The sequence below is a fragment of the Chiloscyllium punctatum genome, chromosome 38 (assembly GCF_047496795.1).
Source record: "Chiloscyllium punctatum isolate Juve2018m chromosome 38, sChiPun1.3, whole genome shotgun sequence".
Taxonomy (NCBI): Eukaryota; Metazoa; Chordata; class Chondrichthyes; order Orectolobiformes; family Hemiscylliidae; genus Chiloscyllium; species Chiloscyllium punctatum.
The window spans coordinates 55,411,014-55,699,371 of NC_092776.1; the positions used below are offsets into that span (position 1 = coordinate 55,411,014).

The window sequence follows — 288,358 nt, forward strand, 5'->3', positions numbered from 1 at the left end:
ACACTGGCACCGATCCCACCTTTTCCTCCACTACATTGATGATTGCATTGACACCACCTCATGCTCCCACGAGGAGGTTGAACAGTAAGTTCACCTGGAACATCTCAGACACTTCCCTCCCCTTCCTGGACCTCTCCATCTCCATCAAGTGAGTGACTCAACACTGACATCTTCTACAAACTCACCGACTCCCACAGCTACCTGGACTACACCTCCTCCCACTCTGCCTCCTGTAAAAATACTGTCCCTTATTCTCAATTCCTCTGCCTCTGCTGCATTGCTCGCAGGAAGACCAATTCCACCACAGAACACACTAGATGGCCTTCTTCTTTAAAGACCGCAATTTCTCCTCCCACGTGGTTGATGCTGCTGTCCAGTGCATCTCATCCACTTCCCGCACCTCCACCCTCGAACCCTATCCCTCCAACTGCAACAAAGACAGAATCGCCCGCTCCACACCTTCCACCTCACCACCCTCCGTATACATCGCATCATCCTCCACCGTTTCCGTACCTACAAATGGACCTCACCACCAGGGATATATTTCCCTCCCCACCCTTATTCGCTTTTCGTAAAGACTGTTCCCTCTGTGACTCCCTCGTCACGTCCACGCACCCCGCCACCAACCCACCCTCCCCTTCCAGCACCTTCCCCTGCCACCGCAGGAATTGTAAAACCTGCACCTGTACCTCCCCCCTCACCTCCATCCAAGGCCCCAGAGGAGCCTTCCACATCATGTCCCACTAGCTACCTGACGAAGGAGCAGTGCTCCAAAAGCTTAGACTTACTGCAACTAGACAAGGGGCTGGTGAGACCACGCCTGAGGTACTGTGAGCTGTTTTGGTCCCTTATTCAAAGGAGGATATTATTTCATCGCAGTCAATGCAGAAAAAGTTCACGAGGATGATCCCCGCTACGGAAGGATTGTCTAATGAGCAAAGGTTAAAGAGGTTGGGACTCTATTCATTGGAGTTTAGAAGACTAAGGAAGTCTCATTGAAACATTTGGATTTTAAATAAGTTTTACAGAGTAAATGCTGAGAGGATGTTTCCCCTCATGGGATCTAGGACAGGGCATAGTCTCAGAATAATGGGGGAGGCAATTTAAGACAGAGATAGATAGTTAGATTCTCGATCAGTTGGGGAATCAAGGGTTATGGGGAAAGGGTAAGAAATTATATACAGGCCATTCTGCTATAGCGGGTGTTTCATTAACACGAATTCGCTGTAACGCGATTGACAAATTGGGGACACTTTCTCAAGTGTAAACTTTTAAAATGTGTTTTGACTGTAACGCAATTACATCGCATTACATGCCATTTCTAATGCGTGATTTTTCTATAATGCGAGGTTGAACAACAACGCAACTGTCGCGTTATAGAAGAACTACCTTATGAGGATTGTCAGATCAGCCACGATCATATTCAATTAGAGACAAATAAAAAATCTGCAGATGCTGGAATCCCAAGTAGACAGGCAGGAGGCCAGAAGAACACAGCAAGCCATCCTGATGCTGCCTGGCTTGGTGTATTCTTCCAGCCTCCTGCTAGTCTGCATGATCCCATTCAATAGCAGAGCTGACTCGAGGGTCAAACGGCCTACTCCTGTTCCTATTTCTTATGGCCTTTATGGTATAAATAAGTTTGTAGGTATACAGATTATAAAGATTTGGACATTTAAAATCTGGCTCTATAATTCCCCCTACTGGCAGAGTCTGCCACTCCTCCTTGACCATTTTAATTATTTGCTTCAACAGATTCGATGATAAATGTTAACAAGGCAGGAATAAAATTAGACGCAATAGAATGTTGAACTGGAAATGTAGATGTGCAAAAAATTTTAACATATGCTAAAATTTGCGCACATTTATCAAAAAATGAAAACCACAACTAAGTGTCGGGTGAAAAAAAAAGTTTAATAAAAATCGCTTCAGAAGGATAGACGCTCCACCCACTGGACAAGTTTAAATCATTATTAATTCTCAATACACATTACTGGTCAGGAGGACGCTAATTGTTTGCACATTGCCAATCTTTTGAAGTTTTAACAGCAGTAAAAGAAATTCAATTGCAGTTAAATCCTGCAGCCGCTAATCGGGTAGATTGCAACATTTGATGCAAATCACTGATCAAACACCCCACCTCAGCTAGAAATAGTCAGCAAGGTAAAAACAATGACTGCAGATGCTAGAAACCAGATTCTGGATTAGTGGTGCTGGAAGAGCACAGCAGTTCAGGCAGCATCCGAGGAGCAGTAAAATCGACGTTTCGGGCAAAAGCCCTTCATCAGGAAGTCAGCAGCCAAACATCTTGTTATTTAATGGGTTTCTAAAAGGCTGCCAAGATCCAGTAATGGGCTCATTTTGTCTCTGCGCTAGATGTGTACCTTTCATTTTGAGACCTTTCGAATATTGAAATGTTCGCGTTCCAAACACGTCTGGACCCCCCCCCCCCCAATGCCTGGGAGCGGGACAGTGCAAACAGTAAATTGGCAACCTGTTTTACTTTCGGTCTAACTAAACTCATGTAATTAACAAACCCGAAAGAAGTATGCATTTGGAAAGCACAAGCCAATTTTTTTTGTTATAAAGTTCAGCTCCTCCAATCCCGCTTGTATTCACAATGCGAATTTGCATTTTTACTGATCTGAGTGAAAAGGAGGGAATTACACGTTCTTGGCGTATGATTTTATGCGTGTTTGTGTGATGTTGAAATCAGACACTTGTGAAAAATTTAAATAAACTTCTCATTAACGCCCCCTTCCTGTCTTTCTGCACCCCAGGATGGATCACTGCACCCAGCAGTGATTATTTACTGTAAGAAAACGTGAAATGGGTTTTATACAGATCTAAAGCAGTGCAAAACTCCCCTCCCACCAAAAGCACAAGCACAAATTTGAAGGTCATCACATTTTTGATAAATGCCGGCGCATTCAAGTAACTACACGGTTTTTCTATATCTACACGTAAAAAGAAACATCAAATTAGAGAGGGGAGGAATGCAAGATAGACTCATGTTTTTCCGTTCAGGCTGTGTGTCTGTATTATTATCACTGCTTTCGGAACACAGAAATAGACACGAACGAGCTATTTATGCAGAGGACACATATTTACGTGCAGTTATTGTACAGCAGCAGACATACAGCTAACATTTAAAGGACCATAGCTTTGCTTTCTCTGTTCCTGGTTTCCGTTCTATATTTAAAAAGAATTCAATAAATTAATTATTAATCAAATGCTGCAATGAGTCAGACCAACACTGTGAGTGTTGTGAATATTAAAAACAAGGGGGGAGGCGATGGAATATGCTGTTTAACAGTAGCCCAGAGGTTCAGACCTAGTTCGCATACCAACATTTAGTTGAGCCATCCATGGTGATGCAATGCATGCACCCACCCCAGATTGGCAGCCCTGCAACATAATGAACCCCCAGAAAACAGCAGCAATGCACCCAACAACAGGCAACAGCTAAGCAAATGCACGCACTCTACAATGTATCCAAACTAAAAACAGCTGCCCGAAGTAGCAACACTGCAAAATAAACCAACGCACGGAAAGATCCCACAATCGGGACCTCCAATACACGCCTTTTCCACTTTCAAAACCATTCTTAAAAGTCAGTCTCGGAGAGAGAGCAGCAGTGCGCGCTCATGGATGTGCGCGCCGCGAGCCCGTAGCCGCGGCGCGGACTCGCGCTGACGTCAGGCTGCAGGTCCTGGCAGGATGATACAGCCCCTGGTGAACTGGTTATAAACATCGCTTCCCTTTTCATCTTGTACTCCCCTTAGCCCACTGATTGCATTATTGCATCTCCTTTTGACTGGCGAGTCAGAACTCACTTTGCAAAAAAAAAGAGGGCAAATAAAAGAGTGGTGTTTTTCTTTGTTTATTTTTTTTCTTCTGGTGCAGTTTTGCAGAGGGAGGAGGGAGGATTCGGGGGGACAGAGTTGCAAAAATGAGCTGCAGACAGCGGGGATACTGGAGCTGGAGGGGCGGAGAGAGATGATTTGGACCTTGCAGCATCTCTCTGCACCTTCCCCCTGAAAGCTGCTCGCAGCTGCCAGGACCTGGCACATTCATTCAAGCCAAGTTTGGGAGCAGAATGTACATCTCAATCAATTGAACAGGCGATATGGAGCCGGACTCAGTCAAGGTATTAAACTATTTTCCGCTGTTTCTGTCCCACTGCTCTCCAAACCACACCATCGCCTCCTCTTCTAATCACTTATCAATAAGGTGTAAACTTTATTTTTTTAAAAAATGGAAAAAATAATAGAGAAAAAATAATTTGAAAAGCAACCCTGAAACTTCAGAAATTGTTCCAAACATATTTTGGCTATTTAAGGCAATCTGTCTCATTTAAAAAAAAACTCTGCAAAAGGTTTTTGGAATATTTATTAATTGTGTTTATTTTCCCCCCTTTATATTTCTCTCCCCGCAGTGGGTTGGATCTCCGTGCGGTTTACACGGAGCCTACATTTTCTACAAAGCTTTCAAATTCAGTCTTGAAGGCAGACCACGAATCCTCTCCCTCGGAGACTTTTTCTTTGTAAGATGTAAGCCAGGAGCTCCGATTTGCATAGCAGAACTCCAACTGTTGTGGGAAGAGAGAAACAACAGGCAACTTCTGTCGAGTTCCAAACTCTACTTTCTCCCAGAAGATACACCCAAGGGCAGGTCGATCGGCCACGGAGAGGTGATGAACTCCCTTCGTCTTGGATTCGCTTTTAATTGACTTAATAATATTCCCCCCCTTCTCGGTTGCTTGTTGTCTGAAATATGAGCTGTGCACTTTTTTTCTTTGATAAATCATCATTTGCTAGACATGAGCTTCAAAGTAAATATAGAAATGTTTGCATAATGTAAAGCTAGGGTGGGGGAGGAATATATTGGTATTTACCCCCCCCCCCCCCGTAGTTGGGGCTGTGGACTTGGGGGCGGTGGCATAATGTGATTAAAAATATCTAGCGTGTACTAAAGGGCGGAAATTACGAAAGGGAGCTGAGATCAAAGCTATTGTATGAAGGCGAATAACTGGGTGAAAAGGGACAGGTAGAATTCATCCATTGAAGCGTATCAAGAGTCTGCATGTCTTTGCACAAGGCACGTTATGCAGCACGGCAGATGGATTTTCTTTTTGTGGATTGTCAGCATGTTATGTGGCCTTTTACAGTGTGTAATGAAAACCAATTCTTTCCATGTAAACATCCAAACTGCAGATTCAGAAAAGAGAGAGAAAAATGTTAGCGTGCCAAGAAAGCCAGCCTCTCAATTTTCCATGCAATGACGCAAATCTTTAAATAACTTTTCATTATTTTACCCAAAAAAATCGAAACCTGGTTCAGTTACCATATAAATACATGAACAGAACAGTGGGGGGTGCTGAATTGGTCTACGCTATGTAATTTTGGTGATGTGAGAGAAAATCGATGATGAGTAGTTAGGTATTGGAAGTGCTGGTTTAACGCGATGTGGAAATATAATCTCGGGGTTTATTTTTTACACTGCAAAACTGTATAATCTCCTGTTCGCAGTGAGCGAGGATCCGATCTTTGCATCATCAAAAAGAGAATGGATACAACGATTTCTCCACCTCCATAACAACGCTGGAGCTAATTATGCATTCTGAAAGGCTGGCGTGTCAAATTACCTTTTCATATCTGCAACAGGTTTAGAAGCAGTTAAAACCTCATATATCGCGTTTTTGGGAAGGGGTGGTTGGTATTTAGGATAATAGTTTGTAACCACGCTGTTAGTGCTCAGATCAGGTTACAATCAGTGTTCTTGCTCAGGTAGATAATTATTCATTACAGTGTTGAAACCGAAATTAAACATTTTTAGTGACTTTTTTTAGAGTTCTGCCCCTCCCTCCCCCTCCTCCTAACGTACGTGCAACTGTCTCCCTCATATTATTTGCCTTTTGAAACTCATTACTTGACGCGGCTTACTGATCTAGAAAGCAGAATCAAATAACATCACAGATCCCGTGACACTTCTCAGCAATTCTGGCTCCCCCTCCCTCTCTCTGTATGCTAAGCAGCTGAAAACTATTAGCTCACGAAGGGTGGAATTAATGCCAGTGTTAGCATTTCTGTTCGCTTTTGTTTATCACTGCGCGTCCGTTTTGCTCAAAGCGAGCCACGAGTCCTGTTTTCTCTGCGCGAACCTGTTGGATGGTAACTACGTTTGTCCAGCTAAATAAACTCTGGGCAGTCGCTTTGTGACCTTTAGCAAGTTGAGAATCTTCGTCTCATTTGTATAAAGCAGACATGGACACGGATGTATCCGTCTGCAGTTGTAACAGGGTTGCAATATGTGACAATATCATTCTAATATGCACAAACAAATTGCGGTTAAAATTGTTCTGATCTATTTTTGATGTTTTAGGGTCAAAATGTAGCTGTTAATGATTAACTTCCAGTTAACATAGCCTGGAAACCCTTGTTGTGCGGTGTGAGCTGGAAGTTTACTCCTACGGTTGGAGTTGTAGTATATGCAAATAGTTTATGTATATCTAAATAACAGACGAAGCGAGGGGCAGGTTGTAGTTTCCAGATGCTGCTTTACTTCACGTCCGCTGATGTCATTTCCCTATTGGCCAGAGTTAGTCATTCATTAGCAAAGAGAACAAGCAGCAGAAACAGCCACAAGCGCGCACACACTGATCCTGAACCTGGCACCTTGCCCAGAGAAACTCTCACCAACATCCAGTGAGCCCAGTCCGAGGCTCCCATTAATAAATCGGATCAGGCGTACAGTACACACACACACACACACAAACACATTCTTGCTAGGGGTTCACAGCTATTGCCACTCCTCCCCTTCCTCCTATTATCTAACCCCCCGCAGAATGCCCAGGAATCTAGAAACCCCACTGAAGGTGTAGGTACTAATCGTCCAAATGACTATAGCCACAGTTGTGTTGATTTGCATACAACAAAGCCGAAGGGTTTGAGAACACAGTTGCAGTCCCATTTTCTAACACAATTTTTGTTGAAACTTTGCCTCTTGCAGTAATCAGGTCAATTTGCAAGAGCACCATTCTTATCAAGAATACTGCTATTCTTGTGAATTGTCCTGATGAGTGCAAGGCAAAAAGCAATAATCTAGTTCAGTAAACCAAACTACCATTAAATATGTAACAGATTGAAAATAATTTATGCAAAGAATGCCATTTTTCAAAAATCATCATTTCCTTTTGATAAGCAGAGGTGTCAACACTACATTTACACTTTTTATGTAGTATAACTTCAGTAAGCAAAATTAACACTTTAAAATGCCAAAAATGTTGATTCCTTATTGACCCTTCATTCCGTTTTCTTGTCTGATTTGAGGCGTTTGTAAATACAATGGGGGGGGCGGGTGGAGGGGAGTATACAATTGATGACATAACTAGTTAGATATTCTAAATCAGTCACCCCTGAATCTATTACCATGTACCTCTAAGGCAGATGCTGCGAGCTGTGATCTCTCAAATAAGGTTTAAATGGGAGGCTGAAAAGTTAGGGTGACGTTAATTAAATTTTGAAGTGGTGTGCTCAGCAGGATCAAAGGGAATGATAAAACAAAAATTGCTGGAAAAGCTTAGCAGGTCTGGCAGCATCTGCAGAGAGAAATCGAGGGTAGATGTTTTGGGTCAAGTGACCCTTCCTCAGGTGCTGCCAGACCTGCAAGTCTTTTTCAGCAATTTTATTTTTGTCTCTGATTTACAGTATCCACAGTTCTTTTGGTTTTTATGCAGAAGGAATAATGATGGACAAGCTTTGTTTTGAAGTGAGCTGTACATAACCTGAAAAAATGGCAATAGAAGAAGATTCTGCTGTAGTTTTTGATTGGAAATGCATTGTGTTAATGAAGAGTCAGAAAATTGAAGATCAATCAAGAAAGAACTGGAGGTAGACCCAGTACTGAATATGGTTTTGGTCACCTGTAGCTGTATTGGGAGTGGTTCAGACAAGTTTCACTTGGACGATACCTAGGATGACATGTTTGCTTTATGAGCGAAGGTTGATCAGGATGGGTCTGTCTTAATTTACTTACTATCATGTACCGAAGTACAGTGAAAAGCCTTGGAGAAGAGACTAAAAGATGCTGTTATTGAGACATGTAAGGTTCTGAGAGGGCTTGACAGGCTGGATGCTGACTTGATGTTTCCCCTGGTGTGTTACAGAAGGATGCCATTCATCCCATTGTGCTTGCAACAGCTTGATGATCCAAGGCCAGTCTCTTCCCTTTTTCCCCATATCCCTGCATGCCATTATTGTCCCACCCCCCTCTTGAATGCCTCATTTGAAACTGCCTCTGTCTCATTTCCAGGTAGTGCATTCCATGCCCTAACTACACACTGTGCAAAAGGATTTTTTTATCACATCAATTTAAATCAATTCCCTCTCATCTTGTTTCTTGTATGAGTGGAAACCATTTCACTCTGTTTACTGTATCCAGCCCACTCATGATCTTAAACCTCTCTCAGCTGCCTTCTCTCCAGGGAGAAGAGCTTCTAGCTGAAGTATTCTACACCTGGAACAATCCTGTAAGTAAGTCATAGTCAGTCACTTCTGCGCACTCTATGCATTTACACCTTTCCAATAATATGTACTGCGCCCATAAATACACTCAGGAGGAATATCCTCTCTGAGGGTTCTTATTAGTCTTTGGAATTCTTTTCTGCAGAGATCAGTGGAGGTTGGGCCATAAAATAAACTCAAGCAGCTGAGTTTGAGAGAGTTTTGAATGACAAAGGTGTTGAGGGTAATGGGGGCGCAGGGAGGGTCAGTTAGGAGAGACGAGTTAAAGCTGTAAATCAGAATAACCATGATCTTATTCAGCAGGCTTGAAGGGTCGAATGGCCTACTCCTGCTCCCATTTGTTGTGGTCTGTGGGGTGACACTAAATGGATAGTTCTGCCAAAGAGCTGGCATGAGTACAAAAGACTGAATGGACTCCTGCCCTGTGGGTTATTATGATACGTTATGCTTGCATCAGGTTTTATAATAAGACTGTTTGTCGTAGGAAAAAAAAATGCTTCCATCTAAACTCTTAATCAGCCTTTTTAATGCTGTGCTGTGAATCACCAGATGCTAATTGTGTCTGTGTATTAAATCTGTGGCATAAATATGCAGGCTTAATAATAGGAAACTATTCTGGCAAAACTGAATAAATTGTAACTCTGCTTCACTGTATAGTATATTAATGTCATGCTCCCCATAGGAGATCAGATCTAATGAATCCAGTTATGCAAATCTGAAATACAGTACCATGTATTTTTGGCAACAATTTTTCCAAGTTTTGCATTTCTTATATTCATAAGCACTATTCTGGTACTTGAGAACGTTAGCATTTTTTCATTTAATGTGCCAATTATTTGAATAATGTCAGCTGCTTTGAATATAGAAATAAGAAAACTGCAATATCCTTTCCCCCAAGAGTTGCTCATCTATTTCAGAATTTAAATACAGCATGCAGCTCTGCTTGCAAAGTGAGGCTGATTTAAAGTGGGTCAGACACAGTGTAGGCAGGAGCAGAAGAGCTGTTTAAACAACTTTAAAATATGATATGGGAGAAGAAATATTAACATCAAACATCACAACATTGCCTTTGCTTTGAATTTGTTTATTTAAAAAAAAGGCCTATGAAAAGACGAGGAAAACAACTGACTTGCAATGAAATTTAACATTTGTTAAAACACAGCCTGTGCCACTTAGAGGTTTTATAAACTTGTGGTTCAAAAAAAAATGTTTGTTTGTTAGTTTGTTGAGGAAGGCAGCAGTCTGAGGTGGGGGGGGGGGGGGGGCGGTGGGGACAGAGAGAGACTTTTGTGCCAAACATCTGAATGTTTTAAGCTGGTTTCCACTTATCAAATACTCATAAACTATTCCATCCTCAAGTAGTGTTGTGACTTGATTAATCAAGTTCAAATTATATTTTGCAGTTCATTGCTTAACTTTAGCTGTGAAAAGTCTAGGTTACAAAGGTTACACAATGTTCTCTTAAGAGAACAAGATTTTATAGAAGATCAGTTCAGGTTTCCTTTGGCATTGATCCAGAGTGTATTGAACGTTCTGGCATATTTTCACATTTGTGTGTAAAGGTGCAAGGATTATATTAGGTGGTCAGTGCAAGTTTTGTTACCTTTTCAGTTTTTAGTTCCTTGTAACTGTATAGACCAAAGTTCCATGCAGAAATCCAACACGGATTGTGCAGTAATAGGTTGCTAAGCTAATCAAAATAGATTGTAAACAAGGTTCCACATGACATACATACCAAGCATTAACAAGCATCTGTGGACAGACAGTGTGCATGGGCATGACTGGAGACTTCCAATATAGGGGAGAGGTTTCTAAATCTCATGACCACATGTAAGACCTGTATCCCTGTTCTGCCCCCCTCCGTCTAGGTAATACAGCTTGCTAATATTTTAATGCTTTGTACATCATAGAGGATTGCTATACCAGCCCTTATCAAAAGCAACAAGATCTGTTCATCCCAGCAATTTGAAATAGATACAAATGAATGAGGGTAAGGATTTAAACTTTGTGTATGTGACCCTGAGACTTCCTGGTATGTACCTATGCAGTCTGGTAAGGCTAGTATCTGTTCTCAAACACTGCCAGTTTGAGTTACAAGAAGTACAGCCACAATGCTGACTGATAAATGAGTATTTACATAGCGAAGGACACAGTGGGATGAGTGGCCTCCTGTACTATAAGGCATTGCAGTGTGCATAATGAAATTAGCACTGAAAACGTGGCCAGACTTCCCAGTGCTTTAGTGAGCGAAGGAGCAATATGTCCCCTTAAAGCCTAACAATTCCAAGATTTTAATCCTGACCTGTGTGCTGACCTAACCGAATGCAGTGGAGAGCTACTAATGGCCTTGACGTTCAGGGTTTTGGAGGAGAAAAACCATTCAGGCCTTCCACCCCCAACAGTTATCGGGTGCAGTCTGCTGAGAGGTATATATGTGCACATTGGGCAAAGTCAGGAGTGGGCTTGGGGTGCTCATGTCTCGTGTGGTCCAATATTTCACTGCCAATCATGATTCAACTTCTCTCGCTCTCCAAAGCAACTTACGTTTGCATAGCTCCTTTCACAACCTTAAGCCATCACAAGCTGTCGGACAAGCAATGAAGGACGTTTGAAGTGTATTAAGTTAGAAAATGATGAAACCAATTTTATTGGAAGGGTAGCTGCTGTGAATTCAGAGGTCCATAGACAAAAGAAAGTAAAGGCAACTGTAAATACACTAATACATTTTTTTTTTGTCTTTTCTAATTTTGCTGTGGTTCCAGAAATAGTACTTTCAAGAAAATTTTATTGTGTAATCTGGTATTAGGCCTTGTCCAATGATTACGATTTTGTGATTGAAGCCAGTGTAAATCAGTTGTGGCCTTGATGACACATTGTATGATTGCTCGTAAAATGAGTAATATAATTTACAGTTCAGAATGCACATGCCATTTATGCTTAATATAACATTGACTGGACTTTATAAGGTTAAAATTCAAAGTTTAATGTGGATTTATTGCATTCTCTCATTGTGCTTTTTACTAATTTAGTACAAGAACAAAATTGAAAACCCAAGTTTTTTTTTTCGTGAATGTGAATTACTAGATAGCCACTTTACATAAAGGCTTTAGTCATTCCTGTAGGCATCATTTCTCATGTTGCTAGGTCAGTAATTCAATAGACAGCAAAGCAGGTGTACTAATCTGTTTTGACCTGAGGAATTCTTTCTTTGACCTCATGAGGCAACAGACTGAAACATTCTCAGCATGACAGATTTTCTTTCTTTTGCTAGCTGGTTTATCAAAGGGTTGAACAGACCTAACCATACATTAACTAACATTATTATATGGATGGGTGCATACAATTTCACTGCTAACTGTAAGCGACATTTTATTATAAAGTTTACTGGTATTTTGTGACATGCAAAATTTCCTGTAACATGATTTCCTGAAACTTATACATTTGTGTAAAGCTGTTACCAAAAAAGAAAGTAAGTATGATGATGTTTCTTGCTAAATAAAGTGAAAGGCATTTTGGCAATCTTTGATTCTGCTTTTGTACAATCTGTTATATCAAGGAACCTTTGTTCTTTATAATTTACAGGCACTAATAAATCCTTCGGCACTGTTATGTTTGTTTCCTTCTTTGTATCTGAGGCCATTTTTAAATATATATAGTAAAACATTTTAAATCTCATTTTTAAAAAAGGTCTTGGCTATGGGTGTAAGGTACTATATGATAGGAATTTTTATTTGTAACAGTGGGATTTTATAAAAATTATATTTGAATGAGCATCTGGACATTTTGGCATTGAATCTGATTTGATGAACTTTGGGAAGTGATTGTTTTCACATTCTCATATTACAAACATTACTGCCTACACAGCTAGCAGATGTGTTCATCATGGCAGTTCCTATGAAAGTGAATTCAAACAAATCAACCAACAACAAAAGATTCAAAATGGATAACGAAACCTGTAAAGTCCATTTTATGTTTGATAGGTTTGCTGCTTTTGGCCTTATGTCGCAAATCTTATTTCTGCAAGCTTTTGCAGGCAGGTGGCCTCTTTCATCAATGATAAAGAAAAGCTTTTTTGGGAAACAAAAACAAACTAACTTGAGGTATTAATGGTGTGCGGGTGCACAATTAATTTACTACGTGTTTAATTGCGATCTTGAAACGTAAATTTCGTTATTAGAAAGTAAGAACTTGGGTAATATGAGCTGGTTAGAATTTAAGGAAGTGTTAGTTTTGAGATGGTTTGGTGTGGATCCATTTGTGCATTTTAACTGTAATCTTATGTGCTGTTTGAAAACGGCAACATCTAAGCAATAGTCAGAATAATCTCAACTGATATTTTTCCAACAATGAAATGCAAATATTCAGTACATTCTTTTCATGCTTTTTTTTTTACTAGATCAGCTCCACAATCTTAGAATCCTGTTTGAGATTTGCAGAAAATCATTCATGCATCATTCATGAGAGCATGCTTCAAGGTTAGAAGGAATCTAAAAGGTTGAAACAAAACATAACAATGGAATTCAGATCTAAGATTCCGTAGAACGATATGTATAACATTTGGAACCTTTCTCACACATTCCTGTGGCAAATCTTTTAAACCTTGTCCATTGACCTTCTGAATATAATACGCAAGCTATCACACTGGCAGTTGATACAGAGATTACACAGATCGTGTTTACATAAATTATTTGAACCTGGCTTAAACAAATATTTGCATTTGGTTTTTATCCTGCCAGTAGAATTTTGTTTTGCGGACACTATTTGCAAAAAGTGAGTGTGATATTAGTTGGTGACCATTACTTTGCCTGCTTAACGGGCTGGTCATTTTTTTTTTGCTGAGTTCATAACGCTAACAGGGAAACATATATTTAGAGAAAGGCGATTGCAGAAATGAAAACTTAAATGGATTCATCACCGTGGTTCTCCATAGTGATGTGGGTTAAGATGCTGTCTCATTCCTCCTTTGGTAGGAATGTAGCTGAGAGGGTAGGAGGCTCTCTAGGGACAGGGAATGAGGAACAAACTGGGAGAAGGTCACCTTACATTGCTCTCTGCAATTTCAAACTGTTTATTGCAGTTAGCAACCTCTTGTTTGGTATCTAAAGGATGGTCAGTAAACAAGGGGCACAGATTTAACGTCATTGGAATGAGAACCAGGACAGAGATGCTTTTTTTTCAAGCGACAAATTGATTTGTTGTGATTTGGAATGCACTCCCTGAAATGGTGGTGGAATGAAATTCAGGAGATGGTTTCAAAAGGAATTGAATAAATCCTTAAAAATTGCAGGACTGGTAGAGGAAGAGTGGGTTCTGGGGTTAGTTGGATAAGTCTGATTCTACATTTCTAGTTTAGGAGACAGAGGGGAAAATAGGATTAAAATTAGGCAGTAATTTAAGAAGTGTATCTTTTCACTCATTACCAGAATTAATTTTGATTCCTGCAGTGTGCTACTTGTAGCTCTGGCAGTTAAGTCTGGTGCAGGTTGAAACTTTGGAATTGTCTGAAATATACAGGATGCTGCTCTGCATCATTCAAAAATCAGCAAGGTCATGTTCCTGTTGCTTTGTTGTTTGTGGTATTATTTACAGGATGAAGTTGTTGCTGTATCGGACAAAGTCGTTGTGAAGTTGGATGACCTGATGAAATGGGCGTGCTCCGATTTCGGCACATGGACACGGGGCCTGGGGGCTGTGTCACTGAAACCGTCGATGAGAAAGGAACTGGGTATGAATGGACAAAAAGAAGCCTTGAATCAGTATCGGCATTGCACCCTGAACAGTGGCCTCAATTTCAAGGATGTGTTAAAAGAAAAGGCTGATCTTGGTAAATATTTTATTTACTTTTTTTAAAAAAAACTGTTCATTTTATTTGAGCTCAAATTTCTAATTTGAAAGCTGTTCTTTCCCACTATCACTTAATTGAGTTTAAGGTTCAGTTGGTATTGAGCAGATGTGCATTTTCTCTTTGGAGGTGGCAAGTTGCTGGTGGAATTTAACTGTTTACACTTTGACTTGTGATATTTGCAGCCATTGAGATATTTATGGTGTTTTTTATCATTGGCAAGCAAAAAAAAATGAAAATGTTTGATTTATGTGAAACTGGAAAATCAACGACCACTTTTAAATAACAACCGGTTTTGTTCTTCTGACACTATGACATCTGTTTGTTTGTCTCCATTGTCTGCATTTTTTTGTCACAATTGTTGGGTGCACCTTTTGTCAATGTTCATCATTCAGATTTGCTATGTCAACTGTCACACTGTAATGTCAGCTGTGGTCACTAGGTAGCTCTGTGGGTCACTTTATCTGAATTGCCTCCTAATTCTGTTGCACTGAAAAAGCATCAAATGAGTTTGGGTAACATATCAGTACTTAAAAGTGTTTGGTTCTTTCTGCCTTAATTATTTTGCTGAGCTGTTCACCTTGTGGCAAATCCAGCACTTGTTCGCATCACTAATTACTCTTGAGAATGTGGCTTTGGGACACCCAATGTAATCTGTGAGGAATAGGCACAACAAACTTTGTTTTAACTGGCACCTTATGACCCGGAACTCTTTATGAACTAAACTGGCAAAAATTATACACCTCAAATACCGCAAAGCTTACTGATAATTATAAGACCATAAGACGTTGGAGCAGAAATTAAGCCATTCAGCCCATTGAGTGTGCTCTGCCATTCGATCAAGGCTGATAGATTTTTCAACCCCATTTTCCTGCTTTCTCCCTGTAACCTTTGATTCCCTTGGCAATCAAGAACTTCTCTATCTCTGTTTTAAATATACTCAATGACCTGGCCTCCATAGCCTGCTGTGGCAATGAGTTCCCCAGATTCATCACTCTCTGGCTAAAGAAGTTTCTTCTTATCTCTGTTCTGAAGGGTCTTCCCTTTATTCTAAGGCTGTGCCTTTGGGTCTTCATCTCTCCTGCCAATGGAAACATTTTCCCAACGTCCACTCTGTCCAGTCTGTTCAGTATTCCGAATGTTTCAAGCAGATCCCTCCTCATCCTTTTAAATTCTATCGTGTATATTCCCAGAGTCCTCAAAAGTTCCTCATATATTAATTTTCTGATTATTGTATATTTTGAATTTATTTACCTCAGTGTAAATATACTTGTTTAAACTGAAATATTAATAGTTGAATTGACTTGAAGTCAATGTCTCCTGAAATACTGTGATGGCTGAGTATCAGTTGAGGGTGTGAGTGAGAAGCATCACTGCCGTTAAATTTTATTTAAGGCAGTGTTTCATGATTAATTTAGTAGTTTATGCTGTAAATAAAGTATAACAATGATGTGCATACCTGCATTATATTTCTATTACTTATTATGTGTTTTTACATTGATTATGTGGACCTCTTGATCAACCAGAATATTTAATCAACTGATATACTTCTGGTCCCAGGAGTGCAGGTTAATAAAAAGTTTGAACAAGCACAGTACTGTTAAGGAGATCTTTACACCTGGCAGTAGTGAAGGCACAACAATATACCTTCAAGTCAGGATGGTATGTAACATGAAGGGGAATTTGTTGGTGGAGATGGTCCCATGTATATGCTACCATTACCTTGGGGTGATAGAGGTTATGAGTTCAGAACGTGCTCTTGAAGGAAGCTGGGCAAGTTGCTGTAGTCGATTTTCAAGATGATATACACTGCAACCATTTGCACCGTGATGGTGGAGTGTGATTCTTTAAGGTGATGAATTGGATGCCAGTTAAGTCGGCTGCTTTGTCTTGGATGGTATTGAATGTGTGAGAGTTGTTGCAGTTGCCTGGACCTGCATTACGGCTGGTAGAAGAGGGATGGTATTCCTTTGCACTCTTGATTTGAGCTTGCTTGGTGGAGGACAGGCTTTGGTGAGTCAGGAGATTCACTTACTGACCAGAGAATTCCTGGCCTCTGGCCTGCTGTTGTAACTATATTGTTTACATGGCTAGTCTAGTTCAGTATCTGGGTGAAAGTGAGGATTGTATCTGGTCAGTAGACAATGTTAGCCCAGGATTTGGGATTAGTAATCCTGTTGACTGTCAAGATTGGGGTGAATGGTTAGATTTTCTTTTGCTGGAGACAGTGTTTCTGTCATTTGAATGTTTCTTGCCATTTATTAGCTATATTGCCTCTTAACCGCTCCCGTTGCTGCACAGACCTCCAAGGTCAGAGTGTGGCAATGGCTGGAAAACCCAGAAGTAAATGTTTCAGCACCAATTTGGCATACATATCCAACTTTGGAGCAGTGGCTATGTGATTTAGAGGGAACATTGGCTAATCAGCTTGAGCCCAGGTCTTGCTACATTTGAACACAGACTACTTCAGTATCTGAGGAGTTGAGAATGGTTTTGCACAATGTTCGGCATCGTTGAATATCCTCACTTCTGCCCTTGTGATGGAGGGAACGTCACTGATGAAGCAGTTGAAGATGGTTGGACCTAGGACATTACCCTGAGGAACTCCTTGAGTTGAGATGACTGACCAGATCTTCCTATTTCCTATGACTCGAACCAGTGGAGAGATTTCTTGTGCACCTGTTCAACTTTAATCCAGTTATACAAGAATTCATCTGGCATACTTGGTTGAATGCTATCAAGAACAATCACTCTCCCCTCAGACTGCATAATTTAGATCTTGTCCGTTAGCTGTGGGATCACCCATCTCTGTCTATAGAATGAACCTTTGACTGTTTTGAATGCTTGAAATCCTAAAGTGTAGTTCTGCTGGTTTAAGGTCTCCATTTTAGTTAGAGTAGGGTTAGGGTTAGGTCCTGCCTCATTGAATCAGAGTTGGTCTCATGGCCTAATGGTAATGGTGGAATGAGGGATTTTGCAGGTCGCAATGTAATAGATTGTGATGGAATATATTTCTGTCAATGGCCTCATGGGTACTCAGTTATGGGATGCTGGAGTTGTCTGCCATCTTTTCCCATTCAGACCAGTGATGATGCTGTACAAACTATTTAAATTATGTGGCCTATTTAGAAAGGTGTCTCACCAGTATAGTTGTACAAATGTGTTTGAGGCTTTTCTCTGGTTCCCCCTCCCCTAATGTTAGTATAGTTTTAAAACATGGTAAAACCATCCCGAATTGTAACAAGTCCAAACATTCAGTGGGTGTAAATATGATTTAGATGTGCTATAAAGTCAGATTTTGAGGAGTGTCCATTTTATCAACAGAAGTATTGCAGGCAGTTTTCTCTTTAGATGCTGAATACAAATCTTCAGGTCTGTTTTATTGCCAGTTATGGTGTGAATGATGGTGAAGATCACATTTTGGTTTGTGTGTACTTCAGGTGAGGCAGGTTGCCAGGAGCAAATAGTATTGGGCAAGCATGTTGAACCCAGGGCTAGAAATCTTAATGGGCATTTGCATCAGTCTGTAATAGTTCAGTGTTTGGGTGCTGAACAATAGCTCATTACGTTTGTAAACCATCTTTTCTCTCTCTTTAACTTTGCGCATTGTGCTCTATTATTTATTCACATGACTGCCTTGATCTCCGCTATGCTCATAAGATATGAAAGCAGAATTAGGCCATTTGGCCAATCGAGTCTGCTCTGCCATTTGAACATGGCTGATATCTTCTCACCCCCATTTTCTTCCCTTCTCTCTATATCCCTTCACCCCATTAACAATTAAAAATCAGTCTAATTGTTCTTTAAACTTACTCGCCGTCCCAGCACCCACCGCACTTTTGGGGTAGCGAGTTCACAGATTCTCAACCCTTTGGGAGAAGTGGTTTCTCCTCAACTTTGTTTTAGGTTTCCTATCCCTTATCCTAAGACTATGATCTTTCGTCCCAGAATGCCCCATAAGAAGAAGCATTTACTCCACGTCTATTTTATCTGCATCTTTTCTCATCTTGAATTTGATCTCCCCTTACTCTTCTAAATTCCAAAGAGTAAAGGCCTAAACTGTTCAATCTCTCTTGTTACGACAAACCCTTCCTCTCTGGGATCAATCTAGAGAACCTCCTCTGAACTGCTTCCAATGCTATCACATCTTTTGTCAAATAATGGGACCAGAACTCTGCGCAGTACTCCAGGTGTGGTCTCACCAATACCTCGTATAGTTGCAACAATATTTCCTTTACCTTTATGTTCTATGCTATAAAAACCAACATTCCATTCGCTTTCCTTATTACCTGCCGTACCTGCACGTTAGTTTTCTGTGACTCATGAACTATGGCTATCACAAAGTATCTTCTGTCAAGTGTGTTCAGTGCCCTTTGCTTTCCATTTGAATCCCGCTGCTCATCTCCCAAACTGGAGACCAAATGACTGTCTCATTGCCGAGCTAAGGTGGAACAAAAGACTACCCAAGAGGAACTGTCAGTGGAAAGTGGGATGGCATCATCTGTCAGGTGAGACAGTGGTGTAGTGCTAATATTACGGGATGAGTAATTCAGAAGCCCAGGCTAATGTTCTGGCGATATGGGTTTGAATCCCACCAGATAGCAATTAGAATTCCAAACAAAACCTAGCCGAATGGTGGTGATGTACCTAAGTGTAATTTAGGGAAGGAGACTGGTGTCCTTATCTGGTCTGGCCAACGTGACTCCAGAATCACAGGAGTGAGGTTGACTCTGGACAATTAGGGATTGGCAGCAAGTGCTGGCCTAGTCATAGAGAGACACCTGCATCTTGTGAATGGATTAAAAAAGATAATTGTGTTCGGATTCAAGGGACCATCTCTTAAATAAAGCTGCTAATCCGATGAGCTGCTTGACAAACTGCACAAAGAGTGGGCCTTCATCACTAGTTTTGAGCATGCATTGTTTGATTAATTACACTTGCTGGAGCAGTTTTGAAATATGTGACACAATAAAGCGATTTCAGACTGGAAAACATAGCCAATTATCCTTTCAGTTTATCAGTCTCTCAATACAATTTTTGTTTTGGGACTTAAGATTACCAATTGTCGGATTAGCTGTAAAGGATAATGTCAAGCTCAGTTTCTGATCATGTGTTTGGTGGCATTTTTTTCAAGTTCTTTTGTGGGATGTGAGCATCGCAGACGAGCCCAGCATTTATTGTCTGTCCTTAGTTGCCCTAGAGAAGGTGGTGGGGAGCTACCTTTTTGAACCACGACAGTCCTCGGATGTACGTACATGTGCGGTCATGGTAGGAACAAAAATCAAGAGTTTTGACCCAGTGAGTGTGAAGCAACAGCGATTGTAGTTCCATGTCGGGATGCCGTGAGAGTCTGAATGAACCTTGCAGATGATGGTTCTCCCATGCATTTTCGGCCTTCTCCTGCTAAATACCAGAGGCTGTAAATTTGGAAAGTGTGGTCAAAGAAGCCTTGGTTTGTTGCTGCCGTGTATCTTGTATGTAGTACACGCTGCTGCTACTGTGCATCAGCGGTGGAGGGAATGACTGTTGAAGGTGATGCTGACCAAATGTCCCAGATGATGTTGAGGCTTCTTACATGTTGAAATTGCACTGATGTAGCAGGTGAAGATTATTCCATCACACTCCCAATCAATTATCCGTCTAAACTGCACGCCATCTGAGGATTTGTGCTCATCAATCATTGTATTGACGCATCCTCCAATATCGGAATTTGTTGCCTCTGAAGTTGGCACAGAAGGCAAAGAAAACAATTGGGGGAACATAGCTCCTGATTTGTCTCTTGTGTTTGGTGAACAGTCTTTGTTGCAGTCAGGTGGTGACTTACTGCAGAATTCTGGCCTCTCGTGTCGTTACAGGATTTACCTGCTTGATCCGGTTCAGACTCTGCTCAACGGTTACTCCCAGTCCATTGATCTTGGAGGGTTTCAGTGCTGAAGCCATTGAATATCAAGGGGAGATGGTTGGTTCCTCTCTTTGGAAATAATTGTTAGGCAGTACTCATCTAACATTCAGAGAGTGTTAAATAATTGGAAGCTGAAATTCACCCTGCATGTCAGAGAGGTGTTGCCATTTAACTCCATTCTAAGATGTTTCACCAATGCGTGTGTGGCACTTTGTTTTAAACAGAAATGGTTTAAAAGAGCTAATCACTTTGTGTCATCTGTTCTGGGGCCAGAGTTTCTGGGCAGTTGGCAGCAAATGAAGGCCCAGGTCCCTTGGAAGCAGCAGACGTGTCACTGCCACTGTGTGCTGTGAATAAATGTATCATGTTTTAAAACAAGTCCACAGCCATGTCTGTCAATATATAGGGGAGAGAAAAACTACTCAACAGAGAAGATTAATGTATGTTTTTGTGGAAAGAGAGTGCAGTCACTAAGGTGTGGATTTGCAAAGAGCAGTGTATCTGCAGAAAATTTATACCTTGCAGCTTTGAATGGATATCGATGCTCTTCTGCAGCGGGATTATATAAAATGCAAAATAATATTGTGCACTTTGATTAAGCAGCATATTTTCCAACATACATTAACAAACCCAATGGCTAATATTACTAAAAAACTTCCTGTCACACTGTTAACAGTGAGTCAGAGAATGCAGTGCATTGTAAGGTCAGAAAGATTATACCATGCAAAATGTAGGTGTGTTCTTTCAGGGCAGCAGGGTTAATGACTGTCGTGGAAACTTTGGGTTCGTACGGAGGTTAATGTAAGAGATCCAGGCGTCTGGTGTTCTGTACTTTTTCTTTAGAGGTGAGTGATGCGTAATCGTTTGTGATAATGCAGTACGGCAGACTGGAAACACTGTTGCCAGGTCTTCCATGATATTTCTTGGGACATCCTGGTTACAAATGTGAGTGTCCAGTACAGTGAACAGTAGGAATGGGTTCATTGGAAACTTGGTATTCTGACAGGAAACTGAAGGAATGAAGTTGACTACCATCTCCCCGCTCACTTCCAAACCCCTCATTATAGATATTTTCCAATTAACCTGTTCAGAGATATTACTACACACCTCAGGAGTGGTGGGACTTAAACCCACGCCTCCTGGCTCAGACGTAGGGGTACTACCACTGCACCACCAGAGTTGTTCCTCCCATTTTAAACCCTATTCAATTTGAATCCTCACACATTGGAATGGAATCTTAGTTTATCATCTTGTGTTTTCAACAGACTTGGCTGAGAATGTGTCTTTGTAGACTCGCCCGTTTGGGATCAGTGGCCTATCGGTTGCAAAAATTTGGGGTTTCTCAAATCTCTGAATGTGCTCAGCGACATCAGCTCTTAGCTGGCAGATTTCACTGGGGATTGTGGAGGGCTTTAAAGGGCCCTAGGATGGGCTGGGCACTTGCTCAGTAATGCCCCCCTTGATTTTAGCAGGTCAGAATGATGATGAGTGCCAATCGGAATTTGATGGGCTTTAGCAAATTGGAAAGAGACCTTGGCTTCCAGCCGCCAACGTAGCCACCACCATCATTCCCGTGCCCACCCCACCACACACAAACACAAAAAATGTTGGATCAATATAGCAATCTCAATAAAATAAAGTTAGCCAGTGATTAACCCATCGACTGAAATTTCTAAACAGTTTGCTGACCTCTCATTGACCTCTGCAATTTATAACCAGCTACAGCTAGCAGAACATACACAGGGACTAATTGAACCTTTAAGTGCACCAGTCTGATGATTGACTAAACAGAGCAGCCAGACTTTAGATTGGAGACTGTCTATGAACAACATGATTGGGGATCTGCTAGAATCGATGTGAATGTTGTATCCACACACTTGTTTCTGTCACACTTTGATCATTTTCCACCTGATTATGTCAATATGGTATTTGAGACAATTGTCTTAACAGAGGATTTTTGAACAAGTGCATTGTACTGAAATAACTCACTCCGTTGCATGCCAGTTTGGTAAATCAGTGCACTTCTGTTGCATCAGAAACTTGGTCCACATGCCATCTTAATTCTGTGCTTCAAGCTTTCAAGTGTACCTATTTAAATAAGCAAATCTTGCGTTTCGGTTTCACAACCCTATTCATTTATGGCCACAGTCTACATGTGGAGGCAGAATTTTTTTTCACATGCCTGAGATAACTCTGCATTTGCTGGACAAGATACAATATGGATAGTAGCCCAGCTCCTTCTCGCTGGGAATTTAAAACTGGGCCATAACAATCTCGCATGCTGTTTGTAAATCCTCTCTCCCAAATGTACTTTTTTTTGAGGAGGAGAATTCATAATGTTGAGATTCACCAGTAACAAGGGCTGTAGTGAACCACCACTACCATGAAAATCTATCTTTCCCTTGGCCATCTTTCCTCCCAAAATTAAATTTTAGCCCAACCTTTGAAATATTGTACAGCATCTTGTGTAGCAGAATTCCTCGAGGCGGGGTGGGGTTTCTGATTGGAGAGTCTGGGTAGATATGGGGAAAAGTACCATTTGAAGATGTGGGGGATTTATGGAGAGATTTCCTGTGACAATCTCCCTACTTTAGAAAGACTGTAATGCTGAAATTTTAAACTTATTTCTCTACTTTTCTTATTTATACCTAAAATTTTGTACGAATGTAGCTTTATAAGGACTGTAAGACTGATGTTCTAACTTTATTTTTTTCATTTTTCAAATTTTACCTAAGTAAAAACAAGGACTGCAGATGCTGGAAACCAGAGTCTAGATTAGAGTGGTGCTGGAAAAGCACAGCAGTTCAGGCAGCATCCGAGGAGCAGGAAAATTGACGTTTCGGGCAAAAGTCCTTCATCAGGAATGGAGGCAGAGTGCCTGAAGGGTGGAGAGATAAATGAGAGGATTTTCCTGCTCCTCATATGCTGCCTATACCCTTTTACTCAGGATGGCGCGGGAAGTTGCAACTTTGTACACTTTTCATTTATCGTATCCCTGTACTTGAGTATATGTGACAATAAACCTAATTCTAATCCTTTCAAGAACACCTTGGGATATGCAGTTAGGTTATGGTCAGTAGAACTTTGGTTGAGATCAGGTTTATAGAGAGTGGGATGAGCAGAAATCATGATTTTTGTTTTTAAATTTCTATTAGAAGCAAAAATGGACAATGGCTGGAGAAACTCAGCAGCTCTGGCAGTATCGGTGGATAGAGAAATGGTTGATGTGTTGAGTCCAATATGACTACTTCAGAAGTGAGGATGGGTCACAGGACTTGAAATGTTAACTGTTTCTCTCTCCACAGATGTTGCCAGACCTGCTGAGTTTCCCAGCCATTGTTCGTGTTTGTTTCTGACTTAATAAACTGCTGGCCAGTCTTCCATGGAATTTCTCAGAGACTCATTTTGTTGTCAGCTGATGTGGAGGTCATTCATGCCAGTGTTCACTTTCATTATGAATCCATGGGTAGGTTGAATTATAGTGTGAAAAGTTTACATAGATGTTCTCCATCATGGATGCTAGCTTGGGGAGTTTGAAAGTTGTTACTTAGAGTCACGTCGTCGGTGTAAGTGGGATTCTAACACTGCAGAGATGTTGTAACAAATAACTTTCGATGTACATAAATGTGTGGTCATCCACTTTGGAACCAATGGGTACATACTGGGTTTTTTCAAAAATGTCAAAAAAGCTTAAAAATGAAAGCCCAAAGAGACTTTTTCTTCAGAGGGATGCATGCTCCATGTACACCATTTATTGGCATTTTAATAATCAGTTACTGAAAATGCTGTAGTGAAAGCTGGCCATTTTCATTTAGAAGAAAACTCGTGGAGTTAAAATCAACGAGGTAAAAACAATGACTGCAGATGCTGGAAACCAAATTCTGGATTAGTGGTGCTGGAAGAGCACAGCAGTTCAGCCAGCATCCAACTTGGATGCTGCCTGAACTGCTGTGCTCTTCCAGCACCACTAATCCAGAAACTCGTGGAGTATTGAGAGCTGTTCTGGACACCCCTCCTTAGGAAGGAAATATTGGTCTTTTTTCAGTTGGGGTAAGAGACACTATGAGTAGACATATCTAAAATCTAAGGGTGAAATTATACCAACTAAGAATGGCATGGTTGGACTTTAGAAGGTTCAGCAGCTATCAAGGGGAACAGGTTGTGTAGATAGACAGAAACTAATTCCATTAGTCAGGGTGCCTATGACTCCAGGACATTGTTGAAACATTAGTGGCTGATCTTCTTTTAGTAAACGTTTCCACACATAAATACAACAGAAGTCTGAAATTCTTTCCCCAAACAGCAGTTGATGCTCAATCAGTTGTTTAAATTTGAAGTTGAGATTTGATATGGGACGAGGGCAGCGATGGATTTAGGTTGCAGATTCGCCGTGACCTCATTGAATGCTGCAGCAGCCTCAATGGGCCAAATAGCCAACTCCTGTGACTGTGTTGCTCTGAAATTTGGACAATATTGTAATCAAACTAATGAATCATTAGCAATGATTTTGCAATCAGTATAATGTTATTGTGCTGTTAAAAGCATGTCCAAATAAAGATTTTGACTGCGTCACTTGTATTTTCCAACACCTCGTTGCAATACTACTCTGCGTACTTCAAGAATAGGCCAGATTCAAAGGGGTTTTTGATGCCTTCTAACTTCCTGAATTGAACAATACAATCAGTAAGCAAACTATGGGTGTGTTATTACTGTTGCAATGGTTTTATGCTTTTCCACTTATTCCACGAATTTGAGAACATTCATAACAAATGCAATTAATTTTTTTTCCCGGCTAGTTTCCTGTTGTTGAATTCTTGCTTCTAATTATTCATTAGACAGTCTTTGAGAAAATAGCTCAATTTGTACTCGGCTGGAAAATTCTGGCTTGATCCAATTGTTGCTTAAGAGAAGGTTGAATTCTGTTTAAACATTGCCTTAAAAAACTCTATCATTTCTTTGCACAGCAGTTACCTTCTAAATGTGAAAGCATTTCTAGTTTACGCAGTAAATTAACATAATAGCCTTATTGTATTTTACTAATATATTTTTATATTCTGAATGCTTTTCCTTATCTTCAAGCCTGAATAAAGGCTGTGATGATGACTGTGATTAATAGCATTCAGGTTAGCTTGCTGAGAACAATTGTTCACCCAGATCTGTCGAAATGTGTCACAAGTGCGTCAAACTATTTATTTCAAATCATGTTTTTTCCCTTTTTCAGAATTGGTACAGTAATTGCATTTGCAAGGAGTACATGTAATAAATTATTGTGTTCAGTTTCAAGAATAGATGCCCAGTAATTTGTAAAATGCTATCTGTTTCGTTGCCTTAGGTTAAAAAAGAAGTTATGAAAAGCTGTTTGCGTCATTACTTTTGTATCGTGTAAGAGAGGAAAGATATTGCAAAATGGGCCTATTTATCTCTGCAGCGCACTAAAAATAACAGGACTCCAGTTTAAAAATAGGAACATTCGAGGAACCGGAACAGACCTTTCGGTCCCTCAAATCTATTCTGCCCTTTTTAGATTGTGTCATAACTGCATCCACTCGCTTTTTGGTTTAATTTCCCTTCCCGAACAAAAACCTGTCAATCTCCGTTTTCAATTGTTCCTGGTCTCCACAGCTTTTTGGAAGCGAGAGTTCCTGATTTCCACCATCCCAAGTTTCTGATTTTACCCGTGAATGACCTCGCTCAAATCTGAAGGTTATGCTCCTTTTGTGTTGTACTCCCCCACCAGAGGAAACTGTATCTCTTTTTCTCTGGCCTCCTCTATCTTGTTAATCATCTTTAAACACCTCAATTAACTTGCCACCCCTTCAGTTAAACTCCAAACTGCAGGTTTAAAAAAACTTAGAAATGCTGCTGCCAAGATGTGTACTCAAATCTAAAATTAGTATTTTGGCTGGGGGAGGTAAGCAAAAGAGTACATTTACTGAAAAGGATAACTAGTTTTATACAATCAATGTTTAATGCTGTAGCTATTTTAGTTTTTAACATGCTTTCGTGGGAGTGAAAGGATGCTTTAATGACCTGCTTTAGTTGCTCTTGAGGGTATTTAAGACTTCCAATTTTCATTCTTGCTGATCTGATGCTGGGTTTATCTTTGGGCCAGTGCCCAGATAGGGTGAGAAGTGGATATAATCATCCTGTCTACTCACTGTCCGAGGGGTTGGGGTCTCTCGTAATGCACGTAATTTTGTTTCTTTCCAGATATTGATCTCACAACAATACACCTGATTCGGGGTCTTTTTAGGGGTTGGTGACATTGAAAATTTTTGTTTTTGCAGAAAATGTACTTTATTCATCAAATTTCTAATATTATAAACCTTTTGTGCCTTGAAAATAAGGGTGCAGTCAAATTCAATGTATCGCCACACGTTATGCTTCACCCTTGGTCTCTCATATGTCCTACTGTGGAAATGTATATTCTTAATATCAAGAATATCGCTCAAGGTCTGTAAATTGAAAATTTTAGAGAAACCTATCTGGTCCTACTCTGAACCATGGTGCAAATGTAGACTGGCTCTGGCTTCACATCAGCATGAGTTAACTTAGCATTTTGAGTTAGAATGGTAATTTATTGTCAAGTGTATTTTTACAAAAAAAATTAGTGAAAAGTTTTATAATTTGCCATACCACAGTGCTTAAATTAATGACAAGATGTCATAAGTAAGAAGAAAAGGAAAAGTTCATTACAGTTCAATTAACTACTCCTGGGTTCAGTGTGCATTGCACTGGAAAACCAGGCTGAGACCTCCACGTCTGGGCTAGACCTCCACGTCTGGGCTAGACCTCCACACTGGGCTAGACCTCCACACTGGGCTAGACCTCCACACTGGGCTAGACCTCCACACTGGGCTAGACCTCCACACTGGGCTAGACCTCCACACTGGGCTAGACCTCCACACTGGGCTAGACCTCCACACTGGGCTAGACCTCCACACTGGGCTAGACCTCCACACTGGGCTAGACCTCCACACTGGGCTGCTGGAATGCCAGGAAGCAACTGAAGAAAACCCCCATGACAGGATGCGACTGCCACACCAGGCGCCAGGCCCTTATCTCCATTCTGGGCCTTTGGAAGTCACCTCGTCGCTGGGCCTGGGCCGTGAGAAGACACCTTTCACCAAGGTCGTTTTAAAAGGAGGTAAGCTATCACAATAAATGGGAGCACATGCTTTTTTAAAAAAAAAAGCAAAGAAAAAAACAAATGCAGGCAGAATATCCAGGCTAAGGAGGCTGCATTTTGCGCTGCTACTTTGTCGGCACCTTGGGGGAGAAAAAGAGGACAGAATTGTCGACCCATCAAAATTGACTTGAGGTCCTATTCATTCATAGTACGGTAACATGCATTTTTGGGGTCTTTTTTGAGAACTGTGTTCAGCTGATTCTGTTTCCTTGCAGCGCCTGTCACTCCCAAGCCCTATCATTGGAGGCTGTGCCTTCACTACCTGAGCCTCACTCTCTGTTACTCCCACCCTCAGCCTCTCCTGCTCATTGTTGAACCTTTTGACGTCTCTCTCTGACCAAGCTTTATCAGTCCCAGTCACCTCACCCTTTGGTTTACTGTTAGTTTTTAATCTGATCTTACCATTTGAGGAAGCCTCTTGGGGTGTTTCACTACATTAAAGGTGATTATATGAATGAAAGCAAGTGGAGCTGTAGTGATAATTGTCCCTGGACCAGTAATCTGGAGAACCATGCTAATGTTCTGGGGGATTTGGGAGATATAATGAAATTTGAATTCAAATTTAAAAAAATTAGTATAAAAAGCTACTCTTATGAAGACAGTGTAACCATTTTTGGTTGTTATAAAAATTCATCTAGTTCATTTATATCCTTTCTTTTAGGGAACAGAATCTGACAGCTTCCCCTGGCCTGGCCTACATGTGACTCCAGACCCACAGCAATGTGGTTGACTCTTAACTGTCCCCTGAGATGGCATAACGTGGCCATCTCTAATTCAGACAGACAGCAAATGCTAGTCTTGCCAATGATGCACAAATTTCATGTAAGAATTAAATAAGTCACTGTTCATATCCCTGAGCCATTCTTTACACAAACCTTATCACCTTCCGTCCATTATAAATTCAGAAGTGAGGATATTCACTAATGATTGCACAATGTTCAGCACTGTTTGCAAGTCCTCATATACTGAAGCAGTCCATGTCTAAATACAAGAAGATTTGGACAATGTACAGGCATAGGCTGAAAGTGAGTAAACAGCATTCATGCCACAGTACCAGGCAATGGCTATCTCCAGTAAGACCAAAACTTGCTAGAGTCCGTTGACATTCAATTTTTTATCACTGAATCCCCCTCTGTCAACATCTTGGGAGTTACAATTGATCACAATCTGAGCAGGACTTGCCATTTTAAAATTGTGAATGCAAGAGGCTAGGAATAATGTGGCATGTAACTCACCTCCAGACTCCTTTTAAACTCTAGCACAAGTCAGACTGCAGTGGAAAACTCTGTACTTGCCTGGATGGGTGCAGAACAAAGCAGCCACTTGATTGGCACCACATCCACAAATATTCCCTCCCTCCACAACCAATGCTCAGTAGTAGCAGTGTGTATTATCCACAGGATGTAATATATCAAGGCTCTTTAGCATCTTCCAATCTCACAGACCCTCCTTAACCAGATGGCCAAGGGCAGCAGATACATGGAAACACCACCACCTGCAGGACCCCCTGCAAGCCACTCACCATGCTGACTTGGAAGCATATCACCGTTCCTTCAGTGTCACTGGATCAAAATCCTGGAATTCCTTCCCTAGTGGTATAGTGGGTATACACCAAATAGATTGCTGTGGTCCAAGATGGCAGCTCTGCACCACCTTTCAAAGGCGACTAAGGATGGGCGATAAAGACTTTATAAAGCTCTAGTTAGGCCCAACTTAAAATACTGTGTCCAATTTTGGGCTCAGGAAGGACATACTGGCACTGGAGTGTGTCCAGTGGAGATTCACATGGATGATCCCTGGAATTGTAGGTCTAACATACGATGAACGGCTGAGGATCCTGGGATTGTTTTCATTAGAGTTTAGAAGGTTGAGGGGCCATCTAATAGAAACTTACAAGATAATGCATGGCTTAGAAAGGGTGGACGCTGGGAAGTTGTTTCCGTTAGGTGGGGAGATTAAGACTCCTGGGCATAGCCTTAAAATTAGAGGGGGTCAATTTAGAATGGAAATGAGAAGACATTTCTTCAGCCAGAGAGGGCGGGCCTGTGGAATTCATTGCCACAGAGTGCAGTGGAGACCAGGATGTTGGGTGTCTTCAAGGCAGAGATTGATAAATTCTTGATCTCACAAGGAATTAAGGGCTACTGGGAGAGTACGGGTAAGTGGAATTGAAACACCCATCAGCCACGATTAAATGGCGGAGTGGACTCGATGGGCCGAATGCCATTTCTTCCACTCTTATGTCTTATGGTCTTATAAATGTTGGCTGAGTTGGTGACTCTCTCATCTTATGAATGAACAAAAAAAGACTGTCTTGATGCAACCTCACCATAATAACTTGTCCTCCACTTTGTGCACAGATTTCCCAATGTATAGGTGTGACTCTGTTGGATTAGTGCTGACCACTTGGATGACAATGGCCTCTGATTGACTTCATTTTTGCCTGCCAGACATCTAGAATAGGGAAATCCTATCCATCCTATCAAGTAAAACCTATTTCTGAAGTGAGGCGGGGTTACTGTGCAAACCCACAAACTCGCTGGAAACCTAAAGAAATGAAACTGATGTCAACTCATTTTATTGTGACACTGACTCAGAAATTTCCCTCAACGATAAAATCGATTGCCCAATACCCTTGGTATACCAGAAAATCAACTAAACTATGCTGGAATGCATTTGAATATCAGAATTATAGTGTGTTGTTTTTACCATGTAAATGCTCGCATTACTGGAAGTGTTTTTAATTGTGGCTAATTTGCACGGACATTCTGAAATAATATCACTGTATCTTAATTGAATCATATTAAAGAGGGCTGGATTATGTTGTCACTTTGAGAACCAATTGGAAACTGCTGGGGGGAGAAAAAGCCTGGACTAATTATGCCGTCTCTATAGTTTTTCCCTTTGCAAGCTGAAACAGGAAACCAGTAAATCTTCCAGTCTTCTGATTCAAAAGTAATTTGGAAATGAAACCTATTATTCTTTTTCTGTTTTGAAGTTGCCATCTCAGTTTACAAGAAAATAATAAGTGATTGGGCAATGCATTTGTTTCCAGTTGAATAGTTAAGATCCCAGAGATGCAATCAATTTTATCTTGGACGGAAACTTAAAAATTTCTGCTTCCAGACTGGGCTATAGTCCCCTCATCTACACGGGTCTGATATTGCTGCCTTTTTTTTTGTTTCATCCCTATGTGCTTGGAACAAGCTTGTTGTTGAGGAGAATGGAATGAACAGTGATTAATCTGTTAACTCTGTTTGGCGCAGTGCCCTTTTGACTTTTGTTGTTTTGCAAGGGTACTCTTTGACTCAGAAGTTTTATTGGTAATATATACACAAGAACCGCAGCTTTTTTTTTAATATGAAGGGAAGGGACAGGCAAAATTAAAGAGATAAACTTGACCATTTTAGAGCTGGAGAGGGAGAGGAAACAAAAATATAGCTTTCAAGAAGCCGTGGAAAGTGGTGATTATTTTTGGAGCAACTTTTATTCTGCCCATGAACAGGCTTGTTTTAAATTTGTTTTGTATGCAGTCTGTGTGCCATGATTCTCTATTTGCTGACATGCCGAAAATTTACATGTTCCTTTATCCATTATGAAACACTGAATCTGTTCATGTGTAGTTAGTTTCCTCATGACTGCAACTTGGCGCAGTGCCAGCAATCTGAGGCTGCATGATGTAAATTGTGAGCTGGGGCATAAAAAATGCATTTGTAGTTGGAAAAGTGTAAACAGATTGGAAAATTAAGTAAAACAAGCGAGTGATTAATTGTCTTCAGATTTCCCTCTGCAAATTGTTTTTTTTTCCTCTGGTCTCCCTAATGAACCCATCAGTACGTTTCAAAGTACTTGTTATAATATTTTATTCCTTGAGCTGAATAATAGTTTCACTGATAGACTATGAAACAATATGTGCTTCTCCCAGGGTGACCTTTTAGGAAATGAATAGTTTTATTGTCTGCCCTCTTTCTGTGACTGAAACAACAGTGTGGTTTATTAATATGACTCATGGTACAAATGAAATGGGCCTCAAAAGACTTTATTTGTTTTTATCTTTTCTTATCAGTTGTTTTGCAGTCATGTTCCTGCTTTTCTGATAAGCTGCCTAGTATGGTATTTTGATTAACTATGCTGCTTATATGTGTGGTGTTTTGAGTGGGGTTTTCACCAATGCAGTGCAGATAGAGAGCGAAATGTGGCTCGTTTGGTGGTGTCGGACTGGGGTGTGACTTCTCCCAGGTGCGTATTTGGAAAGTGACCTCTCTCTTTAACATGCGTGCTTGTCTGTAAAGTGAGTGCTCGTACACTAGCTCTCCTGCTGTTGTTACTTACCTTCTCTCATCACGCTGAAGACACAAGGAGTGTAGAGCAGTTTCAGAAGAGGACACGTTGGAGCTAAATCTCTTGATGCCAGGATTTATCCGGGTGTGTTTGCCGCAGAAATGCCCTCTCAAGCACGAGCAGCCAGTCTTGGGGTTTGAAGTTTCTGAGATGGGTAAATTCTTTTGCTCAAAAAGAAACAAGTGAGATAGAGGAGGGAAGATGCGTGCTCCTCAACTGCTGTGCTGTGTTTACACATGTAAATGTAAAACCACAATGATTTTAAAATTGGCAGTGTGATTGTTAGGAATTCTGCCCTTAAACAAGGGTGTGATTTTTATTTTCTCATCTTTGCTCATCCGCTGCATGCATGTGCTCGGTCCTATCTCAAGCAGCAGTGATTGAGAGGTTGTAGATTGTGATTTCAACGCTGGGTTCTGCCAGTATTGCAATTCATCTGGCCACAAGGGGGTGTATGAGGCTCGCCCTGGTGTGTGACCCGACCACAGAGCAGGGCAGCAGTGGGGTGGGAGTTGGTAGAGGTTTGAAATTGGTCTTTTGTGATGCTGGTCTTAAGCTTGCAATTCAGTCTGCTAAACTTTACTGTCAACAGGGTGTTCCCTCCCAGTAGTGTGGCAGAGAGGGTCACATTTCAGAAATAGGGGTCACCATTCATCATTGTTTCTCTCCTGAGGTATGGTGCTGAGGGGTGCTCTTCCCCAGAAAGAGGTGGAGGCCGATTAATGAACATTTCGAAGGCAGGAATGACTCTTGACTAATGTTGTAGGTAGCCCTGTATGGGGTGGATGGGGCAGATCAAAACCCACATCAGATACTGAAGCGCAAAACTAAGGCTGTCACACAAGTGCACTACTGAGGGAGTGCTGCTATGTCAGCAGTGGTGCTGAAGGAAATCTGTCATTGGGGCATAAGTGATAAAGCAGGGGTGAGGGTCAGTGCCAAGGGAGCACTGCGCACCCGGAGGGTCAGTATGAGGTTAGCTTTTCCACTGCTCAACATGAGTCTGGTTCAAGGTTCGTTTCTCTGCTCCCATTCCTGCTGCCTGTAGCTGGCTTACTGTTCCTTGTGATTCCTCTTCTCTCCCCTCTCCACCCTCCCTCCATCCCTCCTCCTCCTTCCACCCCCCCCCCATTTCCTACTGGAATCTCCAGCATAATCTGGCATTCTGATCCTAACGTCGTCAAAGTGACCACCAGTTAGCATTACCAACTCTTGTTGGACATTGAACCGCCTGGAGTGTTTCCGGGACTCAGCAGCTCTATGCAAGAGGGATGTTAGCCCAGATTGAGGGATCTAGATAAAAACCAAAAAAAACGCGAATGCTGTAAATCAGCAACAAAAACAGAAGTCGCTTGAAAAATTCAGCGGGTCTGGCAGCATTTGTGAGCAGAAAACAAAGTTAACATTTCGGGTCTGGTGACTGGGATGAGGAGGGAATTTCTTCACTCAGTTGTAAATATATTCAGTTTTCTGCCCAGGAGATCTGTTGCTCAATTATTCAGCATGTTCATGATGGACTTTGATTCCTTGATGCTAAAAAAATTAGCATAAATGGGGATGATGTGAGGAAAACGGTGTTGAGGTAGAAGATTATTGGGCTGGATGGCCTACATGTGGTTTGATGACATGTGCTGGAGGATTCAGTCACATGATAATTGAGAGAACACTTGACTCTCACTGCAGTTTCTCAATGATATTGCTGTCACTGAAAACGTGGGCTTTCCAGTAGCTGGGTCTTCCTTTTTGAAGATGGGCTTTCCCTTGAATTGAACAGTCTTTTCTGTTGTGTGGCTGCCAGCAGCTAGTAGGAGATCAGATTTGGCTGTTTCCTACCACGTTCTAAGATGGGAGCCTTTGGACAGTATAGAGAAATTGAGGTGCAAGTGCAGCTGCTGAGCAGTATGTGCCAAAGTATGTGATGGCTCAATGCTTTGGGAGATTTGCAAAACATTTCACTTTCAAGTCAGGCAACAGCATGTCTCAAAGTAGATTAAAGGTCATGCCCGTGCACCATTCTTGCACCAGGTCCCTCACACCCCTTGCTATTGGGCATTGGCTTACCTTCTGTTTTGTTTAATTTACAACATCCGCAAACTTCAAGCAGCGTGGTGGCTCAGTGGTTAGCATTGATGCCTCACAGCACCAGGGACCCATGTGCGATTCCAGCCCTGGGTGACTGCGTGGGGTTTGCACGCTCTCTCAGTGGCTACGTGGGTTTCCTCCCACAGTCCAAAGATGTGTAGACTGGGTGGATTGGCCATGTTAAATTGCCATTGGTGTCCAGGGGTGTGCAGGCTGGGTGGCTTGGCCATGGGAAATGCTGGGTTATGAGGATATGTTGGGGAGGTTTGACCTTCTTCGGAAGGTCAGTGCAGACTCAGTGAATAACCTCTACCTGCACTGTAGGGATTCTGTGAATACTTTGATTTTGTTAGTGAGCATGGGGACGGGTTGGAGGAAGCAAAATCTTAATTACACATGCTATTTAAAAGGATCTAGACACCTTTTGAAGCCCAATGTCTTTTAAATATTATTGTTATTACAACACACCTTTTTTTAAGAAGAAGGTTTCTGATCTCCAAGCCTGTTGTTATGACTCTTCCATCACTTTGAATTTTTCCACATTGTATCAGGCACTTCAGTGGCTCTGTTCACTTTGATAGTTTCTAAGGCAGATTGTAATTCGACTGTAATTTTTTTTTGTGTGTGTGGATCTTTTTAGGATGAGGGGAATTAAAAAAAAAACTGGAATGAATTAGCCAGCTGATTTATATTTGCTTTCAAGCATTTTCATAAGTTTTGTGGCGATGGTTGTTTTGAAAACATAACTATTTTGTTTTCCATGTTTCCCCCATCTGTCAGTTGCGTGTAATTTAAAAAATATTTTGATGGATTATCATGAGTAAGTGATTTCCCTCCATAATACTTTCTGAAAGTATGCATGTTGGACTAATCCTCGCACTGAAAACACTCAATTGTCACTGTAATAACCCAGAAATGATTTAGTAGGCTTTCGTCAAATTTAAAAATTTCATTTTATAGCGATACGGTAGCAGCCATCTATCACTCTGACTTGTGAATTTGTTGCTTATTCTATCAGAGCCCACTGGGCTCCCCCCCCCTGTAGCTGTGAAGTGAGATTGTTTGGGAACATGATCTTGTTGAACAAAGAGGATGTGTCTTGTCTGTCCTTCTGAGGTTACTCATGTGACATCTCAATAATTCAAGTTTCCTCACCTCATCAGACCTGCTCAGGACTGTTAGCTTTGAAATTTTACTTTGTTTAGAATAGAGACCTTGCGAATCCAGAAAAGGCTGTATTGGGACCCTCTCCATTGGCTCCTGGAATCGGGGATGTTCAGTTTTAGGGGTGAAGAGAGGGGGGAAAAGAGTGGGATTAGATTGAAAAGGACCCAGATTTCTCAGGCCAGAATTTAACAGAGCTTGTTATGTTATTAGAGTCATAGAAATGTACAGCACAGAAACAGACTTCAGTCCAATTCATCCATACTGACTAGATAGTCTAAATTAATCTATCCCATTTGCCAGCATTTGGCCCATATCCCTCTAAACCCTTCCTATTTATTTTACCCATCTAGATGCCTTTATAAATGTTGTAATTGTACCACCCTCCACTACTTCCTCTGGCAGCTCATTCCACACAGACATCACCTAATGCATGAAGAAGTTGCCCCTCAGGTTCCTTTTAAATCTCTCCCCTCTCACCTTAAACAAATGTCCTCTAATTTTGGACACCCCTACCCTGGGTAAAAAGACCTTGACTATTCACCCTGTGCATGCCTCTAATGATTTTATAAACCTCTATAACGTCACCCGTCAGCCTCCAACAGTTCAGGGAGAAGAAACTCCAACCAATTCAGCCTCTCCCTATAGCTCAAACCCTCCAACCCAGGCAACATCCTTGTAAATCTTTTCTGCACTCTTTCAAGTTTTACCACATATTTCCTATAGCAGGGAGACCAGAATTGACTGCAGAATCCTGTTACCATATTTTGTATTTGCTGTGAAATTAGATATGCTGGACTCTTGACAATTTGCAGCAATTCTCAGTGTTGCACTGAATTCATTTCTCAAGACATTCGGGGCATTTAGCATTAATTTATTCAGCAAAGTCGACTCCTGTATATCAGCAGGTAAGCACAAATTCATCTTGTGCTGAGCAGTTCTGTTTGTTCTTGCAGAACGATATTGCCAATCTCTACTTCCTGAGACAAGGTGAAATAGTTACTGCTGTGGTAGTGGTGGTGCTCCCAAGATTGTTTTAAGGAAGGAATGTCGAAATATTAACCTGGTAATGACAAAGCAATGATGATGGGTGACCAAATCAGATTAGTGTGTGACTTAGAGATGGTGTTTTTGCCTGTGGCATTTCTGAAATGAAGATATGTCAGTGTCTCTTTGTATTTCAATTACATTGTGAAGAGTAACCAACATATTGCAATGCACACGGTTTTCTTTGACCTGGGGGGTATTCGGAATATCTTATCCATTGTTCGAATGAAATGTTATTTTCTTTAGGCCAACAAAGTCCAATTATGTTTAACGTCTGTAAAAGGTCAACACAGGATAGTCTTTCACCGCTTGGTTTAACCTTTTACAAGAGAGTTTTAATTTCTAGAAATGCATAGTTTTTGAATGCTCACTAATCCAGATGGGAGATTGAATAGAAGTATTCAAAATGACGAAGGGTTTTGATGGAGTAAATCTGGAGAAACTGTCTCTACTTGCAAGAGGATTGGTAACTCAAGAGTGCAGATTGAAGGTAATTTGCAAAAGATCCATCGGGGCGATGAGATATTTTAATGCAGAAAATTAGGATTTGGAATGCACTGCCTATAATGCAATAACTTGCAACAGGCACCTGAGTAAATACTTGGAAAAGGGGAACTTTTGAGGAACTGTATAGAAAAGGGCAGAGGAATGGCACGATGTGGATAATTTCTTGAAAGAGTTGGAACAGGCAAGATCGGCTGAATGAACTTGGACGTTGTTGCATTGATGTGGCACTCACTGTACGATGTCTCCAGCATTTAAACAGGAATGTGCCAATACAATGTGTTATCTCCTGTAATCACTGGAAAATGTGCTAGACGTGACCAGGAGCTGGATTAATGCTCGTGATGTAAAGTTAGAACTCTGCTTCCAAATTGAGCAAGTGGGACAAATAAGTTGCAAGCATTTGAGATCAAATGGTCATGCTCTGCTTTCGACCAGGCTACATAGATTTCCCAGAGAACAAGGGAGTAGTTATAAAAACAAATCTCTGGCAGGTTCTCACTGAAATGACGACACAACTGAAATAATATTGACTGTTCATTATCACCTGTAGATTGAGATTCGAGCGGTGTCCCTGATCACTCTGCATCCTTCTGTTGTATCCATTAACCTCCATGTTGGCATATCGCATGTTTCATTTGTTTTAAAATGATTTGAAACAAACAGGCAAGCACTGAGGGAAAATTTGTGTAAGTGCAGTGCAATCATTTCTCTATCTATTCTGGAGCTGTGAGAGAGATCAGGGGGATTTTTTTGATGAGTTGGGGAGGGGGTGTTGCTGTATCGTCATAGGACATGCCAAACCTGCTCTGCTGTTCAGATATACATGAATTGGATATCTGCCAAGACAAACACTATTTGTTTTTAATTGACCTTTTTTCAAAGAGAGAGAGAGGTATCTGTGACAACACGCTGGGGTTTGGCTGTTGTGCATAGTGGCAATTAACCCTTAAATAGGTACCAAATTATACAAGATACTTATCACTGGTGGTGGAATTGAGTGAGCTTGGAAAGAGTGTTGGTCCCTGTAGATATTTCCTCGTCAGAAATGCTATCACCCAGCTGTGGAGCAGGTGGGACTTTAAATCAGACTCCCAGAACCTGAGATGGGGACATTTACTCTGCCCTGCAAGAGTCGTGGTCCTTATAAAAGCTGGTTTCAATTCATGTGAATCATCCTGATAATGTTTGTGGTTTAGTTGAATTCCTGATTCAGGAGAGGAGGTGATTGCTTGCCGACTTTAAGCACTCCTTTATATGTTAGGATTTGGGGACCTGTTTTGTACCCATGATACAGAAAATCAGGCAGGGCATAAGGAGCTGACAGTTCAGTATAGGCCCATGATGTCCTGCCTGTTTGGGAGGCTTTGATGTTGCTACTTTCTCCTAACAGTGGGAAACATAATACCTGGTGTGAACCAGTTTTGTTCAGTACCAATAATCTTTTTTTAATATTTGTTCAATGGATGTGAGCATTTATTGCCCGTCCCGAGTTGCCCCTTGAGAAGGTGATGCAGTCCACAGGGAGGAAATTCCAGGATTTTGACCCAGCAACACTGAAGGGAATAGCAATATATTTCTGAGTCAGGATGGCTTGGAGGGGAGCTTGCAGGTAATGGTGTTCCAACTTCTGCCAATGTTAAATTGACAGCAATCAGACATCAAACCTGATGATTTCATGTGAAGTAATCCTGAGCAAAGTCTGCTTTACAGAATATTAGGGAACCTGCGGGTGCTTTTACGAGGGAATAGGTTTTGTGGACAAAGCAAAACAGTTATTTAAAGAGAAATTCCTGTCCTCTTACTTGGACAATATATTGTCATTTGCATTACCATGCATACTCATAAAGCAGACATACTCATAACTTTCCACCAAATTCATGGACTGGATGAGGGAGAATCTCGAACCAATGAATTAATTTTTTGTAATTTTTCCAGGACATCTGATGGGCTATGCCCATGCGGGTGTGATTCTGTCGAGGCGATTCTGTGATACTGGCGTGCATGCATGTGTGTCTGTCCCGTTCTGGTTTCGTGGTCAGCTCCATCCACAGGGAACAGGATCCACATGGTTGCCCCAATGCAGGATAGAGGGAGTGCTGCACAGTCAGTGTGTGCCATCTTTCAGATCGGGCTGTTGAACTGAGAGTTTGACTGCCCTCAGATGGGTGTAAATGTTGGATTGTTTTGGTGTGTCATTTTTGTCAAGGGTAGGGAGATATGTGGCTCTGTGTCAATTTTTGATGAAACTGTGTTAAAATGCCAGAGAAAGTTTACTTTGATATAATGTTGCATTTACAGATGGGGTGGAATGGTGGGAGTCATTGAGGAGAAATTAGTTTATGATCCAGTCTTGTATCACTATGATCAGAATGTTGCTGATTAATCTTCAAACAGTTCATTGTTACAAGTTAAAGAACTCAAAGTTCCATTTTGCTTTTTGTTTTATGCTCTGTTTGCTGACTGACTGTAGTGTACAAATACCAGATACGATATGCCATCTATTTTACTTAAACCTTAACTTTAACACGTTTTTATTCAAAGTTGTCAACTGTGCTCCACTTTCAGTGGAAAGTAGTTTGATTGGATCATTACTGTACATCTGGGGAGATTCTAAGTTTTATGTGTTCTGCAATCAACGGGTCGTTTTGATATTAATACTTGGGAAATCAGAAGGATTACTGTCCATTTTACACCCCAACAAATTTTACGAATCACTGCATAGCAAATTGCCTCTGTCAATTTCAATTTCCACTCAAATGGTTAAGGCTCAAATTATGGATGGCATGGTAGCTCAGTGGTTAGCACTGCTGCCTCATAGCTCCAGGGAACCTGGGTTCGATTCCCGCCTCTGGTTACTGTCTGTCTGTGTGGTGTTTGCACATTTCTCCCCGTGTCTGCGTGGGTTTCCTCCGGCTGCTCCGGTTTCCTCCCACGATCCAAAGATGTGCAGGTCAGATGAATTGGCCATGCTAAATTGCCCATGGTGTTCGGTGCATTAGTCAGGGGTAAATATAGGGCAGGGTAATAGGTCTGAGTGGGTTACGGTTTGGAGGGTCAGTGTGGACTTGTTGGGCCGAATAGCCTGTTTCCATACTGTAGGGAATCTAATCCATCTAATCTTGTTAAAATTTCATAAGGGCTTATGATTCTTCATTTGTGACAACCTGACATCAAATTTTATCCAGTCAGCCCATCGTGGACTGCCTCAGTCACTGCTCATGCTTGGATGATTCACCCTCCTTTCCTGGGACCCCACTGCCTGGATTCTTGGAAGCTGCTTACAGGCACAACGCCAGTTTGTTTACAAACAGCAAGCTTCACCAAGCCGGTACTACCCCTAGTGTTGTTCTTTGAGCTCAACTCTAACTCAGTTGCTTAAGGCAGTTGCTGCTCTTGGGCCTTCAACCTGACTGTGTGCTGTACTGTGAACTATTAACTGCATACTGGCGCCTGTTGAGCCTTTCACACTCGGACTTCCCTGAGCCCTCGTGACAAAGATGCTCAATTACTTTTGGATTTTGCTGAACCTTTGAACTACACAGGTGTATGTAGCAGTTGCTTTCAGCCACATAGCTGACGACATTGCTGCTTAACACTTTGTTTCTCAGGCGGCCTCTTTCTGTGTGTTATCTTTGACCACCTCTTCAGTGACTCGCTATTCTGTTGAAACCCTTGAACTGGTCTTGCCCCTATTGTTAGGCAGCAATACGTGTAACTCTTGTTAGAACTTAGAATGTAGCAAACCCTTAGATCTGTCTATACCCTTGAATATTAGTGTTCACCGTGTTGCTGGCTCCTGCAGCACAAATTGATATGATGAGAAAGGAATTCATCTCAAGGTTTGTGGCTAAGTTAATTTGGCTGTCTGGCTCTGTTCAGTGGACATCTCCATACCTGCCATTGGCAACTCTCTCCTGGGCTTAATTGATATAACCCCACTCCAAGCCCACCAACCTGGGCTGGCAGATTGTAAGGAACTGAATGAAGGTGTGCCCTAAATGGTCTAGATCCAATTTTAAAATTGTATCCCTTTGTTCTGGACTCCTTCTTGTGACTGACCATCTTGGTGACCTCTTTGGTCTGCTTGACCAAGTTGTGCTTGCTTAAGAGATAAAGGTTCACTTGCCTCTCTTCCAACCTAGTTCACTATATCCAGTGCTCCCAGTGTAGCCTTCTCTACATCACGGAGACCAACCGTAAATTAAGGGAACAGTTCGCTGAGCATCGCAGTTGGGCCCTCAGGGGCCAACCAGACCTCGAAGTCACCACCCATTTTAATTCCACTTTTCCCCCTCCCTTTCCAACATGACTATCCTTGGCCGCCTCCATTGCCACAACGAACCAAACCGCAAATTGGAGGAATGCCTCATTTTCTGCCTGGGCAGCTTACAGCCCGGAGGACTCAATATTGAGTTCTCCAATTTCAAATAACCTTCCTTCCCAGCACCTTCCCCCTCCCTTCTACTCCTCCCTGCCACCAACTGGATTCATTCCTCCCATTGATCAACCAGGTTGTACCCTCTACCTGTCTTCACCTATCCCCACTTCACTACCTTCTTCCTTCCACCCCATTTATCTGCAGATCCCCCTACACCCCCCCCCACCCCCGAAGGAGGGTTACACCTGAAACGTTGACTTCCCCACCTCCTGATGCTGCTTGGCTTGCTGAGTTCCCCCAGCCTCCTGCCTGTCTACTTTGGATTCCATCATCTGCAGTTTTTTTTGCCTCTACTTAAGAGGAAGCAAGTTGGAATCCTTGGGATATATGTTACAGTTTTCCTCCAATTGTGCAGATTAATTTCGGAACTGTTTGGACACCGGGACCAGTTCCCATGACCAGCATGCTGTGTGAACAGAGCCCATTTGGATGTCGATTTGGTATTGTATGAAATCAGCAATTGTACACTGAGAAAGAAAGTGTTTATTTAAGGAAAAATACAAAGTAATGTATGCTTTGTAGCTTTAGAAATGGGTATACCAGTTTAATTCAAGATATGGTTGAAAGTAAATCTTTCCTGCAAGAAGAACATAGTTGTGGATGGCCTGCTGCACACTAATGCATTGAGAGTTACACCTATCCATTAATCCTCAGCAGCTTAGGGGCATGTTGACTGACTTGAGGGAAATTTAGCAAAATAATGGATACAGTACTGGAGGAGACCATTTGGCCTGTTATCTCAATGCTGGCCGTCTGCAAGGACAATGCAGCTAGTACCACCCCTCCTCGTTTTTCTTGCAGCTCGGAAATTCTACCTCTTCAGATAACGATCTAGTTTTCTTTTGAGAGCTGGGATTGACCCTGCCTCCACCACACTGTTTCTCAGGTAGCTCACTCCCGATCCTAACAAGTCACTGTGTGAAAAAACGGTTTCCTCCTATCACTGTCACATCTTTCACCAATCATCTCTGGATCTTGGTCTTGCCAGCTCAGGAGAGTAGGTTCACCCTGTCTACTCTGTCAGTTATTTGATTCTGAACACCTTGATCATATTTCCTCTTGGCCCCCCCTTTTTTTTTTAGAGGAAGCAGCTTCTCCAATCTGTTTGAACCTATCCATGTAACTGAAGTTTCTCATCCCTGAACAAAATCTAGTAAATCTTTTCTGCACCCTGTGTAAAGCCTTCATGTCCTTGTGAAATAATGTCGCCCAGAACTGGGTGCAGTGCTCCCATTGAGACTGAAGCAGTGTTTTATCCCAGAATGGCATGATCCAGGAGGAGGCCATTTCACCCATTGTGCCAATTTCCTGCCTTTTCTCCCGGTTGGTACATGCCATTTCAATATCCAAAAGCATCCAGTGCTGTCTTGAATACCTCAGTTGAATCTGCCTCCTCCACATTTCCAAGTAGTACATTCCAGAACCTAACTACTTAATGTATGAAAACTTTTTTTTTCTCATATCACCACTGCTTCATTTGCACATGACTTTAAAACTATGCCCTTTCCTCCTTTCCCAAGTGGGAACAGCTTCTCCCTATCTATCACCCTTGTTATGATAAATTTCACACACACAATGATTTAACTTCCGGTTTGTGCTGATAAGCAGAACAAGTCGTCATCTTATCCAAAGTCAAGTTAGCTGGGGAGCTGACACCAGCCTGTCTGAATAATGTACACTGCGCAGATGTCACAATTCACATCGAACTTTTCCCTACCCTCATCCGTGAGCATCGAGAGCCAAATGTATAATTTGCAGGTCCCGTTCAGAATTAGAGGAGAGACATTTGGTTGGTTTTGCTGCTCTGAAACTCAGGAGACATTGAAATGTGGTGCTGCGATGCGCCACAGCTGGGGTCACTCTAACACTGTGTAGACTGTGGCATGGGTATTTTACCTTGTCAGTTTGTACAACATCTAACCGTATGATGCATTTACCCGGCAACGTGTGAAGTGATGGGGTGGGCTCCTAAACTCCATCTCAGCCAGAATTGTTGGGCATCCACCTTCTAGAATCTCTTAAATACCTTCTCCAACAATTTTCTGTTTGGGTTCCAATTAAAGCAATCACAGCGCATCAAATTATAGAGTGGCATTGTCTTCGTTATTACTGTGTGTGCAGAAAACCTGTGAATCTAGCTGCTACACAAGATACAGTTTTGCAATGTCGATATCTTATTGTGTATATAGCATTAGTTTAGGTGTGGTGTCAGCCAGCATGAATTAGTGCAGGATAATGGTTCCATTAGCCATTATTCTACCACTTCCTGTTTAGGTTGCCATCGGCTGAACTTAACTGCCAGGATAAAGCAAAACACTTGTTTAAAGTCTTGTTTCAAACACATGCTTTTTATGCATTAATTATGTGTGTGTTTTTTGTCCAAACGTGTTTCAAATACTTCAGCAGTTTCATGAGCTTCCATTTCCCCAGAAGCGTGACAGTTGGATGTATTAAGTTTGTGTGTAAATTTTTAAACTGTTGTGTTTCACTGATTCATATTGCTCATCATTCCAGGTCTTATTTACATTATATCATTAATAGATTGTGATACGTCTCTTGTTACATTGGGATCATAGTGGAGACAAATATTTCCTATCCCCAGCGTTGCCTGGTTTTGCTAGTGATTTGCCAGACATTTCATTTAAGTAGCAACATGAGGCTAAGGCAACTTGTGCATGCAGCAGCAGGCGTAGCCTGTGTGTTCCGCTCTGTGATGAACATTCCATGTCAACCCATGTAACGCGTGTTTCTCTGCAGATGCTGACGATGCTGATGATGATGGTGGTGATGTTGATGGCACCAAAATCATTGTCCTCAGTTACCCCCAGTACTGCCGCTATCGGACTATGCTGAAGAGAATTCAAAACCGATCGTCGTCTTGGCTGGTCAATGAGTTTGTAATGGCCCTGGGTGGCATTGCGATATTAAATGGAAGTACCCGGGTCCTCTACTGCCGTGACACGTTTGATCATCCAACTCTGATTGAAAATGAGAGCGTTTGCGATGAGTTTGGTAAGTACTTTCTCTCACTTTGTTGTAATCTCATCAATGTGGTTGAAATAGAGGACATTGTAAAAGTTTTGAATTCCAACTGATAGACTGCATAACTCTTTTTAAACAGACTTTAAGGTTGCCAAAGTATGTTGCAGTCCAAGGACTGTACTCGTTCCTGTAATGCTAAATAGTGAAGAAATTAAAATGAAACATTTTTTTTGTGTAGCTTCCCACTAGATTGTCACATTAGATTCCTCGGAAATTGTTTGGTATTGTTAGAGAAGAGGGTGTTCTGTGCCTTCAAGCTGTGCTGTTTGAGAAATAACCTGTAAAGTAAATATGAACACTCAGTGTTTGTTATTCAGTGTTAGCTGCAAAACAAAAGTTTGAATTCCTTTCTGGTACAAAATGTTTAGTGGTTGAATAAAAGCAACAAAAGTCAGGAAGAATGATTTCACTGAGGATGCATTAAAACTAAACTTTATTTTTGGTGCGCTAACGTTTTGCTCTGTAGTGATGACAGAGTTGAACTGTGAATGAAGCCTCAATCCAGCTCAAGCCAACACACAGCAACGATATGTTTTGCACCCATTCTACATTATGTACCTTTAGCATCCAAATGAAAGCAACAGTACTTAACACCACACCAATCCTACCTTGTAAATCTCGCATAAAGGATACAGTTTTGACAAACTCTCTCTTTTACATACACCTATAGCATGTATGTATACAAACATGAATTTATATAGATATGAGAGCAATAAACCAAGCCAAATAAACTAAACAATGAATTGCCTTCTGCATTTCCTCACAAATAGTAGTTTGTCATCTTATTTGTGGTACTCACTACAGGTATGAAAGATTGTGGCAGTTTGTACAACAGAAAAGATGTATACTTCAATGTTTAGAAATCTGCCGAATTGTTTAATTTGTTGATATTCGTCCTTCTCATTTGATTGCTGAAATTATCAGTTTATAAAAGTAGACGAGGAATAGGGTCGTAAAGCGTTTTGGAATATCAAAGGGGGCAGCCTTTGCTGAATATTTGTAAAACCCAGAGTTTGCAGGATTCGGAAGGTTCAGGACACTTCATAACATGTTGCATTTAAATTTGTCTTTTTTTTCTGGCTGCATACATTAAATGTTTTTAGTGCAGTAAGGCTTAATAGGGTCAAAATGGCATCTTGCCAGGGATGGAGGCATTGAGTCAGATAATCAAGCAGCTTGAAGAGGCAGAGAGGTTTCTGGAGGGAATTCCAGAGATGGGGGTAACCAAAAGCATTTTGCCAACAGTGAGACAAGGGAAAGGAGGGTAAAGTGCAGGAGTATGAATTCGACCAGTTGAGTTCCTGTTTGACAAGAGGAGCTACCTCATCATTTCAATATCACCTCAGTGCTGCGCTGGTGAACCATTTTGACTTCGAGTTAGGAAGTTGGGATTAACACGTGTTGGGCTTTGGTTAAACTGAGGAAGCTGGAGATTACCACATTCTGCAGCTTTTCTGGGACCAAAGTAAACATGATATCAATTCTGAGAAGGGTTGAGTTGTTGATACAGAGCAGGTATTTTTGCTGAAAAATCACATTCTGTTGGACTGTTGCCAGCAATGAGTAAAACTGACAAAATGCAGTTGGCAATATTGGCCGTGTTTCCTTTATTTGGAAATATTAACCTTGAACTGTTGAGCTCTGGAATTCTTGGTCTGCAGCTGCCATTAGATTATCAAATTACTTTACTTTGTTTCTGTGCAGATTATTATCAGCCAATGGAACTAGAAATTCAGTTTTTTTTTCCATTTAAATGTTTGTCCTATGGAAAAGTGCAACTCCTTTTGTAAAAAACGCTTTTAAGTAGCTGCCCATTCTAGGCAAGCTGAGTGGAAAAGTACACAATGGGCTGACTCATTGGTTCAGATAATATGTTTATGAGCACAAAGACAAGTAACTGTATTGATGGAATTATTAAAGTCAATTATTATAGTATGTGATTTCAAGTGTGTCTAATTTTTAGTGGATAACAAATTGGTTTAACATAGTACTCTTATGTTTTATAGATATTTGTAATACAGTATTTGTATGTGTATATGCATGTATTGTAAATGGAATTTTCCTAAAGTCTGCTGGATTCCATTCTAATGTAGTAATCACATAACATGAAGAGTGCCATTTTGCATTACACTGACGTTGTAAAATAATCTCTCATCCTGGCACTGTGACAAAAACACTTCAATGTTGTAATGTAAAATTGCATTCACAGTATATGTTATAGAAGTAATAGATAAACACCAGGGCACCAGTTGACGGCTGTAACCTGGCCTCAGGCATGGTTGGCTCATTGTAAACATCCTAAGCTTCATTCTTATAGCTTACGATGTCACATGGCTCCAACATTTAGCTTACAGTCTTATAAACTGCTCCTGACTATCCAATAATACCCGTCTGTCTGTCTGTCTTGGTACCTATCTCCACTTCTCTGTTATTTTATACAAAACGGGTACAATATTAGCCACCATCTTGTATAAATATCTCACTAAACGATACACACTACTTTGTGCCACTACTTTGCAGGTGGAACAATAGTCTTTTTTTTCAGAAAATGCCAATTCTTTAATGGTGTGTTTTTCTGACTACTTACTCACAGAAGCACTCCATTAGAATTTGCAAACTTCTCTGAGCAACCCCCAGTGAAACTGACTTGTTTGCATTTACTTCAAAACATTACCTACTTATTACATAAAAGGGAAATGGAAGGAGTAAAAATCGTACATTAATAAGTCTCAGACTCCCGCTGTCTGGGAGCAAGGTTGACTACTAAATAGTCATTCCTTTTCAATTGTGCTTATTCCATTATTGAGTTATAGCGATGTCCGTACGTTAATCACAACAGCAAGGCTCATGCAGTGTCTTTGTAAAGAAACAGACATCCTTTAAACAGGAGTGTAATTAAAGTGCTGAGGAATGAGTGAATGTTATACCATGAAAATAACTAATGAAAATACTGTTTCTCCCAAGTTTCCATGGTAAAGTTGTTATGTACAAACATGTTCCTGAACAGCAAGTAATTTTAGCAATTAGTGTTAGTTAATATAAATAACCAACCTGCAGAATGCATCAAATGATTATTTTGTTTTTGCAGTGCAAATATTAACATTATCAACCAGCTACTTCAAACCTGTTCAGGAATATGGTGAAATACTCCCCACTTGCCTTGATGAGTATAACTCCAACTACACTTGTGAATCTTGACACCATTCAGGGCAAGCATCCACTCCCGCTCCCCCCAGCAGTGTGTAGAGTTTACAAGGTGCACCGCAGCAAATGACCAACAGCCCAATGCAAAACCAGTCACCTGAACCACGTAAAAAGACAGCAGACTTATCATAACTTGTCTGCAACTTCCTGTCTGATCTGACTTGGGGCAATATACCGTTCCTTCGTTGTCACTGGATCAAAAAACTCTGTGGTTATATCCAGACTCAATGTTCCCTGTTTTCTGCAGTGTGCAGACTTCCGAGGTCTGATTGTGATAGCGACTTCCACAAGCTGATATCAATGTACAGCAGTGAGCATGGGAGCTCCTCGTGACTGCACGTCTGTGTATCTATGCAGCTTTGAGGGAGCATTGCCTACAGTCCAAGGAGTTCAAGAAGGCAGCTCACCTCAACTTTTTGAGGCCTGTTAGGGATGGGCAATAAATGCTGGCCCAGCCAGTGATGCCCACATCCAAATAATGAAGCAAAGGAAATCATTGTGAGCAGAGAGCTAAATCATCTGTGGTTCTTCCTCCCTGCATCTCAGTCCCTTGGCCTTCGGGTAACATCATTAAACAAGTTGGTTTTAGATTTTGTGGTGGGTTATTGAAACCTGAACTGTTTGAGTTTTGGGAGAAGTATTTATTGTCCCGATGTAATTCCCATGTGCCAGTTCTGACATTATTCTGTAATATTATAACTGTGACTGTTAATAGTGATGAAGAAACCAGGGCACCTCCAGTGGTTTTGGGCAGACGAGTGTCAGGAAGAGTAGAGTGAACTTTCTTGATGGAAGAAATAGCATGAAAAGGTGGATGAGTTTCTCTCTAGTTAGCCTCTGGTCCCCAGAGGCACTGGGCTGGAGAGCAGCCAATTGTGAAATAGCCAATGAAAGAGCAGCTGGTCAGCTGATGAAGATATTGATGATGAAATATTCCGTCCAACAGGAGCCTGGCGTTTATACTGTTCTTTCTGTCTCATGGGATGAAACACAACGCTGTTTTCTTCGTCCGTTTCTGCATTGTCCAGTTTTGCAGCCATTGAGCTTTGTAATGTCATCGAGTTTTGGGGAACAACTGCAATTAGCCAGGTCCCAAAATAATAACCTGGTCCCAAAATAACACCGGAAACAATTTGTGTGACACTGTTTGGAAAATGAGTGCGTCTTGTCTGCAGATAACTCTCCAGATTATGGAGTGTAACAAATGGTGGGGGATATGATGTCTGCCTGTCTTTTGATGGCAAAGAGCCAAGACTATAGAAACATGGAGTGCATTCCTGAAGATCAATGTTTGAACTATATTCTAGAGCTTGGAGTTGTGAAACGGATGTGACTTTATAGGGAGATGGGTATCTAGGCTGAACTTCAGTTAAAATATTCTTCGTCTTCTCAAAAGCCATCAGTCGAAACAGTTTGGACTGTTGGTGCGTTTCTAAAGAGGAATTGTTACTTAAGTTTTAACAATTCCCTTTTTAAATTTAACTTCCGGTTATGTGACACTTGCCTTTTGAAATCAGGTCTGCTGTGTTCTTGGGTTAACTGTTTAGAATGGGCAGGCAAGGGAGCAATCAGCCTTTCTTCAAACACTTCCTTAAACATTTCATTTGTCTCCTGTTATCAGATTCACAAAATGTGTAACCGTTTGATTGGGTTTATTTCAGCAGCTGTGATAAGACACTTACAGTTATCAGTGCTGGTTTCTTTCCAGATTGAGTCCATGACCTAATCACACTGTTAATGATCGAGTGGAAACATGAGCTCAAGCTGGTGCAACACTTGCACTTTCCAAACGACAAGTTGTGGGTTTACGTTGATCGAAGCAGGCTGTGTAGATAATGATGTCTATCTCTCTGCTCTCGTACGGTGTGGAAGCAGACCATTTGCCCCACTGAGTCCAAACTAGCCCTCCAAAGAGCATCCCACCCAGACCCAACACCTATCCCATTAACCCTGTATTTCCCATGAATGGTCTGCCCTGCCTGCACATCACAGGGCAATTTAGCATGGCCAGTCTACCTAACCTGTACCAGAGGAAACGAGAGCACCCAGAGGAAACCCACGTGGGTGAGAGGAGAATGTGCAAACTCCACACAGGCAGTCACCTAAGGGTGGAATCGAACCCGGATCCCTGGCGCTGTGAGGCAGCAGTGCTAATCACTGAGCCACTCTGCTGCCCCTTCCCTGCCTGTGATAATTATGTCTTTAGAATTAGTGACCTATGTATTACGTAGTAACTTTGAACTAATCACACACACAGACTATTAGCTTGGAATTTCAGTTGCACTACACTTTACAGATCCCCTGTACTTTCTGTGCCCTTTTTTTTAGTTTGTTCCATTGTTGTTCACACCAATTATTCATGCTAGACTGAATCTCCAGAGTCTCCCTGCCCAGCTCAATCCTGTCCTCGCTCAGGTCTCCACACACCTGCATACTTGGCAGATATCATCTGAGATTGTTTAGATGCGACAATACTTATTCCTGACTTCGACCAGCCATCCCAGTGTGCTGGCGAGTGACCCAGGACTTTGCAGGTTTCGATAGCGGAGCTACTTACTGGATACAGTCGGTGAGATAGTAAGGGTTCTATGTATAAAGTATCCTTAACAGCATGTACATACACTGAAGGCCATTCTGATTTGCTTCATTCTTTGCTTCAACGGGGCTCATTTTAGCACAAAGTTAAGTATTGTTTCTTTTATATAAAAAGACACGAAGGCAAAGCTTTTCATCAAAACATACACGAGAGTGCCAACTTTCAGAGGGAACAACAATTTATACTGTAGGAGAAAACGGTGCTGCTGATTGGGAGGTCAACTCTGATCGAGGCATTGCCATGGAAATGCACTTGGGTGATATTGTCTTCTGATTTTGTATCATTCCAAGAGAGAGCAATTCCTGGGCTTGTTCCTTTTTCCTGCAGAGGATAGGTGCCTGGCTGTGAATACATGTAACTTCCAGCAAAAATACATAAGGACGCAACTCAGCCTGATAGCAAGTCCCCCTGCTGTACTATTTTGACAAAGAGCAGGAAGTCCTAGCCAACATTTATCCTTCAGCCAATATCATTATAACAGACAACTTGGCCATGTTCACAACTGCTTGTTTGTGGGAGTTTGCTGTTTACAAATTGGCGCCATCTTTCCTGCTTTACAGCGTTTCAGAAACACTTCAGTGACTGGAAAGCATTTTCAAACATCCTTGAATCGTGGAAGATGCTGTATTAATGCAACTCAGTGGTCTCTGTTAAAATCGTGATTCCCAAGATGCCTGGTTCTACAGCAGAGAAACCAAGCCAGTGAATCAGAAGCATCAATTTAAGTTGCAACTGTGCACATCTTATTCAAGGGACTTCTCTCTGGTTTATTTAATCACAGCATGTTCTAATTCTTTGAGTTTCTCTCTTGGGATTGGCAACACTATTTGAACACCTCCAGTAGATCTAATGCCTTGTAATCACTGCCAAGCATCTGTTGTTCTGTCAGGTTTATTCAATGGTACTACCTGTGCAGTAAGCATTCTACTCTCTCTGTCAAGAGGTTTGGGGAGTCTATAATGCAGTGTTATTTGCAGTCGATGACAAAGAGCTGTTTCAACTTGTCCAGAACAGTAGTTCTTGTGGTGTAATGATGTGGGGGCTAGTACAAATCGAATCTGCAGTAAACACATTATGGTGAGTGAGTGGTCAGTCTGTGGACAGACACCTTAGGCAGATGGTGGAAACATTCATTGTTGTTTATTCGGTTTTGGTGGGGGTGTCTGTGATGGTTATCTCACCTCCTGTCTGTCCGAGTCTCCGGTACACTTGATGAAAGCTGTGATTAGTCAACCATGCCATTTCCAAGATTGACAGAATAGTGCATTAGTAAAAGGTGAGCTTTGGTAGACCTTGCTCTTTTTTTCATACTGCAGCCCCTGTCTTTCAGTTATCTTGCTTAATTCTATATAGTTAAGTTCTACAATAGCTGCACAAACCTACGTTTGCACTGAGTAAGCCCCTTATAACGCATGCAATTTTCTGTCACTGTTTGTGACATTTCCATGTTTGTGATCTTGTATCGTTATTTTAGACCCTTTCACATCTCCCCTGAACTTTGCAATTCCACGTGCACCCGGCTACCTCCACATCATGGTGCTTGGTGCCGAGCGATTTGACTATAAAGACATCCCGGCGGTACTCTTTGTCTATGCCAGCAATCATGTTTGGAGTGCCAGGTTAATTTCCTGCTCTCTGACCGGGAAGGGGGTGGGGGTGGGGGAGGTGGGTTGGTGTAGTTTGAGACACTGCCTCAGCTAACTCACTATTGACTGGGGATCGAACCTGAAACCTTCCCGATCTGCTTTGCCGCACTGCTTTTGGGCCAACTGGCTAAGCCATTAATGCAGGGTATATGCATTAGCAATATTACATTCTCATAATGATTTCCACATCCCTCTCCTTGGGCCGGTTTGTAAAAGCCTTCTCTGCTTTGCCAGATTGCGTCAATTGTTGATGTATGGTTTAATGGCTGGAAGGTTTGTGAAATATATCTCTGCATTTCACATCAATATGGTGTAAGGTTAAACACACAGAGCCTTTTGAATGTATTGTGAAATATCAGACAGCACTGTATTTTGTAAGCAGTCGTGTATACAGTGGGTTGTGCAATATCAAGCTGACTGAACAATCTTTTAAAAGCACTCCACATTTCTCCTCTCAGGCAATGCTGATTACTTTCCTTAAGAATGGATGCAATTGGTCCAGCTTTGTTTAAAAAAGGCACTTGTTTTTGTGTGTGGACTGTCAGTATGCATTCTGCAATGGTGGAAATTAAATGTTGCTAAAATTATATTCCACAAATCCACAACACATTCTCTCAATATTGAGATTGGTCCTGACCTTGATTAGTACAAAATGCCTCATGCAAGCTTCCTCTTTACTTTTAGGCCTATAGTTGCAGGCTTCAGTGTGGAAGAGCCACTTGGAGCATTAAAAGCTAGGATCAGGAAGAGGCAGTTCAGCCTCTCAAGCCTGCTTTGCAATTCAGTGGGGGTCATGGCTGACCTCAGACTTGTTAGTTCTCATTGTGGAACTGAATGGCTTCCTCATGCTCTTGTTATGTAATGCTGGTAATGTGTCACAGGACATCAATGTAAACATTTTTACAAAAAGAGTAATTTCTGCCAGGCTGCTGTTCCTAGGGACTGGAGCTTGTGTGGCAGGTTTTGGAGCACATGTCTGAAGTATTTCACCATAATATTGACAGGGCCCTTAGCTTTTGCAGTATCCAGTACGTTCAGCCATTTTTTAGACATCATGTGGCCTGAAGACTGGTATGTGATGTTGGGGGACCACTGGAGGAGGCCGGGATGAATCATTCACTTGGCACTTCCTGGCTGAAGAAATGCTTCAGCCTCATCTTGTGCTCTGATGTGTTGGTAGTAATTGTAGAATGGGGGATATGCCAGGCCTCAAGGTTACAAATTGTGTTGGAGTAAAATTCTGCTGCACTTGATGGCCCATAGTGCCTCATGGATGCCTACTCTTGAGTTGCTGGATCTGCTCAAGGTCTCTCCTATTGAGCACGATGGTGTGCCGCACAACAAGGTGGAGGGTATTCTCAATGTGAAGGCGACTCCATAAGGACTGTGCAGTGGTTACTCGTACTTCTGTCTAGGACAGTATCAGTGTCTGCAGCCAGCAGATTGGTAAAGATGAGGTCAGGTATGTTTTTCCCTCACCTTCAGCCGCAGACCCAGTCTAGCAGCTATGTCCTTTAGGTCCTGACCAGCTCAATGATTAGTACTGTTGCTGAGCTACTCCTGATGGTAGACATTGAGATCCCCTATCCAGAGTACATTCTGCACCCATGCCACCCTCTACCTCCTCCGAGTGTTGTTCAATATGGAGGAGTACTGATTCATCAGCTGAGGGAGGACTGTGTGTGCAACAGCAGGAGGTATCCTAGTCCATGAGACTTCTTGGCAATTGGAGTCAATGTTGTTGTTCCCCAGATTACCTCCCTCCTAACTGTATACCATGGTACTGTGAATCTCCCGAGAAATTGTGATGGTAATGTTTGGGATGTTGTATGTAAAGTATGATTCCATGAGTATGACAATGTCAGGCTGCTGCTTGACTCCTCTGTGAGGTAGCTCTCCCAATTTTAATATCAGCCCCAGGTGTTGGGGGCATTGCAGGGTCTGTGTTTGCTGTTTACAGTGCCTAGATCAATGCTAGATGTCTGTCCAGTTTCATTCCTTCCTTTTTAACTTTGTAGTGATTTGAGTACCTTTTCAGAGGGGAGTTGAGAGTCAACCACGTTGCTTTGGGTCTGGAGTCGCATGTAATCCAGACCAGGTAAGGACAACAGATTTCCTTCATTAATTACCCAGACGGGGTTTTAAGACAGTGGTTTCATGGTCGTCATTTCACTTTTATCTTCCAAAGTTTTAAATTTCAAATCTCAACATCTGCCACAGTGGGACTTGAACCTCGGTATCCTGGGTTACTAAAAACCGAAAGAACTGCAGATGCTGTTAGCCAGCAACAAAAACAGAAGTTGCTGGAAAAGCTCAGCAGGTTCGGTAGCATCTGTGACGAGGGATCAGTATTAATGTTTCGGGTCTGGTGACCCTTCCTCAGAATTGATGATGGTTAGGAAATTGTCAGTTTATGCGCAAGAAAATAGGGGAGGGAAGGAGTAAGGAGTAAATGCTAGGTGGGGATAGAGTCCAAAGTGAAAGAATAGACAAAGGAGTGAATAATGATCTGGCTGGGAGGGTGAATAGCTGTTAATGGAGCCTGCTAGTGGCTAACGATAGATAATCTGTAATGGGCAGCCTAGGTGAGTGTGATAGTTCAGGCCCTGAAGTTATTGAACTCGATACTGAGTCCAGAGGGCTGCAGGGTCCCGAAGTGGAAAATGAGACACTGTTCTTCCAGCTTGTGCTGAGCTTCACTGGAGCACTGCAGCAAGCCTGAGACAGAGATGTTGGCCAGGGAACAGGGTGGTGTGTTAAAGTGATAGGCAACTGGAAGCTCGGTGTTTTTGATGAGGAGGTTCTGTGAAGCGGTCACCCAGTCTATGTTTCGTTGTCCCAGTGTAGAGGAGACCGCATTGTCAGCAGAGAATGCAGTAGACTAGATTGTGAGAAGTGCAGGTAAAGTGCTTCTTCATCTGGAAGGTATGTTTGGGCACTTGGATACTGAGAGGGAGGAGAGAAATGAGCAGGTATTGCACCTTCGGTTGCAGGGGAAGGTGTAATGAGGCTGCGTTGGGAGTGAAGGAAGAGTTGACCAGGGTGTCCTGGAGGGAGTGGTCCCTGCAGAAGGCAGACAAGGGAGGGGAGGGAATGTGTGTCTGGTGGTGGCATCTCACTGGAGGTGGTGGAAATGGTGATTGATGACCTTCTGGATGTGGATGCTGGTGGGATGGTAGGTAAGGACAAGTGGAGCCCTATCACTGTAGTGGGAGGGAAGATGAGATGAGGGTGGAAGTGCAGGTGTTGGGCCGGACCGGGTTCGTGGCCCTTTTGAGAGCGGGGAATCCTTGGAATAGGAAGAAGGTGGACATTTTGGAGGTTTGCTTGTCAAAGTTGGCCTCGTCGGAATATGTGTGACAGTGATGGAGGAACTGGGGCAATGGCTGTGACTCTCTCCAGGAGGTTGGGTGTGAGGGTGTATAAGGTAAAAACAATGACTGCAGATGCTGAAAACCGAATACTGGATTAGTGGTGCTGGAAGAGCACGGCAGTTCAGGCAGCATCCAACGAGCAGCGAAATCGACGTTTCTGGCAAAAGCCCTTCATCATCCTGATGAAGGGCTTTTGCCCGAAACGTCGATTTCGCTGCTCGTTGGATGCTGCCTGAACTGCCGTGCTCTTCCAGCACCACTAATCCAGTGTGAGGGTGTATAGTTGAGGTAGCTGTGGGTGTCGGTGGGTTTAGAGAAGAGGTCAGTCTTGATGCTGTGTCTCACATACTGCTTGGTTTGCAGTTTGAAGTTGGTTTGAGCAGCTACTCCCCATTTTAATGGGCTGCCCCTTTTGGGCTATCTTATGGCTGAGAGTTCCATCAGCCAGCATTGAGTGCCTTTACATTTCGTCAAGTGTCTCACTCTTGGGTTCAGCCAGCACTCCTAAGCAAAGGCTTAAGTTGAAAGTAACCACAAAATGCCAGTGATTCCAGCATTCCGGAAGCCAGCTCCTAGTATTAGCAATTAAAGCTGTTTGTGCTTTCAATTGATCATCCCTTCGAATTATGCATAAGCTTCAGAAAAAGAAAAACATTTTAATATTTTCCATGTACTGTTTATTTTGCTCTGCATCGCAGTTGCTCCCCAATGACTTTGATTTATTTCAGATGGTAATTAGTGCCTGTATAATTTATAGTGCAGTATAAATATGCTAGTGATTTTGTGCAATAGATTTGCTTATTGCGCAATTATGATTTGGATAAGGAATTGAACAAATTGCATGATTCACTGTCATTCTCTGAAAGTATAATACGCCTGCTTTATTGTACGTGGGTGAGTTTTCACTGGGAATTATATTTTACAACATTAAATTCTTGGTATGTTAATGGAAGAAGCTTGCCACCAGTTACTGAGAATGGCCACAGCTTTGTCAATAAATCTGCATCTTGTTTTGAGACCCCATGTTTAATGATGTGGAGCAGAGAAAGCAAATTGAGACAAGTCTTGTCCTTGTCAAACCAATACCTCATGGACCACCTTATCCCATGTCGAGACATAAAGATATACAGCATGGAAACAGACCATTCAGTCCAACTTGTCCATGCCAACCAGGTTTCCCAATCTAACCCTGTCCCATTTACCTGCGTTTGGCCCATTTTCCGTTCATGTCCCTGTCTATATGACTTTTAAATGTTGTAATTGTACCTGCATCTACAGCAGCTTGTTCCAAATACGCCTCACCTTTTATGTGAAAAAGTTGCCCCAAAGATCCCTTTTAAATCTTTCCCCTCTCACCTTAAACCTATGCTGTCTAGTTTTGATTCCCACTATCCTAGGGAAAAGATCTTTTGTCATTCAATTTATCTATGCCTCTTATGATTTTGTAAACCTTTTTATTAGGTGACCCCCCCCGCACCCCCAAAGATAAGAGATGAACAGCACAGAAACAGATTCTTCAGTCCATCTCATCTGTACTGACCAGATATCCTAAATTAATCTAGTTCCATTTGGCCCATATCCCTCCAAACCCTTCCTATTCATATACCCATCCAAATGCCTTTTAAATGTTGTAATTGTACCAGCCTGTTCCACTTCCTCTACCAGCTCAGTCCATACATACACCACTCTTTATATGAAAAAGTTGCCCCTTAGGTCCCTTAAATCTTTCCCCTCTCACCTTAAACCTATGCTGTCTAGTTTTGCACTCCCCCACCCTAGGAAAAAGGCCTCTACTATTCATCCTATCCAGATCTTTGTCGAGAATTGGTCTAGTCGCTTACATGAGGATTCGGCAGAAGTTTGTGATTCTCATCCTCCTCAAATTGACAGGTACTGGACACTGATGATTAACAAAACACACATGAACTTACATTTCGCACCAGAGATTTGAAAAGGTCTTCACTTTGACCAGAGTTGAAAAATGTGATGCTGGAAAAACACAGCAGGCCAGGCAGCATCTGAGGAGCAGGAAAATCGACGTTTCGGGCATAAGCCCTTCAGGATTCATTCCTGAAGAAGGGCTTATGCCCGAAACGTCAATTCTCCTGTTCCTCAGATGCTGCCTGGCCTGCTGTGTTTTTCCAGCATCACATTTTTCAACTCTGGTCTCCAGCATCTGCAGTCCTCAATTTCTCCCAGTTAACCTTGACCAGCTCCTATTATGTTTTGCCAGAAGTTGATGTGCGGTCTGAATTTTACCACTTGCTGAAATGTTGGAGCTTTTCGAACCACCTTGTCAAAATGATCCTTGGGTGGCACAGTGGCTCAGTAGTTAGCACTGCTGCCTCACAGCACCAGGATCCCAGGTTCGATTCCAACCTCTGGTTACTGTCTGTCTGTGTGGAGTTTGCACATTCTCCCCGCGTCTGCGTGGGTTTCCTCCGGGTGCTCCAGTTTCCTCCCACAGTCCAAAGATGTGCAGGGTAGGTGAATCGGCCATGCTAAATTGCCCATAGCGTTAGGTGCATTAGTCAGAGGGAAATGGGTCTGGGAGGGTTATTCTTTGGAAGGTCGGTGTGGACTTATTGGGCCGCAGGGCCTGTTTCCACACTATGGGGAATCTTAAAAAAAAGTGGAAGTATGGCCCAGCCCTGAGCTCAGCTGGATCTCTCCACACTACAAACAAACAGAATATTAGATACATCATGTGTGAATGCCGATGTATCTCTTGCTGCAACCTTTCACAATTTCACATTGGTGAATATTTAGCACAGAGATAATATGCGTAACTATATAATTTTAAATGCTAGCGCAGAAGCTTTGTCTTGGCGGTGGTTGGGGGAGGGAGTGGAGTGGGGTGGGGTGAGGAGCATGTGTGGCTCATGAAGGGCACTTAACATAAGCAGTGATGCTTACCTATTAGATTGGCCATCTTCACCAACATTCCTCTGAATAAAAATTTTGACAAACATGGGCCCTGGCACCAGTTTCTAGAATCATTCATGGGATTTGGGCATCATTGATCAGCCAGCATTTATCGTCCTCCTGGGTTGTCCGGTGCCTTTTTGAACTGCTGCAGTATTTCAGGCGTTGGTGCACCCACAGTGCTGTTGGAGATGGCCTTTGTCTGGCACATCTGTGGTGCAAGTATTACTTGGCACGGTGTGCATTTACTGGCACTGGGATTCACTCTGACAGTTGCACATTGGCCAAAGGGAACACAGCAGAGGTCTGAAAGCTCTCTCTAGTTAGGTAGACCTCTAGTCACAGTCCATGGAAGAGAGGGGTAATTCTCTGCCATTTCAGATGCATTCTCGCTTTGGTAGTCAAGGGACAAAGTTGCTGGATTAGTAACAGGGATTCCGGCTAATGCTTTAGAGACATGGGTTCAAATCCCACCATGCCAACTGATGGAATTGAAATTCAGCTCAAAAATCTGGAATGTAATGATGGTGCAAATGAAATTATCATCAACTGTTGTAGAAACCCATCTGTTCCACTCACATCCTTTAGGGAAGGAAATCTGCCATGATTCCCTGTCTATTCTACATGTGACCCGAGTGCCACAGCAATGTGGCTGCCTTGAAATTACTTCTGAAATTGCCAGTAAGGCACTCAGAGTGCAATAGGGATAGACCGCAAATGGCAGCAATGCAACCATGCCCTAAAAGGCTAACGAGAGAATAATGCACAGGTTTTAGTCATGCGATGCAAGATAATTTGAAAATTAATGTTATTTGTACTTAAAATACATCTTGAGGTGGTTGAGCATCCTGTCCTCTGACCAATCCATGATGTTATGACTAGAGCCATTTTAAAAAGAAATACCGTTGAGTGATATGATTGGGCCATTGTTTGAATTGGCTGCTTTTCTGTGAAATTGTTTTATTTGATTTGCGTTTCGTGATTAAATCCTGTGAGCTGGTCATCAGTATAATCCCCTTCCCCACCTGAGGCCCATTTAACATCATCTACATGGTTAATTTATGAATCTGTTCAAGTTAATTATATTTATATGCAGCACTGGCTAATTACAGTTCAGCTAAAGTTGTTTGGAGCACTACCCATGCAAGTTTTGCCATGTTGATTGAGCCCTTGCATCTTTAGTATGTTTTACTCGCTGACAGTTTTAGAAATCTCATTTTTCTTATTTGTAGAAAACGTGAAGGGGGAGAGGAAGGGAAATGGATTTAAATCAGACTATCAATTGCATTCCTTTCTGGCATTGCAAACTAATAAAAATTCCATTTGTACAGCAGCAATTGGGTTACTTTATAAGGAAAAACCTTGCTTTTGGCTACTTCGTCCTCTGAACACATAATACATTTCTTATGCCTCAGGGAATATTAATGACAATGATGCTGTGGTGTGTGATATTATTTACTCAGACATGTAGACTGACTCACGGTAGTGTGCATGCCATTACTTGCTTTGAAAGGGGAGCATATAAATAATTTTTAGGAAGAATTCTTTTGTTCAGACTTGCTTTTGCTGTTGCAGGAAAGCTTGTGGGTGCGTTCTCTTTCTTCATTTCTCCCCCCCCCCCCCCCCCCCCCCCCCCCCAACCACCACCCCCTCAACCGACAAACCCCCTCCGTTGTTTGATGAATGACTACTCTAAATCAAGTCGCAAAAAGCCCAACTCTGTCATTTCTGCTCCTGAGGAATATTCCATGCAGAACCTGCTAGTTTTATATGCATCGGAAATTCATTAAAAAGAAATTGTGGAATGTCAGCAAACTGAACAATGAATTGATTGTTTACAAGTGACTGGTTGATATAATAAATGGAGAATTCTCAACATCAAACAAATATGTGCATATATAGTTTTGGCAATACATTATTTCAAAACTGTGCAGATCCACTGTTTCGTATGTTTAATAATTCATTAAAATACTATTAATATTGTTCTTACGAAGTAGTGATTTATATCATTGCTACATCTTATTGAATTAAACCGTGTATTGAAGTTCTCTGAATCATACACTGCCAAGGTGCCCTTTTCATTTATTGCTTGTCTCATTACACAAACCAAGTCCGTCCTTGAAGTTCAAACTGAAATGTGTATTGACACGACCTCAAAATGGGTCAGCAAACAATTGCCATTGTTCAGATGGAATTAGAGCAGATTATTCAGAAATCTGAGGAAAGTGTGTTGAAGTGGAATTAAAACTGGAGTGAGTGGAAATTCATGGGTAGGAGTTCCTAGACGGGCATGCTTGCCCACCCACCTTCCTTGTGCAAGTATCCTATACTCGCTCTGCCCAGCTGTTCTTTACTTTCAGGTGCAGGAGCTGTCTCATTTAGAGTTTAATCTGTCCTATTCCAAAATATTTCTTGTCTCTCCCAGCCCCCCCTTCCCCATAAATTTGAGGAATCAGTCCTCTTGCTCTGCTGGACCTGTCGTCACCTTTTGAACCAAAAACTTGTTGGTTCACATCTCGCTTCAGGGTCTTTAGTGAAAAGAAGTTGTGACACCCTGGCGCTAAATGATTGGTGCGGCCATCTTTGAACTGAGGTCCTGACTCCACCCTCAGGAAGATACAAAATATTCCACCCACAGCACTCCTTCAAAGAGGAGCAAGGATACTTTTCCTGATATCTTCGCCAATATTTATCCTTCAGTGTACCAGTTTGATCTGGCCAAAATAATGTTTCTGTTTGGGAGAGGTTGCTGTGCATTTTAAGAAGTTCTTTGCTGGCTTTGAGGTGCTTCAGCAGGTTGAAGTCATAATAGGTGCTTACAAATGCATTTTTCTTGCTTCTAGGCAAATGTTAGCCTAAATGAAATAACAACCTGTGTTTGAAAAATCCCACAGCTCTCCTGTTTAAAAACACGAGCCTCCCTGCTGTTTATTTTTTGAGCACAGTTTAGCGTAATGGTGTTCATCTTGAGCTAAATCACAGGTACGATGAATCTGTTTGGGTGAAAGGGTTTCGAGACCTGTGGAGCTTTCCTGTCACTCGTAGCAGCCAAATTATGTTAAACAAGGTTAGAAGGTATTTACTGTGCATGCATGTTCCTCTGGCAAATACAATGTGCTGTCCCAGCCCATTCGGATGGAAGTTTGGTCCAGGTTGTGGTTTGTAAGCTCTCATTCAGTGAAAGAAAAGTAACTAGCAGTTGCTTTATCTGGCTTTCAAGATCTGAAAGACTGAGCCATTCACTTATCTCATCAGTCAGGAAACAGTCTGTTCGTTACGGATATCAAGTTGGGGTTAGTTATCTGGCTGCTACATTCTGAGATTTCTCCATGTTCATCGTTCAGATCTCATTATTAGGAATGTTATTCATCACGCAGTGCCCGTGATTAAGTGCTTCGATGCTGGGTGACAGACTGAGCCTTGGACTACAAACACACCCCAGGTTTTTTAATTAAGGGTTGAGGTATTTAGATAGAAGGTCAAACTCGCTTCTCCTCAATCCTTTCTTCTGGCACAGCACTTCGATCATGGGATAGTCACATGGTCAGACATAAGTTCAAAGAAGCAAAATGTGAACTTCAGCAGTTCCAAGAATTCTTGTGGATGTTAACTTGGGTCTAAGTGCAGTTTATTTACACAGTTCTATCGTGAAATCCATCTTGCAGCAATATTGACAGCACTAAGAGCAATATGGGTTTGATGCAACAGGCCCTGATTAAATTCACGATAGGATGGTATTTATACAGTTCACCTTTTAATCCATGGGTTGTGGGCAAGGGTGGGGTAATGTGGTTGGGGGAGGGGGGGGGGGGGGGGGGGGGAGGGTGGCCTTACCTCTGGAATTTATTAAGTGATTTCGTAAAAGAAAAATGTTTTAAACCCAATTTGTGTATGTACTTAGTGTTCAGTACTTAGTGTCTTATTTCATTTGCACAGAAGGAAGAGTGTATTATTTTGTTATTACTTAGTGGAGTTTTAATCAAGAAAGATCATTTTTTTAAATGTTTTATGTTACATGCAGCAATAAAAGTGCCATATGTTGTAAATTTTCTTTGAATAGTTATTTGGCATTCAGCTATAATAGCAGAGCACAAACATTGATTTAGGCTTTGATACAAAGCTGTTCAGTTCTCAGAAAATAATACCAGATCTTTTCTTTGTAGTGCAGTGCAAAATCGCATTATAAAGAGATTACTGTGTTATTTATAGAATAGCGAAAAAAAACCACACATAACCATAACGCCATTTATAACAATGTTTGTCTCAATCCTCCTCCGGGTAGAAAAATCAATCGAGTTTCAGAAAAATGGCATGGGTACTTAAAAAGAAATTAGCAGCACCAAATGAAACTTTTTGTAATGAATTCTGGCACAAAGTACAATTGGTTTAGTGTGTTTATAGGATGGAAGTTGCTTTGCCAGATATTTAAGCAGCCTCTTTACAATGCTTTAAAGCAAAAACACGTTTTTTTTTTCTTGACAATCCGGAGACAATAGAATAAAGGTTATAGAGGAATTTCAGTCAATTGAAAGGTGCTTGATTTAGTCCTCAATACCTTGCCATGTTAATTATTGTCGATGTTTGGTGCAGTTTTGTTTTTCCCCAACCAAAGAAATCGCAGCAGAATTTCGCCAGGTACTTTGTCACAAGGCAGTCAGTGTTGTTTTTGGTTAAAAATAGATTTGCAGCTTAAAGCAGTTGAAATACAACATCTGTCAACTCTTCATTACAGCCTTTGTAGACGCCAGGGAGGGTGTGTTATTTTCTGCTTAGATTGTTATAAAACTGCACTTTTATAAACAGCTACACAGATTTAAGAGAACAGTTTCTGAAAATAGTTCATGTGGAAATATTTGTCTGAGTTAATTTGTAACCTGTAAGTTTTATTTAAAGAGCAAAACATGATTAAGTTATATTCTCCTTAATTCTGTTGGAAGTGATTTTTTTTTTACCTGGTAGCTGGTCACCAGCATTAATGAAATTAAATTAAAGTTTGGCTACTTTGGTACCCAAGTTGAAGTAATAGAACATTGTTTGATGTTCTGTGTGTCTGCTATCTTAATATTCCTTCAGCTGTAATTATTCCTTGGGGGTGCTAATGCTGTTGGGAGGGTTTAAACTAATGTGGTGGGGAATCGGAACCAAATGAGGTTAGTGGACAGTAAGGAGGTAGTAACTAAAGCCTGTAAGGAACTAGATAATGAAGTCAGCATGACAAAGGGTAAGAGTAGGCAGGGAGCAGGTGATGAACACAAAAGGGACTGGTGGTCTGAGCTGCATTTGTTTTAATGCAGCAAGTGTAGTAGATAAGGCAGATGAACTTAGGGCTTGAATTAGTACCTGCGAGTATGATATTGCTATTAATGAGATTTGGTTGAGGGAAGGGTGTAACTGGCAACTGAATATCCCAGGATAGCGATGCTTCAGGTGGGGTAGAGAGGAAGGTAAAAGGGTGGAGGAGTTGCATCACTGGTCAGAGAGGATATCACAGCTGTGCTGAAGGTGGGCACTATGGAGGACTCAAGCAGCGAGGCAATATGGGTAGAGTTCAGAAATAGGAAGGGTGTGGTAACCATGTTAGGGCTGTAATACAGGCCTTCAACAGCGAGCGTGAGATAAAGGTACAAATATGTAAACCGATTATGGAAAGCTGTAGGAGCAACAGGATGTGATGATGGGAGATTTTAATTTTCCCAACATTGACTTGGATTCACTTAGTGTTAGAGGACTAGATGGAGTAGAATTTGTAAGGAGCATCCAGGAAGGTTTTCCAGAGCAGTATGTAAATATTCCAACTTGGGAAGGGGCCATACTGGATCTGGTGTTGGAGAATGAGCCGGCCAGGTGGTTGACGTTTCAGTAGGGGATTACTTTGGGAATAGTGATCACAATTCCATAAGTTTTAGAATACTCATGGGCAAAGACGAGAGTGGTCCTAAAGGAAGAGTACTAAATTGGGGGAAGGCCAACTATAGCAAAATTCGGCAGGAGCTGGAGAATGTAGATTGGGAGCAACTGTTTGAAGGTAAACCCATATTTGATATATCGGAGGCTTCTTAAAGAGAGGTTAATTACCGTGCAGGAGAGACATGTTCCTATGAAAATGAGGGATAGAAATGGCAAGATTAAGGAACCATGGATGACTGGTGAAATTCTGAGACTAGCTAAGAGGAAAACAAAAGCCTACATAAGGTGTAGGCGACTGAAGACAGGTGAAGCTTTGGAAGAATATTGGGAATGTAGGACCAATCTGAATTGAGAAATTAAGAGCGCTAAAAGGGGCCACGGAGTATCTTTAGCAAACAGTGTTAAGGGAAATCCCAAAGCCTTTGATTCATGTATAAGAAGCAAGAGGGTAACTAGAGAGAGGGTTGGCCCACTCAAGGACAAAGGAGGAAAGTTATACATGGAGTCAGAGAAAATGGGAGAGATTCTTAACGAGTACTTTGCATCAGTATTCACCGAGGAGAGGGACATGACTGGTGTTGAGGTTAGGGTAGATGTTTGATTACTCTAGATCAAGTCACCATAAAGAGGGAGGAGTGTTGGGTATTCTAGAAGGCATTGAGATGGACATGTTCCCAGGTCCAGATGGGATCTATCCCAGGTTACTGAGGGAAGCGAGCGAGGAAATAGCTGGGGCCTTAACAGATATCTTTGCAGCATCCTTGAATGCAGGTGAGGTGTCAGAGGACTGGAGAATTGCTAGTGTTGTCCCCTTATTTAAGAAGGGTAGCAGGGATAATCCAGATAATTATAGACCGGTGAGCTGAAGTCAGTGGTAGGGAAGTTGCTAAAGGAGATAGGGATAGGATCTATTCTCATTTGGAAGAAAATGGGCTTATCAGTGATGGGCAACATGATTTTGTGCAGGGAAGGTCATGTCTTACCAACTTAATAGAATTCTTTGAGGAAGTGACAAAGTTGATTGATGAGGGAAACGCTGTGGATGTCATGTGCATGGACTTCAGTAAGCTGTTTGATAAGGTTCCCCATGGCACACTGATGGAGAAGGTGAAGTCGCATGGGGTCCAGGGTATTGTAGCTAGATCAATAAAGAACTGGCTGGATAACGGGTGACAGAGAGTAGTAGTGGAAGGGAGTTTCTCAAAATGGAGAACTGCGACCAGTGGTGTTCCACAGGAATCCATGATGGGATCACTGTTGTTTGTGATATACATAAATGATTTGGAGGAAGGTATGGGTGGTCTGATTAGCAAGTTTTCAGATGACACTAAGATTGGTGGAGTAGCAGATAGTGAAGAGGACTGTCAAAGAATACAGCAAAATATAGATAGATTGGAGAGTTGGGCAGAGAAATGGCAGATGAAGTTCAAAGCGGGTAAATGCGAGGCGATACATTTTGGAAGATCCAATTCAAGAGTGAACTATACGGTAAACGGAAAAGTCCTGAGGAAAATTAATGTACAGAGAGATCTGGGAGTTCAAGTCCATTGTACCCTGAGGGTGGCAACACAGGTCGATAGAGTGGTCAAGAAGGCATACGGCATGCCTTCCTTCATCGGACGGGGTATTGAGTACAAGAGTTAGCAGGTCATGTTAGTTGTACAGGACTTTGGTTTGGCCACATTTGGAACACTGCGCATTGTTCGGGCCGCCACATTCCCAAAAGGATGTGGATGCTTTGGAGAGGGTGCAGAAGAGGTTCACCAGGATGCTGCCTGACATGGAGGGCACTAGCTATGAAGAGAAGTTGTAGATTAGGATTATTTTCATTAGAAAGATGGAGGTTGGGGGTGGGGGTGGTACCTGATTGAAGTCTACAAAACCATGAGAGGTATAGACAGGGTGGATGACAAGAAGCTTTTTCCCAGTGTGGGGGACTCAAATACTAGGGGTCACGAGTTCAAAGTGAGAGGGGAAAAATTTTTAAAGGAGATATGCGTGGAAAGTTCTTTACATCGAGGGTTATGGGTGCCTGGGACACATTGCCGGCGCAAGTGGTAGAGGCAGGCACAATAACGTCATTTAAGATGTATCGAGACAGATACATGAATGGGCAGGGAGCAGAGAGATTAGATTAGATTACTTAGTGTGGAAACAGGCCCTTCGGCCCAACAAGTCCACACCGACCCGCCGAAGCAGAACCCACCCATTCCCTACATTTACCCCTTTTTACCTAACACTACGGGCAATTTGGCATGGCCAATTCACCTGGCCTGCACATCTTTGGACTGTGGGAGGAAACCGGAGCACCCGGAGCAAACCCACGCAGACACGGGGAGAATGTGCAAACTCCACACAGTCAGTCACCTGAGTCGGGAAATGAACCCGGGTCTCTGGTGCTGTAGGCAGCAGTGCTAACCACTGTGCCGGCCACAAATACTGATCTTTAGAAAATAGGTGACAGGTTTAGGTAGAAGATCTGGGTTAGCACAGGCTTGGAGGGCTAAAGGGCCTGTTCCTGTACAATAATTTTCTTTTTTTGTTCTAATCCCTACCTCTCGCCACGCAACCTTTTAATGGCCCTGACCAAGACTGGTGGGAGTACTGGAGTGGTAGAGGAAGGATTGGCAACATCTACAAACTTTTACATGATTTTAGGAAATACAAAAATGAAAAAGTTCCTGAAAGAGTGCACTTAGAGTCATAGAGATGTTCAGCATGGAAATAGACCCTTCGGTCCAACCAGTCCATACCGACCAGATATCCCAACCCAATCTAGTCCCACCTGCCAGCACCTGGCCCATATCCCTCCAATCCCTTCCTATTCATATACCATCCAGATGCCTCATAAATGTTGCAATTGTACCAGCCTCCACCACTTCCTCTGGCAGCTCATTCCATACACGTACCACCCTCTGTGTGAAAAAGTTGCCCCTTAGGTCTCCTTTATATCTTTCCTCTCTCTCTCTAAACCTATGCCCTCTAGTTCTGGACTCCCCGACCCCAGGAAAAAGTCTTTGCCTATTTACCCTTTCCATGCCCTTCATAATTTTGTAAATCTCTCTAAGGTCATCCCTCAGCCTCCGACGCTCCAGGGAGAACAGCCCCAGCTTGTTCAGTCTCTCCTTATAGCTCAAATCCTCCAACCCTGGTAACATCCCAGTAAATCTTTTCTGAACCCTTTCAAGTTTCACAACATCTTTCTGATAGGAAGGAGATCAGGATTGCATGCAATATTCCAACAGTGGCCTAACCAATGTCCTGTACAGCCGCAACATGACCTCCCAATCCCTGTACTCAATATTCTGACCAATAAACAAAAGCATACCAAACGCTTTCTTCACTGTCCTATCTGCAATTCCACTTTCAAGGAGCTGTGAACCTGCACTCCAAGCTCTCTCTTTGTTCAGCAACACTCCCTAGGACCTTACCATTAAGTGTATACGTCCTGCTAAGATTTGCTTTCCCAAAATGCAGCACCTCGCATTTATCTGAATTAAACTCCATCTGCCACTTCTCAGCCCATTGGCCCATCTAGTCCGGAGACTGTTGTAATCTGAGGTAACCCTCTTCGCTGTCCACTACACTTCCAATTTTGGTGTCAGCTGCAAACTTACTAACTGTACCTCTTGTGCTTAACTTTTTATAACCCTGTAATCCAGGCTCGGTCCCTGAGTTGTTCACTGTAAACGTTTGCTAACCTTGTATCCACCATGACTTGGTTAATAACACTGTTGCTTCACTAAATCACCTAAGGTTCCAGTTTCAAGTCTTGCTCAAGGACTTTGGATAAAATCAAGGCTGACACTCCAGTGCAGTACCCAGGGAGAGCTGCATTGTCAGAAGTGCAGTCTTTCGGGATGAAATTTTAATGTGAGGGTTTATTTGCATTCCTGGGTGGCTGGAAAAGCTCACAGAAGAACAGAGGTGTTAACTGCTGCTATCCTGGTCAATATTTAATCACTCATTCAACATGACATGCACATTAATGACCACATTTCTGTTTGTGGTAGTTTGCTGTTAACACAATGGTTGCCTAGTTTCCTCCATTCAACAGCAATTGCACTTCAAAAAATACTTAATTGTTTGGTGTTTGAGACATCCAATGGTCATGAAAGATGCTATAGGAATACAAGTCTTTTTTTAAAATGTCAAGAAAGTCTGTCAGGGGTTTGCACTGTGGATCTATCTTCACCCATAGGTACACAAAGAGATGGTTGAGGCCTTCAGTTCTGAACCACCATCTTATTAGATCTTTGCTAATCTTTATCTCAACTTCATTTACCCACTGAAAACAAAAAATGCTGGAAATCACAAGGTCAGGCAGCATCCGTTCTGGATTTTAAATGCACTCTGTGCAATAAAATGCTTTCTGATTTCCTTGGAGATTAATTTAGTTTTTGATTTCATCCACCATTTGAAGCAGCTGGACCCCCTCTCAAAGTTGTCTCTGAACTCAGTTTTGCGATTTAACGTATCGTTGTGTAATACAGTATTACGTAATACAGCTTAAAGTGCACAAAAGAGGATGAATTGTGTGTGGAGGTGAAAATGCATCTGTTATTAGGATTCTAGCTCAATGAAACTGGTCAGCATCGGAATATTTCAAAATCTGCTGATGTATTTCATATTTACTGTGTATTTTGGGGCTTACATAGTACTAACTCTACCTTCTCAGTCCAGGTGATTGGTTTAAGCTATGGTCCAGTATTTAAACACCCAGTGTAGGCTTACTCTCAGCACTACTGAGGGATGGTTGGTTGCTTGAGAAGCTATGCTTTGGGTAGGATGTTAAACCAAGACCCTGCTACCCTGTGGTACCTGTAGATAAACAACTTAGACTTATAATGCTTTAACGTGAAAAATGCACCTTGAAAGGATTGATCAAAGTGTAATTGAAATAAGCAGGTTAAAGAAACAAGATAAGTTTGGTCAAAGCGCCGATTTGCAGAGGGTTTGATGGAGGATATGAAGACTGAGCGTTTGAGAGATTAAATTCCAGGGCTGCGGGGTGGGGTTTGATGGTTGTCCAGTGCAGCACCAGAAAACTTGACTGGCCATTCACCTGGTTGCTGTTTTTAAGTGGGATCCTGCTATGCAAAGAATTGCAGCATTTTCTGATATGACTGCACAAATGTACTATGGAGCAACACCTAGCGGCCAAAGCATGCGCCTGTACCGTGAGTGTTGACATAGCAGTTTACAATGTTTAGAAACTGACAAAAATATGACTGAAAAAGGAAGGTAGCAGCAAGTAAAACTTGGATTCGGCCAAAAGCTTTCTCTTGCACAATCTGATTGCATTAACCACGCGTAATGGATTTTTTTTTTCCTCATCCTGTCCGGAGGGTGTTTCAGGCTTTTGACCCTGTCGCACTGAAGAAATGACAACGCGCTTCCAATCAGGACAGTGTGTGACTGGAGGGGAACTTGTATGTGGTGGTATTCCTAAGTATCTGCTGCCCTTGTCCTTTGACATAATAGAAGCTGTAGATTTGGAAGGCGCTGTCCAAAGAGCTTTGGTGAATTTCTGCAGTGCATTTTGTCGATGGTACGCACTGCTGTTACTGAGCATCGATTGGTGGAAGATGTGTATGTTGAAGTTGTTGTTGTATGGAGTTAAGCTCAGCTGGCTTCTTTGTCTTGGGTGGTCTCAAACTTAGTGTTTTGGAGCTGCACTCATCTTGGTAAGTAAGGGGTTTTCTAGAATATGGACTGCAATTTTTAAGAAAGACAGCTCAACACCACCTACTCGAGGGTAACTAAGGATGAGCAATAAACATTGGCCTTGCCACAGCACTTTAGTCCCGCAGTCATAGAGCTGTACAGCTTGGAAACAGACCCTTCGGTCCAACTCCTCCATGCCGACCAATATCCTAACCTAATCTAGTCCCATTTGCCAGCACTTGGCCCATATCCCTCTTTTCCTATTCATATATCCATCCAGATGCCTTTTAAATGTTGTAACTATACCAGCCTCCACTACTTTCTCTGGCAGCTTATTCCATACACATACCACCCTGCGTGCGAAAAAGTCCCTTTTATATCTTTCCCCTCTCGCCGTAAATCTATGCCCTTTAGTTCAGGACTCCTCTATCTCACGGAAAAGACCATATCTGTTTATCCTGTCCACGCACCTCATGATTTTATAAACCACTATAAGGTCACCCCTTAGCCTCTGACCCTCCAGTGAAAATAGCCCCAGCCGATTCAGCCTCCCTCTGTAGCTCAAATCCTCCAACCCTGATAGCGTCCTTGTAAATCTTTTCTGAACCATTTCAAGCTTCACAACGTCCTTGCAATAGGAAGGAGACCAGAATTGCACACAATATTCCAAAAGTGGCCTAACCAACAGCTGCAACACGACCTCCCAACTCCTCTACTCAATATTCTGACCAATAAAGGAAAGCATATCAAATGCCGCCTTCACTATCGTATCAACCAGCGACTCCACTTTCGAGGAACTCTGAACCTGCACTCCAAGGTCTCTTTGTTCAGCAACACTCCCTAGGACCTTACCATTAAGTGTATAAGTCCTGCTCTGATTTGCTTTTCCAAAATGCAGCACCTCGCATTTATCTAAATTAAACTCCATCTGCTACTCCTCAGCCCATTGGCCAATCTGATCAAGATCCCGTTGTACTGTGAGGCAACCTTCTATGCTGTCCACTACATCTCCAATTTTGGTGTTGTCTGCAAATTTACCAACTATACCTCCTGTGTTCACATTGAAATAAAAAATCTCACTCCTGACTTGTGTCTTGTAGATAATGGGGAATTATGAGGTGAGTTACCAGCTGCTGGATTCCTAGCCTCCAACCTTGTCTTGTAACCACAGTATTTATTTAAATGGCTGATCCTGTTTGTTTCTGTTCATTGTTAACCCCAGGATGTTAATAGTGGGGGATTCATCGATAGTGATGATATTGAAGGTCAAGGGGCAATGGTTAGATTCTGTCTCGCTAGTCAAGTGTGTCATGTGTTACTTGCCACTATTCAACCCAAGCCTGGTTGGATGCAACGTGCTTCAGAAATTGGCACAAATGGGATTTTATTTTTTGCATCTATTCATGGAATATGGGTGTTGCTGGCCAAACCAGCAATTGTTGCCCAACCCTAATTGCCCAGAGGGCATTTAAGAGTCACCAGCATTGCTGTGGGTCTGGAGACCCATAGAGGCCAGACCAGGAGAGTTTGACAGCTTTCCCTCCCTAAAGGGTATTAGTGAACCAAATGGGTTTTTCCCACAATTCCAAGTGATTGCTTAGTCATTATTAGGGCAGCTTTCTATTCCAGATTTTTACTGAATTCAAGTTTTGCCATCTATCGTAGGATGTTTGAATCAATCTATTCAAAACATTAGTCTGGTATCCTGGACTACTTGTGCAGTGACATTTCAGTTATGCCCAACTTTTCTCCTGCTAGGCCCATGGTGCAATTATCGGTAAACCTCCCCACTTCTGACTTTATGATGGAGGGAAGGCCGTTGTTGAAGCAGCAGATGATGTTTGGGCCTTGGACACTATCCTGAGGAGCGCCAGAGATGTCCTACAACGGAGATCATAGAATAGAGTGGAAGTAGGCCATTTGGCCCATCAAGTCCACACCAACCCGCTAAAGGGCATTTCACCTAGACCCACCCTATCCCTGTAACCTAGCTTTTCCCATGGCTAACCCACTTTGCCTTCATAACCCTGGACACTATGGGCAATTTAGCATGGACAATCCACTTAGCATGCACATCTTTGCATTGTAGGAGAAAACCAGAGAACCCGGAGAAACCCTGCCCAGACACAGGGAGAATGTGCAAACTCCACACAGACAGTCACCTGAGGGTGGAGTTGAATTTGGGTTCCTGGCGCTGTGAGGTAACAGTGTTAACCACTGAGCCACTATGCTGCCCCAGGTGACTGACCCCTAACATCCTTCTTTATCGTTCTAGTTGTGAGTCCAACCAGTAGATTGTTTCCTTCCTCGATTCTCGTTGACTCCAGTTTTCCTTGGGCTCCTTGATGCCACATTGGGTCAGATGCTGCTTTGATATCCTGTGCAGTGAATGGAATTGGCTGAGCAGTACCATCTGTGACATGGGGGAGATCACGGTAGAATGTCCACTTGATAGCCTTGTCTTTTGCAATGACGCGCTGGGCTACCCCATCTTAGAGGTTGGGAATATTTTGGAGTTATCTTCTTCCCTGTGTGTGGTTTAATTGCCCACCATGATGTAGATCTGACCTGTTTGTTTAGCGATTATTGAGCTCCCTAACAGCCGAGGTTGGTAGTATTCTCTTCAGCTCTGCTTCTTCATTCCTTGTGTGTGTGTTTGTCTTTTATACAGCCCTGGAACCAGTTGAGCTTCAGTGTGTACATGTTGGAGAGTCTGCCATGTGGTTGGGAACTGTTAATGATCCAGTTTGGTGAGAGGAAGCACTCGCTTTTATGTAGCATGTTTTACTGCTACAGAATGTTCCAGATGCTTTATAGCCAATGAAGCAGTTTTGAAGTGAAGTCATGTTGTAATGTGAGAAATGTGGCAGCTAATTTGACTGCAGCAAGGGCTCTCAGAATATCATTAAATAACGACCAGATAATCTGTCTGTGATCTTGGCTGAGCGAAAAATATTGGTCAAGACCAACGCCACCACTCTTTTTGGAAATAATGCAATGGAATCTTTTACATGTTTAACATCTTAACCGAAAATCAGAACATCCTACAGTACAGCACCCCTAAATATTGCACATGGAGTGTTTGCTGAGATTATGATTCTGGAGTTAATCTCCGCAGTTTTCTGACTGAGCTACCAGTTGAGCCCCAGCTAACAGTGGGCCTTAGAAATGCCATAAAGCAGTCATAGCATTGTACGAATGATAACGTTTGCAATCTGGGACCTGTCTAGAGTAAAATAAAATAGTTAAGATTATGTATTTGACAGGTGTGCAGTTGGAAGCAATTTTATATTGTCAATTTGTTGAAATGTTCACATCCAATATCCGCATTAAGTAGAGGTGCAGCCACCTCTGCTGTATTTCTGACAAATGGTGGAAGTTTTGAAGCATGTTCTTCTTTTAGACAATGACAGTGTAGGCAGGAATGTAATGCCCAGTTGAAATGTAACTTTTAATGGGAATTTGGAGCCTCTGTGGCTCAAGGGAACAAGTGTCACTTGCAATAAAGATTCTGTTTAAGCTTTGTTTCTAAAGTTGAGTCCAGCCTATGCAGGATTCTTCACCTCTTGTGATTAATGCTGCATCTGTAACCAGCAGGACCATGACAAAAGGCAGTATAAATGGCGAGCACTGCTTGCTCCCCTGAAGGAGATTATATCTGACTTTCTGTAGAAGCCTTGAGTGTCAAGTCCTGGTTACGTGCTTTGGCAGGCTAGGAATTCAGCAAAATACTTCACGCTGTGAATTAATTAAGAAGGTTTTTAAAATGAGAAGTATTTTCTCTTTAGATGCCACATTTATAACGGTGCTTCTTATATGTGTCTCTTAATATACCACCTTTCGTTAGTCTCCTTCCTCCCGAGGTCATTTCTAGGTATCTCTTACCATTTAGTCACAAGGGACCAAAAATAACATGTGAATCATATGTAACTGGTTGCCCTTCTTTTTGTGTTGTTGTTGTTGGGAAGGAACCAAAAATGAACTTGAGGCAATGTAATTAGTGGCATTTATTCAAAAGAAGGCACTCTATCTGATGTGGGAACTGAGATCATTCTTTGAGGATAGGCAAAATCTCTCTGTTCAACGATAGAAATCACAATATTCCTTCCAGATTTGGGGGGAGGGAGGTGTGGTGGAAGAAGCAAGTTATTCAAGTAATCAATTCAGCTCTTTGTAAAATATTGCCCAAGGTTTGCTGATCGTACATATCATCAGCATGATTCCTTTTCAGTTCGGGGGGTGGGGGGGTGGGAGGAGGTGGGGGGGGGGGGTTGTTGGTGGAGGGGAGAATCAACCACTTTGGAGTTTCTAAATATTTTGAGTTTAAACTGTCATTATGGACTATTTGAGAGAGGTCAGAGTGAATATTTTGCAATTTTCAAACAAATGCTTGCTGTGCTATTTTATACTTTTCTTTCAATGATTTATCAAAGACAAATAGATAAGATTATTCTTCAACCTGGATAGCAGATACTGTGCCCGGCTTAGATAAAACTGAAACTAAGTACTTTAGTCTTGGCATGCTGTAAGGGCTGATCCTCTAACTTGTTTTATGGAGAGGAACAGAAGGAGGGGCTACTCAAAACTGCACTACTTTTTTTTTGCTATATAAGTAATGTTTGAATTGCACCTAATTATAGTCTCGCTACAAAGTTGTACAGACTTGAAGGAAGGCTTACACTCCAAAGATATTTAGTCTTTGCAGCATCAAGTTAGATTTGGGATTCTAGCCAAGTGTAATACATTACAAAGGGTTCTGTGTGTTTTTGAAGCATTTCCATAATTACTTAGAAAATGAGTATTCTGCTTTTTCTAATTACACATCTAGTCGGGGATTTTTTTTCAGTTCCTCTGTATATGATCTCATCTTTCAGTTTTAACAATGCTTGTTACATCTGTACTCAAAAAGCAGGCAATATTGGCATAATTGCATCAGCTTTTAATGCTGCATTTGCCACATGACTATAACAGCACAGTGGGTGAGTTAATGAAAGATCCAAAAGAGTTTGCATTTTACACCAAATAAATGCTCAATGTTCTCTTGGGAATATCACTTTTCTACCACTCGAAGTGCACTCTACTTTCTCCAGTGTCCAGTTTGCTTTGTACAATATGACAAAATAACTGCATAAAATGAGTAAATGATTTTCCTCCTTGCATCCCACAAATTTGTCTCGTTCTGATCAGTGGCTGGAATTGGGTTTGTCACAGTCCCTGCTGTTTGTTTTTGTTCAAGACATGGTGGATTGGCACTCCCGGGCAATGCCACTGATGGAGCGCAGTTTCCAGTTTGTAGAGGTGGTCACAGCCCGCTCTTGCCCACATCGCAATGTGGTGTGATGGGGGAATGCTGAGCTTTATATGTATTTTGGGTCTGGTGGGAGTGTACATGCTTGAAATCTTCAGGGCTGATCTTCAAATTATTTCCAGAAATAAGTTTTCATTGTCAGGCCTACCATTTCAGCAGGTTGCTCTTGGTTTGGACTAGCATTGCCCTATATAAACGATGGTAGACCACGAAACGTAATTTCTCATGCCAACTCGATTGAAGCGCTCAGAAAAGATATCCTCCGCTGATCTTTTGAACACCAGTCAATGCCAATGCCAGAGTCTTCAGGAATATTCCAGAACACTACTATGAAGAACCAGAGTCAAGTAGAGAATTCTCCCAGTGACTATTGAATAATAAATCAGATTTACTTTATCTCCTTTTTGTTACAATCTGAGAAATTCTCGTCCAGGTTGGTTGATATATGTATTTACTTGTGGAGCAGGATCAAAGATACAAATGACCTACTCCTGCCTTCTGAATCCAATGTTCCTGTGTTCTTCCATGTCTCCATGATTGGTGCTGAGAGTAAATCCAATTTGAGTTGCTCATACCTTTATAAAACCATTATACCATAGGATGTCAGCTGCCTATGTGAATGTCTAAATGTAAGCTTTGGGATATCAGACACTCAATGTTTACATGGGTAGTGGTTTCATAGTCACTGGGTTAATAATCCAGCTGCTCAGACCAGCAGTTCAGGGAACGAGAGACCTCTGGGCCTATATAGATCGTGAAGTTGCCATTACAATCTGACTAGCTCAGTAATGATCTTTATGAGACAGTGTGTCAACCTTACCTGGTCTGACTGTAGCTTCACACTGATGTGCTTCACTCTTAACTGTCCACTACAGTGGCCTCGGAGCCAGTTGTTCAGACCTTGTTGCGCAACCTAGAGTTGCGCAAAAATGCTATCCCCACATTCCAGTAAGGGATAGTATGAAATAAATCCATTTGTAAAATTGGTTAGTGCTCATTGATTCTTCATTCATTCAATGTACCCCCTGACATCAGAAAATAAATTGAAAGAAAGTTTAAACTTGTGATTGGGCACAAATGCAAGTTTAGAAATTTTAAGTTCTGTAGAGGCAGTGTGACTTAAATTTTAAATTTAAGATTGACGGAATTAAATGTTCTGTCTTACCATTTGTATTTCATGGCATCTGGCCTTCAGCAGCAAGGTTTAAAGTATATTGCAATAAAATGAGTTGTTCTGACCTCATGCAGGGTCAGTGAAAAAATCCTCCTTTTCACGTTTTTTTTACCCCGAGATAGCTGGGCAGCCGAATTCCTGAAGTGTAACCTGAAACCTATTTGAAAAGATATTAATCACGGCATCTGGTATTTTACTTTCTGCGAGTTACAACTGAAGTTTTTGCAAGCAAATGTTAGCTCAAGTGTTATATACTTAACTGAGTCAACAGTGTGATTGGCCTGCCCATTCCAATCACACACAAGCCAAAAAGGGGAAACAATAGAAATGGAACCATTATGTTCATGTCAGCTCATTAGTGACCAAACAAGATCTCTTAGATATTCCTATAGTCTGAAAGCATTTCTTTGTGACGCAAGCATGCTTAATAATAATTTCTCTGTGAGATTCCAACTGTGACATAACATCTGTAAAATATGTTGCCGAAACAGAGGGAACTCATTTAAAGACCTGAAACATTTTGCAAAGTTTCATTGGCATTTCTCAAATTGCTTTACAGATGTTTGTAATGGGTATTTAACCCAGCTAGTGAACAGACTGTATTTGGCTCCATCAAGCATCTATTACAATGAGCAGATTGTAGATGTACAGATCTTGAACCTGGTCAATTTGCAAAATAGACTTGTAATGGATGATCAGCTTGGCCAGGTACCTATAGCTGATTTTTTGATTTAAAAAAAAGTACCTGTTTTGCAGACGATTGTTAAACTTTGAATTTTAAGCGAGGCTCCTCTTCATAACTCCAATTGTAATTCTGAACTACATTGCAAATTAAAGCATCTTCTAAAAGGAGAACGTTGGATCTTTAGATTTTACAAGGACAGAATGCTTGACTCTCCACAATGGCTGGAATAGAATTCAATTTGGTAGCAAGTAATTTCCCAGAACTTTGTTGACATGAACAAATTTTGACTAACTTCTGACTCGTTTGTGACGTGAAAGTTGTAGCTTTGTTTCGTTTCTCTGCGAGTCTGGTCAGAAACGCATCTCTTTGTCCATTGAAGTAGCAGCAAACATCAGTTTACTGGAAAGTACACCGCTGAGTGACATCAGGGGCAGATCACCCACAATGTGCTGATGTCAGGAGAGAGTTTATTTTCCAGTAAGCTAATGTATATAAGTCATTTGTTGATTTTTTTTTTTTAACCACACTCTCCATTGATCTTGAACATTGCCAACAGTGATTCTTCAGAGAATGAAGTGGAATAACTTGGTGTTATTTTCACTTTTTTTCAAAAAAGGTGTGCAATTGAATGCAATTGTAAGGTTCTTCTTGCTTCTTCAATTATACCTTTTCATCGACTAGTTGAGTCCTGCAATTGCCAGAGCAAGTTTTTTAACCTGTTGAAGCTAACTTTCTCATCGGTCAGTGTTCTGTGTAATGTGGTGTAACATATTACTAAAGTGTTACCTCCTTTTTAATGTATCAATCTGCTGTGACTGTCCTGACTTTGAAGTTTATAATCTGTAACCTAAAATGGAATTAGAAATGTTTTCAAGTGGAGATTGCGATTGTTTCTGCATCTGGAGGAAACTGCATTCAGCTGAATACAGTTTTGCTTTTGCTGAAAAGTTGTAAGAATTAGCACAAAACAGTCAATCTACTCATGTTTAAAAAGGCTGCTCATTAATCTTGCCTCATCCCAAAATGATTTTGGCATTTTCGTTATTTCAATGGGACTTCAGGCTATTTCGCTTTTGCTGATTTACTTGGGTAAAGGTCAAGAGATTTCAGGGGTCAACAGAAGGGGCATTGCGCTTGATACAGTAATTGAGGAAAAAACTTTGGTCTTGGATTGCTGCAGTGCTTGTTAGAATAGTATTTGAAAAGAGCCTCTAAGAACTGTTAAAGTTTAGTGATGTTTTCTTTACCAAACCTGTTCCTAAATTGGAGTCTGGAAAGCAATTGAACTTTGTTACAAGTGATACAGCTTTGCTATGTGAAATTGATAATATTTATTAATCAGTTACTAAGGAAATGGTCTTTTTCTGTTGACGGTTTGGAACAGACACTTGGCTCTGCTCTTTGCTCCCAGTGTGAGGTGAATTTTCTTCACCTGAGCCTTTTTACAGAGAATCCAAATCTTGATTAACCGAGAAACCATCAATTTTGCTTTGGGGACATAAGATGGAAGGCTGACACTAGGGGGCAATTGAGAGCTTCGAACAAGTTGAGCTAATTCAGATTTTTCCTTTGACTGTGACTCCTCTAAGTATTTGGACTGGTTTTCTGTTCATGGACCTCCTTCTTGCATTTCCTCTCTCATTATAACAGCTTTGCAGAGAGGGTGTCTAGTTAGCCAGTTAGGACAGAAAAAAGAAATTCATTCAGGGCTGTGGACCTTTTTGGAATATGTTCAAAGCTGAGATCACTGGTTTATTAGGAAGTACACAACTTGAGGCATGTGCATTTGCTGTAGCCAAGATCATGAATGGTGGAAGAGGGTGATGGGTGCTACAAGCTTTTCCCCTGTTGTAATCAGTATGTCCTTCCAAGGCGAGTAAGCAAGTTCTAGAAAGTGTGGAGGAGCTGGAGAATGGTGAGAGATGCACAGGGGATATGGAATGGGAGATGGTGATGGGGATGGTATTGGGAAGAAAATTTGAATGGGGATACTAGGAGAAGAATAGTTTGAGTAAGGCATGAGAGGCATGGAATGACATGGATGGGAAGTTAACAAAGTAAAATTGCTATAAACATAGTAACTCAGTTTAAAGAAAACTTGCATTTATATCACAACTTTCACGTGTTCAGGAAATGCAAAAGTGTTTTGGATCCAATAAAATAATTGAAAAAGTAAAGGCTATTGTACTGTGGGAAATGCAGCAGTCAGTTTGGGCACAGTTAGCTTCTCAAACAGTATTGAAATGATTAACTAGGTTATCTGTTCTAATGATGCAGCTTAAAGGTTAAAGGCTACCTCGACTAGGGGGAATATCTACTGCTGTCTCTTGAAGTGTTCTGGTCCCCCCCCACTCATGCACAGCACACACACAGACACAAGATAGGTGTCTTGGTTTAATAACATGTTCTCCATGTCCTTGACAGTGCATCACTACCTTCATACTGGCACTGCAGTGATCATCTGAATTCTTTTCTTAAAACTCTGAGACAAAAAATATAACTCTTCTCTCTCTGCCTCTCTCTCTCTCTTCCCATCCACCCCCCCCGGCTGTTTTATGTTATAAAGGGATTTCAACAAGAAATTAAACAATAAATGCTTAGTGAAGGCCACGTGACAACATCTGGTTACTTAATTGTGTTGGATGCTGAGGTATGAAGAATATTTGATATAAAATGGATCTTCTGACTGATTCACAGCAGCTTAGTCATAATACAGGCTGATATTTTAATATTGGACCCTCATGTGGCCAATTATGATCTAATGGATGAGAAATGGAGTCTAGGAAATCTTCGCTTCCAAAATTAACTCCAGATTTGTGGTGCATAGCCATTTTTCTGTAGCCAATATCATTAAACTTTAAATTAAAGTAATTATTTGACATTAGATTACATACGATAGGAACCAGTCACGACCTCAACTTGGAGGCCAGTGTTCAGCATTCGTTTTCTTTCGAAAGCATTGTCAGTGTTTCCAGGATTGTTGTGGAGTTTCCTGGGATTGAATTATAATCTCCAGAGACATGGCTGAAAGCAAGTCAAGGGGGGAGGGAAAAGATGAAAGCATTAAAAACAATTGTTTAAGACATTTTCTTTGAACACTTCTGCTTCTTAACAAAAACCCAATCCCCCAGTTGAGGCCAAATCAGTGTTTTACAAGAGTTCATTGTAACCTCCTTGCTTTTGTGCTCTGTTACAACTTGTAAAACTCAAGATTATCGTAGGGCTTTTTAATCACTTTCTCCATCTGTTCTCAGATCTCCAACGATTTGTGAATATAAACCCTGGGTGTCTTGGTTTCTGCACCTGCTTTAAAATAATAGCCTTTAGTTTCTATCACCTTGTCTTGTTCTTCCTCCTAAAACGAATCCCTTCACAGTTCTCTATATTAAGTGTCATCTGTCATTTATCTGCCAATGCCTCCAGCCAGTCTGTGTCCTCTTGAAGTCTCTCACTGTCCTCCCAAGCTTTGTGTCATCTGCCTCTTTTAAAATGATGTCTTGCGCATTCATAGAGGACATGGAGAGGATAAATACACAAGGTCTTTTCCTTGGGGTGGGCGAGTCCAGAACTAGAGACCATACGTTTAGGGTGAGAGGGGAAAGATATAAAAGGGACCTGAGGGGCAACTTTTTCACACAGAGGGTGGTTCGTGTATGGAATGAGCTGCCAGAGGAAGTGGTGGAGGCTAGTACAATTGCAACATTTAAAAGGCACCTGGATGGACATATGATTAGGAAGGGTTTAGACAGATATGGGCCAAGTGCTAGCAAATGGGACTAGATTAAATTAGGATATCTGGTTAGCATGGACAAATTGGACCGAAGGGTCTGTTTCTGTGCTCTACATCTCTATGACTCTGACTCTAAGTCAAAGCTGGTAATCAATGTGAAAGCTGGTCCCCGGAGAATCCACTTGTATGCCTTCCCCCAGCAGCACCTTCCTGTCGCTCGGCTGACTCTGTGTAACCATGTTGCAACTTTCACCTTTATTTGAAAGCCAAGAATTGGAGTTGAAGCGAGAAAGAGAGCGCTGCTCAATTGTTCTGGAGGTAGATGGACAAGGTTGTCTTTCTGTCTCTATTTAATGATGGGACTTTTGTTTTTAAACAACCATCTATTTGTTACACTTCTCTTTAACCCAGCATGACCAAGGTTTAGTTTGTGCGACCTCGTCTTGCACCTAATTGGTGTTGCATTTTTCTAAACTCAACTCTTTTACCCATTGGGCAAGCTCTCGAATCCCACACCTGACGAATGCCTGACTTCCTCAATAAGGATGGAGTTGTGGAAGTATAACTCCCTTATCCATTCGTCAGTACGGAGGGATTAAAACCGCTTTCAAAGATCTGTCAACCACTACAAGGGTCTTATTTTTAAATCTTTGTTTTTGTGTGGTTATTAAAGAACAGTTATAGGTTTGAGGCTATGGCATAGTGCTCTTTACTAGAACAAAATCTAAATTCTAAACATGTTTTAGATTCCCTTTTGAAGCAATGTTTTGAATATACTCCTGTGGAATGCTATGAGATCTTTATCAATGACAAAGTTTATAGAATGCAAATTCCAGTTCTTGGATGTGGTTGCAGGTATGTTGTTATATCTCACATAAATAAAATAGGTTTTAAACTGGTGTAGTTCTGTCATTATTTTGGTGATGTGCAGAACCTGGAGCAGTGCATTGACCATGATCTGAGTACATTTGACCCACAAAGAAGGGTATACCTCCTGACCACCTCCATTTTGGCCCAGGATAGCAAACTGTTTATGTTAAAAATCACACAACACTAGGTTATAGTCCAACAGGTTTAATTGGAAGCACTAGCTTTCGGAGCGACGCTCCTTCATCAGGACTACCACCTGATGAAGAAGCAGCACTTCGAAAGCTAGTGTGCTTCCAATTAAACCTGTTGGACTATAGCCTGGTGTTTGTGATTTTTAACTTTGTACACCCCAGTCCAACATCAGCATCTCCAAATCAAAACTGTTTATTGTTGGATCTGTCATTATTAGAATTATCCAACCTATTAACACTGGCATTAGTAAGGCCTGTTCATAATCAAATGCGGAGTACTTGTTCACACCTCTTGAGACTGAGTGATGGGAAGAAACCCTCTTAGTTATCGGTTTGTCCTATTACTGGAGATTTCATGTGGATGCTTTTATCAGGTTAAGTATGGACATTGGAATACTTTTGACCATCCTGACTTGGAAATATATTGCCGTTCTTTCAGTGTCGCTGGATCAAAATCCTGGAATTCCCTCCCTAGGGACATTTGTGGGTCAACCCACAGCACGTGGACTGCAGCAGTTCAAGAAAGCAACTCCCCACCACCTTCTCAAGGGGCAACTAGGGACGGGCAATAAACACTTGCCAGCAAGCAACACCCACATCCCACAGATGAATTTTTAAAAAACCCGAGTGCAGGGATCCCATCAGAGAACTGTATTGTAGGTTTGTTACAACTGAAGTAAGTTGACGTACCCTGGCACTGCCAGTGGCAACAAAATACGAGGGTGTTTAAGACCAAAGTATGACTATCCCAGAAAAAAACTAAGGCGCCCAGTGATTCAAAAGTGCTCCTGGGGTTGTCAAGTCTCAACATTTCTAGTGTCTCTCCCCGCCCCCAACAACTCCAATTACTTAAATACTGGATATTTGTGCTGCCTTTAAAGTCAATAACACATAATTAATTCTTTTGCTCTATTGCATTTAATGAGCACTTGACCCACTTACAGAACACAAAAGCAGCCTCACATTGATGTGCACTGCACAAAATGTATGCTTTAAATTGTGTACGCTGTGTTTACTGAGGTGTTTTATTCATTTAGACAAATAAGATACATAATTTGAGCTAAAATTAGAAATGCCATAATTATTGTGCACAGTAACTTCATCCATCTGTGAGAATTGAGGAAATATTTAGCTGGAATGCCTTTCGATTAAGATGCTTCTAATCATCAAACTGAATTTTTAATATAAAAAAAATTGGCAGAAATTTAAATTCAGGGACTGTAGCCTCTCACTGGCAGATTGTCACCAGTCCTCATTTAATAAGCAAAGATTTCTGCAAAAGGTGCAGAAATCTAAGCCTACAATATTTATATACAATAACGTTTGGAAATGTTGAAGTGACATTAAAAGAAGACTGAGTTTTCTTCAGCATTTGTGCCCTTGCCTTGATACAGTCAAGTATTGAATTATTAATTTTCTTTTCAGGTGAGACTAAATAGGCAACTTAAATTTCAGTTCGATGCCAGCCAGTGCGGGGAGTCTGTGCACATTTCCTCTGTTGGGTGATTTGAGTATTGAATTCTCTTGTCGTCGGTTCCATTAGTAAGACTTGCAAACAGACTCTGAAGTTTTATTCTCCCTGTCTCCTTTTTTATTTGTATTGAACCTTATTGAACTGTGGAGTTATCCCAAGGGCTGAATGATCCACTCCCTCTTCCCAATTTTTGTTTGAAATTGAATGGTCCATTGTGGGGTCCATAAGGAAATGGCTTGCATTTATGTGGCACCTCAGGACAGTAAAATGTATGAAATATTTTAAAAGTGTAATCATTATTGTGAAGTCGAGAAACGAGGCCGTAAGGTCCCACAGAGAGCATTATGATGATCTTCCTCCGTGATGTTGGTTGGAGGATAAAAATTGGAAGATAGCAGGTGGAACTCAGTTGCTTTAACATCTACTAGGAAGGCAGATGGGGGCCTTAGTATAATGTAAAACTGGAAGACAGCATCCTGCTCTTCAGGACTTCAGTGGTGTCTTTAATCTACATTATATGCTTTGGTTTATTTATTGGGGATTAGACCTTCTAGTTTGGAGGAGAGAGTGCTTCCACTGAGCCAGAGGTAATTCGTAAAATATAAGGATGGTTCAGTCTGGTTAAAATTAATGATCGACATGACGTGTTACATAAAGGAAAGTGCAATTAAAATTGCAAACCTCATTGGAAAAGCTGAGTTCAAATTATCAAGGACTGTGTTTAGCTTGCTTAAATCAAAAATTCAAAAGAGAAACTAGACTCCTCATTTTACACTAGAAACGCCACATTGTGACATTGTGGTACACTGTGTAATTACACCAGACTCCACATTGTGGCCTTTCAACTGACTGACTGCAAAGTATATTCTCAGCTGTGCTGCTAAAGGTGATTTTACTTTGATTTTTTGAAAAAAACACGTTTCTGTGTCCGAGTCCAGAAATTGAGGTTATAAAAGCAAAATTATATCGATGCTGGAAATCTGAAACCAGCACAGAATGCTGCAGAAACTCTGGCGTGGCGGCATCAGTGAAGAGAGAAAGTGTTAACATTTTTAGTCCGATTCTGAAGAGTCATGCCAGACTCGAGCCGTGAATCTGTTTCTCTTTCCACAGGTGCTGCCAAACATCCTGACTTTCTCCAGCATCCTCTGTTTTTGATGACAGGACAATTTGACAGGGCTGCTTTTTAAAGTAAGGAATTCAAGCAAAAAGTGCAAAATCAAGGAACTTATGTCAAACCTTTAGAAATTACTGATTAGTCTGAGCAAGAATTTTGGGCAGCACCAAATGATGCTAAAGCCTTGGTGAAGGATCAAGGATGATTTTACTTGAGGACTTCAGGTACTTGGAGAGACTGGAGAAGCTGGGATTGTTATACTCAGGGCAGGGAAAATTAAGGAGCAATTTAATAGGAGTGTCCAAAGTTATACAGTAAATAAAGAGGCACTGTTTCCACTGCAAATAGGTCAGTAGCCAGATGAGAGAGCTTCAGATGAGATGAGAATATCTAAACAGCAGGTGAGGAGAAATAATTTAATGCAGTGTGTTGTTTTGATCTGTAATGTGATCCCCAAAAGGCTAGTTAAAAAGCTTGGTTCATTAACAACATCCAAAAGACAATTGGGTCAATCAATACTACAGGGCTTTGGATAAGCCCCAGAAGAACTCCAGCCAATTGATTTCCTCTAGAAAGGAGCTGGCATGAATACAATGGGTTGAACGGCCTCGTATCATTCTATGAATGAAAACGTCATTACCTGGGAAAGAATACAGGGAGATCAGCTGCCACCTTATTGTGTACTGAAGCTAAATCACTTAGAATTAAAAGGGTCATTCATAGAAAAGTTAGTAAAATATGGTGATTGTGAGAAGTGGTAAATTGTCGTGCTATGTCTCTGAACATCTAGCGTTATGACTTTAATTGTTGACACAATGAGACGGGATGTCCAATTCCAGAAAGGAGATGGTTGCAAACTGACAGAACTATTTATACTTCGTGTGTTTTGGTCTGTGAACAGAATTATAGGAGGAATATAATAACTGCAGTAATGGGATCATGTTGCAGTGATGCTAAATTGGATTTTCTTTTGCAGTAATTAAGAGGTTGTTTTGTTCAGATTCTGGCACCAGCACATGAAACCTAATAGTTAAAGAGTGTATTTCTGTCAGCCTGCGAGATAGTCCTTTGTTGAGTTTGCTGTGGTGCTTGATTTATATGCCCTGTTATTTAAACGGGATTTAATGCACATCAATAGCCTTGAAGTGGATGATGTGAATTACCCCAATGACTTTCTATGATTTGATTTTCTGGATTAATGCTACCTTCTTTTTTTTTGGCAGAAATTTAAAGGGCGCTTTGAGTGTGTGTGTGTGTGTGTGTGTGTGTATACTATCTCAGCTGATTTCTAAATAACACGGGAATAATTCGCCAGAGTTTGGAAATGCAAATTTGAAGGCGCTGTGCAGTAAGGAATGGATGGCGTCAGCCGTTTGCGTGACACAACCTGGAGCTTGTCTTGTGGACTTTTCAAATTAGGAGCTGGATTGTACACTGGGGCTGCGAATGCAGAGCTTTAACCGAGGGAAGGTGTTGAGCAAGTCGTCTTCACGCAGCCGAGTTAGCAGCTCTGCCAATACGTTCACAAAGAGTTAACCGCACAGCAGCGATCTTAATGAATTCATTGATGGAAAAGCGGCAGTCACCACCAATTTAACCAAGTGGATCTTGGAAGCACCGCAATCGCCCTTAGTAATTTCCTGAAAACCCAAAGGGTGCCCTAATCCTGTTTGTTAATAATGTTGCTAGCGGCTAGCAACATTGTGTCACTTTGCAAGCGCAAGGAGCCTGAAAAGTGTCTGCAAACTTTTCTCTTGATGCACAAGCGTTTCATGTGTAAGCGTCGGGAGTTATACAGAGGCCGAGAAATATAGGAGTCCGGCAGCATAGGTTTCAGAAACAAAACCCGAAATATCGAGAGTGCCGTGAATCCGGAATGGCAGCAGCAAATCTTGGCAGTGCCAGTTTGTTGGAACTGGGCACTGGGGCCGTTCAGAGAGAACTGCAGCCAGGGAAATGATTGCTCCGCTGAAAGAGGTGGGGACCAGATGACATAGCAAATGGACCGTCAGCAGCTAAAGCTCGCTCGAGGATTTTTTTTTGCTGTCTCTATACCAGGCAGTCCATCCCACTTTTTTTTCTCTCTCTCTCTCTTTTCCCCCGGTTGTTGTTTTTTGTTTGTTCGCTGCTTCCAGCTGCTGTTGCAATGAGTAATCGATGTGCTTGAGGAGCCCGGGCGGTGAGAAGTTGTAGGGAAAGTGCTTGGTCGGGAACATTGTGAAGTGTGTAGCGGGCACAGGATGGTGTTCCCTGCCGCAGGCTGCAGCCCTCATGTCTGCTGAGCCCCACAGCTTCATTCAAACGCTATGGGTAAACAGAGTTTTGTGTTCTCTCTATTTATGCGGTGCCTCCTTTACTATTCCTTCGGCTGTGTGTTAGCCATCCTGGTAGTACGGTGTTAAATGTTCTTTTGTGTGGTTTACTGTATTAACGTGACTCACTGCAAACGTAGTGTTTAGTCAACGGCGTGAGATGGGCCAGATATTTTCCAGATATTTTTAGTTGCTTGAAATGATCTAAATTAGGAAATAACCACTGCACGATTCTGGGTCCAATGTGAAAAGGTCTGTTTTATATTGCATAAGTTCCATGTGATTTGTTTTTGTCACTCTGCACATGAGTGTGTGTCTGTCTGTGTTTGTCTCAGTGTGTGTGTGTGTCTGTCCCTCTGTGTGCATGCATGTCTGTGTGTGCGTGTGCACATGCCTTTGCCTGTGCATGTGTGTGTGCGACTGTGTATCTGTGTGCATGCATGTGCCTTTGCCTGTGTGTATCTGTGTCTATCTGTATGTGCACGTACCTCTGTGTGCGGGTATCTGTGCCTGTGTGTGTGTGTGAGCACACGTGCATGTGTGTGTATTTCTGTATGCACATGTCTGTGTATATGCGCATGCACCGTTCTGTTGGATGGTCTGTATGTGTGTGTCTCTCTGCCTGTGTGCACCTTAATCTGTGTCTGTGGTTCTCTGTTGGTCTGTGCACACTTGTGTGTGTTTGGGTCTGTCATTGTATACATACATGTGTGGCCTCCTGTCAGTATGTGCTTGTGTGCGCATCTCTTTCTGTGTCTGTTTGTTCCTTCTGTGTGATTCTTTGCACATATCTCTCCGTATCACTCTGGTTTCATGTGTATCTTTGACAGGTTTGCATACACTGACAGTGACACAGTCTGTGTTCCTTTTCTGTCAGTCTGTATGCATGTGTATAGTTGTTAGCCTGCACATGCATGTGTGATGTATGTCTCCCAGTCAGTCTGTGTGCGTGTTCCCATGTCTTGAGGGACACCTGGTCTCTCTGGTCAGCTGTGTGCCCTCCTGGTGCTTGCTCACTGCTTATGCATGTGACACACAGTCTGCACTTCCACACTGTGGCACACTCCTTTCTGCCTGCCTGTGTGTGAGCACACACACACTGCCCATCTGCATATGCCTGTGAGATTCTGTGCACATGCCCTTCACGTTCACATCGCGTGTGCACCCGACACACAGTGTCCGTCTGCATGCTGCTGCTCCATGTGTGTACAAGTTTGTCTCTGAGCGTGGGAGGTTGTAGTTGATGACTTCACTTTTACTGTAATCTGTACAGGATGCCATCACACTGCAACAATGCTATGAAAGAATTCTAAATCTAAACCATTTTTGGGCATGCTTAGCTGAACTGCAGTTTGTCTGATATTTCAGAATCAGCTAAAATTGGATAATTTCCTCTGTCATTGCTATTCACATTTGTTAAGCATGTTTCAAACAATTAGCATGATGCAATGAGGAATCTTTTCTGAAATTAATAGGATAACGTTTCTAAGGCCCTCTTTACACGACAAAACCTAATTGACTAAAGATGAATGTGTCATTTGTATGTTTTGGCTACACTCTCTCAAAATCAGATAATAAACACTGTATAAGGTATCCTCGTGTTTTCTTACAGATGGTAAATACTCCAAAGCACTGAGTAAAGCCTGTTTCATGGTCTTACATAATATTTGTTTGTTTTGTTCTTAATGAAAGTGTATGTACAAACTAAGCAGTACTTTTAAAAATGTCAACACGCTGCATTATAATTGGATTTTGCATTTCATCAGCGATTCCGTTGTTTTGGAGACAGCTTACCAAATCCCGGGGCTCGTTACAGTTTACGTCTGAACCCTGTCATTATATCAGTCATCAGCCACTGAACAAATATACAGTAATTAAATGGGAATTGTTGTGTATTTCATGTAGCTTTTGATGTCTTGACTGCTCTTTATAGTACAATATGAAAGAAAGTATGAATTTAGCTTTTGAGTTGTCAAACACTGTGCTTAATGGTTGCTAATCTCTCTGATCTTTTGTAACTGGTTCCAAGCACTTCAGCAAAGTGAATTCTCAAATAGTCATGTCCCAGGCAGTTCCTCCTTACTATCGGAATATTCCACAGCAGTGCAGAAAGCGCTTGAATTCCTTTCAGTGTGGAATTGGTGCGTGACTGATGTGAGTTGTGTTCCCTGGGGCATTGCTGGCTTGGTATGAACATGTCTGTTGGTTACAATGAAAATGACATGGAGCAGAGTGAGATTTATGGTGTTTTAGGATCTTCGCGGCCACAATACGTTAGATAGGAAGGCTGTAGTGGTACGGAGTTGTGCCCATTGGTGTCAAGTGATGAAACAGCATTCTGGACTCTGATGAATTGATAAGGAGTGGTTTAGCTTTTACTATCTGCAGGTATGTGTATGAGACCACCCCCCCCCCCCCCCCCCGTCAGCATAGACCTACTGCTCAGAGTATTGCCATGTTGTAAGCAGAGTAGCCTCCATGGTTTTTCTAGATATTTCTGTTGGTGCGATTGCAGCAGTGGCATAGTTACAGAGGAGGTCACTGGAAGAGAGCAAATGGCAGTCATCAGTCTGAGTCAACAAGTAGCTGACCTGATATCACCTGGTTTGCATTCTGTCAAAAATACATCAGCTGTACTGAGGGCAAGATGTTCTTGATTGACAGGGCACTAACCTGTATCGGGGCACAACGGAGGAATGAGGGAGGTGAAGAGGGAGAGCACCACATAAAGGTTCGGCAGTTACATTTTACTGCCACTTAGTTCATCTGTGTCCACGCCACGTCCAGAAACTGTAAACCGCTGTAAATTATGTCCAACTTGTAAACAGCGAATAAGCTGTTGCAAAGCTGTCCTTCCACATAATCTGCTAATTCAGGGTCCTCGCAATCAGTGCAGGTTTTTCTTCTCGGGGTCAGTGATGAGCAATGGGTCCACCTCACAGTGAGATAAAAATGACAAGAGCGCACAAATTGCAAATGTCTTGCTGCGAGTGACCTTCTGGTGCCAATCTAAACATGGCGCAGCAGTGATTGGGGGCCAATTGCAACTCACCAATGACAGGGTTGTGGCTATGCAAAGGAGCCCAGTTGTTGCTGCAGGATTTTTTTTTAATTGGTGCACCTGGGAAGGGGTGAGAAAAATTTGGAAGTGAAACAAAATGTCATTGCTGTGAAAACTTTCCCTTTTTTTTGCGATTGCAGCTGAAGAAATTGTGCTTAGTTAAATATTTTGCAGTGAAGTTATTTATAGCAGTGAAAGAGTGCAGCTGCACAGAATGTACATACTCAATACATGGAGAGCTGTCATCCACAGTGGGCTGTCAGCATTCTCAATGTGGTATTGGAATGATGGCAGCATTTTATTGGGAATGGGCATCAATAGAGCATTAAGGGCTCCTGTACCTTTTTTTAGTGGGAAGGTTCATTGAGCAATGCTCCTAATTATATATGTTTAATAATCAGTTTGGTGAGACCAATGTGGGTTTGCCCTTTTTAATATCAGCACAGAACTGTACTTGCAATAAGCATTATCTGATTGTTGCTCTTTGAGTTTCTGAAACTGTTCCCCATTCTTTTATTTTCAGCACCAAATCTCAAAGGGCGCCCACGGAAGAAGAAACCCCCCTCCCAGAAGCGGGACACCCAAGCTCTGAATGGCCTGAGAGATTCCAACGAGGATTCGGATGGAAAAGCCAGTGCCAAGGTATGGTCTAGTTCAGCTCTTTTCATGTCTGGTATCTTTTGCCATGGCAGCCTTTTTCTTTATTATTGTTTGCTACTTGCTCACAGGATTAAAAGCAGTGTCAGCTACAGCCCAGTGAAGAACGCTGTTGCTCGAGTCAGGAGGGTGTGTATTCAAGTCCCACTCCCGACGATTTGAGCACAGGATTCAGGCTGCTGCCAGGGGTTGGTGGCTGCCTTCTGAGTGAAACATAAAACCATGCCCCCACAGCTAGCTGTTTCAGATGACTGCTCACTGAGTGAGGAGACTGGGGGCTCAAGTCCTACACCAGCATTCATAAGGGCTATAAGACCCTGGAATAATCTTGCAATGATGTATTGGAGCTGCTCCCCATTGGGCATAAATAGCACTGTGTGGGTGGAGTTTGTTGGGATTTATAGATGAAATGAAATTGGGTTAGATTGAGAGATAGAAGCACTCGTCTTTCAATGATGTAACAGTAATACGAGAGCCTCGTGTATCTCAGGTTGCCACGTATACCAGTAGTTTTTATTAAGGTGCAATGAGCAGAGGTCTGCTCACCATGGGGCGGCTCAGTGGTTAGCACTGCTGCCTCACCGACACGGACCCGGGTTCAATTCCAGCCTTGGACTAATTTCTGTGTGGAGTTTGCACATTCTCCCCGTGTCTGCATGGGTTTCCTCCGGGTGCTCTGATTTCCTCCCAGAATCTGAAGATGTGCAAGTTAAGTGAATTGGCCAAGCTAAATCGCCTGTAGTGTTCAGGGATGTGTAGGCTAGGTGCATTAGTCAGGGGTAAATATAGAGTAATAGATGTAGCAGAATGGATCTGGGTGGGTTGCACTTCAGAGGGTTGGTGTGGACTTGTTGGGCTGGAGGGCCTGTGCCCATACTGTAGAGATTCTAATTCTAATTCTTTCCCTCCTCTCAATGAGTCTGTCTTGAACCTGAACTCTTAGATTTGTTGTTAATCCCGGCAGCAAAGGAGAAATGTGAGTGTGTCATCTAAGCTGGCGATGTTCTAGGTGAAGTCTTAGAGTGAGACCCCATCGGCTGCCCCCTTCAGATGGAAGGAAAGATTATGTGACCCTATCTTGAAAAGGAGCAGGGGCATTGTCCCTGGTGTCCTGGCCAATATTTATCCCCCAGTCGATCACTTTTTTGAAAAAAGTACTCTGATGATGTAGTCATTGTCATATTGCTGTTTGTGGGAGCCTGCTGCTTGCCTTTCTCGACATTGTACCAATGACTTGCACCTCAAAAGTACTCCATTGGCTGAAAGGTTCTGTGGAAGTCTCTGAATAGATGAACAGCTGAGCCGCAGCACTGTTGTAAATTTTGTTCTTGTTTTCCATCTCAGGCAAAATGTGAGCCCAAAGCCACGATGGTGAAACCCAAGAATAACAGCAGCAACTGCAAAAATCTCCCGGCTGATGAGAAATCCGAGGTTGCAGCTGATGAAGAATGCAGAGCTGAGGAGCAAACATTCCTCGTCACACTTTACAAATACATGAAGGAAAGAAATACGCCAATAGAACGGATACCGTACCTCGGATTTAAACAGAGTAAGTGCCACCTCTTGAGATTTGGCATTTTGGGTTGAGTTCTGTGGAAAACCCGTTTGCATCACTGAGCTTGCTAGCCTACATGGGCTAATCTGTATGTGCTATATGTAGGTAATCAAGAGACTGGACATTGTGGTGACAACAGAAATCTCAGGTTAGCAAAATGCTAGTGGAGTATGGTGGGAGCTTTCAAACCCACTTTGGCAGTTGGTATCTGGGCCACATCTCGCCAGCAGCAATGTCTGTGGGTGGGGACTGCCACCCCCTATGGTGGCCATTGCAGAGACCGCACCTGGAGGATGAGGGAGTATCAATGGATCGGTGGTCTCTAAAATTCCAGCAGTTAGGATATTGATGGGAGGAGGATGCTGTAGCCATTCAGGCAGGCCCCAGGCTGGGTGATGGTGAAGGCGGGCAGTGCTGTTGTAAGGGGAGAAGTGACCATTACAGGGAATGCGCGCAAATGAAGACCACCCTCACAGCGCCAATCGGGAGGCTGCTGTGGTGGTGTCCCTCCCCAGTGACTAGTAAAATGCCAGGGAGATGCAAAAAAGGCCCTTGATCAGCCACTTAAGAATTCTGCGAGGGACACCTTTCATCCATGACACAATTGCTGCGAGATTGTGGGCCATCTTGCTCGCCACTTCCCTCTATTTTAAAAAATAATGGGCTGGTATTGCTGGCAGAGTGAAGCTTTTTTGGGTAGGATTGAGTCACCCCTTACAGTCATTATGGCAAAGTTGGAAACATGTCCCCAAATAAGGAGTGAGGATGTGATCTAATGTGTTGACAGAGTGGTTCTTGGGAATTGTCAGACAAGAATTAAACTCTATCTCGTCAGTAAAAGAGACAACCAATACTCTGAGCTAACTGTTGTTGTGTTTAGAACATAGAACATTACAGCACAGAACAGGCCCTTCGGTCCACGATGTTATGCCAAACATCTGTCCTAGCTTAAACACCTATCCATGTACCTATCCAATTGCCGCTTAAAGGTCACCAATGATTCTAACTCTGCCACTCCCACAGGCAGCGCATTCCATGCCCCCACCACTCTCTGGGTAAAGAACCTACCCCTGACATTCCCCCATACCTTCCACCCTTCACCTTAAATTCATGTCCCCTTGTAACACTCAGTTGTACCCAGGGAAAAAGTCTCTGACTGTCTACTCTATCTATTCCCCTGATCATCTGATAAACCTCTATCAAGTCACCCCTCATCCTTTGCCGTTCCAACGTGAAAAGGCCTAGCACTCTCAACCTATCCTCATACGACCTATTCTCCATTCCAGGCAACATCCTGGTAAATCTCCTCTGCACCCTCTCCAAAGCTTCCACATCTTTCCTAAAGTGAGGTGACCAGAACTGCATGCAGTACTCCAAATGTGGCCTTATCAAGGTCCTGTACAGCTGCAACATCACCTCATGTCTCTTGAATTCAATCCCTCTGCTAATGAACGCTAATACAACATAGGCCTTCTTACAAGCTCTATCCACCTGAGTGGCAACTTTCAAAGATCTATGAATATAGACCCCAAGATCCCTCTGCTCCTCCACCTTACTAAGAACCCTACCGTTAACCCTGTATTCCGCATTCTTATTTGTCCTTCCAAAATGGACAACCTCACTCTTGACAGGGTTGAGCTCCATCTGCCACTCCTCAGCCCAGCTTCTACAATGAGAAGTGTTGTTCACTACTTGTTAAGACCTTTTTGAAGGAAGCTCCTGGGAAGTAAATATAGAATTATGCAGCCGTTCCCAACGTGTGTCCGCATAATGTGTGTGAACATAATCAGCCCAGCCACCCCAGAGCTGTGAATGACAGAGAGCTTGTCTCATTATAGCCAGAGCTAGCCTGTTTAAATGCAGAAGGAAGTTGAGCGTTTAGGAGCTAAGACACCATTCAGGGCTCACTGCTTGTACCAAAATTCTGGCTAGGCAGGAGGCACATGATGACAGATTCTGCTCTGTGTCTTTTGAAAACAAGTGTTGTTTTTTCCTGAAAAGGCTCCCCCACCCCCCCACCCTGCCCTGACATGAGGGCATTCACATTACAACATGGCAGTGAAAGTCACCAGTGCCCCTCACGTTTATAACACATGCTCATCTGACATCTTAATCTGGGAGGTTCCAGGAGTGGGACAGTTTGTACTCTGTCCATTTATCAGTTGTAAGTCCTGTAGTGCTCTGGGCCTGTGGGGAGCCCCTCTACCTCAGAGTCAGGCTGGCTGCCAGCTTCCCTAAGGTGTAACTGACCTGTCTTGACCTCCTCTCAAACCCGCAGCTTTAATAACAATGGCTGCTCGTGAGGCACTGTCACCTTGTGCGGTACACATACGCTACTGGTTGAAGGACTACCAGTTATCTAGCTGTGATCAGCTGTCTGAGCTGCAGGAGATAGAGGATTAATCACAGAGACCATGATTATCTGCAGCTCCGACAGCTGATCATGTACCTAGAGAACTAGTTACTGTATTTCTGACTAATCTTATACCCGTGGCTGCATGAAGGCACTCAACTGCCATGTCCATGGGCTCGTGGCTGTGTCATTGGTTGCATGCCACTCTTCAAGTTGGTCACTGAAAGAGCCTTCATTCACCAGCCTGTCCTGGTATTGAACGCTTGGCTTGTTTGAAGTCACTGATCTGTCCTATTGAGACTCCCAGAATGGGGGAAGTTGCCAGTCACTGAGCGTTAGAGTTTTGGGCCTCTGACCCACAATTGAGCCCATGGTGGTCTTCACGACCAGCACATCCCACTGTAACATCAGCGGGGCTAATTGCCCTGTTCAATAGCAGGGCCCAGCTCATCAAGCACACTCAGCTGAGAGGTGGCAATGATATTGCACACACGCAGGTTTGAGTCTTCCACCTGCTCGGACCAGCCAATACTGATCATGTGCTATTGTTCTCTGCTATTCTCCAGTTCAACAAAAGTTAGTCTTCAATTTCAGCATGGACTGAGGATTTTTTTGTTAGGTAAGACATCAAGGATACAGGCCAAGGTTGGGCAATTGGAATGGAGGGACAAAATAGCCATGATGCCATTGTCTCTTTGATGGAATGTCGACCTCACTGACAAGGCTAGCATTTGTTGCATATCCTTAACTGCAACTGAACTGAATGGCTTGCCATGCCATTTCAGGGGGCAGTTAAGAGTCAGACATATTGCTGTAAGTCTGGAGTCACACGTAGACTGCACCAGGTAAGGCAGATTTCCTTCCCTTAAGAGTATTGTGAACCAGATGCACAAACTGAAATTGCTGGAAAAACTCCGCAGGTTTGGCACCGTCTATGGAGAAAAAGCCGAGTTAACGTTTGGATCCAGTGACCTTTCTTGAGAACACAAGCCCTTTGCTTTCCCCCATCGCCCTGTCCTCTCTGCACTGACACCTCCCATCTCAGATGAAAGGACTGCCGAGCACTGCACTGACGGGATTTTTCAAATTGCTCGAAGCCTTGGGAAGTGGCTGACTCCCAACCCCCAACATTTATTCCCAGTAATGTGATAGGGTCCAACAACTAAAAATCTAACCCTGGTTTCTGGATTCCTTGTCCAATTCTATAATCACTAAACTATTAGACTTATCTACAGCTTTAGCACAACGATGAGCCTGTATTAGATTGGAATTTAATAAAATGGATTCATCACCGTGAGCATAATTAGCTGTGGAAATCACTGTCCTGCAGGTGCACTCTTTTGGCTTATCTTGAAACGCTTCCTTCAGATTGCAGTGAGGATATAAAGTATAATTTGTTTTATCTTTGATCTGTAGAGCCTATGAATGGTGTTACAAGAGAACAAAGAACAGAACAGGAGCAGGTCCTTGGGTCTACCAAGGCTGCATTGGCACATAATGCCTTTCTAAACTTAAAAACATTCTTCCCTCTCCACAATCCATATCCCTCTATTCCCTGCCTATTCATATTATTATCATGATGCTTCTGAAATGCTACTATTGTATCCACCTCCTCTGGCAGCGCATTCCAGGCACTTACCCCTCAGAGTGTACAAAAAAAAACCTTGCCTCTCTCATCTCCTTCAAGCTTTACCCCATTTTACCTTAAATCTATGTCCCCGAGTAATTGACATTTCCGCCCTGGGAAAATGACACTGTCCATGCCTGTCAGAATTTTGTTAACTTCTGTCAGGTTGCCCCATCTCCTCCAAGGTTCAAGTGAAAAACAAAGCAAATTTGTCCAATCTCTCCTCATAGCTAATACTATCCAAACCAGCTGACATCCTGGGAAACTGTTTCTGTACCCCCTCCAAAGCCTCCACATCCTGCTGGTAGTGTAATGACCAGAATTGTACATATTCCAAATTAAAGTCATATACCTTCTTAACACCACTTGGGTTGTCACTTTCAGGGAGCTGTGGACCTGTACATCTAGATCCCTCTATGTTGATGCTACTAAGGGTTCTGCCATTTACTGTCTACTTCTCTCCAACATTAGATCTTCTAAAATGCATCACCTTGTATTTGTCCGGATTAAACTCCATTTGCCATTTGTATGCCTAAGATTCCAACCTATCTATATATCTGGCTATCTTCTTTACTATATGCAACTTCCCCCAATCTTTGTGTCATCTGCAAACTTACTGTTCAGGCCACCTACATTCTCCTCTAAATCATTTATATATATTACAAACAACAGGAGTCCAAGCACTGATCCCTGCAGAACACTACTGGTCACAGATCTTCTATCTGAAAAGCACCCTTCCACTGCTAATCTGTGTCTTCTATGAGCTAAGCCAGTACCGTATCCATCTTACGAGCTCACCATGGGTCCCATGTGACTTCACTATTTGTATCAGCCCCTCCCATGATGGACCTTGTCAAAGCACTTGCTGAAGTCCATACAGACAACAACTACCACCCTGCCCTTATCAATCGTCTTTGTCACTTCCTTAAAAACTAGAGTTTGAGAGACATGACCTTCCCTGCACAAAGCCAAGTTGCCTATCGCTAATGAGTCTTTATTTTTCCAAATGTGAGTAAATCCTATCCCTAAGAATCTTCTCCAATAATTTCCCTATCACTGACATAAGGTTTACCAGCCTGTATTAAATTCTGGATTAAATCTGTTGCCTTTTTGAAACAAAGGAACAAAGTTGTCTATTCTCCAGTCCTCCGGGCCCCCTCGAGTGACTAAAGAGGATACCAAGATTTCATACAGGGCCCCTGCAATTTCCTCACCTGTTCCCTCAGCATTCTGAGATAGATCCCATCAGTCTTGGGGACTTGTCTACCTTAGTGCTTTTCAAAACACCACCTTTTTTTATGTTGACGTGTCTTAGAATATCAACATACCCCGCCTGAGATTCCCCATCCACCATGTCATCCTCCTTTGTGAATACCGATGAAAGAATTTAAGGATCTCATCCACTTCCTCTGGGTTCAGCTCCACATACACACAGTCCCTGTTGTGTCCTTGAGTGGACCTACCCTTTCCCCAGCTATCCTCTTGCTCCTTTATATATGTCTAAAACACCTTGGGATTTTCCTTAATCCTGCGTGCCAAGGACATTTCATGGCCTCTTTTTAGGCTTCCTAATTCCTTTTTGAGTTATAGAGTTATAGAGATGTACAGCATGGAAACAGACCCTTCGGTCCTACCCGTCCATGCCGACCAGATATCCCAACCCAATCTAGTCCCACCTGCCAGCACCCGGCCCATATCCCTCCAAACCCTTCCTATTCATATACCCATCCAGATGCCTTTTAAATGTTGCAATTGTACCAGCAGCTTTAAAATACTTGAGGGCATTTTCTAACTGCAGAGCGTTCATATTGTGCGCTACTCTGGGCTATACTGAAGATATTGGGATAATGTGAATCAAGTGGGTCTTAAGATCATAAGTGGAATAAAATATCATCTTTGTAATTATGCCTCTCTAAATTACATGTACATTCTTTTTAATTAGGTAGTCAGTAATATCATCTATAATACAAGTACTTTGTAATATACAGGAATTGCTTCAAGTTTTGAAATGATTGTCGGTTCATATTTGTATTTCTGTTTTTCTTGGCCAGTGCCTTCCTGACTTTAAGGGTTTGTTCACATAGGCACTATTTCCCCTTCCTTTAAAACTGTGGATCCACATGTAATCACGTGTCTCATCACACAGTCAACACTATTCGCCTTTAGTTACTGTCCCTGTTTAATCAGCTTCTCCTCTTTATATTTTTCCTTTTGCTGTTGAGCTCCTCATTTTGTCACCACATTCACAATCCCGGTTGGAACTTGAATCATTCATTGAAGTATTGCAAGGGCCCAAGTCAGAGTCACCAAAAACAAACTTGTAATGGAGGCTGCAGCACACTATCCTGCCTTGTCGTCTGCAGCCTGTCTGCAGCTTTTAACCTATTAGCTACTAGGTTGTCTCTGAGGATCACCCCCAGAATTTAAGTCCCGATGGTCACCTTCCTCAGTGTTGCCCTTGTAGTTGCTTCCGCAAGTTATTCGAAAGCAGCCAACACATTCTACCTGCAGTGGTTCACGACTCTCATCCCAAGGTTAGTCAGTGTGCTGTCAAAATGAAAGGATTGTCCTTTTCCACTCCCTGTTCCTCATTTAACACCAGCCCCTCCCCACATACCAGCTTCCACAAGTCTAACTTGCCACTGCTAACCTTGTCTTTGCTGTTGACACAGATTTTCACAGAGCGGATTGCATTGCGAAAGGACCCCTTTTTAAAATAATGATGGTATTTGAATCAAGTAAAAGGTTCATAGCTCAAAGTCTGAATTGTGGCATGAGAAAACCCCCATAGCCTTCACATAGACACAGGTTCCAATCAAGGAATAATTAAAATACACAAATTCTGTGGGTTACAGGGAAGCGGTAGACAGGATATTAAAAGATGGAATATGGAATTAAAATGGTTTATAAAATTTGTAAACTGATACATTATAGACTGTGGAATACATTGTAAATTTCATTATTTAAGTACTCCATTGTGGACCCAAACCATATTATGAATAAAGCTACATGCTGCAGGGTTGGACACTGGGAACACAATCACCTCTTCTTTTTTGTTTTATTCCTTTGTGGGACTTGGGCGTCGCTACCTGGCCAGCATTGATAGCCCATCTCCATTTGCCCTCAAAGTTGGTGGTGAGCTGCCTTCTTGATTCACTGCAGTCCACTTGCTGTGGGTTGACCCACAAAGCCGATAGGGAGGGAATTTCAGGATTTTGACGCAACGCCTGTGAAGGAATGGCGGTATATTTCCAAATCAGGGTGGTGAGTGGCTCGGAGGGGAACTTTCAGGTGATGGTGTTCCCAAGTACCTGTTACCCTTGTCCTTCTAGGCTGTGTTGGGAATAATTTAATTCATGGTTTCACCTTTCTCAGGCAGCCTGGAAGACGGAATGGTAGCACCTCGCGATGTGGGCACTGGGCGGGGGGGGGCGATTGTCAGGGTACTAGCTTCCTGTGTGCTATTATAACGAAGCTGCCCCATTGTAACAAACTCTGTTACCACTGTATTCTAAAAGAGCTTCAAAACTTAAGGAGTTTAGTGATCGTCAGCACTTATCAAAAGCCTGAAGGCATCTGAATGTTACTTGTGCTGAGTCCTTCTGTGAAGATAGCCAATGTGGTGATTAGCAGTGGAGAGCTGTCCAGAGAATGGTGGCCCAACATGGGGAGGATGGGGATGTGGTTGACTGGCTGAGTAAGAAAAAGTCGACCTTGCTGCAGTCCATTCTGAGCAGGCATTGTGGTTCAGAAGCTCAGCTAAGCAGTTGACTCCCATATGTTGGGTACAGAACTCCATGTGAATCAAATTTGTATTGTTGTTTTGAAATACCACTTTTCATGCACGATGAAAGATTGCGTGACCGAGTAGCTTGTCCTTGACTCATGAACACCATTAAACATGTGTCCAACCCCTCAACCTGGTGACCAGCTTTGGACATGGATTGTTTCCAATCCATTATTGGTGGATCTGAAACCTTTTCAGTTTCTACAGCACGAGTTAGATGTCAGGTGTTATCCTCACCTCTGTGTCAGGTTGTTCTCGGTTTTACTCCCCAGATTTGATGTTTATCCCAGTGTTGTACAGAGGGTGTGCTGTGCTGCTGGCGGTGTTGTCTTTGGCTGGGATGTTAAGCTAATGCCCTCCTTGGAAGGATGAAGGAGAACTCGTAACTCTGTGTCGAAGCAGAGACCGGGAAGTCACCCAGTGTTCTGCACACTATGTATCCCTCAACCAACATCACTGGAACAATCTGAGGAAGGGTCAGTCGACCCAAAACACTAACTCTCCCCAATGCTGCCAGACCTGCTGAGCCTTTCCACCAAGTTCTATTTTTGTTTCTGACTTACAGCATCCACCGTTCTTTCGGTGTTTATTCACTGGAACAATCTGCCTGTTCATGATGTAACTGCTGTTTGTGAGACATTGCAGGATGCATTTGGCTGCTGTCTCCTCCATTTACAGGGGGCACCATCCTTCAAAAGTGCTGGAGAAACTTGCGATGTCCAGCAGTGGTGAAATCTATATAGATGTATTTCTTTCTTTATTGTGAGCGCTGCCAGTAGGGGCCCGTGATGTTTCCCTATGGAGCTGAGAAAGAAAAGTCTTGGACACCCCTACACCAGGCAGTTATTAAACACCCAGGGGTAGCTGGCTTGTTAGCACAGTGCATTGTTCTTAAAGTACTTGTGTCTGATAATTTGTTTTTATATATAGCACAAATGGTGCGCTTAATGCTGCCTCTTCTTGAGCTCTGTAAATGAATGCAGTTGTTATGTTTCTATTTCTCCATAATTCTTATTTTTGCACATATTGTCCTTTATAACAGTTAACCTTTGGACCATGTTTCAAGCAGCTCAAACTCTCGGAGGATATGAAGCGGTAAGTCCAATATTCCCTTGCTAACGATTACCGCTCTGTAACTTTGCCCCTTTCAGCCTTGTCATTCAGCACTTTGTATAAATAAACAGCGGCTCTGATGAATTCTTAGAATGGCTGTAACCATTCTGTATGTGTTTATAGAATCATTTTTTTTGCACAGAGGCTAGAGATTAGATCCAGATTTAGAATGGAGCAGATTTATTGTAAAATGCTATAAGTGGAAAACACATGTAACAGCTCCTCTGTCAAGGAGAAAAAGTGAGCTCTGTAATTTTTTCCCATGTTGCCTCTCAAAGGGGACAATTATAAAACCAAGCCAAAACTAGAGAAAGGAATTTTTAACTTGGCTGCTTGCTTTGCATCTGTTCGTTTGTAATATGGGAAAGTATTAATGGCTGCAAAGTGAGTCAGTAATGGTTGTTAAAGAATTGGAAAGGCCATTTGTCAAAGGTTCCTTTGACAAGCTAATGTGGAATATTGAAACCTATCAGTATAATGAGGAAGGAAGTCCACATCTTTTACATGTCTGGTCAGTCAATATGATTGAGTTACAGTCTGCGCATTACATGGCCTGTATTTTTTGACTGTTAAAATTTCTGATGTAATAGCTACTTGTTCAGGAAGAAAATATGTTTTACTTTTTAAAAAAAAATGCTTAGCTTCTAAGTCATCATGGCTCAGCCTGAGTTTGAAAGTTGGTACGACCCTGTCCAGCAGTTCAAGTACAAAACCGAGACTGGCCCCTCAGTGCAGTACCAAGGGGTTGTCTTTTTAGATGAGATGTTATAAATTGCACCCATTTTCTTAACACTGTTCTCATACAGGGCTTTTATGCAAAACTAGCTGCTGTGTAGCTGGGTTTCCCCATTTGTCTGAGGGGAATTTTTTTGCAATGATGTAACACTATGCTGTAGTTGTCTTTCAAAAATGCAATAAGTATATTAACTGGCAACAGTTGTGAATCACGGAGGAGGAGTATGAGAAGCCTTACAATGATCCAGCTATTTCATTCAATTGCACTTGTAACTGCACCTAATGTAGAATTTTGGAAACAGTGTTCTGGGTAAATCAGGTGACTATAGAAAGCTCCTTGTGCAGTGGTTACTGAGTGTTTAATCTCAGGCTACTAACTAATGCCAGGTTTTCCTGTGATTGGAATAGATAACTGCTCGTCGACAGTGGAAGCAGATATATGATGAACTGGGCGGCAATCCTGGCAGTACCAGTGCAGCAACGTGTACTCGCAGGCATTATGAAAGGTAAGGGTTGGATCATTGTGGTGAACTCTCATATTGCACAGGCCTTTTCTGTTTGCCTTTCTGTTGTAAAGTGATCATGGGTTTTAGCAATCCTTCAAAGCCAGGAATGCTGGTTCACCTGGGAATCTGATCTGCAGTGCTGGTTTATCTGGAATGCTGGTTAGCCTGGAGTGCTGGTTAATTCCAGGTATCTGATTTTTCAGTGCTAGTTAATCTGCAATGCTGGTCAATTTACATTGTGGTTAACATGGAGCATTCTGGGTGTCTGATCTGGAGTGGGTGATGGCCATGGTACCTTTTTTTTATTAAAAGGCTGTAAGGAAATGCCAGGGAACTATAGACTGGTGAGCCTGATGTCAGTGGTGGCAAAGTTATTAAAGGGGTTCTGAGGGATAGGGTTTACAGGCTTTTGGAAAAGGATACTCAACGTGGCTTCATGCGTGGCAAATCAAGTCGCATGAACTTGATTGAGTTTTTTTTAGAGGCGACAAAGAAGATTAATGAAAGCAGAGCAGTAGACAGTGTATGTGAACTTCTTCAAAGCACTTGACAAGGTTCTACATGGTAGACTGATTAGTGAGGTTAGATCACATGAGATCAAAGGGGAGCTAGCCAACTGAATGCAAAATTGGCTTGAAGGTCAGAAATAAAGGGTGGTGGTGAAGGTTTGTTTTTCAGAGTGGAGGCCTGTGACCAGCAATGTGCCACAAGGTTTGGTGCTGGGTCCACTGCTTTTTGTCATTTGTATAAATGATTTGTATGTGAAGTGGGAGGCATGTTTAGTAAGTTTGCAGTTGACACCAAGGTACGTTACATAACGAACATTGAAGAAGGTTGTCAGTACAATGGGACCTTGATCAAATGGGCCAGTGGGCTGAGGAATGGCAGAGTTTAATTTTGATAAATGTGAAGTGTTGCATTTTGGTAAGGCAAGTCAGAGCAGCACTTATACCTGTAATGGTAGGGCGCTAGAGAGTGTTGCTGGTCAAGGAGACCTTGGGGATCTAGGTGTATCAATCCTTTGAACGTGGAGTCATAGACAGGGTGGTGGAGAACACATTTGGCGTGCACACCTTCATTGGTCAGAATATTGAGTGTAGTTGTGGGGACGTCATGTTGCTGCTGTACAGGACATTGAGGCCACTTTTGGAATATTGCTTCAATTCTGATCTCTCTACTATCGGAAAGATGTTTACTAAACTTGGGAAGGTGTAGGAAAGACTTACAAGAATGTTGCTGGGACTGAAGGGTTTGAGTTTATAGGGAGAGGCTGAATAGGCTGGAACTTTTTCCCTGTAGTGTCAGAGACTGAAGGGTGACCTTTGTTGAAGTTTATAAAGTTATGAAGGGCATGGATAGGGTGAATAGCCAAGGTCTTTTTCCCAGGGTGGGCGAGTCCAAAACTTGAGGCCAAAGGTTTAGGGTGAGAGGGGAAAGTTGTAAAAGGGACCTGAGGTAACTTTTTCCACACAGGGTGGTGCATGTATGGAACAAGCTTCCAAAGGTGGTGGAAGCTGGTACAATTACAGCATTTAAAAGGCATCTGGATGTATGTATGAAAAGGAAGGGTTTAGAGGGATATGGGCCAAGTGCTGGCAAATGAGCCAAAGTCAGATTGGGCTGTCTGCTCTGCATGGATAAGTTGGACCAAAGGGTCTGTTTCTGTGCTGTATGACTGTGGAGTGCTGGTTAATCTGGAGCGTTGGTTAATCCCGGGATGGTAAATTGAAAGAATCATGCAGATCTTTGAAAGCTTGATCCAACCCCCATTATTCTGAGTGCATCTTCAGCATTTGGTACAGAGCTGAATTAATATCAGCCACCTCTTTGTTTGTATTTGATTTTATTACTGCTTTTCTCTCTGGCAAGCTGTCAAACTCTTAAGATTATCTGCTTGTGGTGGAAACTGATGGATTGGCCTGATTTAGAGATGTTTTTCTTCCCTCCCCCTCCCTCCACTCCACCCCCCCTCCCCCCCCCCCCCCCCCCCCCCCCCACCCCCAAAAAAAAACAAGAGCAGTGGCTGGCTCTGTGAAAGCTACTAATTCAGGCTGTGCTACGGCACTTTTTAAAATGATTAAATGGGGCAGTGGATTATCGGGATGAATTGTGCTCCGTTTCAGAACATGAACCAAGCCTTCTGTTTATTTTCACGTGGCTTGTTTTGCATTCACTGCCGAATGAATTCATTTGATTTTTCTTTCTTGTGATGTGGTCTTAAATGCTGGATGGAAGCTTTTAGTTTAAGCAAAGCAGGAATAAATTAATGCTGATGATTTCACTAATGTCCCTTAGGCTTAAACTGGTCCAAGCCTGTCTCCAGTTTGTTTTAATTCAAATCTGCTCTGATACTCTTAAATAAATGTCTTAGTCAGCCTTAATTTGCTCAAAAGCTATCCATCATTGTCAGAATATATTACAAATTACCAGCCACTTGGCTAAAGTTCTTCACTGCTCCAGATTTAATTAGTTGGATTCCTGATGATTAACTGTAAATCAGCACTGATGAGGTGCTCTGAGATACTGCTAAGAGTATGTTTAACGTTAATTTTATTCAGCCCTGTAATTAGGTTGTAAACATGGATCTGTTTGAGTTAATATGAAAAAACATCAACAGTGCCATTGCAACCTATTCAAGGGATCTGTAATCAGCAAGTGGGCTGCAAAGTCTGGCAAGATCTGAAAAGAAATCTCCTCGTTATCTGGAGCATTAAATGATCCGTCAGCCTGAGGATTTAGTGCTGCACACTGTCTAAAAATTTGCAGGTGAGATCATTCTCTCTGCACGTCCAGAAGTTGGTGTATTTATTGTATGGTCCATCCTGTGTTGACCAGTGTACTGATATCCTCCTTTGCGAAGTCCAGACGGGGGTCAGATTTCAATGTATTGCCTGGGCCTTGTATCATCTAATTTATCAGCACTGTTAGGTGGCCATGTCTTTGTAGCAATATGGAACCTGCCTCAGACCATCTATAAGAGGCTGAAAAAAATGCTTTCAATATACAAGATATGTTTGATGAAACAACTTGCTTTCATTATTCAGTGCATTGAGTATAGGAGTGAGGGAGGTCATTTGCGATTGTAAAGGATATTATATAGGCCACTTTTGGAATACAATGTTCAGTTCTTTTTTCTGTGCTGAAGGAAAGGTGTTGTGAAAGGTGAAAGGGTTCAGAAGACATTTACAAAGATGTTGCCAGGAAGATTTGAGCTATAGGGAGGGGCTGAATAGGCTGGGGCTATTTTCCTGGAGATCGGAGGCTGGGGGTGACCTTCTAAAAGTTTATAAAATCATGACTGGCATGGACAGCTTGAATGGTCAAGGCCTTTTCCCATGGTAGGGGAGTCCAAAACTTAGAGGGCATAGGTTTAAGATGAGGGGGGAATATTTAAAAGCAACCTAAAGGGCAACTTTATCACGCAGAGGGTAGTGCGTGTATGGAATGAACTGCCTGAGGAAGTGTTGGAACCTAATACAATCACAACATTTAAAAGGCATCTGAATGGGTTTGTGAGTAGGAAGGGTTTAGAGGCATATGGGCCATCTGGCAATTGGGACTAGATTAATTTATGATATCTGATCAGCATGGGTGAGTTGGACCAAAGTGGGAGGGGTTTCTGTGCTGTACAGCTCTGGCTGTATAAGTGTGAACATTACTGGCAGCCAGGCTGTTGTCTACGATACTGCAAATTTAGTAATGCATTTTTTAAAAAATGTGCAAGTACGGAAATAAATCACTTGGCTCAATAAACCTGAGTGATGAGACCGGATGTCAGCTGGTAAATGGTTTTACTTTGCAGATGGCAACTGAAATATGGAGAAAATTATGAATTTGATTCAATCAGTTTGACTTTGTCCTCATGTAAAAATACAAAGTAATGAAGCTGCTACACCTCTCTACACCCTTCAGTGTTGTCTTGATCGAATCAAAGTAGTCTTGAACTACCTTCATAACGTATGCATCCTTGGGGGAATGTCTGCAGTAAAAGATTTCTAATGGTCGCTGTCTCTACCTGCCTCTATTTTATCATGTCTTTGTCCACAATCTGAGGAGTGAGCCAATATCAGATAGCCCCTGCTAAATATCTGGAACAGTGGTGGCTGATGTGTTTTGTTATAGAGAGTGGATTGTACATGGACAGACTGATAGTTTGTTTGGCCCAGCCAGTCCTTAAAGCCTTGGAGCATAAGTAGACCACTGAAACCATCGAGCCTGCTCTGCTGTCCAATATGCTCATCTCTGAGCTTGAACCTCACCTACTACTACAAACTTCAACAGTTTTCCTGTTGGCTTCCCATGTCCTTCTATTTCCATGGGAGACCAAAAACCTGCCCATCTCAACCTGAAATCTGTTCAATAATGGAACACCCACCACCATCCTGGCTACAGATTCCGGAGACTTGGGTGACACCCTGTCTCCTCCTCTCAGTCCTCACCACTTACGTTGCCCAAGTTATTGAGACAGGCTGACCAATCCACTATACCCTTTGGGGAAAACAGCTACTGGTCTGAGTCCTTAACATGTTAATTGGCTTTCATCTTGGTGCTTTATTGTAACCAAACTTGTGTGAATAAGCTTTCCTTAAAAGGCAGATCCTGAGAAGTTGTTCCCCACCGAAACATTTCTGTAGAAAAGTGGTCCAAGAGTACCAGCACCACCTCCTCCCTCTCTTTACCCCCCCCCCCCCCACCCCCCCAGTCATCTCATGATTGATGGGTGTTCCCTCTTTAAAATGCAGCAGTGGTCAGGGGCTCACATCCCACGTCTACAAGCGGTAAAATTGGGAAGAATGAAATCCAGTTTCTATTTCCTGGCACTCAGAATGTTGAGTTAATAGTCTGTTAGCTTGCGGTTGAAAACCCAACTGGTTTGTTAATGGCATTCGGGGAAGGAACCTTGCTATTGTCACCCAGTTGGACCTACTAGTAACTTCAGTTTGCTGCTGTGCAGTTAATTCTTAATGGCCTTCTATGCTGTCCTGTCAAGTCACTCGTTTATAAAGCAATTGGCCCACATCAAGAGGGTAACTAGCGATGGGTAGTAAATCCCAACCTTGTCCACATCACCAAAACACTTTTTTTTTAAAATGAGTCCATGACAGTTTATAAAGAGGAGAGTCTGGAATTGTCCAGTGATTGATGCTTTGCTTGTAGAAAAGAATTAACTGGACGAAGAGATTAAACCTTTACTACAATTTCTGCTTTTAAGAAGACATGTTTTTACATCGTCCCCAACTGTCATTTTTAAAAAAATTTTGTTGAGTTGTATTGCATTTATATTGACAGTTACAGCACATTGGTTACAACTTTTCACCTTCCCAGTGCTTTAAGTATTTCCCCTCTCATCTATGAGAAATTTGCACCTGAAGAAAGTAAGACTTGTTTCTGCAAACTCTCATCTTGAGGTAGCATCTGCCAAAGGTGCTTTAAGATAAAATCAATGATTTCCTGCAGAAACTTCATCAGATCGACAAATTATTTTTTCTGGAAAGGATTCTAAGACTGACTAAAACAGGGAAAGAAAGTAAGTCTACTCTAAGACATGAGTTAGGTGACTTTTTTGCCAATGTCAAAGCAAAACCCTGTGGATGCTGGAAATCTGAATCAAATGCAGAGAATGTGTGGGTTTCCTTTGGGTGCTCCAGTCCTCCCACAATCCAGAGATGTGCAGGTTAGGTGAATTGGCCATGCTAAATTGCTACGCTGTTCAGGGATGTATAGATTAGGTGCATTAGTCAGGGGTAAATATAGGGTAGGGTGAATGGGTCTGGGGGGGGTTACTCTTCAGAGGGTCACTGTGGACTTGTTGGGCAAAGGGCTTGTTTCCACACTGTAGGGATTCTATGATTCTAAATGCTGGGGAACGTCAGTATGTGCAGTGAGAGAAATGGAGGTAATATTGCCAATTTGGAGCTGGATTTGAAACGTTAACTCTGTTTCTGTCACCACAGCTGCTGCCAGATCTGCTAAATTTTTCATCAATGGGCCATGTTAAGGGATTAAATAATATGATTAGCTTTTCTTTGAAAGGAAAATTTGCATACTTAAGAACCAAATCGTGTGAAATAGTCACTGTATCAAACCTACTGTTTTGATGTCAACGTTGATTCACATCTATGTAGGGTTGACAAGCGTGATTAAAAATGTTCTAGAAAGTTTCATCACATGAATTACCTTCATCCCAAACCATGAATTGGCCAATCCATGCATTGTTGTGATGCCCTGCCTTATTGGAAAGCAAAATGACTCATCACTGAAAGTCTATTTTGAGAGTTTGCTGTGCACCAAAGGCTGCTTAATCTTTTGCTCCGTTGCAACAGTTACCACCACCACCAGCCCCCCCGCCCCCCCCACCCCCCGCACCCCCCGCCCCACACACACACACACACACACACACACACACACACACACACACACACACACACACACACACGCTTTGCAGGTTTCTCCCTGTTCAAATTGATCTGAATATCCGTCCTCTTCCCTGAATAAGACATATTCAGTCTGCCGTTCTGGTAATTATAACTGCACAGGATTAAAGAATAACCGGGAAGAAGCTACTCATTGTCATCTGTTTCTTTTACAAGCAAGATAAGAATTGGCAGGTTGCCAAACTGCATGTAGTAACATATTTTGTTGATCTTTGGTTCCGTACTGCAGTGAACAATTCAACGAAACTTAATTTGAATTGCTGACTACAACAATTCCGGTATTTTGCAGTGTCCAAATTCCAGAATGATGAACAGAAGTAGCTTCAATAAACAATTCCTCTGACTAATTTAAAGCAGAATATGGCACTGTGTCCAGCTCTGCTCATCTTACTGTAACTTTACCCCAGTAAGCAGTCAGTACGAAATGGAGCATCACTCTCCATTTCCTCATCACCAAAGTCTCTCAAATGAGCAAACTTGACAATGTCATTTTCTGATAATGCCATGGCCGGGTGACTAAGACCATCTTACATTCCAGATTTCCTAATTGAATTTAAATTACACCAACTGCTGTGGTGGGATTTGAACCAGTATCTGGTAAGTATTACCGTGGTCTTCTGGATTACTAATCTGGTAACATTACCACAATGTCACACCTACCCCCGAGACAATAAATTCTGACCTTGCTCATAGCCAGTCTGTGAATAAGTTTATATTTGGATTGTTTGTATCTGGAGAGGCTTTCACGGATGATCAGAATTTTGTTGGAAGCTTCCTGAAAATCTCATCAAGATTTATAGTTGATGGATATTTGTGTAATTCCATTGGCCAAAGAGCAACAGTGACTGGTGTGTGTCCTAAATCCAGTTGGGTTCACCTGTCACTGATGCCAGCATTGCCTCTTTTCCCTTTAAACAATGATTTCATTCTACAAGTTACCAGCACCATTTATGATAGTTTGTTTCCCTTTTTGCTCAGCTGTTGCCGCAAAGGCAGCTTGGGCCCTGGCACGTCAAACACTGTTTTGATGGTATACTATATCTGCTGAAGGTGTAACACACTTCTCATTGGCAACCAAGGTTCTTTGAATGCTGCCTGAACTTAGCACCTTTAATGATGTTTCTGTATCACAAGCAACAGTTCACGTTTCATCTGAGGACTTGTATGTTTTGCACCTAGCTGGATTAATAAAGCATTGTTTGTAAAATATGGGTCAAGTATCAGAATGCATGGTAGATTTGCGCTATTGTGTAAATCCATGAAGCCAGGCTATCATTAGATACAGTGTTTATGAGGATTAATCTCCACTCTACTTCTCCCTGGTATCTATGCTACTTTTGTTGCAGAATATGGTTTGTAAGATGCTGTAAATGAGTTTTACCAGTCCTAATGGTATTCAAAAATGTGGGATGTTACACGCCTCAATTCTTTGAACTGTTTTGTAATTCTGGATACAAATACTTAACCTAAAATGCCGTTTCTTCTCCAACTAAAATATTTTTCAAATGTGTGTAATTTTCATCCTGTCTTCTAATTTTGTTCAGTCTTTAAGAAAGGTATTTCTGGTTTGGCAAGAGCTGTTAAGCAATATCAATACGAATTCCATCCTCGCTGTTTGATTTAGTATTTAGTGGTTCACACTGAATCAAGTAGCAGAGTAACTGGATAAAAGGGTGCAGTTCAGATACAGTAACGAGGGCACTGTATTAAAATTTAAACAACATTAAATTCTCCCTTGCACCTTTTTCCTTTTTGAAATATTTTCCCAGATATGATATTATTGTCTTGTGTATTTAGCTTTAATTTTTTATGCTGCATTAGTTACAGAGCCGGGAGGCTGGTACAATCGCAACACTTAAGAGGCATCTGGATGGGTATATGAATAGGAAGGGTTTGAAGGGATATGGGCCGGGCGCTGGCAGGTGGGACTAGATTGGGTTGGGATATCTGGTCAGCATGGACGGGTTGGACCGAAGGATCTATTTTCATGCTGTACATCTCTATGACTCTATGACCCTTGAGAAGGTGAGAGTGAGTTGTTGTTTGTGGTGGAAGGTGCTTCCACAGTGTTGGCCCAGAACACGTGAAATTGCTCACTTGCTCTGGTGCTTTCCAGCAAACAACTGGTGATCGAAGCCGTAATTCAAATTGTTTGAAAGCCACACAATACCCAAAAAAGACGAGGCTATATTTAGAATTTCCCACTTTCTCCCCTCCCCATGCATTGCAAGCAGACAAAACTGTTTTCTGCATCTCATTTTATATATGAATCCAGTCTTGTGATCAGCAAAAGCTTATTTTCTATTATATTGTTGAAAAGAAAAACGTTTAAAAAAGAATTTAACTGATTGACATTGTGCACCAAACAAAAAAGTGCATGTGCTTTTTTTTGCCCGTGATAGCCATTAAGTGCATCCCACTTGGGGATTATGTTTTTAACACTAAATTGTGCGATATTTATGTTATAAATGTGCCGAAGTTGAGCGATTTCGAGTATTCACTTCAAACCAGGTTATGTTTTTGGCCACAGTCATTGAGGAAGGAACATTTTGAGGATGGCTGGTTTGCTCCTGGATGGGGATGTTATTTGAGTCTGTTCTGTAAGGGGTCAGTTACCACCAGAGGTTCCAGGGTTAGGAGCGAATTACTGCACTGAACTGTGCTGACAGGAATCGGATTCCACAGTAAAATGGAAAGCAAATCTCAATCAGTTTGCAGCGTCAGTTTTTGACCTGAGACTACTATCCTTTTCCAGCAACTGTGTTCTAAACCTGCACTTCTCATTTGAGCCCAATTTAGTTTACCTTTATCAGGGCTTCATCATCATTCTCACTCCTCAGTTTAATCACATCTTTTAATGGTCTCGTCTATATTTTTGATTCAGCTGTATATCAAATTGCAGAAGGGGATATTTTATAATTCTGTGCAGGATTGCGATTAGATGCCAAGGCAAAGAAGAGTTGTACTCTCAGATTATTTGTATTAAAGAGAGGACATAAGTTGGGCAGCTATTATGATTTGAGTCTTCATAATGCGAAAGGTTAGGACAGAGGAGTGAGGTGAGATGAGGGAGAGGGTAGAGTAGGTGGAATAAATATAAAAGGGATATATTTCTACTTGCGGAGTCCAAAGCTAGGGACCATGAAGATAGGATAATTGCTAATGAGACATTCAAGAGAAGCTTAATTCATTACCACAGAGATGAGTTGAGATGAATCGCATGGATGTGTTGTAGGGGAAAGTAGATAACTCCAAGGGGGAAAAATTGGGGATATATGCAAGATAAGAGCAAGCTCATGTAGAGCATAAACATTGGGAAGACTATTTCAGCCAAATGGTTTGTCTCTGTATTGTAAAATTCTCTGTAAAGTCTTAACCTTTCTTCCTCCATTTCCGCTCTGATAATCTGATGGCTGATTCCTTTGTAACATTTTACTTTTTCTGTAACTTGAAGTAAGATTGTATCAAAAGTTTTTGAAGGTGGGAAAAAAAATGTAGCAAATAATGATAGCTCACTAAAAGCAAAGACCACATCAATGTTGATCAATCCCTGCCTTTCAGGATTTGTTGTTTTTCGAGATTTCTTTCTGTTTAGAAGCTAGTATCAATTGATTTCACAGGCAAGAATGATTTATTTCTATCCAATTTTATAGCTGTCGTAATACGTACTGAACCTGTTACTGTCGCTATTCATGAAATGTCAATGCAAAAAGAGAATTATAGTGCAACGTGACAAGGACACAGCTGTTGCTGTGTAATAAGTTCAAGCAGCAACAAAATAACAGTTGCAAGGACCAGTGGAACAGTAATTTTCACCGAACGGGGAACTTTGTTTCTAATATTCAGTAAGAGCTTTAAAAAAAACAAAATTATGATATGATGTGTATTGTCAGCATTCTTCGTGTAATGGCTGGTAGAGGGAAAGTTTACGACTGTGGAGAATTTAATGAGTGTTTGTGCTATTTCTGTGAAGTAATATATCATGTTTGTTCAGCTGCTGTCACGGTTAGCTGCACAACCGGAAAAATTGATGTTTTGTTTATTCCCCGACCACTCCCCACCCCTCTCTCCCCACCCCCTGCTCTGAATTCCACTACTGCCCTGTGTAATGTTAAAATAAAACATCATGTCTCTATAAAGGAAATATCAGCAGTTGAAATCAATCCAGATTCTGTGTTTTGCACCTTTGAGGGATGTCACTTTTCAATTCCCTGTAACTTTGTACATTTGGAATGCAAGACTGTGGCAAATTCTTAAAAAGACTAGAGAGAGAGAGAGAGGCGCATGCATAAAATGAATCCCAACCCTTTTGGAATTGTTCAGCTGTTGTTTCCACTGTAATCTTGCCAGTTAGTGTTTAGACTGTTTCCTCCAGTTTCTCAACAAAAAAAATGTTTCGCAGAAGGAAAAAGAAATTATGTTCGCATTCACTCAGACATATAAATAAAAACTTTATCTCTTTTCAAAACAAAAACTGAGGTAGAATGAGTCTGGAGTTGGCACTTGGACATCTTTGACCATCAAGTCCACTCCCCTTGTAAATGCACCTCCCACCCCAAAACTATGATCTATGTTTTTCTGCATGGGAGAACCATCTGAAGTGGATTCATAAGTCCTGATATTTGGAGTAAATTAGCTATCAGTACCAAATCCAATAAATAGCATGAGGCCATCAGTGAAATGGCCCACTTACGTGGCTGTAAGGTTTTATTCTGAATCTAATGCAGGGGAAAATAGTCAGGATTAACAGTACATGGATGTTTGTACACTTAAAGCCGTTGGCTCAGGGCTGGTTAAATTAAATCCTGAGAGCACTCTACTGTTTGTACTTAAGACTTGCCATCAATATAAAGGGGAAAGTCACTATGTTCCAACTTGTCTCAGAACAGTAGCAGATTGGTCTGGATATTAAAAACAAAACTGATCGCCTGGAACAAGCAAATTGTGTGTTTTGATTCTGATTTTTACCTTAGTCATGACTCTACAGATACAAGGAACATTTAATTCTAGATTTCCTGTTTCTGGCAGAAGGCCTCCAGCCCAGCTGTGCTCAATGTATTTTTACCCTTGTCTCACTGCCAGCTTCTGAGCTCTGTGAAAAATAAAATAAAATTAAATGTTTCACGTCCCAGCTGAACTATTAAGAGACTTAAAAGGGAAGGTCTAATCACGGGCGCCTGATTTGCTAGCCCCGACATAATGAGCAGCCTTTCATTTTGAAGATGGCCCCGAATTTCAAAAGGAGGAGCGGGTTAGAGACGTTTTCAGAAATCTCCATACATGGGAAAGAATGTTGGCTCATCCATCTTGTCGAGTCTCATCCCACTGAATTTAAGATTTCCATTCTGGCCCAGATTCAGCTCAGTACAAAAACGTTCACACGATGCATACATTTTTATGATATGATCGCCAATTGATTATGAATGTAATTGTTTCCAAAAAGACTGGTGATTCTGTGGTATGAAGGGCAGAGGAAATATCGAGAGCTCCCTGTGTGAAGTATCAGTGCCTCCTGTAGGGATTGACTTTCTCAGGTTTGCAGGGTTGCTATCTATCGGTGAGGCCAGTTACTCCTGGAGCTATTTGTGAGCTTTCTTTAGTATCCCACAAAGTTCTACATTTTAGCTCTTTTGTGTTGTTTTCCCATCACTTCCTTTTTTAGCCACCACATTTTCTGAGCAATGGGTTGTACATTGTACAAGATAGGAGAGCATTACAAGCGATATTTTCCTGCTTTTGCATTGTACATTAAGTGGAACTTAATGTCTGCCAAATTCCTACCTCGTGCAATAATGTGATATTCATTATGTAAACATTACTATAACATTACTGTAGGGGCGAGGAATTTTAGCCGATCCTCATTATTTTGATATTGGTGTGTGTTTTCAGTGGACAGAGAACTTTTTCCAATTTCAGCAGCTGTAACATATTTAAGCATTCCTTATAATGGCATCTAATGATAAATATACCCTGTGGTCGTGAACTAAAGCATTATCCCTGGCAAGCTGCCATTGCATTGGCAGTAAGAGCTTGTTCATGCCCCTTCCACACAGGGAATGTACACTCTGATAATATGTGTGCTCTGAAAATGAAATATTTGCAAAATGCCATGGTTAGTTTTCACATTGTCACTGTGATCGATGCTTGGATGTAGTGCTGCTGCAATGTTTCATTTTATTGCAGCACTGTTTAATGTCACAATGGATTTGTGACTAACTGGTTGGAACACCAGCCCATGTTTATAATAATTTCAATTGAGCTTTAATCCACTTGAAGACCCAGTAATGATCAACGTCCTCACGTACTGAGCAGAAATTCTGCAACGTCTCGTACCCCCACTGCCCCAACATCTTTGTTTTGTGTTTCTTCCTTTCCCCTGAGTTGAGAAAGACCAAAGTAGAATCTGTCTTGTGGTCATGAATGTTGATTTTCACCATCACTTTGCCTCCCAGTGACCAAAAGCAGGAAAACCACAGAGAATGCAAAGTATTTTCCGAGGCCTGTCTGCTTACTGCTGTCTGGTTGGTGTGTTTCTCTGTCTGAGCTGCATCTTCTCCCTACCACCCCAAATCTTGGGAATCCCTTTTGCTTTTACAGACAGAGATCTAGCATTTAATAAGAACTGTGGGCTGGCTGGCTGTGTGTTCGCCAAGTCTCTCTCTCTCTCACCGCGTATGTTTCATGACTGTTTCAGGCTGATCTTGCCATATGAAAGATATATCAAAGGGGAGGAGGACAAGCCTTTGCCTCCAGTCAAGCCTCGGAAGCAAGAGAGCAGCCCTCCTGAGAGCGAGAGCAAGGTGAGGGCAGCTGCAACCAAACGGAAGACAGAACCAAATCGGAAAGTGAAAAGAGAACGAGACGTTGTTCAGAAAGTGAAAGAGTGTTCTGAGGTTTGTGCTGCTTTCTCTAAATCTGCTTGAGATATGGGAAGTAGATTTGTAAATGTGTGTAAGCTACATAGCGCCAGAAGAAAGTCTCAGCGTGGTGAAGCACTTTCTGACTGGGAAAAGTTACAGATGGGACTTTGCCATTCATTTTATTTCCAGTGAGCTTGCTGACTGCATTGTACAAGCACAGTTAAACGGCAGCTGCTATCTGAAGGCATTTCTTTACATCAGGTACTCGACATGCATTCGTGTTTGGTCAGAAGAGCATTCAGCATGTAATTGCAGTTTAATCATTTGCATGTATCCTCCTTTTTTTCAGAACTTATAGCAAAACAAAAGTTCAGAATCTGTGTTGCTGCATGTTAGTGCCACACAGTATGTGTGTGATGTACCCTGTGGTTTCATGCATACTGTAGGTGTCTGGGACAAATACTGTTCTTGGTGTGCAATGCTGTATGCAGGGACTCTGTGTGTGGTGCTGGGGCCTGAGACATGGTGTGGCCTCTTGGAGAGGTGGGGAGGTGGTCTCTTGAAATGAGAAGGGGGGACTCTTGGCGAGGAGGGAGTGGGGGCTTTTGATTGGGAAGGGGATGCTTAGTGAAAGCGGGGGGGGGAGGGGGAGAAAGAGGGTCTCGCAATGGGGGGCTCTTGGAGTGGGGTCTCTTCGATCAGCGAGTGGTGGGGGGGCTGTCCAAGTGGTGCGTCTCAGAGAGGGAGGAAGGGGTGCTCCGAATTGGGGACGGGAATAGTGAGGGCTCTGTGTGTGGCTGTTATATTGTGGTGCAGTTTAACACAGTTGTGAGGGTTTTGTTTGTGCCACTTCTGAGTCTCTGATTCAGTGCAGACTTCCTGGACAGTTTGTCATGTGCCATTGTCTGTGCATTAACAGCGTTCACCTTCTATTCATATTGATTTGTGGTATTGCCTTGCTGTTTGGTAACTGCCAGGTTGCCATGAAGGAAAGTTGGAAAAGTTTGTTAGTGGCTGCAGGTGGAATTCTCTTGGTGTAAAGTTTGAATGAATCTCTCGGTCTGTGTCAAGCTTGACAATAAATGATGAGCGTATAATTAACTTCCCTCATCCTGGAGTTGTTTTGAATTTACAATGTGGTGGAGGTACCTCAGTGAAATCATTTGAATTTTCCTCTGATGGATAACAGGATCAAAATCCTCCCTAACCATGACGAGGGTGGGGTTTCCTTACCAGAAGACCTGAGGATAAAGGGCAAAAGGAGTATTCAAGGATAAGGGACAAGTGTAGGAAATTGTGATCAGTGCACCCTTTAGTGCTGGTTATGTTGTTGCAGACTCGATGGGCCAAAGGGTTTTTTCTGTGCTGTATGACTTCTGACTCTGTGAATGTCCTTCTGTTTTCCCGGTGAGCAGTGGAATGTTTTTCCCCCTAGTGGTTTGCCTGAGAGCTGACAAACAAAACAACTGCATGTGTTCCATGTGGTAATGACCATCAGCTCTGGGCTTGGCTGGTTAGAATCTTTTATTAATGGGAGCCTAATTGATGGACAGAGATCATTCCCATTGGTGCTTCTGAGCAGCAGCATGCAAACTCATGTCCCTCTCCTCCCAATCCCCTACAGCGCCCTGGCAAAGGCCACTTCCATCATTGTCTTCAGAGCTCAACATCCTTTTCTCTCCTGGTTTGATGTCTATGGAAAATTCTGGAAAGCAGTCCCTCCGATGCTATCAGAAAACTCAAACAATTCAGTATTTCTGAATTTGACATACTGAGGCCTGGTGAAACCGGAATGAGATAAAATAGAACTTGCCACCAGACAGTTGTTCAATACAAAGGGAAGGTTTGAGCATCAGTTGAGAAATGTAGCCTTCCCCTGAAGATGATGGACCCTCTTGAAGCCTGTACCCGATTGGAGTTAGGTTTGTGGTTAGTAAACATTGCCAGTGTCAAATTTTGCCGTTGCTGACATTTGGGTTGGCTGGGAGGGCTGAGCTGATGGCTTTGGGGCCAGTTTCTAGACTATCTCAGGGTGGAAGAGGGCTGGGAGGCCTTGCAAGGACTTGAGTTTATTTTCTGGGGAACAGTCTCGATAATCACTTTTAAGGACCTCTGGTCAGGCTGCTTGACCTCTGTCATGACTAGGATACCCCTTGGCAATCACCAAGACATAATGGCGGTTTTGAATTTCTGTATTGTTATTGTCCATATGCCAAATCACGGATGGGCTGTCCTATCCAGCTCTGGTACAGTGCCACTGATAGATGCCAGGTGTGTGTTTGCTTGTTGGCAAACCCTTGCTCCCTATTCAGGAATGACTAGGAATTAGAACATAGAGTATTACAGTGCAGTACAGGCCCTTCGGCCTTCTGTTGTGTCAGCCTGTGGAACCAGTCTGAAGCCTATCTATCCTACACTATTCCATTTTCATCCATATATTTATACAATGACCATTTAAATGCCCTTAAAGTTGGCAACTCTACTATTGTTGCAGGCAGGGCGTTCTATGCCCCAACCACTCTGAATAAAGAATCCACATCTGTCCTATACCTATCACCCCTCCATTTGAAGCTACATCCCCTCGTGCTAGCCATCATTGTCCAAGGAAAAAGGTTCTCACTGTCCATCCTATCTAACTTTCTGATTATCTTTATATGTCTCAATTAAGTCACCTATCAACCTCCTTCTCTCTAACAAAAACAAGTTCCCTCAGCCTTTCCTCATAAGACTTTACCTCCATAGCAGGCAACATCCTAGTAAATCATCTCTGAATCTTTCCAACGCTTCCACACCCTTCCTATAATGCTGTGACTAGAACTTTACGCAGTACTCAAAGTACAGCCATACTAGAATTTTATACAGCTGCAATATGACCTCATGGTTCCGAAACTCAATGGATTGCAAAGTTTTCACCTTCCTCCTCTATATGGGGAGAAGTGAAAACATTTTAAAGTAATTTTACACTTGTTGCTCACATGACAGTTGGCTGAGGCTTGGAAATATATGTGCCATCACCTGCATATGAAGGCATCGTTCACAATGTGGACTGGCTACCAGTGGGCACTATTTATAAGTGGCAAAGCACAGGTTGTGAGATCACTTCACACTTTTTATAGGGTTTGGTGTTTACTCTTGTGCTGGAGGAATGGAGAGAAATTCATTTCTGGAAATAATTGCAGTACTGCAGCAACACAAATAAAATACAGCTCCTAGAGAGATATCAAGAATGTACATTATAAATGTTAAACATTCCCAGAGTCGTGCAATATGCACATTCATTACTGACACGTCTGGACTTCCTCACATTAAACATTAGCTTCTGTTTAAACATAGTTGAACGTTGGATCACTTTCAGTTAATTCATATCAGATCTAGAGAGAGTTGTTTTCCAGGCTGAAACAGAGGTGACTGTTTAACATTGTGGAATATTCTTCAGTGTTCTGTAGTTTGCTCATCTGTCTGGTATTTTTCATGCAATTCCATAGGCCCCTGAGAGACAATAGTATTTGATTGAAGTGGGATCGCAACTTGACCCCCACCCCCGTGCCATTTAAACTTGGCAGCAAAGAACAAGACCTGAAACCTGTGCAAAGTCAAACTGTAATAATACTTGTAACATTACAACCACTTTATATTTTCCTGAATACTTTTTCATAGCTTAAAGAGGAAGGTGATGTTTTAAATTTAATGGGGGTCTCTGCTCTCTTGAGAATTTCTCGTGTGTTGACACATGACTTGTATGCCTGTGTCAGAACTTTATTAAGAACAAATAAAAAACAGAACGTACAAAGAATTCTCAGCAAGTCTAGCAGCATAAGCAGAGAGAGAATCCAAGTTAACGTTTCAGGTCAGGGATCTGTCATCTCTCTCTGCAGATGCTGAGTGTTTCCAGATTTGTAGCATCTACACTATTCTGCTTTAGTTTTAAAAATTTTGTTTTAATAACTCATTTTCCCCCCAAAGGAAAACCTGTCATTAAGATTTAATTCCATCAGGGAAATAACCTACATTAAAAATAAAATGTTGGCTTTTGGTTCCCCTTATCGCATATCAACTTACTGATTAAACCAAAGTCAATGCTCTGACCCTTCATGTTGTAATATTCTCCAACAAGGAACTTTTTCATGGGAATTAAGCTACTGTTAACGAGACCGTGGGGCACTTACAGCCTCATGCAGTTCTATGGAAGCTGAAAGCTGGGCACAGCAGTGTGCATTTGTGTAGCACCTATAAGCAGTGAAACTTCCCAAGGCACTTTTCAGAAAGGTAGTTGGGCCAAATTTCTCAGTGCGTCTGCTTACCCAACAAGCTAAGCTTCAAGCACATAACTCAGGCAGATGGGATAGGTCTGAGTCCTCCATCCCTACAATGATAAGGGAAATCTGCATTTCTTCAGTGTTGGTCGCTTGAGCCCTCCTGATTAGCCCCTCCTGTGCCTTAAGACATCTAGGATATACACTCTGGAATGGACTCCTTAACCCTTTCCCCCTTGTTCTCTTCCCTTAAGACATTTGTTAGTTACAACTTCTTTGGCAGAGTCATGTTGTAATATCTCCTTTTCTGAGTCCATGTCAAATTTGGCTCATTTACCACCCAGGAATTGTCATGGGATATTTCATTGCGAGATGTGCTACACAAATGCACATGTTATGGAGTCATAGAGCTGTACGGTACGGAAACGGACCCTTCAGTCCAACTTGTCTGCATGGATCAGATATCTTAAATTGATCTAGTCCCATTTGCCAGCATTAGGCTTATATCCCTCTAATACCCATCCAAATGCCTTTCAGGGCAGCACGATGGCTCACTGTGGGCTCACAGCACCAGGGACCTGGGTTTGATTTTAGCCTCAGGTGACTGTCTGTGGAGTTTGCACATTCTCCCCATGTCTGCGTGGGTTTCCTCTGGGTGCTCCAGTTTCCTCCCAAAGTCCATAGATATGCAGGTTCGGTGAATTGGCCATGCTAAATTGCCCATAGTTCAGGAATGTGTAGGTTAGGAGTAAATGTAGAGTAATGGGGAATGGGTTTGGGTGGGATATTCTACAGAGGGTCAGTGTGGACTTGTAGGGCCAATGGGCCTGTTTCCACACTGTAGAGATTCTATGAAATGTAATAGTAACAGCCTCCACCACTTCCTCTGGCAGCTCATTCCATACATGCACCACCCTCTGTGTGAAAAGGTTGCCTCAGGTCTCTCTTAGATCTTTCCCCTCTCATCTTAAATCTATGCCCTATAGTTTTGGACTCTCCCCACCCTGGGAAAAAGACCTTGCCTATTCACCCAATCAATGTCCCTCATGATTTTATAAGTTGTAAATATTTGTCCACCTCCAACCTGGGACATTTAAGCCAAATCTACCTTGGACAGATAGTAATTAGCAGTTCGGAGTTAACAGGGAAAGTGCTGCCATCTCAAGTTCACTGCTTGATCATCTGATCTAAGGGAGGTTAAAAAACAAGCTGTACACAAATTAAACTTTTAAAAAAAAATACTCAGAAGGGTGAAGTGAAGTTCAAATGTGTGTCAATGAAACTATTAAATGCACTTCTGGCTGAGCAAGTTTATAGCTAAAAGGGCCATCTTAATGTTCTGCTTATCTTGACAGTTTACTCAGCAGAACATGAAACTCATGGACAATGCTGCCATTTAGAGTACACAAAAGCACATTGCAATAGAATGACAAGAAGCTCAAAAAGGCCTGTCAGTCAGCGATCATACAGGTAGCACCTTGAGAAAGCCCTCCGAGTCAGAGTTCATTCTCCTACATAACGGTATAAAAAGGGGAAATTATGCTCACAAGTCACATTGCAGAAAATTTGAATCACAGTCTCCACAGTGGCATTGTGAGCGTTCCTATGTGCATACGCAATGATGCAACTTTAATTACAAGGCCATGGATTGGGAGATGTTAAACCATTCACAATATCTCTTTTAAATTTGAAGCCATTGTGTAACGCAATAGCCTTATCCACTCCCCCAGTCCGTCAGCCTCCAGTTCTGCTAGTTTTGCCCATATGTTGTTTTTAATAGTTCAAAATCAGGTTTTGTGTTCAGGTCCAGGCTTGTGACACAATGTTTGGTTTGTTTGTTTTTCTGTTCTGCCGTATGGAATAGTGAGAAATAGTGGGGATGTTACTGGTCTCTCGCCCCAGGTGGACGGTAAAGGGGCATTAATGACCTGCCAGATCTTCTTAGTAAACACAATCTCCAGTTTCTAATCAGGAAGCTTACCGAGGGCATTAGCTTAGAGAAAAAAAATCTTCCCTTCACCACCTTGCCCTTTGGCGAGCTTTGGTGTTTGTATTTGCTGTTACCACCACCACTTTGGTGATTTTTGTAACGTGATGATGAGAGGAAAAGGATTTTACAAGAAAGGAAACTGAGTGGTTTTGTCACATGACTGTAAGAAACAGCTTCATTATCTAAAAATAACAGCTTTTTTAAAATTGGGATATTTACCACCATGAATGAGACTGTAACATGATGCTGGGCTTGTTACATCAGTGTGGTATCAGAACTGTAGAAGAATATATTAATTGCATTGATAGATTCAGCTGTATAATACACCAACCTTGAAATTTATTTTGAATTAGCACTAACCTTCTAATTTTACTCTAACTGTTCTTTTCCTGTTTAAAATACAGCCTGAATCATATCCTTTCTGCTTTTCTGTAACCATACTTAAAGCAATTAGGCATTGATAGTTTTTAAAAATATATATGTACATTGCAACTCTTTCCTGTGGTGAAGATTACAGTAAGTTTGAACAGATCAAAAGCATTGTTAACTGAAGAGCTGGGAATTGGGCCAGGATTCCTTACGTCTTTGTGTGGTTTTACTCTTTGAATCAGCAACAATTCTCCTGCATCTGTACCTCTGACACGATGCCAGAACTGAGCTCAGAACTATTTACAAAGACTGGACAGGCTGGGGCTCTTTACTCTAGAAAAGAGAAGCTTGAGAGGTGACTTGATAATGTTAAAGACCTTTATAAAAACGGGTCTTATGGATTAGACATAGAGAAAATATTTGGACTTAAGGGAATCCACCTAGGGCCTTAACATGTGCAGCACCTTCATAAATCCAATAGTCAAGAGTTCTTATAATGTGAAACTTTTTACCCTAAGCAATCATTTAAAGTGCATTGCATTGATGCATTTAGCGGACTCTAGGTAAACACATGAGGAAGAAAGGAATAGGAAATATATACCAATAAACTGAGGTCAGAAAAGTGGCAGGAGGCTCATGTGAAATTTAGAAACTAGCATAGACTAGTTAGGACAAAATTCAAATCTCTTACAATTGTATAAAAGTTGCAGTGGATAGTGAAATCAGGAAGTCCTTAATTCTCTCAATGAAACTGGCTTAATACTTCCTAGTTTGAATATCTTCTGGTTATTGAGGTTTTAACCTCAGGGAGATGAACCAATCTGTTTATCTGTCCTTTACAATAAATCCTGAAGCCCACTAATTCCCCCAAAATCTTCAGCTCACAGGTCAGGCTTGGCAACAAGAACATGTGTTTGGAAAGTTGGTTCATCTTATTGACTGACCAGATTATTTGGGATAATTGATGTGATCCAGTAAGGTAGCAGTTGGAAGCAGCCATAAACCATGCTCAAGTGGCTTTGAACTGAGTCCCGGTCTGACACCACAATGGGCATGTAAGAGGTCATGGCGTTGTTTGAAGGAAACCAGCAGGATTCTTCCTGGTCCTGGCCAGCAATAATCCCTCACCACAGCATTAAGAAAATCAGAGCAATCGCTACAAGGACTTGTTGAAGGCTTCATGTCAGTTTTGATATTGACTCTGTCCTGGGAGAAGCTCATCCTGCATTGCTACAGCTGGTAAAACCAAATATAAAAACTCTGCGGCCTCCTTCAAAAACAAGCATGCGTCAGGCAGGGAGAAAACAGAGGCAGAGGAACTCCTGAGTCAGCAACTCATCCAAAACCTAAGGGTCTGTGCTATCCTGTCATACATATTGCAGACAAGTCCAGATCAGCCGGACAAACAATTCAGAAGCTAAGCATGGTAATTGTTCCCTCAAAGGACCTTAAGTAAGTTGATAAGTGTTTCGTTGGCTTTAAAGGACTTTGTCATATCCTGAGGTCATGAATGGTACTTCAGGAACCCAGATGCTTTCTTCCTAATGAGGAACAGGGCTCTATGAACAGCCTGTGCTGTCAGTCTCCAAACATGAACCTTTATGGCTTGCAGTGGGGTGTGGTGATGGGTTAGGGATGGGAGGGTTTGGTTTTCTCGGTATGCATTTGTCTCTTAAGCATTGCCACTGTTCACAACAGCACATTGGGAGTTAATAAGGAATGGTGGAGGAGGAGGAGGCAGTGGCTTCGTTTCTGCTGAGCTGTTACAACTTTGGAAAACTTTTGAAGTGTGGATCAACCACAAGTGACAAAATAGGCTTGAGGGGCTGAATGGCTGTCTCCAGTTCCAGTATTACCCAGTTACCCCAGCATGAAGTGAACATTCTGTAGTAATGCACTTGTGGTCACTGAGGGGCTGAAGGGAGGCAGTCACACCAAAGGCTGAGAGATTAATTGACTGATAATTTTAGCAAAACCAAATTCACAGTTGTTTACCAGGAAGCAATATAGCCAGTGAATATCACGTTCCAGCAACGGCTTTGTTATAAAATAATCACACACTATGTCAAAGAAAGTAGGTTATTGTTGTCATGGTAACCTTTTCTGTGATAAATTCAGCAATTATTTATAATGCAATGCTCCATTGTGTTAAAAATGCAACTGGTGATAATGGATCATGGAGAATATAGATGACTAGAAAAATAAAACACATGAGTAAAGTCTAAACATTTAAAGTGATCCGTTGTTATTGTTCAGATGCATCAGTGCATTTTATTTCTCTTGCTGTCGTTTTTGTTTCGTTCCCTGGTTTCTCCAGACCACTCTCAACATATTGCCTTGCACTGGTGACATTCAGAAATGGTCACTACAGAGCATTGCTGATAGCCTGGACATGTAGATCCCTTCCTTTGGCCTTCTCGATCCCTCTGTCTGTCTGTCTGTCTGTCTCTCTCTCTCTTTGTTTCTCCCTTTCTCTCTCCCCCTCCCACTCATTTGCCCCTGCTCAGAATCTTTCCACAGCAGCCATGACTGAGATAGGGAGCTCATTGAAACAGGTCTGTCATTTCACCGTCTATACTCAAACTGGACACGGCTTTTTAATGTCATTTTGGAAATGGCAGTGAGCACTTGATTTTAAAAATCTGTTTCCATTTTAAGTGACTGCAGCAGAGCTAATGGAGCTGAAAAAGACAAACTTCTGTCAGATACAAAGAACTGATGCAGTCATTATCAAAAATTAAATAGGGGGACAATGCAATTTGAACTAGAAATGGTTGTTCTTTTAGACTACACCCCCCCCCCCCCCCCAAAAAAAAATACATTGCATGATTATTGGGATAATGGATGCGTTGAGGCTGATTTGCTTGAGCTCTACAAGTGTCTTGAGAGCCATCTGTTTCACCATATCTCTCTCTCTCTCTTTCCCCCAACCCTCCCTCTCCCCTTTCTTCACACATGCTTTCAATTGCCAAGGCCCAAAGCTGTGGAATTCCCTCCTTACATCTCTCCATCTAGACTCTAAAGTATTGCAACACACGAAGAAGCCATTCGGCCTAACATATTTGTGCTCGTTATTAAACATCCATCTGCTCTAAATCCACCTTTCCAGCATTTGGCCCATAGTCTTGTAAATACTACTCGAATGATGATGGTTCTCACCTCTACAACCTTTTAGTTCCATACACTCAGCACCCTCTGGGGCTGAAAAGATTTTCCTTAAAATCCTTCTAATACTCCTGCCTTTCATTGAGATTCATGGTCCCTAGTTATTGACCCCTCTACTAAGGGGAAATGTTCCACATTATCTACCTTGTTTTTGCCCCTCCATAACATTCTTTCTCTTAATCAGGTTCCCCCCTCAGCCTTCCCTGCTTTAAGGGAAACAATCCCATCGCCTCTAGCCTCCTTTCACAGCAAAATCATTCCAGTCTGGGCAACATCTTGGTGAATCTCCTCTGCACCCTCTAGTGCAGTCTCATCTTTCGTATAGTGTGGTGACCAGAACTGCTCTTAACAGACTGGGTGTGGCCCAAGCAATGTTGTATACATTTCCATATTGTATTCAGCACCTTCACTATGAAAGGCAAGTATTGCCATATGCCTCCTTAACCATCCTATCTACTAGTCCTGTTGCATTCAGGAATCTGTGAACATGTATATCAACCTCTGTACTTCCTAAGGTCCTACCATTCATTCAGTCTTCCTGAGGTTTGTCCTTAAAAAAAACCATCTCCTCACATCTATCGGCATTTGCCACTGCTCTGCCCATCTGACCAGCATTTCAATATCATCCAGTTGTCGAAAACTTTTTCCTCTCTATTTACCACGCCATCAATTTTCATGTCATTTGTGAATCTATTGATCACACCTCTGATGTTCATGTCTACATCACTGATGTACACAACAAACAGCAAAGAAATTAGCTCTGAACCCTGTGGTATGCGACTGAACATGAGCATCCAATCACAAAAACAGCCATCGCTCTAACTTCTGCCACTAAGCCAACTTTGGATCTGATTTGCCAGATTGCCCATGATCCCATGGGCTCATAGCTTCTTAACCAGTCAACAATGCATAACTTACCAAAACCTGATGTAGATAATATCAACTGCACTACCCTCATCTACACATCTAGTCACCTTCTTGAGAAATTCAGTCAAATTTGTTCCATGTGATGCCTCTCTGACAAAGCCATGTCAAATAGCTTAGCTTAATCCTTGCCTCTCCAAGTGGATATTAATTCTCTTTTCCAGTAATTTCCCTACCTCTGATTACAGACTCACTTGGGCAGTAGTCTCCTGGTTGATCCCTACCATCCTGTAGATTAATGGTACCAATGTTGTCCAGAGAGGATTTGAAAAATAATGCCAGGGCCCTCCAAACTCCTCCCCTTGCCTCCCACAGCAGCTCCTTTCTCACTTTAAGACACTTTATTTAAACCTATTTCTTTGACCAACCTTTAGATTACCTGTTGTACCATCTGTCTCTGGGTCAACTCTTGTGCAGTACCAAAGTATGTTTTACCACATCAGAGCCACTACAGAGATGCAGCTCAACTACAGAGTATTGTTTGGCCTAGACACTAGGTCTGTGCTGTTTTTATTTAAGTTTTGTATCAGTAATTGTATTTCTATTTGATGTTTAGGCAATTGCAGCCACAGAGAGCAGCCAGGAGATGGACAAATGGAGAGCAGACGTGACCTTGCCAAGGGATGGAGTGGTAACACAGACTGAGACTGGAGTGAAGGACCAGGACAGGTGTGATATCTCCGAAGGTTCAGACGGCAGAGGGACCCAGGCCAAGGACAAAGTCAGCAAGGCAAACAGTGACCAGTCAAACAGAAAGGAGGCTGAGCTGCTATCTTTGCACAAGGGCCTTACAGCCCATTTGATAGATGTGACAGCACAGAGCCAGGCAGAAAGCAAGGCCAGCTTGGCATCCTGTCAGGATCACGAGTCACCACAACAGCCAATGGACAGGCCGGCAAACGACGTCCAGGAGAAAGTCGCTGGAGCGGTAGCCATGACGGAGAAAGATACGGAGAAAGGATACCTGTCTGATCAGGGTTCGAACGTGGTGTCGCCAGGAGCTGCCAACAGCTCCATTCATTCTGATCAGTCACCAAAGGATGAGGTTGAGAATTGGGCGGGGGGCATCCAATCAGAGAGCATCCAGAGAATGCCACCTGGGCAGGTGGGGAAGGGTAACCCGAATCCTTTGCCTGGGCCCCTCAAAGATAAGGAGGAGCTGCTTGTTACAACAAAAACTGAGGCTTGCCCCAGCTATCTGCCCCTGGTCTACTCCAGGGGTCACCCTGGCATCATGTCACCACTCGCCAAGAAGAAGTTCTTGTCTCAGGTCAGTGGGTGTTTGCCCAATAACAATCCAATTGGAGCCCCACCTCCGCTGATTAGTACTAAAAAATGTGGTGAGGATGGTGAAGAAATGGTTACAGCGGAGAGTAATTTTTTACAAGGCTCCACGCCAGAACAGTTGGCTATCAATCGACCTTCTGTGATTCAACATGCACATAGTTTTCAAAAGAGAAATACTGATGAGCGAGGGGGGGCATTGAAACATGATGGTTTGAATAAATTGTCTGATTCTGAGGCAGCTTATCTTTCGAAGCATCACCTTAATTGCTCAGAATCATTCAAAAGCTGCGCTTCTTACCCTTTCACCGCTGAGACTATAGACAATGAAAATAAAGGTTCTGAGAAGAAAGGTTGCCAACCATCACAAGTGTCAAGTTTTCTAGCAGACTTCTACTCCTCCCCCCACCTACACAATCTTTACAGACACACAGAACATCATCTTGTTAATGACCACACATCAAAATACCTGAACACGGTCATGAAGGATAAAAGTTCTTCGTTTGTGCAGAATAAAAATCAGGATGCTGTCTATTTAAGGCATCTTTCAACACTGCACCGGTCAGAAAAGAAATGTGCAGTGAAACCTCCTACAGAGGAGCAGCCCACTGACTTGAGTCTTCCAAAGTTAAAGAAAACGCTACCCAAGAGCTCATCAAACAGTGTCATTCATTTACCATCGCCACTAGACATCAAGAGCACAACAGCAAGTACACAGCCAGCCCACACTGACTGCAATCCCAAAGCTTGCCGTGTTCCTCCAATGCCAATACCGACCAGCACCAACAGTGGCGAAGTTGCCCTGCCCCCCTCAACAAAGCTGGAGGAAGCGGTCAGACCGGCGATTGGCTCCAAAGGAGGTTCACAGATCATTGGAAGCTCTAAACCCATCAAGAGGAACCGAGAAGGCATGGACAATGGCAGCAGCCAGAGCCCAGACAAAAAACTCCGGGCCGTCTCCCCCATGCCACTGGCAAAGGAGCTGGCCTTGAAGGAAAAGCCATCTGACTTGGAAGGGGAAAGCAGCAAAAACCAGGGTCCCGGGATTATCCTAGAGGGCCACAAGTTTCCATTGCCGACCCCGATATTCCCAGGCGTGTATCCTGGAGCCTTTGTATCTCAGGTTCAAGATATGTGCGATGGCCTGGGCTCAGCGTTTCCAGTTGACTATGCCCATCCCTTACAATACTTGAAAAATCAGGCTGTGCTGTCTCCACTCATGCAACCATTGGCCATCCATTCCTTCATGATTCCGGCGATGCAGAGACAGATCCTTGCTTCAACCGGTGCCTCCCCACAACTGTATAGACATCTATCCGCAGCTGCTGCTCCAGTCGCAGCGTCGTATGGAGATCTTTTGCACCATAGCCTTTATCCTTTAGCTTCTCTGAACCCACAGGTCGCCTATTCCACATCACCAATATCTTCTCTACATCCCAGCACAAAATTATAAGCATTTTAATTCTGTGAACATTTCATGAAATCAAGATGTAGCGTAACAGCCTGATGTTTCATGTTACATCGTAAGACTTTGTGATTGCAAGTTACCAGCAACTGGTTTATGTATTTCTTGCATTCACTTTGAGATGTCCTTTTCATCTACAAATTAAGATTTGTGGGGTTTTTTATTACATTGAATGCAAAGTAATTTGTTCTTGTACATAGAAATTTTTTTGGCTGCAGCCTAACACTATCACTTGCAATATCAACACGTTAAAAGGCTGTAAATATTCACTACAAACATTTACATCTAAATTAATTTATGCAACTGTAGTCAAGTTTTACTTCCAGCTTATGTTGTTTTGGTGTGCGTTTCTCACAGTCTCGGTTGATGGATGTGTTGAATATTGTGTTCTTGTTCCAGAACAGGATAGCTGTAATAACTACAGGAAGTTCTCTGCAGCTGTAAATGTCTGTTTGGATTCTTTTGAATCCTTTCCGTAGAACGCATATGTGGTGGTTAATTTCTGTACTATGTAATAGTGCACCACTGGGCTTTTTTGTTTGTTGACTTTTTTTGGACATAATTACTGCTCTTGCAGTTGTTAGGAGCTTGACTTTCACCGATTTAAAAGCAGAATCATTTAGAGTTTTTAAGTAAAAACTTTTAAGTTTTACTACTTAAAAGAATAAAATAACTGTAACTCAAGCAACCCTTGCCAAGCTTTAATATTTCAAAATAAATGTAAATATTCAATAGTTTTCATACTTTCAATGTGATCCCTGGCTTCAAACCCACTGCTGTTAAACCGCGACTAAGCTCACAAGCTAAAGATTTGTATATAAGATATGCTAGCTGTAGTTGCTACATTGCAGGAACAAAAAAAAACTGATAATTTTATATTTAGATCTTGTCTGCCTTGCATTTAAGGTCACAAAAGTATAGCTGCAAGGGTTCTTTCTGTGGTTCCGCATAATGTTTTGTCAATCAAATGTTTGAACCGTTAGTCTCTTTAATGTAAACAAGGCAGATTTTGAAAAGAAGCAAAAGTGAAGCTAAATAACAAAATGAAGAAAAACAAGATTCCACTTTGGCATTGACAAGCATTCTGCTGGTTTTCTAATAAAGCCCCTTCAGTCTATTCCCCTTGTCTCTGCAGCTGTTGGTGAAGCTTTAATAAGATTTGTGTTGAAATGCAGTTCTGGCTCTTTGTTCAACTCCCGTGCTTGGCTCAATCTGCAACAGCCTTTTGGAGCTTGGAAATTTTCACTTTATGTTTAAAAGTGCCGTCATGCTAAGCAAGTTAAACGTAGGCAAAATACTTTGAAAGAAAGTCTTTCTTAAACTTATTAGAACATTTGCTTCAAGAGAACTTGACATTTGGTTACAATAATTTCCTTTCAGTTCCACACTAAACATGTTTAACTGATGCCTCAGTATTGCATGTGGCCTTCTGGCAACTCCACTGCAACATCAAGAACTAACTGTGCCTTTTCATTTCAACAACACATTAAAACTTCAGTACTTAACTGCACATGTTTGTCAATGGTATACCGTGGTCACATCTGGTCTAGCTTTGCAAAGAGCATTATGATCATAAGTATTGTGAAATCAGGATATATTATTTTTGTTGGTTTCCATGCTCATAATGATTATAATGGGCACTTATGAGATTGTTTGTCTGATTGTGGCTATATTAGTTACAGAGAATGTTGTTCTCAAATGGTCGTTTTATTCACCAAGACACATTGCTTAAATATTTTCAGTCTGTATCTTATCAGCAAGATGTTTATACTGACATGTTCTTATTATAAAACTTGTAATTTGTAAATACCGAACACATTTTCTTCTTGCATTTTTTTTGTTTTGTTCTATAGCACATTTTCATGTATTGTGATTTGTACATAGTAAACGTGAAGACTAGTAACATTAAGATGGATCCTGATAGTTTAAGGTTATTGAGTAACCTTACATTAGGTTCAAACTTTAAATCTAATGTTACTGAGCCAAATGTAAACACTAAGTTTTGTTTTTGTATGTTCTCAAAGTGTACTTGGCAAATGCTTTTGATACTTTGTGCCAATAGTTTATCAATCACATAGCTGGCAAAATATTTTGTACCTTCTGATCCACTGTTATATTTAATAAAAGTTTTACTACTTAAAAAGTGTGCATTTGTTCTTTGGTTGAGATGAGTCATTTAGCTTTAAAGGTTAGATGCCTTTCTCAACATGTAAGTTCTTTTTACTTTTTTTTAGAAAAAGAGTTTGCTATTTTAGGTAACAATCTAGCCTTCTACTCCCAATAATAGTATTATTGTTTGACAAATGATGTACAGGTGTGATATGAAGAGGTACAAGCTAAAGTAATACATTGAAAAAAGATGCTTGAAGGCAGTTAGAGTTCAGACATCTTACCTTAAAGTCTGCAACAAAATGTTACATATTTTGAACCTCAGCTAATCTTATGACAAAATCATTCTGACCCAGCTATTAGAAAGTAAGCCAGCAGCCAGTTGAGACCTTTTGACCTTTGCTCCCTGTACCCCACAACAATACAACTGAGATAGGGAATTCATTAAAATGCGCCTGACCTTGCACCATCTGTTCTTAAACAAATCATTTTAATTGTGGTCCAGACGTTTTGAACATAAGGATTTTGTTCAAGATTTTTAAATCCAAAAATATATGTATTATAGCATCTTTAAATCTGTTTCCCCTAATCTCAAAGCTTTCAGCTTTTATAAACTAGATTACTTCAGGTCTCAGCTCAGCTGAATTTCCTAATGAAAGAATGTAACCCAGGGTCCTATTTGAGGAAAACAATTCAGGCTAATATCTTACAAAGTTGATTGTATCTGTTAATTTATATCAAATACATTTTTTAAGTCCACTTAAGTTTTGTTAATTCAGCGTAAGTCTCTGTCATGGATAATGTAAGAGCAAATAACTGCCGATGTTGGAATCTACTGAAAACAATAAATGCTGGAGATCACAGCATGTCAGGCAGCATCCATGGAGTGAGAGCAAGCTAAAACTTTGAATGTAGATGACTCCAGAGCTGAAGTGTGGAGGGCAACAATAAAATATAACCAAGAATCTGAGAGGGGAGGGTGAAGGGGATTACTGCCCAAAGATTACAACGCAATTTTAACATCTCTTTTAAGTAGTAATAAAATGGATTTATGTTCAGGATGACTGTTATATAAATACGTTTTTGTGAAGTGCTGCGGCGTGATATACAATGAAATAGTCTATTTAGTATTGTGTATTGTATGATCGATATAAAATTCAGAAACAACATTTAAACAGTGACTTTGATGTTGAAAAATGCTTCAAATCTATGCCTTTTTGATAAAAGGTTAATGAAAAACAAGAGGTTCTGGACATGTTTGCATTATTCATTCTTTATTGGATTGATATAAAACTTGATATCTGCTGTAAAACTTCTTCAAACAACCCACTGAGCATTCAGCAAGTTTTATGTTAATATCAGTTTCAAATGTGTCTCCTGGGACATTCTGTTTCTCATAAACTGGAAGTTGAAAAGAAGTTTGTTTTTGCTGTATGTAAATTTGTTGTAGTCTCCAGTTGTGTTGTATCTTGGGTGGGGAGGGTATTGCTACAAGTTGAGACAGTTTTGAATGATTACTAAATAGAAAAACCTGCAAACAGCCACCTCACCTCATCAAGTCCCATTCCAGCGTTTTAAGCGCTAAATCAAGGCAATAGTGCACTGTTAGAAATGTTTTTTGAGTGGGATGTTAATCTGTAGCCCCCTTTCCCCTCTTGGGTGCATAAAAAAAATCCACGACACTATTTTAAGCAGGGGAGTGAATGGTAATGCTCTGGTCAAAATTCATTCTCAATAAATATTACTTTTAAAAATAACATTATTTGGTTATTGTTGCACTGTTGTTTGTGACAGCACGTTTAACTTGTCTGCCACATTTCCTAAATTCCAACAGTCACTATATTTCAAATGTTTCATCGGCTGTAAAAGACTTGATATCCCAAGGTCTGAAGGTGCTTTGAAAGTGTAAGATTTCCTTGTAGCTTCCAGTTACAGCAGTCCCATGTATTGGTATAATTAAGGTTTTCCTCCTGTTAAACTACTGCCACAGAAGGCTATAACATTGCTATTAAGCACAGTGCGCCTTGCCAAGAATTGCTCCTCGTAGATCCCAAGAGATTTGTATCTGAACAAAATACACATTGCCAAGCCTGACCTAGATATTAGCTACTCATTCTCATACTTTAACTGCTCAATGTAAATCCTCTTTAGCTGCACAGTCTGTCCAAAATAATGATTTTCCCTTTGTATTTGTTTTGTTAAGCTACAAAATAAAACAAAATTATGTTGAAATTGGTTCTCAGATTTACAATGTGACTATTAGTGATTATTTTCCTAAACTTCAAATTTACTGGGCATGTTGAAAATGAGACCATTCACCAACTAACTACTAGTTAGTAATAAATACTCTTCAATTGTCACAGCTCTCATTACAGTGATGAACAATTGCTATCTGTCTCACCTACACCCAACCTCAGTTCACATTAAGTGGTCACAATGTATTCGTGGACATATATGGGGTATGCAATAGTGATGAGGCTGGTTTGGGGAGAATGAAAGAATATAGTATGCAACTAATTACCCTTCCCTAGCATATAGTAGCAACCTGAGAAGTTTGTGATAGTATTAATTATGTGAAGCAGATGTTGCTGAATTAAATTAGTGTTACATTAAATATGCAAGCTCAATAGTTCTGTTGTTAGTGTTGGTAGATTACATTTCTGTAGTTTAACCAACCTCAAATGCTTAACAAAGTATTAAGCATCATAAATGGTTTTAATTTTAAATAGTTGAGAAATTGATCAGCTCAGACAAAGCATAAATTCAAACACTGGTAAGTTATAACAATATGGATGGCAGGGGAAATAAATCAGCATGATTTGAGTTCCAGACAAGCTCAAATTAAGAAATAGTAATGAATTGTACAAGTAAAACATCTTGCTTTTATATAGTGCCGAGGATCATGAGACAGATTGACAGAGTCATAGAAGGAGATATTAGGACAAAAGCTTGATCAAATGAGGTAGCTGTATGGAATGATTTCGAGAGAGGTGGAGTGGTTAAGGGAGGAAATCCCACAGATTAGGTTCCAACCAGTAAACAGCAATGTCCTGAATAAATGCATGCATTTCATTAAGTAATTTACTTGAAACTAGTTCTATAGGAAGTTTAGCTAATTGGTGTGCTAGAATTTGCCATACTTACAATACTTTCCAATCATTTGCCAACACTCAAAATCATGAGGGTTGAATGATGTCTGTGAATCTCTTCCTTAGGAGAGGTGTAGGTATTGTGAGGGAGTTGCAGGTTATCATTATATTCTATCAACAGTTTACTATAGTGGTACCACAGATGAAGAACTTAAAGTGATTGATTAGAGCAGTCAAGCATCTTCCATGTTGACATGTTTGAGAGAAGATTTGAAAGCGATGTTAAACTGGGTTGTCTGAGTAGATATCTGAGAAGTTGGTGGAAGCTTGGGTTGAGACCCATGCAAGAATTACTTCAGGTGAATGACAAAAACAGGTGATTTGTGGAAACACTACTTTAATTCAAGTGGCTTCAATCCAAGATGCCCGAGAACCAGATTTAATTACAACTTTCAAAAAGAAACTGGATACACATCTCAAGGAAAGAGCCACCTTCAGTATCCAACAAGGTGAAAATAGTGGAAAAGGTTTTATGGGCTTGGAATGGAATATTCTCACTCCTGCTGGGACTCAGAACAGATCCCTTGCATGATGGATCTGTTGATTTTTCTTTTAACACTGACTATTGGGCACAAGGCATTGGTACTTTGCTGTTCGATAGCACACAAGTCTAAGACCAGAAGGCACAAGTTTAAGCTGAGGAGCATGTTTAGAAGTCTGAGGATATATTTTTCCACCCAGATATGAGAAGGTGGTGTAGGCAAGTATTCTCACAGCATTTAAGCATCTGGATGAGTACCTAGTAAGTTATGAACCAAGTGCAGGTAAATAGGATTCATATAGTTTGGAGTTTGTGGGTCAGCAGACATGGTGGGTTGAAGGGGCTGTTTCTATGCTGTTGACTCTGACTGCCTTCGAGAATTGGGTTAATGGCCATTTATTTTTAACTCATTAAGAAAATGGTTCAAGGCACCATTTGGAAAGGTTCGCAGCTCAAGAATGCATACTGCTTATATCAGCTGACAGGTCTAGATTTTTAAAAAATCTTTTCAAGCAGGTTATAGTACACCTATGGTACAGGAGGGGCTTCTCCTGGGTTTAAAGACAGAGACACTGTAACTGCACCACAAGAGCCCCAAGCAACAGATTTAAATGTTGAAAAGTAAATTAAAATACTTGTGGATTGCATTAGTGACGTTAGAAATGACTCATTTATCACAAGGGAGTGGGACAGATGGGTAGAATGATATTGAGAAATCACAACTTGTGGTTAATGGGTGTTGGGATTTTAGTTTACAACTAAACAAGATGATAGGTTTTCAGGCACAAGATACTGGTCAATCAATCTGATGGCAAAATGGGAGAAAACAGAGCAGTTTCATCAGGATGAATCCTGGAATAGGTTTTGCAGAGGGTAGTTAATTATAGATAAGGAATAGAATGATGGCCAAGGTCAGATCATTGTGAAATTCCAGATGAACAGTTGAAAATTAAGCCATTGCAAGATACGCTTTATGAATTAGTTTATAAGAGTCAGACTAGCTGGATGACTAAAATGAGGAAGAGGAGACTAATGGGACTGGATCCAATCCAACACTTGTCAAAATGACTAACAGCATATCTTGGGTGAGGAGGATTAGACCCTTTGATTACATTGTATGTATTATATACATACACATTATATGCAGCAGCTTTTCATAATTACAGCAAAATAGGCATCAGTTTGGGGAAAAAAAACTGGTTTTCTTCCTTTCACCTTGTTAGGAAAATTATCTTAGTATAAGGGAAATACTTACATCGGGGTTAGGCATGAATAAATGGGCTGTTTTGAGAAACCCTGTTCACTGGTGCATTAGAGGTGTGGTGAGCAATGCACTTGATACTTCACCTGTTTTTAAACTAACGTTGCTTCCTGACACTAGTTTGACACTCTCCATGTTATTGTATTCTCAGCAACAAATAAATCCTGTAGACCAGTCTGCGCCTCAAGCATACCCCAAACAAGTTGCAGCCTGACACTCCCAATTCCTACTAGAATTAAGTCACACGGCACCAGATTAGAGTCCAACAGGTTTATTTGAAATCACAATCATCTGATGAAGGAGCAGTGCTCCAAAAGCTTATGTGACATCTGACTTTGTCCATCTCAGTACCTAGAATGAGTAGAATCCAAACCGTACCCCAAACAGTCCTGGATTTACTGCCCTAAGTACCTGCCGAGTAATGCCAGCCTCACTGCCTGTGTCCCTGAGGTGCCCTAGTCTCATCTTGCACCTACCACAGCTCTGACCTTGTACTTGCATCTAACCCTAAGCCCCTGTACCTGGGTTGGTCCTCAGCCTTGCCTTCTGAGCCGCACGTATTCACAAGCAAACCTTGTAGAAATCTTTCCAGATCATGTTCTATCCACAAGCCATCAGGAGATTATATTCTAGGACCCATGTTGGTTCCTCAGTCCCAACCAGGATCTGAAAACCCAAGGCACTAATTTTAAAAAAATTACCAGCAGAGATATTGCAGATATTTAAGCAAAATCACACTAAAAATTCTCAGAATTGAAGTTGTTACCTCCAGACTTGATGATTCTAGTATAACTGAGGTTGGTCTCCCATATTCTATTCTTCATAACCTTGAAATCTCCCAAAGCTCTGTTGCCTGTATCTTAACTCACAGCAAGACACATTCATCCAGCACCCTGCACGAGCTGACCCTGTCAACCATACCTTGATTTCAAAATTCTTGTCCTCACTTCCAAATTTCTCTGAAGTCTCATCCCTACCTATTTCTGTAATCTGCCCGCAATCTGTACTGGCCGCACTTTAATTCTGACCTCTGCTGCAAAATACGGGGTAGACCATTTAGGACAGAGATGAGGAGAAACTTCTTCACTCGGAGAGTGGTGACAGTATGGAATGCTCTGCCCCAGAGTAGAGGCCCAGTCTCTGGATTCATTTAAGAAAGAGTTGGATAGAGCTCTCAAAGATAGTGGAATCAAGGGTTATGGAGATAAGGCAGGAAGAGGATACTGATTAGGAATGATCAGCCATGATCATATTGAATGGCGGTGCAGGCTAGAAGGGCTGAATGACCTACTCCTGCACCTATTGTCTATTGCAAACCCCAGTTTCAATTGCTGCTTCATTGGTGGCCATGCCTTCAGCTGCCTCAGCCAGAGCAATAGATTCCCCTCCTTCTATCTCACCTCCTTCTTTTAAATCCTTAAAACCCAGCTTTTTAAAACTTTTTTTGGTCATCTGATGTCACATGACTCTGGCATTACAATAAAAATGTGATAGAAATAAAAGTTGTTGGTTTTGCATTACAAAGCATTTTACAGCATAGAAATAGACCATTAGGCTCGTTAGGTTAAAATCAGCACTTACATCCCATACAAATAATCTGCCATTACTTCATTGAACCCCAATCATAGAGTCATAGAGATGTATAGCATGGAAACAGACCCTCCGGTCCAACCTGTCTATGCCGACCAGATATCCCAACCCAATCTTGTCCCACCTGCCAGCACCCGGCCCATATCCCTCCAAACCCTTCCTATTCATATACCCATCCAAATGCCTCTTAAATGTTGCAATTGTACCAGCCTCCACCACATCCTCTGGCAGCTCATTCCATATACGTACCACCCTGTGCGTGAAAAAGTTGCCCCTCAGGTCTCTTTTATATCTTTCCCCTCTCACCCTAAATCTATGCCCTCTAGTTCTGGACTCGCCGACCCCAGGGAAAAGACTTTGTCTATTTATCCTATCCATGCCCCTCATAATTTTGTAAACCTCTATAGAGTGCTTTTCTCCCTCCTACCACCTCCTTAAATGCATTAATGTACTTATTTCAAATACTTCATTTGTGAAGCTTTCATTTAAAATATATCTTTAAATTAAATAGCACATGCTATATCACTTAATTGAAAAATACCACTTTTGTGATATAAATTCTGCAAAGTTTGATCCAGTTTTATGTTAAGCAGCAGGTTCCACAATTTAGTATATTTTTAAAACAGGTTATTTGGTGAGATTAGTATTCTTGTCTTTGATGACTGAGGCAACTAAAGAGCAACAGTGAGCAGAAGAATATTTTTTCATTGAAGGTTCGCAACCTTTACCAAGGGTTACTGAAACTGACACACAAATGGCTGCAACTTGAGTTGGGGAAAAATGCACTGGGATATAAGTGAAGACGGTCCTGGAGTCGGTTATTATTAATACCCAGTGCCTGAAGGCGGAGGAAGTATCTTAATTATTTTCATCTGTTTCCAAATATGATACATTGAAAAATCTTTTGCAGATTTCAACTAGACTTCATACTCAAGTTCATGGGGTTGCTGACTCGGGCAAGAATTTATGTTATCCTTAACAGTGCAGCATGCTTTTCAAAACAAAAGAAAACTGCTGATGTTACAAGAGGAAATAGTGTTCTCTTGTAATCCACAGTGTGTTCAACAAGGATACACAAGTGGTAGGATGGAGTTGCTATTAGTAAGGAAGTCATGGATCAATTTTTAAAGGGTATATCCTAGTAATGCTAGTATTCACTAATCTTGCTTTTAAAAGGTATTGTGTATTGTAGCTACTAATGAGAGTCCAGCAGTCACTTGTACACCATGCCCCTCCTTGCAGGTCTGTACTTGATTCCTTGATTTGGAGTCTTCCAGAAAGGAGGCAGCTCATCACATGCATATTGCATCCAAGGACAAAGCCATGCTCCCTGATTTAAATGTTTTGCACAAGGAATGAAGTTCTTTCATTCAATATATTTAACTCTGCAATCTTGTATTATAGGATTTCAATTCAATACATTTTCCCTGGGTTATGGCTTGGATCGCTAGGAGCGATTTGCATCCGTCCTCGAAGCAACCTCACTGTAAGTGGATGATGTCTCTCCTCCCACTACTTTCCAAATGTTAAAGTGGGGAATGCAAATGCTGGGAAAGAGTCAAATCTCTTCTCAATTAATCCCGAGTGTCAACATCCAGCACTCCCAGACTTGGAACAGCAAAGGCCAAGCTCTATTGTTGGGTCAGTCAGGCACTCCACATTGCTGCTGGTGTGACATTTTCCCATCTCACTTCTTACTTTCCTTACCCTGGAAGATAATTTAGCCAAGGTACCATTATCCAAACCATTATCTTAATGGTTTGTCTCCAATTATCGATCACTTCAGAGGATTGCTATAGATACCTTTCAAAGGACATGTGAACCCTTCAAATTCCCTTAAAGTCATTGTCTTTGATGGGTTTCTGCTGATGTGCCATCTCTGTCTCAATAGGATGAATGTGGAGAGTACAGTAATGCAAATTAAGTGACTATCCTGGCTGAGTTCAGGGCACAGACTTTTAAAAAAGCAGATTAAAAGTACAACTAATATTCCAACCAATAAATTAAAAATCATTATTTGACATTAGCATTGCTTCATTACATTGACTATAGGCATGTTTCATTTGTCAAGTTCAAAATTTTCATTTTTTTTGTAAAAGTCCAATTTTAAAAAATTTTTTCCTCATCTTTCTTTTCCCCATTCTCTACACCTCTTTTTGGACCTTTGATATTGAATTCTAATTCATCACCTTCTTCTATCCTTCACCATTTATTTCCCTATCCTCCTCTTCCTGAAAATAGTTGCTGGCATCCAACATCAAATCCAAGCATCATTAAAAAAAACCAATCTAAACTACTTATTCTATAAATAACACTAACAATGGTTTCTGTTAAGAACATGAATTAAAAATTATAAAAGTTCACAGATACTAAATTTCGGATGTGTCGCATGTAATTTATATTAGAGAAAAGCTATCTGTGGGGAGAGCAGTGAGTAAATATGCATACAGACATACGTACAAACATGAGTTAGGAGTAGATTCCTTCAGCGAGATCATGATTGATCATACATATATCAATATCTCTACACATTTACCAATATATTGGGGAAAATGCTCCCACAAGGAAATGAGACACAGGCTTCCACTGGATTATCAGGAATGAACAGTCGTCAGGTCTACTGTTATCTCATGCTCCCATAATCAAAATTTGTCAATTATCACCAATGATTAATCTGATGAGAGAACAGGAGGGCAACCATAGCTGGTGAGGACAGAATATTTCGACAGGAACTGGCAGCTAAAATGTTTATCTCCCCTTTCCTCATACTAAGGAACAAATCTTTGGGGCCCGGACAACAACAAAAGACATGATCAGGAAAAACTGATATTGATGCTGGAGCTACAGTGAGGAAGAAAGGTAAGGGGAGAGGTGAGTGGTTAGATGGAGCTGGAGCCCAGCAAGAGAGAGATATGAAAGGGGTAGATAAGCAAGGAGATAATGAATAGCAGGACAGAAGAAAAGCTAATGAAGAAATAATAAAAGCCAAGTGTGAGAAAATGGGTTATGTGCTAATGGGTCTAGGAGTACGTGAGAATGAGTGACTGTGTTAAAAGCAACCCATAGCATAACAGGACTGAGAGCGGGGTGGGTAAAAAAAAAGAATAGAAACAGGCTGTAAAGTTATTGATCTTGATATAGAGTCTTAGAGGCTACAGAAAATGAGATGTTACTCAAGAGTTTGCACGCTGAGTTGGAAGGTTTGCTTTCAGATGTTTCATCACCATACTAGGTAACATCATCAGTGAGCCTCTGGATGAAGCACTGGTGGTATGGCCCGCTTTCCATTTGCATGTGTAGGTTTCCTTGGGTTGGTGATGTCATTTTCTGTTCTTTTTCTCAGGGGGGTGGTAAATGGGATCCAAGTCAATGGTAGGTGGTTCAGTGGTTAGCACTGTTGCCTCACAGCGCCAGAGACCCTGGTTCAATTCCTGTCTCAGGCAACTGTCTGTGTGGAGTTTGCACATTCTCCCAGTGTCTGCGTGGGTTTCCTCCAGGTGCTCCGGTTTCCTCCCACAGTCTAAAGATGTGCATGCCAGGTGAATTAGCCATGCTAAATTGCCCGTAGTGTTAGGTGCTGTTAGGAGGGTTGGTGTGGACTTGTTGGGCCAAAGGGCTGTTTCCACAGTGTAGGGAATCTAAGCTAATCAATGTATTTGTTCCGGTTGGAATGCCATGCTTCACGAATTCTCGTATATGTCTCAGTTTGGCTTGTCCTTGGATGGATGCGTTGTCCCAATTGAAGTGGTGTCTTTCCTCATCTGTATGTGAGGATGTTAGTGAGAGTGGGTCATAGCGTTTTGTGACTAGTTGATGTTCATGTATCCTAGTGGCTAATTTTCTGCTTGTTTGTCCAAATTGGACAAACAGAGACACATATCAATTTCGAAAAGCGAGGCATTGCAACCAGAACTCTATCAACAAATACATTGACTTGGATCCCATTTACCACCCCCCTGAGAAAAAGAAGAAGAAACAACATTTCCAACCCATGGAAACTCACACACACACACACACACAAATAGAAAGCAGGCCATACCACCAGAGCTTCAACCAGAGGCGTACTGATGATGTTACCTAGTATGGTGATGAAACGTCTGAAAATGAACCTTCCAGCTCAGCGAGCAAACCTACATTCAGAACCTCAACCTGAGCTACCCATTGCTCATTGAGCTGGTGCTGAGACTCACTCAAACCTTGCAGTAGACCTTGACAGATGTGATCAGTAGTGTTCAGTACCTGACACTTCAAAAACAGAAAAAAAAATCACAGCTTCAGATTGCTGGAATTCATGCCTTTGGATTTGATTTAACAGCTAAACGGAAAGCGAAGATGAGAGATTCAAAATAGAGGGCAGCACACACAGGCTGAGCAAAACAGATGACAAGTCTGCCAAAAAGTAGCCATGGTCTGCAAAGAGCCATCGGCATCTCTCTCTTTCTCTTAATGGACTGCATGCAACAGTTGACAGAAAGAGAGACAAGTAGTTGAAGCTCGAAGACATCACCACATTTGCAGGCATGGCTGATTAGCAGTTTCTCAGACTCTCAGTGCCTGTCATGGGTAGGTTGGAAGGATTATTAACCAGTTCTCTGGCTCTTACCATGGCCAACAGGTCCTGGAGGAGGAACTGAACCTGCAGCTTCTGGTTTAAAGGCTGGAGCATTACACTCTGTGCCACAATTCCTCCCTAGGTGGATGAGTAGAGCATTTCAATACATACAAAAGTATTAGAGGTGCCAGTTATAATTTAAAGCTTCTACTCTCACTTCTTAAACAGCATGTCCCAAACTGGTGACCTCTGCTACTAAGGAGAAGGGCAACGCCACCACTGCAAGTTCCCCTCCAAGTTACACAACTTCCTGACTTTGAAATATGTAGCTGTTTCTTCACTGTCACTGGGTTAAAATCATGAAACCCTCTTCCTAACAGGATATATCTACAATATATGGACTATGGCAGTTCAAGAAGGTGGTTGACCACTATCTTCTCAATGGCAATGAGGATTCAGAAACAAGTGCTGGCCAAACACTAACATCACTCCATGACTGAATAATGCAATGGGCTCAATTATTCTCCAGAAGTTTAAGTACATAATCCAGGCTGACACTTTTAGTTCAGTACTGAGGGAGTGCAGCAATCTCAAAGATGACATGTTTTGGCTGGGTTGAGGGTTCTTCAGTAGAACTTGAAAACCACTACTTTGAAGAGCAGGAGTTCTCCCCGGAGTCCTGGTCAATATTTATCCCTCGACAGACTATCTGTACATTTTCACAGTGCCATTTGTGCGAGTCTGCTGTGTGCAAATGAGATCCTCCATTTCCAACATTACAAAATATTGATTTGCAATAAAACACACCATGTCATCTGAAGGATGAGAAATGAGTTAAATACATGTCTTTCTTCCAAAAAAAGAATTAGGAAATTTTTAAAAATTGGGAGGGGTAGAGGAGATATAAAGCTTCATTTTGTAAAGTTTTCATTTAAACTTCAGTTACGGATTAATAACCAGTAATAAAACTGCTCATGCCAGCTGAACTATTTTATTGCTTTAATAATCGTGCCCAGCATTGAAAACAAAATCAAAGCAACAAAACATCACTGGTCAAAGAAATCTGGGATTCCCTTGAGCTGACGGCAGTTTCCAAAAATTAAATGCAAACAAAATACACAATCTTTCGAATTCAGTCTACTGCTATATAAACATAGAGAAGTTCAGAAAACAAATCAACTATTTGAATTCATTTTCCTTGCCGAACTATTCAGTGCCTAGGTTAACACTATTTTAACTGCAAAAAAACCTTTTGCTCAAATTAAAGTTAGCATGGGAAAGAATGTTGGACAAAAATTCCCTTAAATTACTTTAGTGCAGGAGAAACAGTGCTGAGGTTTTTGCTAACTATGCTAGGACAGATGTTGATAGTATAATACCTGGCAAAAAATGCTAACAACTTAGGCTGATGACTGGCTTCTTGATAGGCCATATTAAACCCAAATGGTGATGTCTACCCAACAAATCCTAAAGAGATACAATGTAAAAGAGAAACTATCTGCATTTCCCACCGTTTCCAGGTACTAAGAAATCCATCTCGCATCTTATATTTGAGATAGTACCCAGGTCTTGGGATCAAGCTTTGCTTTAATGGATCCTTTCTGACCGTGAACAGGTACAGGTGTATTAGGCTGGTCCAACTTGGTTACTACCTGGGCTACATTTTCACCTCGGACTTCGTCGGCTGCTCACTGTCCAGGAGGAGCCAGGACTATTGTATCATCCAGGGAGGTAGGCAATTCAGATCTTACATCAGAAAGAGCTGCGACTCTCCAGGTGTTCTCTTTCTGACACTGTTCTGGGTGGGGGGCCCCTAGAAGGAATGGCTGCTTTCCCACGGGTGGAGGGGGTGCCGGCCTCTTCTTGGCTTTCCCTGGTGATGTCAGAGCAAGCTTGCTGCTACCATTTGGTGTCAGAACATTCCTCTGGACAACCATATTGTGGCTGCCATCAAACAGGGCTGCCCACTGAGGGGGTTCAGTTAGATCCTGCTTAGTGAGCAAGAACTCTCCATCGGTCTCCTGGATTCTCGTCCGGATAATGTCCACTAGACTCTCATCTTTCTGTGGAGACTGCACATCTGTAAAACATGCGACAGAGCCAATTACAGTACCAGTGGTGGAATGAGTAACAACTTAGTTTCAGGTCAACATAGTAGTTCTGATAATCTGAACAGACATTTACTTGAAAACAATTCTCAGGTTTGATATAGATAGATGACAACGCAAACATGTGCAAGAAAATGTGTGTGAGATAGAGAGGGAGAGAGAATGTACATTGTAACAATGAATGTGTGAAAGAGAGACAGTGCATGACAGAGTGGGAGAGACAGTGTGCGGGAGACGGGATGAGAGAAAGAGAAAGAGAGAAAATACATGAGAGGATCTGAGTGAGAGAGTGTGTGAGAGAGAGAGAGAGAGAGAGAGAGAGAGAGCGAGAGAGCGCGCGCGCGCATGTGAGCACATGCAAGAGGGGATGAGAGAAAAAGAGTGAGAGCAAGCAAGTCCAAGGTGTGTGTGTAAGATATGATGCTGATGTGGAGGAAAGAGAGAGAAAATGTGCACGATGTGAAAGAGAGAGAACGCATGTGTGCAAGAGGGGATGAAAGAGAGAGCACAAATGAGAGAAGACAAGAGAGAGTGAAAGAGAACAAACATGTCAGGGGGAATGAGAGAGAAAGAGAGGAGAAGGGTGGAGAGAGAACAGAGGAGAGATGGAGGAAACACTGGTACAGAAAGAAAGGAAGGGAGTGCAAGAAACGCACATTCGGACAGAGAGATAGAGACACACACACACACACACACACACACACACAGTGAAAGAGAGCACCATGGAGTGACGGTAGGGGGAGCAGGAGGGGGATGTGTGAGTAATGAAGGCAAGGGATGGGGCCAGAGGTGGGAGACAGTGGGAGATTGAGATTATGGTGGGCTGAAGGGGAGAAAGGAGATAGAGTAAGGAAATAAAGCTCTGATAGAGAGAATTAGCAAGCTCAGTTAGGTAAAAATGAAATGTTGGGGGGAATGAAAGAGGGAGAGGGGTGCAAAAACAGTGAATAAAAATGTTTTATATTTCTACCTACAAGCAAAACCAGATCTGTTCAATATAATTTTTATGTGCTCATGTTCTGCTGATGTCACCAGTTTAAACTCCCAGAGGACCATAACTGCTTAAAAGATTCAATTTCCAGAACTATTGGGAAATCACCACATATAGCATAAATTGTTTTAAATTGTGTGAAATAACTTTCATTAAGTATTTGAGCATGTGGTCATAACAAGTTGTGAAAGTATTCTTCTGACGTTTCATTTCCTCTGTTCAGTAGTGTACCTGAATCATAGAGTGTAGACAGATTGTGACTCACCAACAATGCTGGGAATTATGATTAGCTACCACACAACATCAAATATCCCATGATGGGAATCAGGCCATATATGGTAACAGCTGCAGGAAGATGGTGTGGATTATTCATGGTACTTTGTGTATTTCTTTTCCTCTCAGTCTTTCAAAACATTGCACAAACCATAAAAATGCTCTTGCTGAACTTTTATAAAAACAGTGATGTGGAAAAAGCATTACATATATATATTATTAATAATGATTATTTCATTATTTGTAAATATTTCTAAACTAAAAACTGTACATCTCTATGACTCATTGCATCTGGATGTTATGTGATATTAAATGATGGTGCACAACTCCACCTAGTGTTGAGACTGTAAATACCAGCAATACTTTTACAAAGGTGCTTTCAATAGAGGGAATATAGAAATGTCTTTACTAAAATATTGTGATTATTAAGAGTATGGGATTTAGTCATACAATAAATATAAAAAAAGGTGGATTTATGGATTGGTTAGTAATTATAGATTGGTTAGTAATTATTGACATCACAGTCATCCAATGAGTTGGAAGTGCACTGTGTGAGACAGAGGTCAATTGAATCGAACAACTGACCAGGGAACAGAATTGATTCCTTCAGAAGCCTTCGTGTAGCCATAGTATGCATGGCAGCAAAGTGAAAAGACAACCCATCTTTTTCTATATGTTACAACTGATTACCTGCTTCAACCTGGCCTCTTGTGTATTCTCAACATTTATTGTCATTGGCATTTATCTTCAGCGGCCAAGGTCCTGAAATCTACAAACCTCTCTAAACATTTCTGTCTCTCCACCACTCACTCTCTCTTTCAAACGTACTTCTTTAGTTTCACACTTTGGTTCTCAACACTTTATAGATGCATTTATCCATGACAATATGCTATGAGTGATTGCAGTCCTTGTGGAGACAAAGTTCCATCTTCACACCAAGGACATCCTCCAGCACATTTTGTGACGTGACCACTGCTAAATGATAGATTCAAAATAAAATTCATGAGGTGCTGTGAACCATCGGCAGAAACAAAATGGCCTAAACCTCATGGCTGGGCATATTCCCCAGTTTATCATACTACGCAACCAGAGGTACCAACCCTGGTTCAAAGAAGGGTGCATGACAGCGCTGTGTACATCTAAATATGTACCTGGAGAAGCTATGCAGGGCTTTATTGGCAGAAGACGTTGTCGACAAAACAAAGCAAACCTTACAACAGAATTAGATCAAAGCTTTGCAGGTCCTCATTCATTCAGCCTTGCATGGAGCTGCACATTGAAACAGCAATTTGGAGGTGGTAATTCCACAAGCATGTCCATCTTCTTTGACGAGGCTGAAGCATTCATAATCACCTTTAACCAGAAGCATAGTTCACTTTGATTTGTTTCTTAATTATTCAGCATCACAGGTCCCAGACTTCAGCCAAGTTGAGTTACTCCATATTAGAATAGATTAGATTAGATTCCCTATAGTGTGAAAACAGGCCCTTCTGCCCAACCAGTCCACACTGACCCTCCGCAGAGTCGCCCACCCAGACCCATTTCCCTTTGGCTAATGCACCTAGCACTATGGGCAATTTAGCATGGCCAACTCACCTAACCTGCACACCTTTGGAGTGTGGGAGGAAACCCACGCAGACCTAGGGAGAATGTCTCTGTGGAGTTTGCACAGTCACCCAAGGCTGGAATCGAACCTGGGACCTTGGTGCTGTGAGGCAGCAGTGCTAACCACTGAGCCACCGTGCCGCAAGAAACAGTTGAGTGTTGGACACAGAAAAGCCGAACTCTTCGCAATATTCCTGCAACAGAACTGAAGACTTGTGCTCCAGAACAAAATGCTACCAAGCCAAACTATTCCAGGATCGTTAAGACACCCATACCTTCAAGTGTGCAAAATTGTCCACGCACGTCCTTTCCACAGAAAGCAGGACAAGTTGAAGTCAAACAATTTCTGCTACACTAACCTACTCACAAATATCAAAAATGTAGTGAATAATAATCAATGACGTTCTCCACGAATTCAGTTTGCACTCCAACGGGACCACATATTCCAAAACTCATTTCAACTATGGTCCAAATATTCCAGGGATGAGGTAAAAGTGACATCAAAACAACATTTGAGCAAGGGTGTGATAAAGGAACAGGGATTACACCCAGCACAAAGGAAAATGCTCTGGCTCAATACATCAATGCAGAAGTTCCTTGAGACAGGTGTCTTAAGTCCAACCATCTTCAACTGTTTCAGCCACCATTAGGTCTGAAGTGAAGATGTTTATTGACGATTGCAAAATGCTCCACAGATACTGAAGCAGTCCATGGCTGAATCCAGCAAGACATGGTTAACATTCAACTTGGGCTGATAAACAACAAGTAACAGTCACATTAAACAAGTGCCAGGTAATTACCATGTGTAACATGAGAGAATCTAAGCATCTCCCCATACCATTCAAAGTCATTACCATTTAAGAATCCCTCACTATTAACATACCAGGAGTCCCCATTAAATAGAAACTTCACCAGTACAGCCATTAACCACTGTGAGAGCAGCTCAGGTGCAAGAAATTCTGCAGCAAATAGATTCTGTAAAACCTGACCACTATCTACAAGGCACAAGCTAGGAGTGTGATGGAACACTTTCCACTTGCCTGCAGCTCCAGCAACACTCAAGTAGCTCAACAACATCCAGTACAAAGCAGCCAGCTTGATTGGCACCCAAACTAGCACCTTCAACACTCCCACTCCCACTCTCACCTCGGCCCCTTTAACAGAATCTTCCAAATGAGTGATTTCTACCATCCAGAAGGGCAAAGGCAGCAAATATAGGGGGATATCACCACCTACAGGATCCCCTCGAAGTCACATTCCACCTTGATTTGTAACAATATCACCACTCATTCAATGTTGCTAGGTCAAAATCCTGGAACTCCCTTCCCAATAGCACTGTTGATTTACCTACACCAGATGGACTGCAGTATCTAAGAAGGTGGCTCACCACCATGGGCAATTCAAGGGCAGTGAGAGATGGGCAATAAAGTCTGTATGCCTGCAGCACTCATATTCCATGAATATAAATTTTAAAATAGTGCCAAATATTGTATGTGTTTTGCTTCGAGCTGAACAATTAAGACCTTAACTTAAAAAGAATACCAGAGTCAAAAAAGGAGTTAAAGAAATAATGCAGTATGCAAAGTTACAATGAAGTACAATATTCATTCTGGCAGATTTCAAAGAATGTGCCTTGGATTTGATAGATAGGCAATAAAATGAAATATAAAACAGTCATATACAGAGCATATTAATAAAACTGAAAGCAAAGTATAAACCCAAGAAGTGTATTCAGAAACACTGACATTTCCCAGCAGTTTGTAGTAATAGATTTTAGTAACCCGACCCATATTAAAATTCACATCACTGGATTCCATCATTGCTGGTTAAATCATGCATCTTCAAATTATGCACGGAGTAGCATTTTTTTGTTTTATAGATGGGAACTATTTGAATTTCAAACAATGATTCTTTTATTACAAGGCCACATTTAGAAAGGCGAGGGCCACTTACTCATATCATCGTAGACTGAAGTGGCTTGTTTTGTGAGGAATAAGGGTGGTTTCCGTGGTGACATAATCTCAATTTTCATAAGCTCTTTGCAACAATGCTTCCACTGGCCTGAAAGTTAACGCACAGCCATTACTGGAATTTTAAAGAAATATTAAAACAGACTCTCTGTTAATAAGAATCTGGGAATTTTCCAATGCTACAGTATTTATTAAGGAAAGAATTGCTTTCGACAAGCAGAAACCATAAACAATTCTCAAGCGTTCAAAGTGAGGTTTTCATAATGTGGTGGCTGTTGGAAACTGTAAATTGAATTACATTGATCAGACAAATACAAAGCATTTGTTATAATGACTTTTTTTTAAAAAAAGCTATCTGGGAAGTTAGTCCTGCTCACTAATCTCTTACTGGTTTAGTGAATGAAGTGAAGATTGTAGAAATTACAGGCCAGATTGTGGCCATTCTGCCTGTTACTGCGCCTTTGAAACTTCAGATACCTAACAATTTGCAAGAGGAAGATCATTCAGTCCCTCAAGTTCTCTCTCTGCCATTTGAATATGGCTGATTTATACCATGGCTGTTGTCTCACCCTTTTTCCAAACCCCAGACAAAGTTATTCGGTCCATACCCTTGCCCCATCGACTCTAATCCCATTTTCCAGTACTTAGCCTACAGCCTTGCATGCAACAGTCCCCCTAAGCTGTGCATGTACACATCTGATGCAAGGTTTCGCACAGAGTGATCAGCAAAGGCCTGACAATTGCAGCACTGACTTCCAGTTCTAGAAACTGCCTCTGTGCACCGACCTCGGAGGCTCGAACAGCCAGAAAGAAAATTGCAGGGAACAATACTGTTTGCATGCCAAGGCATTTCAAGTGTCCAGCTAAATATCTCTGAAATGTTGGGAGCGTTTGTGCCTCTACTATCTTTTCGGGAAGAGAGTTCCAGACACCACCCCTAGGTGACAAAAGATTTCCTCAATGCCCTCTAAAGCTCCTATCCCCTACCTTGTCCATTTGCAGAGGGGTCAATAACTGGGAGACAAATTTCTCCCCATATACTGTGTCTAAGGCCCTTATAGCTTTTGTATACCTCAATCAGGTTTTCCCCCTCAGCCTTTTATCCTCCAAGAAAATAACCTCAGTCTATCTAGTGTCCACAGCTGAATCATTCTAATCCAGGCCATATCCTGGTGAATCTCATCATCCTCTCTAGTGCAATCACATCCTTCATCATAACCTCCCTGTTCTTGTATTCAATTCCTTGACGAATAAAGGCAAGTATCCCTTATGCCATCTTAATAACCTTATCTACCTGAGTCACTACATTCAAGAATCTATGGACATGCACACCAAGGCCCACTTGAAGGATCCCACCATTCATTGCCTTGCCTTACTAGCCCTCCCAAAGTTAGTCACCTCACACTTTTCAGAATTAAATTCCATTGCCTCTATTCTTCCCATCTGATCAGCCCACCTCGATTGTCTTACAGTCTAAGGCTTTCCACCTTACTATTTACCCTACTATCAACTTTTGTGTCATCTACAAACTTACTGATCATACCTCCTCCATTCATATTTACTCAGGTTCAATTATGCTTCCCCATTCTTTCCACTTTTTTAAATATTCTTACTTATCAATATATAGCCATTGTGTCAAGATGCAGCCAATACTGGGACCATGACACCACCAGCCTACAAATATGCTATTAACAACATATATTTTCATAGCAAATATCCATTATAACTATCACATCGACATTTTGTTGACATTAAAAAAAACTTAGATCAAAAATCTTGAAAGGAAAGCCACACAGACAGAACTTTTAAATACTTACCAATTTGCATGTTACTGGAAGAAATGACAATAGATAATTAGGCTTTGATAAATAGATGGGACTGACTCTCATTTCAAATTCATAGATTCTGTCTTAATTTTATCATTTGCATGACCAAGTTTTGGGCCCACTTATCAACACCCAAAGCCAAAATGAACGCTTTCAGTAGCAACGGTCTAAAACCTAATGCTATAGTGCTATCTGCTCCACCCCCACCACACCATATCACAGATTATGCTCATTAGACAATTCTCAAAAACAAAAGTAACCAAATTTGCCTTTGAAATAGTTTATTGTATCTATTTCCCTAAGGAGCTTGTTTCATGGATTGACCACACTTCATTAAAATATTATTTTAACAGGTTCATTTAGAATTCAACTCCCTCCCACAGCTGACCATATCAGGCAAGAGTCGAAAAGTGTGGCGCTGGAAAAGCGCAGCAGGAGACTCCTCTTCCTTGGACGCTGCCTGACCTGTGTGCTTTTCTAGCGCCATACTTTTCGACTCTGACTCGCCAGCGTGTGCAGTCAGTCCTCCCTTTCTCATATTAGGCAAGGACCAGAGCCTGGGCTATTAAAGACAATATCTTTGTGATAATGAGCTGGCGACCCAGCTTGATCCTCTCACAAGGGGAACAAGATGGTTGATAACCTTCCACCTGCTAAGACTATTAGAATTAAAATACAGTGTCACTTGAATTATAGAAGTACATGACTGAATAAATCTTACAACGATTGGTTCAGGGAGACCACTTTAGCTTTCAGAGCAAGAAATGCATTGTCGGTAATTAATTTGCAGGGTGGCAGAATTTGAATTCTTGCTAATTCAGTACATACAAATCAGTAGTTTTTGGCATTGCTCTCTGTCAACTCACTTAGGTCACCCAAATGCTGCCAAAAAGCTTCCATCCACCGCTGTAGATCATCTTTACAGTCTGCAGCAAACACGCGACTTTTTGTCTCACCACTGGAGGGGTTGATGAGAGAGAAGCTGTGCGTCCTTATCCTTGAACCTTTGCATACTGCACGGATCCTTGTTTCCTGCAAATTTGAATTATAATAGATCAATATTACAATAGTTAGAATTGTTTTCGTAATTCAATCTAGCCCAGTTAATCAATAATTTGCATTTATAAACTGCCTTTAAAATAGTCAAAAGCTTCATAGAAGGTTAGACAATATTTGGCACGGAGCCAAAATCAGCTACAGAGGTTTAGGAAAGCAGTTTTGGAGCTCAGGACCTAGTTAGCTTAATATACGGTCCCCAGTGGTAGAACAATGAAAATAGGGAATTCATAAAATTAGCAGTGGGGGTCAACATGACTATATTTGGCCTATTTGTGCCAGGGACCCTATGTTGGGACGTTTGTATTTGTGCAAAGGATGGTGTTTAGAAGTGGACAGCCTAATAACATTTTCCAAATAAATTTGCGCATGAGAAACATGTAGCTTAAAAATGTGTTGCTGGAAAAGCGCAGCAGGTCAGGCAGCATCAAAGGAACAAGGAGAATCGACGTTTCGGGCATAAGCCCTTCTTCAGGAATGAGGTGGGTGTACCAAGCAGGCTAAGATAAAAGGTAGGGAGGAGGGGCGTTGGGAATACGATAGGTGGAGGGAGGTTAAGGTGAGGGTGATAGGCCGGAGAGGGGGTGGGGGAGGAGAGGTCAGGAAGAAGATTGCAGGTCAAGAAGGCGGTGCTGAGTCTGAGGGTGGGGACTGAGAAAAAGGTGGGGGGAGGGGAAATGAGAAAGCTGGAGAAATCTGCATTCATCCCTTGTGGTTGGAGGGTTCCTAGGTGGAACCAATTCCAATACCAAACAACCCAGATGGGCTCCTTCAAAGACTGCAATTTCCCCTCAGACGTGGTTGACGATGCTCTCCACCGCATCTCCTCCGCTCTTGAACTCCACCCCTCCAATCGCCACCAGGTCCTCACTGGTTCTCACCTACTACCCCACCAACCTCCAGATACATCGTATCATCCTTCTTCATTTCCACCAACTTCAAACAGACCCCACCACCAAGGATATATTTCCCTCCCCACCCCAATCAGCCTTCCGGAAATACCACTCCCTCCGCGACTCCCTCGTCAGATCCACACCCCCCACCAACCCAACCTCCACTCCCGGCACCTTCCCCTGCAACTGCAAGAAATGCAAAACTTGTGCTCACACTTCCCCCCTTCACTTCCCTCCAAGGCCCCAAGGGATCCTTCCATATCCGTCAGAAATTCACCTGCACCTCCACACATCATTTACTGCATCCGCTGCACCCGATGTGGCCTCTTATACATTGGGGAGACAGGCCGCCTACTTGCGGAACATTTCAGAGAACACCTCTGGGACACCCGGACCAACCAACCCAACCGTCCCGTGGCTGAACACTTTAACTCCCCCTCCCACTCCATCAAGGACATGCAGTTCCTTGGCCTCCTTCATTGCCAGACCATGGCAACACGACGCCTGGAGGAAGAGCGCCTCATCTTCCACCTAGGAACCCTCCAATCACAAGGGATAAATGCAGATTTCTCAAGCTTTCTCATTTCCCCTCCCCCCACCTTTTCTCAGTCCTAACCCTCAGACTCAGCACTGCCTTCTTGACCTGCAATCTTCTTCCCGACCTCTCCGCCCCCACCCCCTCTCCGGCCTATCAGCCTCACCTTAACATCCTTCCACCTATCATATTCCCAACGCCCCTCCCCTAAGTCCCTCCTCCCTACCTTTTATCTTAGCCTGCTTGGCACATTCTCCTCATTCCTGAAGAAGGGCTTATGCCCGAAAGGTTGATTCTCCTGTTCCTTTGATGCTGCCTGACCTGCTGCGCTTTTCCAGCAACACATTTTTAAGCTCTGATCTCCAGCATCTGCAGACCTCACTTTCTCCATGAGAAACATGTATTCAAGAGAGGAGAAAGACAATAGGATTCATTTCCAATGGAACTGTGAGGTTATAGCAATGGGAGTGGTGCTACTGTAGAAATGTAGGACTTGATAACAGAGTGAGCTCTACAACAAAGTGAACCCAGTGATCTCCAAATTATGTTAGTAGACATAACAGGAGCTAAATTAACAAGGAAGGGAAACTGGAGACCAAAAATAAGAATATTATACTTGGATCCCATGATCATCATGAACTAAATTAGCTACTTGCTTGTTTTAACTTATAACTTTAAGGCACCTTCTTGTAAAACGAGTATAGTAGAATAAAGAAGGTATCCTACCTATCAAATCTAAACTCCATGCAAACAGTAGGCATTTTGCCCATCAAGCCTGCTTCTCTATGTGATATAATCAAAGCTACTAGAACACTTCAGTGCCTTCATTATACCCATAAACCTTTATGCAGGGGAAGGTTACCTCACTTGGCAGGACATCTGGTTTCCAATGCAGAGCAGTGAGAGTTCAACTCCCATGCTGGGTGAGGTAACTATGAGGACTCTCCTGCTGAACTGCTCCCTTCACCTGAGGCGCAGTGACCCTCAAGTTAAAGCACCACCAGTCATTTCTGTCGAATGAGACAGCAGTCCTATGGTCCAATGACCTTTTAACCCTTTGTACCATTGATAATCAAAATCACAACCTCTATTTTAAATATACTGAAAAACCACTGTTGCAGTTCAACCTTCAGATCATCACCATTGAGCAATTATTCAACACTTATCACACTTTGTACAATTGGTGGTGTCCTGGCCAACATTCCTTCCTGAAGTATCAGATTATTTGGCAGCATCTGTGGAGAGAGCAAGAGAGTTATTGTTTTGAATCCAATGCAAAGGAGTTGCTCCAAAGAGTCATTGGACTTGAAACATTAACTCTGTTTCTCTCTCCACAGACAGATGCTGCCAGACTTGCTGAGCTTTCCAGCACTTTGTTTTTATTACACACAGATGAAAGTGAGTCTAAGAAAAATAATTAACTTTGGAAATTGATTAATCATAGACAAGAGCCCTTGCACTAAACAAGAAGTTTGCTCAACTGGAGGTCTGCAGACTCTTATCAATATTGTCAGCAATTTCAAATGGGATAATGTAGATTATTTACTGCTAAGCAGTCCAGCGTTGATGGTAACACATGGGATAATAATTCCGTCTCTACTTTCGCTCCCAGTATTACTTCACCCAATCAAACAAGAAACATCCTCAACCATTGGACTAATACTGCACCTTATCAATGGCTATTTTCAATGTAGGATCCACTCGTGCCTCGATTTCTTCAGGAGAGTAATATGCCGTGAGATAGCCACTTCTCAGGACACAGTATAGCCTTGTCCAGTTAGACAGGCCTCCTACCGTTTGCTGGAAGAAAGATATGCAGCCTTTGAATGACCATTCACAAACAGTTTACCGCCACTGCCACCCCCCACCCCCCCATCATATCCACTCTCTAGCCTGACAGATTCACACTAATTAAAAATGAAGGCAATCAGTTCAAATGACTGAATATTCCTAAATATGACAGTGTTCCAGGAATGAAGTGCGTGTACCAATCTGTTTACAACTGCACAACGGCGTGATCTCCAAGATTCAAACAGCCCCTCCGGGTTTCTTTCAATGTGATCATCACAATATCTGAAAAGATGTCTTGCTTCAGCTATATCAGCAGACAAGAAGAGGTGGCAAACAAAAGATCTCACTTAAAATGTGTTGTACATTGTGAAAAAAGGAGTGAATAGGGGGTGGAGGCAGCTCATGAAAGGATTCGATAATCTTTATTCTTTGTCTGGTAGTATTTACTTACAGAAGAGGCCCATTGTGGCTACACTTACTTGTGTTGCTTTAGGGCAAAACAGGTTTCTTAATATGACTAATAAAATATGTAACTGATATCTTGAATGACTTCAAACATTTGAAACTTACTTTGCTGGTACAAAATGCTTCACTGCTTATCAGTATAAATTTTATCTGCGCTAGTGAATACTTTGACAAGTTATTTTTTATTTGCATGATCTGTCAACACAAGTGGTATTTACTTGGAGGGATATCGAAGAGCTACCAGACAATAGAGGCATTCAAGACTTTTAGGTTGTTTGAAATTGCTATTTACACTAACTTCATCTACAGAAGGAATGGCGGAGCACGAAAAAAGGCATTGAAAATCTGGTTTGACATGGTGAGTAAAATAATCGATTAAACGATGGAGACATTCACTTTGAAATTTGGTTTTATTGAGTTGATAGAAACAACATGGAAAATAAATTAGCTCTGGGACTAGATACTGGAAGAGTGCCCGGTGTTTTAAAATTCAATTTTGCAAAAGTGGTTTCCTATTAAATACTGGGAAAGTTGCCCCTCTCTTTTGCATAACAGCTGATTTGCTGCCATTTTATTCCTTTTACCACAATAAAATCAAACTGCCTATAAGAAATGAGTACCACACTGCCACCCCCCAAGGCATTTCACTGTAAATAAGGTGTGATTATGACAGGAGCAGGAATGAAGAGGAATTCCTTCACTCAAATGACAGAGAATCTTTTGAATTCTTTTCCCTGAAGGGCTCTGGACGCTCAGTCATCAAGTATGTTCAGGGTAGAGATTGATAGATTTATAGATGTTCATGACATCAAGAGATATAGGGATAGCATAGGAACATGGCATTATGTTAGATGATCAGCCATGATCTAGAATGGCGAAACATGTTCAAGGGTCTAAATGTCCTACACCTATGTTCTTATGAGCTAAAACATCACGTCAGGGAAAGGTGATGGGAATAGTTCACCAGACTCAAAAACTGCTGGCCACTCTGAGTGAGAAGAAATTTCTTAATGTAGAGACAGGTAAGCCTGTGATATTCTCTTTCACAGAAAGAGGTTGAGGCCAAAACATTGCATGTTTTCAAGGAAATAGATGTAGTTTTTAAGGCTAAAGGGCTCAAAAAGTATGGAGAGAAAGCAGGAACAGGGTGCTGAGTAGGATGATCAGCCATGATCATATTGAATGTTGGAACAGGCCAAATGGCCTATTCATGTAACTATTTTCAATGTTTCTACATGTGATTCTTAAACACTGCCAGAAGACCAATGGCAACATTTAATCACAGATAGCATCGACAATCTAACTATGTATGTATGCATCAGCTGTGTTCCCACTCACAGTACCACATAACAAAGATGATCTGCTAACTGTAGACATAGGGACAAGTTTTTTTTAACAAAGAGAGTGGGTGCAAGTGGAATGAACTGCCAGAGGAAGTGGTGGATGCAGATAGTTACAACATTTAAAAGACATTTGGATAAGTACACGAATAGGAAAGGTTTGGAGGGAAATGGGCCAAAACAGGCAAGTGGGACTACTTTAACTTGGGAACATAGTCAGCTTGGACTAGTTGGACGAAAGGGTCTGTTTTTCTGTTCCCTAGATGTATGCCTTTATAAATCTATGATGGTCTATGCTTGTAAAGTGGGCATTTAATTAGAAATATGAGTGGTTAAAAAAAAGTACAGAGGTGAGCAAGAGTTTCTCTGGATAGAAAAAAGAATTCCTTCAGATGCGGAATTCTGTGCTAACTGGAGTAACTGATTTAAAGAGTGACAGATGTTTTAAACAACCTGCTTCATGTGTGCTACCCTCTGAATCTAGCCTGCTGGTTCAAAGTTAGGGTCACTACTACACCACAAGAGCCCATTATAAATAGTGATAGACTGAGTTCAATTACTGTAGTCACAATTGACCAGCTCATTGAATCTTTCCAAATGCCAGTAATCACTCCATTGCATGAAAGAGATTTAGGAGATGGTGAGAATGAAACCTGTCACTGAACTGTTCGTGACAATGGAGGTTGCTTGACACTTAAAACTAATGTCTACCTCAATAAGAAAAATACTTTATCTGAATAGGCAATTAGAAAAGAATTTGCAATTTGCTTCAGAAAATGAACTACCAGTTCCACATGCTCACATTTGGCACAAACAGGATTAGTTGACTGTTTTAAATACACTTGAAGATTTCAATCAAAGCCAGCTGTTAGCAGTTACGACAGAGGCTGTTATGCTCACTGGTGATGTGCTTAGAGTAACAATATGGAAACACTATGCAAATACTCTCCAGTAATCACATCTAACCATCTGTATACATACACACATCAGTTTTTCCTTAATCTGGCTTGTATTTTCTGGTGCTATCTTACAGACTATGTAGATTTAAACTGCTGATCTGCAAAATTGAGATAATAAGTTTTTGCATTTAGTCCTTCTTTTAGTACAGGAGTTGTTGAGGTTGCTCCATCATTTTCCCATTATCTACATGATGAAAGCAGCAAGTTTAAACACGCACAGCCCCCATGTTGCTAATAAAGGAGCAGAGTGACCTTCTCCTGATCTTACTAAAATGCATCCGCAATGACAGTCCAAAATCAAATTCCCATCATTCACCTGCATTCTCAGTTTCAATGGAAATTACTTCAACACAAATCAATGATAGCAGACAGCGCATGAATGCCAGGTTGGAGGCTGCTTTATTAGGTCTTTCCTATGGTCAGATTGCCAGTTGGTCAGCTTTAAAACTGGGGTAACCTGGCTGAGCAAGACTTTGCAAGCAAGTATAAAATCTCCACCACAGTGTGCAAGCTTGACAGAGAAAGTGCACTATATGATAGATGGAAGAATGCCACACTGTGAAGTAACTAATGTAGTGCTGCCAGATTAAGTACAAAGCAACTGAATGCCGTTTGTAGGAATTATGGAATTTACTGTGTTGTACATTCCAACAGTGACTACATTTCAAATATACTTCCTTGGCTGTAAAGCATATGGAGCATCTGGAAGGCATTAAATATATTATGGGATTAGGCTGGATAGGTCTTTTTTTGGCTTGCAGAAGCAGGATGAGCTGAATGGCCATCTGTGCAGTGAATTTTCTGTATTTCTAAAAACCAAGAATATAATATTGCTACAGAGACTGGGGAGGCAGAAAGAGGCAAATCTTCGTGAAGAAAGTAGTCTGCAAAGGTTTGTGCTTTATTTTAATTGAAGAAAAGGCAGCTGCTTTTTAATTCTCGTAACACTGAGAAATTGCTGGGACCAGAACAAAAAGGGCCTTTTTGGAAACCATATGGACAAAATACCACTTCGGTATGCACACCAAGGACAACCTGAAATGGGACAAGAATCCAAGCTATGGATGCGGTCAGCCTTACCTCCAGATTAAGGTACCCAGTCATCATGTCCATGGTCATGCATGCTGGTTGAATTACTAATCGGCAGCACAAATTTCCATATAAGGGCAACCAAAAAGATGATTCCTCTAGAGAGCAAAACATCATATTCAAAATTACTGTGGTTACACTTTCTACATAATACTTTGCACCTACTGGAGAAATAGCTGAAATATTAGTCATTGGATAGATACCCAGTACATTTGAATAAGATCTGGCCAGAATTACCTGTTAAATAACTTAACAAACATAACGCTCTGAAGGTTATTTTTCACAGTTCAAATTTGGACAGCCAGTGTTCCCACAGGAGACAGTCAGAAGTGGAACAAATCTTAAATCTGAGACCTACAATGCACTCAGACCTCCAAACCACTTCTGAATGAGTCAGGTCTACCACTCTAGCACTTGTACCATTCATAATTCATAGGCAGTACATGGTCTCAAATGCCCAATTAGGCCAACACCTAAATGGGACAGGAAGGGAAATCTGAAAGCAAATCCGTAACTTTATTTTCCCCAGAAGGAAATACTTGGGAGGTTTCAGTCTTAACTCAGAGTCCTTACCTCTGACTGTACTGGTAAAATATATTCAATATGAAAGTCAGTTCCTTAATTAACTATCCATTACTCAGATCATTGCTAATATTCAATAATTCCTACAGACCTATATAATAATCGCAAAGACAGTGCATTCTACATGCATAAAGTAAATAGACAATCACATCCCATCTTCGGCTAATGGCAAGGACAGGCTTATACAATTTCAATTGTGCATCTTGTAGATGGCACAGACCATGTGCTGAAATGGAGGAAGTGAAGATTTAAGGTGTATTTTGACAGGAGCTCCAAACCAGCAACCTTTGCCATTTGGAAGAATACAAGCAACAGGTGAATGGAAACACCATCACTGGCTCACACATTATCCTGGACTTAGAACAATAAATGCTGTTTCCTTTCTGTCATTGGGTCAAAAAGCCTTCATTGGCAGCATTATGGGTATATTTACATACAGTAGATCAAGAAAGCAACTCACCATTACTATCGCCTCAAAAGCAATTAGGGATAGATAATAATTGACTGGCACTGAATGAATAGAATAAGAAAGCATGGCTATTTAAAACAAATGTTCTACAATTTTTCAATAAGAACACAAACTTAATTAAATTGTATTAAACATTCATCACTTACTATTCACCTTGTATTGGGGAAAAATATCTTAAACGATCTTTGAAAAAAATTCAACTGCCTAAGTATGCAGTTTGCAAAAATGCAAAGCTAAGTGCATACTCCAATAGATGTAACTGTCTATTATCTATCAGTATTTAAATGATCATAAATGTCAACTCTCACAGAAATGGTTTCAATCGATGTATGTAAAATGCACTTAGATAATGTTGCCTGGCATCCAGGACTGTTCTGGAATCAGAGGATTATGGATTAATACATGTAAAGCAATGCACGAGGTAAAACAAAAAGTGTGTGAAAAAGAAACCATGAACATCATCTCCATTTTGATTGAAGATTAACACTCCCTTCAGTTATAAAGTTCTGAGAGATGGTACAATGGAAAGTTAAGGTTCTAAATTGGAGGAAGGCTAATTTTGACAGTATTAGGCAAGAACTTTCAAAAGCTGACTGGGGACAGATGTTCGCAGGTAAAGGGACGGCTGGAAAATGGGAAGCCTTCAAAAATGAGATAACGAGAGTCCAGAGACTAATATTCCTTAAAGGAAAGACTGGTTGGTGTAGGGAATGCTGGATGATGAGAGAAATTGAGATTTTGGTGAAGAAAAAGGAGGAAGCATATGTCAGGTATAGACGGGAGAGATCGAGAGAATCCTTAAGAGAATACAAAGGCATTAGGAGTACACTTACGAGGGCAATCAGGAGGGCAAAAAGGGAACATGAGATAACTTTGGTAAATAGAGTTAAGGAGAATCCAAAAGGGTTTTTATAAATACATTAAGGACAAAAGGGTAACTTGTGAGAGAATAGGGCCCCTCAAAGATCAGCAAGGTGGCCTCTATGTGGAGCCGCAGGAGATGGGGGAGATACTAACAGAGTAGTTTGCATCAGTGTTTACTGTGGAGAAGCGGTGGAAGATATAGAATGTGGGAAAATAGATGGTGACACCTTGAAAAATGTCCATATTACAGAGGTAGTGGTGCTGGATTTCTTGAAATGCATTAAAGTGGATAAATCCCCAGGACCTGATCAGGTGAACCCTAGAACTCTGTGGGAAGCTAGAGAAGTGATTGCTGGGCCGGAGATATTTGTATCATCGATAGTCACAGGTGAGGTGCCAGTACACTGGAGGTTGGCTAACGTGGTGCCACTGTTTAAGAAGGGTGGTAAGGACAAGCCAGGGAACTATAGACCAGTGAGCCTGACGTCAATGGCAGGCAAGTTATTGCAGGGAATCCTGAAGGACAGGATTTACATGTATTTCTGGATTAGTGGTGCTGGAAGAGCACAGCAGTTCAGGCAGCATCCAAGTAGCTTCGAAATCGACGTTTCGGGCAAAAGCCCTTCATCAGGAATAAAGGCAGTGAGCCTGAAGCGTGGAGAGATAAGCTAGAGGAGGGTGGGGGTGGGGAGAAAGTAGCATAGAGTACAATGGGTGAGTGGGGGAGGGGATGAAGGTGATAGGTCAAGGAGGAGAGGGTGGAGTGGATAGGTGGAAAAAGAAGATAGGCACGTAGGACAAGTCCGGACAAGTTATGGGGACAGTTACTGAGCTGGAAGTTTAGAACTAGGGTGAGGTGGGGGAAGGGGAAATGAGGAAACTGTTGAAATCCACATTGATGCCCAAGGGTTGAAGTGTTCCGAGGCGGAAGATGAGGCATCTGGTGGTGAGGGAGCAGCGGTGAAGGAGGCCCAGGACCTCCATGTCCTTGGCAGAGTGGGAGGGGGAGTTGAAATGTTGGGCCACGGGGCGGTGTGGTTGATTGGTGCGGGTGTCCCAGAGATGTTCCCTAAAGTGCTCTGCTAGGAGGCGCCCAGTCTCCCCAATGTAGAGGAGACCGAATCGGGAGCAAAGGATACAATAAATGATATTAGTGGATGTGAGAGTAAAACTTTGATGGATGTGGAAGGCTCCTTTAGGGCCTTGGATAGAGGTAAGGGAGGAGGTGTGGGCGCAGGTTTTACAGTTCCTGCGGTGGCAGGGGAAAGTGCCAGGATTGGAAGGTGGGTTGTTTGGGGGCGTGGACCTGACCAGGTAGTCGCGGAGGGAACGGTCTTTGTGGAAGGCGGAAAGGGGTGGGGAGGGAAATATATCCCTGGTAGTGGGGTCTGTTTGGAGGTGGCGGAAATGTCGGCGGATGATTTGATTTATGCGAAGGTTGGTAGGGTGGAAGGTGAGCACCAGGGGCGTTCTGTCCTTGTCCCTGGTCTCCTCCCTATCGGAAGGATGTTATGAAAGTAGAAGGGGTTCAGAAAAGATTTACAAGGATGTTGCCAGGGTTGGAGGATTTGAGCTACAGGAGAGACTGATTAGGCTGGGGCTGTTTTCCCTGAAAATTCAAATGCTGAGGGGTGACCTTCTCAAGGTTTATAAAATCATAAGGGGCATGGATAGGTTAAATAGACAAAGTCTATTATCTATCTAAACTCCCCCTAGGGTGGGGGAGTCCAGAACGAGAGGACATAGGTTTAGGGTGAGAGGCGAAAAGTTTAAAAGGGACCTAAGTGCTACTTTTTCCACACAGAGGGTGGTGCATATATGGAATGAGCTGCCAGAGGAAGTGGTGGAGGCTGGTACAATTGCAGCATTTAAAAGGCATCTGGATGCGTAAATGAATAGGAAGGGTTCTGAGAGATATGGTTGGCATGGATGAGTCGGACTGAAGGTCTGTTTCCATGCTGTACATCTCGATGACTCTATGACTGTTTGAACAATCAAGCATCATTCAATCAAAGTAACATGGAATCCACTCACTGTTGGACTGAGAAAACAGAGCACCAAGAGGATTAGAGAGTTCACAGCACAGTAAAAGGCCATTTGGCCCAACTGGTGTTTATGCTATAGAGAACTGTCCTCCCACCCTAATCCTCTGTACATTGTCAGCACACCTTCCTACCTCATGCACTTATGTAGGTTCACCTTAAATGGATCTATCCATCTTAACAATCCACATGATAGAAAGATCCACATGCTGCCCACTCTCTGGAGAAAGGATGTTAGACAGGTGAGGTTACCAGTAGAACAGTGTAGGATTAGAAGCTGAAGGAAGGAGATAATACGACAAATCCTGCAAGAATCCATCTAACTAGAGATGATGATGTCAGGCTTAGATGGTAACACCTAGGAATAAAGAGCTCGTAATTGTAAAGTGATGTGCACTCACCATTTCCCAGGATGGTGAGACAGTGTGTTCGGAAGTTGTCTTCAGCATCATCAAGTTTAAGTGTGGCTTCTGCGAGCAGGTAATATTTGGTACCACTGTTTGGGATGGGGAAAGAGCATAATGTTACTTATTGTAATCTCTACTGAGCACACCAGCCAGACACTGCAGACAAATATTAGATTGCACACATTCAGCAGACCTTGTTAGCTGTAGAACATTGAGATTACTCGGCCAAATAATACAAAAATTAACTTAGCTGGCCTTAAATTAATGGAGTTGTTGGTTAAGCACTGTGATCAACCTCCATTAATGAGTCAGATATGAGGCAAGGAAACCTCTAGCTGTAGAGAGCTTTACAAACCATGAGTTTACAGGTGGCCTGAGACCAAAGCATGCTAGACATGCCCTGGGTCCGATCTTCCTGATAATGTAATTTAGGACTAAACATCTCGCCTAATCAGTTATTGGATGCAGTACCCAGCTTTAGTATTCTTTTCATCTTGCCCCAACTATTCCCCTTTTAGAAAAATAGTCTACACCTCTATTCTTCCTACCAAAGTGCTTTATCTCACACTTTCCCACATTGTATTCCAGCTGCCACATCTTTGCCCACTTGCCTAGCTGTCCAAGTCCTTCTGCAGCCTGCCAGCTTCCTCAACACTACCTGTCCCTCCACCTATCTTTCTCACCCGCAAATGTAGCAACAAAACCCTTAGTCCCTTTATCCAGATTGTTGATGTATATCGTGAATAATTGTGATCCCAACACTGAGCCATGTGAAACTCTATTATTCATTGGCTGCATTCTTGAAAAATACCCCTTTATCCCCACTCTCTGCTTTCTGCCAGTCAGCCAATCTGTCTATGCCAGTACCTTGCCCCAATACAATGTGTACTAAGCAACCTCCTGTACAACACCTTATCGCATGCCTTCTAGAAATCCAAATAGATCACGTCCACTGGATCTGCCGTGTCTAACTTGCTCATTACCACCCCAAAGAATGCTAACAGATTTGTCATACATGAACTCCCCTTGAAGTCGTGTTGATTCAATCCTATTTTACTATGCACTTGCAAGTAATCTGCAATCTCTTAATAAGGAACGCTAACATCTTGCCAATGATTGAGACTAGTCTAATCAGCTTGTAACTTCTTGTCTTCTGCCTCCCTCTTTTCTTAATTGGGGATGTTACATTAACCATTTTCCAGTCCGTTGGGACCCTCCCTTACTCCTGTGAATCCTGAAAGTTCATCTTCAATGCCTCTACAATTTCCTTCAGAAAACTGAAAGTGTAGTCCATCTAGTCCAGGTGATTTATTCACTTTCAAACATTTCAGCCTTCCTAGTATCTTTTCCTTAGTGATGGCCAATACACTCACCTCTGACCCCTGACCCTCTTGAAGTTCTGATATGCTAATGTATCCCAATATGAAAACTGATGCAAAATACTTATTCAGTTTCTCTGCCATTTCTTGGTTTCCCTTTACTACTTCTCCAGCCTAATTTTCCAATAGTCCAACATCAACTCTTGCCTCTATCTTACCTTCTATATAAGAAAAAGATTCTTGCAATCTTCTTTTATATTACTAGTTAGTTTACCCTCGTTTTTTATCTTCTTCCTTTTGTTGCTTTTTTAGTTACCCTCTGCTGATTTTTAAAGACTTCTCAATCTTCTGACTTTCCACTAATCTTCACCACATTATATGCTTTCTCTTTTGCTGTTATGCTGAACCTGACATCCCTTATCAGCCATTATTGACTCATTCTCCCATTAGTATGTGCTTTCTTCTTTGAATTTCTGTTGTACATCCAAATTACTCCCAGAAACTTCTGCCATTGCTGCTCCATTGTCTTCTCAAAGATTTGATCATGCATAGCCTCTGACAACTGAACTTAAAATTTCCTTATCTTCATTCTTTGATTTCTCCTCCTGCTTCAATCTGTGGCTTTGTGTCCTTGTTACCACACAGTCAGGAAAATCCCCAGGATATGTTTCCTAAAACACCTCAGTTGCCTGATTTTCCCCTGGCTTTTCAATCACAGAAGGCATGACTCCCATCTGTGATCCAGCTATATCATTACCAAGGATAAATTGTATTCCTGAACCAAGAATTCCTCTATTACTCCTACCACCACTTCACCAGATTCTGCAACCTTATTTTGAATAATGGAACACTGCTCTTCTCATCACAAATTCCACATTTTACCACCTTTTCTGGCAATATTTCTTCTGAATTGTGTAACTTCTCATCTCTCACCAAAGATTGACTTGCTTCTATATCTCTTTAAAATTTTAATTTCTTTTCCTGCTCCTCCTAGCATATACGAGTAAACCTTACCCTTGCAAATAAATTCTTTAAAAGAGATCCAGCACTTTCTTCTCAGCCAACCAGTGACCAGGCTGTACATTTTTTGCAGCTTTTTAGCTTCTACTGTGCTTTCCTTTACCACTTCAACATATTTCAGGGCTTATCTTGTTTCCCACATCCGTGTTCCCAGTACTTTTTCTAAATCACCAACATTGATTTCATGTGCCCTACTTTATTAGAGTGAAAACATCTGAGCTACTTTATTTCGCTTTCCCCATCATGGGTTTCCTTTTTATCCTGTGGTAAACTATCTTCTATGAGATTTGCTTTTCCCTCACCATCTGAGGATTTCGCTTTTCCTGAATTTCTATCTCTCACAGATTGAAATAGATGTCGGAAGCCAAACTTTGATTTATGAACCAACTCAAAATCATCGCCATTTCCATTGCTATTTTTGCAGTTTTAACTCTCTGCTCCTTCACTACTTCAGGAAGTGAGTTTTTAAACTCTTCCAAAATAATCGTCCAAGAGTGTCATATGTTTGATATACTTGCAATGCCCTTATTCACCTATCAAAATTACTTTATTTGATCCTATCAAACTCAATGTACTTTTGACTCAGTTCCCTTCTTAGATTCCTGAACTGTTCTCTGTGCACTTCTGGTACTTGTGGATATGCACTTAAGCTGGCATTTTTCACCTGATTGTAGTCCCCAGAAAGCTCCTCTGATAGTGATGCAAATACCTCACTTGCGCTACCTACCAACTTTGTTTGGATCAACAATACCCACATAGTCAGTCATCAGCCATTTCATTTGTTTAGCTACTTTCTCAAATGAAATGAAAACAACTTCTACATCCTTCTTGTCACACATGGACATATTTAAACAGATCCCCACCAGGCCTTTGACTATGATAGATTTGTCAGTCATCATTATCCTCCTCAGTAAGCCTACCGTCACCTCTGCCCTTTTAAGGCAACTTTCCTCTTTGATTGCTCTTTAATTATAGCATATCCAGATCGATCTTTTTCACTTCAACCTTGATGGAAGGGATTCTCTAGAGTTTTATGGACCAGATCAGACCAAACCCCCTCACAAAATATATTAAGAAGGCGGCCTAGACCAAAACTTTTACTTGTTTAAAAAGGTAAATGTGAGGTGCTTTGTTCCAGCTGCAACTCGATTGGTCAAATGACAAAACACAGTTTATTCAAAAACTATAGTTATAATACAACAAAAGAAAGAGGAACTTGCAATAATTTAACTCTATCGGAAAACTTAACAGAATAATAAACTATTTTACTACTAAACAGTAACTGTTCCAATATAGTAACATCCCATAAACACACCCATGGCAAAAGGCAAATTCAGAAAATAGGTTGTCTTATATGCAGTTCTCCAATCCAAGAGGAAAGACTCAAAAAAAAATTCTGATAGCGAGTATAACGGCCGCGAAAGATTGGAGGAGGAATTAGCAAAAATGTCATCATAAATACAAAGAAAGAGATTTTCTTTACTATGCACTCTTCGTAAAAGAATGGAGCCTTCAACGGACCAATTAATTCATGCAGGGACAGATTTTAACAAGATGTTACTCCAAACACAGGACCAGAGAACTACAACACTGATTTTATAAGAAAACTACTATTTTAAGTAGTCTTAGGATTTTGAAATTAATGGATTGGTTTTGGAGTTAACCATTCAGAACTCTACATTGATCTTGAAATGTTAACTCTTTCTACAGATACTGCCTGACCTGTTGAATATTTTCTGTTTTACCATCAGGTTTTCAGTACCTGTGACATTTTACTTTCATACATGTATCTGTTCAGTTTAGTGACTCTACTTAAAATTAAAAGTCAATCAACACTATTGTTAATACAAAGTACAATTGCTTAGAAAAAGCAAACTGAATTTTGAAAAGAACTCACGCAGCTACCGGGTTAGCACGTAGGAAGGAGTCAAGGTCTCCTTTCTCCAGTGTAGATGTGAGTCTCTTTCCCGTTGATCTGCTGAGAGAGGTACTGAGTTTTCGGGCCAGTCTCTTGGGAGTGTTGATAATAGAAGTCCCCTCCTCCATGCAGGAACTGTATACTTCCAACGTCAACTCGAACTCTGGCTTCACATCATCACTATACAGGAACAGTGCCAAAAGGAGTGAGTTATCGGTACACCCCCACCATATTAATTCCTGATACAAACTGAAACTTGCTAGAAAAACACCAGCATGATATTGCTGCACCCCATTATTAATGCTCAAAAATGATTAACATCAGGGGATTAAGAGATCACTGGAGGCGTGAATTGGTCAGTTTATGGCATCTGCTATTTGCTTTACAGAGAGATTCTCATCTCTAGCCTCCTTATTAAAGAACTTGTCGGAAGTGAACATTAATTGCCTATTAAACAAATCACAGAATATGAAGTCTGGTAATAAATAAGATTAGCACACTTTTAAGAAAATAATTGTTAATCACTGCCATTCAAAAACATTTTTCTGCCAAAAGAGTGAAAGTAGAAGTCTAACTAATGGCGTAAGTTGCAATATGGCCTGCTCCAGTGAGATATGGATCACAGTATTTTCAAGATATTTAGGGTGACATGGTTAGCACTGCTGTCTCAGTGCCAGGGACACAGTCCGATTCCATGCTTGGATGGGTTTCTGTGTGGAGTTTGCAATTTCACCCAGTGTCTGCATGGGTTTCTGCCAGATGCTCTGGTTACCTCCCACTGTCCAAATGTGTGCAGATTAGGTGGACTGGCATGCAAAAATCCCATTTGGGGTTATGGGGATGGATCTGGCAGGGATGCTCTTTGGAAGGTCAATACAGACATCGATAGGCCGAATGGCTTCTTCCTGCAGTGTAAGAAAAACAACTGTACATTCTATCCAAGTGAAGCAGTAAGTTAAAGAAACATTGTTCAGAGATTTGCCCTCAGACCAGCTACAAGCTATGCATTGATACTCAGCTGAGATAAGCAGCTTGCATTCTGGATAAAAAATATTTTAGTGGTGCTATCCAAAACAAAGCCAAATTAAATATTAATAAGGAAGGTTAAGAACTGCCCATTCCTTAAAAGGCAGACTCATTTGAGAAAGAACTGGATTTAGAAGGTTGAAACGGAATTTAGGATGCCTAGTTTCAGCAGCAACAGAAGCCTTATTGATTCCTTCCTCGTCATTAATGTAGGAACTGTGTACATAGTCATTGCAGATAAATAAAGCATTCCAATAGTTGAATTTCAGTCACAGAACAGGAGGAGGCCATTCAGCCCCTTTGAGCCTGTTCTGCCATTCAATAAAACCATGCTGCATCAGTATTTTAACTCCATTTATCTGTAGTGCTTCATTGCCCTTAGTAGCACTGCCTAACAAAAAATGCTTAATCTCAGTTTTGAGTTATTTTAAACTAGCCCCCAGTCACTACATCAGTTCGGGGGAAAAGTGTGTTCCAGATTTCTACTTTGAAAGAAGCAATCACTGCAATCTTAAGGTTTTGCTCCCCTTGACCTGGATTCCCCAAAATTAAGCTTTTTTTTGTCGACAACATAACGTTCTTTAATCATTCTAAACAATGCAATTACATTGATCCTTAACCTTTTAAAGGTCAAACTAACATAAGCTTAATGTACGCAACCTAAACTCATGTTTAACCTATTTAGTAGGGCGGCATAATAACTCATCAATTAACACTGCTGCCTCTCAGGGACCTGGGTTTGATTCCAGCCTTGGGTGACTTTCCCCCCATGTCTGGTTTCCTCAAAGTGCACTAGTTTCCTCCCCAAGTCCAATGATATGCACATTAGGTGGATTGGTTATGCTAAATTGCTCTGTAGTGTGCAGGCTACGGTGCACTAACTATGGTAAAAGTGTGGAGTTACAAGGATAGGGTGGGATGCTCTTTAGAGGGTGGGAGCAGACTGGATGGGCCGAATGGCCTCTATCTGCACTGCAGGAATTCTATGATTCTTAATTCCACTTTCATTCTGGTAAATCTGCACTACAACTATTCCAAAGCCAATATATCCTTCTGAAGCGTGGCAATCAGAACTGAGACATAAAACTCCAGTTGGTCAGTCCTCGTGTAACGACAACTTTGGTCCTGTACATTCAGAATGTGTATGGTATCCTTCAAATCCTCTAACCTCTCATTCTAAAATTATTTGAAAAATTCCAAACTTTTGCAAGCTGGGATTTAAGCTCCTAAAACCTTTGGATAATTGAGGCTCTGTTTGCTGTCTTAGGTGGATGCAAATGACCTAAGGCACATATTCTGAACAGGGAAGAGGTATGCATCCCAGTGTCCTAGTCAACAATACTCTCACAACAGCACATCAATCAAATGACCTTGCCATTTGTGTCATTGCTGTTCATTAGACCTTGCTTTGTTTAAATTGGCTGTAGTTTACAAAAATGTCCAAACTCAAAAGTACTTGATTGGTGACTAAACACTTTGGAACATCCTACAGTTACGAAAAGGTGCCATATAAATGCAGGTCTCTTTCTTGACAAGTATAAAAACTAACTAGGAATTAAAATAAAAACCAAAAGAACTGTGGAAGCTGTAAATCAGAAACAAAAACTGAAGTTACTGGAAAAGCTCAGTAGGAATGGTAGTATCTCTGAAGAGAAATCAGAGTTAACATTTCAGGTCAGAACTGAGGAAGGGTCAGCGTATATAAAACGTTAATTCTGATTTCTCTTCACAGATGCTTCCAAACCTGCTGAGATTTTCCAGCAACTTCTGCTTTTGTTAGGAACTAAAATAATGCATTTCTCCACCTCATTTAAATGTTAATGGATGAAAGCATATGCGCAATGTAAAATAGTTTCAAAATACTCACAAAATCATCAAATTCTCAAAGCAGATGTCAGTAACAGTCTTATCCACAATAACCATCTCAGTGTCAAAAATCTGAGTATGAATCTTCATCAGGCAAAACACAGCAAAACGTGGGCTCTCTAACACAAGGAGACAAAGTTAATACCAAAACAATGAGAGCTCAGGAGAAGAGAAAGAGTCAAAAACAAACATGCTTTTGAGTACTTACTGCTCCGGTTGTTGAAATGATCAGAGTCTTTCCACATTAACGGAATTCGAATATCTACAATGAGAAAATATAATCACCAATTTACAATGGTATCGTACAGCAATTACTCAAACAGAAATTGTGCAATTTAGATTCAAATTTCAATTTTACATGGCTGAAGAAGAATGGACTATTTATTGTTCACACATCTGCAGAAGAAGCTACAGCACCACCAGAGTGAAGGGTGCAATCACAACCTGACAGGTTGACATAGGTAGTGTCCATGAATTTGGGTAGCCAATGCAGCTGCATGGAGATAGGAAAACTGGAAGCCATATAATTAAACTACCTGCAATACACTTCACCAGGGCTCACTATACTGAGAAGCGGGCATCAAGTCAAAGTGCACAAACCTTTATGGACAATTTCAATATTCATGTTTGGGTGCCTGACTCCCAGCATAGCCAAGGAGTTAGTCAACTTAAAGCCTTGTATTACCAGATTGAGGACATTTGGAAGTTAAAAGACCAAACAAGATTAGTACTGAAGAGTGTTGAGAAGATTCTAAGGGATAGGATATGCATGCATTTAGAAAGGCAGGGTTTCTTTAGGAGTAGTCAGCATGGCTTTATGCATGGGAGATCATGCCTCACAATTTTGTTAGAATTATTTGATGAAGTGACCAGAAAGTTGATGAGAGCAGGGCGGTAGACGTAGTCTATATGGATTTCAGTAGGCCTTTAATAAAGGTTCCACGTGGTAGGTTGCTCTGGAAGGTTAGATCTCATGGAATCCAGAGCAAGCTGGCAATTTGGATACACAACTGACTTGATGGTAGGGAGCAGAGGGTAATAGTGGAAGGAGGCTTGTCAGACTGGAGCACTATACCTAATGGAGTGCCTCAGCGGTCAGTGCTGGGCCCATTACAGTTTGTTATCTATATCAATGATTTGGATGAGAATGTACAAGGCATAATTAGCAAGTTTGCAGATGACACTAAAATAAGCAGTATTGTGGATAGTAGGAAGGTTCTCAGGAATTACAGCAGGACCTTGATCAGCTGGGAAAGTGGGCCAAGAAATGGCAAATGGAGTTTCATATAGATAAGTGTGAGGTCTTGCATTTTGGAAAGCTAAATCCAGGTAGGAGTTTCATGGCGAATGATAGGGCCTTAAGGAGTGTAGTGGAATGGAGGGATCGTAGTATTCAGATGCACAGTTCTATGAAAATGGAGTCACAGATAGGCAAGAAAGTGAAGGAAGCTTTTGGCATATTAGCCTTCTCAGCCAGGGCATTGAGTATAGAAGTTGAGAAGTTATGTTACAAGACATTGGTGAGGCCGCACTCGGAATATTGTGTTCGGTTTTGGTCATCTTGTTATAGAAAGGATGTTCTTAAACTGGAAAGAGTGTGGAAGAAATTTACAAGGACATAGAGTCAGAGATGTACAGCATGGAAACAGATCCTTCCATGCTCCATTTTCAAGGAGCTATGAACCTGCACTCCAAGGTCTCTTTGTTCAGCAATACTCTCTAGGACCTTACCATTCAGTGTATAAGTCCTGCTAAGATTTCCTTTCCCAAAATGCAGCACCTCGCATTTATATGAATTAAACTCCATCTGCCACTTCTCAGCCCATTGGCCCATCTGGTCCAGATCCTGTTGTAATCTGAGGTAACCCTCTTCACTGTCCATTACACCTTCAATTTTGGTGTCATCCGCAAACTTACTAACTGTACCTCTTATGCTTGCATCCAAAACATTTTTGTAAATGACAAAAAGTGGAGGACCCAGCACCGATCCTTGAGGCACTCCACTGGTCACAGGCCTCCAGTCTGAAAAACAACCCTCCGTCTTCTACCTTTGAGCCAGTTCTGTATCCAAATGGTTAGTTCTCCCTATATTCCATGAGATCTAACCTTGCTAATCAGTCTCCCATGGGGAACCTCGTCGAACGCCTTACTGAAGTCCATATAGATCACATCTACTGCTCTGCCCTCATCAATTTTCTTTGTTACTTCCTCAAAAAACTCAAATCAAGTTTGAGACATGATTTCCCCCACACAAAGCCATGTTGACTATCCCTAATCAGTCCTTGCCTTTCCAAATACATGTACATCCTGTCCCTCAGGATTCCCTCCAGCAACTTGCCCACCACGGAGGTCAGGCTCATCGGTCTATAGTTCCTTGGTTTGTCTTTACTGCCCTTCTTAAACAGTGGCACCACGTTTGCCAACCTCCAGTCTTCCGGCACCTCACCTGTGACTATCAATGATACAAATATCTCAGCAAGAGGTCCAGCAATCACTTCTCTAGCTTTCCACAGAGTTCTTGGGTACACCTGATCAGGTCCTGGGGATTTATCCACCTTTAACCGTTTCAAGAAATCCAGCACTTCCTCTTCTGTAATCTGGACATTTTGCAAGATGTCACCATCTATTTCCCTACAGTCTATATCTTCCATATCCTTTTCCTCAGTAAATACTGATGCAAAATTTTCCATTTAGGATCCCTCCCATTTTCTGTGGCTCCACACAAAGGCCGCCTTGCTGATCTTTGGGGGGGCCCTATTCTCTCCCTAGTTACCCTTTTGTCCTTAATATATTTGTAAAAGCCCTTTGGATTCTCCTTAATTCTGTTTGCCAAGGCCATCTCATGTCCCCATTTTGCCCTCCTGATTTCCCTCTTAAGTATACTCCTAATGCCCTTATACTCTTCTAGGGATTCACTCGATCTATCCTATCTATACCTGACATATGCTTCTTTCTTTTTCTTAACCAAACCCTCAATTTCTTTAGTGATCCAGCATTCCCTATACCTACCAGCCTTCACTTTCACCCTGACAGGAATATACTTTCTCTGGACTCTTGTTATCTCATTTCTGAAGGCTTCCCATTTTCCATGTCTCTTTGCCTGTGAACATCTGCCTCCAATCAGCTTTCGAAAGTTAGAACATAGAACAATACAGTGCAGAACAGACCCTTCGGCCCTCGGTGTTGCACCAACCTGTAAACTGACCTAAGCCCATCCTCCTACACTATCCCATCATCATCCATGTGCTTATCCAAGGATTGTTTAAATCTCCCTAATGTGACCAAGTTAACTACATTGGCAGGCAGGGCATTCCACTCTGAGTAAAGAACCTGCCTCTGAAATCTGTCTTAAATCTATCACCCCGCAATTTGTAGCAATATCCCCTCATACAAACTGACGTCATCATCCTTGGAAAAAGTCTTCCACTGTCTACCCTATCTAATCATCTGATCATCTTGTATGTCTCTCTATCAAATCCCCTCTTGGCCTTCTTCATTCCAATGAGAACAGACCCAAGTCTCTCAGCCTTTCCTCATAAGACCTTCCCTCCAGAGCAGGCAACATCCAGGTTCAAATCAATAATTATCACTGTCCCTTAATCATTCTACTTAGACTAATTTCTTCTATCAGAGTGTTGAGAATCTTTAGAATTCTCTATCCCAAAGAACTGTATAAGCGGAGTCATGTCCAAGGCTATGATAGATTCTTAAACTGTAGTGGTATCAAGGGTTGTAAGGGAACAGACAGGAAAATGGGGTTCAGGCCAGACCAGATTGGCCAGGAAATACACTCCTGGAAATGGCAAGAAATACACTCCAACAGCAACATCATCTTCCAAGACAATTAATCCAGCATCAAGGTATTTACTATTCCAAATCAGCTACATTGGGCAAGATATGACATTGTATGCCTGACCATAGATTTCTAAAGTAACTGGGAGAAAGTGAGGACTGCAGATTCTGGAGATCAGAGTCAAGAGTGTGATGCTGGAAAAGCACAGCAGGTCAGGCAGCATCTGAGGAGCAGGAGAATCTTCTAAAGCAACTGGTCTATTTGAAACCCAATCAGAGAGAGAGATCCTGGAGAACTACATTTAGGGATGTCCTCAAAGCATCCCTAAAGATTTTACATACATTCCTGCTAATGTATGGTCAGCCCCAAAATGGAGACTGACTTTATTTGGAAAAGCATCAACACATTGAAAGACTTCTACCAGACAATGCAGAGGTGAAAACCTGGTGTCAGAGGGAGCACAAAAGCCTTCAAATCCTCATTTGACCTATCTTTCAAAGACCTATCTTTGGGCGGCACGGTGGCTCAGGGCCAGCACTGCCGCCTCTCAGCGCCAGGGACCCAGGCACGATCCCCGCCCCAGGCAACCGTCTGCGTGGAGTCCGCACACTCTCCCCCCCGTGTGCGTAGGTCTCCTCAGGATGCTCCGGTTTCCTCCCACAATCCAAAGATGTGCATGACAGGTGAACCGGCCGTGCCAAACCGCCCACGGTGTTAGATGCATTAGTCAGGGGTAAATATAAGGTAGGGGAATGGGTCTGGAGGCTTGGCGTGGACTTGTTGTGCCAAAGGACCTGTTTCCATACTGTAGGGAATCTAATCTAATCACCAACCCCACATATGGCAGAGTCTATAGATTGACCATTGGACTTATTAGCCATTTCAAACCATTGAACCAGAATGAAACCATGACATCCAAAGATGTGCAGGTCAGGTGAATTGGCCATGATAAATTGTCCACAGTGATAGGTGCATTAGTACGGGAATGGATCATGGGTGGGTTACTCTTCGGAATTGAATCTAATCTAATCTAAAAAGAATCCATAATCTCAAGAAACTGTATAAAAAGAACAAAATACAGAATGGCATGCAGATTCAAGTGCCATAAAGGCTATTCCTGCACTTATTTTCTTATGATTAGAAGACGCCTCACATTTGTTCAGCTACCTTTCTTCTTAAGTTTGTCTTTTGAATCCCAAAAATCTCATTACAGGAAAGTGTGTTTTTCTTGCCTAATACCATCAAAATTGGCCTTTCTCCAATGTAGAACTTCAACTTTTAGATCTGGTCTATCCTTTTCCATCACTATTTTAAAATGAATAGAATTATGGTCGCTGGCCCCAAAGTGCTCCCCCATTGACACCTCAATCACCTGCCTGGCCTTATTTCCCAAGAGTAGGTCAAGTTTTGCACCTTCTCTAGTAGGTACACCCACATACTGAATCAGAAAACTGTCTTGTACACACTTAACAAATTCCTCTCCATCTAAACCCTTAACATTATGGCAGTCCCAGTCAATGTTTGGAAAGTTAAAATCTCCTACCATAACTACCCTATTATTCTTACAGACAGCTGAGATCTCCTTAAAAGTTTGTTTCTCAATTTCCCTTTGACTATTGGGGAAGGAGGGTGGGGGTGGGGGGTGGGGGCAGGTGGAGCGCTGTAATACAATCCCATTAAGGTGATCATCTCTTTCTTATTTCTCAGTTCCACTTAATGGTCTGAGTTATAGGGAGAGGTTGGACAAGCTAGGACCTTTCTCTTTACAGTGTACGAGACTGGGGGTGTATAGAGGTATACATCTTATAGAGGTGTATAAGATCATGAGAGGCATGGATAGGGTGAATGCACGCAGTCTTTTTCCCAGGGTTGGGAAATTGAGGACTCGAGGGCATCAGTTTAAGGTTAGAGGGGAAAGAATAAAAGGGAACCGGAGGGGCAACTTTTTTCTTTTTACACAGAGGATGGTACACACATGGAATGAGCTGTCAGCCAAAGTGGTTGAGGTGGGTACATTAACAACATTTTAAAAAGGCTTAGGGTGTAGGTTTGCTTGCTGAGCTGTAGGTTTGATATCCAGATGTTTCATTACCTGGCCAGGTAACATCATCAGTGGCGACCTCCAAGTGAAGCGAAGCTGTTGTCTCCTGCTTTCTACTTATAAGTTTGTCGTGGATGGGGTTCCTAGGGTTTGTGATGATGTCACTTCCTGTACATTTTCTGAGGGGTTGATAGATGGCATCTAGATCTATGCGTTTGTTTATGGCGTTGTGGTTGGAATGCCAGACCTCTAGGAATTCTCTGGCATGTCTTTGCTTAGCCTGTCCCAGGATAGATGTGTTGTCCCAGTCGAAATGGTGTTTTTTTTCATCCATGTGTAAGGCTACGAGGGAGAAAGGGTCGTGTCTTTTTGTGGCTAGCTGGTGTTTGTGTATCCTGGTGGCTAATTTGCTTCCTGTTTGTCCTACGTAGTGTTTGTGGCAGTCCTTGCATGGAATTTTGTAGATGACGTTGGTTTTGTCCATGGGTTGTACTGGGTCTTTTAAGTTTGTTAATTTTTGTTTGAGTGTGTGGGTGGGTTTGTGTGCTACTAGGATTCCGAGGGGTCTTAGTAGTCTGGCTGTCATTTCTGAAACACATTCAAGAAGAACGGATACTCAAATAATACAGTGCTCAGATTCCTCAAGAACAAACCACGACAAGCAGACCAAACACAGCCAGAAACCCTAACCACTTTACCATACATCAAAGAAGTTTCAGAAATGACAGCCAGGCTACTAAGACCCCTCAGAATCCTAGTAGCACACAAACCCACCAACACTCTCAAACAAAAATTAACAAACTTAAAAGACCCAGTACAACCCATGGACAAAACCAACGTCATCTACAAAATTCCATGCAAGGGCTGCCACAAACACTATGTAGGACAAACAGGAAGAAAGTTAGCCACCAGGATACACGAACACCAGCTAGCCACAAAATGACATGACCCTCGCTCCCTCGTAGCCCTACACACGGATGAAAAAAAAACACCATTTCGACTGGGACAACACATCTATCCTGGGACAGGCTAAGCAAAGACATGCCAGAGAATTCCTAGAGGCCTGGCACTCCAACCACAACGCCATAAACAAACGCATAGATCTAGATGCCATCTATCAACCCCTCAGAAAACAAACAGGAAATGACATCACCACAAACCCCAGGAACCCCATCCAGGAGAAAGATATAAATAGAAAGCAGGAGACAACAGCTTCGCTTCACTTGGAGGTCGCCACTGATGATGTTACCTAGCCAGGTAATGAAACGTCTAGATGTCAAACCTACAACTCAGCAAGCAAACCTACACCCTAAACCTCATCCTGAGCTACAAACCTTTACAAACCTTGCATTTTAAAAGGCATTTGGACAAATACATGGATAGGAAAGGATTAGAAGGATATTGGCCAATTCAGGGAAATGGGGTTAGCATGGACATTTTGGTCAGCATGAACCAGTTTGGGCCAAAGGACCTGTCTCCGTGCTGTAGGACTCTATGACTGTCAGTGTTACAAACATGTAAGTGATCACTAAAATGCACTTACGTGGTGTTTTTAACATAGTAAAATATTCCACAGCACTTCACAGGAGCAAACAAATAATGATACTGAAACATGTATTAGAACACTAAATGACAGGAGCAGATTTAATGCAGTGTTTTAAGATGTAGAGAGATAGAAATTCCAGAGCTTAGAACCAGAGGAATGGGGAAATGGACAAGAGATCAGAATTTAATACAGTCAGTTAAGAGCATTGTGGGGTTGGTTGAGTTTATAGAGACTGATGGGGGCAAGACCATGGATAGATTTGAACAGAAGATGGGAATTTTAATACTCTAGTGTTTGTGGACAAGGACTTGATGCAAGTCAGTGAGCGGAGAGTCAACAGGGCTTGGTGTGAATCAAGAAACAAGCATGGATGAATTCATGTTTCAGCAGGGTGGGAAACTGGCCAGGGATAGGAAGGGTGAAACTGGTAAGACTGTGACATCAGAAGGAAGCACAGCCCAAAGAAATTAAAGTGCATCACGCGGCCATCACACTTGCTCTGGCACTTAATGCAACTGTGGCACATCTTGGGCGTGAACTCTACTTTCCCATCTACTATGGCCCTACATTCCCTGAGAGCAAACATCTGGCTATCCCAGCCTTAGATGTATTTACCACTGGAGCATTCACGACCTTCTTGGGTTGAAATTTCCATAGATTCACTGCCCTTTGAGTGAAGTAATTCAATCCAAATGATTGGCCCCTCACAGCATTATCAAGCCCCTTCAGAAACTTGTATACTTCAGTGAGATTGTTTCTTATTCTTCTAAACTCCAGAGAACATGGGCCTAATTAACTCAGCTTCGCTTCACAGGAACATCCGAGGCTGTCTTTGTAACAGGGATTTGAAATAAATACAAAATAGATACACAAATGGTAGTACCAGATATTGCCAGTTTTCCAGAACATGCTGAATGCTGTTTAATCTCAGTGTCTGACAACCTGTGGAAAAGAGAGAACAAACATTAAATGTGGTCTTAAAATACAGATTTGAAAAGGGAAACTTACTAACACACAGTGCACAATGGCAGCATGTTACATGCGTCTAACATATTGCAACATCTTGTTGTATCATTTGCCGAACTGCAAATATGGCTTCTAAATTATACTACTCAAGACAACATTGAAGTACAATAACACCACCACAGAAAGCACTTTTACAATTCTTCATCAAGAAGAAAGAGGTATTTGTTTGTATGGTATGAAAGAAGTCAGGCCTTTCAGGCACACTTTCAAAAAATTTTCCACTAGTAGTACTCCTTTCCAAAACACCAGATGGCACTTTTTGTGGATAGCCTACACAGTTTTCAATTGCATACACTTTCAAATTTTAACCACTTGTACTGTATAGAATAGTGGTGAGCATAGGTGTGTTCATTTAGATTGAAGTCCAGTGAAAACAGGGGACATACTTTACTGTATAAAAGCATTCAATGGGGATTTTAGGATTTCCTTATTTTTAAGAAAGTTAGTCTTTCATTGGATGAGGGTATTTCTGCTTAAGCTGGCTTTTATTGCCCATTCCTAATGGTCCTTGAAGATGGTGGAGAGCCACCTTCTAGAATCATTGTAAACAATGTGCTTTAGGGACAACCACAGCACGGTTATAAACGGAATTCCAGGATTCTGAACCACCAACAGTGAGATAATTCCAAGTCAGGATCGTATATGGTTTGCGGGGAACTGGTAAGTAGTGGTGCTACCATGCATCTGCAACCCTTGTCATTACAGATGGTAGAGATTTGGATGGTGCTGTCAAAGGAGATTGAAGAATGGTTGCAGTACATCTTGTAGATGGCACACACTGCTCTCAATGAGCACTGGTGACAGATGGAGCGACTTCTTAAGATGGCAGACAAGGTACTGATCATGCTGGCTCTTTTGTACTGGATGGTGTCCAGAGTCTTGAGTGTTGGAGCCAAATGGAGAGTATTTCATCACACTTTTGACTTGGAGATGGTTGACAGAATTTATGGAGCCAGATGGTAAGTTCCTTGCTGTAGAATTCCTAGCCATTGATCACCCACAGTATTTATAAAGCTAGTTCAGATTTTCAACTATATTCAGTTTACATTGGAACATTAAACAATTGATATAAGCTGAATTGAAGGCAATCAAGGAGTAAAATGGACAAGGGGGAGAAATGAAAATCTACTAAATTATAGGAGTTCCAGCCTACCTCCCTGTCACTTTGGGCAGGGTTTGTTCCTCTGTACGTCTCTGTAACTCAGCTCTATAGTGAAGAATTCGAGTGTTACAGGTTATCAGATTTTTCGCAGCATGCAGCACCTGATCCCGTTGGGTGGAGGCAACAAGAAGTTTACAGATCCCTTCCTGCATCCGAGTCTCAAAGTTGATTTTTTCCTGGATATCGGAGCCCTAGAAGACAGTAGTGTCATTACAGGTGGTGATAATTAGGTCTATTGAGTTCATTCAGGCTCTCTGCAGCACAATACAGTCAATCCCATTTCCCTCAAGTACCCATCCAGTTTCCTTTTGAAGTCATTGATTATCTCTCTTTCTGCCATCCGTTTAGGCAAGGACTTCTAGCTCATTGCGACTCACTTCATAAAAAAGTTTTTCCTCACAGTCCCCTGTAATTCTTATCCAAAACCTTGTGCTACATAGTCCTTGTTCCAGCAGCAGGTGTTAACAGCTTTGGTGTCTACATATCTAAATTTGTTATAATCTGTACGACTCTATCAAATATCCTCTCAATCTCCTCTACTCCAAGGACAATGCCAGCCTTTCCAAATTACCATCATAGCGAAAATCCCTCACGCTGATAAATCACCCCCCTGCCCTCAGTCGCCCTCACCCTGATCCTTGTGGAACCCTACCATATACCATAAGATCTGAATAAGAAAGTAGCAGAAAAGGAGGTGTTGCATTTTCATAGTGTATTTCAAGGCCCCAGGAACTAGGGAATGACAGGTTACGGAGAAAATGCAGGAAAATGGACATGAGGCACACCTGATCAGCCATGATCCTATTGAATGGTGGAGAAAGCTTGAAGGGGCCAAATGGCCTACTCTTGTTTCTATTTCTTATGATCTTACGACATTTCAAGATGCTTTATTGCTAATTAAGTTACAGCTCTTAATATAGGAGACCATGCAGCACCAAATTGGACACCAATTTCACTGACATGAAGTGACAGTGATGGTTTGCACAAAAACCTAAAATAATATGAAATGTTTACTCTACTCTAGCCCAGCTATCTGGGAACTGTGCATTAAATGCAAAATTCTTAAGCGAAACCTTAATTCTGAAATTAACAAACAGTCAAACTGATCTCAGCAGTTAATAAGTCCGTTTTTTGGGTTTGTTCATTCAAGTCAAAGGTCTTAAAAGGACAGAACCAGATTAGCAGCTGGAATTAATGCTTTGCCTCAGACCAAAGACCATCAGCGATCAATGCAACAGAAGACCCACTACTCTTTCTGAAGTTACTCAACTTCATTCAGAACAGTCTATCTTGTATCCATCTTATTAGGAAGGCTGCTGAAGATGGAGAGATTTCCCTTCATCAGAATGGAACATACCTCAGCTATTCCAATCATGGACTGGAATAACAACAACAAACCTCAACCCTTGAGAGAAGAAAAGATCTAATTCCCAAATCTGAGGGGGATCTGATTCGAGGGTCTTTCCAGGGGGTTGGGGGTGTGGGAGGCAGCTGGTGAAGAAGGTGGAAGCACTTTCCTGCAAGCAGTGAGGCAAAGGTTCTTACATTCACTACCCTTACAGTCGCCAGCTTTGACGGAGGTCTGGGATTCCCAGCTAAACAAAGCCAAGTCTGAAAAGTAGGTTATACCAGAGGCTGCCTAATTAACATTTAAATGGGGATGACATTGCCAACTCATCTCCTGGAAGTTGGTCTCTTGTCCTGTCTCTGTAAAAAAAAAAATGTGGGCAGATTTAAGATTTTAAACTTGATAGCATAACCATCTTTGCATGTTTAAATCCACTAATGCTTTGATGATAATAACAGATATACTGAACAGAGACGCAAAACACAACTGTTAATCAAATATGGTCTTTCCCACCTCCTCAGATAGAATTCTCAAACAGTGAGTGAGGATTCAGTCTAATAGCGTTCGGTATCCTGGACCCAATTGACTTTTATATTTGGGCAATGTCTTTCAGACAAAACAACAGATTGAAGGCCCATTTACCAACTCAGGTGGATGCAGGTTGGTTAAGAAACAAACATTGTCTATTACAAGCACAATCCTTGGCTTTCTTGCAAATAAAGAGTATACACAGAAATATACAACAAGACTGCAGCTTGAAGGTGGCCTTGCGGTAAAAGCTGATGCTTTAATCTTTTGTTTTCTAATGAAAGTACTTAACTTTCAAAAAATTTAGAGTATTGTATTTAATGTGTCACAGTACAACATCGGAAGGAAATTGGAAATGTAGAATCCTCCCACTTCGAAACAACCCATCAATATTTTCCATTGGCATTTTTCCATACTAGATATTTAGCCTAATTCTAATAAAGGGATGTTCTACAAAAGTATCTGTTGCAAAGATGGCAAATCATCCCAAGCATTTTCTTAAGGTTTGACCAGGTATGGGCAGCATGATAATGGGTGGCACATAGTTAGCACTGCTGCCTCAGTGCCAGGGACCCAGATTCAATTCCAGCCTTTAGTGACTGGAGTTTGCACGTTCTCCACATGTCTGTATGGGTTTCCACAGGATGCTCTGATTTCCTCAGCCCAAAGATGTGCAGGTTAGGCGAATTGGCCATGCTAAATTGCCCAACAGTGGGATGTGTAGGTTAGGTGAATTAATCATGGTGTATGCAGGGTTTTGGGGAGAGGGTGGGGAGCTGGATCTGGGTGGAATGTTGTTCAGAGGGTCTGTGCAGACTCGAAGAGGCCATTTGGTCCAATCTGCACTGGAGGGATTCTAATGATTCTACTCTATTGAGGAGTTGCTCATAAAATCAAGGAGAGCTGCACATTTTCAGTCAGCGATATGCTATCGACAACTTATCACATGTACACCAATCTCACTTCTTGATATGCTCATTCTAAGCAGGAAACTATTGCAACTTTTCCTGATTTCCATACATGATAACAATGATGAAATGTCGAAAACAAAGGGAAATCTTTCCACATATTCAGTCCACCCCAGTTAATATTAGAACCAGTCAGATGATAAATGTATCCACAACACCAAGACCGATGATCTGCTAACTGACTAATACTTAGCTTTTTGGGAAGAGTCCAAATAACTAATATGGCTACAGCACGGTTATCTTAAAAGTATGAGAAAACTGCATAGTGTAGTTAAGACACTGCGCTTCCATATTGGACTCTGTTTCGATTCAGCACAATCCAATGTTGTAATAGTATTGTCACTTGGCTAGCAATCCAGAGATCTAGGTAATGTCATTGGGACATGGGTTAAAGTTCCACCATGGCACAAATCTTGAATTTAAACCTTAAGGAGCCATGAAACCACTGTCAATTGTCATACAAACCCATCTGTTGACTCATGACCTTAAGAAAAGGAAATCTGCTGCCCTTATCTGGTCTGCTTTGTATGCAATCCAGACGTGGAGCAATGTGGTTGACTCTAAATTGCCTTCCAAATAGCCTCTCAATTGTTAAAAAGTTTTAAAAAAATGAAAATGTTCAGGCAGCTTGGTATCAACCACAATACTGGAAACGACAAAGGCAAACTGAGTCTTATTGACCACCAAAGCTAGGAGCTAGTGCCAAGACTGGGAGAGCTGTCTTACAGACGAATCAAGCAACAGCCCGACATAGTCATACACTCAGAATGATATCATATACACAATGTCCCAGGCAACACCATCACCAATGTGTAGGTATGTTCTGTCCAACCAGCAGGACAGACGGAACAAAAGTGGTAGCATAATGGTATGCAGTCAGGACAGAATTGCCCTGGGAGACCTCAATATAGACTGTGTGTGTCCAGAGTCACAAGGGTGAGGAATCTGCTTGCTGATCACCACACATAGCAACCCCCTCAACTAATGAATTACCACTTGAGGAAGTATTGAGTGTAGCAAAGTTATTGTACGTACAGTAGGTTAGGGATTTTGATGATCAACAGTGACTCAGCAGCATCACAAATGATTAGTTGATTCCTAATGAAATTGTACTAGACTGAGTATCAACAATAGGGAAAAGCCTACTTGACCTCATCCTCACCTCTCGTGCCGCAGATCCATTTTTCCTTGACAATATCAGTAGGACTGGCCAACGCACACAGTCATTATGGAGACAAAGTTCCATCTTCACATTGGGAATATTCTCCATTATGTTGTGTGGCATCATTACCAGGATAAACTTTGAACAGATCTAGCAATTCAAGACCACGCATTCATAACATTCTGTCAGCCTTCAGCAGAAGTTCACTCAAACACAACCTGCAATGTCATGGTCTGACACTTCCCCCATTCAACCATTCCCCCATTACATCAAGCCAGAAGTTCAACACTTAGGCACACTTAAAAATGGGGTGTGTTTCTGGTGAAGCTAACATACAGGACAAATTACTCGCCAAACAGCATAAGTAGCAAGTGATAGACAGGCTAAACTATAAAACAGCCAAAAAGATCAGAGCTGATCTCTGTAGTCCTGCCACATCCAGTCACGAATGGTGGTGGATAATTAAACAGGTCATTGGAGGAAGAGGCTCCACAAATATCCAACTCAATGATGGGGAAGCCCAACACATGAGCACATGCAAAAGATAAGGCTGAAAAATTTGCAACAATTTTCACCAGAAGAATTGCCAACCCAGCCTCCAGAGATCTCCAGCATTAGACATGCCAACGTTCAACCAACTTGATTCACACCACATGATACAAACAAATGGTTGGAGACACAGGATACTGCAAAGGCTACAGGACCTGACAATAGTATCAAAGATGTATGCTCCAGAACTTGCCATGCTGTTCTAGTACAGCTATAACACTGGCATTTAACTGACAGTGTGGTGGTTTCCCAGGTACTTTTGTACACAACAAGCAGAACAAATCCAACCTGGTCAATTACTTCCCAATTAGTTTACACTCAATCATGGGTAAATGACATAAGTCATCAACTGTGCATCAAGCAATACTTGCAAAGCAATAACCTGTTCACTGACACTCAACTTAGGTTCTGTCAGGGCCAATAAGCTCCTGACCTTATTATAATCTTGGTTCAAAATTGGACAAAAGAGCTGAATTCTAAAGGTGACGTGAGAGGAACTGCGCTTGACATCAAAGGCCTCATTTGACCTAGCATGGCACCAAGCCCTAGCAACACTAGAGCAATTGGGAAATCGGAAGGGGACTCTCCGCTGCTTGGAATTATACCTGGCACAAAGACAGTTGTGGTTTTTGAAGGTCAGTCATCACATTTCCAGGACATCTATGGAGTTCTTCTGTATAGTGTCCTGGGCTCAACTATCTTTAGCTGCTTCATAAATGAAATTCTATCCAGCACGGGTCAGAAGTAGGGATGTGTGCTGATGGTTGCACTACATTCAGCAACATTTGCCACTCTTTAGAGAGAAAAGCAATCCACATCCACATGCAGAAAGACCTGGACAATATTCAGGTTTGGGCTGAAAAGTGACAGGTAACATTTGCACCACACAAGTGCCAGGCAATGACCATCTCTAACAATCTAATCTGCCAATCACTCCATGACATTACCATCATTGAATCAACCACTTTTAAAAACGTTGCAGGGGTGGGGGTGTTTACCATTGAGTAGAAAATGAACTGAATTGACAAAAGCAGGTCAGAAACTAGGAGTCCTATGGCAAATAACTCACCTCTGGTTCTCCAAAGCCTAAACACCATCTACAAAGAACAAGGCAGGAGTATAATAGACCAGTCCCTTCTTTCCTGGATAAGTGCTGCTCCAGCAACAGTTAAGTAGCTTTGCACCATCCAGGACAAAACAACCACTTGATTGTTTGTGGATGCTGTGCCATTCATGCTCTCCACCACCCACACTCAGTCATGGCAGTGTGTACCATCTACAAGGTGCACTGCAGAAATACACCAAAGCTCCTTAGACAGCACTTTCCAAAATCATGACAACCTTCTGGATGGCCAAGGGCAGCACATATTTGTCAACATAACCACATGTAAGTTGCTTCTCCATATCTCTGACAGTCTTGACATGAAAATATATCGCCACTCCTTCAGTGTCATTGTGTCAAAATCTTGAAATACCCTAATAACATTGTGGATGTTCACAAAATGGACCACTCAAGTTTAAAAAGGCAGCTCGCCCACCACCTTCTCAAAAGGTATATAGGGATTGATAACAAATGCTGGCCAAGCCAGCCACAAAGTGAAGGAATAAAGATACTGCTGGAAATGTACGGCAGGGATGACAGCAGCTGTGGAGAGAGAAACAGAGTTAAAGGTTTTGAGTTTTAATACTGGATTCAAAACTTTTAATTGTTTCACTCTCCAGAATACTGCCTGACCTACTAAAAGTGAGTGCGTGTGTCATAGTCCCTCAGAACAAGAATGACACTTGCTCATGACAAGAAACTGCATGTGGAATTTTGTAACATGGGAGGCAATTGCATTGCAGCTACTTTCCTGGCTGATCAGGAAAGTTTCCTGCTCTTACTAAGATTTATTAATTGATTATCAACCTGCATGATCACATTATGACACTCTGAAATAAAACCAAAATACTGAAGATGTGAAAATCTGAAATTAAAAAAAAGTGCTGGAGAAACACAGTATTTGTGGAGAGAGAAACAGAATTAATGATTCGAGTACAATTTGGACTTGTGTTACGACATGGGGTAAACTCTCTTGCTTAATTTAAACCAGCAACATAAAGATTTATCCTTTGCAGTAATCTGTGAAAATGTGAGTGGCCAAGAACTATTTAAAGTACAAATTAACAACTTTATTTCTTAAAGTATAACTGAGAATAATTAACTAACAACTATTTACATCTTTTACTTTCCCTTCTATAATACCAGTTTGATAAAACCCTAAGTTTTACTGAAAAATTCAAATTACAAAACCCCACCAGCTGCAGAATCTTCTCTTTGCAGATTTACTTGCCAGGTCGGTGTCGATGTTTTTCTCCGTGCAAATTCCTTCTCTAGACAGGTACCTCTTAGACAGTTCTGACTAGCATCCTAGAACTGGCAGTTCTCCTCCAACTGTTCAATTTTCCCTGGTCTTATACCCACAAAGCATCAGATTGTGTCATTGGCTTTTAATATTGTCTATATACTAAATTCAAATTTGATGGAGTTTGGTATTTTTTGGGGTATAACATAAACTGATTGGCCTAATTCAAATTTGTTTTTGTCTCCAGGCAACCAGCTACACTAGCTGCTGCACCAAAACGTTACATGATATCATGTTCAGAACACTTGGTGCTGTCAGGTAGTTCTGCTGGCTTTTAACTTTCTTAAAAAGTACACCCATATCTTCATAACAATTGAAACATAAATACCATTTCTCTCTACAGATGCTGTAAGACCTGCTGAGTTTCTCCAGCATTTTCTGTTTTACATCATGACACTCCACGTATGGGCAGCAAGTCTGTATGGAGAACTCACTGTGTCACAAATTCCTTGCTGAATATTTCCATCACTTGCTAGTTTTAGAAGAAATGCTTTATTGGAAAACAATCACAGTCATCACACAAATCTTAGCTTTTTTGCACTTGTACAATTCACTTCTTTCTCATTTCAATTGCCAGAGAGAAGACACTGCTTTAAACAGATGCAGTATCAATGTTCTGCCACAAGATGGTACCAATACACTGTCATGTGGAGGTGTCAGTGTTGAACTGGGGTGGACAAAGTTAAAAATTACGCACCAGATTACAGTCCCACAGGTTTATTTGGAAGTACAAACTTTCACAGCGCTGCTCCTTCATCAGGTAGCTCGTGGGGGAGGATCATAGGATGCAGAATTTATAGTAAAAGATCAACGTATACAATGTATTGTACAAACCTAGAGAGCTGTTAAGTCTTAAATCACTTAAAATGAGTTGCAGGTTTCAATTCATTAATATGTAAATCCTAGACCTTATTTCAAGTCACATTCCAGAGATAACTTAAGGTTTTATTGAAAAAAAGACATCTCAACTCAGACAATGCATTACAGGTGAGGTTGGAGTCTGTCTGTATTCCAACAGATTCTGATTCTATTTCCAATGTAGGAATTTATAAAATGTTACATGGACTGACAGCCTACTGATTGAATACTTTTTAAACAAAATGGAATGTATCTGCAAATGAGAATTCACCACAAACTTATATATGTGTGTGTGTGTGCGCGTGTGAGGGAGAGACCGTGTGCGCACTTGATAGAGTGTGCGTGTGAGTGTGACAGAGTATATGCCTGTGAGAGGGTGTGCATGTGAGTGTATAGTATAGAGGGGTCACCAGTAGTGTGATTTTAACCCAAGGTCACAGTTCAGGCCATCCTCATGGGTATCATACTTGGTTATCAGCCTCTGCTTGGCAACTCTGCATTGTTGTGTTGACCCTGCTCCACTAAGTACCAGACGAAGGAGCAGTGCTCCGAAAGCTTTACTTCCAAATAAACCTGTTGGACTATAGCCTGGTATTGTGATTTTTAACTCAATATACTGTGAACAGCCAGCACAGAAACAGGCTGTTTGGCCTCAGCAGCCCGTCTCATGTTCCACACGAGCCTTTGTGCATTGCGACAAGCTCACACATTAACAGGAGACAGATTAAGCAGACGGTTTACAATGATGTAAGACTGGTTGATGCATGTAAACATTACTTGTTAAATATTACTTGTGAAATCAAACTATAAAGCTCAGTTGAAGCATATTTCTGTTATTAAAACAATCAATAAAAAGCATTTAAAATCTAAACACCCTCTCACTCCAATATGTAGCACTAATGTGATGAATCATTCCAAGCATTTCACAAGGACATTATTGGACAAAATTTGACACTAAGCCAGATAAAGACTTCATAAAAACAGCAAATACAGTAAATCAGAACATGTGCTGATGAAAGGTTACAGAGTTGAACAGACACTACCAGAGCTGCTGAATGTTTTCAGCATTTCTCGTTTTCATTTCAGATTTCCAGGACCTGCTGGATTTTACTTTTGTAAAGAAATATTGAGATGGATCTGTCAATATCAAATGAGGGAACAAAGGGAGTGTGTTTCTGGGAGGGAATTCTGGTGCTCAGGACATATGCACTAAAGGCATATGAACCAATGATAGACTGGAAATTGGTGACTCGCAGGAGAACAGAAATTGGGGAGTCCAAAAGGCAGGAGGAGATTACAGAGGTAGGTAGGCAAGACCATGGAAGAAGGAGGAAGTGGAGCGTCAGAATTTTAAATCCAAGGCATTGAAAGACAGGGAGCCAATGGAGGTCCATGAACTTTACTTAGACCAAGTTAGGATCTAGGCAGCAGAGTTTTGGATGAATTTGCATTTAAGGATTTTACAATGTGGAAGTTCAGCCAGGAATGCTGTGGAAGAGTTGTGTCAAGAGAGAACAATGGCTCTGTACAAATAAAAATATTTGTGTCACTACACAATATTCTAACTGTTTAAAAGTGGTTTTTCTTTTTAAAAGGACTCATGAACTAATGATATAGCCACTTGGGTGGGGAGGTGGGGGGTGGTGGTGGTGATGATGGTCAAGTGTCCTCCAGACTTTGATCAGACTAACAAGCTTTCTGAAAAGTTTCAAATTTGACTATAATGGGTCAGGGTCACGCTACTGAATGCACATCCCTATACAGCACTACTCTGTGGAATTTTGTCAAAGTTTACTCCAAAACATAGGGAGATCTACAAAGAAAAGATGCTGCAAACCATTACCCATGAATGATGTGGTGAAGACATAAGAGTGAGGAGTAATAAGGCCCTGGCTGATCGAAGTGTAACCTCAACTGATAAATTCATGGTAATGGGGTGAAAGGTTATCTAGCTTTGCCTTGTAAATATTCAAAGCTACCGCATCACCAAGTTTTGAGGAAGGGAGTTCCAAGAGATTCTCAACCCTCGGAGGAATAATTTTACTACATTTCTGCCTAAATGGTGATCCCTTATTTTTAATCACTGACTCCAGGTCCGTAATCTAAACAATGGCAACAAACAGGAGGCTGGAAGAACACAGCAAACCAGGCAGCATCAGGAGGGGGAGAAGTCAACATTTCAGTTGTAACTCTTCTTCAGAGCTGGGGGTAGGTGTAAGGGGAGCAGCAGATAAAGTGGGGGTGGGGAGAAGGGCTGAGTGGTGAGGTACGGATAGGTGAACACAGGTAGAGGGTAGGACCTGGCTGGTTGATGGGAGGAATGAATCTGGTTGGTAGCTGGAAGGAAGGGTTCGTTAGAGGGACGGAAGGGAGGACTCAAGGTTAGAGTGGTGCCGGAAGAGCACAGCAGGTCAGACAGCATCTGAGGAACAGAAAAATCGATGTTTCAGGCAAAAGCCCTTCATCAGGATGAAGGGCTTTTGCCTGAAACATCAATTTTCCTGCTCCTCAGATGCTGCCTGACCTGCTGTGCTTTTCCTGCACCACTCTAATCTTGCCTCTAATCTCCAGCATCTGCAGTACCCACTTCTGCCAGGGAGGGCTCAATGTTGAGTCCTCCGCATTTAACGTATCATCCTTAAACACTTCCACCAACTCCAACTAGACCCCACCACCAAGAACATCTTGGAGGTTTGATCAGGTGATGGTATTGCAGCTGATTTATTGTTCAGTCTCTTCTATTTCTGTAACTCTGTGTTTCATCCTCAATAGAATGTTCCTGCATGCTGATTTATGTATTCACTCAATTTATGTCATGTTTCTCTGTCCATGAAATTCAATAAAATTATAGAACACGATTAGATGATCAAGGCAGACTGCAGAAACAGAGAGAAATCAAACACTGTTTGCAGGAAGCAACTACAGACTGAATGAAAGGGAGGATAAACAGTATGGAAGTGCGGTTGGGAGAAATTAGGTGAGGAGAAGTCAGTGACAGTGAGAAACAGTGACAGGGATAGGGAACACAGAGAAAGAGAATGAAATAGATGGGGAAGAAAAACAGCAGATAATTATAAGAATGAAACTAATTCTACAACATCTCCCATTCTGAAAAGTGCTGACTCTCATGAACAAGTGTAGAATTCACTTATTGACCAAACAGATTATGAAAGGTTATGGGTAAAGGACATGATTTAGAACCTGCCAATCCATTTGTTTTCCACCAATTGAAAAATGTTGTGAATGCCACAATGCCGGAGTCCTAAAAGTAACAGAAATAAGGTGGTCTAGGAAAGGAAAGAAAAGCAAAGCAAAGAACCCATCAAGCTATAATAGATCCAGTGAGGGTAGAAAAAAAATGATTAGTGGAGTAAGGGTGTTCTATTTACAAGCCAATATTGGAGTAAAGTCCCCAGTTTGAGCCCGCTTATAGAGTTTGTTAAAAATTCAGTGAGCTGATTGGTTGCAGATTTTTATTTCACGTGATCATATTACAATATTTTTCAAAAAAAAATGAACTACATTCATTGTCACAGACAACATTTCATCCAAACGACCGTTGTATTGAATAGGCTGCAAATGTCTGAGCACTACTTTTTTGTCCATAGGCAGTTTATATTTAAAAAGCTATGACTTGTATTATTCGTGGGCTATAACTGTCCTGCTTAGTTCAATGCCATGGAGGTACACAACTGTGTGAGAGAGAGAGAGCAGCAGTCATAGGATACCAATTGTGAGAAGAATGGCAATTAGGGGTAGGCAAGAGGAGTTGGGGGAGTGCACAGTTCTTGAGTGGTTGTGGGGCTGGAAGAAAATAGCGAGCAGCCAGGCCCCAGAGAGAAAGGAAAGCAAGAATGAAAAATTTTAAATCGAGACACCATGGAACTGGCAGGCAAATGGGACATGTTTCAAATTAGGACACAGGCAGAGTTTTGAATAAATTCAAGTTTACAGAGGTAACATAAATGTATTCCTCCCAATTTTCATCCCCATTTGCAGCAGTTCCTTCCTGCATATTGTTCTTTGGTTGTGTGGTCTCCACATTAACATGAGTATCCTCTCATTACCTCGTGAATATTATACACTGCTGCCTTTGTGCAGTGCTGTTTGTAGACAGAGTGAATGTTGAAGGTGGTAAATGGAGCCCCAAACAGATGGCTGCTTTACCCTGGATGGTATTGAGCTTCTTGAGTATCACATGAGCTGCCCTCATCCAGGTAAGCAGATAGCATTCTCCCACTCTTGATTTGGATAAGCTTTGGGAAACTAGGATATTATTTATCACAGAATTGTCAGCCTCTGACTTGTTTTTACACCACAGTATTTATGTATCTGGCCTAGTTCAATTTCAGGTCAATATTAAGCCCCAGGTTGTTGATACTGGAGTAGCAATGGTAATGCTATCAAATAGAGTCATAGAGATGTACAGCATGGAAACAGACCCTTCGGTCCATCCCGTCCATACCAACCAGAGATCCCAACCCAATTTAGTCCCACTTGGCCCATATCCCTCCAATCCCTTCCTATTCATTTACACAACCAGATGCCTTTTAAATGTTGCAATTGTACCAGCCTCCACCACTTCCTCTGGCAGCTCATTCCATATACATACCACCCTCTGTGTGAAAAAGTTGCCCCGTAGGTCTCTTTTATATCTTTCCCCACTCACCCTAAACCTATGCCCTCTAGTTCTGGACTCCCCGACCCCAGGGAAAATACTTTGCCTATTTACCCTATCCATGCCCCTCATAATTTTGTAAACCTCTATAAGGTCACCCCACAGCCTCTGACGCTCCAGGGAAAACAGTCTCATCCTGTTCAGCCTCTCCCTGTAGCTCAAATCCTCCAACCCTGGCAACATCATTGTAAATCTTTTCCGAACCCTTTCAAGTTTCACAATATCTTTCTGATAGGAAGGAGACCAGAATTGCACGCAATATTCCAACAGTGGCCTAATCAATGTCCTGTACAGCCGCAACATGACCTCCCAACTCCTGGACTCAATACTCTGACCAATAAAGAAAAGCATATCAAACGCCTTCTTCACTATCCTATCTACCTGCTACTCCACTTTCAAGGAGCTATGAACCTGCACTCCAAGGTTTCTTTGTTCAGCAACACTCCCAAGGACCTTACCATTAAGTGTACAAGTCCTGCTAAGATTTGCTTTTCCAAAATTCAGCACCTCGCATTTATCTGAATTAAACTCCATCTGCTACTTCTCAGCCCATTGGCCCATCTGGTCAAGATCCAGTTGTAATCTGAGGTAACCCTCTTCGCTGTCCATTACACCTCCAATTTTGGTGGCATCTGCAAACTATACCTCTTATGCTCGCATCCAAATCATTTATATAAATGACAAAAAGTAGAGGACCCAGCACCGATCCTTGTAGCACTCCACTGGTCACAGGCCTCCAGTCTGAAAAACAACCCTCCACCACCTTTGAGCCAGTTCTGTATCCAAATGGCTAGTTCTCCATGTGATCTAACCTTGCTAATCAGTCTCCTATGGGGAACCTTGTCGAACGCCTTACTGAAGTCCATATAGGTCACATCTGCCGTTATGCCTTCATCAATCTTCTTTGTTACTTTTTCAAAAAACTCAAACAAGTTTATGAGACGTGATTTTCCCATTCACAAACCCATGTTGACTATCCCTGATCAGTCCTTGCCTTTCCAAATAATTGTACATCCTGTCCCTCAGGATTCCCTCCAACAACTTGCCCACCACTGAGGTCAGGCTCACGAGTCTATAGTTCCCTGGCTTGTCTTTACCGCCTTTCTTAAACAGTGGCACCACGTTTGCCAACCTCCAGTCTTCCGGCACATCACCTGTGACTATTGATGATACAAATAGTTCAGCAAGAGGCCCAGCAATCACTTCTCTAGTTTCCCACAATGTTCTAGGGTACACCTGATCAGGTCCTGGGGATTTATCCACCTTGACCCGTTTCAAGACATCCAGTACTTCCTCCTCTGTAATATGGACATTTTGCAAGATGTCACCATCTATTGCCCTACAGTCAATATCTTCCATATCCTTTTCCACAGTAAATACTCATTGCAGAGGTCGGTGTCTAGAGACAGACACTGGGACAAAGCGAGTGAAGACCTGGGTCCAGAGGCAGAGACAGCAATTGTATATAAAGGGCTGAATTAACCGGTGTGCTCCAGCCCCGCACCGGCCCCCATAGCCTGTGTGTTGGCATCATTTGCACAACCGCTGCCTTAAGAGCAGTTTAAATAGTCTGTAAAGGAAACAAACGAAAACTCTACGGTTAATCGATGCAGGCACCGATGGGAACAGCACAGAAAACCTGGGCTCCTCCACTGTCCCTTGCCCGCAGCCGGTGCCACTCACCTTGGGCTCCGGGGGCGGGTCGCCTCCCATCAACCGGCGGTTTGAATTCCTCCCGGGCTAACGTTCTAATCCCGGGCACCAGAGTTCAAACTTCGCGCTCCCGAGCGAACGTTCGAATTTCGCGCGTCTCCCGGAAACTCAGGTTCCAAGAGCTCGCGCCGCCCCCAACAGCAAAGACAAAGGGGCGGAGCGTGCTAACTGTAACCGTCGCTGAGTAAATCACAGCATTTCCACCCCGGCAAGTTGCAAGTAACTTATTGCAGGCGACAATTGATCGGGCTAGGTCACTAACCGATGCTGAAAATGACCCCTCTCTCGGTGCAAAAAGTCACCCCGCAGTTGCACTCCCGTAGTTATATATTCTCAGAAAACCGGTTAAAAGGACACTTTATTTGCAAACAGTTTAAAATCTCACAGTCTGCACATTTAAAGTGATCGTATTATGCAGCCAATACTAATATGCACACTGCTCCTTTGTTTCACCTGTGAAGAGAGGGGCTGATTGTGATTGGAAGCGCAGAGTGTTGCTGGAAGGTTGACTGTGCGCGTGAGATTGTGACCGTTGGAAATGGCTGACTATGGCAGGGAGAGTGCGTTTTGGGTGGACGATGAGTTACTCGGTGCAGGAGCAGCAAACCTCACTGCTACAACATGACCGGATAGAGCAGGTGAATGTAAGCAGAGTGACCCCCATGTACCCGGACGCCTTCACAGAATTGTTTGAGAGTAGAAAAAGGTCGGTCGGCCCGCCTATGTAAACGGCCATTTCATTGAGGGTCATTCTCACTTGCACGATATTCCGTTTCAGATACCGGTTCTTAATGTCTTCATTGAAATTGCAGCTCTGAACGAATGAATGCTGGAAATCTGAAATAAAAGTAGAAAGTGCCGCTGAGTCTCAGAGCCTGGCAGCATCGGTGGAAACAAAGAGTTAAAGTTTCGAATCCACTGACTGTTTTGGAACTGGAGAAGTCATGTTGGAATCGAAGGATTAGGTCTGTGTCCTCGTCTCAGCTGATGTAAAAGTACTGTCATTGTCATTAACGTATCCATTTCTCATCTGATAGATTTTAGTAGAATTCTTTGAGGACATAATAAGCAGGATAGCTAAAGGGGAAGCGGTGGATGTAATTATTTGGATATCAGAAGGTATTTGACAAGGTACCACTGACTATTTAATAAGAGTCCGTGGTGTTGGAGGTAGTATATTAATTAGCATAGTGGATTAACTAACCAACAGAAGTTAAAATTCACATGACACCAGGATATAGTCCAACAGGTTTATTTGGACGTGCAAGCTTTTGGAGTGCAGCTCTTTTGTCAAGTAGCTAGTGGAGTAACTCACAAGGTACAGCAAAACATCACTCGATCACAACACAATGCCAACCATGCTCTCAAAATCAATTGCAACATTGTCATCAAACCAACAACTCCTACGTCACTAGCTACCTGATGAAGGAGCAGTGTTCCAAAAGGTTGTACTTTCAAATAAACTTGTTGGACTATTACTTGGTGTTGTGTGATTTTTAACTGTCCACTCCAGTCCAACATCAGCATCTCCACATCATAGTAACCAATAGAAGACAGTGTTGAGATAAGGGGGACATTTTCAGAATGGCAACCTGTAACTTGGGGAGTGTCACAGGATCCATGCTGGGAGCACAGTTAATTACAATATACACAGTACTAATAATTTTGACGAGGAAAGCAAATGTACCATTTCCACATTTGTAAATGATACAAAAGTAGGTGGGAAGAGATGTGGTGAGGATGATATAAAGAGTCTACAGAGGGATAAAGACAAGATAAGCAAAATTTGGTTGGTAGAACATTTCAGCCCCTTCAGCCCTTGATGTTGTGCCAACCTTTTATTCTACTCTGAGATCAAACCAACCTACATACACTACATTTTACTACCATCGATGTGCCTATCCAAGATGTACCTGACTCTACTACCACTACTGGCAGTGCATTCCATGCATCCACCACTGTGTAAAGAACCTACATCTGACTTCTCCCCTGAACCTTTCTCCAATCAGCTTAAAATTATGCCCCCTTGTGGGATACAATTTTGAAAAATATGAAGTTATGCACGTTGGCAGTAAGAATAAAGGTGCTGGGTATTATTTAAATTGGGAAAGACTGCAGAAAGGTAGAATATAGAGGGATTTGGAATCCTCTTCAATAAATCATTAAAAAAGCATACAAGATCAGCAGATATTAGGGAAGACAGATGGATTGTTGACTTTTATTGCAAAGGGAATGGAGTATAATAATCGCAAAGCTTTGCTAAAACTATGATACTAGAAAGACAAAACTGAAATACTGTGAACAATTTTGGTCACATTATCAAAGCAAAGAAAGACTGGCATTGGAAGCACTGCAGAGAAGTTCCACTGTGTTGTCTCTGGGTATGGAGGAACTGTCTTATGAGGAAAGGTTAAATAGGTTGGGGCTGTTTTAGAGTTTAGAAAATGAGAGGTGATAGAAGGCGGCAGAGTAGGACGCTCCAGCTGCAGCTCGTTCGCTTTGCCTTTCTTTTGCTTTTCTTCTTAGGGCTTTATTTTCTTCCCTTCTCATGGCCTTCAGGGATGAATCACGGCCTCCACCAACTCCTGGCCTGGCACTGTAGCCTCCCGGCAAGGCGTGGCAACCTCCTTGTCTTTTGGAGTGGCCTCCAGGCATTGCGTCCTTTCAACTCGGCATGGCGGTCTGGAGCAATTTCCAGCCTCGTGATCCTCAAGATGCAGTCTGGAGCCAGGGCCTGGTGCGGACTGGAAGCTGGGTGCCAGTGTGGTCTGTTCTTCTATTTCTGCAGTGCTGGACATTTTATTTAATTATTGTCAAAGATCTTGTATCTAAAGAAGCTGTATCTAGGTACCTTTGTACCTAAGTTGGCGCTGTAAGTGGCAACGTGTAAACTTTTCAGTATACTCAATGAACATATATGACAATAAAGACTAATCCTAATTCTGTTGAAACAAGATTTTTAGATGACTTGACAAGGTAGATCTGAGCAGGTGATCTCCTTTGTAGGAAACTCTTGGGTCAGAAAGTATAATCTCAAAATAAGCAAAAACCCATTAAAGGCAGAGATGAGGAACTTCTGCCCTCAGAGGGTAATGAATTTGTTGAATTCTTTACCACAGAGGGCTGAAGAGGCTGAGTCATTAAGAACTTTCGAGGTTAAGGTAGACAGTTTTTTAATCAGTAAAGGATTCAAGGATTAAGGGTAACGGTCAGAAGTTGGCATTGGGATCAGATCACTTTGAAAGGCAGAGCAGATTCAAATAGTTAAATGGCCTACTTCTGCTCCTTCATATTATAATTTTAATTTGGATTAGTGGTGCTGGAAGAGCACAGCAGTTCAGGCAGTATCCGAGGAGCAACAAAATCGATGTTTCGGGCAAAAGCCCTTCATCAGGAATAAAGGCAGAGAGCCTGAAGCGTGGAGAGATAATCTAGAGGAGGGTGGGGGTGGGGAGAAAGTAGCATAGAGTACAATAGGTGAGTGGGGGAGGGGATGAAGGTGATAGGTCAGGCAGGAGGGTGGAGTGGATAGGTGGAAAAGAAGATGGGCAGGTAAGACAAGTCATGGGGACGGTGCTGAGCTGGAAGTTTGGAACTAGGGTGAGGTGGGGGAAGGGGAAATGAGGAAACTGTTGAAGGCCACATTGATGCCCTGGGGTTGAAGTGTTCCGAGGCGGAAGATGAGGCGTTCTTCCTCCAGGCGTCTGGTAGTGAGGGAGCGGCGGTGAAGGAGGCCCAGGACCTCCATGTCCTCGGCAGAGTGGGAGGGGGAGTTGAAATGTTGGGCCACAGGGCGGTGTGGTTGATTGGTGCGGTCTCCACAAAACTGAAGTTCTGAGAGGCTGTGTAAAACTATTTAGAGAGGTATGGAATTGTCAAGGACAGTCATGGATTTGTTAAGGGAAGCGTGTGTCTGACTAACTTAATGGAACTTTTTGAGGAGGTAGTGTACAGAGCAGAGGTCAACACCCCTCTGATAATTAAAACTGAAACATCTGGAGAAGACAACCTCACGTCATAATCTCATAAAAGTGTGAAAAGTGATATCACCTTCCTCGGACCCCCAGTCTGTTTATAAAGGAGTGGTTTCACCTGCACTTCCACAAATGTCATTTATTGTATCCATTGCTCCCGATGCGGTCTCCTTTACATTGTGGAGACTGGACGCCTTCTCGCAGAGCGCTTTAGAGAACATCTCCGGGACTTCTGCACCAATCAACCCCACCACCTCATGGCCGAACATTTCAACTCCCCCTCCCACTCTGCCGAGGACATGCAGGTCCTGGGCCTCCTCCATCACCACTCCGTCACCACCCGATGCCTGCAGGGAGAACGCCTCATCTTCTGCTTCAGAGCACTTCAACCCCAGGGCATCTATGTGGACTTCACCAATTTCCTCATTCCCCTCCCCCCACCTTACCCTAGTTCCAACCTTCCAGCTCAGCACCATCCTCATGCCAATCTTCCTTCCCACCTGTATGCTCCACCCTCCTCTCCGACCTATCACCTTTATCCCCACCTCCATCCACCTATGGTACTCTTTGCTACCTTCTCCCTAGCCCCACCTGACTCCCATTTATCTCTCCACCCCCGAGGCTCCTAGCCTTATTCCTGATGAAGGGCTCCTGCCCGAAATGTTGATTTTCCTGCTCCTTGGATGCTGCCTGACCTGCTGTGCTTTTCCAGCACCACACTAATCTTAACTCTGATCTCCAGCATCTGCAGTCCTCCTTTTGCCTAGGTGGTATTCCTATGTCTGGACCAGGATGCCTTGGCTTCAAGTCCCACCTGTTCCAAACTTGGGTAGTAACATCTCTGAACATGTTGATTAGAAAAGTAAGTTAAATTTTAAAAAAGATAAGTATTCTCCCTACTAATCAAGAATCTATCTAACTCTGTCTTAAAGGCACAGAATGACTTGGTCTTCACAGCCTTCTACAGCAATGAGTTCCACAGATTCACCACCCTCTGGTTGAAGAAAATCCTCCTCATCTCAGTTCCAAAGGGTTGTTCCTTCACACTGAGGCTGTGCCCTTGTGTCCTATTGCTCCTCATATTACAAGCCCTTCATCCCCTCATTCTTGTAAATCTTTCCTGGACCTCTTCCAATGCCAGCACAGCTTTCCTTAGATTAGGGCCCAAAGCTGTTCACGATAATCCAAATGCCTATTCAGCCTCAGTGATACATCCCTGCTCTTGTATCCTAGCCTTTTGAAATGAATACCAACATTGCATTTGCCTTCTTAACTGCCAACTAAATTTGCGTGTTAATCTTAAAGAGAAAACCTGAACTAGGACTCCCAAGTCTCTGTGTGCTTCAGATTTCTGAATCTTTTCCCCATTTGTAAAGTAGTCTATGCCAAAGTGCATAATCTCATGCTTTCCTACATTGTATTCCATCTAACACTTCTTTGCCCATCCTGCAGCTTCCTAACTTCCTGTCCTTGCACCTATTTTTGCATCATCTGCAAACTTAGCAACAATGCCTTCAGTTCCTTTGTCCAGATCATTAAAAAATAATATGAATATTTGGGACCCAATACTAAACCCTGTGAAACTCCACTAATGCAGTAACATAGGAGAATTCCAATCATATCAGAAAGTGGGGAATGGCAAATACTATTTTCAGGTTTGTAACCTATGGTGACATCCCTGAGCCCCTTAACTTGTCTCAGAACCATCACAATGATATGCAATACAATCAGGATTGGTACTCTGAGGAATCAAATCAAATTATGTGAACATTGCATAGCATCGAAAAGAAGCCTTCTATTTTGTCCTTGCCATTTTGTTTCTTTCTTCTCTGTCCATTTGAGCCATTTTACAAGATTACAAACACTCATAGATGTAGTTTGCTGATCCATATTTGAAGATCATAATGCAAATAATGTAAAGGTGGGCAATGATGAATAAGTTTAAGGAACAGTACACTCTTAAATCACTGAAACTAATTTTGGCTCATTCCTTTCTGCAGAATGTAAATTTCCTTGTTCTGATTGGAAACTTTTTTCCTTTAGATAAGACTGCCACACTCTTCTCTAAAATGCTGTGACTGTTTGGCTTCAGGCATATCCATCAATCATCCAGCATGTTTCGTAAATTGCATTACATCGAGCTCAAACACTCTGTGTAAACATATAAAAAAAGACAGGAGATATGAATTTTCTTAAATCACCAATTTCTTCTCTCCAAATTAGCATAAAATAATATTTGCACTTTTCAAAATGTACAGTTTCCGTTACATACAGTAGACTGGGATTTAACACTTGAAGGCCAATTATTTGCCTTGACTAACCTAGTCTGTTTCTGGATGTGCAGTCCCCTTGTCAATGAATGAGACAGCCATTTCCCTGGCTTGTCAAGTTTCCAAACAACTGCAAGCACTATTTAAACTACTTTTCGTATTTGTACTGTGTATAGATCTTCATTCCAGATTATTGGAGGGATGTGATAGCACTGGAGAAGGTGTAGAGAAGATTTACCAGGGTTATGTGCCATTCTTGATGTTTTCCCCCATTAGAAAAATTAGTATTTCTGCATTCTGGGCTGGAGATTTCAGTTCTAAAGAGAAATTGGTCAGATTGGCTTGTTTTCCTTAGAGCAGAGGAGATTGAGAGGGGACATGATTGAGATGTATAAAACTAAGAAGGCCCTAGATAGGGTAGACCAGGAAGAAAATTTTCCCCTTGATGGATGGATTAATGATCAAGGGGCAGATTTAAGGTCAGGGGCAGAAGGTTTACAAATGTGAGGAAAAATATTTTGACCCAGAGATTGATGGAAATCTGGAACACACTGTGTGTAAGGGTGATAGAAGCATAAAGTGTTGTAACCTTTACAAACTATTCAGATGTGCACTTGCATTTCCAGGTATACAAGTACTGGAAAATGGGATTAGCAAACTTTGCTGAAATACTTTTTTCTGTGTTGTACATCTCTATGACTCTTGGTAAGATCAGTTCCTTGCCACACTAGCAGTAATTTTCTCGTCCCATTTTTTTGCTTTCTCTGCTGCTTTAACAGAATTGTAAACTGATTTATTTAATCAGGTACAAGTCTTAAGTTTATTTCTGCTAAGTTTGAAGAGTAGTCTAATAAGCAGTGGATGACAAGGTACCACAGACATATCTTGTGAGAACTCCATCTTGGATGATCACATCTGCGAAGTGATGTCAACTTAGTTTAAATGCTGGGTTTCAGAGAATGAACCACCGCCATTGTTATTTAAGTGCATTTGTGAAAAGGATAGCATGTTTCTGGGTGTCAAGATGTTGCCAGACTTCAAATGCGTGCACAAGACATTGTGAGTGAACCTGGGCCATGGTCAATGCTAGGAACAAAGATACCCATCAGGTGCTGATGGCTAAAGGAAAAAGAGAGCTACTGAAATTGTTGCAAAGAGCGGTCATGAGGGGGCCCGAGCTGTGGACAATGCCAGGGATGAACAGTATGCTAGCACATCCAGTGAATGAGTTGCTAATATGGGATTGTTCACCAAAGGCACTCTGGCTGTGAATGGCGGCTAGGTGGGAGATATTCCTGCCAGTGGGAAAACAAAATGACAGGCCAATTTTGAGCAATGGAACCATTTAATGAAGAGTTAGAAAATTGCACTTTATACATAGAACACTGATTTATTCTTAAAGGTGAACAAAGTGGCTGAGGAATTCACAACACCAGTTTTTATAAGTATCATTGGAAACAAGACCTTGTCTGGTGCAACCAAAGAAATCCGCAGAAAAAATGTTCCAAGAGTTATGTGAAGTATTAAGCTGATGATTGTGGAATATTTCAATTTTTATCCATGAGTACAGAATGAGGTGTCCATTGTCCAATTCATGGCCACCTTAAAGATGTTAGTGGAACATTTTAAGTTTGGAGGGTTCCTCCTATTTGCCTTGCAGGACCAGTTGGTTTGTGGCCTCTGACAAAAGGCCATCCAACAGAAGCTACTAACAATGAGAAACCTAGATTTCAAGACAGCTTTCAGAATTGCACCTTCAAATAAATTGGCTGCCAGCGAACCAACCCAGTCGTCTGATAACACCAGGGTATGCCAAGTGGTGGAAACTCGCAGAGTGTAGTACCAACTATCGAATGTTGCTGATATGGCAACAGTAGCCACAATTAACAGAAATGTGTTAGACTTGAGAAGCCCAGTGGCAGAGGTGTAACCGGATGGTTCACATTGCCTGAAATTGCTGGGTAGAACCCAAACAAGAGAAGGGGAGTCAGACAGACACAACCCTGAGGACAAAGCATAAGGTACATGTTGCCAGCCAGGGAGTAGACAGGGAGTCAGCTGCATCTGTAGAAGAAGCAGAAGGCCCAAAGTTTCAGTTAAATATACTGTTATTTCAGGGTAAAGCTGATTGTTTCTGGGTTCTTCCCAAACTAGAGGGGAAGACAGTAAAAATGGAAGTGGATACGGGCACTGCAGAGTTCCTGATTCCTAAACATCAGTCTATAGGGAGAACTGGAGTGCTATACCAATGAAGTCTGCCAAGATTATGCTATGGACATACGTGGAACAGGTGGTGCCACTGAAGGATTATGTACTGGTGATAGTACAGTTAAGGGACCAGACTGCAGAAATGCCATTTACGTAGTAAAAGATGAATATCCTACATTATTCCCACACTCCTGTTTACAAATATCAAGGTTAAACTGGGGTATGCTTAATAGGCTGATGGTCTCAAACATGAATTTGCAAGAGATCCAAGACAAGTACAACAATGTCTTCAGTGGAATCTTGGGGGCAATGAAAGGAGTTAAAATTACATTCAAGCTGAAACCAGAGCTTGTCCTAGGAGTCTGAAGGCCTAAAGTGGAGGTGGAACTGGAACAGCTGGTAATCACTAGTGAATGGGCCACTGCCATCATTCAAGTATTACAATCCAGATGGCGCAATGAGGATTTGTGATGACTTTAAGGTCACAGTCAACCTTCCATCCCCTGCTGGGAAAAGGGCAGCTGTGGAAATAGACCCAGGATTGTGAGAAAGAACTGGGAGGCGAAACAGGCCTTAAAAAGATTGGAAATGTTAACACATTTTGCCCTAAGTTACCACTATAGTTATAGTGTGACGTTGCAGCTTATGGGGTTGGTTCTGTACTGTTGCGTATCTTACCGATTGGAGAATAATGGCCCAGTGTGTTTGCATTGAGGTCACTAACAAAGATGGTGACGAATTATGCTCAAATCGATAAAGAAGGATTGAGCATTGTGTTTGGCATTATGAAGTTCACCCATTTTCTTAATGGCAGGCACTTTGTGATACCAACCACAGACCTCTAACCTCCATTTTTGGCCTGTATGCAGGGATATTGTGGATGACAGCAGCACGACAGCAGAGGTGGGCTCGGGCTCTGTCAACCTACACATATGAGATCAAAGAAGAAGAAGCAGTCAGAGAAGCATGGCAATGCACATACTGTATCAAAGCAACCGTTACTGGGGAATAAAGGTGTTCATGATTGGAATATGAAAATTACGCACTTTTCCCAGGATGACAAGGTGCCAGTGTCAGCAAATCAGGTGCCAAACGGTATTCACAATGACCTGGTTTTGATCTGAGCGGTGGATCTAGTCCTGAGAGGGAGAACCAGTCAAGGAAACCTCCCAGAATTACGCTGTTACTTTTCCAGGAGGTGAGTTTTCCGTACCTGATGAATGTTTAAAGTGGAAAATGAACGTTGTTATTCCTCCCCGATGAAGAGAAAAGGTGCTGGAACAAGTGCACCAAGGACATCCCGTGTGATGCGAATGAATGAGATTTCCACAAGTTAATTTTGGTGACTGAATGTGGCCCTCCAAATTGAGGAGAGAGCGGGATCATGCCAATGCTGCGCATTAGTAAGAAAGATGCTGCCATTGTTACCCCTGCACCCTTGGGAATTACCTCAATCACCATGACAACAAATTCACGTCGACTTTGCAGGACCATAGATGGATGGAAGGTGGTTATTGCTGTAATAGCTGTTAATTGGAGACTCATGCTATACTATAAATACTACGAAAATACAGTTTTTAAAAGACCCTAGCACTTACTAACTTTCTTTTATGCACACATACACAGACAAATAAACGGGGAAAATACATTGTTGGAGAAAGAATAGGAAGTCAGTTGAAATGGTCTTTACTTCTCCGCTCCGATGTTGATATGATCTTTCTTTGGCAAGCCAGACCCTCGTTGATTGGTTGGTTTACTTTGGAAGCTTCAACTGCTTTGTAAGGAGCTCAAAGTGACCAAATTCATTTTGAAAACGTACCTGATTTACCTATTCAAAACTCAGATCAGAGCAACTATTGCACAAAAAGTTTTCTTCAAGTTTAAACTTTTTTTTAACTGTAGAGGGCAGGCAGTTTCTACTGGGGAGAACAACTGCACACATTCATGTCTTTTTCTGTTTGTTTCCAGTTCCAATCTGCCCAGTTAGCTGAGAACTGATCAGTTTCACTTATAAACAACCCTTATCTCCTGATTGTCTGCAAATTGTAGGTACCCATAACCACAAGAGACAGAGTTCATAATATTTGTTTGCTGTGAAATTATGCAGCTATTCTGACAAATCTGGAAAATTCTTTCTCCTTGCCATCCACTGTTTTTAAAGACACGCAATAAGACGACACGGTTCTTAGAATAGAAAGATAGCGCAGCTTCATGTTGCTGCAGAAAAGGTACACGAAGTTGGACATGGGCAGAAGGGACCTACCTAAGTTAGGACTGATATCTTAGATAGATAGGAACAGGAGTAGGCTATTTGAGCACCTCGAGCTGGCTCTGCCATTTTTGATCATGGTTAATCATCTACTTCAGCAACATATTTCAGTATTATCTTCATTTTCCTCAATTCATTGGTAACAAGAAATCTATCAAACTTACTGAAAGACTGTGTTTCCATGACCTTTGAGTAGAGAATTCTGAAAATGCTCCACCCTCCCAGGACTGAGTTGAGGTTGGTACTTATTCACGATGTGGCTTGCCTTTTATTCTGAGATTGTTCAACCTGGTTTTAGACCCCCAAGCCAAGGGAAACATCCTTTCTGCATCCAAACCAGAGAATTACAGACCAGTTAGTCTAATAACTGAGGTGGGAAAATAGCTGGAGTCTATAATTAAGGATAGCATAACTGAACACCTTGAAATTGTTCAGTTAATAAGGGAGAGCCATCATAGACACATGTCTGATAAGCCTCATTGAACTTTTGAAGAGTTGACTTAGGTAGTAAACAATGGAATGTCTATACATGTTGTTTATAATGACTTCCAGAAGGTATTTGATAAAGTTCCACATAAGAGACTGTTAGCTAGGCTAGAAGCCCATGGATTTCAGGGCAAATTACTAACGTGGCTGTATTCCTGATGAAGGGCTTTTGCCCAAAACGTCGATTTTCCTGATCCTCGGATACTGCCTGACCTGCTGTGCTTTTCCAGCACCACCCTAATCTAGACTCTGGTTTCCAGCATCTACAGTCCTTGTTTTTACCTGGCTGAGAAATTGGTTGAGTGGCATGGGACATGTTAGGGATATTGGGTAGGAACCTAAATTGGCAAGATATGATTGTCAGTGTCTTGTACGGATCCATGTGAGGGTCTCAATTATTCATATTATTCATTAACGACTTTGATAATTGCATGGCAAGTCAGATAATCACATTTTCTGAAGATACAAAGTTAGGCGGTCTTGTAGACAGTATAGATAGCATCAAAGTACAAAGGGATATAGGTTGACTAATTGATTGGGCAAGTCTGAGGTTATTCATTTTGGAGCAAAATATGATAGGTCAGGGTACTTTCTCGATGGCATGAAGTTAAATACAGTGGATGTCAAAAGAGACTTGGGGGTCCAGGTGCATAGATTTTTAAAATGTCACAAGCAAGTGCAGAAAATAATCAAGAAAGCTAATGGGATGCTAGGTTTTATATCAAGAGGACTGGATCCAAATATGCAGAAGTCATACTTATACGAAATCTTCGTTAGATCCTATTGGACAACTGTGAGCAGATCTAGGCACCATCTTAGGAAGGGCATTTGTAGGTTTACACGAATGGTAAAATAAAACAACGAACTATGAATGTTGGAAATCTGAAACAAAAACAGAAATCGCTGGAGAAATTCAGCAAGTCTGACAGCATTCATGGACAGAAAGCAGTTAACGTTTCGAGTTCCATGACCATTATTCAGAACAGTTCTGAACTCAAAACATTAACTCCACTTTCTCTCTACAGATGCTGCCAGGCCTGCTGAGTTTCTCTAGCAATTTCTGATAACAAGCACAATAACTGCTCTTCAGGGATTAAGTTATGAGGAGAAGCCTGTTTTCTTTAGAATTTAGAAGGTTAAGGGATGATCAGATCAAAGTCTTCTAGATATTAACAGGAAAAGACAGGGTAGATAAAGATAAACTATATCCATGAATTGGGGATTCTGGAACTAGGGGTCATAGTCTGAGATTTAGGACCTAACCATTCAGGAGAGATGTTAGGAAGCATTTCTACATGCAGTAGGTGATCAAGGTTTGGAACTCTCTTCCACAAGTAGTAGTGGATGCTGGAGTTTTTAATTTTAATTCAGATAGATAAAGTTTTCTTAAGCAAAGATATTAAGGGATATAGATCAAAGGCAGGTTTATGAAGTTAGGCCACAGATCAGCTATGATCTCATTGAGTGGTCTAGGAGCTGAATGGCCTACTGTTTCTATGGTTCCATTCTGTCTATCTCTTTGGGGAGGTTTTCTAATATTGTTGGATGAAGCTGAAAACTTGTTTGTCAGGGAGAGAAAACCTGCATAGTTTCAGAAGGGAAAGATCCAAAGGTGAGAAATCACTAAATGAAAGTGGAAATTAGAAGAAGTAAAAGCTAGAAAGTGGTTACAAGATTTTAGCATTCTAAATGGTAAATTTTTCAGTCCAAGGAATGAATATGATAGATGAATGTTTAGGCAGATTCTTGAGGTATGATATCATGATTATTACTGAACATGGCTTAAGGAAGAGTGAGAATGACAGTTCAATATTTATATTCACTGGATTTTCAGTTGAAACAATGAGAGGAGCAAAGATGGGAGCAAGGTCAATGTCTGATTAAAGAACACAGCTGATAGAAGGGGTGATGTGTTAGAAGGAGCATGAAATGAGATCATATGGATTGATTTAAAGAATCAAGAAAGTATTTCAACATATACTCGCAGCAAGTCAATTAAAGAGATATAGAAGAGTGGGCAAATTGCTGAGAAATGCAAAAACAATAGAGAATTAATAGCAGAGGATTTCAACTACTCCACCATGAACAGGGCTAGAAACATATTAAAAAGTATGGGGACACAGATTCTTAAAACATGTTCTTAAAAACTTTGTTAACCAAGGCCAGCAAAAGAAGGAGACATTTAGAACTTCATTTTGGAAAATGAAGCTGGGCAGATAAAAGGGATACAAGTGGGAGAGTCTTTTAATCAATGGAGTAAATAAGTTGTTTTAGTCTAGTAATGGAAATGACTAAGGATAGAATCAAGACTAAATGTTTTAATCAGAGAAAAGTCAATTTTATTGAGCTGAAAAGTGATTTGGCAGTAGTGGTTGACTGGAAAATAAGTGTGTTAATGCCGTGGGAGGCATTCAGGAGGAGATAGAGATGGTTCAGAACAAATATATTCCCACAAAGAAATGGGTTGGGACTCCCAAATCTAGAGATCTTAAGATGTCAAAGAGGAAAGTAAAATGCAATAAAGGGAAACTTGGTTTAAATACCAGGAGCTCAATATTGCAAAAAGACTAGAGGAGTTTAGAAAGTTAAAGGGTGAAATTTAAAACAAAAACAAGCCAGGAATGCCAAAGCAGGATATGAAAAATACTAGCAAGTAAAATCAGAGTAAACCCAAAGTTGTTTATGAAAAGACATAAATAGCAAGAGGATAACTAGGGAAATAGTGCAGCCTATAAAACAACAAAAAGGTAACTTATGTATAGTAATGGAGGAAATGGACATAGTGATGTGGTTTTGCTTCTATCCTGGTATTTTACCGGATATGGCAACAATTATGTTATCTCCAGTGACATAAAAACTAGATGTGGTTGTTGTTATATTAAAAAATCAAGCAGATTATTTATAATGAGATATCATATACACACATAACATTTCACAGGCACGTCAGTGTCTGTGCTAAAGTTAAATTATTAGATTACAGCAGAGAACAGCATGCTTATAGTAGCTTCGAGAGTGTGTTGCTGGAAAAGCATAATAGGTCAGGCAGCATCCGAGGAGCAGGAGAGTCGATGTCTCAGGCAAAAGCCCTTTATCAGTAATGAGGCTGAGAGCCGAGGGGGTGGAGAGTGAAATAGGAGGGGGAGGGGATGGGGGGAAAGTAGCTGAGAGAACGATAGGTGGATGGAGGTCGGGGTAATGGTGATAGGTCAGAGAGGAGGGTGGAGCGGATAAGTGGGACAGGTAGGACAGATCATGAGGGTGGTGCCGAGTTGGAAGGTTGGATCTGGATAAGGTGGGGGGAAGGGAAATGAGGAAACTGATGAAATCCACATTTGATGCCATGGGCTTGGAGGGTCCTGAGATGGAAGATGATGCGTTCTTCCAACTCGGGACTACATTCATGAACTGTCCTACCTGTTCACCTTTTTCCCACCTATCCGCTCCACCCTCCTCTCTGACCTGTCACCATTATCCCCACCTCCATCTACCTATCACATTCTCAGCTACCTTCACCCCAGCCCCACTCCCTTGGCTCACAGTCTCATTCCTGATGAAGGGCTTTTGCCAGAAATGTCAACTCTTCTGCTCCTCAGATGCTGCCTGACCTGCTGTGCGTTTCCAGCACCACACTCTCGACTCTAATCTCCAGCATCTGCAGTCCTCACTTTTGCCTAGCTGCTTTTAGTTGCTTGTCATTCTTCAAGTGTTTGAGTTAAGAGGAAGTATGCAATCTTTATACCCTTGGATTACATGATATGATGATGCCACAAGCATGTCTCTTAAAGGTGCTGTATTAAATTGACTATAGGACATAATACATCTCCCCTTTCCAAAGATAAAAAATGATTCCAAACAGACATTGGTATGCCTTGTCAATTTGATAATTATTCAAACAGATGAAACCAAGCTTACTAGATTAACATATCAAACTTCTATGTAACACCTTAGAGATTTAACAATCTGCCATGATGTGGTGATAGTTTATCCATTTGAAGAGGAATGTGTTGTTCTCCGTTGTACTTGTTTCAGAACTTGTTTGTCTTGTTGCGACTGACATTCATCATCGCACAATTATCATTGTCAGGCTGTTCTTCCTTTTGTCATGCATGATTGGTGTGCCGTACATTGGTCTGAGCTGCTTTCTGTTTCATCACGTCACATTTTGATCAATAATTAATGACTTTGTATGATACAGGCAGGTTGCATATTCTTTGAATTTAAGCCTGCATTATCAAGTTTATCAAAACGTTTTTCAGCGACAACCTTCTGCATACTCAAAGCAATCTGAAGGATTCTCCTTCCCATGCTATCAGTGTGGAGCAGGAGCAAGAGTAACACAAAGTGACAGGAGACGCATCCCACTAATGATGCTGTCAGCTGCATGCTTGTAGAACCACAGAGGGCCTCAAAGAATGAACTCCATCTTCGAAGATTGTGTTTGCCTAAGACTGCATTGCACCCCTGAGCTCAAAGTGCTTTACAGCAATTAAGTATGTCTTCGAGTGTATTCACTATTATAATGTAGGGAAATACGGTAGCCAATTAGCATATAACAATATGATAATGTCCAGACAATCTGTTTTAGTGATGAGGCCTTGGTATAACATGTCATCATCCAAAGCACCATATCTCTGAGAGTGCAGGTCCCTTTCTGAAATGCACTAGTGAGAGTTGTAATTTCGGGGGACTTGAACCTACAACACTCTGACTCAGAAGCAGCAGTACCAACATTGAATTGGCAGACATCTGATGTTTTGTATTCAGCATAATGTATCTACCCACACAGAAAGCATGCAAACTGAAGCTGAAGCTGAAGCTGCCAGCATGCAAGAATATTGGAAATATAATCATCACTACTTAAATGTGTCCTTGTTATGTTAGGAGTTACAAGAATCAAATAGGGGAATCATGTGCAATGCCACTCCTAACTAACATGGTGCCTCAGACTCTCTGAGAACTGGAGGAGACACTCTCCAAATGAACCGGAGCTTGTCGCTGGCTGGAAACAATTATGAAGGACAAACATTTCCAGTGTTTTTGAGTTTTTGTTGCCAAACTGATGGTTTGAAGTAAGGTTGGGGTGAATGACTTTACTGACCATTCTGGATTGGAAACCTTTTCTCTCAAGCTTGAGAACAAGTTGTTTTATGGTTTATTGAAAGTTGAAATGGCTTTAGATTGCTTGTTTTGTTAATTGAGTAGCTTTTGAAAAGCACTGGCTTTGAAATCATCTCTAAACACTAACTTATTAATTTGTAAAATAGATTGTGGGTGAAATATTAACTGAGTCATGTAGGATAATTAAAAATGATACAAACACAGTTATTGAATCATGTTTTTCTGATGATTTCTTTGAGTGTAATTTCTTCTAGGTTAAAGGACTGTGCTTGTTTGTTTGTTATATCTTCTTATTTAGCCATCTTCTGTAAGGGCAACTTCTGACATCCTTTTCAGATTCGACCTCCTTTTCTTCATGCAAGTCAATACTTGCTGCCATGCTGTTTTGCGTTAGCCCTCAATTATTAGACTGTTCAATCTGCCACAAGTGGTTGCAGAGTGATCCAAAATAACAATGTGCAGAAGGCCAAGATTTTAACTGAGGAAAGAGTACATATTGATAGAGGTTGTTGCAAGACCTCTTTAACAATCTTTCATAGTTATTGTTTTGATGATTTCTTTGGTTTTACGGGCAGTTAAATAAAATATTTATATTTGTTTATTTTTCAAGTCCGTTTTTCTACAAAATCAAAGAAATCTTAGAGGGAAGCTTGATGGCTTAAAATTTTCAATCTTGTCTTTAAATTCCTCATGTTCTTCATTCCTTACCCTCCTGTCTTTGTATCTCTAACTCAGAACCCTCAGATCTCTGCACTACTTCAAATTTGACTTCTTGGTGATCCCTGATTGAATCACTTCATGGTTTAGAGACATGCCTTCAGTTGTCTAGACCCTAAACTCTGGAAATCGACCCATATCTCTGTATTTCTTTCACTATTTTACAAATGTTCCTTAAAATCCACCTTCTTAAACAAGTTTGTTTTAAAATATTCTTAAAAGTTTTTTTTGATGACATTCATCTGAACTATCTTGGGACTTTTACTATGCTATAAATGCTACATCAATGCAAGTTATAGTTGCATGGTTTGTGTACTAAGTATGAAATACATCTAATATGCCTGTTGAAAAATCCAATTATTTAATTATTGGATAGAGATAATAGAAAAGTAATTTAAGCATAGTAATAAACTGCAGTAAAACAATGCAGTCAGTTTTTAAAAAAATTGATCCAAATGTATGAAAAATACAGGAAAATGCTCGAAGCTTTACATTCTGGTAGAAGATGACACATGAATGCCTAAATTTTTATGTCTTTTGTGTAGAGAATGTTATTCTCCCTTCTCTTATTAGCTACAGCACTGTGACACAATGTTATTTTTAAATCAACAAAACAAGAAATCAAAGTTTTGTGCAGGCTTGCTGATTATTGCTTGACTAGTGTATCAGTGATGAATGGGCCCCTGTATAGTCTGTTTAATAGATTGTAATGACAACCTGTGTTGCCTCGGGGGGAAGGCAAGATTTGGTTATCCTAAGAGATTATTTCTACACAAGAACATTATCAGTCTTCATTTAAATTGCCAGATTATTTCTGCAACACGGACAAAAACAAAGAAAATTCAACTTTACAGAACAAGTTGTGATTAGAGCTTGAATTTTCTTCATTAGTTTTCTTTGTACATTCAGTTTTTTTCCTTTCCCTGATGCAGTTTAATGTAATCCTCAGAGCTTGCACAAGGTTGAAGTGAAGGAAGAAAGTAACTTACATTTTGTATTCATCCCAGCTGATGGTAATACTGGATTGCAGAGTGAAACCTGGCTTAAGTATAATTATAATAAGTATAATTTTTAAAGTATATATATAATAAGTATAACTTTGCAGTTTGGTTACTCTGATGATTAATCACAGAACGTATTCACACAATGCTGACAATGCTCTTTAAGACAAGACACAGTTTATTGCACAAAAGGAATAAAAAGTTCTATAGGATCTTAACATAAGCAGGAAGAAAAAGTTTCAATCTGTTTCTTAGCAATATTCTTCACAAGTGCTCAATCCCAGTGAAGTGTCAACCTCCGATGTCAAGTTTTCAATGTCTTAGTTAATGGTTATTTCCTGTCTTAATGGCCCAGAAATTATTTTCCATTTCCAATGACCTAAACCTTTTTTCAATTTTTGGCTTTCATTTTTTCAGTTTTGATAGCTTGTAAACCACACATCTGTTTTATCTCTACAATAACCTCCAAATTCCAAAACAATAAAAATACAGTACACACCTTTATCACAACTTGTGATAAAGCATCTTTTATGATGTGTTTATGTACCAAAATGCTTCAAAGCCAATTTACCTGTACTTTTGAAGTGTAGTCACTGTTGCAATGTAGGAAATATGACAGCCAATTTGGATACATCGAGATTCCGCAGACAGAAATGCCATAATGACCACATAATCTTATTGTAAGATGAATCCTCATTACAGCTTATAATAGTGTAAGATCCATCTGGTGGAATTTCTGCCACCACCCTCTTTCCTAGTTGGAATCTATAGGATCTGCTTGGTCTTGTGGGATAAACCATTATGTAGACTAATGAAAGAGATTTTTGTCTTAAGGGTTGTAGTTTGTTGATGTGATAAACATTGTTAATTAAACTTTGAGGGAGATGTTAGGTTTTATTCAATCAAAATATAAGATATTCCCTTAACCATGTCGCTGTGACATTAACACAATACGTGGTTCTGAATGCTGATATTTTCTTGAAGGCTACAATTTTTTATTTATGTGGTGCTAAATTGTAATTTTCAGGAGCTCCTTTTAAATTTTCACTAAATGGTACAGTCACTTAGCAATAATAACTTTCCTATCTGAGGTGGGCTTACACATTTGAAGAATTTATCACTCTCCCAATAACCATCACCACTCCATTAAACTTAAAGCCACAACACAAGGAAAATATTAATTTCCTAGATACCACAGTATTTAAATTGGCATGAGTTAACAAGCATACATTGGCAACAAATAAATATTTTCTTAAAAAAAACTGATGTACTTTTGCACAGAAAATGGCATCACTGTAAGCATGCTTTCTGTTGACTGGTGGAGTGACAGCTAAACCATTGCAAGTGTTTACTCGCATCAAGTAATTCAGAGCATGTAAGATATTTTGAAATGCGACAACACATAAATGCAGATCGTTATGAAAGAAAACTGTAACATTAACTTATTCAATTTGCACACTCTTCATTGCAATCTTATCCACTATATTTTCTGCACACACGAGCTTGTGAACTACAGCTGAATGTAGACTCCACATTAATTTGTAAAGAAGTTATTACCTCAGTTTTCCTTTTCCAGTTGGCTAATTATTCTTTTTTGATTAGAAGGTTAGATTTTTAATTGTTTTGAAAAAAAATGAAAACTGTTTCCAACCTTTCCCACACTGCAGTCACCTCTCATTTTTTCCCTCCTTTAACTTCTCATCCCCACTCCCCCATGCAGCTCGACTCTCCTTCAGTGCTCTTACTCCCTCCAAACTTCACCACTTCCCACAGACCACCCACACTTCACTCTTGCAGCTCCCCTCCCCAGCAGCTTTTTCTCTTCTCACCAGTGGCTCCTACCGCTCCTCCTCAGTTTCATCTCCCCTTTTTCCAGAATTACTTCCCACTCTTTCCTCTCTCTCAGGCCCTTGGCCTTGATCTCCATCCCAGCGGCCAGGATTCTGGCCTCTGCTTCCTCCAGCCATGCTGACTGTAGCCACTGACCTCAGCAGATATGCCCATTGCCCTTCACCTGGTGTATGTTGAATATTGCCATTGACTCTCAGTCTTTACACTCTTATGCAAAAAAATTGATCATGGGATAAATATTGGCCAGGGCATCAAATAAAGCCTTCCTCTTCTTTAAAATAGTATAATTTTTTTATGTCCGTTACGAGAACTGAATGGGCCTCAGATTAAGGTCTCATTTGATAGATGGCATAGCCCACAGTTGTTGAAGTTTACAATTAAGTGTCTCAGCCTAGACTTTATGTACAAAGCCTCTGAAGTGAGACTTGAACCCAATCCTTTCAATCCAGTGGCAAGCTGCGACTGACACCAGACACCAAATTTAGCATTAAACCAGAGATTTTTGTTGTCAACTTCATGACATTGAGCAAAGTGTAGATTATCTGATGTGAAAAATTAAATGTCCCTCAGACCCCACTTGATTTTTCATCAAGTTAATTTAAGTACAATCCACCCCATACTACTGTGCTATTTAAATTCAACTCTTTTTAATTCAAAATTAAATTGCATTATAGAAATCCCCCGAACAAAATGTTTGTAAAGTGATTTGTTGTGAAGTACCAGTGGACACCATAGAGCAGCAGGGTAAATGCAAATTTACATCCATGTTCTAATCAGTTTGCATCTCCCTTTTGTTGCTGACAATTGTACATTGAAATACAGAAGGTTACAGTGACAGAAAGAGGCTACCCAGCCAAATTGGGGAGACACTGGCGTAATGGTAATGTCACTGGATTGGTAATCCATGCTAAAACTCTGGAAACACAGGTTCAAATTCCACCACAGAAGCTAGTGAATTCAAAATGAATTATTATATTTGCAATATAATGTTATTTTTAGTAAAAATGGCCATAAAAATATAAGGACATAAAAAATAGAGTTGCCCATTCAGTTTCTCAACCTTACTCGACCATTCAATAAAATTTTGGCTGATCTTCCCCAGGTTTTAACCCTGTTTCATGCCAGCTCTTCATAGATTTCAACTTCTCAGTATTGCAAAAGTCTACTTCCTTTAAATGCTTTCAGTGATCTAGCCTACACAACTGTTTGGGGTAGAGAATTCCAGACATTCAGTATTTTCAGAGAGAAGGAATTCCTTTGCATTTCAGTTTTAAATGTATGTCCCCTTATTTTGTAATTTTATTTCCCTCAGTTTGTAATTTCTCCACTACTGGAAACATCTTTTCAACATTCACCCTGTCAAACCCCCTCAGAATTACATGTTTCAATAAGATTACTGCTCATCCTTCTGAACTTTATGAATAAAGGCCTAATTGATAAGTCAACCCCATCATCCCAGTAATCAGGAGGGAAGAAAGTGAGGACTGCAGATGCTGGCGATCATAGTTGAGAAGGTGGTGCTGGAAGAGCACAGCAGGTCAGGTAGCATCTGAGGAGCAGGAGAATCAACGTTTGGACATAAGCCCTTCATCACGATTCCTGATGCTCAAAACGTTATCTCTCCTGGTCATCGGATGCTGCCTGACCTGCTGTGCTTGTCCTCCACCACATACTCGATGCATCCCAGTAATCAACCAGCTGCAGATTTTGTACTACCTTCAATGCCAGAATGTCCTTTCTTAAACACTGACCAAACTGGTGCACGCTATTCCAGGTGTGGCCTCCCATCACATTGTACAGTTGTAACAAGTCTTCCTGTTTTTAAACTTAAACCCCCGGCAATAAAAACCAAAATTCCATTTGCCTCCTTAATTATTTGCTGCACCTGCATGCCAACTTTTTATGTTCCAGTACAAGAATACCCAGATCCATTTGTACTGCCCTTTTCTGGTATCTCTGACCATTTAAATAATAGTCTGCCTTTTGATTCTTCCTACCAAAATGTATGACCTCGCTGTGATCGAGTGTTGTAAGAAAGGGAATATCAGAACTGCACTGCCACAGGCAGTTGATGATGCTGACAGCATTAATGTGCACCTTGATCAGGATGTTGGCAACCATTCTGTTAATAGGCACCTGTACGGTGCTTCTGATAACATCATTGCACTTGTAGCCCCATTCTCTGCCACATATGAGCTCAGCTACCCAACCTGCTCTGGTGCCCGGCTCCATAAAAGCAACAGAAACATTTCAAACTAGAGAAATATTTTAAAAACAACACAATTAGTTCAGCAGTTGTTCAAATAGCTTCGAATTATGCCATGTTAGGGATGGTCCTAATTCCAATACATGAAGCAGCATCTGCCAGTCACATTACAAACACCATGATTGCCTGCATGATAAGTGTGCAACAAATACAGCACTGTGAACAGTCATCCTCTACAATATCCTTTACAAGAAGGAAATCTGTCATCCTAATCATAGAGTCATAGAAATGTAAAGCATGGAAACAGACCTTTCGGTCCAACCTGTCCATGCCGACCAGCTATCCCAACCCATTCTAGTCCCACCTGCCAGCACCCGGCCCACATCCCTCCAAACCCTTTCTATTCATATACCCATCCAAATGCCTCTTAAATGTTGCAATTGTACCAGCCTCCACCACATCCTCGGGAAGCTCAATCCATACACGTATCAACTTCTGCGTAAAAAAAATCGCGCTTAGGTCTCTTTTATATCTTTTCCCTCTCACCCTAAACTTATGCCCTCTAGTTCTGGACTCCCCGACCCCAGGGAAAATACTTTGACTATTTATCTTATCCATGCCCCTCATAATTTTGTAAACCTCTATAAGGTCACCCCTCAGCCTCTGATGCTCCAGGGAAAACAACCCCAGCCTGTTCAGCCTCTCCCTATAGCTCAAATCCTCCAACCCTGGCAACATCCTTGTAAATCTTTTCTGAATCCTTTCAAGTTTCACAACATCTTTCCGATAGGAAGGAGACCAGAATTGCATGCAATATTCCACAGTGGCCGAAAAAAAATCCTGTACAGCTGCAACATGACTTCCCAACTCCTGTACTCAATACTCTGACCAGTAAAGAAAAGCATACCAAATGCCTTCTTCACTATCCTATCTACCTCGTCTCAACTTTCAAGGAGCTATGAGCATGCACTCCGCGGTCTCTTTGTTCAGGAACACTCCCTAGGACCTTACCATTAAGTGTATAGGTCCTGCTAATATTTGCTTTCCCAAAATGCAGCACCTCGCATTTATCTGAATTAAACACCATCTGCCATTTCTCAGCCCATCTGGCCCAGATCATGTTGTAATCTGAGGTAACCCTCTTTGCTGTCCACTACACCTCTAATTTTGGTGTCATTTGCAAACTTACTAACTGTACCTCTGATGCTCGCATCCAAACCATTTATGTAAATGACAAAAAGTAGAGGACCCAGCACCGATCCTTGTGGCACTCCACTGGTCACAGGCCTCCAGTCTGAAAAACATCCCTCCACCACCCTCTGTCTTCTACCTTTGAGCCAGTTCTGTATCCAAATGGCTAGTTCTCCCTTTATTCCATGAGATCTAACCTTGCTCATCAGTCTCCCATGGGGAGCCTTGTCGAACGCTTTACTGAAGTCCATATAGATCACATCTACTGCTCTGCCCTCATCAATCTTCTTTGTTACTTTTTCAAAAAACTCAATCAAGTTTGTGAGACATGATTTCCCCCACACAAAGCCATGTTGACTATCCCTAATCAGTCCTTGCCTTTCCAAATACATGTACATCCTGTCTCTCAGGATTCCCTCCAACAACTTGCCCACCACTGAGGTCAGGCTCACTGGTCTATAGTTCCCTGGCTTGTCTTTACCGCCCTTCTTAAACAATGGCACCATATTTGCCAACCTCCAGTCTTCCGGCACCTCACCTGTGACCAACTTGTCTGTAATTCTATATCCACAGCAATGTGGCTGACTCTTAACTGTCCTCTGAAAAGGCATACCTTTCCACACAGTTCAAGGCCAATTAGGGACGGTCAACAAATGCTGGACTTGCCAATGATCCTGAGAAACACTGCAAAATGACAAAGCAATTCAAGACCAGTCCCAACACCTCACACTCTTTCCCAGAGATTTGACTTTTCCTGTTTCAACATTTTCCCTTAACAGATAGTCATTCCTAGATCAACCACAACCTGTTCCAACAATCTTTGAAGACAAAGTTTCTTCAAGCAGCCAACTCAATTTCTTAGTAATTCTTTCATATTGAACACTATGTCTCTAATAAGTAGAATCCATGAAGGAGTGTTCAGGTGGTTCGATAATGAACAGAAAAGTCACATTGACAGATATTGTCCTGCTGATAAAAGCTGAAAATCTCCTGCAGTAATGTTTTGACTATAATGTCATTTAAACTTTTTTTTTGGTTTCTGGAAGGAAAGCTCCATCACTTCCTGTGCTGCCAATTGAAAGATTCTATTTTACCACGTTCTTAAAGAGAATTAGTAGGTGTAATCCTGGAAGTGATATCCCAACACCTTCAGATTGGCTGCAAGCTTACAGAGGCCACTTCACAGGTTTCTTGGCTACTTACCTTGCCATGGAATGAAGTATGAACCATTGTACATAGTGAGGGACTCAATAGTTAGTGAAATGGGGAAAATATAAAGTGCTGTTATTTTCAGCTGACTTCTAAATGCATGGAATTAGAGCACAATGTAGAGAACATGTACTACAAATAACTAATTACTGAAGGGACGTGTAATAATGAACTTACTGATGATGATGAAGGTTAAAGCCTGGAAATATTAGACTTTTGGTTGAACTTTTGCTGTCCAGAAAACAGCTGGATGAGGGGCATCTGATTGAGGTTTATAAATTATCAGAGGTTACCAGGTTGAATGTATAAAAAATAGTTCTACTTTTGAGGAAGTCGAAAACTAGGGTCCAAAATACAAGATTGTCATCAATAAATCCAATGTAGATTTCAGAAGAAACTCCTTTGCTCTGAATGGTTAGATTGTGGAACTCTCTATCTGAGGTTCTGGCAGAAAGAAAAAATAAAAATCTGCATAATACTAGGCTAAATAAGGACACATAGCTGGAAATGCTAGTGGGATGGGAAGTGGCTCTTGTGGATACAACTGTTGTATACAACATTCTGGATTAGTGGTGCTGGAAGAGCACAGCAGTTCAGGCAGCATCCAAGGAGTTTCGAAATCAACGTTTCGGGCAAAAGCCCTTCATCAGTAATAACGGCAGTGATCCTGAAGCGTGGAGAGATAAGCTAGAGGAGGGTGGGGGTGGGGAGAAAGTAGCATAGAGTACAATGGGTGAGTGGGGGAGGTGATGAAGGTGATAGGTCAGGGAGGAAAGGGTGGAGTGGATAGGTGGAAAAGGAGATAGGCAGGTAGCACAAGTTCGGACAAGTCATGGGGACAGTGCTGAGCTGGAAGTTTAGAACTAGGGTGAAGTGGGGGAAGGGGAAATGAGGAAACTGTTGAAGTCCACATTGATGCCCTGGGGTTGAAGTGTTCCGAGGCGGAAGATGAAGCGTTCTTCCTCCAGGCATCTGGTGGTGAGGGAGCGGCGGTGAAGGAGGCCCAGGACCTCCATGTCCTCAGCAGAGTGGGAGGGGGAGTTGAAATGTTGGGCCACGGGGCAGTGTGGTTGATTGGTGCAGGTGTCCCGGAGATGTTCCCTAAAGCGCTCTGCTAGGAGGCGCCCAGTCTCCCCAATATAGAGGAGACCGCATCGGGAGCAATGGATACAATAAGTGATATTAGTGGATGTACAAGTAAAACTTTGATGGATGTGTTGAGCTAAATGCATGGCTTCTGAGCTGTAAGCTCTTTGTGATTCTATACTGTTCTGCATAATCTTTTAAAAGGGCTTTATGGCCCTTGAGGAAGGAAACTCATGCTCAGCAGGGAAGCTGCAGCAGAAGTAGTGTGTCAATGTTAGAGTGCACACATAAGGTTAGTTGTGCATGCTCTCCAGACTGAGTTGAAAAGGGTCATTTTGGATACATTTGAAATCGACCTATTTCTGCTCCCAGGTCCTCTGTTTTTATGTCCTATGTTCCTTTTTTCTGTGAGCTTTCTGATTTGATTCATTAAATTTGGTCTGCTTAGCACTTCAGTTTGTTGTGGCCAAACCAAAAAAAATTTGGTAAGATCTTATCGAACAACAGGGATATTATATTAGCATGTGTTTCAATGCCCAGACATTATTCAATTTATCCAAAAGTGAAACATGGTGTCGGGAATGGTGCAGCTGAGAATGTGTAACAGAGCCAGCCACAACAAACAGCAAGGAAAACAAAGCAGTCTGCAACTTTGAGTGACTGGGTGTGTCAAACTCATTGTGCATTTTCCAATCTTTGCTGTTGTAAAATGAAAAGAGATACAAGACAGAATTTACAAATTTGTTTCCACTCTGAATAGTAAAGCCGACAAAATATTAATAACAACCCTGCTATCAGTACTAGGAAAAGGGTGCTTCAAGCTATAGTGCAGCCTAGGTGTCACTGAGCACTAGAAAAGCCAGATGGCGGGAATAGGAAGGCATTGAAAACATCTTTGAATCTCTTGTAACGTTACTTATGAATGTTATAACCACACTGGTACATTAAGCCAAATCTTTATGAATTTGGACAAGTGAAAATTGATTTCATCAGAAATTGAATTGTCTTAGAAACAAGAGATAAGTTGTGAAAGCACATCTGCTAAGAGAGGAGAAAAGTATTCTCAAAAAAGTTATTAATATGTGCATTAGCTCTGGGGTAGTTAATCTCAGCTAGAGTGTATTAAGGGCGAACATGCAAGGCTTTACATTATGCTGAGAGACATTCCAGGCCAAACAAGACTCCATATTAAGAAAAAAAAATTGCAGAAAAGCCAGCATAAATCAAGGCCAGAGTACATCATGTAAATATTGTGAATGATATCACAACAAAGAAAGGAGCTATATTAAACATAGTGAAGTAGAGCTGTACTTGGAAGAATCTGAATTACTTTGTGTGTAAGTGTTTCACTAGGCACAAACAAAGCCTATAAAGATTGCTGTTGGAGAGATGTCAGCCAATGATTCTGACAAATCACTCTACACTATACGATAGGTTGGCACTGTCCGCTAATAAGGTGACAAATGGGTTGTCACTGCTAGAATGATGACTGCAGAAAAAGAGCATCAAGTAAATATGAAGTGTTAGATCGAGCTTTGTGCAATATCATGAGCTTTGCAGATTTGTGCAAAGTGGCTTGTGATAGTAACCCAAGAATGAAATCTTCAAAAGTAAGGCTGAAGCTATATGAAGCTAAGAGAACAAATTATGTTGCGAGTCAAATGCAATGGGAAAATTGAAGATCAGAGTTCCAGATAGTAGACCTTGTCTGAAGCAAGTCTAACACGTGGTCTGTCAATCCTAAACTTCCAAAACCGTATTTACAGCATTTCATTGATGACTAAGTCATTGAGTGCAGAACAAATCCTAAGATATTACTAATAAGTCATGGATGTTTTCTTGGTGAATATCATTTTGAAATGGATGAGAGTATGAGACCAATGTGGCATTTGCTGAGGAAAGTTCCAGCTGTCCTCCAGTCCAGCTCAAAGAAAAGATAGAAATGCTGAAAAACAAGGCAGTAATCAAGAAAATAACAACACCTACAGACTGGATTAGCAGCATGATAGCAGTGAAAAGAACGGTTAAAATGAGAACATGGATTCAAAGTACCACAATAAAGTTTTGAAGAGATCTAACTACCCAATGAATTATTGAAGAAATATAGGGGGAAGTGGTGGCATAGTGTAATGTCACTTGGCTAGTAATCCAGAACCCCAGGCTAATATTCTGGAGATATGAATTCCAATCCCACAATGGAACTTTGGTGAAATTTGAATTTAAACAAATCTGGAATAAAACCCTGGCCCAACGGGGACCTTGTAACCATTTTCAATTGTCATTAGTGGGCCAGATGGTTTGTTTCAATATTCATCAGGGTGGGAAATCTGCAGTCCTTATTTGGTCTGACCTATATGTGACTCCTGACCCATATTAATTTGGTTGATTTTTAACTGTCCTCTGGGCTATTAGGGATGGGTCATAAATGCTGGACCAACCAGTGATGCTGTCATCCCACAAATGAGTAAAAATAAATTTGTCATGGCAAAATTTATTATCCGTGATGTGAAGGATAGTTACTGGCAAGTGAGGCTGGGGGGAAGCAGTAGTTTTCTAATTATGTTCAGGATACCATTCGGGAGATAGGAATGGTCACACATGATGTTTGGCATTTCCACTGCCCCAAAAGAGTGTCAATGTAGACAGCATGAGATAGTAATCTTTTTGGAGTAGTAGCTATTGTGGATGATCTGCTAGTCTATGGATATGGAGACACAATGGAAGTAGCCATTAAATACTGCCATCAGAATCTTGCATGATTGCTAGAGAGAGCTTGCCAGATAAACCTATAGTGGAACAAGGAAAAGAAGTAATTGAAGATTGCTGAGGTCAAAAAAGATTATGTACTGATAGCAAAAAGACTTCACTCAAATGCTGACAAGGTGAGAGCTGTAGCAAAACGCAATGACTAACAAATGTAAAAACAATGCAATGATTTGTTAGATTGGTGAACTATTTCGCAAAGATCTTGTCATGTTTGTCATCAGAGTGTAATCCTCTATGCAAGCTCATTGGGGAAAATGTGCACTGGCGTTGGGTCACAGAACAAGAAGCAGCTTTCATTAGAATCAAATGATGGCAACTTAGCCAGTGCTAAGATACAATGATGTCAGTGGGAAATCATGTCTCACAAACTTGATTGAGTTTTTTGAAGAAGTAACAAAGAGGATTGATGAGGGCAGAGATCTATATGGACCTCAGTAAGATTTTCGACAAGGTTTCCCATGGGACACTGGTCAGCAAGCTTAGATGTCATGAATACAGGGAGAACTAGATATTTGGATACAGAACTGGCTCAAAGATAGAAGTCAGAGGGTGGTGGTGAAGGGTTGTTTTTCAGATTGGAGGCCTGTGACCAGTGGAATGCCGCAAGGATCAGTGCTGGATCCACTACTCTTTGTCATGTATATAAATTATTTGGATGTGAGCATGACAGGTATGGTTAATAAGTTTGCAGATGGCACCAAAATTGGAGATGTAGTGGACAGCAAAGAAAGTTGCTCAGATTGCAACGGGATATTGATCAGATGAGCCAATGGGCTGAGGAGTGGCAGATAGAATTAATTTAGATAAATGCGAAGTGCTGTATTTTGGGAAAGTTAAACTTAGAGGACCTATACACTTAATGGTAAGGGATTAGTGGTACTGGAAGAGCACAGCAGTTCAGGCAGCATCCAATGAGCAGTGAAATCGACGTTTCGGGCAAAAGCCCTTCATCAGGAATAAAAGCCCGAAATGTCGATTTTGCTGCTTGTTGGATGCTGCCTGAACTGCTGTGCTCTTCCAGCACCACTAATCCAGTATTTGGTTTTCAGCATCTGCAGTCATTATTTTTACCCAACTTAATGGTAAGGTCCTAGGGAGTGGTGGTGAACAAAGAGATCTTGGAGTGCAGGTTCATAGCTCCTTGAAAGTAGAGTCACAGATAGATAGGGTAATGAAGAAGGCGTTTGGTATACTTTCCTTTATTGGTCAGAGTATTGAGTATAGGAATTGGGAGGTCATGTTGCGGCTATACAGGACATTGGTTAGGCCACTGTTGGAATATTGTGTGCGATTCTGGTCTCCTTCCTATTGGAAGGATATTGTGAAACTTGAAAGGGTTCAGAAAAGATTTACAAGGATGTTGCCAGGGTTAGAAGATTGGGCTATAGGGAGAGGTGTAATAGGCTGAGGTTGTTTTGCCTGGAGCATCAGAGGCTGAGGGGTGGCCTCATTGAGGTTTATAAAATCATGAGGGGCATGGATAGGATAAATAGGCAAAATCTTTTCCCTGTGGTGGGTGAGTCCAGAACTAGAAGGCATAGATTTAGGGTGAGAGGGGAAAGATATAAAAGAGACCTAAGGGGCAACTTTTTCACAGAGTGCATGGTGCGTGTGTGGAATGGGCTGCATGAGGAAGTGGTGAAGGCTGGTACAATTGCAACATTTAAAAGGCATCTGGATGGGTATATGAATAGGAAGAGTTTGGAGGGATATGGGCTAGGTGCTGGCAGGTGGGACTAGATTTGGTTGGGATAACTGGTCGGTATGGACAAGCTAGTCTGAAGGGCCTGTTTCTATACTGTACATCTCTATGACTCTGGAGCAACACTAATGCAGCAAGGACAGCCAATTGTATTTGCATGCAGTGCGCTAATGCAAATTGAATGATGTTACAGTCGAGAAAGATTGTTGTCCATTGTCATTATTTGTGAGCATTTTAATCAGTATCTGTTTAGGAAAGACAAAGTGACAGTGAAGGTGCCCACAAGCCAGTTAAATTTTTCTGAAACTATCTCCACCTGCTAGAAAATGTCTGCACAGAATGTTACTTTCCTTTTCCGGGGAATCATTTGGATGTGGCATACAAACAAGTGAACAGTGGTACACTGTTGACATGCTGTGAAGAGTACCAGCCCTGTGAAGAAAGTTTTTGAGGATGCTAAGATTGTGTAAACTTTTACAGATTCATCAAAAAACAATAATTTTACTTTCTTTGGAAGTCATTGACCCTGCAGAGACATTGAATGTGAAAGACTTGCTCAAATCAAACTATGCCAGAAGGTGCAATTCTCCTAGTGCTATAAGAAGTAGTGATGAAAGGATGGCTTGAAAGTATGAAGGGCACATCTCTTTCTGTAAGAAGGTACTGGGCAAACAGAGAGGATGCATTAACCCAAGATGGCATCCTGCACAATGGAAATTGTCATTATTCCTAAGGAAGTATCTGAGAAGGCAAGAAAAATGCTCTTCAGTACAACCAAGAGTAATGAGATTAAGGTTCACATCAGCTCATACTGGATACTAACTAATAATAAATAAAAATACCAAGAACCTTATAATGATCCCTCAGAAGCCACCAGGGATGTTGGACATCTCAGACAGACCATGGATGCAGTTTGGATTATGTCTCTTCACTCCTATTACTCTAATCGCTGATTATCTTGTCAACTATTATTTTTGCCACTGAGTTAGACCAACTAACATCAACAACAGCAATGTGATTGTAGAATATCTGAAAATATACTTCATTCATTAGGGCATTTCAGATAGTATAATGAGTGAAACTGACCCTTAAGTTGTGAATGAAGCATTCAGCCACTTATTGAAGGGCTGTAAAATGCAACACCTTGCATCATCTCCATGCAATTCCAATCAAATAGAAAGGATGAAGCAGCAGTGAATTTCAACAAAGGATCATAAATCAGGCAAGTTCAACACAGACTTACTTATACAAGGCAATCATTGAGTGGAAAAGTACACCTATTGGAGGCATTCCAAAAGTTTAGTCCACAGATTTGTCACCTTATATCCAAACTACACTTCCAATAGCAAAAAAACTAGTGAAGCCAACATTTGTAACAGGTGTGAGTGACAAAATCAAGGTCGAAATACAGAAAGCCAAATTTTGTTCTGGAAACTACCAAGTTATTGTGGGAGAAAGTGAGGACTGCAGGTGCTGGAGATCAGAGCTGAAAATGTGTTGCTGGAAAAGCGCAGCAGGTCAGGCAGCATCTGAGGAGCAGGAGAATCGACATTTTGGGCATGAGTCCTTCTTCATCTCCTGCTCCTCGGATGCTGCCTGACCTGCTGCGCTTTTCCAGCAACATATTTTCAAGTTATTGTGGGACCTGAGCAATGGATCAATGGAAAATGTTCAATAGTCTCACAAAAGTTAACCTACATAGCAACTTAGGACCTGCAATGAGCTATTGCCACCTTGATTGTATGCGGTGAACATGATCAACCAGATATATTGCCACAACTGCAGACATGGTAATGGAGAAGCTGTGCCTTCACTACAGGAAGCTGACTAGTAAGATATGATGCCATCATCTGCATAAAGTAAAGAATGACATCAATCCCCGAGTAGCAGCGTTTCCTAGCAACAGAAATGGATCAGCAAAAGCATTGACTACAACAGGGGCTTCATGTCAGGGACAACACTGTCTGGAAAAGGAAGATCATCAGAGGAATGAGCAGATACCAGATGAACAGTTCATGATAATGCTCATGAATGCCATTAGACCTGCACAATTTAAAGGTGATGAGTCCAATGTATGTGCATAGATAGATAAAAGTAAATCTGACCAAAACTAACAGACCTTTTTATTAATGAATGATATTTTTTGTGACCAGGTAACTTGCATAATTTAGAACTGCCAATGCTAATGTGAGCAATTTTTTTAATGAGAAGAATGATGTTTGGAGAAATACAGTTGCACTATCCTGGCTTTCTGTAATCATATGACCTCTCCATCATACCTAAATGCCTTTCTGCTCAGTCTGTGCCCGCCAGTAACTATATCAATTGAAAAAATGAAGGAGAAATATGTCCACGTAGAGCTGTTGCTTGCAGTGCTACAAAGATTATGTTGATGTCCCAGGATATGTAGTACTAAGGCTGCTATCTTTAAACAGCACTGCTTGGATTAGAGTCAAAAGAGTTGTACAGCATTGAACCAGACCTTTTGGTCCAATTAGTCCATGCCAGCCATGTTCCCAAACTAAACTAGTCCCACTTTCTTGCTTTTGGCCCATATCCTTCCAAACCTTTCCTGTTCATGTGTATCTCCAAATGTCTTTTAAATGTTGTAACTGTACCTGAATCCACCACTTCCTTTGACAGTTCATTCCACACACACAAACCACCCTCTGTGCAAAGAAAAATTGCCTCTCATGTCCTTTTTACAACTTTCTCTTCTCACCTTAAAAATTATACCCCCTAGTTTTGAACTTCCCTCCCCTAGGAAAAGACCTTTGCTATTCACTTTACCTATGTCCGACAAGGTTTTATAAAACTCTATAGGATCACACCTCAATGCTCCAGTGAAAAAGCCCCAGCCTAACCAGCCTGTTTTTAAAGCCTAATCCCCCATTCCTAGCAACATGCTGGAAAATCTTTACCAAACCACTTCCAATTTAATGATATCCTTCCTACAGCAGGGCAAGCAGAATTGCGCACAATACTCCAGAAGAGGCCTTCACTGTACAACTGCAACATGATGTCCCAACTCTTATATCCAAAGCAATTTCCTGCTCCTCGGATGCTGTCTGACCTGCTGTGCTTTTCTAGCACCACACGCTCGACTCTAATCTCCAGCATCTGCAGTCCTCATTTTCGTCCTATACTCAAAGGTCCAAGCAACGAAGGCAAGCGTGCTAAATGCTTTCGTAGCCACCCTATCCATCTGTGACACAAACTTCAACGAATTATGTACCTGAATTGTTCGGTCTTTCTGTTCTACAACACTACCCAAGGCCCTACCACTAATTGTGTCAGGCCTGTCCTTGTTTATTTTACTCAAGTGTAATACCTTGCATTTTTCCAAATTAAACTCCATCTGCTACTCCTCAGCCTCAATTGATAAAGATCACTTTGTAATTTTAGGTAACTTTCTTCACTGTCCACGATATCATCATTTTTGGTGTCATCTGCAAACATAGTAACCATGCCTCCTATATTCTCATCTAAATCATTTACATAAATGACAAACAAAAGTGGACCCAGTACCAATATTGTAGAACACTGCTAGTCACAGGCTTCCTGCCAAATAAACAACCCTTACCACCCTCGTGTTCAGCTAGTGATGGTGGCATGATATTTCCCTTGCAAATCAGGGTAAACCTGCATTGAGTGGTTCTGAATTTCTCCCCTATTGAGTTTTTAATGGGCTTTGTTCTGATAAATGGCATGATATATTTGTTGCTGATTCTATCTTTGTCAACAGTTTGACCAATTACCCAAGCTACACCAGGCTGTGAAGTGACATGTTTTTGCATAATTATTTATTCCTTGAAATATGGTCATTTTGTTGAAGGCTGTTGAACAATGTTGGCATTAATGGGATGTTAATGATTAATGACAAAACTGATTTATTTTCTGGAGCATCAGATCTTCCAACACAGTATAAACAGGATGACTTTGGTGATAGGACTGCATAGTTTGCCTTATGCAACACAAATGTCCATACGTAAGATAGTAAACAACAATAATATGTGCCTTGAGCATTTTAATGTGTAATGATAGAGTCATGCACTTAGGTCAGGGGATCCATTAACTATTGGAAGACAGCCATTGATCACATCTATATTTAAAAGAGATTGGGAATCGTTAGATTGGGAATTCTTGTTTGGTGTTGCAATAGGCAAATATAGCTATGCACATGCAATACATGAACCGTGTTCCAACATCCTTAGCCAGGCTAGGCTTTCAACTCTTTAAATTTTGATTGACAGGGGAGTCAAGGGTTATGGGAGACAAACATGAATTAAAAGTCACCTTGATCTTATTAATTGGCTTGAGAGGCTAAGTGGTCTACTCCTATTTCTTATGCTCCTATGTTCTCAACCCAATGTTAATATACTGCTGCATATTCAGGATTATATCATCATTAGCAGTATAAAGTAGTAAAAAGAATAATTTATAATTCATCACAAAGTGAGAGACATTAAACTTCTGAACTCTAGTCTACATTACTGAATAGGTAGGTTGTTCTAGTAGGTTTTGGTGTGGATTACAGTGAGCTGAATTGTCTTGGTTTTCATAACTCTTGAGATAGGAGATGATAAAATACAGTGGATGAAGAACTTTGTCACAGTGAGTTGTTATACTAACAGTAAAATATTTCTGACTCCTGGTGTCAGAGGAATTATCTACTCAAGATCTTCCTGGGTCACTTCATTTGCATGTACATTGGAACCACTGATTAAACAGCAATACTTGTGTATGTAACCCTAAACTGAGTTGTTTCTGCTGGCTGTGGAAACTAAAATGCAGGAACACAGGTTCACAATACAGAGATGGTTATTTCGGATGGACATGAGGGGATATTTCTTTGCATAAAGCGTTGTAAATTTTTGAAAGTCTCTATCCTGGGGAGTTATTCATGCTTGGCCATTGAGTATTTAAGGCTGAGTTAGGCAATTGTTTGTCTCTCAAGTGAATCAAGGAATTTGGGGAGTGGGCAGGAAAGCATATTTTAAAGCACCCATGATCATACTGGATAATGGAACAGATCCAATAGGCGTTCCTGAGTATTCCTGCTCCAGATACTTGGGTTCTTGCATTTTGATGTAATGCCACTTAATGAACATCACTCAACTATTGGTCTTTTTTCAACTTACTCAACATTTTACAGGAGGAATTGGGGCATGACATCTCCACCATCTAAATTTCACACCGTTTCAGGAGAAAGCAATTCCATTGTGGAAGGTTTGGCAGTGAGGTAATATCACTGGGTTCATATTTCAGACACCCAGGCTAATACTTTGGGGAATTGAGTTCAAATCTCACCACAGCAGATAGTGGAATTTGAAATTCACCTAATACAATTGGAATTAAAAGCTAGACGAGTAGTGACCTTGAAACCATTATTTCCTGTCATAAAAAAAATCCTATTCAGAAATGCCTCTTAGGGAAGGAAATCGATATCCTTACTTCGCCCAGCCCACTAATGCTTTCAAACCCACAACAATGCAGTTGACTCTTGACTTCTCCATGAAATAGTCAAGAAAGCCACCGAGTTGTACCAAATCACTAGAGGAAAGTCAAGAAGGAAGGCAACATGATGGACTACCAGTATAACCTAGGCACTGGAAATGACAATGGTAAACAGTCACTATTATCCCTGTGAAGTCCTCCTTACTAACATCTAGCATTTGGTACCAAAATTTGGGAAACTATCCCACAGATATTGCCATACTCAGAAAATAATATTTACAGACAATGTCCCAGTAACCACCATTACCATTTTTGGATATCCTCTGTCCCAGTAGCAGAATAGATTCATTAGAGGCAGCAGTACCTTGGGAGTCTTCAACATTGAATTTGGATAGCACAAAGTCTCAGTGCATCAGGTCAAGTATAAGCAAGGGAACCTCCTGCTAATTACCACTGACCACTACAGCCTTTGTTCAAATTTGGACAAAAGAGATGAACTCTAAATGTACAGTGACAGTGTAATATTAGTAAAACAGTATCAGTGGTATTTAGGGGGGGAAACTCCCTACTATTTGGAATTGTACCTAGCATAAAGAAAAATGGTTATCATTGTTGGAATGCAATCACCTGATATCTTTGCAATCATATGATATCTTTGCCGAAAGTCCTCGATGGTTTCTTAGGCCCATCAATCTTCAGTTGCTTCATCAATGACTTTTCCTCCACCATAAGGTCAGAACTGGGGATGTTTGCTGATGATTGCACAATATTCAGCATCATTCGTAGTTTGGAAAATAAAGAGCATGAAAGCATGGAAAGGGTTAAAGCATGAAGACCACTAGTGATCTGTTGCAAGGGGTCTGTGGAATGCTACACTAGTTAAAAGGTCACTATAGCAGGATGAAATAACAGTCAGTAAAGTCAGCGTCGCCTGCTAGATATCATCATGGCAGGATTGGGACAGGTTTTAACAATAACTGTTTGGGACATGACATTAAATATCTAACTAATAGTTAGTAGAGTCAGCCTGATTGAGGCCCTTGACAATAAATATTTAATCAGTAGTTAGTAGAGTCAGCTTGAGACAGGAGATCACTGTAGTAGGTGGGGTAGCTAAATATCTAATCATGACAGGTTCATCTGGGATGGAAGATCATTGTAGCAGAGGTGACACTAAATATCTAACTGTGACATTAGAATAACATTAAGTAGAACATAGGAAAACCTATAGTGGCAGAACTAGAGAGATAATAGGAATTAACATCATTGGTTTATTGTATAGCTGATAAGCTGACAAAAACATGATTAAAAAAAGGTCTGATGAGCTACGGACCCTGAGTTTTGGGGGCATTCAAGAATTTGCTTTCTGAGTGTCATGGTTTTTTGTTTGCAAATAAAAGACCTACTTCTTGAAGAACTCTCTGCGTCTCCTGGTGATTCTCTACATTTTCTCCTCAACAGTAGCTTCTCAGATACTAAAGCAACCTATATTCTTATGTAGCAAATCTTGGGCAAAGTTCATGCGCTGATAAGTGGCAAATAATGTTCATACTGCACAAGTGCCAGACAGTAACTATCTCCAACTGGAGAGAATCTACTACCTCCCCTTGACTTTTAATGGTATTACCATTGTTGCGTGACCCACAGTCAACACCTTGGGATGACCATTGACAAGAAACCTAACTGGACCAGCCATACAAATACGGTAACTAAAAATGCAGGTCAAAGACCATATGACGTAGGAGCAGAAATTAGGCCATTCCACCCATTGGGTCTGTTCTGCCATTCAACCATGGCTGGAAGGTCTGTGGTGAGTAAATCACTTGCTGTTTACGCCTCTCCACCTTATAGAAAGCACAATTAAGATGACTATGATAAATATGCTTCACTTACATGGATGGGTACAGCTAAAACAGCATTCGTGAAGTTCAACAACATCCAACGTCCTTGAATGACACCCAATTCACCACCTTCACATTCACTCCTTTCACCACAGTGTAGAGTAGCAACAATATGTACTATCTACAAGATCCATTGCAACAACTCACCAAGGCTACTTTGACAACACCTTCCAAACCTGCAGCCTTTACTGCCTAGAAGGACAAAGGTAGCAGATGCATGGAAAGATTATTGCTTGTATGTTACCCTTCAAACCATGCACCATCCTGACTTTGAACTAGATTGCCCTTCATTTACTGTCGCTGGGTCAAAGTCCTGGAACTTTGTCCCTGACTGCACTGAGAAGGAATCTACACCAGGAGGACTGCAGCAGTACAAGAAGGCAGCACACCACCACCTTCTATGGGGCAATAGATAGTGTGAACTTTTTTTTAATATGCCACTGTTACTCTGCCACCCACTAAAATGTTCTTGTTTATCTTTCCAGTGTTTCCAAGTGCATGCAGAATCTATTTGTTAACAACAGTTTTCTGGCACTTAGTGGTGAACTACCTCCCTTAAATTTTTCTGGTTTCCCCAGATGCAGTAAAAGTATTTTGCAGCTATGGAAACTACGTGCCATACTGGAAAATTGAGACACGTTAGTTTTTTTTTTTGCAGGCTCCAAAACTGACTAACCAACTTAAAAAGCTCAAAATTCAGCATTCCATGTTGAGCCACAGGTTAATGCAGTTATTTAGAAAATGAAGTCAAATCCCTCATTGCTTCAGAATCTGTGGATATTAGTAAAGCTGGCATCAAGCACAAACTCTTCCTCTGACATAAACACCTGGATAACCAGGTTGCCTGATCTTAATGAAACATGAGACAAAAGCAGATAACCTATATGCATTACTTAATGTCTATTTTTGAGAAAATGTAAGCATCCATTATAAAGGATTTAATGCAGAGCATTTAGAAATGTATAGTGTGATCAAGTAGAGTCAGCTTGGGTTCATAAAGGGGACATCATGTCTAACAAATTTATTAGAATTCTTTGTGCAAGTAACAAAAGAATAGAGAAAGTGGAAGATGTGGATGCAATACACTTGGATTTTCAGAAGACAATTGATAAGGTATTTTGCTTTAGGCTACTTAATCAGATAAGAAGCCATGATGTTGCAAGTAATATGTTAGCATGGATAGTGGATTGGCTAATTAATAAAAGATACAGAGTTAAGATTAAAGGGGGCATCTTTAGGACAGCAACCTGTAATAAGTGAAGTGCCACAGGTCTCTGTGCAGAAGTCACAATTACTTACAATATGTATTAATGACTTGGATGAGGAAAGTGAATGTACTGTAGCCAAGTTTGAGGATGACACAAAAATAGTGGAGAGGGCAAGCAGCAAGGATGACACAAAGTGTCTGCAGAAAGATATAGACAGGTTAAGGGAGTGGGCAAAAAATTGGCAGAGGGAATATAGTGTGGGGAAATATGAAGTTATGCACTCTGGTAGGAAGAATAGAGGCACTAATATTGTGTAAATGGAGAAGGATTACAGAAAGCTGCAGTGATTGAGCAAGACTGGGCCTGTACTTGGAATTTAGAAAGACGTGACCTTATTGAAACATATGCTTGGAGGACTTCACAGGGTAGATGCAAAAAAGTTGTTTTCACCTTGTGGGGGAGTCTAGGACCAGAGGCCATAATCTCAGAATAAGGGCCTGCACATTTAAGACAGAAATGAGGAAGAATTACTTCTCTCAGAACATGGTGAAGTTTTTGCCACTGAGGGCTGTTGAGGTTGGCTCGAGACTGAGGTAGACAGATTTTTAATCAATTAGGTAATCAAAGGTTATGAGGAACAGGCAGGAAAGTGAAGTTGATGATTTTCAGATCAGCCACAATCTCAGATTCAATGGGCTGAATGGTTTACTTCTGTCTGTATATCATATGGTCTTATTTCACTCACCATGAACCCTGTGATCAGGCATTGTGTCAAAGTGAAATATCTTAGGATAGACAAATAAAAGAAGAAAAAAATAGTTCTTGTAATCCAATTTTGTGTGTTTTTACCTTACAGTGAAAACCAGAGAATTGACTTCACACACACAAATGAACAAATGTTGCTTTTATTTGTTAATTTGGTCTCTATCTATTTCGTCTACAAAGCTCACAGTGTAATTTGAACCATTGAGTTAAGTTGACACTTCTCAATGTTATCATTGTTCTTTTGGTACTTAAATTTTTTAGATTGTTTAGATTATAGACCAGAAATTCACTGGCCTACCAACCCCAGAGCAAGAGCTGTCCAAAAATGCATTTTTGGCTAAGGTGGATGGCCTTGGTGGCTGCAGTTGATTTGGGATGATTTAGTGAGTTGTGAGTGTAGTGCTGGAAAAGCAGGAGAATCGACGTTTTGGGCATAAGCCCTTCCAGCACTACACTCTCGACTCTCGGCTCCAGCATCTGCAGTCCTCACTTTCTCCTAGATGATGCCATGAGGTCAGAATAATTTATTTCATCTCACCAGTATTCACCAAATCCTCATTTCCTGCCTAGCTAGCCATGGATCGCCCTCACGCTCACCCCCATCCATCCCATGATCAGATTGCTCCTCCTGTCATCCTGTTCTCTATTCCAGCCATTCTCACAAGGCCCTGTTGTATGTTTTGTCTCCAATTGCCCAGTCAAACCCACCAGTTGTTCCCCATTTTCTCATCCTCATGCCTCAAACAATTAATTGTACCCTGTTCTCCTGCTGCTAATACATATTAGGCCCCCCTCTTCTATCCTCCATCAGTTACTGATGGCTTCCCCCCACTCCCCCCCATTCATTGCTAACCCCTGTCAGATACTGATCACCCATCTAACCCACCAGGTACGCACTCAACCCAGCAGCCACTGCTAACTCCCAGCTGACTGCTTCACATATCCCCATTTCTGACTTAACTAAAGGCCGCCTTGACACAAGAAATAGCTGAATCTTTCATTGCATTTCACTGGCAACTTTGCATGGTTCACCTACACAATGAAAATGTGCTCAATATAATGGAGTTTCGAACTCACTATTTAATGGTGACATTAGTCTGTCCACCCTTTAAATGGGCATAAGCAAATTTTGGGATTGTAATGTTTAAGACCTTCCCTCATAACCAAGGTCTGATCTGATGACACTTGGTATCAATTGGAGCATTGGTGAATAGCCCTGTGATGAATCTGAAAGATATCCTGAGTCAAATCTGACTGATGCTGGATCTTGTCATAGATATCTCCAATCCTCTATTTTGGAGCATAAAGTGACAAATTTAAGAATGCACACCCTAACAGGGAAGTGGCGACATCCTTTAAGAGCGCTTACTGAGAGATGTTACCACACTTACCACGGAGTTTTCAGTCCATGCTTGCAATTTCCTGATCCATGCAGCCATTGAAGAAAGCTCTGCAATGAGAGTGCACAATTCTAAAGTTGTCTCCTTAATATCCAGAATAAAACTGATCTGATACCTTCTTCAAGAATGAATTTCCTCAGCAATATACAGTCAATGAAATACCCACTTCTAAAATCTCATACGTAGCATAAGGCAACACTGGCTATTCCAGCACATGCTGTGTAAACATATACAAATAGGTCCTTGAGATGGTGGTGGAGAGCCATCACCTTGAACCACTGAAGTCTATGCGATGTAGATATATCCACAATTCCGTCAGAGAGGTAATTCTAGGACTTTGACCGAGAGACAGTGGAAGAATAGTAAATAATTCCAGAAGAATAGTGTATAGCTTGGAGAGAAATGCCTGACGTATTGTCTCCCTTTTAATGACGTGACCCAGTGTGATACATTATTCATCCTGTAGTTGAGATTTTAACACAAAATTGATACTTGTTGAATAGTAATTAAAATTGACACCACCAGATGGAGATAGTTGCCAAGAGAATGAAGCACATGGCATTTCACAGAAGTTTTAACTGTACATTTTATTTAGTTTCTCCTTTCCACATTCATTTCAAGAACTGAGGCCAAAATATTGAATGTTGAATGCTTTCAATGAATTAGATATTGTTCTTAGGCCAAAAGGGATCAAAGAGCCTGGGGAGAAAGTTGGAACTGCAGCCTTCAGGACTCAATATTGAGTTCAATTATTTTAAAGTTTGAACACCGTCTCCCATGACCTTACCCCTCCCCATGGCCTTGTCATCACATGGGCTGCCACCATAAGCAACTCATTGTAAGCTACACATGGTCCCCATTAGCAGTTATTGATTATCTCCGACTGACCTTTACCCATTCCTTTGTCTGCCCTACTGTTGTTCTGTCTCTTGAGCACAATCTCCACCTATTGTTTGCTCCCTCCCCCTACCGTTACCCCACTTCCAGCATATATAACAGCCCTTTCTGGGCTAAGTTAGTTCTGAAGAAGGGTCACTGAACCCAAAACATTAACACTGCTTTCTCTCAGCAGTTGACACTGGTCCTGCATGAATTTTTTCAGCAATTTCTGTTTGTGAAACTGCAATAGGGTACTGGGTTGGATGATCAGATACGTTCAATTGAAAGGTGAAGCAGGCCTCAATAGCTTACTCCTGTTCCTATTTTCAGTGTTTCCATGATGATGCGTTTTACATAATTTCAAATTTTGAGACTGATTAATCTGTATAGTTATTTATGTCACGCATCAAAATATGACAGCATCAGAAAAATACTTCAATGTGAGTTTTAAGGTAAAAGAGAACTGCATTTATATATTTACAAGACCTCAGGATGTCCCAAAGCACTTTACAACTAACAGATTGGCTGTTTAAAAAAAAACTCAAGGAACCGTGGATGCTGGAAATCAGAAACAAAAGCCTAAATTGCTGGAAAACTCAGCAGATTTGGCAGCATCTGTGGAGAGAAGGCAGCGCTAACATTTCACAGGACCAGAAAAGTCACTGGATCTGAAACATTAATTTTGCCTTCCATCCACAGATCCTGTTAGACATGCTGTGATTGGCTGTTTCCTTTGATTGATGAGTCAAGCTATGGGGTGCTCAGGTTCAGGACAGGATGTTGTCCATTAGGATTGAGATGCGAAGAAATTTCTTTACTCAAAAAGTTGTAAATGATTGGAATTTCCCACCTTGGAGAGGAGGGATTGCTCAGTCATTGATAATATTCAAAATTAAGAGTGATCACCAGGAAAGGCAAAGAGAACATTGAGAGACGGCAGGAAGCCCCTGTGACCATTCCCCTGGATACTGTTTTGGATACTGTTTGGGTGGTTGACCATTCGGGGAAAGCAGCAGTAGCCAGATTTGTGGCACTACGACTAGCACTGGGGCACAGTGGGAAAGGGTAAAGATAAACAGGACCTGAGTGATAGGAGACTCAATAGTTAGAGGGACAGATAGGATATTCTGTGGCCGCAAATGAGAATCTAGAATGATGTATGCCTCCCAGGTGTCAGGATCCAAGCTGTCTCAGAGCGGTTGCAGAATGTTCTCAAGGGAGAGGGTGAGCAGCAGAAGTCATTGTGCACGTTGGCACAAATGACATCGATAGTAATAGGGATGAGGTCCTGCAGAGTGATTATACACAGCTAGGAAAAAAGTTAAAAACCAGGACCTTGTTGGTGATAATCTCTCGATTCCTTCCAGTGCCATGTGCTAGTGAGGGTAAGAACAGGAAGATATAGTAGATAATGCGTGGCTAAAGAATTGCTGTGGGGGGTAGGGATTCAGACTTTTAGATCATTGGGATCTTTTCTGGTGCAGAGGTGACCTGTACAAGAGGGATGGGTTGTACCTGAACTGGAGGGGGTCTAAACTCTTGGCAGCCAGGTTTGCTACTGCTGCAAGGGAGGGTTTAAACTAGATTGGCAGGGGCGGCGGTGGGGTGACTCAACAGCAGGGAATCAAGTGTGAGGCTCGAAGGAGATATAGTAATCAGAAATAGTAGGTTGAAGAGACAGGTCAGGCGGGAACATGACAGGGAGCAAGAATGCCTGTTGGATTAAATTGCACTTATTTCAATGCAGACGGCTGACAAACTCAGGGCAAGGATTAGATTACTTACAGTGTGGAAACAGGCCCTTCGGCCCAACAAGTCCACACCGCCCCGCCGAAGCGCAACCCACCCATACCCCTACATCTACCCCTTACCTAACACTACGGGCAATTTAGCATGGCCAATTCACCTGACCTGCACATCTTTGGACTGTGGGAGGAAACCGGAGCACCCGGAGGAAACCCACGCAGACACGGGGAGAATGTGCAAACTCCACACAGTCAGTTGCCTGAGGCGGGAATTGAACCCAGGTCTCTGGCGCTGTGAGGCAGCAGTGCTAACCACTGTGCCACCGTGGATAGGTACATGGGACTGGGATATTATAGCCATTACAGAAACACGGCTAAGGGAGGGTCAGGACTGGCAGTTTAATGTGCAAGGGTACAGGTGCTTTAGGTGGGATGGAGGTGGTGGAAGGAGAGGAGAGGGAGTTGCATTTTTGATTAAGACAAGCATTACAGCAGTAGTCAAAGATAAATAACTGAAGGATCATCCATTGAGGCTTTGTGGATGGAGCTAAGAAATGAGAGGGATGGTGACGTTATTGGTGTGGTTCTTATTTGGCCCCCAAATAGTTAGCGGGAAGTAGAGGAACAAATATGCCTGGAGACTGGGGAGACTTGCAAGAGCAATAGGGTTGTCATAGTAGTGGATTTAATTTTCGTAACATAGACTGGGACTGCCAGAGTGTTAAGGGCTTAGCTGGGGTGGACTTTGTTAAGTACATTCAGGAAAGTTTCCTCAAGCAGTATAGAGGGTCCTACTCTGGAAGGGGCAAAACACGACCTAGTTTTAGGAAATAGGGCAGGACGGTGATGGAGGTGACAGTGGGGGAGTACTTTGGGACCAGTGAACATAGTCTATTAATTTTTAAATAATTATGGAGAGGAACAGAACTGCTCCACAGGTTCAGGTTCTAAATTGGAGCAAGGTGAATTTTGATGGAATTAGACAGGAGCTTGCAGGGGTTGATTGGAGTAGTTTGTTTGCAGCAAAGAGACCTCTGGCAAGTGGGAGGCCTTTAAAAGTGAGATAGTGAGAGTTCAAATTCTGTATATTCCTGTGAGAGTGAAGGGCAAGGTTGGCACAAATATGGAAACCTGGGTGATGAGAGATATTGAAGCTTTGACCAGATAAAAGGAGATGTGGTTGAGGTACAGGCAGCTGGGATCAAGGGAATCCCTGGAGATATACCAGGAAAACAGGAGTTTACTGAAGAAGGAAATTAGGAAAGTGAAAAGGGGGCATGAGACAGCCTTGGTTGAGAAGATTAAGGTGAATCCAAAGAGGCACTTTAAGCATATTAAAGGAAAAAGAATAACTGGAGAGAGAGAATAGGGCCAATCAGGAACAAAGTGGACATATATATATGTAGAAACGGAGGCGATGGATGAGATTTTCAATAAATATTTCTCCTCCGTGTTTACCATGGAGAAAGTCATGAAGAGTTGGGAAATTAGGGAAGATAGTGGTGATACCTTGGGGACAGTCCATGTAACAGTAGAGTCAGAGAGATGTACAGCACGGTAGCAGACCCTTCGGCCCAAATCGTCCATAGTGATCAGATATCCTAATCTAATCTAGTCCCATTTGGAGTTTGGGAAGAGTGCAGAAGAAATTTACAAAGGCATTGCCAGGATTCAAGGGTCTGAGCTATAGGGAGAGGCTGGACAAGCTAGGACTTTTTTCTTTAGAGTGTAGGAGACTGAAAGTGGGCTCTTATAGAAGTGTATAAGATCATAAGAGGCATGGATAGTTTAAATGCACTCCATCTTTTTCCCAGGGTTGAGGACTAGAGACCATCAGTTTAAGGTGAGAGGGGAAAGACTGAAAGGGAACCTGAGGGGCAACTATTTTTACACAGAAAGCGGTATGCATATGGAATGAGTTGCCAGCAGAAGTGGTTGAGGCATGTACATTAACAACATTTAAAAGGCATTTTGACAAATTCATGGATAGAAAAGGTTTAGAAGGATGTGGGCCAAATACAGAGAAATGAGGATGGACGTTTTGGTTGGCAGTTTGGGCTGAAGGGCTGTCTCCATGCTGTAGGACTCTATGCCAATAAGGTGGACACAGTATGTGGGAGGGAAAAAATTCAGAGTTGCGGCTTTGCTATAAGGTTCTCAGAATGTTTTCAGGTGATTCAGCTTTGTTTAGGACTCAGAAGCGCATCACAACTACTTATTAACATTCCAGCCCACTGGAATTACGTTCACTGATGCAAACTTGACAGTCAAAAATGGGAGACCCATGTGTTCATAAACCGACTACGTATATTGCTCGCATGCCTGCAGGGGTAGACTTCTTCCTACAAACTCCGGTGAGGACAAATTTGATCAGTTACTTGGCTTCTTCATAACTTAAGTGTTTCCTTGTGCAAACGTGTTAGCGGTGAAGGTTTTCCATGTTGATTAGCTCATGAGAAGTATCTGGCATATGTCGTCTGGTGTGTTGTTAAATACTTACAGAACAAACAAGCTGTGCTGGCTGATGCCAGTAAACCTGACTGGGCAGGCAAGTGAGCTGAACTCAAAAGGGGGCTCAAATCGAAAGACAGTCTTTTATGATTTTGTCCTTGGCCCAGATAAACCTTTAATGAAAAGGGTTGCACAGTGGCACTATGGTTAGCACTGCTGCCTCACAGAGTCAGAGGCCCAGATTCAATTCCAACCTTGGGTGCCTGTCTGTTTGGAGTTTGCACATTTTCTCTGCCAGGTGCTCTGGTTTCCTCCCACAATCTAAAGGTGTGCAGCTGATTTAGATTGGCCCATAGTGTCCAGGGTTGTGCAGGCTAGATGGATTAGTCATGGCAAATGTGGAGTGATGAGGATAGGATGGTATGCTGTTCGGATGGTTGATGCAGACTTGATGGGCTGAATGGCCTCTCTTTGCTCTGTAGAGATTCTATGAAAAGTTGTCAGATGTGTATGTTTTCCTAGTTGTTGATGCAAGGTCAATGGGCTGATGTGTTTTCAGTGTGAACTGTGGCTAATGTGTATGGGACAGGACCACGTGGTGCCACATTGGTAGCTGCAATGAAGTGATAGAAATTATTTTCTCATGAATGACACGGCACTAGGAAGGTCAGAGAAACAGAGGGATCTTGGGTGCTTGTCCACAGATCCCCAAATGTGGCAGGACAGGCAAACAGAATAGTTAAGAAGGCATATGGGACACTTGCCTTTATCAGTTGAGACATAGATTATAAGAGTTGGGAGTGTGGTGCTGGAAAAGCACAGCAGGCCAGGCAGCATCCGAGGAGCAGGAAAATTGACCATTTCAGGCAAAAGCCTTTCATCGGGAATGATGAATGGCTTTTGCCTGAAACGGTCAATTTTCCTGCTCCTTGGATGCTGCCTGACCTGCTGTGCTTTTCCAGCACCACACTCTCGACTCTAATCTCCAGCATCTGCAGTCCTCACTTTCACCACATAGATTATAAGAGCAGGGAGGTCATGTTAGACCTGTGCAGAACGTTGGTTAGATCACAGCTGGAGTGCTGTGCACAGTTCTGGTCACCACACTACGGAAGAATATAACTGCATCGAAGAGAGTGCAAAGAAGATTCACCAAGGTGATGCCTGGGATGGAACATTTCAGCTATAAAGAAAGGCTGGAGAAGTTCAGGTTGTTTTGTGTGGAGCAGTGAAGCTTAAGGGGGCCTGATGGAGGTGTATAAGATATAAGGAGCATGGGTAGGATAAATAGAAAGCAGCCGTTTCCCCTCAGTTGAAGGGTTACCAACAAGCAGGCAAAGTTTTAAAGTGAAAGGCAAGAGGTCTAGAGGATTTGAGGGAAATGTTTTCACCCAGAGGGTGATGAGGTGTGGAATGCATTGGGTAGGAGGGTAGTTATGATGGGAAACGTCATAACGTTTAAAAATAACTTGGACAAGCACTTGAAGTGTCAGAATTTTAAGGGCCCTGGGCCAAGTATGGGAAAGTGGGACTTGTGTAGTGGTAGTGTAGTTTAGTGGCACAGACTTGATGGGCAGAAAGGCCTCTTCTGTCATTATGATTCTATGAAACATCTGATGGAGATGCCTGCGAGACAGTCCTCTGCTAAGTTGTCTTAAACTGCTCACAAGGACCAACCTCCACAGTCATTCTATCCAGGTGGCCTCCTCTGTTGGGATGGTCTCTTATTACAATACATGAAATGAAAAGGAATATAGAACATTACAGTGCAGTACACGCCCTTTGACCCTCAAGGTTGTGCTGACCTGTGGAACCAATCTGAAGCCTATCTATCCTATGCTATTCCATGTTTATCCAATGACCATTTAAATACCCTTAAAGTTGGCGAGTCTACTACTGTTGCAGGTAGTCCATTCCATGCCTCTACTACTCTCTGAGTAAAGAACCTAACTCTCACATCTGTCCTATATCTATCACACTTCAATTTAAAGCTATGTCCCCGTGTGCTAGCCATCACCATCTGAGGAAAAAGGCTCTCACTGTCCACCCAATCTAACCCTCTGATTATCTTGTATGTCTCAATTAAGTCACCTGTCAACCTTCTTCTCTCGAACGAAAACAGCCTCAAGTGCCTCAACCTTTCCTCATAAGACCTTCCCTCCATACCAGGCAACATCCTAGTAAATCTTCTCTGAACCTTTCCAAAGCTTCCACATCCTTCCTATAATGTGGTGATGAGAACTGTACACAATACGCCAAGTGCAGCCACAACAGAGTTTTGTACATCTGCAGCATGACCTCGTGGCTCTGAAACTCAATCTGTCTACCAATAAAAGCTAACACACCGTATGACTCCTTAACAACTCTATCAACCTGGGTGGCAACTTTCAGGGATCTATGTACATGGACACTGAGATCTCTCTGCTCATCTACACTACCAAGAATCTTACCATTAGCCCAGTACTCTTTGGTCCTGTTGCTCCTTCCAAAGTGAATCACCTCACACCTTTTTGCATTAAACTCTATATGCCACCTCTCAGCCCAGCTCTGTAGCTTATCTATGTCCCTCTGTAACTTGCAATATCCTTCAGCACTATCCACAATTCTACCAACCTTAGTGTCATCTGCAAACTTCCTAAATCAAACTTCTGTGCCCTCATCTAGGTCATTTATAAAAATGACAAACAGAGGTGGCCCCAAAACAGATCCTTGCGGTACACTAGTAGTATCTGAACTCCAGGATAACCATTTCCCATCAACCACCACTCTCTGTCTTCTTTCAGCAGCCAATTTCTGATGCCCAAACCAGTAAATCACCCTGAATCCCATGCCTCCATATTTTGTCCAATAGCCGACTGTGGGGAACCTTATCAAAAATCTTACCAAAATCAATATACACCACATCAATCGCTTAACCCTCATCCACCTGTTTGGTCACCTTCTCAAAGAACTCAATGAGGTTTGTGAGGCACGACCTACCCCTCACAAAACCAGCGGCATGGTGCCTCAGTGGTCAGAACTGCTGCCTCACAGCACCAGGGTCCGAGGTTTGATTCTGGCCTCGGGCGACTGTCTGTGTGGAGTTTGCACATTCTCCCCATGTCTGCGTGGGTTTCCTCTGGGTACTCCAGTTTCCTCCCACAGTCCAGAGATGTGCAGGCCAGGTGAATTGGCCATGCTAAATTGCCCGTAGTGTTAGGTGCATTAGTCAGAGGGAAATGGGACTGGTTAGGTTACTCTTCAGAGGGTTGGTGTGGACTTGTTGGGCTGAGGGGCCTATTTGCACACTGTAGGGAATCTAATCTAAAAAAACCGTGTTCACTATCTGTAATCAACTTATTCCTTTCTAGATGATTATAAATCCTATGTCTTATAACCTTTTCCTACACTTTACCCACAACCAAAGTAAGACTCACTGGCCTATAGTTACCAGGGTTATCTCTACTTCTCTTTTTGTATAAAGAAACAATATTTGCTATCCTCCAGTCTTCTAGCACTATTCCTGTAGACAATGACGACATAAAGATCAAAGCTAAAGGCTCAGCAATCTTCTGCCTGCCCTTCTCAGAGAATCCTAGGCTAAATCCCATCTGGCCCAGGGTACTTATCTATTCTTACACTTTCCAGAACTGCTAACACCTTTGCCTTGCGAACATCAATCTAGTAGCCTGTATCTCAGTGTTCTCCTGGACAATGTTGTCTTTTTCCAGTGAGAATACTGACGAAAAATATTCATTTAGCACTTCTCCTACCTCATTGGACTCATGTAATGATAGTGTATTTTAGTGGTAAAGACTCGATGGACAGAAGGGCCTCTTCTGTCTGTATGATTCTATAAAACATCTGATGAAGATGCCTACGAGACAGTCCTCTGCTAAGTTGTCTTAAACTGCCCAAAAGCACCAGCCTCCACAATTACTTTGCTTTTCTCCTGGACGGCCTTCAGGAGAACCACTAGGGAGTCCTCACTATCACATAATATTGCTTTTTCCGTGTTCTCTGACATCTCCTGGGTTGGGTGGGAGTTGTTTGCAGAGGTTGAGTGATGCTCCTGCAATGAGACTGATGTTCTGTCTAGCTGCCTTTCAGACATGATACGAGGCTGTTGGAAACTGGAAGTCCAGGTGGGTTTCAGATCTTCCTGCCCATAAACTGTGGCATTTTACTCATGTATGAACACGTAATGAGCTGAGAAGGTTGTAATTGCCTTAATAAACCCATACCACCCCTGAGTAGAGGTCTCTCCCACTTGCCTCCATACTCAATGTAGAAAGAAAACACGATGTGAGGTTCTGGTTGCAGTGCAGAGCCTCATGAATTGAAATCATAGATTTCAAAATCAACTCAAAGATTTGGCAGCATAGCTGGCTGTTGTGTAGTAAGGCTTTGGGTCAGGAACAGAAGCTTACAAAATTATCTGATTTGAATTGATTTGATTATTGTTATTTTAGAAGATACAGTGAAAAATATTTTTGTTTGCGTGCTATCCAGCCAAATCATACTTATATAAGTACATCAGAGTAATAGAATAGAATGCAAAACATGGTGTTACAGCTATGAAGAAGGTGCAAGGCAAGATCAGCTCTACTATGTGAGAAATCCGTTCGTAAGTTTGTTAACAACAGCGAAGAAGCTGCTCTTAAATCTGTTGCTCTTAAATGTGTTTTCAAACTTCTGTATCTTCTGCCTGATGGGAGAGGGTGGAAGAGATTATAACTGGGATGGAAGCAGCCATTATGTTGGCTGCTTTCCTGAGGCAGTGGGAACTATAGATGGAGTCAGTGGAAGGAAGGCTGGTTTATGTGATGGATTGGGCTGCATTCACAACTTTCTGTAATTTCTTGCCATGTTGAGCAGAGCATCTGTCATACCAAGCTGTGATGCATCCAGATAGGATGCTTTATGTGGGACATCTATAAAAATTGGTAAGAGACATTGTGAACTTGCTGAATTTCCTTAGCCTTCTGAGGAAGTAGAGACATCAGTGTTCTTTCTTGACTGTATCTTTGACGTGGATGGCCCAGGACACATTGTTGGTGATATTTACTGCTAGGCACTTAAAGTTCTTGACCACCTCTATCTCAGCACCATTAATATAGATAGGGATGTGTCCTCCACTCCACTTCTAGAAGTCGATGACCAGCTCCTTTGTTTTGTTGACACTGAGGGAGAGATTGGTGTCTTTACACCATCACACTAAGATCTCTATCTTTTTCCTGTACTCTGTCTTATCACTGTTTAAGATCTGACCCAGTGGTGTCACCAGCAAATTTGTAAATGGAACTAAAGCTGAATTTGGCCAACAGTTGTGAAAACTTTACAGTTTTCAAGATTATATTTGTACAATGCCTTCAATTACTCTCTGAGTGAAGAAATGTTTACTCATTTCAGTCCTGATGGGCTGTCCCAAGTTTTTAGAGTTCAATACATTTTTGACAGGCAAGGGGAAATCAAGGGTTAATGGGGAAGGTGGAGTTGAAGCTCCAACCAGATCAGCCATGACTGTTATTAAATGGTAGAGCAGGGTCAAATAACTTACTCTTCTTTCCAGGACCTATGTTCCTATATTGGTACTTAAACACTGCAGAGCCAAACATTTAAAATTGAAAAGTGAAGGTTAGGTTGAACAGGAATTAATGAAACATGTGGATTGAAACAGTAATTACCACTGTGCATCTTAAAATGAATGATGTGAGCTTAATGGATTAAATGGTGTTTTCTTGCTTTCTGTTTTGATATGTTGTCCCTCTATGATATTGCTAGCCACTTGTAATTATATGCATGTAATTTGAGATCAAGTTACTGTGAAGAGGAGTTTGCTCACAGCATAAATAAATGATGATTGATAATAAAACAAGCACTAATACTTGATAATATCAAGTCAAGTCATTAGATAATCAGGGTGACTGAGGGCAAACCAAGAGCTGCTCTGTCATTGACTGCCTCAATCTCTGCTCCTGTTTGTGGCACTCAGCTTTCTTTCCTGGGCCTATACTCCCTTGGACCCTGGAAGCTAAACTTTATGATTTACTTGCAGACTCATTTTCAGAGTTTCGCAAACAGCTAGTCTCATCGATCCAGTTCTGCCCCTCATTTTTTGTTGTGAGCTCTAAGCTTGCTGTGTTGCCTCAAGTAAATTCTACTTGTAGGCTTTTCAATTCCCATTCTCAACAAAGTTAAATTATTGATTGTGCAGAGGCCTTCTTGGCTCCTTGGACACTCTGAAGCCCTCATTACACAGAGCCATAGGCCTTCCCTGAGTCCTCTACACAGAACCCTCAGCAGCTAATACAACTACCTAACACCCTCTCTCTCCTCAATATTGACCATCCAATCTTTCAAGTTCTCTTCAGTGACCACTGAAATGTCCTGAGTAACCTGTTGAAAACTTTGCAATAAGCTCTGCCACTATTGCTGGACAGAATTGAACACAGCCATCTGGCAACTCTGGAGCTGCTTGTTCATCCAATGGTATAATTCATAGATTGCTACCTTCCCCAGTACAATTAAATACAGCAAGAAATGGATTCTATCACATCGATGATGTTACTCTCATATCAGAAAGGGAGTCTCAGTGACTGGAAGGAGCATGTGAAGAGAGATATCTTAGACACTGCTGTAGAAAACTGTATTTACACAGGTCAAATACACAGCTATAAGTAAGTGTGTTTTCCGCAGCAGAGAGCGGCAGGAGCTGGGTGCAAGTTCAGGAAGAGCACAAAGCCAGTCAGGAAGGTAAGTGATTGCTATATAAAGAACTTACCTCGACGCTAACGGTCTTTTCGCAGCAGAGAGCGGCGGGAGCTGGGCGGAGGTTCAGGCGGAGCGCAAAGCCGGTCGGGAAGGTAAGTGATTGCTATTAGAGTGGGGATAACTGAGACGTGGCTTCAAGTGGACAGGGCCTGGGAAATGAATATTCAAGGCTACATGTGCTATCATAAGGACAGACTGACGGGCCGAGGGGGTGGGGTGGCTTTGTTGGTAAGGGAGGATATTCAGTCCCTTGCACGGGGGTCCTAGAGTCAGGAGATGTAGAGTCAGTGTGGATAGAGCTGTGAAATACTAAGCGTAAAAAGACCCTCTTGGGAGTCATCTACAGGCCCCCAAACAGTAGTCTGGATGTCGGATGTAAGTTGAATCAGGAGCTGAAATTGGCCTGTCGCAAAGATGTTACTACAGTTGTTATGGGGATTTTAACATGCAGGTAGACTGGGAGAATCAGGATGGTATTGGACCTCAAGAAAAAGACTTTGTGGAGTGCCTCAGAGATGGATTGTTAGAACAGCTGGTGCTGGAGCCGACCAGGGAGAAGGCAATTCTGGACCTGGTATTGTGTAACGAACCAGAATTGGTCAGAGACCTCGAAGTGAAGGAGCTATTGGGAAGTAGTGACCATTATACATTAAGCTTCAATCTGCAATTTGAGAGGGAGAGGGTACAGTCGGAAGTAACAGTACCTCTGTTGAATAAAGGGAACTATGGAGCTATGAGGGAGGAGCTGGCCAAAGTTCAATGGTGCAATACCTTAACAGGGATGACCGTGGAGGAACAATGGCGGATATTTCTGTGAATATTGCAGAAGTTGCAGGATCAGTTCATTCCTAAAAGGAAGAAAGATCCCAGGAGGAGGCATGGGCGGCCGTGGCTGATGAGGGAAGTTAAGAAACATATAAAGTTAAAAGAGAAAAAGTATAACATAGCAAAGATAAGTGGGAAAACTGAGGACTGGGAAGCTTTTAAAGAGCAACAGAGGATTACTAAGAAGGAAATATGCAGAGGAAAAATGAGGTACGAAGGTAAACTGGCCAATAATATAAAGGAGGATAGTAAAACCTTTTTTAGGTATGTGCAAGGCAAAAAAATGGTTAGGACTAAAATTGGGCCCTTGAAGACAGAAACAGGGGAATATATTACAGGGAACAAGAAATGGCAGAAGAATTAAATGGGTACTTCAGATCTGTGTTCACTGGGGAAGACACAAGCAACCTCCCTGAGGTAACAGTGGCTGAAGGACCTGAACTTACGGGAATTTATATATGCCAGGATTTGGTGTTGGAGAGACTGTTAGGTCTGAAGGTTGATAAGTCTCTGGGCCTGATGGTCTACATCCCAGGGTACTGAAGGAGGTGGCTCGGGAATTCGTGGATGCGTTGGTGATTATTTTCTAGAGTTCAATAGATTCGGGGTTGGTTCCTGAGGATTGGAGGGTGGCTAATGTTATACCACTTTTTAAGAAAGGTGGGAGAGAGAAAGCAGGAAATTATAGACCAGTTAGTCTGACCTCAGTGGTGGGAAAGATGCTGGAGTCTATTATAAAGGATGAAATTACGGCATATCTGGATAGTAGTAACAGGATAGGACAGAGTCAACATGGATTTATGAAGGGGAAATCATGCTTGACTAATCTTCTTGAATTTTTTGAGGATGTAACTCTGAAGATGGACGAGGGAGATCCAGTAGATGTAGGTGTACCTGGACTTTCAGAAAGCTTTTGATAAAGTCCCAAAAAGGAGGTTAGTGAGTAAAATTAGGGCGCATGGTATTGGGGGCAAAGTACTAGATTGGATGGAAATTGGTTGGCTAATAGGAAACAAAGGGTAGTGATAAACGGCTCCATTTCAGAATGGCAGGCAGTGACCAGTGGGGTACCGCAGGGATCCATGCTGGGACCGCAGCTTTTTACAATATATATTAATGATATAGAAGATGCTATCAGCAATAACATTTGCAAATTTACTGATGATACAAAGCTGGGTGGCAGGGTGAAATGTGATGAGGATGTTAGGAGATTACAGGGTGACCTGGACAAGTTAGGTGAGTGGGCAGATGCAGTTTAATGTTGATAAATGTATGGTTATCCACTTTGGTGGCAAGAACAGGAAGGCAGATTACTACCTCAATGGAATCAATTTAGGTAAAGGGGCAGTACAGAGAGATCTGGGTGTTCTTGTACACAGTCAATGAAGGCAAGCATGCAGGTACAGCAGGTAGTGAAGAAGGCTAATAGCATGCTGGCCTTCATAACAAGACGGATTGAGTATAGAAGCAAAGAGGTGCTTCTGCAGCTGTACAGGGCCCTGGTGAGACCACACCTGGAGTACTGTGTGCAGTTCTGGTCTCCAAATTTGAGGAAAGACATTCTGGCTATTGAGGGAGTGCAGCATAGGTTCACGAGGTCAATTCCTGGAATGGCGGAATTACCTTACACTGAAAGACTGAAGCGACTGGGCTTGTATACCCTTGGGTTTAGAAGACTGAGAGGGGATCTGATTGAGACATATAAGATTATGAAAGGATTGGACACTCTGGCAGCAGGAAACATGTTTCCCCTGATGGGTGAGTGCCGAACCAGAGGACACAGCTTATAAATACGAGGTAGACCATTTAGGACAGAGATGAGGAGAAACTTCTTCACCCAGAGAGTGGTGGCTGTGTGGAATGCTCTGCCCCAGAGGGCAGTGGAGGCCCAGTCTCTGGATTCATTTAAAAAAGAGTTGGATAGAGCTTTCAAAGATAGTGGAATCAAGGGTTATGGAGATAAGGCAGGAAGAGGATACTGATTAGGAATGATCAGCCATGATCATATTGAACGGCAGTGCAGGCTCGAAGGGCTGAATGGCCTACTCCTGCACCTGTTGTCTATTGTCTATTGTGTTACAATACAGCAGGTGAGGAAGAGATCTACTCGAGGATAAGAAGCCAACAGTCTCATAGAGTGTATGTATAGACACCTGCAGCCCAGTTAAGTAAATGTAAGTATATTACCAGCAGTATTAGCTTAAAGCATAGAATAACCAAAGGTCAATCAATTTAAAAGATCAGTGAACCACCAATAAATAAATCATTACACCAATAGACAAGGGACAATGTTTTGAAAGAAGTTTTAGTTCATTTGTAATCAAAATTAAATCTCAAGGTGCCTGGTGAATCTGTTGACCTCTGCACCCAATTACTGATAATCTCGAAGTGGGGGAAGCTTTTTGTCAATCTCAGGTTCAGAAAATTAAGCCTGCAGCTTTGAGACAGTTAAAGCAAATAACAGTTTTATGTTTACAAAATTTTTTTAAAAAATGACAATAGCCAATAGCAGAGCTGAGTAGAACAACTAGGTAACTTTACTCTTTCATGCCTGTCTCTCTGGCTGCTGGTCTCTTGATGGGAATAGTTTCTTGCTGGCATCAATCTCCTACTGAGATGTGTCACTGCTGGATGGGGTCTCCTACTGGGATCTATTTCCAGCACAGCTTCCCAGGTGTAATTGCCAAAGACTAAAGGATGAACTTTTCTCCCCACATTTTGATGAACAGCTTGCAAAAGCAAACCATGTGCAGGGATTTCCATGGTCATCAGCATTTTAAATTATCTTCCCCGATGAGCATTGGGGGCTGCATCAGTGAATAAATTTGATGTTGAATTAGACAAATGTTTGACAAATGGAGTCAAGGGGTTTTTGGGAACAGGCAGGAAAGTGGAGATAAAGTCAGAATCAAATCAATAATGACCTTATTGAAAAGCAGTGCAGAATTGAGAGGCAGAATGGCCTACTCCAGCTTTATTGAATTGAATTTATTGTCACGTGTACTGAGGCACAGTGAAAAGCTTTGCCTTGCGAGCAATACAGGCAGATCACAGAGTTAAATAGCATAGATCTGAACGCAGGAGCTTGCAAGTTGACCATATCGGGTGCCATCTTGCTACAGAAAAGTCTGTAGAATGGAGCCTGCTTAAGTGGTTACGGTCATAGTGCGTTTCAGTAAGTAATAATAATACATCAGCAGTGGTGATGCAAAATAATTTCATTTTGCACTTAACTGTGCAATTATTGATGCAAGGACAGAATCTATCCTGACATCAAATGGAAGGCTTGTGGGTCTTTGGCTTACCTGCACTTCAGTGTCAGTTCAGTATCGAATGTCTGGCTTTAGGCACATGGTTAGACCTTGGTCCAAAGTAAAAAGTACTTCATGCAGAGCTTTGGGTTCTGACCTGGGCATACACTTATTAATGTCTGTTAACATTCTCTGAGTCTGAAAATGCAAAGAGTCCACAGCAGCATCAGGAATGAGCCTGTTGCATACTTTCATCTTTTTCAAGCATGTATTGTCAGGCCAGCTGCCTGATGATTCATTCACCTTTTCTAAGCTGTTTACAACTCTCAAGATTCTAAGATGACTCACACAGATCTTATTGTGATTGTCATTTACTTCTGAAGTATCTGTACAAGATGAAAACCGCAATTGTGCTCATTTTCAATGGTGCCTGACATAATGAATTTTACTTAAAAATAGCTGATTTTACAACTGTTTTGAGGTACTGAATACACTTAAGTTTCATATGTTTTAATAGCAATGGTAGCCTTTTAAATATCAGATTGTTCTGAAAGATATCTTACGATGGCACATTAATCTGTTTAATGCAGTATTGAAGTAAGTGTGAAGGATCAAACAGCCAAAGGTACTAACTTCAGCATCCATGTGCACTTTACATTCAGATGTGGGATTTCAGGGCCTTGCTCAGTCAGTACGCTGAGACAGAACTCCCCTACTCGAGTTCAATTTATGCCTTAGAATCTTTAAGAAGAGAATATATGGAGACTAGGTTCAAAGTCTCCTCCAAAGGACACTGCAGCAGTGCAGCACTCCCTCAGTGCTACATTGAAAGGTCAGCTCGGGTTATGTACTGGCACCTGTGGAGTAGGATTGAATCCATAACCATCCCTATCATGGGCAAGACAAACGTAATTTATAAGATTCCATGCAAAGACTGCATGAAACACCATATAGGACAAACAAGGAGACAACTAGCAATCTGCATCCACGTACACCAATTAGCCACTAAATGCCATGACCAGCAGTCCTTCGTAGCACAGATGCCAAGGATCACAAATTCGACTGAGACAACACAACAATCATAGGACAAGCTAAACAGAGGACAGCCAGAGAATCTCTAGAAGCATGGCACTCTCCACGACTCCATCAACAAACACATGGACCTAGGCCCAATATACCGGCCACTACAACAAACAAGCAGAACCAGCAACTGGAAGCAGCAGGCACGGAACCAAATAAATTCCAGAAGACACTGTACAGCACCACTTCACAGGAGGCTCAAAGCACCAAAGATGTCACCCCAACAGGGGATGAAATGTCTGCAAATCAGCTGCCCAGCTCGGCAAACACACCCACAACCACCTAGAGAAAGTGAGGACTGCAGATGCTGGAGATCAGAGTCGAGAATGTGGTGCTGGAAAAGCACAGCAGGTCAGGCAGCATCCAAGGAGCAGGAGAATTGATGTTTAGGGCATAAGCCCTTCATCAGGAAAGCCCACAACCATGGCAACTGGCAGCTGAGCTACAAGTTTTTACACAAACCTTGAATAACCATCTCATTCTAAGTCAAGAGTGCAATGACTGAGCCAAGTCCAGAAATTACATCAGAGCTTTTATGAACAGGGTAATTTTTTTAAAGTGGGTAGACTATTGGCACCTTTGAGGTTTTATCAGTACTCCAAATACTGTTCCCTAGCTACTAACTCCATCCTTCCCTAGAGCAACAATACATTCAACTGCTGAGAAGCCAATTTTGCTAAGCTGTGAAATGATTTGGCAAAAGCAGACCGGCAACAGCTACTTGAAAGTAAATCAGGTCATCAGAATTGGAAACATTCAAAAGTTTCAGGAGAATATATTCATATAAGAAAGAGAGAAGAATGGACAAATCTTGATCTTCCTGAATAACAAGGTGCTAAGGGTAAATTAAGGCCAAAAGAGAAACTTATATCAGACATAAAGTACAATACTTTAGAAAGCCCAGAGAATAAAGAAAATGTAGAGGTAAACTTAAAAGTAAACTTGGAAAAGCAAAGAGGTGACGTAAAGAAATCTAACAAGTAAAATCTTGGAAAACCTAAAGCTGTAAGTACAAAATGTAATATATAAAGAGCAAAACAGCTAGAAAAAGAATTTGGACTGTTAGACACTAAAGTGGCAACCTGTGTGTGGAAGCAGCTGATATGGGTAATCTTTCTAATGAATGTTTTGCGTCTGTTTTCACAAAAGAGCTGAATAAGTTGTGTCTATGGAGGAAGAGTATGAAACTTTGGGTGGGATTGAAATTGTAATTAAGGAGGTGATGTAGAACATAAAACATAGAACATTACAGCGTAGTACGGGCCCTTTGGCTCTCAATGTTGCACTGACATGTGGAACCAATCTGAAGCACATCTAACCTACACTATCCATTCTTGTCCATATATCTATCCAATGACCATTTAAATGCCCTTAAAGTTGGCGAGTCAACTACTGTTGCAGGCAGTGCATTCCACGCCCCTACTACTCCCTGAGTAAAAAACTATCTCTGACATCTGTCCTAAATCTATCACTCCTCAAGTTAAAGCTATGTCTCCTTGTGCTAGCCATCACCATCCGTGGTAAAAGGCTCTCACTGTCCAACTTATCTAACCCTCTGATTATCTTGTATGTGTCAATTAAGTCACCTCTCAACTTTCTGCTCTCTAACAAAAACCATCCTCATGTCCCTCAGCCTTTCCTCATAAGACCTTCCCTCCATACCAGTCAACATCCTAGTAAATCTCGTCTGAACCCTTTCCAAAACTTCCACATCCTATAATTCGGTGATGAGAACTGTATGCAATACTCCAAATGTGGCCACACCAGAGTTTTGTACAGCTGCAGCATGATCTCATGGTTCCGAAACTCAATCTCTTCCAATAAAAGCTAACACACCGCGAGCCTTATTAACAATCCTGTCAACCTAGGTGGCAACTTTCAAGGATCTATGTACCTGCACACCGAAATCTCTATGCTCACCCACACTACAAAGAATCTTACCAGTACCCTGCATTTCTGTTACTCCTTCCAAAGTGAGTCACCTCACACCTTTTTGCATTAAACTCCATTTGCCACCTCTCAGCCCAGCTCTGCAACTTATCCATGTCTCACTGTAATCTACAACATCCTTCGTCACTATCCACAACTCTACCAACCTTAGTGTCATCTGAAAATGTACTAACCCATTTTTCTATGCCCTCATCCAGGTCATTTATAAAAATGAAAAACATCAGTGGATCCAAAACAGATCCTTGCGGTACACCACTAGTATTCCCATCAACCACCACCCTCTGTCTTCTTTCAGCTAGCCAATTTCTGATCCAAACCGCTAACTCACCCTCAATTCCATGCCTCTGTATTTTGTGCAATAGCTTACCGTGGAGTAACTTATCAAATGCCTTACTGAAATCCATATACACCACATCAACCGCTTTACCCTCATCCACCTGTTTGGTCACCTCCTCAAAGAACTCAATTAGGTTGGTGAGGCACAACCTATCCTTCACAAAACCATGTTGACTATCCCTAACTAACTTATTCCTGCCTAGATGATTATAAATCCTATTTCTTAGAACCTTTTCCAACAATTTACCCACAACCGAGGTAAGGCTCACAGGTCTATAATTTCCAGGGCTGTCTCTACTCCCCTTTTTGAACAAAGGAACAACATTTACTATCCTCCAGTCTTCTGACACTATTCCTGTAGACAATGTTGACATAAAGATCAAAGCCAAAGGCTTGGCAAGCTCCTCCCTGGCTTCCCAGAGAATCCTAGGATAAATCCTATCTAGCCCAGGGGACTTATCTATTTTTACACTCCTCCTGAATCCCATCTAGTCTAGTAGCCTTATTACTCTCCTCAATCTCATTGTCTTATTCCTGTGTGAATACAGATGAAAGTATTCATTTAGCGTTTCCCCATCTCCTCTGACTCCATCCGCAACTTCCCACTACTCTGCTTAATTCGCCTTAATCTTACTCTAGTCATTCTTTTATTCCTGATATGCCTATAGAAAGCCTTGATCCTTGATCCTATCTGCCAATGACTTCTCATGGCCTCTCCTGGCTCTTCTTAGCTCTCTCTTTAGATCTTTTCTGGTTAACTTGTAACTCTCAAGCACCCTAACTGAGCCATCACATCTCATCCTAACATAAGCCTTCTTCTTACTGTTGACAAGAGATTCAATTTCCTTAGTAAACCACGGCTCCTTCACTCGACAACTTCCTCCCTGCCACACCGGTACATACTTATCAAGGACCCGGAGTAGCTAGTCCTTGAATAAGCTCCAGATTTCAATTATGCCCATCCTCTGCAGTTTCCTTCCCAATCCTATGCATCCTAAATCTTGCCTAATGGCATTGTGATTGCCTTTTCCCAACTGTAACTCTTGCCCTGTGATAAGTACCTATACCTTTCCTTCGCTAAAGTAAATGTAACCGAATTGTGGTCACTATCACCAAAGTGCTCACCTACCTTCAAATCTAACACCTGGCCGGGTTCATCGCACAGTACCAAATCTAATGTGGCCTCACCCCTTGTTGGCCTGTCTACTTACTGAGTCAGGAAACCCTTCTGCACATATTAGACAAAAACTGACCCATCTAAAGTACTTGAACTATAATATTCCCAGTCAATATTTGGAAAGTTGAAGTCCCCATAACAACTACCCTGTTACTCTCACTCCTATCGAGGACCAACTTTCCTATCCTATCCTCTATATTTCTGGAACTATTGCAGGCCTATAGAAAACTCCCAACAGGGTAATATCTCCTTTCCTGTTCCTAACCTCAGCCCATACTAGCTCAGTAGACGGGTCCTCAAACATCCTTTCTGCAACCGTAATACAGTCCTTGACTAACAATGCCACACCTCCCTCTGTTTTACCATTTTCTCTGTGCTTACTGAAACATTTAAATCCCGGAACCAGCAATAACCATTCCTGTCCCTCCTCTAGCCATGTCTCTGAAATGGCCATAATATTGAAATCCCAGGTACCAACCCATGCTGCAAGTTCACCCACCTTATTCCATATGCACCTGGCATTGAAGCTGACAAACCTCAAACTAACTTCTTGCCTGCCCGTGCCTTCTTGTGATCTTGCAATCTTAACTCTGACTTCACTACTCTTAACCTTCCATATACTCGAACTACAATTTTGGTTCCCATCCCCCTACTGAATTAGTTTAAACCCACCTGAAGAGCATTAGCAGATATCCCCCCCAGGATATTGGTACCTGTCTGGTTCAGGTGAAGACCATCCTGTTTGTAGAGGTCCAGCCTACCTCAGGGAAGAGCCCCAATTATCCAGGGAATCCAAAACCCTCCCTCCTGCACCATCCCTGTAGCCATGTGTTCAACTCCTCTTTCTCTCTATTCTTCGCCTCGCTAGCACGTGGCATGGGCAACAAACCAGAGGTAACAGCTCTGTTTGTTCTAGCACTAAGCTTCCACCCTATCTCCCTGAATTTCTTCCTTAAATCCCCATCTCTCTTTCTACCTATGTCATTGGTGCCTATGTGGACCATGACTTGGGCTAATCTCTCAAGGATCCTGAAAACACGATCAGAGGCATCACGAATCCTGGCACCTGGGAGGCAATATACCAACTGTGAGTCTCTCTCATCCCCACAGAACCTCCTATCTGTCCCCCTAACTATGGAATCCCTAATGACTAATGCTCTGCTCCTCTTCCCCCTTCCGTTCGGAGCAACAGGGACAGACTCTGTGCTAGAGACCTGCGCCCCTGGCTTACCACTGGTAAATTGTCCACCCCAACAGTATCCAAAACGGTATACTTGTTGTAGAGAGGAATGGTCACAGGGGATCCCTGTACTGCCTGCCGGTTCCCTTTCCGTCCCCTGACGGTAGCCCCTCTACCTTCTTCTTTTACCTGAGGTGTGACTACTTCCCTGTAACTCCTGTCAATAACCCCTCCCTCTCCCAAATGATCCAAAGTTCATCCAGCTCCAGCTCCAGCTCCAGTTCCCTAACGTGTTTTTTGAGGAGTTGGAGTTGAGTGCGCTTACCTCAGATGCAGTCAGCAGGGACACTACTGGTGACTCTTATCTCCCACATTCTGCAGGAGAAACATTCAACTGCCTTAACCTCCATTCCCACTATTCTAAATTCCTAACGAGACTACTGAAAAACTCAAAAAAATAAAGAAGCTAGTCATCTTACTAATCCAGCACACTAATTGGTTCGAGGAGGAGAACAAGTGGGAGACACTACCCGAGTAGTGTTTCAGGTAAAGCAACCACCCAAATATAAAGCCTCACTTACCCCGCAGTCCCTTGTCTGCTCCTGCTCAGTGTGTGCTCCGACTATACACGAGATAAACTTTTATATCTTTTAAAATTTATCTTCCTGTCGGGCCTCTGGTCCTCTCACTCCAACTGCTGCAGAAAAAAATGAAGAGTGCTGAACTCCCGAGGTAAGTTTGTTCTGGATGAAATACACCAGGTTGTTATTACAAACAAGGAAGAAATTGTGGAGACTCTGACCATTATATTTAAATTTTCCCCTGGATGTAGAGTGGTGCTTTAGAATTGGAGGACTACCTATATTATACCGTTGTTACAAAAATAGGAAGGAAGAGCTTGAGTAACTTGAGTTTAGTTGGCTTCATTTCACGTGGAGAAAGTGAGGACTGCAGATGCTGGAGATCAGAGCTGAAAATGTGTTGCTGGAAAAGTGCAGCAGGTCAGGCAGCAAGCAAGGAGCAGGAGAATCGACGTTTCGGGCATGAGCCCTTCTTCAGGAAAGAAGGGCTCATGCCCGAAACGTCGATTCTCCTGCTCCTTGGATGCTGCCTGACCTGCTGCACTTTTCCAGCAACACATTTTCAGCTTCATTTCACGTGGGCAAATTATTAGAGTTACTTCAGTCTTGGAGTAAATAGTAGGGCAGCATAAACCTTCATTTAGAAAGACATAGTGTAATCAAGGGGAGTCAACATGGATTTATTAAGGAAAGGTTATGTTTGATTAACTTGATGAAAGTTATAGAGGAATTTGACAAGTGGGATTGGTGAAAACAGCATGGTGGATGTGATGTCCATGGATTTTCGCAAGGCTCCATTTGACATGCTGATCAAAGAAGTAAAAGCCCTTGGGATCTAAGTGAGAATGGAAAATTAGATTCAAAAGTGCCTTGGTGGCAGAAAGCAAGGGATAATTGTTGATGAGTGTTCTTTTGTAACTGGAAGGTTGTTACCAGTGGGGTTCTGCAAGGATCAATGCTTAGTGCCTCAGTTCTTGAATGACCTTTAAACAGGAACAGGTTGAGTACTCTGGCTTCCCAATGACTTTCAGCTTGTTTCCCCATGCCTAGTTCACAGATTGGGTGAACTAATAGTTCCGATGGCTTGAGTGGAACTGACCACAAACATATCCTGGCGGATCTTTCAAACAGCCAAAGACAAATCTTTTTGAAACGAGATGTGATTTTGCATTCTGTTTGTGGGTTAACACTTCTGAGGTCCATCCAGTACAGATTGGATAGGGAAGACCATCATGTTACTATGGGAGGTTGGTAATGGACACTTATTGTTATCTGCCACAAATTGAGTTTCAACCTTCACTTCCAAAGATGTTGAAAGAAGCAAATAGAAATTGCAGAGGCCCTGGCAATTATCTTTCAGTCTTCCTTGGATTCAGAGATGGTGACAGAAGATTGGAGAAGTGCAAAATTATGCTCATGTTCAGAAATGCTTGTAAAGTTCGGTCTCCTAATTACATAACAGCCCGTTTAATTTTAGTGATGAGGAAACTTCCAGAAACAATTATTCAGGATAGAATTAATAGTTACATAGGTAAATGTGTATTGATTTTGAAGAATCAGTGACTTGAAGGTATGAGACAGAGGGTGGCGGTACAAGGACGTCTTTCAGACTGGAGACCTGTGACCAGCAGTGGGCCACAAGGATCAGTGTTAGGCCCATTGCCTTTCTTTATTTATATATGATTTTCAAATGAATATAGGCGGTATGGTCAGTAAGTTTGCCAATGACACCAAAATTGGTGGGATAGTGGCAAGTAAAGAAGGCTATCTTAGTGTACAACAGGACCTTGATCTGATGGGCTGAGGAGTGGCAGGTGTAGTTTAATTTAGATAAATGTAAGCTGTTGCATTTTGGTAAGGCAAACTAAGGCAGGACTTGTACAGTTAATGGTAGGGCCCTGGGGATTGTTGCCAATCAAAGAGAACTAGGGGTACAGGTATATAGTCCCTTGAAAGTAGAGTCACAGGTGGACAGGGTAGTGTAGAAGGCATTTGGCACACTTGGCCTCATTGGTTAGTGCATTGAGTATAGGAATTGGCACATCATGTTGCAGCTGTAAAGGACATTGATGAGGCCACTTTTAGAATATTGCATTTAATTCTAGTCTCCCTGCTGTAGGGAAGATGTTTTTAAAGTTGAAAGGGTTCAGAAAAGATTTGCAAGGATGTTGCTGAGATTGAAAGGTTTCAGCAATAGGGAGAGGCTGAATAGGCTAGGGCCTTATTCCCTCGAGTGTTGGAGGCTGAGGTGAAACTGTAGAGGTATATAAAATTATAAGGGGCATGGATAGGGTGAATAGCCAAAGTATTTTTCCCAGGGTAAGTAAGTCCAAATCTAGGATGCATAGGTTTAAGGTGAGAGGGGAAAGATTTAAAATGCACCTGAGGGCCACCTTTTTCATGCAGGGGATGGTGTGTGTATGGAAATGAGCTGCCAGAGGAAATGGTGGAGATGGGTACAGTTATGAGACTTAACAGGTATCTGGATGGGTGCATGAATAGAGTTGGACTGAAGGGTCTGTTTCAATGCAGTATAACTCAATGACTCTATTAGTGTTTTATGAAGAGGTAGCATAAAACACTCATTAGGGGAAGGCTATTAATGTGGTGTCATTGGACTTCTAAGTAGCATTCAATACAATGCCACACAGCAGACTTGTTAGAAATCTTATAAGTCATCTTATAACAACATGAATACAAATTGTTTGAGGGATAGGAAACAGAAACTCTGGAAGACCAATAAGTTTTGGGTAGACCAAAGAGATGGTCCTCCAGGCACAATCAATGTTTGTCTCAGTGTGTGTCTCAGGTAACAGATTGTAGAGCACAGATCCTGCATCACGGAGCTGTTCAGGATGAACCCTGTCTTTCTCTAGACGTTCTTTGTAAAGGCACATTCCAGCAGGAGATATATTACAGTCTCTAACTCCCCAGCAGTCACTTTGAGGGCAGCACGCAGTGGTGCAGACCGACTGGGTGTACATGAAGGATTTCACAGGATCTCAAAATGGCTTTGACAGTCTGCTCAGGGAACAACCTGGCAGGATCCACCCAATCCTTTTCCCATAGGGTCTTAAGGATCCTACATGCTGACCACTTCCTGATGGACTCGTGGTCAAAAGTGTTTTTCTTTTCAAATTTAAGTAGGCATATTGTGCTAATCACCAAGGCTTATACCATCAGGAGGCTTGGCCTCATGCAGCCCCACCTCCTCTTCCAAATGGTGACTAATCAGATCAAGGTCATCCCTGGCTGAATGGGAAAGGATAGACTGTGAGCAGCTACTGCTCCAATAAACATTCTGTTTCTCTCATGCTTCTACAATCACAAGCTGTTCCTTTCCTCCATTTGCTGTTTTAATGAAGGAGAATAACAGCCAATGGTCCATGCCTGTAGTCACTGGAATTGTTGTAGGTTGTATTTCAGCCTTATGGAGGTTTGCTGTGAGGCAGATGTGGGCCTTGGGTGGAAGGTTCTGGATTAGTGGTGCTGGAAGAGCACAGCAGTTCAGGCAGCATCCAAGGAGCAGCAAAATCGATGTTTTGGGCAAAATCCCTTCCAGCACCACTAATCCAGAATCTGCTTTCCAGCATCTGCAGTTATTGTTTTTACCTTGGGTGGAAGGTGCCCTCTGCTGTGCCTGTGGATTGGTGTCAATTATCTCTGGAATCTGCCACCTACCACTGCAAGGATGGATGGAAAGGGTTATTATAGAGGTTGGAATGAAAGGAGACGCCTATAAGGTTGGGATGGAAGAGAGAAGAAGGAAGTTGTATGGGGGGAGAGGAAACAAGAAGCTGCAAAGTAACAGGAATTGTTTTAAATCTATTAGCAAAGGAAAACTAAACTAACTGGTAGGTAGGAAAAACTTGAAATCATTGAGCTAACTTGAAAGTGAACGTGGCATTTATAACTTAAGGCTATTAACTGTATGGAGAAAAATATAGTGAATACCATTGTAATGAATACCGTTAAATTTAAATCTGAGATGGGTGTGAACTGTTTGGTTAAAATGTTCCAGTTTTGTGCACATATGATAGAAATCCATTACCTATTATCTCCCCAGTCTATAGAAGGTATGTTTAGGGTGATGGTTTTATTCTTTAAGCAGAAATATTTTTTAGTCATTTGTTACTAATGTATGCTTGTTGTCTTGTTAAAATTCAAATATTGAGATGTTTAGGAAATTAACTTCCTGGTGTGTTGTGACTTTATGTTTAATGGAGGCTTGATAATTGAGGATGTTGATGAATTCTTCTAAATTTGCATCAGTAGGTTCAAATACCCCATATGTCAGCTCAAATACAGAAGGTGTTGTTACTAAGGTGACTGCATCAACTGAAAAATTAGTGTGAATGAGAACGGAGCCCCTAAAAATGAAACATAGCCACCAAGAATCAAAAGTACCTGTCAAGAAAATCTCAAGAAGACCCCTTGAGAAATAAAGTTAAAAATCACACAACACCAAGTTATAGTTCAACAGGTTTACTTGGAAGCATTATCTTTCAGAGTGCTGCTCTGTCATCAAGAGACAACCATCTAATAAAGGAGCAGCGCTCTGAAAGCTAGTGTGCTTCCAAGTAAACCTGTTGGACTATAACCTGATGTTGTGTGATTTTTAATTTTGTATTCCGCAGTCCAACACTTCCAAACACTTCCAAACCTTGAGAAATATATTTTGATGCAAAGTCAGATTCAAAGAAGAGGAGCTGGTTGCATAATATGAACATTTAAGTTGTGTGCAATTGTCTGACAAAGCTGTGCTTTGAGGCATGAAGGGGATATGAAGACTTTGTTGAGGGATCAGAATGGTGTTAGGGATAAGGGATTACAGAGAAGCTAGGGTTTTTCTCTGTGCTGAGAAGCCTTAGGGAACTTGTTACAGGTATATCATTGTGAATGGTATAGATAGAATCACTAGAAACTGTTTCCAATTATGAAAGATCGATAAATACATGGCCATATTTAATTTCATTTAACAAAAACAGAAAATGCTAGACAAACTTGGGGGGGATTGGGTGTATAAAAGAGTGAGTGGATAAATGGAGATGGAGCACAGAGAGAGAGGAAGAAAGTTGGACAGACAAAGGAATGGTTGATAATAAGCCAGAGAAACAGAAAAGCTTCTCATGGAGAAAATGAGTAAGTGAAAATGGGTTGGCTATACTGAAAGTCATGACAGGGTCTGGTGTGTGGAAGTGAGTAGAGGACATGGAAGGAGGTGTCCTGGCTCTAAAGTTATGATTAGACTAGATTCCTTACAGTGTGGAAACAGGCCCTTCAACCCAACAAGTCCACACCAATCCTCTGAAGAGTAACCCACCCAGACTCATTTCCCTCTGACTAATGCACCTAATACAATGGGCAATTTAACATGGCCAATTCAACTGACCTGCACATCTTTGGACTGTTGGAGGAAACTAGAGCACCCAGAGGAAACCCACACAGACACAGTGAAACTCCACACAGACAGTCTCCCGAGGCTCGAATCGAGCCTGGAACCCTGGTGCTGTGAGGCAGCAGTGCTAACCACTGAGCCACTGTGCCACTGTTATTGAACCAGAAATTGTGCCCTGAAGGGTTTAAAATCCCCTTAAATTTCATTTAATTTGTATTGTGACAGAGGTTGGTTGTGTGTACCAATTCCTTCAGTAGTCATAAGAAATTTTAAATGTAGCTAGATTGTAGTAAAGCCAATTGTATGGCTGTCAAACTGTATCAGGTTCAGTATTAACACCAAGTTGGCTAGGTTTCTTTAGTCTCAACAATTAATTGATTTATCACCAAACTATAAACTTACTCAAATAAGGAATCAAAAATTATTGGTCTTCAGTTTGGACTATGCAAGAAACTTCTAAGTGATAACTTCAGATGTACATGCATAGGTTTGAGAAGAATCAATCTGTTGAGTGTTAATTTTAAGGTACTTTGGCCAAGTTGTAGTTAAATACTTGAGAAACAAAATCATAGATTGTCCAAAGTTAAAAATCACACAACACCAGGTTATAGTCCAACGGATTTAATTGGAAGCACTAGCTTTTGGAGCGCCACTCCTTCATCAGGTGGTTGTGGAGGACACAATTGTAAGGCACTGTAACTGAAATTATACATTGAAAAATACCTTGATCATAGATTGTCCAAACAGTGTTCTGATTCAGGTGTTATTCTGTATAAGTTGTTGGTACTGGAATTGGAACAGTTGTTTGATTGAGATAGTTGTAGCGAGCTGAATTTCCCATTTGCTTGTGTCAGTGCGGTATTTTTCAACAAAATCCTCTTCAGGAACTCTCCCTGAGTTTTAAAGATGTGTTTCAGTGGGTTTTCAACTTAAACGCTTTGTCAAGAGCAAATAAAGAGAGAGGCAGCAATGGGCTGTTATTCATCAGGCAGATCAAGTTCTGTTACTGAGTTCAAAAATGCAACAGTTTTAATCTAGCCACAACTGGGCCATGTGACCTGTGTCTGATCATTCTCTCATCTACATGACTCCTTCGGAGCTCCCTGCTCATTGCAGGTGCAATATTCTTCATGCTGTATCAATGTATATTCTTCAGTAAAGTGCCCTTTGTTTAACAGTTCACAGTATACTACATAGAGGATAACATGAGCAGTTTTTAAAAAGAGAATACTTAATTGAATCATCTCTTCATAACAGTTGATTGGCAAAAGAACCAGAGGTGAGAGAAAGAAAAACCTTTGCACAAAGAGCAGTTAGAATTTGGAATGCACTCCCTCTCTGATACTGTGGTGATTACAGAATCAAATTAACCCTCTAAAGGAAATTAGATAAACATGTCAAGAAAACCGGCTGAAAGAATGGTTGGTGGTTGGGTGATGGGAAAGGGGAAAGATAATAGGACTGACTGGATTTCTCTTCCAAAGCGCTGATGCAGAGTCAATGGATTGAATGACCTCCTTTTTTGCTGAACTATTTAATCTCTAGAATGCAAAGTTCACCACACAAGTTATCAAAAGGGAAAAATGGGGGTAGGGTGGGTGGTTAGTATTGAGTGGTTAGAAGGAGATAAGGATCTAGAAGCAGAAAAAGAGCCAGGGTCCATGATTTCTCTTCGTGTTCCTGGCTAGCAGAAGTGTTGTTTTGGTGACCCTGCTCCACCTCACTCAACTTCACTCTCTTACTGAGCTCTATTCACGCTTACAGGGTTGAGGAGAACGGAGCTATAGAAAATACAGATCTGGAGTGAGGTTTGAGTAGTGACTGGTAGCACTCATTGTCTGAAAGGATGGTAGAGGCAGAAACCCTCACCACATTAAAAAGTATTTGAATGTCTATTTGAATTGTCATGACGTGCAGGGCTAGAGACTAAATGTAGAAGGTGGAAATAGACTGGAATCTCTTTGTCAATTGGTACAGACATGATGGACCAGATGGCCTCTTTCTGTGCCATAATCTTTCTATGATACCTGGATGTGGGCATTGTTAAAAAAATGTATTGCCCTTGAGAAGATGGTACTGACATAATTTCACAGGGCTGTTAACAGTTGACCACATTGAAGAGAGCTGGAGTCAAATTCTTCATATCCTGCTTCTCCAATAATAAACCAATTGGGTATCGACAATAATCTAACAGCTTTGTGATCATTAAATACCCATTTTTTAATTCCAGATCTATTCAATTAACTGAGCCTAATTCGCAAATTTTCATGCTGAGGTTTGGACTCAGGTCTCTCAATTTATGGCTCCATATTGCCAGAATACCAGTCCAGTGATGTAGTCACTATGCCACCTGCCAACACAGACCTCAAACTGAGCTGCTAATGCTGAAAGGAGACATAAAGTAATTTCAAAATAAGGTCTCAATCTTATTTGTAGAAACCCCAATACAATCTTGATGGGAGATTGATTCTCCCAATCCTCCCAAACTGGGTGGATTGGGAGAACTAGTGATGTTTAAAGGTACCAGCTCTTTGAAACGCCCCGCCCCCCCAAAAATGAAGTAATGGAACTAAATTTTGAAGGATCCTGCCACAAAAAATGGCCATCTGCTGCTGGTCACTCAATGGCACCATCATTCCCATTGTCCCTTAATCTCTTTTAGACCCACCTGAACTCTGTGGAAGGAATGTTGAATAACACCGCCCCCACCCAGAGCATTGAGGTCACCAGTCAGTTCTCTTTCACAATCTCGAGAATGCCCCATGGTATTTCAAAGATAATTTTGAAGTTGGAATGCAGCAAATGGAAGAGCCAATTGGTACACAGTAAGCTCCCACAACTAGTCATGAGATGAATGACCAGAGAAAGAAGTTTCAGCCCGAGCAGAATGACGACAATAGAGGTGAACATGCCTGTAATATCATGCTGCTTGCCATCTGCTACTTTCTCGGAACTATCTTGCACCAGCCATATGTTGAAGGCTGGGGGTTGGGATAACTACAAGCCCACAAATAAAGGGTAGCTTATTAAGATAATTTAAAGATCAAATAAGGTCACTCATCAAAAATCAACTGGAATTTTAAAATTGCTAAGCACCAGGAGCATGGTGGTTGTTTTGGGAGGTGGCCTCCAAGTGACAGACCAAGCATAAGGGTCCTAGCACTCCAGGACATCTTTGAGGTCCCACCTTGTTGCCAGCCATTGCTGTATTCTTGGCCGTCCTGTGAAGGGATGCTCCTAACAATCGGGGCCTGGAAGCTCTGACCATTTCTTGCATCTGAATTTTTAAAGCTGCTAATGGGTGTTCCCTGTATTTCCCTTTAACTGCAATGCCAGGCTTCTGCTTCTTCCAAGTTGAAGGGCCTTTCGTTGGCAGTGGATTTGAGGTTCTGCTAGCTATACTTAATTGAATGCCATGCATGTCCTCTCGCCAATATTTGGCCAATCATGATGAATGCCTAATATGTGTCTGCTCCCAACACAGTGTAGGGTTGGGACCTCCATTTGACTTGTATATTAGCCTCATGTATCACTTAACCAACACCTAGAAACAGATTCTCTAAGACAAAGTTTTGTGCTTTCAGTCAAGTGGTGCATATTGACCAGGACACCCAGGAGAAAACCCATGTTTTTCTTTCATTTTGCAATCAATTATCTCCTCCTAAGATGGGACCTTGGTTCAACATCACATTGAACAGATAGTATATCAAACTGTTGCAGCTGACCCTCAGGAATGCAGTAGAGTATCTGCCTGGATTTTGTGCAGAACTCCCTGAGACAAGGTTTGGACCCATCATCTTCCAAGTTCATTAGGAAACAACTTCTGACTCAGATGGCCATGTCACTGAAAAGGTTAACTCATTGTCCTGTCTTCCTTTTGTGAGTGACATCCTTTTAAAACTGTCTGAAAATCACAGATGTCGTCATGGTTCAGCTTTAATGAGCTGATGAATACTCCAACACAAACACTCAAAGTATGAATAGCAAGGTGCACTTGCAAGCTGCAGTGACGTGATAGTGGGAGAAGAGAGCACTCATCAACACAAAAATTGTACATGAATATGAATTTCTTTTCAAACTAAATTACGCACTGATTTTAAATAGTTCCATTTTTGATTCTGTCAAAGTTTACATTGCTTAGAACGAAATAGAAGAATGACTTTTACTATTGAAATAGTCTGTCCCTAGTAGCCATGGCACTTCTATTTCAGATTTTATTGAATTAAAGATTTAATTCTGTAAACATTAAAACACATACAAGACAGACTCAGTAGACTCCAAAATTCTTCACATCATTTTGAAACATAGTCACTGTTGTAAAATAGGAAATGCTTCAACCAATTTGTACACAGCAAATTCTCACAAGCAGTGCTGTGGCAATGTGAAAAGAATCACTTATAGATATTGGTTAAGAGATAAATCTCTTGATTTCGCACAAAGCTTCCCAGTGTGGGAGTCGGAACCCAAGTGAGTTGCAAAATGGAACTTTGGGGTCACAATTCTGAAGTAGCAGTTGCCACCAGGGAGTTCTGAACCAGTTGAACAGCTGCCTTCCCACACTATCCAGCCTCTACTCTGAAAGTTCCCCCACCACAGGTCTTGAAGAGAGGTTATGAAAAGGTTCACATCTTGAAATGGGGTCAGAGTGGGGCAAGATTTAAGAAGAACTAGTTTAATGTCTCATCTAAAAGATGGCACCAGAAGTGCTGTATACCCTGAGTACTGCAATAGATTTTGTGCTCAAGTTTCTTGAAGGTCACTCAAACTTGTCACCATTTGAAGCAGAGGCAGGAGTGGAACTGTTAAACTGATGCTAACCATGTAAGGGCATAATAAGCCTTTTGGTAAATTGGTTATTAATAATAATCTAGGAAAAAAACGCAATTGAATTTCGAATGCTTGCAAAGGTTTTGTCAATGATTCCCTCAGAAATTATTTTGTGTTGTTACGATAATTATTATTGATATTAATGTTATTGTTATTAATTATTATTGTGATTATAAAGGGCATAGATAGTGTGGATACAAAGGCATCTCTTTCATCAGTAAAGCAGTCAATAACCTCAGCTGATGTCTAAGGTGAGAGGTAGGAGGCTAACAGAAAAGTTGAGAAGAAGTTAACTTTCACACAGAGGATGGTGGGAGTCTGGAAGTCATTTCGTGAAAGGGTAATGAGTCAGAAAGTCTCATAACTTCGAAACAATATTTAGATATTCATTTACATTGCCATAGCATCCAGGCCTATGGACTGAAGACTGGATTGGATTAGTGTGGTTAGATGTTTACTGATCAGGGAGACACAATGGGCTGAATGACCTCTATGACTCTCTGGACTGAATCTTATTTTTTCTGGCTAAATGCAAATTTAATTGAGGCTTTTGGCGATCTTTGCACCATATGCCCAAATGAGTTTTCTTGCCTAATCTTACCAAATGCATCTCGTTAATTATCTAACCTGTCCTATGGTTTTTGTCATGTACAAATGAGGGCCTATCCTACCATAATCTGCCACTCATTGGGTATCTGACAAAAGATTAGCATTCATGGGTCCATCCATCTTTAAAACGCCTCTGTGCACCCAGTTTAGCATTGTCATTCTGAAGCTGCCCTACTTGACAGATAAATCTGAATATTGTGGAGAATAGGAACTTGACTTCACAATTTTTCAATAGGGATCTGAAGATCCTGGTGGATTATTGGGTGGTGCAAAGGTGAGGAGTCCATTTCTCAGAGGACTGACAGAGGAGATCATGCCACTAGACCATGGCAGCCTGGCCCCGGATTGCCACTTGGGTCCTCACCATCTCCAGGGTGTGGAGAAATGGCCAGCAGTGTCAAAAGAAGGTCAATGACCTTCCCAACTTCTTGCTACTTCAGTCCTTCGGAACGCTTCACCACATTTATACCACCTGCACTGTTACTAATAGCTGTGTCACCTACCTTCATCTCATTCAATCCCTCCCTTTTTTTTATTCCAGAAGAAGACAGCAAACAACAGGATAGAGAAATCCTGTGTGGATGGGGCTGTCTGACATTTGGTTCCTCATGGGCCAGGGTGGCACCAGGAGGTACCCAACAAAAAGGAACCATACATAACCCTTCAGAAGTCCTTTCTCAGGTCACTCCAGAGGTTGCTGAGCTCTTCACCACAACTCCACCTGCCTCTCTCCAACCCTTGGAAGTTTAAGCTGGGGAAGGTCAACTTACCTCTGACAAGAACAGTCTTGGCATGTCTGGCTCATCCAGGCACAAGTCCCCCTGGAGTTTCCCAACAAAACACGGCCTCTGTACCCCAACTGCAGAACCAGAGGCTTTCCCAAACCCCCCAATCCTGGCAACATCCTCTAGAAGAGAGACCAGAATTAAATGCAGTATTCCAAAAATAGCCTAAACAGTAGGGTAGCCTCGTCAGCCCTATGTCCCACTGTTCATTTTGAAAATGGATGATCTGTGTTAGCGCATCAATTATTCACATTATTTATTAATGACTTGGATAATGGCATAGAAAGACAAATCCAGATTTGTTGATGACATGAAGTTAGGTGGTGGTGTAGACAGCATAGATGATAAAATAAAATTACAAAGAGATTTTGAGAGACTAAGCAACTGGGTAAAGCTGTGACAGATCGAGTTCAATGCAAATATGTGAGGTTATCTATTTTGGACTGAAAAAGGATAGATCAGGGTACATTCTAGATGGTATGAAATTAAACATAGTGGATGTTCAAAGAGACCTGGGGGCTCAGGCAGTTAGGTCTTAAAAATGTTACAGAAGAAATCTAAAGGAATGCTGTCCTTTACATTTAGAGGGCTTCAGGACAAGGCTGCAAAATTATACTTCAGTTATACTGAACTTGGTTAGATCCCATTTGGAGTACTGAGAACAGATCTGGGTACTACACCTCGGGAAAGATGTATTGGCCTTGGAGAGAGAATGATACCGGGACTTCAGGGATTAAGTTATGAGGAGATATTACACAAATTAGGCCTGTTTCTCTAGAATTTAGAATGTTAAGGGGTGATCTGATGGAAATCTTCAAGATATTAACAGGAAGATTCAGGATAGATAAAGATAAACCGTTTCCATTGGTTGGTGATTTTAGAACTAGGGAGTATAATTTGAGGAGTAGGGCCAAACTGTTCAAGAGAGAAGTTAGGAAGCACTTCTATATGTAAAGGTTGGTGGATATTTGTAACTATCTTCCACAAACGACAGAAGATGCTGGATCAGTTAATTTTAAATCTGAGATAGATAAAATTTTGTTAAGCAAAGCTATTAAGGGATAATCGCCAAAGGCAGGTATATGGAGTTAAGTCAGATCAGCCATGATCTCATAGAATGGTGGAGTAGGCTCAAGGGCTGAATTGCCTATTCTTGTTCCTGTGTTTTCTATGTTTCCCATCAGTGTAAAATTTACTTGCCAGACTTTACACAATATCCTTTGATACACTTATAGAGTCATAGAGTCATCGAGATGTACAGCATGAAAACAGACCCTTTGGTCAAACCCGTCCATGCCGACCAGATATCCCAACCCTATCTAGTCCCACCTGCCAGCACCTGGCCCATATCCCTCCAAAACCTTCCTATTTATATACCCATCCAAATGCCTCTTAAATGTTGCAATTGTACCAGCCCCTACCACTTCCTTTGGCAGCTCATTCCATACCTGTACCACCCTAGGGAAAAGACTTTGCCTATTTACCCTATCCATGCCCCTCATAATTTTGTAAACCTCTATAAGATCACCCCTCAGCCTCCGACGCTCCAGGGAAAACAGCCCTGGCCTGTTCAGCCTCTCCCTATAGCTCAAATCCTCCAACCCTGGCAACATCCTTGTAATCCTTTCTGAACCCTTTCAAGTTTCACATCATCTTTCCGATAGGAAGGAGACCAGAATTGCACGCAATAATCCAACAGTGGCCTAATCAATGTCCTGTACAGCCGCAACATGACCTCCCAATTCCTGTACTCAATACTCTGACCAATAAAGGGAAGCATATGAAACGCCTTCTTCACTATCCTATCTACCTGTGACTCCACTTTCAAGGAGCTATGAACCTGCACTCCAAGGTCTCTTTGTTCAGCAACACTCCCTAGGAACTTACTGTTAAGTGTATAAGTCCTGCTAAGATTTGCTTTCCCAAAATGCAGCACCTCGCATTTATCTGAATTAAATTCCATCTGCCATTTCTCAGCCCATTGGCCCATCTGGTCAAGATCCTGTTGTAATCTGAGGTAACCCTCTTTGCTGTCCACTACACCTCCAATTTTGGTGTCATCTGCAAATTTACTAACTGTACCTCTTATGCTCACATCCAAATCATTTATGTAAATGACAAAAAGTAGAGGACACAGCACTGATCCTTGTGGCACTCCACTCGTCACAGGCCTCCAGTCTGAAAATCAACCCTCCACCACCACCCTCTATCTTCTATCTTTGAGCCAGTTCTGTATCCAAATGTCTAGTTCTCCCTGTATTAAATGCGATCTAAGCTTGCTAACCATCGGGAACCTTGTCGAACGTCTTACTGAAGTCCATATAGATCACATCTACCGCTCGGCCCTTATCAATCCTCTTTGTTACTTCCTCAAAAAACTCAATCAAGTTTGTGAGACATGATTTCCCACGCACAAAGCCATGTTGACTATCCCTAATTAGTCCTTGCCTTTCTATTAATCTCTGTCTTCAATGCTTCCATTTCTCCCATCCATCACCTTTTAGGAGGAAATAATTCCAAATTTTTATCTGCCTTTGGGTGAAAACATTTCTCTTGATTTCAGCAGTGAATCGCCAAGCTATAATTTTAGGATTGTACTCCATTTAAAATAAGTTTCTGATGTTAATTTGTTTTAAATAGTAAACCTTAATAATGAAGATCAATGCAGATGTTCATCAAATTTTGCTTTAAGAAATCATTTTGGTATTTAATTTAAATGCATACTTCTAAGTTAGGTCTTATACTTCCCTATCCTTATTTCAATGTAATGGTTAGAACTGCATTCATCATGGGAGATTGTGTCTCACTAACTTGAGTATTTTGAAGAAATAATAATTATGATTAATGAAGGCAGAGCAGTGGATGTGATCTATATGGACTTCAGTAAGGCGTTCAACAAGGTTCTGGTTAGCAGATTGGTTAACAAGGTTAAATCACATGGAATACAGGGAAAACTAGCCAATTGGATTCAGAACTGGCTTGAAGGTGGGTGACAGAGGGTGATGGTTGAGTATTGCCTTTCAGACTAGAGGCCTATGATAAATGATGTGCTGCAAGGGTCAGTGCTGGGTCCACTTTTTTCATTTATCTGAGTGATTCAGACGTGAATATAGGAGGTATAGTTAGTAAGTTTGCTGATGACATCAAAATTGTTGGTATAGTGGACAGTGAAGAAGTTACTTCAGAGTATAATGGGACCTTCATCAGATGGGCTAATGAGCCAAGGACTGGCAGATAAAGTTTAATTTAGATAAATATGAGGTGCTGCAGTTTGGAAAGGCAAATCAGTTTAGGACTTATACACTTAATGGTAAGGTGTTGAGGAATGTTATTGAACAAAGAGACCTTGGTGTGCAGGTGCATTGTTCCTTGAAAATTGAGTCACAGGTAGACAGGATAGTGAACATAGAACATAGAACAATACAGCATAGAACAGGCCCTTCGGCCCACGATGTTGTGCCGAACATTTGTCCTAGCTTAAGCACCCATCCATGTACCTATCCAATTGCCGCTTAAAGGTCGCCAATGATTCTGACTCTGCCACTCCCACAGGCAGCGCATTCCATGCCCCCACCACTCTCTGGGTAAAGAACCTACCCCTGACATCCCCCCATACCTTCCACCCTTCACCTTAAATTTATGTCCCCTTGTAACACTCTGTTGTACCCAGGGTAAAAGTTTCTGACTGTCTACTCTATCTATTCCTCTGATCACCTTATAAACCTCTATCAAGTCACCCCTCATCCTTCGCCGTTCCAATGAGAAAAGGCCTAGCACACTCAACCTATCCTCATACGACCTATTCTCCATTCCAGGCAACATCCTGGTAAATGTTCTCTGCACCCTCTCCAAAGCTTCCACATCTTTCCTAAAGTGAGGCGACCAGAACTGCACACAGTTCTCCAAATATGGCCTAACCAAGGTCCTGTACAGCTGCAACATCACTGCATGACTCTTGAATTCAATCCCTCTGCTAATGAATGCTAATACACCATAGGCCTTCTTACAAGCTCTAGAAGACCTTTGGTATGCTTTCCTTTATTGGTCAGTGTATTGAATGTAGAAGTTGTGAGGTCATGTTGCAACTGTCCAGGACATTGGTTAGGCCACTTTTGGAATGTGTTCAATTCTGGTCTCCCTGCTTTAGGATGGATGTTATAAAACCTGAAATAGTTCAGAAAAGATTTACAAGGATATTGCCAGGGTTGAAGGGTTTGAGCTATAGAAGAGGCTGAATAGGCTGGGGCTATTTTCCCTGGAGCATCGGAGGCTGAGGGGTGACCTTATAGAGGTTTATAAAATCATGACGGGCATGGATAGGATGAATAACCAAGGTCTTTTCCCCAGGTTAGGGGAGTCCAAAACTAGAGGGCTAAACTACGTTTAAGATGAGAGGAGAAAGATTTAAGAGGGACCTAAGGGGCAACCTTTTCATGCAGAAGGTGGTGTGTTTATGGAAAGAGCTGCCACAGGAAGTGGTGGAGGCTGGTACAATTACAGCATTTAAAAGGCATCTGGATGGGTATATAATTAGAAAGAGTTTAGAGGGATATGGACCAAATGCTGGCAAGTGGGACAAGATTAATTTAGGATATCCGGTCAGCATGAACGAGTTGGACCGATGGGTCTGTTTCTGTGCTGTTCAGCTCTATAACTCTATGACTGTCTGAGCAACTTGATATTTTCTGTACTTCAGCAAGTTCTTCCTCAACCACCATTATAAAGATTTCAGATTCATTTTACTCGTCTGGTTCATCTTTTGTTAGAAACCTTAATTCCCCATTGTAACTTTATACCTTTCTTTCAGTTCACTATTTCAGTGTGGGCACTTATTGTCCATACCTAATTGTACTTGAGAATGTTGTGGTGAGCTGCCTTCTTCATCTGTTGCAGTCATTGGGGGTAAGTACACCCACAATGCTCTTATGAAAGGAGTTCCAGGATGTTGACCCATTTCCAAGGCAGATTGTGAATGACTTGGAGGGGGACTTGCAGGTGATGGTATTCCTTCTCAGTGGTGGAAGTCATAGGTTTGGAAGGTTCTATTGAAGGAGTCTAGAAGCTTTGCTGTGGTGATTTCTTTGGATAGTGTACACAGCTGCTTTGATGTGGAGGGTGGTGAGTGTTTCCGGACAGTAATGTGATGTAACATGATGAAGTTGTAAAGCTGAATTCACAATCCGGATCCAAATCATAACGTGCATACTGCTGTTTTAGATAGTGGGTTGCTCTGGTGCCTCCCTGATTAAGACTGGTCTGTTTGTAAAGGAAAGGTTTCATTCAATGGTAAGCAGCATTGAGCTGGGTCAGTTTCCAAGGGATTTGGCATACATTAGAAGTTTAGTCATTATTATAATGTAGCAAATGTAATTGCTAATTTGTACGCAGCAAGCTCCCACTAACAGCAGTGAGATAAATGACACGATCATCAGTTCCCAGGTTTTGATGAAACAACAATTAGTAACCAGGACAAATCCAAACAGTGGTGTGGGCTCTTTTACATCCATCTGGGAGGACAGATGAACCCTTGGTTTAATTGAATGGATGGCACCTATGATGGTGCAGCATTGCCTCGTGATTACACTGCCACACCTGACTGTATTTTGTATGGATGTTTCAGGAGTGGGACATAAATTGGACTCTACATGAGAGTGCAAACACTGGAGCAAGGCAAATGCCTATTCCTCATGATTATTTTCAACAAATTTGTAGATTTGATCCATTGGGTTGAATAAAGCCCTTCCCAGGAATTTATATTTTTTGAGCCACTCATATGCAATGTCAATGAAGGCCTTTACATTTAGTTTTACAGCTTTCTATTCATGACATATTGCCAGTACCTTCTCATTTTCAATGCAGTATTCACCCTTACGTTTCTGTTTCTCGGATCACTGTCTTGCTTCTGATATTGGGGAGTTTCTGGCTGTTTTGGTTATCTGGAGTTGAGTGTACTTTTAGTTCTCCACTGGCCAAATTTGTTTATTTCATTTGTTTTTGCAGACTATTGTTTTGTTCCTAGGGAGTAGATTTTAATGGTTTTCACGTTTCTGATTAAGATGCCCTGATTCATTGTCGCAATGAGGAATACCAAATACTTAGGGGACACTTGGGAGTTTTCACTCTGCAGAAGACACAGCAGAGGAACCTCAAGGCACTTGTTGCTTTTGAACCTGAGACAGGTCTGTGCCCGTGGTTTTTTCCGACTGTTCAGAATGGCTTAGAGCTGTTAATGTGCTGCTAAGGATCTGCCAGATTGGAAAACTTGCAGCTTATAATTAATAGGCACAGTTTACATTATCTAAAAGGTTGCCAGTGCCTCATCACATTCTCTAATTGTCCGTCTAGGAAAATGGGCTCATAATGGCTGGGAGAAGGACAGGTTCCATTATTATCTGATTTTAGTGCCATGGAGGAGGGAACCCTAGACATTGCGAGAGTTGCTGACCACAAGAAATACAAGCAAGGTGACAAGGGCATTGGTGTTGAGAACAGTGATTAGGCAGTGTAAGTCATTTGTTACAGGAGGTACACTACACTCTAACCCTTCCCAACAGGTTCCTGAACATTAAGATGCATTGTAAGTCTCAGCATATGCAGAGGCCTGCAGAACATGTTTAGTTCTCATGGTTTCATCTTGTGTCTCTCAAAGGAGCAGATGTTGAGGCATTCTGACCAACTCTCTCACCATGCAGCTGATTTGAATGGCACTGGGTGAAGAGGATTACTAATGAACAAGATGAGATGTTAGAGGTGGAGGCAGAGGCAGTTTTATCCCAATGGAAGGATGACTGCCACAGCCCTGCATGGATAGGCACAGTTGCAAGACATTAGGAGCCACAGGAAAGAAGGCTTTTCTGAGAAGCAACTGGGAACTGGCTTCCACATGCTGTAGATTCCTGAGGCACATTGGGGTCATAAACAGAGAATGGAACTGCACATTCCTGTCCACAGGATCCATGCCACACTAATAGCTTAGATCAGAAGCTGCTCCTTTTCTCTGTGTCTGTTTGCTGGACATCTCTCAACTAGAAAAGTTCTGCCATTTCTCAATTCCAAAATCAGATGGAGTGATGATTTACATGTTTCTTAAAGGCATAATGATATCCTAACTGCCAATATGAGTACAGAATCTCCCATTGTAATAATGACCAGATAATCTGTTTGAGTTTCATTTATTGAAAGGCAACTATTGGCCAGGATGCTGGGGATAACTCATCTGCTATTCATGTTTGCCACTGAATCTTTTTGTGCCCACCAAACAGGGGAGACAGGGGAGCATTGGGCACAGAAATGGAAACTTCCTCATTTTCCTTTCCCAACCTTGATGAGCACAAAGTTCTAAAGACTTAAAACAGTGACAAATCATTTCACAATGTGCTCCAGCAAGAACATTGTGCATCTGATATACTCAATGCCACCATTACAACTCAGAGAGGAATAATTAACTAGTCTATTAAATGTTCAAACAGCAACATTTCTGAACATTCATTTCTATGCCATAGCATTTCAAATCTGTTTAGATTAATACTGAATAAAGTTAACAAGTAATTCCTTCAACAAAGAACTGTACAAGATATAGCAGCTGCATTAGCAGTAGCATTTGGTAAGGAAATCATCCTTATCTTACAAACTTAACAAGATAACATATTAATGTAAGAAGGCTTCTTGAATTGATGCAGATGAGACCTTCAGAAAGCTGTCCTATTGTTGCTTAGCAAAGGTCAGGCTCTTTGCAGTGTAATGATCATTCAATGTTAGAGACCTGTTTCTATTCATACTTACTAACACACAGCTACTCCAGAGCGAGTGAGACGGACAGCTGGCTCAGATTCCTTTTGACATTTCAACAAACAGCGCCCGCTGTAGGAGGCTTGTCAGTGGGAGTCAGAGGCAGCAATGACTGGCACAATTCACCTTCCCTTTACTGGAAGTAGACAGGTTTTTCAATTGCCAATTCATTAATACAGCAGCCCACAGCTTTACTAATCTCTAATAAGCCTAATTATTCAAATGTACAGTTCTCATAATGCCGATTACTCATCTATGATCCTCCTAAAGTGCAATGGAAAGGAAACGGCTGTTTTTTGAGTGAAAGCTGGAAGGATACACACTTTGCAAGGGAGGGTCACTGTTTGTCACAATAGAAATACAAGGCATGTGGAAACAATGCCTTCTTCCTTTAATTATACATCCTTTAACAGGTCAGTAATAAACATATTATCCTTGAAGTTCATATGGCATATTATCCTTGAAGTTCATACTGGTTGTCAGACCGGTATGGTTTTCAGGTAAAATACCACTGCCAGTACAATATGGAATGAGTATTCCCCATATGTTAGCCCTTGTAAAATATACCATGAAGACTGGATTCTTGCCGAGACAGATGTCTTCAGTTTGATTAACAATACTAACAATTTACACTGCTACGTTATCTCAGGCTTATACATAGTCTGGTTTCTGTACTACTGGCTGCATACAGCGAAGATACAGTAACTACAGGCAGACTACTACAAGACTATTATTGCTGTTACCACGACTGAACATGAAGCAGGTACCTTTATATGGAACATCACATGTCATAATGTAATCTAACTGTCCTAAAGGTACATTGTCTGTCTGGTCTGGAGAGGTTTTATGTGTGATATTACATCATCCCTCCTTTCCCTTTAAAGAATGGGAAGTCTTGTCTGATAAGCATGTATAACAATGCATATTGATATACTATCTCTACACATTAAGATAATGTCCTAGTGGATTTGCAACATGAACACATCTAGTTCTTACATTGTTATCATGACTTGGATGTGTAATTTCCCTGTACATTATGCTATCTGATGGATGCGTATCATATATCATAGATGTGTTCTTGTTGTCTGGCACTAAATACTCAAAATCCAATTCATCATCCTGTGTGATGGGTAATTCGGCACGTGCAATTCAGATTTGTTGCCTATTTCTTCACAGGGTTTGACATAGCTAATTATAACATTGTATAATCTAGGCTGGACATAACAATGTTGTTTCTTGCTCCAAACTCATGTGTTCTTATGAAAACCTTAAACTCTTGTACTTTGTCCTGGTTCAAGTTGAGATAACTATCTGCATGTTCGCTGGTCATGCGTTTGTTATCAGTTCATATCTTTCCAACTGTGCATTGTGCACAAGAGGTTAGTTGGTGAGAGCATGGAAGGGAAGAACTGTGTGGACCTGTCCCACAGACATGAGAGCTGCCAGTGAGGATAAATATTATCTTGAAAAGAAGCACATACTTTATTAAAGCTATCTGAAAATCTTGACAAGTTACTTTACATTTGACTACCATTGGTTTTACTGTACGGACAGTGCATTCTGCGAGATTGTTAGACTGAGGGTAGTGAGGGAGAAGAGGTAATATATTGGGACATCCCATTTCTTGCATGTCTTGGAAGGGTGCACTAAAGTAGTGTAGATTGTTGTCAGGCAAAATTTGTTGAGTTATCGTTGAACACAGTGAATGTAGTGGTCAATATGCCAACAACCATGTATCTGGTTTGTCAGATAAAAGGGAATTTAGTGAAGAAGACAGTCACCAGAATGTAATTGCATCCTCGAACATGGAAAAGATCAATAGCAAACTGGCAGCATAGTTCAGAAGGATTTTTTTGTGGAAGGAGAGGTTCTGTTAATTGTTGAGGTTGGTGGACTTGACAGGTTTCACACAATTTGATTAGTTGATTGATGTTTATATTGATAGATTCTCATCCCAATCTCATTGTTTTCTCTACTCCCATATAATCTTTAAATATATGTTCCAGCCTGAGTTGATGTAGAGCTTATGGAATTATCACTCATTTGTCTTCAAAAATTAAATTTCTGTAAAGTTCTAGATGTCTTTGAATGGTCAGAAGGAATGTGCTTGCTCAGGGATTGTAGAATGGCTTCAGGTTACCTGCTAATTATAAGTGGGAGTTGTTTCAGTTGGTCATCACCTGACGTAACTTGCTGAATCAGCTATGCTTGGCTGATATATTAGATTGCTGTTCAAATTATCTTCTAACTTGGATTCAATAATATTCACTTGTAGGTCTAAAGGAATGTCTTTGTTATTTGCAGCATTTGGAAGTCGGCTAAGAGCATCTGAAGTGGTCATCTGGGAACCTGATTTGTATTGTACTTCTAAATGATATACTTAGAATTTCAAAAGTAGACATTGTAGTTTTGGAGGTGCACTTGTGAGTGACATTTTACAGATCATTTCCGATGGTTTGTGGACAATATGAACACTGAAATGCTTGCTGAATAGATATGTATGAGAGCACTGTATTTTGAAAGCTAGACAAGGATTTCTCATTCCTTGCAGGAGCAGTTTGCCTGAGCTGTCATAAGGACCTTGGAACCAAATGCAATAAGATTGTCTTCCTGTATCAGACTTGTGCCAAAGCTTTTCTGAGTTGTATCTAATTCCAAGTTGGTCAGGAACCATAATATTGAAGGACACACTTGTTGAATGATATAATACTTTCGAGCGATTGAAAAAGTCTAATGTACGGTATGCCTTTGTAGCGATCTCAAAGAAGAGAACTTTGCTTGTAAACTTCAGAAGATATTAGGATAAAAGGTTGAAGAAGCTGAGACAGTTTTGTGAATCATCTTTGACTTATGGTAAACATCTTTTGTATATCTTCAATTTTGGTAGGATCAGATCTAATACCATTTGTCAAATAGATTGATCTGAAGAAATTGACTTGGCTCATGTTGATCTGGCATCTTTTACCTTTTGAAAACAAGGCAATTGTCACAAGATTGGAAATTTGTGTCATTCTCACAGTTCTTTCAAGGACTGCAATGTCATCTGTGATACTGAAACAATTGATGATATGCTCCACATATTATTGGAATGTATCCCGGTTGACTGATAATCCAAATGGTAATCTGAGGGGGATTGTAACAACCAATAGGTGTTCTTGAAGTTGTCAGTTCCTGTGACTCCATAAGGCCATAAGACATAGGAGCAGAAATTAGGTTATTCAGCCCATTGAGTTTGCTCCACCATTCAATCATAGCTGATAAGTTTCTCATCCCCATTTTCTTGCTTTTTTCCTGTAACCCTTGATCCCTTTGATACTCAAGAACCTACCTATCTCAGACTTAACTATACTCAAATCATGTGGCCTCCAAAGCCTTCTATGCCAATGAATTCCATAGATTCACCACTCCCTGGCTAAAGAAGTTCCTCCTTACCTCCGTTCGAAAAGGTCTTCCCTTTACTCAAAGTCTATTCCTTCAGGTCCTAGTTTCTCCTACCAATGGAAACATCTTCCCAACATCTACTCTGCCCAGGCCTTTCAGCATTCTGTATGTTTTAATTAGATCCTGCCAACGCAGCACCCCCCCCGCCCCCCACAATCTTTATCTCACTCAGTAGCATCCTGTGCGGCACCTTGTCAAAGGCCTTCTTTATGTCCAAGTAGGTAATATCCATTGGTTCTCCTTTGTCTAACCTGCTTGTTATTTCCTCAAAGAATTCTGGCAGATTTGTCAGGCATGACCTCCCCTTGATGAAATCATGCTGACTTTGCCCTATTTTGCAATTCCAAATACTCAGAAATCTCATTCTTCACAATAGATTCCAGGATCTTACCTATGAGCGAGGTTAGGCTAATTGGTCTGTAATTTTCTTCTTTTGCCATACTCCCTTTTTAAACAGGGGTGTCACATTAGCGATTTTCCAGTCCTCTGGAACCCTCTCTGATTCTAGCCATTCCTGAAAGATCACCACTAATACTTTCACTAAGCCTTCAGCTATCTCCCTTCAAACTCTGGGGTGTAGTCCATCTGGTCCAGGTGATTTATCCAATGTCAGGCCATTCGGTTTTTCTAGCACCTTCTCCTTGGTGATAGCCACCATACTCAGCTCTGCCCCCTCACTCTCTTGAATTTTTGCGATATTACTTGTGTCTTACACTCCGAAGACTTAGAGTCATAGAGTCATCGAGATGTACAGCATGGAAACAGACCCTTTGGTCCAACCTGTCCATGCCGACCAATTATCCCAACCCAATCTAATCCCACCTGCCAGCACCTGGCCCATATCCCTCCAAACCCTTTCCTATTCATATACCCATCCAAATGCCTCTTAAATGTTGCAATTGTACCAGCCTCCACCACTTCCTCTGGCAGCTAATTCCATACACTGTGTGTGAAAAAGTTGCCTTGTAGGTCTCTTTTAAATCTTTCCCCTCTCAACCTAAACCTGTGCCCTCTATTCTGGACTCCCCGACCCCAGGGAAAAGACTTTGCCTATTTACCCTATCCATGCCCCTCATAATTTTGTAAACCCCTATAAGGTCACCCCTCAGCCTCTGACGCTCCAGGGAAAACAGCCCCAGTCTGTTCAGCCTCTCCCTATAGCTCAAATCCTCCAACCTTGGCAACATCTTTGTAAATCTTTTCTGAACCCTTTCAAGTTTCACAACATCTTTCCGATAGGAAGAAGACCAGAATTGCACACAATATTCCAACAGTGGCCTAATCAATGTCCACTACAGCTGCAACATTACCTCCTAACTCCTGTACTCAATACTCTGACCAATAAAGGAAAGCATACCAAACGCCTTCTTCACTATCCTATCTACCTGCAATTCCACTTTCAAGGAGCTATGAACCTGCACTCCAAGGTCTCTCTGTTCAGCAACACTCCCTAGGACCTTACCATTAAGTGTATAAGTCCTGCTAAAATTTGCTTTCCCAAAATGCATGAATTAAATTCCATCTGCCACTTCTCTGCCCATTGGCCCGTCTGGTCAAGATCCCGTTGTAATCTGAGGGAACCCTCTTCGCTGTCCACTAAACCTCCAATTTTGGTGGCATCTGCAAACTTACTAGCTGTACCTCTTATGCTCACATCCAAATAATTTTTGTAAGTGACAAAAAGTAGAGGACCCAGCACCAATCCTTGTGGCACTCCACTGGTCACAGGCCTCCAGTCTGAAAAACAACCCTCCACCACCACCCTCTGTCTTCTACCTGTGAGCCAGTTCTGTATCCAAATGTCTAGTTCTCCCTGTTTTCCGTGAGATCTAACCTTGTTAATCAGTCTCCCATGGGGAACCTTGTCAAACGCCTTACTGAAATCCATATAGATCACATCTACCGCTTGGCCCTTATCAATCCTCTTTGTTACTTCCTCAAAAAACTCAATTAAGTTTGTGACACATGATTTCCCCCGCACAAAGCCATGTTGCCTATCCCTAATCAGTCCTTTCTTTTCCAAATACATGTAAATCCTATCCCTCAGGATTCCCTCCAAAAACTTGCCCACCACCGACATCAGGCTCACTGGTCTATAGTTCCCTGGCTTGTCCTTACCGCCCTTCTTAAACAGTGGCACCACATTAGCCAACCTCCAGTCTTTCGGCACCACACCTGTGACTATTGATGATACAAATATCTCAGCAAGAGGCCCAGCAATCACTTCTCTAGCTTCCCACAGAGTTCTAGGGTTCACCTGATCAGGTCCTGGGGATTTATCCACCTTTACCCCTTACAAGACATCCAGCACTTCCTCCTTTGTAATATGGACATTTTGCAAGGTGTCACCATCTATTTCCCGACAGTCTATATCTTCCATATCCTTTTCCACAGTAAATACTGATGCAAAATACTCTTTTAGTATCTCCCCCATTTTCTGTGGCTCCACACAAAGGCCGCCTTGCTGATCTTTGAGGGGCCCTATTCTCTCCCTAGTTACCCTTTTGTCCTCAATGTATTTAGATTAGATGATTAGATTACTTACAGTGTGGAAACAGGCCCTTTGGCCCAACAAGTCCATACCGATCCTTTGAAGAGCAACCCACCCAGACCCATTCCCCTACATTTACCCCTTCACCTAACACTACGGGCAATTTAGCATGGCCAATTCACCTAACCTGCACATTTTTGGACTGTGGGAGGAAACCGGAGCACCCGGAGGAAACCCACGCAGACACGGGGAGAATGTGCAAACTCCAACAGACAGTTGCCCGAGGTGGGAATTGAACCCGGGTCTCTGGCCCTGAGAGGCAGCAGTGCTAACCACTGTGCCACCGTGCCGCCCATTGTGTCACTGTGCTGCCCACGATTCTCCTTAATTCTACTTGCCAAAGCTATCTCATGTCACCTTTTTGCCTTCCTGATTTCTCTCTTAAGTATACTCCTCCTGCCTTTATACTCTTCTAAGGATTCACTCGATCTGTCCTTCTATACCTGACATATGCTTCCTTCCTTTTCTTAACCAAACCCTAAATTACTTTAGTCATCTAGCATTCCCCATACCTAACAGCCTTCCCTTTCACCCTGACAGGAATATACTTTCTCTGGATTCTAGTTATCTCATTTCTGAAGACTTCCCATTTTCCTGCAGTCCCTTTACCTGCAAACATCTGCCCCCAGTCGGCTTTTGAAAGTTCTTGCCTATCAAAATTGGCCTTTCTCCAATTTAGAACTTTAGCTTTTAGATCTGGTCTATCCTTTTCCATTATTATTTAAAATCTAATAGAATTATGGTCGCTGCCCCAAAGTGTTCGCCCACTGACACCTCAGTCACCTGCCCTGCCTTATTTTCCAAGAGGAAGTCAAGTTTTGCACATTCTCTAATAGGTACATCCACATACTGAATCAGAAAATTGTCTTGTACACACTTAACAAATTCTTCTCCATCTAAACCCTTAACACTATAGTCGTCCCAGTCAATGTTTGGAAAGTTAAAATCCCTTACTATAACCAACCTATTATTCTTACAGATAGCTGAGATCTCCTTTCAAGTTTGTTTCTCAATTACCCTCTGACTATTAGGGGGTCTATAAAACAATCCAAATAAGGTGATTATCCCTTTCTTATTTCTCAGTTTCACCTTGATAAATTCCCTGGATGTATTTCCAGGAATATCCTCCCTCAGCACAGCTGCAATGCTATCCCTTATCAAAAATGCCACCCCCCCCCCCCCCACCCCACCTCTCTTGCCTCCCTTTCTATCTTTCCTGTAGCATTTGTATCCTGGAACATTAAGCTGCCAGTCCTGCCCATCCCTGAGCCATGTTCCTGTAATTGCTATGATATCCCAGTTCCATGTTCCTAACCATGCCGTGAGTTCATCTGCCTTCCCTGTTCGGCCCCTTGCATTGAAATAAATGTAGTTTAATTTCTTAGTCCTACCTTGTCCCTGCCTGCCCTGACTGTTTGACTCACTTCTGTCCTCAACTGTACCAGTCTCAGATTGATCTCTTTCCTCACTATCTCCCTGGGTTCCACCTTGTAAATCCTCCCAAGCAGCTCTAGCAAATTTCCCTGCCAGTATATTAGTCCCCTTCCTATTTAGTTGCAATCGTTCATCTTGTACAGGTCACTTCTACCCCAGAAAAAGTTTCCAATGATCCAGAAATATGAATCCTTCTCCCATACACCAGCTCCTCAGCCATGCATTCATCTGCTGTATCCTCCTATTCTTGCCCGCGCTAGCTTATAGCACCGGGAGTATTACTACTCTCGAGGACCTCCTTTTTAAATTCCTGCCTAACTCCCTGTAATCTCCCTTCAGAATCTCAACCTTTTCCCTTCCTATGTCGTTGGTTCCAATGTGGACAATGACCTCTTGCTGACCCCTCTCCCCCGTGAGAACATTCTGCAGCCTCTCTGAGACATCCTTGATCCTGGCACTAGGGAAACAACACACCATTCTATTTTTTCACTGCTGGCCACAGAAACGTCTGTCGTACCTCGGACTACAGAATCCCCTAACACAATTGATCTCTTGGAACCCGACATACCCCTCATTGCAATAGAGCCAGCCTCAATACCAGAAACTTGGCTGTTCGTGCTACGTTCCCCTGAGAATCCATCACCCCCTACATTTTCCAAAACAGCATACCTGTTTGAAATGGGTATATCCACAAAAGACTCCTGCCCTAGGTGCCTACCTCCCTTACCTTTCCTGGAGTTAACCATCTATGTGACTGTATCTGAGACTTTTCCCCCTTCCTATAATTGCCATCCATCACGTACTGTTGCTGTTGCAGATTCCTCATTGCTTCCAGCTGTCTCTCCAACCGATCCACTCGATCTGATAAGATTCGCAGCCAACAGCATTTTTGGCAGATGTAATCCACAGTATCCCTTTAACTCACTTTAAGCTCCCACATCTGACAATACATATCACTCTATTAAAGGCCATTTTTGTTCCTTCACAATCTACAGACCCAGAAAATAACACCGTCTTATTCCTCTACAAAACACTGCCCCAGGTTAAATTAATAGTTATGGCTCATATTTTAAGTTTAATCAAGAGACATATTCCCAAAAACATATAATCAAGAAAGAACCCACTCTACTCACTACTGCAGATTCTCGGTAGGCCACACTTAAAACAACGATTAACTTATCTGATTCTGTGCTGTGAACTTCACCCAACAGTTCCTCCAAGATTAGTCGTGAATTTCACTGTTTGCTAATTTTCCCAGATGCACTCCGATGTCCAACATGAATTCAAACAGGGTAAAGGCAGTAACTGTGCAGGTTCTCTCTCCCTCTCTCTCTCCTGCACTGACCTCACCATGTGCTTTCTTTGTCTGCTCTTCTCCCATTTAAAACTGCTGTTGTTTTGACATTTTTTTCCCAAAGTTTCAAAACAATGCAACAACATATAAAACTACTGCTACTGGAATTTGAGGAGATCACCCCCAGCACCTAAAATACCTCAAAAAAAGGACCAGTAGTTACAGCCAGAAATTTTTCCTGTCCTTCATCTTTGATTACCCAGACTTACGCAAAGTAAATATTCAGTTCCTCAACCATTTCCTTGTTCCCCACTACCATCTCTCCAGCATCGTTTTCCAGCAGTCCGATGTCCATTTTTGTCCTTTATATATCTTAAGACACTCTTACAGTCTTCTTTTATATTACTGGCTAGCTTACCTTTATATTCAATCTTCGCCCTCCTTATTTCTTTTTTTTTTGTTGCCCTGTGTTGTTTTTGTAAGCTTCCCAATCCTCTGGTTTCCCATTGCCTTTTGCCATATTATGCTTTCTCTTCTGCTTTTATGCTATCCCTGACTTCCCTAGTCAGCCATGGTCACCTCATTTTCCCTTTACTATGCTTCTTTTTCCTCGGGATGAATCTCTGCTGTGTCTCCTGAATTACTCCCAGAAACTCCTGCCATTGCTGTTCCACTGTCCTTCCTGCTAGGCTCCTCCCCCAGTCAATTCTACCCAGCTCCTCCGTCAAGCCTCTGTAGTTGCCTTTATTCATCTGTAGTACCATTACCCCTCATTCTAACTTCTCCCTCTCAAATTACAGAGTAAATTCGATCATATTATGATCACTGCCTCCTAAGGGTTCTTTCACCTTATGGTCCCTTATCAAGTCCGCCTATATCCAGTATTGCCTGTTCCCTAGTGGGGTCCACTACAATCTGCTTCAAAAAGCCATCTCGTAGGCATTCCACAAATTCCTTTTATTGCAATCCACTGCCAACCTAATTTTTCCAGTCCACCTGAATATTGAAATCCCCCATGGGACTCCCTCTCTAAGCACCTACATCCCGTAATGAGAACTGGACACAATATCCCAAGTGTGATCTAACCAGGATTTTATACAGCTGCAGCAAAATCTCATGGCTCTTATATTCAATTTCCCTGTTAATGAAAGCCAAAATACCATACACCTTCTTAACAACCCTATTAAGTTGGGTGGCAACTATGTATATGGACCCCAATAGATCAATATCCATTCTTGGTTTTTTTTTAGATTAGATTAGATTACTTACAATGTGGAAACAGGCCCTTCGGCCCAACAAGTCCACACCGACCCGCCGAAGCGCAACCCACCCATTCCCCAACATTTACCCCTTTACCTAACACTACAGGCAATTTAGCATGACCAATTCACCTAACCTGCACATCTTTAGGACTGTGGGAGGAAACCGGAGCACCCGGAGGAAACCCACGCAGACACAGGGAGAATATGCAAACTCCACACAGTCAGTCGCCTGAGTCGGGAATTGAACCCAGGTCTCTGGTGCTGTGAGGCAGCAGTGCTAACCATTGTGCCACCGTGGTTTTGAGCTTTGAAAAATGCTGGGCACTGGAAAGCTGGGTTTTAGCTGTTCCAGGGTAGAAATCTGGTGTTGGCATCCTTCAGTGGACTGTTCAATGCCTTAGTTAACAATGTACACCTGGAATGCCAACTTTTTTCAAAGCACAAATAAGGGAGTTGCATCAGTCAGTAGTAAATGCCACTTTGTGCATGAAGTTGTTTTGTACCAGGGAATCCAATTCCAGTTTGAGAGGTAGAGTCATACAGCATGGAAACAGACCCTTCAGTCCATCCAGTCCATGTTGACCATAATTTCAAATTAAACTAGACTCACCTGCCTGTGCATGGCCCATATTCCTCCAAACATTTTTTATTCACGCACTTATCCAAATGTCTTTTAATCATTATAACTGTGCCTGCATCCACCACTTCTCTGGAATTTCATTCCACGCACGAACCTCTCTCTGTATAAAAACGTTGCCCCTCATCGTTTTTAAATCTTTCTCCTCTCATCTTAAAAATATATCCCTTGGTCTTAGAATTCCCCACCCTAGGGAAAAGATTCACCTAATCTATATGCTTCATGATTTTATAAACCTCTCTAAGGTCATCCCTGAACCTCCTATGTACCAGTGAAAAAAGTTGAGCTTATCTTGCATGTAAAAATTGCGCTTCCAGGTTTGATGTTGAGATATGTATCACCTTTAAAATCGCCAACAACATCAAACTTGTCTGTAAACATAGAACAGTACAGCACAGTATGGGCCCTTTAGCCCACAAAGTTGTGCCCAGCATTTATCTTCATCTCAGATCAATCTAACCTACACCCCTCAATTTACCATCGTCCATGTGCTTGTCCAGCAGTTTCTTAAATGTCCCTAATGTCTCTGACTCTACTACCACCACTGGCAGTGCATTCCATGCACCCACCACTCTCTGCATAGAGAACCTATCTACGTCACCCCTAAACCTTCCTCCAATCAAGTTAAAATTATGACCCCTTGTGACAGCCATTTCTGCTCTGGGGAATAGCCTCTGGCTATCTATGACTCTCATTACCTTGTACACCTCTATCAATCACCTCTCTTCCTTCTTCTCGCCAGTATGAAAAACCCTAGCTCACTCAACCTTTCTTTATAAGACAAGCCCTCCAATCCAGGCAGCATCCTGGTAAATCTTCTCTGCACCTTTTCTAAGCACCTACATCCTATAATGAGAACTGGACACAATATCCCAAGTGTGGCCTAACCAGGATTTTATACAGCTGCAGCAAAATCTCATGGCTCTTACACTCAATTTCCCTGTTAATGAAAGCAAAAACACCATACACCTTCTTAACAACCCTATCAACCTCGGTGGCAACTATGAAGGATCTATGTACGTGGACCCCAATAGCTCGCTGTTCCTCCACACTGCCAAGAATCCTGCTTTAACCCTGTATTCAGCATTCAAATTCGACTTTTCAAAGTGATTCATTTCGCATTTATCCAGGTTGAATTTCATCTGCTATTTCTCAGACCAGCTCTGCATCCTGTCAATGTCTTGTTGTAGCCTGCAACAGCCCTTCTCACAATCTACAACACTAACGACCTTTGTGTCATCGGTAAACTTACTAACTCATCCAAGCGAAAGTGGGTACTGCAGGAATCTAATGAAGGGCTTTTGCCCGCAATGTTGATTTTCGGATGCTGCCTGACCTGCTGTGCTTTTCTAGCACCAGTGTAATCTTGACTCTTACTAATCCATCCTTCCACTTTTTCATCCAAATCATTTGTCAAACTACAAGGAGCAGAGGCCCAAGAACAGATCCCTGTGGAACACCAGTGGTTACTGACCTCCAGGTGGAATACTTTCCATCCACTACTACTCACTGTCTTTTCTCGGCCAGCCAATTCTGTATCCAGACAGCCAAATTTCCCTTTTTTCTGATACCTCCTAACTTTCTGAATGAGCCTACTGTGGCTAACGTT

At 41.7% G+C, this 288,358-nt stretch overlaps 2 protein-coding genes across 8 annotated transcripts; one reads left to right on the forward strand and one right to left on the reverse strand.

The window, feature by feature from the left end:
* Nucleotides 1-3,738: 3,738 nt before the first annotated feature.
* On the forward strand, nt 3,739-129,286 carry arid5b (AT-rich interaction domain 5B). Of its 4 annotated transcripts, XM_072557922.1 has the most exons (10): nt 3,739-4,150; nt 4,439-4,693; nt 14,115-14,349; nt 43,795-44,049; nt 89,844-89,962; nt 91,322-91,526; nt 100,342-100,394; nt 101,556-101,653; nt 114,782-114,980; nt 126,205-129,286. In XM_072557922.1, exons 1-10 carry the CDS (start codon nt 4,130-4,132, stop codon nt 128,383-128,385), a joined length of 3,621 nt encoding a protein of 1,206 aa, XP_072414023.1. In that variant the 5' UTR covers nt 3,739-4,129; the 3' UTR covers nt 128,386-129,286. The 4 variants fall into 4 exon arrangements, with proteins under 4 accessions (XP_072414023.1, XP_072414026.1, XP_072414025.1 ...); XM_072557924.1 differs by lacking the exons at nt 3,739-4,150; nt 4,439-4,693 and adding an exon at nt 4,733-11,882; XM_072557925.1 differs by lacking the exons at nt 3,739-4,150; nt 14,115-14,349 and having other exon boundaries at nt 4,565-4,693.
* A 13,228-nt stretch (nt 129,287-142,514) lies between these two features.
* Nucleotides 142,515-193,871, reverse strand: rtkn2 (rhotekin 2). 4 transcript variants are annotated; one of them, XM_072557927.1, is made up of 12 exons: nt 193,701-193,854; nt 179,513-179,712; nt 178,217-178,275; nt 170,162-170,215; nt 169,955-170,072; nt 167,041-167,241; nt 162,799-162,893; nt 158,432-158,538; nt 154,465-154,596; nt 151,179-151,344; nt 148,470-148,577; nt 142,515-143,619 (listed from the first exon to the last, which is right to left on the reverse strand). In XM_072557927.1, exons 1-12 carry the CDS (start codon nt 193,728-193,730, stop codon nt 143,228-143,230), a joined length of 1,662 nt encoding a protein of 553 aa, XP_072414028.1. In that variant the 5' UTR covers nt 193,731-193,854; the 3' UTR covers nt 142,515-143,227. The 4 variants fall into 4 exon arrangements, 3 of the variants coding, with proteins under 3 accessions (XP_072414028.1, XP_072414029.1, XP_072414030.1); XM_072557928.1 differs by lacking the exon at nt 179,513-179,712 and having other exon boundaries at nt 193,701-193,758; XR_011954706.1 differs by lacking the exons at nt 142,515-143,619; nt 148,470-148,577; nt 151,179-151,344; nt 154,465-154,596 and having other exon boundaries at nt 167,049-167,241; nt 193,701-193,863.
* Between the last annotated feature and the right edge of the window lie 94,487 nt (nt 193,872-288,358).

Excerpts from the sequence above, each read along its gene's own strand:
- arid5b (XM_072557922.1), top strand. The coding sequence starts at position 4,130 with ATGGAGCCGGACTCAGTCAAG. Across the intron at positions 14,350-43,794 it reads AAAAGAAAAGGCTGATCTTG|ATGCTGACGATGCTGATGAT; the intron begins GTAAATATTTTA and ends GTTTCTCTGCAG. Across the intron at positions 114,981-126,204 it reads AAGTGAAAGAGTGTTCTGAG|GCAATTGCAGCCACAGAGAG; the intron begins GTTTGTGCTGCT and ends TTTGATGTTTAG.
- rtkn2 (XM_072557927.1), bottom strand. The coding sequence starts at position 193,730 with ATGGGAGGCGACCCGCCCCCGGAGCCCAAG. Across the intron at positions 162,894-167,040 it reads CGTGCTAACCCGGTAGCTGC|TGGTACCAAATATTACCTGC; the intron begins GTGAGTTCTTTT and ends CATCCCAAACAG. Across the intron at positions 143,620-148,469 it reads TTCAGTCTACGATGATATGA|ATGTGCAGTCTCCACAGAAA; the intron begins GTAAGTGGCCCT and ends CATGTTTTACAG.